The 280,560-nt window shown below is 48.6% G+C and overlaps 9 protein-coding genes across 31 annotated transcripts; 2 read left to right on the top strand and 7 right to left on the bottom strand.

The window, feature by feature from the left end:
• Nucleotides 1-45,899: 45,899 nt before the first annotated feature.
• GPSM1 (G protein signaling modulator 1) lies at nucleotides 45,900-128,232 on the top strand. Of its 6 annotated transcripts, none has more exons than XM_074845938.1 (14): nucleotides 45,900-46,044; nucleotides 72,826-73,047; nucleotides 73,576-73,711; nucleotides 74,003-74,145; nucleotides 75,679-75,802; nucleotides 76,955-77,070; nucleotides 77,350-77,505; nucleotides 79,249-79,357; nucleotides 82,389-82,515; nucleotides 96,787-96,857; nucleotides 100,319-100,498; nucleotides 122,283-122,442; nucleotides 125,429-125,637; nucleotides 126,049-128,232. In XM_074845938.1, the coding sequence occupies exons 1-14, from the start codon at nucleotides 45,986-45,988 to the stop codon at nucleotides 126,235-126,237; spliced, it is 2,001 nt and encodes a 666-aa protein (XP_074702039.1). In that variant the 5' UTR covers nucleotides 45,900-45,985; the 3' UTR covers nucleotides 126,238-128,232. The 6 variants fall into 6 exon arrangements, with proteins under 6 accessions (XP_074702039.1, XP_074702040.1, XP_074702038.1 ...); XM_074845939.1 differs by lacking the exon at nucleotides 45,900-46,044 and adding an exon at nucleotides 55,049-55,078; XM_074845937.1 differs by lacking the exon at nucleotides 45,900-46,044 and adding an exon at nucleotides 68,310-69,244.
• Nucleotides 126,588-134,494, bottom strand: DNLZ (DNL-type zinc finger). The gene is made up of 6 exons (XM_074846247.1): nucleotides 134,318-134,494; nucleotides 133,855-133,994; nucleotides 129,867-130,023; nucleotides 128,705-128,812; nucleotides 127,488-127,622; nucleotides 126,588-126,758 (listed from the first exon to the last, which is right to left on the bottom strand). The coding sequence occupies exons 1-5, from the start codon at nucleotides 134,492-134,494 to the stop codon at nucleotides 127,602-127,604; spliced, it is 603 nt and encodes a 200-aa protein (XP_074702348.1). The 3' UTR covers nucleotides 126,588-126,758; nucleotides 127,488-127,601.
• A 338-nt stretch (nucleotides 134,495-134,832) lies between these two features.
• On the bottom strand, nucleotides 134,833-146,934 carry CARD9 (caspase recruitment domain family member 9). 7 transcript variants are annotated; one of them, XM_074846398.1, is made up of 13 exons: nucleotides 145,494-146,934; nucleotides 143,432-143,655; nucleotides 142,216-142,353; nucleotides 141,454-141,779; nucleotides 140,867-141,046; nucleotides 140,518-140,670; nucleotides 139,897-140,022; nucleotides 139,583-139,774; nucleotides 139,003-139,044; nucleotides 138,338-138,383; nucleotides 136,857-136,927; nucleotides 136,036-136,118; nucleotides 134,833-135,172 (listed from the first exon to the last, which is right to left on the bottom strand). In XM_074846398.1, the coding sequence occupies exons 2-13, from the start codon at nucleotides 143,613-143,615 to the stop codon at nucleotides 135,064-135,066; spliced, it is 1,650 nt and encodes a 549-aa protein (XP_074702499.1). In that variant the 5' UTR covers nucleotides 143,616-143,655; nucleotides 145,494-146,934; the 3' UTR covers nucleotides 134,833-135,063. The 7 variants fall into 7 exon arrangements, 5 of the variants coding, with proteins under 5 accessions (XP_074702499.1, XP_074702500.1, XP_074702501.1 ...); XM_074846399.1 differs by having other exon boundaries at nucleotides 134,833-135,160; XM_074846400.1 differs by having other exon boundaries at nucleotides 135,049-135,160; nucleotides 136,024-136,118.
• Nucleotides 146,935-147,425: 491 nt separating this feature from the next.
• SNAPC4 (small nuclear RNA activating complex polypeptide 4) lies at nucleotides 147,426-167,219 on the bottom strand. 4 transcript variants are annotated; one of them, XM_074845873.1, is made up of 23 exons: nucleotides 167,097-167,219; nucleotides 165,433-165,473; nucleotides 164,217-164,375; nucleotides 163,556-163,681; nucleotides 162,645-162,723; nucleotides 161,967-162,048; nucleotides 161,019-161,123; nucleotides 160,367-160,439; nucleotides 159,920-160,084; nucleotides 159,539-159,686; nucleotides 158,452-158,558; nucleotides 158,071-158,165; nucleotides 157,254-157,348; nucleotides 156,576-156,661; nucleotides 155,480-155,872; nucleotides 154,326-154,415; nucleotides 153,856-154,099; nucleotides 153,680-153,750; nucleotides 153,266-153,364; nucleotides 152,987-153,014; nucleotides 150,260-152,349; nucleotides 148,873-148,988; nucleotides 147,426-147,939 (listed from the first exon to the last, which is right to left on the bottom strand). In XM_074845873.1, exons 2-23 carry the CDS (start codon nucleotides 165,433-165,435, stop codon nucleotides 147,900-147,902), a joined length of 4,494 nt encoding a protein of 1,497 aa, XP_074701974.1. In that variant the 5' UTR covers nucleotides 165,436-165,473; nucleotides 167,097-167,219; the 3' UTR covers nucleotides 147,426-147,899. The 4 variants fall into 4 exon arrangements, with proteins under 4 accessions (XP_074701974.1, XP_074701973.1, XP_074701971.1 ...); XM_074845872.1 differs by lacking the exon at nucleotides 167,097-167,219 and adding an exon at nucleotides 166,451-166,696 and having other exon boundaries at nucleotides 153,856-154,027; XM_074845870.1 differs by lacking the exon at nucleotides 167,097-167,219 and adding an exon at nucleotides 166,451-166,695 and having other exon boundaries at nucleotides 148,858-148,988.
• On the bottom strand, nucleotides 166,750-171,402 carry ENTR1 (endosome associated trafficking regulator 1). The gene is made up of 7 exons (XM_074845874.1): nucleotides 171,242-171,402; nucleotides 170,869-171,141; nucleotides 170,236-170,309; nucleotides 169,362-169,473; nucleotides 168,690-168,752; nucleotides 167,794-167,933; nucleotides 166,750-167,375 (listed from the first exon to the last, which is right to left on the bottom strand). The coding sequence occupies exons 1-7, from the start codon at nucleotides 171,353-171,355 to the stop codon at nucleotides 167,282-167,284; spliced, it is 870 nt and encodes a 289-aa protein (XP_074701975.1). The 5' UTR covers nucleotides 171,356-171,402; the 3' UTR covers nucleotides 166,750-167,281.
• Nucleotides 171,403-171,570: 168 nt separating this feature from the next.
• On the top strand, nucleotides 171,571-177,715 carry PMPCA (peptidase, mitochondrial processing subunit alpha). The gene is made up of 13 exons (XM_074846777.1): nucleotides 171,571-171,688; nucleotides 171,817-172,019; nucleotides 172,187-172,266; nucleotides 172,616-172,698; nucleotides 173,007-173,101; nucleotides 173,267-173,367; nucleotides 173,783-174,046; nucleotides 174,285-174,377; nucleotides 174,630-174,748; nucleotides 175,215-175,305; nucleotides 175,429-175,491; nucleotides 175,739-175,883; nucleotides 176,228-177,715. The coding sequence occupies exons 1-13, from the start codon at nucleotides 171,636-171,638 to the stop codon at nucleotides 176,395-176,397; spliced, it is 1,560 nt and encodes a 519-aa protein (XP_074702878.1). The 5' UTR covers nucleotides 171,571-171,635; the 3' UTR covers nucleotides 176,398-177,715.
• A 187-nt stretch (nucleotides 177,716-177,902) lies between these two features.
• On the bottom strand, nucleotides 177,903-189,310 carry INPP5E (inositol polyphosphate-5-phosphatase E). Of its 3 annotated transcripts, none has more exons than XM_074846776.1 (10): nucleotides 187,144-188,749; nucleotides 185,202-185,325; nucleotides 184,361-184,458; nucleotides 183,552-183,676; nucleotides 183,285-183,404; nucleotides 182,782-182,889; nucleotides 181,663-181,824; nucleotides 180,970-181,085; nucleotides 180,373-180,509; nucleotides 177,903-179,289 (listed from the first exon to the last, which is right to left on the bottom strand). In XM_074846776.1, exons 1-10 carry the CDS (start codon nucleotides 187,998-188,000, stop codon nucleotides 179,157-179,159), a joined length of 1,980 nt encoding a protein of 659 aa, XP_074702877.1. In that variant the 5' UTR covers nucleotides 188,001-188,749; the 3' UTR covers nucleotides 177,903-179,156. The 3 variants fall into 3 exon arrangements, with proteins under 3 accessions (XP_074702877.1, XP_074702876.1, XP_074702874.1); XM_074846775.1 differs by lacking the exon at nucleotides 177,903-179,289 and adding an exon at nucleotides 189,084-189,310 and having other exon boundaries at nucleotides 179,296-180,509; nucleotides 187,144-188,675; XM_074846773.1 differs by lacking the exon at nucleotides 177,903-179,289 and adding an exon at nucleotides 189,084-189,310 and having other exon boundaries at nucleotides 179,296-180,509; nucleotides 187,144-188,211.
• Nucleotides 189,311-189,734: 424 nt separating this feature from the next.
• On the bottom strand, nucleotides 189,735-221,178 carry SEC16A (SEC16 homolog A, endoplasmic reticulum export factor). Of its 6 annotated transcripts, XM_074846634.1 has the most exons (33): nucleotides 220,751-220,909; nucleotides 214,032-216,608; nucleotides 212,733-213,263; nucleotides 212,036-212,181; nucleotides 208,957-209,042; nucleotides 207,878-208,013; nucleotides 206,904-207,102; nucleotides 205,600-205,777; nucleotides 204,680-204,822; nucleotides 203,761-203,822; nucleotides 203,377-203,515; nucleotides 202,882-203,124; nucleotides 202,455-202,552; nucleotides 201,681-201,762; nucleotides 201,390-201,507; nucleotides 201,036-201,147; nucleotides 200,641-200,746; nucleotides 200,022-200,162; nucleotides 199,794-199,907; nucleotides 198,898-199,102; nucleotides 198,453-198,701; nucleotides 197,696-197,784; nucleotides 196,634-196,681; nucleotides 196,291-196,449; nucleotides 196,047-196,124; nucleotides 195,770-195,826; nucleotides 194,974-195,085; nucleotides 194,514-194,651; nucleotides 193,769-193,869; nucleotides 193,289-193,363; nucleotides 192,610-192,669; nucleotides 191,625-191,699; nucleotides 189,735-191,389 (listed from the first exon to the last, which is right to left on the bottom strand). In XM_074846634.1, the coding sequence occupies exons 2-33, from the start codon at nucleotides 216,534-216,536 to the stop codon at nucleotides 191,321-191,323; spliced, it is 6,654 nt and encodes a 2,217-aa protein (XP_074702735.1). In that variant the 5' UTR covers nucleotides 216,537-216,608; nucleotides 220,751-220,909; the 3' UTR covers nucleotides 189,735-191,320. The 6 variants fall into 6 exon arrangements, with proteins under 6 accessions (XP_074702735.1, XP_074702731.1, XP_074702734.1 ...); XM_074846630.1 differs by lacking the exon at nucleotides 220,751-220,909 and adding an exon at nucleotides 221,051-221,178 and having other exon boundaries at nucleotides 212,733-216,608; XM_074846633.1 differs by having other exon boundaries at nucleotides 205,600-205,717; nucleotides 212,733-216,608; nucleotides 220,751-220,960.
• A 4,260-nt stretch (nucleotides 221,179-225,438) lies between these two features.
• NOTCH1 (notch receptor 1) lies at nucleotides 225,439-269,606 on the bottom strand. Of its 2 annotated transcripts, none has more exons than XM_074846015.1 (34): nucleotides 269,397-269,606; nucleotides 267,560-267,641; nucleotides 250,027-250,289; nucleotides 249,297-249,635; nucleotides 246,011-246,133; nucleotides 245,603-245,836; nucleotides 245,324-245,479; nucleotides 245,036-245,221; nucleotides 244,488-244,601; nucleotides 243,773-243,886; nucleotides 242,497-242,730; nucleotides 242,087-242,197; nucleotides 241,125-241,317; nucleotides 240,729-240,874; nucleotides 240,311-240,424; nucleotides 239,198-239,317; nucleotides 238,755-238,907; nucleotides 238,090-238,318; nucleotides 237,727-237,928; nucleotides 237,429-237,582; nucleotides 236,976-237,160; nucleotides 236,655-236,787; nucleotides 236,083-236,340; nucleotides 235,859-235,971; nucleotides 234,757-235,328; nucleotides 233,599-234,027; nucleotides 232,657-232,805; nucleotides 231,823-232,039; nucleotides 231,391-231,481; nucleotides 230,950-231,115; nucleotides 229,899-230,194; nucleotides 229,409-229,556; nucleotides 229,199-229,296; nucleotides 225,439-228,745 (listed from the first exon to the last, which is right to left on the bottom strand). In XM_074846015.1, exons 1-34 carry the CDS (start codon nucleotides 269,452-269,454, stop codon nucleotides 227,273-227,275), a joined length of 7,653 nt encoding a protein of 2,550 aa, XP_074702116.1. In that variant the 5' UTR covers nucleotides 269,455-269,606; the 3' UTR covers nucleotides 225,439-227,272. The 2 variants fall into 2 exon arrangements, with proteins under 2 accessions (XP_074702116.1, XP_074702117.1); XM_074846016.1 differs by having other exon boundaries at nucleotides 236,083-236,202.
• Nucleotides 269,607-280,560: the final 10,954 nt, after the last annotated feature.

Below are 280,560 nucleotides of genomic sequence, written 5' to 3'. Positions count from 1 at the left end.
GAGAGAATAAAACTGGGCAGACTCCTCTCCTGCTTCACCTGCATTTACTCTGTAAGAAAAGGATTTTATATTTGCTCTCTTCCCCTGAGCCGGGACAGTTTTTCTTCCTTTAAGCAGTCAGCGACACCTCCTCCTCCTGCTGAGGGACTTGTCCCCGTGAGGGCAGGCCTGTGGTGTCCAGCCCACGTGTCTCCCCCTCACCGTTTCTGGTGGCCCAGCCAGGCCAGCTCAGCTCTGGCTTTCTCCCGGAGAGCTTTTTTGCGGAGCTTGAGGAGGGCGGCCTGGTGTCGAGCTCGCAGCTCTTCTCCCCTCAGACACTGCTCCGCCATGGCCAAGCTGAAACGGCAGAAGCTGCTGGAGTCTCCATAGTGCCGCCCGACTTCGCTCCACTGGGGACAGAGCAGATTACCAGAGAAATGCTGTGCAGGCGACAAGTTTGACGTGGAGACTAAAAGCCAAAAAATCCCCCCCAAAAACCAACACCCCACACACTAATACAAAGGCTTGGCGTTACCTGGCTGTTGGAGCTGGCCTGTTCGCTGCTCTCTCCAGAGTCGTCCCCTGCACAGGTCTCCCCACGGGGCAGATTCACCGGAGGCCGCAACAGATTCAAGGTTTGATGATCGGGCAGCAGCTCCCCATCCTCTGCTGGCAGGGATCCTAAGGAGAAGATTTAAAGTCACAGTAAGTGGAATATTTCTCTGTAACAAGGAAAAAAAGACCCCCAAAATGGTTCCCATAGTACATGAGTTAAGTTGAATTCAAGGCGCCTTTGCAGACACTTGACAGCCAGGTCTGCACGTTGCTCTCAGCCTGAGGGGAGTCACCCCACAGCTGTTCACTTACAGGAGCAAATTAAGAACACCAACCTCACTTTCAAGTGAAATCACGGTAAACAGGTAAAAAGAAAAAAAAAAAAAGAGGGGCCTATAAATAGGGTAAATAACTCTCAACTCCCAAGATTATTTTCTGTAGAAGGGTCAGGAGTACAAAGGGAGATTGCTACGGTTTAAATATGCATAATGAATATAAGTATTTAGGTGAAAATTTTTAAAAATCAGTTAGCAAATTAGTGAAATTTGTGATTATGTGTTCCGGCCCCTGGATGCTGTGCTGTTTCTCATGCTGTGCTAGGAAGTGGTGTTTGCCCAATACCACCAAGTCCTTTAACTTAGTGTTCACCTTCCTGAAGCACTGAGCAATAGAAAACCTCTGGGAGGAGAGGGTTCATTTCTCCCCCTATTTTGGGATCCACTGGGCTGCCATCTCTTTCCATCTTCAGTGCAGATTTTTTCAGTGAATGCATCTCTTGATTACTGAGGTAAAAAAGAAAGGAGATATTTTCTTATTTCTGTCAGATATACTATTTCTATTCCTAGCTTTCACAGCAGAGTGCTCTATGGAGGCTGACTCTTTTTCAAACTAGCATGGTGCTCATTTTTATGCAATATTGAGAGTTTTACCTGTGCAAAGGTGTCTTTCTGGTAATTGTATCCATAAGACTCTAGAAGTAGTTCTCAAGTCTTTAATCTATGCCACTTTAAATGAGCATAAAAATGTGCATAGGCCAAGGTATATGATGGTAAAGCAAAATGAGGAAAATTATGTTTTCCCATAAGTTTCAAAGGGGCTTCTAACTTTTAAAACATGCAAAATCTCCCACAACATTAGAAAGTGTTTATACTATGGTTTGTGCATAAATCAGAGTAGACTGTATCGCAAAGATGGATACCTCACAGCAGAGATGAATAACATGGTTAGGCCATAGTCTGAAAGACAACTTGACAGCCATGTAAACTATTCTTAAATGACTTGAAATGAACATCTATTTTAGAAACACAGTGCAAAGGCTTTAGTGCCCCAAGACATTCCTATAGTCAAACCACAGGCTAAGCCATCAGAGTGCCTCGTTGTATACTGCCTTCTGTACCTGCCAGCTGCATTGTCACCTCCCGATTGGTATCCTCTCCGAGTTTGCTCTGCACAGTTCAGTCTTGGCACAGAAGGATAACTGCCTCTGGAGCTACTGCACTCCTGCAAACACAGAAATTGTCGGTAGACTTGAATGATTTATTTGAAAGGCAGAATTTTTAAGCCTTCTTCCCTCATCCTCTTGGGAAAGCCCTTTGTTGTAGAGAATGCTTTTCATATGCCAATAATTCTTAAAGAGTTGGATACTACTCACAGTGAAATAACTGTGTGGGCATATGGAAGTAAGGTAGTATAACAGCTCACAAACTGCTGCGTATTTAGAGCTGCTTTCATGGGAGTCAGGGTACTGTGTTCATCCTAAGAGCTTTTAAAAAAGAAAACATACAGAGATCACTTCTGTCTGAGCTGTTCAAACATATTGATGATATTAATTGAGCTAAAATGTCCTCCAAAGCAAATACTCAATGATATAACAAGAACTTGGAATTACAGATGAGGTCTGAGCCTGTGTTTATGCATGTGGGGCTAAATTGTTACTCTAACAAATAGGCACTGCAGTCCATCATTTCCTAGCTGACTTCAGAATCTGAGGCTGGAAGGTAAATCACACATCAACAGCATGCTAAAAAAATTTTTTTTAAGGGATATTTTTTGGTCAAGATTAGCATCTCACTAGGCTCTTGTGTCTGGGCAAGTATCACAGTAATTATCTCTTGAGGACTTAAGAGGCTTTCTACACTTTACAGGAAAACCACCCATAGACACTAAAAACTGCAGTACCTAAGTGATTTCACATCAACAGTCTAAGTGACACCCTAAGAGAGACCTGGGCACTCTCAAAAGGTTACCCTGATTACAGTTTTTATCAGTCAAAAACCCCCTTTTGATTAAGGGACTCTGAATGAGGAAAAAAACCAGTCTGAATGAGAAAAAAAATGTTCCTCTGAATGGAGGAACATTTTGCTGAATCCAGAAGCAGTAACACAGGATCTGAAATGATAACTTACCTGTGAATCGTGCTGAAGCAGGTCACTCAAAAACCTCTGGCTTTCTTGAACCTCTAGCTTTGCTTTCTCCCTCAACACTGTAAGCTGCTGTTTCTGCTGGAGCTGATAGACCTGTGTTAGGAAATAACAGACTATAAATTATATTTTTAATATCCAAATAACAAACTAAGGCTGGTACTTCTCCTTTACAGCTACGCGGGGTTTATAAACCTGATACAGAGGCAGCTGATGCCAACTGATTATAGCCCCCACACACCTGAATCAGGGGACAACTAGCACCTTTTGACCTGGGGTAGCAGAACTTGAGGTGCTCTTTGCTCGTTGCATGGGTTGCTTACTGTACCTTCAGCTTGTGAGTCAGTAGTAGGGAAGTTTGCCTCAAATTGTCCAGATGGCTCCTGTATTTCTCTTCCAGTTCTGTGCAGCTAGGGTCTCCCTCACCTGCAGAAGCTTAGGAAATAGATGGTAACTCACCATTTCTTAATTAAAAAAAATTGTGCTCCGTTTAATAGGTGTCAGCTGAAGTACCAAAATTAACCAGAGGGAGTCAGTAGCAGTAGATTCCAGTTGCTGCCCCAAAAATGTGTTTCTAGACTGTCAAAAGTTCTTTGGGATTATAGCATTTGCTGAGTGTTTTTGCAGCAGGGCTGACTTGCTGGATCACCACCGAGACCAGTGTATCTTGTAAATAATCTAACAGTATCACGGTATTTTCAATGGGGTGCTGGGGCATCTGCTTCTCTGCGTTCTCTGCTGCATTTCAGAGCTGACTGTACTTCTCAACACATGCCTGAGTCCTAACAGGTAGGCTTAAACAAAGGATCACCAAAAGGGGAAGAAGGTATGTGTACATTGTTCCTAACTGCATTTGCCTTTTGAATCCTCCCTGGGCTGTTTTTGGAAGCCTCCCAAATCTGACATCTGCCTTTATTCCTGGAATAACTTCTCTGCATAAATTTACTTCTACCATATCTGAAGAAGGAAAATGTCACTACCTACATTCTGTCAAGAATCTGTTAGCATGAAATCCTGAAAGTATTGGGAGAGGGAAAGAGGCAGGACTCAAGAGGGCCTGTGCCAGGAAGGAGAAGGACTGGGGAGCAATTCCCATTCCAAACATGAACTTCAGAGCGTGGGTTGTGGTCACTCTTGTTCCCACTGCTCCTTCGTCACACCAACAGGATCAAACCCACTAGTTCCAAAAGAAGAAAAGCTTCCCAACCTGGTCACCTCTTTGGGAACTCTAGCAGCATTATGCCTGCCCCCCCCATCTTGCAGCTTCTCTCTGTACGGGGCTGCAGGCTTGTGTTCTCCCTTTTGTCAAAGGAGACAAACCCGTGAAAAAAAGCTTTTGCTTTTAAGTGGGGAAAACAACTCTTGTTCCAGATGCACCTATTTCACTGCTACTTCCTTATTGTAACTCTCCTGTCTGTCTTTTACAGTATAGGTGATGTAATGTTTACCAGTGATATGTTCTTGGCTGCTTTGAGCTTCTCAGATGAATTGCTAAGCTTATGCAAACAGGTTGTGTGTTTACTCTGTGCTGTGCCACTGTCACAGCAACCGGAGTCATAAATGAATTGAAGTGTGGGTCATAAATAGAAATAGGTTTGACTTGGAAACTTGAGATAAAATCTGTATCCCTATCCAGATTGTCTGAATCCAAATTACCCCGTGCCTCAGGATAAGCCCACGACGTGCAAGGTTCGTTTTTGCTTTAAATACTGAAGGATCTTTAACATGGAAGGAGCAGAGACATGGGCTTCTTTGCATGCCAGGATGCTTTTTGTGTTTATGTGGATGTGAGTGAAATAAAATGTTAATGCTTCAAGCCTGATGCAGATAATCTATTAGAATGCTGCTGTTTTTATAAATAGCTTGACTGCAAATTTTACTTACCTCTTACAGCGTTACTGTAGGAGGCTTTTCTTAAACCCCCACTTTTCAGAATCAAGAGACTGGATGAAAATCTCATCTTTTATTTCAGTAATGTGTATCTTCTGGTTCTGGAGGGTTGTTTGAAAAGGCAAAATCATACTGAATTACCTAAAAATCACATGCCCAATAAAGAGTTCACCCTTTTAAAAAGATTTTTGGGTTTACCCCAATCTTTCTAATTTTGAGGACTGATTCAGACTCTTTGATGCTTACAGTTACCAGAGATGATTTTGTGAAATGGTATATTTAGGGAAAATCCTGTGGGGAAAAGAGATGTTGTTTCTACAGGGAAGTTTTATTACTGGTTTTAAGCAATGTAATAGAAAAAAGACAAGTGAATGGTTCTTCAGCAGGTGTACAGAGAGCTCATCACTTTCAAAAGCCAGATGAGGATGCCTCCCTCAATAGTAACAAATATGGTAATTTTATTTTAAAAATTTACAAGCCAAACTTATTGATGCTGAGTTGTCTGAGTAGCTTTTAATACTAATATCTGGGCCATTCTGAAGTATGGCAATCTATTAGGATATAGTTTAAAACTGGCAAGTATTTTCAATTTATGCCTCAAGCTGAACAATGTTATTGTTCTGCTCAAAGCCTAACCAATGATATTGATCTCAAAGTGAATAAAATGTTTTCTGATCTGTTTTCACTCCTTTTGAAAATAATTTTCCTAATTGTGGCTATTTCCATATGCATTTCTTGTGTCGCAACATCCTGCGTTAAAGAAAATACCATCTGGCTAAACTTCATGTCCTCTTACGTTATGATGAATGGCATTTTACTGCATACCCAGATAGCTTCAATGTACACACGCTCAGTCTTTTTAAAAAAATGCTATTTATTAAATCACTTTCCGCTGCACCTGCAGAATCTCAGTAAAGCCCTGTAGAATCTCTGTGACATATAATTAAAAAAGCCAGGCTAAAAGTCTCATTTTTCTAATCACTTGAAGCTAGGCAGAAGCACTTACTGCTGCTTTACTCAAGGACAGCTTTTTCTCTTTCTGCCCACATCAGCAATCAGTCCAAACCAGTTATTACAAAAATACATACTTGCAGCTTCAGATATAAGCGCAACTTTGACTACATTATTGCCTAGAGGTGTATGAAGGTGGGGTGTAGAGCCTTAAAATGCTGCTGTGGGATGGGGCAACCCTGTTTGATACCCAGGTCAGGGCAATCCTTCCCCTCTCCAAAATTACTGTGTTAGCTCAATTGCTTTATTATTTTAGGATGCTCTTCAGAGAAGGGGAGGAATAGGTGAAATACCACCCAGGCACTTCAGTACTTTGTTAGCGTGCAGGAACTGAGCTAGAGTGATGACAGGTGAATGGAGATACAGAAAAGAGGTTTGCTACCTCCTGATCACAGCTGAGATATGCAGCACAGGTGAACAGGATGGCTGTTTGGCCCTTCTTCAGCAAGACCTGTGAGCCAAGAGCGATCCCTAAGCAAGAGACTCTAAACTTGAAGGCTATACTTGTTTACTCAGGAAAATCAATGGGCTGATCTGCATTCCTGAGTACCTCGGAGAATCTGTATTTCCACGCCTGCTGAATCAGTTTCTTCTCTAGAAATATGTCTGTATCCCACTTGTCATTAAAGAGTAGCTGCTTGCTAAACAAGGGGATTAATGTGGCCTGTGCTGCTCCTGTCCTCCGCATATTTTGTGTCTGTATCTAAATCCTCTAGTGCAGAGGGTTGGCTAGAATTCAGCTTCCAGCCAGATGTTGCAGCACATGGCAATGCCTCACCCTGCTGCTGCCCCTTCCACATGTGGCATGTCACATACAGAGCAGCTCTTGCCGCAGTCTAGCAAGAGAGAGCTGGGCCTGAATCTGGACCTAACCAGAACCCTGAATTTCCATGGGATGTTCCTTCTATTATTCGTCAATTATACTAAATTCCCTCAACCCACTACACTTGCAATATGGATACCAAAGCCCCAACCTGTGGCAAAGCATCACTAGACCACACAGAGCAAGAAATGCACATGCATGTCTACAGGCTTTGCAGTGGTATTTTACAAGGAGCAGCACACTGTGGGGTAGCAGCATGGAGAGGGACAAGATCCTCACTTCTTGTGCACATGCAGGCTTTAGGGTGATTTATCAGCCAGCTAATAAGCAGTGCAAATACAGGCTCTGTGAGTATGGAAAGAAACTAGTTCAGAGGGAGAAAACTGGTATCAAAGGAAGTGAGAGGAATTCTCAAGAGCAGTTCTTGTGTTGCCTGTCACAGAGTCGAGAAGCATGCTATGCTTCAACGCTGCCATCATTGCAGACTAGAGATGTTTGAAGGCTGATGATGGAGCTCACTGAAGCTTCACCAGGCAGAAGCTTTGTAAAATACAAAAGACAGTGTAGGATTTTGAAGCGAAACACAAAGAGCTGTCTTATCTCAAAACTATCAATCAGAGGACAATTAGCTGAAACCATGCTGTTAGACTGCTTTGCTGATTCCACTGATTTAATAATCGCTCCCTCTGCTAGAAGCAAGAAGGCAGCTCCCTCTAGTGACATGAGAAAATATGTCAATCAGCAGTTAAGGGGAAAGATGTTACATATAAATACATTTTCTTTGTAATCCAGGTTAAAATTCTGCATTTTAAGAATAATGGAGAACATTCCATTTGCTTTCCTAATGCAAATTACTTTAAACTAGTAGCCATACTTAAGCTTCAACATTTAGAAAATATTTTTTTAACAATTCATTGCAGCTTAAACCTTGTTATCTCATATACAAAAATGAAGACAAAAGCCTGGCCCGATGAAATGAGATTATGGCTCATTTAGTCCAGTCTGGCTCATAGTCCAATCACAAGGAAGGGGCACAGGCAAAATGTTTTTTTAAATCACCCAGTTCCCTTATTTAATAGCAATACAGAAACTTGGGTGCTGTGGGCGGTATTCAGAGGGTGTGCTGCAGTAGCAAGGAAAGTATAGCTCATCTTCTCAGCTCCCTGTGGAAGAGACCTGGTGGTCTGCCAGGAGTGATGGAAAGATTTTATGTAGATAAGTAGAATGTGCAAACCACTTCCTCATCAGCTCAGTTATACCAAGTTTTGTGCCTAAACTGATTAGAGATGCATGTAAGATCTATGTGAAATACTTTCCAGTCATGCCTCTGAGATGATTTGTGTTCATCACAGCATGTGCTTACAGCATTTGCAATTCTGGATTTTATACTGGCTGTGTTTAAAAAGAAAATTCAACAGTTCAGGATGAGCTCACTGTCTTACTCCAGGCAGTAAATAGTTACAAATATTTTGTGAATCCCTGCTTTATTATGTTTGAAAACAAAATTTGTTATTTTGCCAGGTAGGTTTACTACAGAAAATTTTTCATGTCTTTGGCATAGCAATTAGCGGTTAGGTGATGCATGTATCTTTTAAAGGTAAATAGTTCTATTTTGCAGCAGTTGTATAATTGCACATCATTATGCTGCATGTGTGCGGTGACTTCTGTGTTCTGTGAAAGGGAACAGACTCAGCGGCGGGTGTGATGCGTTACAGCAGACAATACAGCCTTGTGTCTGAATGCCCTTTTCCTGATAAGTGGTGAACAGATCCACTTGTGACCCATATTTCAAAACCACATTGTCTTCAGAATGACAGTTCTGTGCCTCATCTGCAGCAACATGGCTGGAACTGCTGGCTTATAGTCAAACCTTGGGCTTGAGCTCTCTCAAACACTGTCAGCCCCTACAAATGGTCAGAGAAGGTAAAGGTTTCTCCTGGCATAGACATGAGGCAGCAGTTGCTATCGTTTGTGTGATGAATAGTGGATGGCAGGGTCTTTTTGCCAGATAGCTTCCAGAATTCAGACCCTTAGTTATTAATATTAAATAAATACAATGTCTTTCTCTTATGGTAAACACTTCAGACAACAGACTTACTGTCCCACCATGTAAGATGCCCTCCTAGTCCCTGGGGGGTAGGGAGAAGCATAGTAAACAATGCTGGCTTCTCCACCACCTCAAAATCCAATATTACATATAAAATTTTGCGGGGAAAACAATGAAGAATCCTTAATAAGAGCAAAGGCTTTTTGTAAGTACCCTCTTTGAGGAAAGGTTATCTGATCTTGTTCTTTTGTCTCAGAAAAGCCCTTAAAACAATGCACCATCTGCTAGTGTTTGGTGGAAGCAAGCAGAGATCTCTTCAGGCAGAGCGGCCTGCATGCTACTGTTTGCCATTTAACCCCTTCAGCCACAAACTTTCCCCTGTCTCTATGCAAACATGTGCTCTGAGCAGAAGTGGCCGTGCCTCGCTCCCCACCCTTGCCTTGGCCAGCCCTGCAGCATGCTTGAGCAGATCTCTCCATTCAGCCTGCATCCTTTGTCAACCCCTGCAAATGTTCTGTGCCTTCATGTCTCTTGCTGTACAAGTAGGATAATATCTGACACTTATCTGATGTGGTAATTATGAAGAGTTAATTACAAGGTTCCTTGAGACCTTCAGGTGAAGCTGCAAGGTGCTGAAAATGTCTCTCTGAGATATTTCAGCAAGATGCTGAAAGTGTCTCTGATCTGAGGTATTTTGGAGACAAACAATGGGGCTTGTTCCACCGGGGCCGTGTGTAGCTGTCGCTGTGTAACTCATCACGGGAGCAACCTGTGAGGTGACGCTCTGCTGAATTCACACCTGTGAGACAGCACAGTGGTGATGGAAAAGGTAGAGCGTTCCTATTGCATTCTTTAGTGGGGTGTATCTGTTAAATTGGGCGTAAAGGTTGAGGGGACATTTTTGCATATATTCATTCTTCATCTTTGAAATCTGGAATGCGAACCAGCTATTTGAAATTCCCACTCTCCCTCAAATGTTCTTCAGTCCTAGTCAGAATGGTTAGCAAGAATTCTCTTGCAATTAAGGACTGTTCTTTCTTGTGCAATAGCATAAGAAGTACCTTAGGAAGTGCACCAAGTAACCACTATGCTCTGACACTTTAGGAAATGCCACCTTACCAAAGTCCTGCTTGAAGCCATTGTGAGCCTTGGCTCCCGTGCTTGGAGTGGCAGAGGGCTGTAATCTGAGGCTGTCCGGTGTCCCCAGTCCCTCTCTGGGAGACTGGTTGGCAATTTCCTCTTGGTTCTGAACTTTCGAAATAGTCTCACACCAGTAGTGATTCCTCTGAGCTGTGAGTTCTCTCTGTGGGCTGTGTCAAGGTAACAATAACAATCAGAGAGTTTTTGAGATCGTACATGTGTATAAGCAATCTTTTAAACTAAGAAATGGTTCATTTTAAAAAAGCTATCATTTATTAAATATTATTAAATGGAAACAAAAGACTCACTGAAAAGTCCTACCTGTCAGTGTACAAATCCTCTTTCTTGCACCTTGATGTTGTCAGGAAAGCTAACAACACTTGTCTACCTACTCTAATAACTGCTCTGAAAGAGCTGGATATTTTTCAACCTGGTGGCAAATAGGAACAACAACCTTGCAGTTTTGAAGCTTAATTTATGAGGGCTGCATTGGACAATCCGTGCCATTGTTAGGACTTGGTTGCACAATCCAGCTCTGAACCTTGGCAAAGTTATCTGAAATCTTTTTAGAAACACAAAGTACTGATCTCTGTTCCAGTGTTTCTGGGACTTGTGCTGAGCATGGCTGTGGCCCAACTAAGATTTGCTATTGATATATATACTTTAGTATTTCAAAACGATGTCAGCACCAAGACCTGCAGTCCTGATGAAGATCTCAGTCAACTGGTTTTACTTTGTTTTGATCTGTAACTATCTGAGCTTAACTGAAAAGATTAGGAAGGAAGGTGTGAAAATGGGCATTTATTGATCAAGCCTCAGCTGAAACACAAGCAGGGACACTGGGACACAATGAAATGGTGACAGATGTTTTCTTTTGATACAGAAAAATGAATGTGGAAATTTTCTTTTTTATCAGCAATCAGCTTAGGGAAATCTTATTTCATTTTTCTCGTTAATAAGCTTTTCTTTGTTTTTCATGACCCAGAAACTGCTAAAACGATTAGAACAGCTTCCACTAACACGTCTTGGAAAGTGGGAGCAAAGGTGGATGAGAAAGAGAAGAGGTAACAGGGATTTCTTAAAAAGCAGTTCTAATATTTGTTGGGCAAATGAGCTGAGCATTGTCTCTGCATTTGTGTTGCGACAGTTTTTTAGTCAATGCCACTGTTTCCTTTGGCTCTTGAGAAATGCCTACTTCTGTTTGGAGAGACTGATGCCAAGGTCCAAATCCAACCCTTGTTTCCTGGGAAGGCAACTGCCAATATCAGTGGAAGTCAATGCAGATTCTACAGAAAATACTGACATTACACAGGAGTGGCCAGCAACCCCTCTTCTCCAGACACTGCCAGCTCTGCAGTGGGCATAAACCATCACAATTCCCAGATGAGGCTCTTTGGATTTGCACCGGCTAAAAAGAAGGCATTATTGGGCCCGCAGCAGGAGGCAGGGCTGTGATCTAACAGCTCAGTGTCTCAGGATGTCAGGCCTCTGCCTGGCTGCTTGCTCTGCCCAAGCCCCTCAGGCTGCCCACTGCACTTAAGTGAACTTATGGCACGAGCAGTATGATCTTTTTGACTCTCAAGAATGTAACGGAAAGCTACTTAAATAGGTAACTGAACCAAAATAAGGATGACATTGCATACACATTTTCTGGCGGTTTGGAGAATTCCCATCAGTGAGTCATCTGCATTAGCAACAAATCTCCGTCAGCCGCCCCTGCGGACTGCAGAGCAGCCGTGCATGAAATGGGAACATTTCTTATGGAGATGCACCTGCGGGATTTCTTGCATGAACATGAGTCACTGTTTTCGCAGCTATAATTAAACATGTAAACACAAAACTGTGCTGTAGAAACTGGCCGTGGATAAGATCATGTTCAAGAGTGCTGATTTTGTAACACTGGCTGGTTTGTATTTGTGAATGAGGCCAGCAAACAGTTTTTAACAGGTGGCTTTGTTTAGATGAACTCTTGAGGAAAGTATCTATTATAGCCAACTGTGGCCTCATAACTCATTATCACTGGTAGCAACAGTGGAAGTCAGAGCATAGACCCGACTCAGCTGCTTTTACTACCACATTCTCTAACCTAGCTCTAGCTACACTGGTGATGAGCTATACAGGCATGGGTTTACCAAGGGCTAAGAACACAGCACTATCCCTGCCTGTTAGCACAGTCCTGTAACGTTTTGTATGCTAGTCAAGAGACAGGCTTCCTTCACTCCCCACTAACACTTCCCCATATGGAGCTCATGCACTCACAGTGCAAATGTGTCTGGAGCAGGAGAAATTGTGACCCTGGAAAGTGTGTTCCTCAGTCACCTCCTCAGCACACTGGTGCTCCTTTACCATAGGGCTTTCTGTCTGATCAGATTGTAGAGATATGCGCTCAGCAGGCGTGTGAATGGGTTGATACCCGAGCAGCTTCAGGAACAGCTTGATCATGGGGTGCTCCCATTGTCCTTACTGGCATGTGCTGCCCACTAGTGTGTACAGAAGGACTCTCACCCACTTTTGCTTCCCGTGAGTGAGTGTGCAGGCTTCAGGACTAGGTGCAAAATTAGAATCATATGCAAATGAAAGCTGAGGACAATTCAAAGATAGGCTGTTACTCTCAACCTTTGTATTATCTACTTTACCAGTAGCTAAGAAAGGGTTAGACATGGGGTGGTCTTTCCTTTACATCGTCCCCTTACTGTCACTACCGCTCATCAGAGGGAGCCCTCAACCCACAAGGAGATGAGTCTGGAGTCATTCACAAAATAGCAACACTTTCCACTTCTAATCTCTAAATACGGTGATATTTTATCTGCAAGTAGCTCTCCTCATCTTTTGAAACAGCACGTGCAACAGGGCTGTGATTTATTGTTTGAGAGGTTTTATTGGTGGTTTTTTTCTGTGATGCTCTGAGGAGTTTGCCTGACTCCGCTGCTCAAACACACGGGAGCTTTGCTTTCTCAGTAATTGCATTGTTCAGGAGATCAGTGCAATCTGTCTTATTTCTACTTTGTCTGATGCTTGTCCATTACAGCTGAGGGGCTATTTCCTCCAGGGCCCACGGGGGTTCTGCACCTACCTTCCATTACTGTGAATTAGAGTTGCATATAAACACACACGCATCAAGACAAGAGTGATGAATCCCACCATTTTCTTCAGACTGGTGGGCTGCGCTCTCTAAGGTGCAGTGCATACGCAGCTCTGACTCTCTTCACTGCACACACTGAGTGCTCATGTTTTATACATATGCCATCTTCTGCAACAGAACAGCTCCATAATCCTTGCAACTGATCTCTCGGAGCAGAAATCAGCCCAACCTTTGTGAACGTGGTAGCTGTGCACAAAGAACGGGGGTTTAACTCTCAGTAATTCCAGGAATTACTGTTCATAACTTCGGTAAGCTGAGTCTGGATTTATCTCTCCAATTTTCATTTTCCTCTTGGTTACTTTGCACTGTAAATCTGTAAACAATATTCTTAAAAAGAATGCTGTGCCTTATATCCCACCTTTTTTTAAAAAACTGCTCTTCTTCCCACTAGAGCTTTCTGCAGTTTAACTGCAAGTAGGCTGGCACAGTCGGTCCCGGGCCCTAATGAACTGCTGTTAAGGAGCCTCATCCATCCCCGCCTGGGCAGGGATCCCGCAGCCCCGGCACCTCATCCTTCACTCCGAACGGGAAGCTGGGGACACGGTGGCTAGTTTGCTGCACATATGTCCTTTCTTTGGTATTGTCTGGCGCCAGGTCATATTTAATCTTCTAGGGCTCAGGGGATTTATCCTCTAAGGGAAGACCTCTCTGCAGAGATGTGTGTCCCCTTGGGGACTCTGGCTTTGTCCTTCTCCGTGGCTGGACAAGGCCATGCTCTGATCTGCAGATTGTCCCTCTGTGGCCCCTCCTGTCACCAGAGATGACCCACCTGAGGCAGTTACACGAATATGTCTTTGCTCTCTAAGATACAGGCTAAACACAGAGGGTTTTCTGTCAACTGCCATCTACATTAAACATTTAATTAATGTAGGCTGCCTGAAAACAAACTGTGTTAATGTAATCCTTTTTTCAAAATTTCCTGCTTCAAAACCTATTTTCCATAATAATCACCACGCTCCGACATGTGCTCTGTTCAAGCAAACTCAATGTTTGTGAGTAGGTGGTGCTCCACAGATGCACAACCTGTAGAGCTGCAGCAATCAGAATTTTTCACCCACTTTTGGAGCAAAGTGAGTGAAAACAATCACTAAAAATGAATTATAGTATTCAGTGGATTAAATCACTCTTTAATCCCCTGCAAAAAGGAGATCAGTGGAGATTTAACTAGGTACTCATAAAGATAATCAATTTTTTCTTCTGCCAATGCCACATAGTAAAATACTGAGGGGTTTATTTTGCCGGGGTGGGGAGGGAGCACAAGCTATGTGTTACTTCTCAGACCTGCATGTCTGACCCAGGGGGACGCTGGGCCCCTCCACACTCCCGGGGCCCTGTGGGCAGTGGCAGGCAGAGCTGGTGGGGACCCACCTCCTCCCGGGGGCTGCCCCTGCTCCCGAGAGGGGTGGAAAGCCAGAGCTCCCTCGGAAAGAAATCTCCCATCAGCTCCCAGTCTCCTCACACTGCTGGGAGGTTGCATCCAGGGCAAAACTCCTGTAGGGGAGATCCATCTCTCCAAAAAACCCCAGCTGAACCTTTCCTATTGATCTTCCAGCTCTCTACAAATAGGTGGTTCCCTCTTTCAGTATATCTTGTGTCAAAATCTGCTGACTTGGCAATTCGCTGGGTAAGGAGCAAAGAGCGGTCTGCCTCCATGCTGAATTGGTGCTATTTATTTTAACTACGTGTGTGCGTGGTGCATTTAGCAGAGAATAATGTAGCCAAATTTGTTTACCTTCTAGCGAGGAATCTGTGAGATGGAGAGGCTGGGCTGGTTATTGGCTTTTCGTGCAATAGGCTTATGTCCACCTCAGAGTCCTTACTCACAGGAAAACCTTTTAAAAAGACGAATGAGGGCATTTAATAAATATGCTCTTTGTAGAAATGAAATGGCCCAAGATTTGGCATCTATTCTCTGCCTACTTATGTTTGAGCACTTAACTTCCATATAGGTCTTCTTATGCACAGATTTCTAAGTACATGGGGTTAGGTTTATAATTTCTTTCTTACTTCTGGGAAAACCTAGGCACCAGAGCATGGAGTGATGTGTCTGAAATCAGTGGCAAAGCCACAGATAAAATCAAGAGATGTAGTTTCACAGGTGCAATGAGTGGAGAAGAAAGTAATTAGATCATAGAATCATAGAATGGTTTGGGTTGGAAGAGACCTTAAAGATCATCCAGTCCCACCCCCCTGCCACGGGCAGGGACACCTTCCACTAGCCCAGGTTGTCCAAAGCCCCGTCCAACCTGGCCTTGAACCCTTCCAGGGAGGGGGCAGCCACAGCTTCTCTGGGCAACCTGTGCCAGTGTCTCACCACCCTCACAGTAAAGAATTCTTCCCTGTATCTAATCTAAATCTCCCCTCTGTCAGTTTAAAGCTGTTACCCTCGTCCTGTCCCTTCACCCCGTGATAAAGAGTCCCTCCCCACCTTTCCTGTAGCCCTCTTTATTTACTGGGAGGCTGCTCTAAGATCTCCCTGGAGCTTTCTCTTTTCTAGATCTAATGATCTCTAGATCATTACCCAAGTTAGATCATTACTTCTTAATGTGATAACCTCTACTTCAGTCCCATCTCTCCTTTCACAGGGGGGACTGACAGACTTTTCAGTGCTAACCAAACAGACAAATAAGCAAAATCAGTGACTACTAACATTCTGGCAACCTTCTGATCTGAGGAGATTTGCTGGAATTTCATGGTTCTGCCCTATTGATCTAAACATACTGAACAACATATGGAGTGGCACTCGTACTCGCTGCTGCCAGCGGGTCCCTAGGCTGCCTGTGCTGCTTGCTGAGGGCACCTGTGACTCTTCTTGGCATTAGATTTGGAGCTGTGCAGAGAACAAGCCTGCAAACACTGAAGGCTCCAGCAGCTGCTCCCTCTGAGCAGTACAGATACAGCCTAGGCGAGCCACTGCTCATGGATTTTCCAAGACACAACACTTCAACAGCCAAGGGGAGATGAGGCTTAAACACTGCTTTGTAGCTTTGAAAGGCTTGGGCTAAAACATCTCAGTCTCACTGTTGCATCGTGTCAATATGATCTACCTTGCAATGTGTTGCTCGGATCTTCCCCGGTGTTGAGATGCCTCTGTCCTGTGCTATGAGTGATCCATGGTAATTCTTTGCTTGCAGCATTCCTACCACTGGGTATTTCCTTCTGTCTGTCCAGGGCCATTGCTCCCTCAGTGCTACCCACAAGGCTAATCCTGCCCAGTCCGTGAAATCTCCTACCTGATGACACATGTAACACATCAGGATCTGGGGCGTCCAGAAGCATTTGTATAGTCATTGTCCTGTCTTGCTCATCCCTGGATGTCTCAGGTTCTGGGACAGAAGAAGATTCATTGTAAAGGTCCAAAGTTGTTCCTGTCGATGTTTTGTCAGCAGAGTCTTTAACCCAGCTTGCTGCATTCAGTCTCTTAGTTGCCACCTCAATCTTTTCTGTAAGTTCTTTGGATAGATTACGTATGGCTTTCACTCGATCCTGTTTACTTCTGTATGGAGAAAGACCAGAAATTGAGTCCTTGGAGTAAGATTTTGCATCTTTCTGAGGAAGGAAAAAGCTCAGAGGAGGTGTATGGAGAGCTGGGGAAGAGAAGTCCCTCAAATCTTCATATTTCAGAGGAGTGAGAAACCAGCATTCGGATTCCAGTCGTGCTGGAGAAGTTAATGCCTCTCTTTTTTTAGGTGATTGAACTGTTTTTAGAAGTTGATTCCTGTTTAAATAAGGAGAAAGATCATGTTATAAAGACAAAGTAACAGTAGCTTTCTTCACAGACCAGTATCCTCAACTAAAGCACTTCACAAAAGAAAAAAAAACAGATTTCCCTGTCTATAGGTACATTTGTCAAATGATGGATTCAGGATGGAGCGTGAACTGCTGACAGATGTGGAGAAGAATCAGCCTGGGGCTAGTAAGGAATAATTATTATTTAAAAATACAAAGTATAAAAGTAGGCTGTAAAGTTTGCCTCAAGCTGGAGAGCCAGAGCATTGGTGTCCTTCCATGCTCAAAAGCACTCCCAGATGCTCCCAGGTTCCATAACCTCTCTGGATTTGCGCAGTGTGGCTTTTAAGGTGATTTTAAGGTGAGATATGACAGTACATCAGTCCATTGCTCTACTTTTTATAGTTTACAACAGAATACTATGAAAATTCTGCAGCGTGTACTGAGAAAGAGGCTTTCTAGGATGCTTTGTATGTCTGAGTACCTGCCCCTGTGATCTTTACTTAAGGGAGTACAGGATGTTTTATCCACCCAGGCCATGAAACTCCTCTCCAGGATTCCACCACTGGTTTGCTCCTGAAACAGAAGTGACTGTTAGTGTAAGCACTAAATAGCTAGGCAACATGAGGGTAATATTTGGCTTTTGTTCCAGTTAATAATTGGTTTATGGAACTGAAAAACTGCACGCACCAAACAACAAACCTAATCTTTTAGCTCAAGCAATGGAGACTTCCAGGCTTTTGGCCCTGAAATTAAGGGTTCCAGCCTTACTAATGAGCCCAGCAGTTCTTGCCATAATTAGAAGTTAATTGCTCTATTTTTTCCAGATAAAACTTTTTCTCCCTGACACTTCAGAGCATGTGTATGAAGTGTTTCATCTCCTGTGTAGTGCTGTACTGATCAAGACTGGAGGGTTTTCAATCTGCCCCTCCTTCATGACTTACTTGCTCAAGTTTGCACTGAGGACTTTCTTTTGCAGAAGCCGTTTCCCTGGTGAGCTTGTGCATCTGGTCAGAACACCTTTTTTTTCCAATAGCTTCTTTCTGTTTCCTGTATACTTCTTGCAATCTCTTATTTCTCATCTCCATGGCCTGCACCAAAGACTTTTTCTCTTCTATGCTTTTTTTCTTTCTTTCTTCATTCTTTCGATACATAAATTCCTGAACAATTTCAGGGCTGTAGGGGTGAGGTTTTTTAATGTTTACCCTCCTCTTTGAAGGGTGCTTAAGGTTTTCTTTCTCAGATCCTTTCTGTGCAGGGCTGCTTGAGCCTTTCTCTCTCTGAGGGGATGTGCTTTTTCCTCTGCTGCAGTTTCCTGAGCTGCTGGGCTTGACTCCAGCTTTCTTTAATGAAGATTGTATCTCTTCCCCACTGAAGGCAGAGCGAGTTATGCCCCGAGGTCCAGGTGAAGGAGAATGGATCCCTAGATATCGCTGCAGGACTTGTACCTTTCCTTTTGCAGCATCTTTTGGGAGCCTGGTATCTCGGTGTTCATCACGACACTGGCTTTGCAAATGTAGGTTCCTGAGTATTTGTTTTGTATCCTTGGTTGGTGCGTTGCTGCCCCTTCCAATAGGCCTGCTGGGGGGAACCACACAGCTTTTGAATTCCAGGCTTTTCCCCACAGGTTCATTTCCCTTTTCTCTGGAGCTGTTTTCCATCGCTGGCATTGCTACAAATCCTCTACCAGGTTCTGTGAAAAGTATTTGGAAACAACAGTGGTGTTACTACTTCGGAGATGTATCAGTTCCTATATCTATCACGTGCATCTCAAAACCTGCTTCCTACTATAGGTCTGAGGACTCTCTGCATGTGTAGCCCAGGCTTGTATGTCTGTTGTAAAATCTGCAATGTTCTAGGGAGAAGATAAATCTGCAAGAGTGAAACTTGAAGTGACCAATTGTACAAATGACGCGTAGTTTGTGGCCCTTCAGTATAAATAAAATTTAATATACATAGGCAGTGAAACCCTTTAGCTCATAAACCTCATATGCTTGTCAGTGTAGCACAATGAGAACTCAGTGGCCAGCCTCAGCTATAGGTAGACCCAGGGAAGCTCTATAGCTGTGTCTGGCAAACCAGCCCAGCTAAAGAGCAGAGTGTGCTGGTATGTGCAGGACATGAAGCTGATGCTGTATTGCTGCTGGATCATATAACCTGTGTCATGATCCAGACAAGTCTTATTTTAAGGACACAGTGCATTTGCACTGTCTCTTCAAAACCACAATGGATTCAATGTGCCAGCTGACCACAGACAACAGCTTTAGTAAGTGTTCTGGGTGGTTGTTAACCTGACAAGTGAGTTATTGCCAGAGTCATTAAAAATAGATGCTTAGAAGGGCTTTGAAACCTTTTGTTTCAACTAGTTTTAATAAACAGTTTTTTGTTTGGGTGCCAAAACAGCTAGTGTCGTAGAGAAGCAACTGTACCAAAGGTATTTGCTGTGGTCTGCTCTTCAGCTGTGCTCCTCAGATTTTGAAATGTAGGGGGTGGACCAAGCAACTTTCTAGCTAACTTCTGACCTTCTCTCCATGCAGAAGCACCAGGTAGCTTCGCACCTGAAACAGAGGATTTGTATTTAGCTATTAAACCCCAACATGTTCTTTGAAAGAAAATTGTAACTCTATTATAATTAATGGTGATTTCCAGGAATCACACTCAAGGTGTGGGGAGATCTAAAAAGTTTCAGTCAGAACAGATTTAAAAAGAAAGTTGATGCTACTTTGATAACAAAAATCTTTTAAAGCATCAAACTTTGGAGGCCATCACTCTGCTAGGCTCTATTCACTGACTGACAGAGAGCCAGTTCATGAATCAGATGAGGGTGACACATGAAGGTTCAGTGATTTCCTAAGGCTTTACCATCAGCATTTATATAATTTAACACTTGTAGCATGTTCACACAGTTCTTACAAGTTTTACTTAGAAACCATTGACTCCCAGAGTCCTCAAGAACACTAAGAAGAGGTCTGAGAGCATCTGAGACCATCCTTCTATGATGGGAACTGCAGATGACTGGTACTTACTGGGTACCAGCAGATTTGAGAACTGGAGGGAGGGGGATAATGAAAATATTATTTTCCTTGTGATTACTTCAAACTCACTAGAGTAAATTAATTCATTTTTAAACTGGTGAGAATCAGCAGGATGCAGTGTGGAAGAATCAATGAACGATACAGGATGAGGGACAATGTATAATGCAAAAATAAATGATGCAGTATGCAGCACAAACAAATTATTCTTTCCTAATAGGCGGTGTCACATAATAGACAACATTTATCACTGTTTTACTTCATAATTTCAGATTGCATTCACAGCATGCCGATACTTGCACAGGCATAATTACGTATTTATTGCAAACACTTCTCCAGCAGAAGGTGACTAAACAGATACTTACTTGGGTTTTGCATGGAAATCCTCCCTACTAAATTCTCCCCCAATTAAAATATTCAATTTTTTTTTTTAAAGAAAAGGTTTTAGTCTTAAGTCAGTACCAGCATCTGCTCACAGATGTGGTTCAGTACTCAGTCAACTGACTGAGTCAGGTTTTTCTAGCTTCTGTTCACTAAACTTGTCTATGTGCTGAGCTGACTGTGCAGCACCTCTGAGAATCATCCTTTGGACATGAAGCACTCTCAGAGACTGACTGGTTAATGGGGTTGTCCTGAGATTCCCCTTGGCTTTGTGAACAACAGCTGTAAGGCAACATCTCAGCTAACAGCCCTGGGCTCTGAAGTGGCCACTGATGGAGTCACAGCCACTTACATCAGCCAAATTTGGAGCAGACTCTGAGGTACTCTGGAGGCTCATCCTAATCGTGCAGTTTAGGTCATGTCATAAGTGGAATGGTGTTTTTCAGACAAGGAAGAGCTTCACTCTCTGTGGGGCTGAAATCACTTCCTACAATCACGTGGACTTACTTGGGAAACCTTCAGAGAAATTATTCACTAGGTCTATGCAGTTTGGTGTCTGACAGCAGGAACCACAGATGGAATTGCCAGGATCTGTTGGGCTCAGGAGAGCTGAGATCCATCAGTGTCTTTAATGAAACACCTTGCTGTATTACTTTGTTTTCTAGTTTAGCAGTATTAAAAATGCAGGATGCATTTATTTGGTATGCTGTCTTAGTTTCTCTGAATGCAGCTGACAAATTAATATGTAGATCTAACAATCTTTGCTTCACCATGTTGTCTGATTTCAATTAAATCTTTTTTATCTACACAGTCTTTATTAACTACAGAAACTATTATGCTAAAGTTCAAAAGCAGCCTGCATTTCTGATGAAAACAGTTGCTAAAAGAAAATCTTTTGATTTAAATATTCTTCTGTTTTTTTTCTACCTATGAACAGATGAATATTTTATAGCTGTTGTGACTTAATTTTTTGTTAACTACAGCAAATTTATAATTCATCAAATTCCTGAGTACTCTGGCTCTGACCCCTGCCCCCCATTCATCTCTTCGTAGCCCTGCCTTGGCTCTTTCACTGACAGAAACTAATAGCCAATAAAGACACCATGACACTGGCAGTTACAATGATGAATGCTTCATGTGGCATGGTCTTATTATGACCCACTCTCAGAGGAAGATCAAGCCATTTTTCAAACAATCCATTAAAACAAAAAAAAAAGAGGGAGAAGGAAATTATTATATATTTCATGCATTTTAAATAGTACTTAGGTAGTAGAGCACATGATTCTACTATGCTCATAATTTCATCTGCATGGTATTAGATAGCTTGGGGTTTTTTTCTTCCTGTTTCACACAAGTTGCATAGCTAGTACTTTGGCTAGCATAAAATACAACTGCTTCGAGTGAGCAGTGCCCATGGCACTTTCACTATTTGCCTTGTTCCCCACAAAGTCTGAATGCAACCATTTCCTATGCAAAGTAATAGCATTAAATGGGTAAAATTATTGCAGTAATTCATCTCTGCACTTAGCCATACAGGTAAAGACAACTGAGAACTAGTGACTGGGACTCCTGTTCCTGCTGCTGACTTTGTAGTAAGCCTGTGGATAATTCATCTGACTTTTCACTACTTTGATTTGGTCCCTATTTTTCAGGCCAGGAAATCCCTGCCTTTTGGTGGCACTCTTAATTCATTAGGGAACACAGAACCGAATAGGTGACAGACAGTTTTTCGCACCTAGGATGTATGGCTTATTTTTCATTTCTGATGATTTTCAGTCCTGGCAGATCTGGAATTCAACTGCTGCAGGCAATGGTGTGACAACCTGTGAAGGGTAACAAAGGCTGGTTCTTGGGTAATGCCTGTGGGCACACGCAAATCCTTTGCACATGGAGTGCCTGGGGGTGGGGGGGTGCATGTGGAAGTGACTGGCCAAACTTTACCCAAAAATCCAGTGACAGAAAGTTGTATCGGGTGGCCAGTCTGATATCCCGTCCTGGGGGCCTCAGCAAAATTCACCAGCAACTAACCCAGAAATAAAGCCTTGTGTCCTTGAGCTGCCAGTGGCCATCTTCCACCTCCTTGAACAAATGTGGATTTTGTCTGTTCCCTCAGTGGTTTTCTTTGTTACCTGCTTGGTATAACTAAGCTCTGGTCCTTGACTGTGGATCCTAGGATTTGCTATTTTAATAACGAGCTCAAGATTTTGGCAAGTAAGTGCCCAGATGCCACTGACCTCCAGTAGTTTTGTCCATCAGCCCATGTAATTTCTCATGATTTTCATCCTTACCTTTACCTGTCGCTGCTCTCTCCAGACGAGAGGACTTGGGTGAAGGCTGCCTCTGGCTTTCCGTTTGAATTCTCAGTGCTGAGCTTCTCTCTCTTTGGTCTTTAGTCAGGAGGAAAAAAAACACAGAAAAGAATTAGTGTGCAGCTAAAATCAAACTTTGGACATGACTGCTGTCACCAAGAAACCCAACCTAGTCCCATTTACTTGGAACACAAAAGCAGGAGTCTTTTAATGATTGTGGTCACTGAACAAGCAGGACTCCTTTTTTTTTTTGTGGTTCTGGAGATGGCCCAGCAAAGCAAACATTGGTCTGGATCTCTGAGGTCGTGTCTGTGACCCCGTCTACCCGCACATCCAGTGGGTGCAGCGGGTCACCCTCCCCTTGGTGTCCCTCTGGAGATCCAGACTCACCTTCCTCTGTAGAGTGTGCAAATGCTGCATGCTTGGGCAAGTTGCCTGTAACAAACTGTTACGATACAGAATCCTAACCTGGGATCTTGGGGGCTTTTTTATAATTCTTCCCTTGTCCAGGGATGGTAAATTCTTCTCTGCCTGGTATTCTGTGCTCTTCATCATGCAAGGAGAGAGCAGACCTCAGGTTCACAGCACTAAAACCTAGACAAACAGACATTTGAAACATGTTAGGCTACAAGGAGCAGTGTAAACTTTGGTATCTGATAGCACTGAGCTTCTGTATGTGTGAAAAGCAGAAGCAGGCTCCCTAGGCCAGACTGCAGATATCTGACAGAGGTAATACCTAGCAAAGCAGCTGTGACACTTTTTTTCAGTTGTAGAGTACAGTCAGACAAACTGAACAAGCTGCATCCGAACCAAGCATCTGGAGCTGTTAATCTTCAGAGGCTGCCTCTGTTCTGCAAGTTGAATTGTTTGTCTGGTAGTTCTCTAACTCAGTTATGTAAAATGATCTGGGTTAAAACCAAACTAAACTAGCCTTCCCCCTGAGAATGTTCAAAAGAGGCTCAGCAGGGATTGTGGCTTTGGCTTCTGGGTATTAGGAGGGGTAATGCTGTGCAGCGATGACCGAAAGCACTGCCTGATTCAGCTGAAAGGGGGACACGGCAGCATGGATGTGTGCTCCCACAGACCCAAGGTGAGCACCATAAAACATTTCCATATATCACTGTAAAAAGAACAAATCTAAGGGAAATGCCTGTGGAAACTGGTGGTGTGTGGCAGGGACCATAGTGCCCAATGAATTAATACTAATGCTATTATAGCAATAAGATTTATTATGTACAGCTTTTCAGCTTGTCTTCTCTAGTCCCATATACCCTCAGTAATCCCCCACTGGCTGAAGGGATTGCCAAGCGGGCAGGCTAACGGGGCTAGCCGCAGGCAGTCCTTGCTCTTGAGTCCATGCATTACTCACAGCAACCTGAGATCTTAAATCACACTAAACTAAAGTGACAGCTGCAGATGAATGATACTTCAGGCCCAAATTTAGCAGCAAAGCAGGATAAGGAAGTCTAATAATATTCGCTTTTAGATCCACACTAGTTTCACTGAATGAACTGCTAAATCCCTTGTAATGCCTCTGAACTACACAATTTCTGCTTTAAATACCTGTGATGTCTATCCACACTACTGTGCTGCTATTTCCCACTTCATGCTTTATATCTGGCAAAACATACAACGTGGGAAGAGAGGGGAGAAAGGAATATATTTACAGAAAACTCTTTACTCTTACATGGAAAGAAATTTATACATTTGTGCATGCTGGGGAGTAAATCCAGTGGAGAAGTGAACTCAGTAAGCAGGTGGATATGTATAGCACAGGGAGGTTTATAGCTCCCCCAAGGGCTGCAGAAGTAAATGAATTCATCACGTGAACATGATTTCTGCCCAACATGTACCAAAGTGTGGGGTGGAAGCTGCATGGTTGGTTATTCAACTGTGCCAAAGCACTGCCAGGTAATACACAGTTTCAGCCTTCCTCTGTAGATGCCAGACTACTACTGACCTCTGTAAACTGGAGCAGGAGGAGTGGATGCCATTTTGCACACCTTTCTCTTCAGGGGTCTTTTTTGCAGTGGTTCTTTAGCATAGGCAGAAATCAGGCACTTTGCCTCCTGAGATGCTGCTTGCTGCTTTTGCTTCTGCTCCTGGATTCTCTTCTTGAGTTGCTCTAACTTCTTTTGGGGAGATTTTCTCCATGACTCTTCCCGCTTCTGATCCCTGGGCCTGCTGGCTGATGAACGGTGGTACGTAGGGAGCAGGACAGCTGAGAACGGACCGTTCCCTGCCAGGGAGTGAGGTGGGTGATGCAGAGAGCAAGGAGATTTTTCCTTTTGTACGGTGTGACCTCTTGAATCTGCCTGCTCCCTTCTTGATCTGTACAGACTCTTTGCAGGAGATCGTGTCCCAGGTGTGCCTTTGCCATCCGCAGCCTCCCTCCTGGCAGGGCTGCAAGGGGCTGAGCGTGACTCTCCCCTGAGGGACAGAGGGATCATTCTGGATGGGCCAGAGCTCACAGCAGGGCTCTCGAAGAAACAGGTCTGTGACCTAGCAGGGGAGAGAGCAGCACAGTTGCCCTTTCTTAAGAAAAAGAAAGACAAGACTGAATATGCAGGGTGTATTGTTAAATTATTCAATAGACTGCTAATATGAATGACTGCTGAGTTTCTACAACATGCTCTGATGGTGATCTCCGTGTCTCCACATATCAGCATTTTGCCAGTTACCAGCAGTTTGGCAAACTCAGATAATATTAGGAAAGTGCAAAACAAACTGTGGTCTGATAAGAGTTATTACAAGCGTGGGCAGATAGGCTAACACAGAGAATTGGTGGCTTTTCCACTGGCTTGTTGGTCAGCATTTCTGAGGGTGAAATTCTTTGGTGACTTTTTTTTTTTTTTTTTTAAATAAATAGTAAGGTGCTAAACTTTTTCTGAAGTCCTGCATCCCAGAATTTTAAATCCCTTCATGTGTGCCTTTGTCTCTTCATCCACCGAGTGCTGTACATTAAGGTTATTATTTACCTGCAGGCTGAAGGTCTCTCATTGCTCTTTTTCTCATTCAAAGCTGTTTCATCTTTGTTCCTCTCACCATCTACAATGTAGCAAAATTAAGTCAGTGTCAAAATGTCAAAAAATGTTCCTTAACCATTAGATTAAACCAGTTTCTTTCACTGTAGACTATTCCCCAACCAAATCTGGCCCTTTGGACACCTGGGTACAATTGCAGTCATAGTTGGTAGAGACCCTTCCAGCACTGCCGTTCTGGGATGGAGAAGTGAGAGTTTGTTCTTTGGTGTAAAACTCTGTGTAGCCTGTCTCCATGCCACCCAGGTCCGCAGGGCAGGCTAAGTATTTGGTTACAAGCTTGCACAGAAACTTATGCTGCCTTTAGTACCCTGTGTCCCAGCTACTTGAGTGCCATAGTATATGGTATTAAAATGTGCTCCACCAGGTCACATCATGCCCCTGTCATTTGAACCCAGTGACAAACATTCTTCTCATCTTTCCTTCCCTTGTTCAAATAGCTTGGGGGAAAGTAAAAACATTCACATGCAAAACGACAAGCTCCAACAAAGCTTCTAACAGATCAACTCGACACACCTCTCTTGCTGTCCTTGTTACTGAGACAGAGACCGGGGTCCAGGCAGTGAGCCATCTGCCTGAGCACAGCGCAGAGCCCTACTGCTTGGGGAGGAAAAAGCAGCCATAAATACTAAAGGCTGGCAGCTTAAACTGTTCCCAGACAATAAGCCATCTCAAAAACAAATACCCAGCAGATGCAAAAATAATAAGCAAGGTCTGTTCTTGTCATTAGTTTTTGAAGAGTCTAATGGAATTTGGTTAAGTTTCCTGCTTTTTTCCTATCCCACTTTATCTTTTAGGTATGGTTTTAAACACATTAAGCATTTCCTGCAAAACTAAACAAACAAAATGCTGTGTTTATATCACTTCAGTTATCTCCAGGAAAAAAACCTCAGAGGACAAGCACAAGTAGCTTTTACTTTGCTGTAGCTAGTGGGTATTAATGCTGCATCTTTTGCCTGAGCTCTCTCCAGCAAGGCGTGACTCCTTGTGCATTGTGATACTCTTCTGGGAACATTAGTAGAAAACTGATGAAAATACACACTTTCATCAGTAAAGAGGTCCTTTCACTTCTAACATCACCTACCTTTCCCTCCAGCACCAAAGCAGTCCCCCCCATCTCAGCAGTTTCCCAGTAACTCGGAACTCACCAAAGCTTTTTTCATGCCAAAGCTTTCTTCTGGCTGCCTGTGATTTGGCACAACTCCACGTTTGATGATAAAATTTATTTTCAATCCTTTGTAGCTGTGAAAAGGCAGATTTTTCTTTTGAAGGGAGACATATGGTTTTTTTTACGTGGTAGCCTTTTGCTGGCACACACTGCTTCTTTGATTAATTTTGCAGCTCCTAGCTACTCTGTAAATACTGGCATGTCTGAGCATGTTCCATGTGGTATTTCCTACAGTTGGAAAGAATGCAGTTGACTGGAAAGATAAGAGATGAAATCACCTCTCTCCATTATTTAACTTTGTATATATGTGTGCCTCAGATTTTTAGCAGAGCTGCTCTGATGTTTCTAAAAACGGTGTAAACTGGAAGTAATCCCAGCAATAGCAACTCCAACAGTGTGATACTAGTGTCAGGCCTTGACTGTGCAAGCAGCGCTGCGTGCGTTTGGACAACATGATGCATTCATCCAAGCAATTTCACTGTTATCATTGCAGCTGTTGTGCCTGGTATAAACATTATTATGTCTCCTACTAAGAGGACAGTAAGACAGGGAGATTTCAGAGGATGTCCCAGCTCAGTGAGTGTCAGCTATTACTCTGCTCAGGGCTTCAACCACAAGCAAGGCAAACCTATATCTGTTTGTGTCATTAATTCTGAAGAGTGTTGTGAAATTTGGTAAGATTCCTTGCTTTTCTCCTTATCCTTTTTTTGTCATTTAGCAAACGATTAAAGAGGTTATATGTTCATTGCAAAAGAACAAACAAAATGGCATGTTTCCATTGCTTTCTGTTACATTATTTCCATGAAAGAAAACTCTGTGGAGGTGATGCACAGGCAGCTGATAAAGGCATGTGACAGCAAGTGTTCCCTGAACTGCACGTACCACTGCTTTGGCTTTCTGAAGACTCTTCCAAGCCAAGGCCACATCTGCGGAAGCAAGAGATAAAAGATATGTTTTAGCATCTCTTCACGCGTGTCTTCACTATAGACAATTTCCCCTCATGCCCAAGCCAGAACAGATTACAGAGCTGGTGGCTGAAACACAAACTGCTCCTGAAAAATTGTGTCTGGACTGCTTTTATATATGGCTTTTTTTCAATATGTGCTTAGTTCCATCAGAGCTAATGTTCTTTGAGCTATGTTAGTGCTTATTCAGCAAAATCCTCACTGATATTAGCTGCTAGTTTTGAATGTATTTAAGAAAGACTGAACTGAATTCAGTCCTATTTGGTAGTAGTTACCTACAAAAGAACTGTACAGGATTACTTGTGAGAGTAAGAATGGCTCGTGTCTTTTTACAGAAGAAACAAAGCCACACATCAGATAGAGGGAAGCTCCTAGGGTGAACTTATTGCATACATTCAACAGTAATTGAGTCTTGATGACTTCAGGCTGAGGAAGATTCATAGAGCAGTTTTCTATTAGAAAGCAGCACGAAATAGGGAGTTTTGGTGTTGCTGTAAGAGCTACAAGCACAGTTATGAAACTGTCCAACACTCTCCAGGCTTCAAAATATTTGCTCCATCATGTCTGAAGTCATGCAATCCAGATTAAAGTAAGCACTAAAGTCTTTCAATAAGTGATAAATCCTTGGTTTAAAATAAAGTTATCCAAGTCTCTGCTATGACCGTACAGAGGAAAATGGAAGCTCATTACCCACATACCAGATAGAGGATCTAATTCTTCAGATGCAACACTGTTATCCATCTTCCAGCTGTGCTAGAGCTCTGCTTACTTGATATCCATGTCTGAAATAACCATGCAAAAGGACTAGTCATTGCTGCCCTTTGAGAACAGCCTATTTCATTTTTATGCCTATTTTTTTTTTCTCATCTATAATTGCTGACTGCCCATAAAGACCCTCATCATTTACACTTCTGTGGTGTTTGCAAATGTTACCTGTTATCATTAATTTTCTCAGCCTTGTGAGGGAGTCTCGAGGAGAGGCAGGGATATGACACTACTGGTAAAAGTCCCGCTCTGGGTCAATGAGCCCGAAGAGCTGCCTTGGGAGCTCAGGAGTCTAGCACTCTCACTTGAGGCAATGACTATATGATCAGAGAGTCAAGAAAGTCAGCTGTCTCCCGTGTCCCCGTTACTGCCTGGTTAACACTTACCTTTTGAAGCCTCATCTATGCATGGAACAAAGTGTCCACTTAGGAGCTGTACAAAAGCGCCTAACGAAGCCCTTTAGAGATGATCTGTGGGAGGGCTGCAGTCTTGCTACAGGGGCTAATCCCAGAAGCCACTTCCAAAGGGAGGTGTGACAAAGATCTCAGCCCTGAACATCCCACTCGCTGCTCCTTCCCTGGGCTGAGCCATCCACAGGCACCAGCTCCCTGGCACCAGCTGGGAATGCAAAGTTCCTCTGAGACAAGCACCAGGGCAGTCCCTGCCCTGCCCATGAGCGCTGGGAGGTGCGGGAGGACATCAAGCGGAGTCTCACCAGCCCAACCAGCCATCAACCATCACCACACCTTTGTTTGAGCCCCTCTGTGCAGGGTGACGGTAGCAACAGCACAAGGAGAGGCTGTTAGGAACAGAGGAGAAAAACAGCAACAAGAGGAGCCTGAAGGCTGATCTCAGCTTGCAAACATGTGGCAGGATGCCAGCAGCTTTCTTGACAAGCTCTTGTGTCCTTTCCAGGGTGTCTGGCATCCTGGCGATGACCGCTCCCAGGGCTGGATGGCTGCAGAGGAGAGGGCAGGGAGCAGAGGAGCAGGGTGACAAACCTGGGGTCACCCAGGGAGTGCTTCACCTGCGGGTGGAAGCAGCTCCACAGTTCTGGAATGGAGAAAGGGTATGGTGCCAGAGCAGGGGGAGAAACCAGACCTATCTGAGTCCTCATCACAGACACCTTTCCTCACTGCAGAGCACCTCTTGTCATTCCAGGGCACCTCTCCTCACACCTTCCGCTGTCATCTCATCCAGCCTTTGATCCTGCTCTCAGCTGCACTCTGCCACACCGGAATCCCTGGTCTCAAGAGAGCAGTGGGCTTAATTCTGAATATTGGCAATTATTTAGCAGGAAATGGAAAAAAGGGGTTTTGGTCTTTGTGATCATAAAGAAAAGCTTGAGAATATGAAGTAAGTGTATGCTAAAGTCACAGATAAAGATTTTCCCCCTTTGTGGGTGTCACTTTTTTAAAGTGTCACAGTTTTTAAGTTTAAGTATCTGAAATCTTGGGGAAACCATTCTGGTTTTTCAGATCTTGGTGTTCTTACCCTCCGTTTTTGGATTCACCAGAAGAAACAGTTTATCCAGCAAACAGCAGAGGGCAAACTCAGCTCGCAGACAGGAGATGAAGCACTCAGTGCTGGGAGACTCGGAGCCCAGTTTCTGCCAGGACGACCCAGGAGAATAGCAGTTGCCACCTTGGTCAAAGACAACCTGGAATGGGTAGCAGCAGAAAAACTCTTGCTATAGCAGCGATTCATTCTCCTCTTTGTTTTCATACTATTCACAGAGCATCTTTTCTGATGGATTTCAGTGGGCAGTGATATCCTGGACTGAGGCCTGCCAGTGCATTTCTTAAACCCGTCTGAGATTATGGCTGCAGATGGCTAAGCACCCCTTAAGGCATCTCTCTGTTGGTGAATTTGTCTTCTGTTTGCATGCTGCCCATGCATTGCTTTGGCAGATTTGGTTTCTGTAGCTCTTTGCGCCAGTTACTCACAGTTAATAATAACAACCAAAACTACTACAATCAACATATAACGGCCAAGACTAGGCTGATCATTCAATGCTGCTTATCTTTCTTGATTGGATGGTCCTTAGACACTGTTTTCCAGTGAAATTTTTCCATTTCTGAATTGTAAATTTGCTTCCCGCAAATATCCTCTCGTAAATGCTGAAGTGCTGCAGGTCTCAAGTCTATACTTGCCGTTGGCTCAGATATTGATGGAAGCCATGTGAATACGAGAAAGACAAACAAATAGGTACAAAACACATTTGTTGTTACCCTACAGCAGTGGTCACCACTTATTGCTGTCACGGGTGGAATTTCAGTAAGTACCCTAAGAAGAGGCTCTGTCTCCTCTTCTAGGTCCCACCTCACTGCAGAGCAGAGGAGACTGATGTACTCTTTCATCAGCATTTTGGTTTATATTGAATCTGGCTCTTTTTTCTGGTTTATGTCCTCCATTATTTGTTCATGCGTTATAATTCTACAGGTTTGCTTTAAGCAGTAATGTCAGTATTGTAAGTGTTTGCTATTACTGGAAAGTACTCAGACGGTGAGGCAAGACACCAGCACCACATCCTTTCATGTACATGGATCCCTGTGGTCTCTAGAGAAGTTCTCTTGAAGAAACAGACTCGGACTGCTAACCTAATAAATGTCACTGCAGTCTGCGCTCAGATATCCCCAGCATTTCAGCTTTTCAAGTCTAACCAAACAAGGAATTCCTGGCTGCAGACTGGAGTCACAAAGTTCCCATTTCAAGCTGTTCCAAGCCACTGTTTTGGCCTGATTAGAGGTTTCAGTGCGAGGAATGCAGAGATGGTCCAAGAGGGGAGCCACAGATATTCAGGGTGCACAAGTGATAAGAGCCCTAACTGCAGTCTTGGGGTTCACAAGCAGCCACTGTGCCAAGTGAGCTGGTCCACTAAAGAGAGAGAACAGTAATGTGAAGCCTCAGCAGCAGGAGGGGAACTTGCAGTGAAGATTTGATAAGATGGGAAGCTGCGACGGTAACCAGGAAAGCCCAGGGCTGGTCCCAGCCTGCTGGGTTGATGGAGGAGCCAAGTGGAGCAGGAATGCACGTGCTGTGACAGGCACAGCTTTCGGCTGCGCGCAGGCAACGCTTCCCAAGTCCCTCAGGTCGGACTGGCATCTATTTTGGCACTGTTTTTTCTCAGCAAGCTGTTGGAGTTGACAAGAGCCAGGAGAGTGACAGATTGCCAGCGTGTTATGCTGCACATCTTGGAGTGTTAGACCACAAATCTGCTGAGAGATGAAGTGAAACCTATCATTGGGCCAAATCCCACTTCTGCAGTGTGTGAAACTCCCAAGTCAGGGAGCCAAGTGTGAGCCGAGGCAGATAGGAGCAAATCCATTTGGATTTGTATTTTAGATCTGTATGAGCAGAATGAGCCAGTCATGTGCGGTTCTGGCCTGCTGACTCCACAGCTCCTGTCACATGGAGCTAAGACAGAATTAGGCCCCATGTTTTCACTTATATGGCATTTACGATGTATCAGCCCGCAAACACTGAGCTTCCCCTAGAGAGGTACTCAGACTGCCACCTACTTGTTTTAGCAAATGAGACTACAGGCTATCGCATACCCAGTGGAGGTTTTACAGAAGCCATTTTAGGCTTTTTCTGGAAAGAATATCGTGCAAAGTTTCTTGCAGCTAAAAATCTGCCAAGGGAGATGCTGCTAATCCATCGCATGGGATTATCCCATGGAGAGCACATTGCCCAGACCCGAGTCTCTGCTTTTTCCCAACCAGCAGTTTCAACTGTTGTTACACTTGCACACACAGTGATGAAGATGGACAAGAAGCACCCAGCTCTGCCACACTGTGGCACTCGGAGCTTCAGCGTGGTTTTCTGGTGTTTTTGCAAGGCGAGGGTGAGTGGGTTTGGTAATCACTCAACCTGCACAAGGCTGTTTGGAGTCCAGATGTTTGTTTGACATCGTTCAGGCTGCAGGCTCACCTCCCAGAGGCTTCAGTTTCCACTATTGTGCACTGTCACTGTTTAGGAAATACTTAAACCAATAACCCACAAGGCCTAGCAAAATTCAGGAAGTGCATATATATGTGAATTAAACCCAGAAATTCCTCCCAGGTCTCTGTGTTTTGAAACAGCTGCATATCATGCACCTATGCTTTTACACCCACCAGATATACTCCAAGGATCTTATAAGATTATAAGTAATAATTTGCAGCTCTGGCAAACACACTCCTTTCTTTCTCTTGCTGGTTTGCGCTGTGTGCCTACCTCTGTGAGTGATGGGAGTTCCCTCACTTTGGGAAATATGTCCAGCTAAAAGGAAATGAAATGGTACTTGTTTGTTGATTTTTTTAGTGTCTGACTAAGCAATTTACATTGTAAACCACTTTTCACAGCAATTCTCAGTTAGCAAACAATCAAAGCACAAATCTAGACTTCCATTGCAAGCTGGATGTGACATGAATTTTATAGTAAGCATATGGTGGGAAGAGGCAGTTGATTAAAAAAAAAAGTGTACTGCTCTGAAGTCTGACAGCCAAGGGCCTGATCCTGCACCCACTGAGATCCGTGACAAAACTTGAGCTGAAATTAAGAGGGACAAAGATAACAGCACTTAATAAATTGGGATTTGATTTGAGCATGCAACAAGCATAGGGTTGACTGCCACATATTGAAGTCATTCTTGAGGGTACTTACCATCTCTCAAATCAGCAGCAAAATAAGACTGAGATAAATGGGCTGCCCCATTAACAATGCCTTGTCACAGTTCCTGAGATAATTTCTTCCTCCATAGGTAATGTTGTAAAATAGCTGTCTTCATGTAAAACACTCAGAGATACAGATGAAGGGGTCTGACCCTGGCTGCAGAATTTTTGCTGATACCACTGATCTTATTTCCTCTTTTTATAATCCCAGTAGCTCACGCTGTTTCCCATATTGTTAGGAATAAGCAGATACTTTTCCCGTAGTCTGTGCCGTACACTCAGTTACTGAGATGTACTGAGTGCTGTACAGAGAACTGCTCAAATGCAGATGGGAGGGTACCGTGAAGCTGCCCCAAGCCTTGGGAGAGATGTGCTGCAATAGAGAGATACATTTCTTTTGCAGTGATTACAGTCAGAAACACAAGGGAATGTTAAGCTTGTATTTTCCTATTGATGTCCTGAAATAACAAGAGTAATGTGTGTCAGGAAAGAAGTAAACCTTCAGAATATCTGGATGTTATGCTACATGCTGAATGATGTCTGGAGAAGGGCAAGTGTTCTCTTTATGTGCTAAAATACATATATATCATCCACTTACTCAGAGAAAGTGTGTTAAGATAGGAAATAGCTATCCATGGCCCATTTGCGTGTTTTTTTTCCTATCAATAGGAGACTATGTGAATGGAATCTGAAGTGAAGAAGGGCGGGGGGGGGGCAGGGGGGGGCTGCCTGCACTGTGCAGCTGAACGTGGGAGAGCGCAGCATTGCCATGGAAACCCGCTATAGTAAACGGGGCTCTCCAGCTGCATGAGAGGATTTATAGCACCAGGCTGGGACTAGGCAATTTAAATCAACAATCTACAGGTAAAATGGCACATTTCCTTGCACATTGTCTCTGTGCACTGTAAAATGAAAAAGGAAGGTTAGGTGTGTGGGGAGAATTACAGGAGTACAAAGTTATGAGGTGTCTTAAAGCCTGACCTAAAACCCACTGAAGCTGATGCAAAGATTCCTGTGGCTTATGGTGGGGTCTAGACCAGGCATGCAACAAGCAGGCATATGCTCCCTGTGCACCAAAACAGAGCAGTAGGCACAAGGAGGCACCATACCTGTGCCCAACAAACTCAGAGAGGAGAAGCAGAGTCCATTCCCTGCTTGCACAACCCTGCAGGTGGTAGATCCCGCAGCTCTGGAGTGCTGCCCAGTTTGTGCTTTTGGTTTGGAGCTGGGGAAGAGTCCACCTTGTAAAGGCCCCAAACCAGCTTGTTACACCTATAAGTGAGACAAAGTGTGCTATAAGCTACAAACAGTGCTTCTGCAACAAGGGATCAGACAAGTGGGGAATGATTTACTGTTTTCAGATTCTCTCATTTATTGACATTCAAGCGCAGTGATATATGGAGTGGTGTGAGACAACAACAACATTATTTTTGCAGTGCTGCCTTCATCACCATACATTACCAAGACCTGAGTGACAGTGCCACATAATATTCTCCCGGATCACACACCACACACCTGTCTGATCCTGCTCCCAGCTAAGCAAAATGGTTAAATCTAACTTATATGGAACAACCATGGGGCCAGCGTGATCATTAGCTCCTGCGGAACTCCTTGCACTTAAGTAACTTGCCTTGTTGCCATATCTAGTAACAGAGCTCAAGATCTCCTGACTTACCAGGTGTGTCCTGGGCTTAGTGTGACTGGATTTAAAGATGCAGTTTAGTACACACCTGGGTATATTTGTGACACTAAGCTTTTTCTTTAAATGTTACTTTGTTCTACTTCAACCTTTCAACAAAGCATCAAACAGCTACCAAGAATGTCAAGATTTCAGCCTTTTCCTTCAAGAAGAGTTTTATGTTCAAAATCCAAATAGTGCAATCAAAATCTGTGAATTGGGTCCTCCTGTCCTTCCTCTGCTGCTGCCTGTTTCTTTGCCATCAAGTCCTGCCCACACAGAAGATGCTGCCAGCCAGAGCTTCCACTTCTCTTTTGCAGGTTTTCCTCTCCATAGTGCTTTCCTTGGACCTAGAGTGGCTTTCAAAATCCCTGCGGCCACCTTGCAGTTCTTTATCTCCACTCAGCAATTTGCAGGCCATTAATCTCAGACCTGCATCATTTGCAAATGTCATAGTGAGAAGCTTATCTAATTACCTAGGTAGAAACTCTTGGGCAGGATCGTACACTGTGGTGTGTACAGATGACAGCTCGCCTCTGACGCACATCTGTCTCGCATCAGAGCTGATCTGCTCAGTCTTGGTTGGGACACACACCCGTATGGACGACTAGAAGAGGTCGTGAGAGCAGAATCGCTTTATATAGCCCGCTTACTAAGAACAGTCCCTGGAGCCATTGGCCCTTTGCTCATAAATTCAGCCAATTTCCCCATGATTATATTTGCTTTACCACTAAGTGCCAATCCAAAATATTGTCCATGGAGAAGCAGCAGGGTAAGCTAACACAACAGCCTGTCTTTTGCCTTGTTATGCTCTGTCAAGTCAGGTTGCCCTCAGATTTGCCTGAGTTTCACTGCTGCTATCCCCTGGGATGCTAGACAGCACAGTCATTTAACCCAAGATCATTTATGACTGTGACTGGAATTTGTTTGTTTAGGCTTTTGGTTTTTCCTGTCTCTTCGGATAATAACGTAAACCAGCAAAAATATTGCCTTATTATTGACAAAATTAATCTATATGGAGCTAAGTGCAAAGGAAAATAGATAATAGCTGCATACCCATCTCCAATGGAAAATAAACATAGCATATGTTTGAAGGCTAAATTCTCTGCTGATGTAAAGTGGTGCAGCCCTGTGCCAGTAAATAGAGCTATCCCAGTTTATGTAAGTAGAGAAGCTGACCCTGAGGAACTTCTGTTTGCTTGCGGCAAAGTTGGTGGGCGTGTTACTTCACTGAGAGAAAGAACAGATCCCAGACACCTGGAAATGATGGTTATTTAGGGGCTGAGCCATGGTGAGCAAGGAGTGCCGTCACGACACAATAATTTGGTAGGAAAACGTGAACTTGGTTAATTGTGCTGTCTGGTAGGAAAGTGTTTAGTTTGTAGAGACCTAGATAGATGTAAGTGAAGTGTGCTGTCCTGTGCATAGCCCAGACTGGAAGGGTTTCCAGATGCCCCTTTTATGTTTCTATGACAACATAATTTAGCAGCTCTCGAGTGAAAGTCAAAAGCAGAGCCAGGAGACAGACACACTGTTCTACTGTTCTGAGGAGCAAAGCCACTACCTTCACTCCCTTTGCTTTTCCAAGGAAAAGTGAGGGGATGGGATTGTAAACGTAGACTAACACCATCCTTTGCCACTCCCAAACCTTTCACTCAGAATCAGGACTCTGTTCTTTTCCGAGAGGCCAATGCAGCCTTCAGGCTGCAATCAACAAAGGACACAAATATTTGATCTCAACAGACAACTTGAGCAAACGTTAATATTCATTTTGTCCCTTAGGCAATACAGGCTGTTAATCAAATACTGTGATCGATACTGCAGTACGTGTGACACTAAAAACACGGCTGTCATGTCAACCATAATGCTGAGATTTGCCAGCCCAGGAAAAATATCAAATATCAGTAGATAAAACTGATCAATAGGTAAAACAAGAAGAGTGGTTTTACAGACAACAGAGCAGATTGTCTAATTAGAGTTCTGACATAACACAGAGTAAACACTCTCACCCAGTGAATGCTGCATCAGACCCAGAACTTGTGTTTGAACTGCAGCATATTTAAACACCATTCTTCCAGATATCAGCTAATGCAGGGTGCACTCTGTTCCTAAGAAGTTAGTTGTTCTGCTGTTGAATTACCTACATTTAAACATCACATCTTATTTCCAGTCTGAATTTCCCTAGCTGCAAGTTCTAAATGTGCCACTTTCTACTAGACTAAAAAGCTTTCTATGCCCAGAAATTTTGTCTGTAAAGTTAACTGCCACTTAAGATTAAGTGACACCTTAAAATTCACTTAAGCAAGCTAAATCAATTGACCTGCTAATTTTGCATCACTCCTGTAGCTGATATTTATGGCATTTGCTACAGCATGGCTTTGTGGTCTCACACTTTGTTAGCTCCCAGTACCCTGATAGCCTTTCCACAGCCCCTTCATTTCAGCATTTGCATTTTCATCTTGTTCTTGTCGTCAGACCTGTAGATGCAGTGATGTTTGGCTGTGCAGAATGCATGCTCCAAAGCAGCCCACCCTACCAAACAAACCAGTCCCACCTCTCCCATTAATTGTCACTGTTCTTCTAAATTTCATTTTTTAACACAAACTTTACTGGTAATGTCTTTATACTTATTCTCTAGACCATTGATAAAAATGTTGGATAACACTGTGCCAAAAGTAAATCCTTTCGGACACATGAGAAATTCCTCCATCAGATAATTGCTTTTAGATGCATGTTACCAAATTTTCCATCCATTTAATATAAGCCACATTGATTTTGTTGAGTACTATTTTTAACAGAATGTCATGCAAGATTAAGTTAACTGCTTTGCAGAAGTCTAAGTCTATTATGTCAGCAGAATTACCTTTATCAACTGAATTTATAATCTCCTCAAAAGAAAGATTACTTGTTTGATGAGCAGTTTTCTGGAGCAATGGATCGACATTCTACGGCCCCTTTGACTGTGTCCCACATTAGTATGGCATCAGTATTGGACTAATGAGGCTAAAGTTACTTGGGTCACCCCAGTTACTTTTCTAAGATATTTCATTTCACTATTAGACTCTTTTCAGGCCTTTGAAACTTTTCTTGTGTTCCATTATTTGCTCAAAAATCAGCATTAATGGTGCAGAGAGTGTGCTGTGTGCCAGTTATCAGTCCTAAAATGAGAATTACTACTTTTAGAAAATGCTGCTTAATGTTGCCATAATAGTGTCCTAATATTCTATTAGAATGATAAGAACAGACTTATCTTCAGGTGAAAGAAATGTAGAAAAAAAAAATTGCATACCCTGCCATAAACACTTAGCAGAGTTGAGCTGTAAATGGTGATATTTTTGCACTGGCTTTCATTGCTGATTAAGAAATCGATGGGTTTAGACCTGAGCCTGTGTGGTTAGACTGCAGCTTTGGTTATAACCAGAACGTGTTTCCTGTCACAAAGAGCTGATTTGGGGACTGCGAGGGGCAACGCAGTCTGGTGCTACTGCAGAAGCCTCTGTGACCTTGTGGTGTGGTTGGTGACAGAGTTGCTTTGCCTGCTCCTTCTGTCCCTGATTCTCTGAGTTGTTGGTTAGTTAAATAGAAATAAAGCTTGTCAGTCGCATGGTGAGTGTTTGGAAAGCACTTGCAGAAGCTTGACTAAACAATGCAATTAAAGTGTAAATATTGGCAATCTGGTTTAAAAACAAACCCAAACACGGTTGCTTGTAATTAACATCATTACCAACAGTTACAATTTAAAAAGGAAATAAAGCCCCCTTCAAAGGTGAAAAGGTGTATTTTTCCCCTGGGCTTTCAACTATAACAAAAGATTACTTCTTATTTCAGCTAATGCTAACAGGAGGTTTTCCCAGACTTCCAGCAGGAGAGGTTGGGTTTTTGTCTGTTGACTATTGGAAATTGAAGTTGGTTAAACAAACCCATTGCTGTCATTGTAAATACAAGCTGATCATGCTAGGAGCTCTGGGGTATTTACCTGAGCAATAAAGCTTTGATAAAGTGCCTGCAAGAAAAGCTGCCTGTTACTGCCATTCAAGTCTTCCAAGCCCATAAAAAAAGGCAGCATATTTCTGATGAACCACAAGCGAGACTCCTATCACTCTCTTGGGGTTTTGGCTGAAGTTCTAAGAAGATCTCTTGAAGTCAGCACCTTGCAGGCTGTTAAACTCTCCTGCAGGAACAGTGAGAGCACGTGCCCCCCAGCAGTGAGAAGCGATGGGGATTTACCAAGAGATGAAAAGGAAGCAGAAATCCATGTGCTGCTTGAGCATGTCCAGCTTGCTGCAAACATCACTGAGATGCCTGGGGGCACGTGTGAGAGGCAATTAATAATGCCAAGGCTCTTCACATCCCCGCCAGCTGGTTATCAAATATCATCCATCCTGGCTGGATATTGCAGTCAGCTCCAGCTTTCCCTCTAGGCCCATTAGACAGGTCAGGTCTTGGGGAATTCATGGCTATGGCGAAGCTGAGCTGAATCACAGACCATACCAGCAGCCAGTTTTGATTCCAGGAAAGGAGATAGATGAGTGCTGAGCACCCTGCACTGGGGTCGGAGCAGCACTGGGGCGGCAGTGCCAGGACTGCAGTATCCAGGGTTTTTGGATACGAGGCATACATGACATTAGCACAAAGCAGTTAAGGTAATCCTCTCTGGCCTTGCCTAAAAAATCCCCATCTACCAGCAGGCCAGTGCCAGGCCGTAGGGTTTCACTGCAAAAAACAAGCTACAAGGTTGAGGGGAAGGGAATTTTAAGGGTCTCTTGCTATTTCTTGAATGAAGCATTTTCAGTCCAGCTTGAAAGCTAAAGGAAGTGGATAAGTTCTGCCTCTTTGTTTGCCTCTTCCGAGGCAAGAGAAGTATTAATGAAAAGGAAATTCAGGGACATCAGAGACACAGGATGTATAAATATGCACAAAGCTGGAAAGACCAAATCCTCAACTGCTGCATGCACCCAGACATAAAGGAATGTAACTTGTGAAAACTGTTAAGGTCTTCTGTGTTTTCCTGCTGTACCAGGAGAAGAGAGGGGTGGGCATGAGGGGCTTACCTGGGGTGGGGAAAGAAAGTTAAGAGTGCACTTGCTGTGTTACTACCCAGGTTCTGGGAAGCAGTTTGCATCCAGCTTTACTGCCTGACAGGCATTTTACCCACCACACTGCTGGCTAGCCTGGGCAGTGTAGCTCTGGGTGTGAATGTGAGCCCCAGAGAGGGTCTCTTTGCTCAGCAGTTGTGGCTGTTTCAGGCATGCATGCACACAGCTAAATTATTCAGAGAAGCTCGTTACTCAGAGCTTTTCCCGGGTCTCTGTGCTCCAAGAGGTTTTAAAAGAGACAACCACAGTCAGCAAAGCAACTCTTCACTCTCAGATTATCCTCCTTATTTCAGGTATGAATAATATTCCCGGCTGTGAGGCTCTATTACAGGTTATCTGGAGATTGTAATAACCTTTTGTGTTTCTACTTTGCAGAGGAAATAATGGTTCCTCACTGAGTCCCACCCTCTGAACAGAGGAGTTTTGTTGCCTTAGGACCAGATTCAGTGAAAAGAAGGATTGCAAAAGCCCTTGAAAACTGTAATTCTTTTCCAGATCCTGAAAAAAAGCAGTGCAGCACAGGAATTTTATTTAAACCTGTTAAATCTTACAGATGCATGCAGGGTTCTGTTCTCCAAAGAAAGATATTGTACCTTGGTCTTAATATGTTGTTTTAAATAACAGGAATGGCTAAGTGCTCCTGCTGAAACCCATCCCTGTCCCCTCACGAGATCCTGCATGGCTCTGGGCTGTTCTGAGGAGACTGTTGTTGCAACTCATGTAATTATGTTTTATGAAAATCCCAAAGCCAAAGCAAATTTTTCTGGTTCAGACAGGCTGTGTGTGGCCGTGATTTGCACGACAGCCTTCGCGCCCTCCAGGCGCATTTATATTACTCCCTTTTTCTTTATCAAGGCTAACTCCTCTCTTACCCATCTTCACACTGGTTTCAGGCTTATTCGAACTATTTTGCTCGCAGCTCGGTAATACATTTAAGATCTTCAGACATTAATTCTTATTCCTTCCCCAGGAGAGATAGGTAGGAGTTATTTCATCTCTACTTTACAAACCAGCATGTAGCAGTGCCAACAGTGATGTTTCACAAGAAAGCAGTGCTGGTCAAGGCTATGCTGCCCATCGTCCCCTCCCTTCCTGTCCTGTGTCCTTCACCTGGTGCCAGCATCTATGCAGACACTTGTCCAACAAACTGGGGAAGAAATGGATCTAGTTGAAAAATACCCACTGTGTATGCGTGTGCGGAGCATTTGCTGCGTTACTGGGACCAGTTCTCTGATTCAGTTCAGCCTGTGGCCACAAGAACACTTGTGTTGGACCAGTGCTCATGAACCACAGGGACGGGCTAGGAGAAAAGGAGGAAGCTTTACTGGCTTAGCTATTTCCCGACCTATACAAAGCTCGAAAGGTTAAATGATCTGTCTGGTGGCACAGCCCTGGTCCGTGACTGAGAAGAGCAGAGGTGATGTGGATGTAAATCTGTGTTTGGAACAAGAAAACTCACTTGTCCGTTGTGTCAAGGTCTTTTGACATCTGTGGATATTTTACTCTATATTAAAAGTTAAATATAAACAACAACACAATACACACATGTTAGAGTTTGTCTAGAAAGAAAGAGCACATGCACCAGCCTGATTTATCCTGTCTCTACAGGGTTTTGTCTCTTCAGTTTTCACCTTTACCATAGAACTGCTTTTTGACAGCCATTGCTGCTCGCTCGCTTATTCACCTGTAAACTACTATTGTTGATTTTAAAGGAATTCTGCTAATAATAATTTTTCATCTATCCCCCCTCTCTACACTTCCTCCAACTTGAGCTAGCATTTATTTAGAAGCCTGCACACAAAAGGAAGTTACATCCCCTGAGGTATTTTGACATTAAAAAGGTGCAAACTTCCTCAAAGATAGGTTTATCTCCATCTAAATTCACAGCTGTAAAACCATCTGATATAAGCCAAGACAAAGTTTCCTGAGTTTCACTGTGTGACTATTTTTAGGCTGGTTTAAACCAGTCGTATTCTGTCTGTAGGCTAAGATCATCAAGTTGCCTAAAACGTGAAGGAAGGGGGTAGGGAAATTATTACCATCCCCACACTGTTGTGGTTTTTCTACTTTGTCTGGCTGATAGCAGATCGTTTATAGCCTCTCTATCCTTCTCCAATCTGATACGGGTTGTTAGGCGTTGGAATGGGCTGTCCAGGGAGGTGGTGGAGTCCCCATCCCTGGAGGTGTTTAAGACTAGGGTCAACATAGCGCTGAGGGATCTGGTGGAGTTGGGAACTGTTAATGATGGGTTGAAGGTTGGAATGGATGATCTTCAAGGTCTTTTCCAACCTAGACAATTCTGTGATTCTGTGATAGCGGCCAACTTTCAGCCTTGTTAATAGTTTCATGATCTCTTAGCAAGTGCTGCTTCTGAAAGCCTTCTTTCCTGTGGATTTGTCTCTTGTTGGGGATTCTTTGTTGACTACAAACTCTGAAACAAGCCCTGTTTTGTACCTGCCCACTAACATCTTTAGCCACATAACAGAATTGGAGCTACCATTGCCCCCTTGTCTCTTCATCTTAATATTTTCGGGAACCTCATATCTTCAAAACCCTTGTCTTTCTGCCAAACTTGCTGAAAGAGAGTTAGGAGTTAAGTGACTGTCAGTAAGGCAGAAATTGGATGCACCTGCCCATAGACAAGGATCACCTGTGCATTCTTTCACACCAAAAAGAGCACAAGAAAAAATATTCAGTTCTACATCCACAGAAACAGAGACCATAGCCTGCTTTTCCTTGCAGGCTACCTTTAAAGGTATTTAGAAAATGGCAAACTTTTTCCAGTATGCTGGACAACAGCAAGGTTTTTTTCAGAACCTGCCAGTTCTGAAAAAACTTTTTTGGAAAAAGGACAGTGCAAGGTGATGGTGTTTAATTACAGCTGTTGCCAGTAAGAGTTGACAATTACAGTGCCAGTTCAGTAGGGGTTTCAGCTGGGGTCTGTCAGCTTCGGGAATCTGAATTGCAGTCCTCTTTTTGCACATAAACCCCAGCAGAGGCCACCAGCAATCCATTTCATGAGCTACAGGCAAGCTTCCATGCTAATTAAGAGAGATGTTTGTGTTTTGAAGGAAGTGCCTGACTCCTTAGTGTGTCTGGATGACAAAGACATCAAGGCAGCAGAGGAATGTTCCTGCATCCTAGAAATCCTTAAATTATTGGCAAAATTTTCTTCTTGACCACTGTATCACAGTTCTGTACTGCTGTCTTGCTGTGTTCTCTTCAGCTTTCTGGCCTTGCTGCTTTCATGGTTGTCTCTTCCAAGTGGTGGGAAAAGTGACAATAGTTAGAGCTCTTTCATATCATGTTGTGATAGCTTTGGATATCAATTTTAAAAAGAATCATTAAAAACTGCTCAAGAAGCTTTAAGGAGCTTGCAATCCTATTGCTTAGTGTTGTGATTCTGCCTGTCTTAAGTGAAGATGTAGAGACATTCAGCAACTAGAAGGAACAAGATGATGTGCCTTAAGACTGCAGAAACAAAAAACTGTTGGAGATGCAGAGGTATGTGTTGTCTAACTAGAATGAACCCTGCATTGCCTCTGATGCATTCTAGCCCAGCTATTTTGTATCCTACTCTCTTTTTTTCATGATCCATTCTTCCTTTTTGCTGCTCTTCATAGCAGCCCTTTTCATGTTTAAAGATTACTGCTCTACTTCCTCTTGATTTTATCTGAACAAATCAATTTCTTGTACCTTTTTCTCGTAGGTCCCATTTGTCACATTCATCTGAGTCTTTCTAATTGCTCTATGTCCTTCCCAACACGTGACACAATGTGGACACAATTCACCAGATGAGTTAGTGGCATTTTTAAAGTATTGGGGTTTCTTTCTCTCTGTAGTCTTGTAATTTCCCTGTTTCATTGCAGCTGAGCAATGGATCTGAGTTGTGGCTTAGGGCCAAGTACTTGCAGGGAGCTTCTTGGCATGAACATGTAGGGTTAACCAAACCCAACCCACAGCAAAGTAATTGAATTATTTCATCTAATGAATTCAAATCTATTGTGACCTGTTTGTCACTTCTACAAGAAGAAAAAGAAGCTGAGTTTGTCAGATGAGAAATTATCCCTTGCAAATTCATGAATTTGAAGGCCAAAGGGGACCATTATGCTCATCTTAGTCTGACCTCCTGCATAACCCAGGCCGTGGAATTTAACCCAGCGATTCCTGTGTCATTAATGTGTGGGTGACCCGTTTGCCCAGAGCTCTGTGGAATACCATATATCTGGCTGGAGCCCAAACTGGAAGCTGGCCTCCACCCTCCTTTCTTTCCAGCATTGTTTCTCTAAAGGGCAATTACTCTCTATGCCCACGTTCATTAAATGCTGACCCAGTGCACTGGGCCTGGAGCAGCAAAGCACCCTCTGTCTCCTGTGGTTGAGGAAGGGCTGTAGCCAGAGGCAACAGCAGCTGGTTTTCATCTTTTGCACTAGTATTCTTGACTTGAAGAGGGATTGGGGAGGGGGGAGGCACAGACAAACACCCCCCCTGGAAATACTGAAATCTCGTAGGGCTGAACAGATCCTTGTCTCCATGTGCTGTGAGGAGCTGCTTGTGCCAGGATGTTTGCTGCTGCTGGCAGCGAAACCACAAACCTGGGTAAAAACTGGCTGGTGTGAGTCACGGTGTCCCAGCCTGGCACATGGCTTTGCCTGCAGCCCCTCCAGCAGGGCTTCTCTAGCTGGTTCTTGGGGGTGCAGAGGGTTCCTTTTTTTGGGGTGGTATGGCACATATCCAGGACACCGTTGCACCTCCCTGGGCAAGGAGGCAGCTCTTGGCAGGATGGTTTCAGCTTTCCTTGCTGTGGTTTATCTACAGAATTGAGACTATTCCAAAGCTAAGACATGGATACAGGTTTGTTTATGGGTTTTTGTTTTGAATTTAAATGCCCAATCAATTAGCTCTTGGGAAAGAGGCTTTTGTGGTTTGCTAGTGGGGTGTTACTGATGATGTTTTTTCCTGAGCCGGATCTCTGCTTGCTCTCAAGATGGGCTTTTGTGCAGGTCCCCAGGGTGAAACAGTCCAGTAAGTAGGCCATGGCTCTGGATTCCCTCTGACCACAGGGTTCTTGCATCTGCAGAGCAAGTTGCTAAAATCTGCTGAAAACCATGACTTACACCTGCACTTCTCCGGGGTATCTGTGACAATAATGCTGTTTAATTTGGTGTTGCTAGGTAAGTGGCACTAATTTACAGACAGGTCTCTGCTCAGCGCCCAGCTCACTGACTTTTACAGGAGCATCTCAAGCCTTGGAAAACAGAGTGCTGGGTGCAGCGTTTGAAGATGACCTGCATCCACCTTGAGACATGCAGTTGCCAATAAACAGTGAAAGCCCCAATGTTCAAGAGGACAAGAGTTAACACAGAAAGCAAGCTGCTGTGGGCCAGAGGGAAACATCCCTTTTCCTGGGGGATTCCTCACTACTAAAAGTAGTAGCCAGACTTCGCCTTGTGGCCCAGTCTGCTTATGCAGACTTACTGGGAGGGCATTGGCCTCTGTGGCATACCCCTCCTGACCTGTGTAAGGTGGACACAGCTGTGCCAGGTCCTGCTCTCTGCTGCCCATCCCAACTGCCTCCAGCTGTAGGCACTTACTTTTGAGGACAAAAGGGCTTAGGCTGAGCAAAACCAGAGTCTTCCTATCATGAGATTCAGAGACTATGTACGGTGTGGGTCGGAAATCGGTAATGCTCTGCCACCTTCTTCTCTGCGTTAACTTGTAGGTATGGTGTGTGTAGGGGGGCTCCTGTGCTGTGGCAGGTCTGGAGGCAAGTGTCGAGGCACTGCAATGTGATGTGAAACACAGGGGACAAGCGTGACCTGCTGCCCACCCTCCTGCCAGGGCTGCCGCGGTGCTCCCCCGCGCAGTGCCCGGGAAAGGGGTGCCCTGCCTGGGGGCTCAGCCCCGCTCTCCGCCCCCGTCCCACGGTGGGAGCCGCAGCCCCGGGGCGGGCGGCAGCGCCGAGCACGGCGGGCCGGGAGGAGGAGGAGGAAGGGCCGCTGCCCGCCGCGGGGCTGACATCAGCCGGAGGAGGGGCCTGCCCGCGAGTTTCTTTGCTCGGTGCATCACTTCCCGCCGCTGCCATACTCCGCTGCCCGGTGCCGGGCTGCAGCCGCGCCTGCCTCCGCCGCGGCGGGCGGCTCGGCGGGGCCGGTGCCCATGGCGTGCCTGCCCGGTGGGGACAGCCCGGGCTCCGCCGCCCGCCGGCTCTACTCGAGGTGAGCGGGGTTGGAGGGAGGAGGCGCGGGGGGAGCCCGGCCGGTTCCGGACCCTCCCGGCCGGCCCCGGAGCTCCGCGCCCCGCAGAGCCGCGGCGGGAGGGAGCGGGGCGGGGGGTGGAGGGGGGCTGGCGGCCGCGGGGGTTCCGGGGAGGGGAGGGAGCGCCCATCCCTGGGAAGTCAGAAGCTGTTTCCCGCCTGGGGACCCAGCGAGAGTAGAGTGAGAGAAGGCGGAGGGGAAGGACGTGGTGTTTCCTCCATGGGGCAGCTCTTGCTTCGCGTATAGGGTGGGGGGGGCTGAGGTTGCTGAGAGGGAAAGTGGGGTTTTCCTTGGCACTAGCCCGGAGCGAGCAGCTCCTTCTGTTAAGGAGGCTGACGCTGAAACCTGGTCTGTGCTGGGCGTTTGCATGGGAGGCTCTTGATCGCACTGCAGAGACTTTAAGTCTCAGCTTTAAAATTGGGCGCTACAGAAATTCACACAAGGCTGGAAAAAAATAGCTTCAGGCTGGCTGGCGTTCATGGAAATACCAGATCTCGCCCATTCTTTTCGTTTAGATTAAAAATAAAAAAGTCTAAACTGGAGTCAATTTGAGGCCTTACAGTGTTGCTTAGAACGTTCTTTATGCTATTCATCCTCATTGTGTTTTATTTCTCCTCTTAACAGAAGTGGAGGTAATGCAGTAGCTGGACTAGAGGGGAAAAAAACCTAAAATGCTTGAAGTATATGCAGTATAGTAGCTTTTCATCAATTCTCTTTGCATGCTTTGCAATAATTAGAAGCTAGTGGGTTGTCTGGTTTAATGAGTATTGGTTCATTAGGACAGCAAGTGTTTCTTGGTTTTGTTGTGCTGTATAGCAACTCTTGGGAAAATGAAAAGAGAATGGAGAGTTAAAACCATTGGTCTGCCTACCCTGGTGGAGCTGCAGCTGCAGAGACACACTGGCTTTTAATCAGAATGGATCTTTTTCGTTCTTTCTCTTTTGTTTTTCTTGAAAACTTTTTGGGGAATAGACTTTGGTCGTTTTTGTGAAGGAAATCTTAGTGGGGGGCTGCATACCACAGACGTGTGCCTGCCCAGCACAGTAAACTCTGCTGCCAGCTGTTTAGTGAAGAGAGAAGAGAAATGGGAAGCACCTCTCCTGTGGCTTAGTCTGGGTGGCTCTGGTAGGACACGTGGTGTTAAAATTCCCTGTAGTGCTCTTCAGGCTTGCTCTGCTGACCTTTAAAGTACACATCGATGGAGCCTCTCTGTCTTTATTGCATTGCTAACTGGAGTTGTAACTTAGAGTTTCTTCCTTAACTTCACTTGTTTCAAAGTGTAGAAACTTCTAGCTTGAAGTAAATGACTCTAAACTCCATCCAGGAGGCATATCTGGGGTGACAGGTGGAACCTCGGGGGCCTGTTTGGGTGGTAAAGCCTTAATGATTCATATCAAAGTCTTTCTCAGTGTGTTTTGGGAGCACTAACTCGGGTATAAGAACTGCAGAAGGTGCCTGTGCAGGCAGGGAGTGCCAGACCCCTTCTCTGGTGGGCTGGGGGAGGGATGGGGTGGAAGGAAGTGTGCCACAAAGAAATGAAAGTGTTTGTTCATTTTACTACATCCCTTGGTATTTCCCTAAATTCAGCCCATCCTAAACAAAGGCATCTGTTCTGTTGTTGTGCTCGCAGCAGACGAGCCCTGTGCTGACTGGGCCAAACTCTTCTATTTACAGAGACCAAAGTCGGGAGTGTCTCTGCTACAGCAGTAGTATACCCTGTGCATTTTTGCAAAAGGGGTCCTGTGCAGCTCTTTATATCCGCTCTCGCTAACCTTTCTGATGCCATTTATTTCATTGCTGTTGCCACAGCAGACTGTTAGTCTCGAGGGAGACTTGCTGGAAGTACAGGGCTTTGGAAGCAGTTGAGCAGTCATGACTCTCTACAGGGCTGGCGTGTCCATGGCGGCCAGCTCCTGGTATTGAACATAGTATCTCTGGTGGGGCTTGTTGGAAACCTCAAGCTCTGTGAAAGTGCTTCGCAGACTTGAGTTGAGCAAGTATTATGTGGGCCTGAGTTAATGCTTTACCTTCCTTCCATGGGGTTTTGATCTGGTACTAATTTAAGTGCATCCAATTCAGCTGTGTGTAACCTCTGAGGACTTTTTGTAGACAGAATTGGAGCTGTGAAATACCTGCTTGCAGCAGGTGCCCTTCTCTTCCCTGCTGCTGCAGGTAGGGTCTCACCTTTTTGCGCTGGCTGCCTGACCTTGAACATGTAGGAAGCACCAAGCCCACCAAATGATTCCCCTGGACCATGGTTCCTGAGAGTGTGTGCGTCAAGCTCATGCTGGGGACAAGTCTGCCACTGTCCAGAGAGCTCCACTGGATTTGGCCCTTTGCTTTTAAAAGGCCACGCTGGAGATTTCTGAGTCTGGGAGTGAGGCATGGGCATGTTCTGGGGAAACCATCGGCGTTGACATCACAGAGACATTATTGATCACACATATTAGATAATGCTGCAGTCAGACCAGAAATGTATAAATCTGACATGAAAACTCAGCTAAAAGTATGTGGTGTTCCTCCCTCCTGGGCCTCCCTTTCCCTTCCCTTGTTCTCTTGCAGTGCTACATGTTTTCAATAGAGCTGTTGGCTTTTGTAATGTTTACTAACTTCTCTTGATTGTGTCATAAACAGTCTCCATCTCGCTCATTAATGTCACTACAGTGGGTACCTGACCTGAATGCGCATTGGGCAATTAGAGTGTGCTCTGAGCACTACGGATCTTCCTAGAGAAGGCAACTTTCTCCTCTTCTGATGGGAAAACTGAGATGTAAGAATTGTTGGCCTTCTGACAAGGAAGGCAGGGAGAGAGGGTGTAACTCAGCATGTGGGTTAAGGCAGAATAAACCAGTGTTTGCAAAGCAAATTGGGAAGAAAGTCCATTGTTGGGGTGGACCTTCCTCTGGAATGGTTCATGTTCATTTTGCACATATCCAAGGGATCACACCACCATGAAATATCTGATTATTTTCCAACTGCTAGTACTTGTAAACTTTTAAAACTTTAAGCCTGGACTTTATATAATGCTAAAAGCAGTGTTGCCTTTTGTTCATTCAAAAGGAAAACAAAAAAAAGTTAAATATTGCTTTATTTTAAGATACAATTAAATACCACCTCTTAGAAAGAAGGTAAATATTTTGTATCCACCTCAGAGGTCAAAATTAGCACCACCCCAGCAGTGCTAGTTTTGGTGTTTGTTGGGAATTTTACTGCATACTCAAGTGAATAAGCCTTCTCGTGACAGCTACTGGCTCGGTATTAACTTGGGCTGGATTTGAGCAGCAGTGTGGTGACAAGGAGCTTTGTGCCTTGCTGCAAATCTTCTGAGCCTGAGAGCTGGAGAGTTGCTGGCTCACAGGAGAATGGCAGACGAAGAGTGTGATAAGCTTGTTCTGTGGGACTGGGAAGGGGCTCGGGTGAAGGGATCCCTTTGAGCTTGCTGAAGATACCTCTGAACTACTGTGGTAGCAGCTATTGCAGTCCCTGGGAATAGCTGAGGAGGTGGGAGTGTTCAGAAGGGAACGCACCTCCTGAGGCTGCTCCGCTGTTGCTCTGGCCGTGCCTGTGCCTGAGCGGGTGGCAGAGGGAGCAAGGAGCTGGTGGGCCTGGCTGGGCTGCGGGTGCCAAGGGTAGCTCTTGATGGATGGATGGGAAGTGACTACTTGTACATCTTTGCCTTATCAAAGCACTTGGAGTTGGTGCAGATGACATCTGTTATGTAAGCAGGACCTACATAGAAAATACCTTGACGTGATTTTAACCTCTTTGAGCTTGCAGGCTATTTTACCTGCTGGTTGTGTCTTTGACCTCCTGGCAGATTTCCCCTGTCTCCCTATTCCGATGTTCCAAATTGCCACAGTTGTTCTCTTCTTGTCTCCAGGCAAGGACTTTCCTGCTGAGAACGACAGTGTCGTGAGTGCTGTGACTGAAGGTGGTCTGTCCTGGATGGGCGGGTTTGTGAAGTGGGGGTAGTTGGCATCATAGTGAAAATGTGGTGTTCTGCACTGCCAGAAAGCTGGGAATGACCCTTTTTTGTCTCTCTTTACTCCCTAGATCAAACATGAAATTGCTCAATTATTACAGTTAAGAATGCTGTTTTAGAGGTTTCTAAAAGATTACAATTTTTCTTTTCTAGGCCTACGCAGTCAGTCTCCGTTAGGCAGAAGGATGTGAAAAACGGGACAAACATTTCTGAAATAGCTGTGCTGCATAATAGGTGGCCTGAGCAAAAAATTATGATAGCTTAGCATGCAGCATTGGTTTTGTTGACATCTGTTTTGGGACATTTTGAACAACTCACTTGTAGTTCCAGCATTTGCGAGTAATGTGGTCATCCCAAAGCAGAGCCAAGCAGAACATTTAGTCTCCACCGCAGCAGGAGGGGGGACCCTTGCTCTCAGACCTTGGACTGGGAATCGGTGTCTGGCTTTGCTGCAGGTTTCCCCAGGACCTTGGGCATCCTTTTTGATTCTTCTGCATTTCACCTGGTGGGATGCAGGGAGAGAAACTCCCTTTCCCTTCTTCCTTTGGTCTCTGATGTTAACTGGGTAGGGCATGTGCCTTGTACCTGTGCAGTGCCTAGCACAGTGTGATCTTCATCTTACTTCTGACCTCTAGGTGCTGCTGCAATACAAACAATTGTCATCTTCAGGGCGTTAATTTGACTTGAACGTGCGCACGTAAATCAAGTTGAGATGATACGCTGCTTTTTCCCTGTGCTGACTTGCGCTTCGCTGACTCAAGTTGTGCCAGACCTCCTGCTTGTTGTGGCTACTGCTCCTGGGGTGAGAGCTGTCCCTCTGGATTTTTTTTTATTCCAAAATACTTCACATTGTATGAGGCTTTTGTGCCTAGAGACTAGAAAGAGAACTTTGTTAATTGGCCACATGTTTGTGGATTATATGGTGTTTGCTACTGTGTCAACTGAAGTCAGAGAAGTCTGTGTGACTCGTGTGTGGCCTGAGGGCACCCCTTGAAGCCAGTTCCTTCTGAGATGAACATTAACGCTCTATTTGGTCGCCCCAGGGCCTAACTGAATGGAGAGCTGGGTCTGGAAGCGAGGCAGCCTTTGACCCTTCCAGCCTGGGATGATGGCTGTGAAGCATGAGTGAGCCTGGAGCTACCCAGGGCTCCACGAGAAGCTCCTGAGGTGCCTTTTGCTCGTTGTTGCATTAGTCATTGGGTGCATCCCTCCTGGGAAAGTATCTGAAAGAGCTCATGGCTAACAAGGGAGAAAAGACATTGTCTGGAAAGGGTTCCTATAACCAGAAGATCAGTGGGGGCTTGCTGGGGCACTGTGACGGACAGAGAAAGTCCTTGGGGTTTGTGGTGGTAGCAAGGACCTCTTGCCACCGGATCATGGTTGGACTGTGGTGACCAGTTGTTGTGATTTACTTGCCTCCATGGGTGGTGGGTCGCATTCTGGCTCCTGGATACAGGTCTTGTCAGAGCTTTGGCTGGTGTCTGCAGAATGACTTGCTTATGTCACATGAAAATCTTGCGTGTAATTAATTTCTGTTTTCCTGCTAGATGTAACTAATTAGGGATCTGCTGCCTTTTATTTTTGAAGTTAGGGGAGCAGTGCCTATTATACCAAAGGATGAACACTCTTTGTGAAGGATCAGAAATTGTTTTCTTGTAGAAGAGTGATTTTAAAATTCCTTTGTGGCCATTCCTCTCTTCAGCCGAATGCAGATGAACCATGACTGCTCTGGTGACTAGAAATACCTGGGCAAAGGAGATGGGAGGGGGCTGCATAGCTCAGTTGGCATTCTCCTCCAGTTCAGTGATGAGAGTGTCCCAGACATCAGATTTATTCCTGAGACATTACATAAACCACAGGGGAAAGCCTTGCCTTAGTGTGTGTCTTAAGGATGAGCAAAATCTTGGCCAGCAGCAGGAAGGCTTAAAATTGGATATGTTGGTAAAAAGCTGGAGAATCAGTTTCTTTCCCCACTGATCGAGGCCTGCAGGCTTGGAGGAAAACATCTGCAGTACGTTGTACAGATAGGAAGGGATATTTTTTTTTTTTATGGACTGAGGCTAATAGAATGACTTTGCTTTTTAAATGAAGCCAAACAGGATGGAAGATCCTGCCTAGACTCAAACCAGTAGTGTGTGTGTATATGCTTCCCTTGGAGCGAGAGGTCTCCAGCCCTGAAGGTTGAACTGCCCTGAGGGGTGATGTTCCTGTTTCTGGTTCCCTGTGCTGAGCTGGCCGCTGTGCTTGGGATGGTGCTTTCAACTGGAGGTATGCTTGAAGCTTGAGTGAGGCCAGAGGAAAGGCAGTGGGGAGATGGCAGTCCTGGGGCAGAGCAGACTTTCTCTGGCTGCTCTGCAGGACCACCCTGTTGCCACCTGCCCAGTCCTCCTCATCCTGCCCTGAGGTGGATCTGGGGTGACCCTGGCTTGTGTCCTGGATCACCTGCACAACCGGTGACTTCCTAGCTTGTCCTATGGCTTCCTGCATCCATCCTGTTTTAATGTGTCCCCAGGGCACAACTTTGTTACTGCACCATAACCATGTGCCTCTCCCTAGAGCAAATACTGGTATGTCTCAAGCTCATCTCCCCGTGTTCTCGTGTTACTCTCCAACAGATCAGGTCTTCTGTCACCAGAGAATATAAACAGTATTTTTTGTGCTGGTGTGGTTGCTTTTATGTTGTCTCGTATTTTTGCACTTTAGGTGATAGCCAAGCTTGCATTCAGCCTTGCTTGAAGAACAGGTTTGAACTCTTGTGAGGTCTTACACTGCAAGAAGCCACCAGCAGCAAGTTTCTTGAAGTGAAAGGATGCATCTTATTTAACTCTTGATGCTGTTCTGCTTTAAGAACAATTTTATCTCCAAATTGCTGTTCAAGTATACCTAGTTTCCTCCCCTTCCAGTCCTGCTCCGTGTATTGCTTTGATCAGCCAGACCAGCTTCCAGAATTCAAAGCTGCATCCCTGTTATAAAAAAACCCATGCCAACTGAAGCCATGAAACAAAAATTCCTCCTATCTCTGGGCATGCAGGCTGTGTAGCCTGACCACAAAGTGGGGCTGTTGTATTCTGGGCCTGGGCTATTTATATTGTCAGTGGGAAAGCTTTCCATTGACTGAGCTGCTCCCTCCCTAAAGATACTTCTAATTAAATGTTATTTGACAGATCTGACTTTCTGACTGGCTTAGATTTAACTGGTATAAATGGGATATGTTTTTTCCCAACTGAAAGCTGAAGAAAGTAGGAATAATTTTGTTGGAAGGCTACTTGTATTGAGTCACATCTGTCTGTTGTTTAATATTGTAAGCTGATAGAGTGTGGAAAAAAAAAACAAAAAAACAACAAACCAACAACCCCAAACCAAAACACCAAACCCCACAACCAGAAAGGTAACAGTCCTGCAGTGCTTGGTGAGGAGAAGGGGAAAGGGACAGCAGCTGCCTCTGGCTTGGAGCGCAGCAGCTCTCTAAACAATGCCCAGCAATGTTATGCAACTACCTGGGGAAGGAAGTGAAAATTTATCATTACAGCGCAGTTTCAAGGGCAATATTAAATGAGCAATTTGCAGCACAACCCTGTACTTAACTGACTTAACTAACTTCTCCTGGGACAAAATGACAGGGCTAGTAAGGGCAATAGCCATGGCCTCCGCTCCCACCATGAGTGGAGTAAATACAGGCTCTTTTTAGAACTGAATCTGAGGGATTGGGCTGAGAGCCCTCAACGTTGGCAGCCAAACCCCAAACCAGTGTAATGGCCTCATCCTGCAAGGGCCTGACAGATCCCTGGCCCATGGAAGCCTGGGAAAGGGGGAAGCAAGTATGTGCTGAAGGATCTCATTGGTATCTGACTGCTCTTCCTTATTTCAGTGGAAGCAATAAAAAGACCCCTCTGCAAGGCCCTAGACATTGGGGCAGCAACACAGACCCTGAATGAATTACTTGGAAGGCAATGCTACTGTCTGATCACTACCTTCAGGGTAGAAATAAACAGCTTAATCTTCCACTATTCCCAGTTTTCTTTTGGCAAGAGGATTTTGCCCAAGGAAGTCAGGCACTGTAACCACAGGCCTTTCCTTTCTGATTCTGAGATTAGAAATGATGTATCTAAAGAAGCTTCATCTGCTGCTGTGAGTCAGTAGCTCTGTGCAGCTGCTAAACCTGAAGGAATTTTGAATGGAGAATGTTGGATTGTCTTGTCTCCCCTCATGCTTTTCTGTTACCCTTTGCATTTATACCCTCTGGAGCAGCCAGAGAGGCTCTTCTCTGGGAGTTTGGGGCTAATGCAGGTTTCCTTCAGATGCTGCAGGAGAAAGATTAAGAAAATGAATTTAAAAGGGGGAAAACACCTACGTTATTAGTATAACATAACTTAGTGTAGAAGCCATTTCACGCTGTGCCCTGGCTCCACCTGAGAGCAGATGTTTTGTCTTGGAAGCTGCTTTGAAAAATGTATGGATAAAACTTAGTGCTGTCAGTTGATGTATGCAGTTTGCTCTGAGCTGCAGAAAATAACGGCTGTGTGATGTTCCTGGGAAGCGGCTTTGAACACGTGCTGTGTGACAGAGCTCCTTTCCTGCCCTGGGGATCCAGCTCCATTTCCCTCCCACGCTCTGGCTGCCAGGGAGCAGACAGAGCTGGCTCAGGCACAAGCAAAGAATCGCCCCTCTGAGCCCCTTTCCTGGACACTCTGCAGTTTGCTGTGGACACGAGTCCGGCTGCTGATCCATGATGAGACCTGGGGCACGTTATTTGATTTGCAGCCTCACTTGTGCTTGCCTGCCCTGTCCAGCCTCTGGAGGGATGACTTCTGCTACGGGATTGCAGCAGACTCAGCACAGTGAGACCAGCTTTGCCATGGGGTTTGCAAGTTTTGTGGCCACACAAATAATGAATAGTTGTGTTGAGTTCCCAAGGGGAAGCTCCAGCGTGCTGCCGGGATGGACGAGTTCTCCGTGTGTGTGCAGTGGAGTTTCTCCATGTCCTGATTAAGAAAAACCTGTGCCCGTTTACAGGTAGAATGAAGGGATTTGCTGTATCAAATGACTTTGCCTGATCATCTGTTTCCATGACTTTCTTGATGCCCCTGCGATTTGCAGACCACTGGGCTGTATTTGCTCTGTGGTGGGTATCCCAGCAGGTGCCTTTTCTGAACCTTTGCTCCGTGCAGCACGCAGGGGCTTGGCTGGTGGTACCTCCCTGGGCACTTTGGTATGAATGGCTACAATTTCTTCTGCTCTGGCTTGAAGCTGCTTGAGTGCAAATTAGCTGTGGGGTGAGTTTCTCCTGTGATCCACACTGCAGAGTTGAGGTTTTCTTTGTGCGCTCCATCTGTGGAGTTCACGCCTGAGGAGAACTGGAAAGTACCAATTAATATTCATCTCTCTGGGGCTATTTGTTAATTACTGTTATTCATGGTTTGTATTACAGTACTTCCTAGTGTCCCACACTACTGTGCCAGACTGAGTGGATCCTGGTAGGGTTATATCCGTTCCAGGGTTTCAGATTGCTTGGTAAACATCAGTATTTTATTGCAACCTTTCTGGGAAATATTGTTGCTGTTTTCAAGGGTAAGAAATTGTACAGTCTTCAGGGTGAAAGAGAATGTAAGTGGCAAAGCTGGGAGCTGAATGTCCTGACTCCCACTCCTTCCCTTCAGCACTTCCTCACCCATGTCACAGTGAGGTTAATTGTGACTTGAAGACCTTGGCTTTGTCTTTCACTGAATGGTCCAGGGCAGCGCTTGCATTGCACGATATTACAATGGTTCTGCTGTTCTGCTTAATATAGGAGGGAGCACAAGGCTGTTTAGAAGGAAGTTACCAGCTGGTGAATTAAATACCAGACTCTGCCCATTTACAAGTTGTGCCTCGTGAATGTGGTGGGAACACTGCAAACCACAGGCCCCGCAAGAGGAAAAGGAGCAGCCTGGGTGGCTGTGGGGTCTGGTCATCGTGAAGAGCCCAAACCCAGGTATGGGCTTGAAGAAAGGAGAACAGCCCCGAGTTGTTAGGAGTACTCAGGCACTTGTGACTCTACATAGTTACCTGTCTCTCAGGTTTTGAGAAGAGAGCAGTTTAAATTAAAAAGGGAGGGAAGAACACAGAGACATATCTCCTTTGGAAAATCGCCTGCAAGTTAAATAGCACAAGAGCTGAGTGGAGTTTCTGGGTGCCCTGACTTGAGGGGTGGTTGTCTTTGGGGTGTGGTGAAAGATGGAGAGAGAAAAACACACATTTCAATTCTTACAATTGGGCAGGAAGCTTCTGGGATGGGCGGTGAATGCCAGTGCTTTAGGGAGGGTCCTGTTGTTATGGTACTCCAGCTACACTCTTGTAAAGTTACCATATCACAGCTGGTACTGCATCTGAAAACAGCCCCTTTTTTAGCAACTGTGAAGATTTGTATTGAGATTTCCACCCCAACCATGGCATTGGGGATTGTATCTTGCTGCAAAACACAGAGACCATCAGATCTGACTTGTCCACTGGCCAAGCTTTCTGCAGCATGAAGGCAGGAATATAAACTATCAGTGACTAAACAAATTAAAATATCTAGTGTCATAAGCAATGTGTGTTTCCCTTCTGACAAGTAAGCCCTCCTGATTTCAATGAGGAGTAGCCTGCTTGGGAAAACCATGGGCCAACATCTCATGGTGAGTGAACAGGGACTTACATAAATGCAGATGAATGTCCTGGAATCCTAAGACTCCACATGTACCTCATGGCATTTCTTGGCCACTGAGTTCAGTTGAGCATCTGAGCTCCTGGTCTAAATAATAAAACATACGAGTTCACTGCAATGTGCCCAGAATTTTAAGGCTGTGGCCCTTGGCCAGCTCTTCTATCAGTTGCTTCTATCAGGGCTGTAATCCAGGAAACTGCAAGCATGAGCTAGTTGGTTGATTGAAGACTGTGGTTTGGTGCTTTCCTGGGTAAAGGCCCTGGAGAAAGGGAGGTTGTCGCATTATCTGCATTCACACTTTTCATGTGCACTGCTGGGACTGCAAACAACAGTGTGCCAGCAAATACCACAGGCTCTGTGAGGAGAGTGTGTTCAAGAGGGAGTTTTGACAACATGTTCAGGTGCCGAAGGAGTTAACAATGAAATGGTTGAAAATACCCACTTTTTCCTCTGCTGTTCTGGAAGAAAATGAAAACTCACTCTACAAAATGTACATTTCCTTCAATAAAGCCATTCTTTGGCACTAGCATTTTGGGCAGAAAGCTGTCATCCATCATGCCATTGAGTGAGCATTTTGCAGAGAGTGGTGCGGGACATCAGCAGTGGAAAAAGGAGGAAGCCTGTGAAAGCTGCACGGGTGTCTGAGATAACGACCTCTGACAGCGGTGTCCTGCCAGGCCACATGTCTGGGGGAAGGAACGCTGGGGCTGCCTGTGGTGGCTCTGTCTTGCCACGCGGCTGATGAGTGTGTTGGGTCACCAGCGAGCGGGTGTCCTCTGTTACTCTGTGCTCTCTCTGACCAGACTGGTCCTGGCCCCAGCATCCAGGACTCCTTGTCCCTGTTTTAAAGCCCAATACACAGTGACACAAGGGTGAGGAGTGAGCAGAGAACACTGTTGTGTGCCCTGCCCTTCTTCTGTGGTGGAAGTCTCCCTTTCTCAAGGACCCTGGGTGAGGGTGATTTCAGGGAGTCCTTTCAGGTTTGCTAAAGCAGGGGCAGCCTCCAGCTGTGCTCAGTGAAGCTCCAGGCCCATGTGCAGAAGGCAGACCTCACCTGCCCAGAGCCAGGGTGGCTGTGCTAACAGCAGCCTTAGGAAGGGAAGAAAGGAGATGCTTTACAGACCTGGCTCCGAATGAGAACTGAGTCATTTGTCAAGGCTGACGGCTCTCTTGGAGCTGGTTGCCTGAGGCTAACGTGGCACACAGACAGGAGACGTAAAAATATATCTATATGCACACACAGAGGAGAGAAAAGTAACAGCTCAAAACATGTGACTGGAATTAAAATAAAAAAAAAAAAATTCCCAATTAAAGCCATGTGTGTTGGAGGATGTAACTGCTCCTGAAAGGCTCGTTGAGGCTGTTTGCATAGCACAAATGCAGCTATTCCATAATGCCCTGGATTAGAACAGGCAGGCTTCTCCAGCACATGAAATCGGTGTGAAAGCAGTGTCGTTCCTGCATGTCAGCAGTTTCCACAGCCCACCACCCTTACGGGTTAAGGTAAGGAACTGTCTTGTCACCTGTCTCGTCCTCCCAGTCACTGCTGCCAGTGCTCCTGGAGTGCGTTTCTCCGTGCAGCCGGCTGTTGTGCCATGTCTTTCTTTCACTGCTAGATGATGATGTCTCTATGCAGGAACAGAGATATTTTTTTTCAGAAGACATGCATTATTCAGTAGTCAGGATAAATGAACTCCCTTGATTTGGGCATGTGTGTAGCCCTGATGCTATATTCTCCCTTCTTTCACCAGTGTAAGGGAGGAGGGGAGCAGTGAATTCTTCCAGTGCTACAGAGCAGCCTGTGTTCTGTATAAAGCCATTGCAATACCTCTGAGGTTGCAATAAGGAGTGAACCTAAACATAAAATAAGTCTGTGGAGAGATCTCCGCTATCCATTCCTACTCATTCTGTCTCCTTAGCTGCGTGTTTCCATCAGGCAGGTAATACATGATATAACATTAAACTTCTGGCTTCATCCTGTCTATGTGCACAGTAATAAATACTTGCTGTGCCAAGGGGGACTGTGTAGCAGCAGGGAATGTGAGGGTGAGAAAGAAATACGGAGGATGGGGGGCTAAAAAAAAGGCATTGGAAGTCAAAGCCATGAAGGACATAGCCTTAGGAAGCTCAGTTTGGAAAGGGTGTCCCCTTTCCAAAGGATATTGGGTTCTGCCTCTAACCCCGCAGGCATGGCTGTAGGTGTGTGCAGCTGCGTGGCCGGGTGCTGCTGTGCAGCAAAGGCAGGAAGGACATCCTGGGGAGCTGAGGATCTGCTCCTGCTCTCAGCTGGACTGGAAGCCTCGCCTGGTGCCCTAGGGATGGGAGAGCGTCTGCTGTGGCATAACGGTAGCTGTTGTGGTGGATGGGAGAGAGAAGTGCTGAGGTTTGGAGGGAGTTTTTTTGCAGGAGTTGGATGTGCTGCAGGCCTTTACCCTACTATGTGAGGAAAACAGAAGAGGCTTTTTGGCATAGGAAAGCTTAAAAATCTGATGCTTTATCCTTTTATTCCCCTTACCAAAGGCTCAATTCCAAGAAACTTATAAAAGAACATAATTTTGTTATTTTTTATAATAACTTTTGCAATTTGCTTAAAAAGCAAATCATTATATGAACTAACTCATGATTTTGTGATAGCAGTGAGAAAATTATTAGGGAGAGTATTAGCATTCTTGCTGTATCCAGGGAGACTTTCCAAGAAAGAAAATGTTTATACGAATTCCTTCTATGGAAGAACAGGACCAGAGTCCATTTCACAGATGCAAAGATGTATCATGCTTTGATCTATGTGGCAAACTCCTATAATGATATTTGCTCGCCTGCTATTTGCCCTTGTGATCGAATTGCCCTTAATACCACGGCGTCAGAGCAAAGCCTGATGTGGTGCTGAGTCGGGGAGGAGTGGGGACTTGCCTCCGTGCACTTGATTCATCCAGACATTCTGTGCAGCGGTGCCAAGCGTTTCCAGGGTAGATGTTATCCATGGAGCTATACTAGGACAGAAGTGCTAAAAATTTGGGAAAATGTGGTGGAGGACTAAGCCACACAATCCTCTGGAAGAAGTGAAACCAGCCTGCAGGATGCTGGAGCTCCAGGGTTCCCCGCAGAGGCAGCAGACACCCGCCGCAGACTGTGCCGCACGGTGCTAGACGGTGGGTCTGTTCTCCCCGGATTAGCAAAGCAGAGCATAATTCTCACCTTGCATGTGAGCTGCGCCGCTGTGAGGAGATGGCCTGGCTGCCTGGGAATCCTGCCACACTCTGATTTATAGGCTTGCAGATTAATCTGATGGCACACATAGATTTTTCTTCCATAATGCCATGAAGAACCCAAAAGCACTTTTGCTGCTCTCCTGCTGAGTCTGGGTTTGTACAGAGGAGCTGCAGAAACTATCTAGAGATGGTGGCAAGGGCAGGAGAGGACCCCGACCGATGTCTGAGCTCTTGGGGAGCCTCTGTTTCCTGTTTTTTCAGACAGATGTGGAATATTATCTTTACAAAATCCACAGGGGTGCCCTGTGGCTGTGCAACAGCCTGGGAGAACAGCAGTGTCCTGCACCTGAGCTCTCATGCTGTTTGCCAAGGCAGCCGTTCAAATGTACGAGTGTGTCTGGGCTTATTTCTGATTTTAAGCACCCCTGAAATTTTCAGGGAGAGCATGACAATGCTTCTAACAGCCCTCGGAGCATGAGACAGCTGCAGAAAAACAATGTAGAATCGGTGCAATCTGCTCTGTTACAGCTTTGCCAGTGAAAATCTGTCCTAGTGTCTGGCGTCGCTTCCAGCCTGGACGCAAGCTCTGCCCACCGGCTCCTTGTGACCTCGGAGAACCACCATGTCTGTTTTCCTTTGTGGCTTTCTCTAGTTAGGGCACAGAGGACTGTAATCACCGAGGGAGGAACTATCACGGGCTCTCTCTGATGTGCTCTGGCTTGATGTCACCCTCTTTACTGGCTTTACCAAGTTTGAAAAAGGAGTTGCTGCTTGTTTGGATTTGCTGGACTTGATCACTTCGTCCTGCTAATTGCTTTTCAATGATTTCTGCAGAAAGTAAAGAAGGGCCACGTTTGTGCTGTTTCTGTCACTTAGATCACATCCAAATCCCTTTTAAGTGTGAGTGTTGGTGCAGTCTCTTGGTGAGCTGCAGTTGCTCAGCAGCTTCCTGGCTCAAAGCCTGGATGGCCCAGGAACATGAGATCCTGGGGTGTGTGTTTTCAGATAGACCCCAAAGGCCTTTCTCTTGCTTTTAAATACTTGGCCTGGGGCTGAGGGAAAGCAGATGAGGCAGGAGGGGAACAGAACCAAATTGGCTGTTGGTTGCCGAGGAGTCAGTGGAAAAACTGTGGTGTGAACTTTGTCATCGCTGCCTTTTACCCTGCATCGTGACGAGAGCCCATTTGCCGTAGTGGTTTGCGTGGGTACGTGGGTAGGGCAGAGGCAGTGTGCAGGGGGTGTGGACAGCCTCCCCGACTGCTGGCGCTGGGCAGATGCAGGGCAGGTTTGGGATGAGGCCGTGCATGTGGAGGGGGCGTGGGCAGGGGGCTGGGACAGGCAGAGAGGTAGCTTCCCTTGGCTGGCTGGGGTTAAACTCCTTAGTGTTGCTGGGACTTGGCAGCATCTTTTCAATATGCAGTTGTTTTCCTGCTGCAAGTCCATGCTCCAAGGCAGGAGCAATTGGCAGGTTGAGAGAGGAAGGAGAAGGGGGGCTGCAGTTGGAGGGGTTTCCAGGCAGCTTGAACCAAGAAAAGACTTGGGCCTGTGGCCTCTGTATTTCTGGGAAGACAAGACTTGCTTTCACTTGGCTTCAGAAAAGCAGCCTGGCTGTACAGGAAGGGAAATCTTCTAAGGTCCCTCAGCCTGTGCAATTATGCAGCATAACTGGAACAATTGTGCTGGGCGGCATTTGTGGAGCTGAGCGTGACCCTGCTGGCAGCTGAGGGGGTGGCAGGATCCTGGGACAGGAGTTAGAGGGAGGCTGCGATGCCTCACAGTCAAAGCTGTCTCATAGCTCAAGTCCTAGGCTGCACGCTCACTTCAGCTAACCTGAGCGGGCGCCGCTGTCTTGTAGCTCCACTGTGGTCCATGAGGACTCATCTCCAGCTCTGATGAAGAGGACAGGAGGGGCCAGGCAGTCCCCTCTCGTTCTGGGAGAGCAGCCGGGCTGGGGTCCAGGCAGTTGTAGGGAGGAGGTGTCTGAGTCTGCACATCTCTCGTCTCATTTACAGCACTTCTGAATTTGGAAAGACAATTCCCCCAGACCAGAATCCAGCTGTTTTCAGTAACAAGTTTGGCATGAATGAACCCCTGTCTATTGGTGGGTAATAGAAGTTGAATAGCATAAATAAAATGAGTAATAAAGAAATAAATCAGCTGTTTTCATTGTATAGCTGTTGATGACTGTTTTTCTACTGTATATCATAATTGTAACCCCATGTATTTCATAGCAGGAGCAATCTGCTGATTTAAATCACAGCATATATTTTAGTGACCTAATTGCCAAAGTAATGTTATAATGAAAAGCCATTCAGACTGCCTGTCCTCTCTTGCCCTCTGGTTTCTGGAAGTGACTGAAGGAAATAGCACTTCACTTCTGGTGAAATCATCCCAAGAGTGTTGTTTCATTGCAGTGTGATGGATTAATTTCACTGAAGGCACTAGCATTGTACAAGAAAGCAAAACGCTCTTGGAAAACTCAGGAAGTTTTCCTCATTGTGCTGAGTTCATTTCAGACATCCTCAGTGACAAAATATGAATGCCTAAAAGTCCATCCTGTCACGGGTGCTGGCTTGCTCGGCACTCTGCGTGGCAGATGTTAGAGCTGGTACCTTTGACTGTGATCTGTGGGTATGAGACAAACTACTGACAGCACAGATTGAGCATCCTCCTTTGTGCCTCCTGGGGAGGAAGGACCATCCTCAGACACGAGAGCGTTGTTAGTCCACTGGTGTTTGGCAAGGCCTCTACGCTTGTTTTCCTTTAGCTGAAATAGCTGGTGGGGGTAGTGGTTGGGTTTATACCTTGCTGATGAGCCATGCAAGGAGATTATGTTCCAGGCTCTTCGTAAGGTTTCATTCTCACTCTCCTTGTGAGTTCTCCTGCACAGTCCTGCTTCAGAGGCATTTTGATAAGTTCGTGTTTGGTGCGTTTATTTTTTTAATTTGGGAGTCAGAACATGTTTTAATGAATTAATTTTCAAATTGGTATCTCCTTAATCATAATTTCCTTAGACCCTGGAAAATATTTGCATCTTATAATTTAAGTACTTTGAAACTGGGCATCAAGTGAAACTGTTAACCAGGATGAGATGAAATTCACATTTGCACCTTAATCCCATCTGAGCTTTCTCAAGTGCTGCAAGGTAATTACATCCCATCATGCTCCTTTGATATTTGAGTAATTTTAGAGCACAAAGGCTTAAATTTGTGCTCATTGCCTTTTAGAGGTTTCACTCAGATGACACAGAAAAATTTCGTTGTATTCTCTGTTTTTGCTATGGGTTAAGCTGTATTTGTGGAAGGATTTGGTACACGGATTCAAGATAATTATTACCAGTGTATAATTTATTGAAAGCTCGATCCTTCCAGGTGTAGAGAAGGTTTCTAGAGGTCACGAGTATCTGAAGGTCCTGGAGTTAGGGGCATTTCTTTGGGCAGGATTAGGTCTTCAGTGATTGTTTGGCATCATGTTTAGCTGGTGGCATGAGCTGTGCGAGCATCCTTGCCCGAGTGGAAGACGCTGCACCTCATCCCCGACAGAGCAGCTCTAGTTTGAGTGGTTTACTTGGCACTTGCAAGGGAGGACCTGGCAGAGGTGCTGGGAGTCAGGGCTCCTGGCTTCCTTTCCATCCTCTACAGCTGACTCACTGCAGGTAAGTTATGTCTTGCTGTATCTTAGCTTCATTTTTGCAAAACGGGGTAATAGCTACCCTCGCACCTTTGCAAAATATTTTGTGGTCCTTAGGTTGAAAAGTTTCTACGCATACCAGTTCAGCATCTTAAATTGCTTCAAAAAATGCTACTTAAATGAGCAAATAACTCCCATCTGCCTTCAGTTCTCACTGTCCCCATGGATCAGAGCCACAGAGGTAGTTGTTCTGCATGGCCCTTGGTCAAATGGGAGAGTTGTGTGCAGCCTCAGGGGAGTTGTCAAAGCAGCGCAGTGCTGGATGACTTTTGCTTTCAAGCAGGCAATGGGGAGTTTGAATTTGAATTTCTGACAATGACGCAGCTTGTTGGAGCCATTATGAATTGAAATGGGGTCTTATTCAGCTCTGCTAATAAGAGGGTAAATGCAACTAAATACAGCTGTCTTCCTCACTGTCATTTGGTATTTATTAGCAAATATGCAGTGGAATTGAATCCCTTGTAAGTACTCTGCAGCTAATGGTAGATAGCAATTAACTGAAATGACTACTGTTGAGCACTGATGCTACCATCAGTGAGTGAGTGGAAGAGGAAATCTGGAGCCAGCACACAGACCCAGCAGCTTCCAGAACTCCCTGTAGTTTTCCCCTCTGGATTCTCTGTTTTATGCCCTTATCAAAAGACTGCAGTGAAAACTGCTTCATCTTGGTACTCCCTGGAGCTCCAGCTTGAACAAACACTTCTGAAGCAGCAGTAAGTGTGTGTATATATATATATAATTTTATTATTTTCAGTTCAGGGGTCACTGAAAGGACTCACTGCAATACTACTACCAGTGAAAATGTGTGGAGTGGAAACCTTCTCCCCTCCAGATGTGCTGGTGGCACAGAGCTGCCTCTGCAGCACCTCATGTGCGTCAGATGCGAAGGAAACTGGCCCAGGCACTTGGAACTAATTCAGAAGCTGAGAAGGACTGGGTGCAGCACTCATTGTTTCATCTTTGGCCTTTCCTCTCCAAACAAAATAAGAGGTTTTGTTTTCTTCCCCTCACTAATAAGGTGACATGTAGGCCAAAGTGCCCCTGAGGTTCTGCCCTCCATTGACTGGAGGGAAACCAGCTTCTGTGTGCTGGCTTCAAACTACCAAAAGTAGCCTGAGCCAGGCAGATTTCAGGTATATCTTGATTTGTTTGTCACCCTTCCCTTCCAGCCTGTGTTTGATACTGTGCCTTGTGGGGAAACTGCTTGTCAGGAGGGGATTAGTGCTTGAGTTGTGACGTGGGTGTGAAGCGAGGGGCCGTGCTGCAAGGAGAGCTGTCAGCAGGGTGGAGAGGCATCGCTGGCCATGTTGCACAAGAACTTGTCTCAGGAGTGAGCTAATTGAGTATTTTCATTAGTGCCCTCCCTGCACAACAGAGCAGGTTGCTAATGGGTGTGTTGGTGATACGGAGGTATGAGCAGTGCAGGGGAGGATGAGTATTGAATAGGAGGAACTGAATGACTGATAGGTCTGGTGTCATGGCAATGTGATGATATGTAATAGTATGAAGTTGTAAGCACGTGTACTAGTAATAAGATTTTCTTCTCAGAGATGGAAGCTCATCATTTGGGAGCAAGTGAGAGAGAGGCAGCTGTGCATGTGCTGGTGGTACAATGACGTGAGCCCCAGCCTGCTCCGAGGAGAGCGTTGCTTGATGAGGAGCAAGGACCCTGCCTGGGGCAGAGTAGCCGGAGGGAAACTGCTTGAAACACGTTGTGAGATTGTGAGAGTGCCCCAGGCGGAGAAGAGCGGTCTAGTCCAGCTTGTAGTGCTGGGCCAAGGCTAAACAGGTATAAATTCACCACAAGTAAATTCGGGCTGTGCATCAGGAGGATCTGGGATAGCTTTCCTCATGTAGAGAAGCCCTGGAAAATAGACCCTTTGTCAAACGCAGTGTGGACTTGGGCACAGGAGAAGCTTTGTGAGCTGTTCGTGTGGGATGGGAGCTCCCTCCGTTGTGGCCCCGTGCAGTGAAGGGGAACAGTCCCTGGGGAGCTGGAGCAGCTCCTACCTGGCTGTGTTAGCTGGTGGTGCAGAGCCATCAGCTGCTTTTCACGTACAGGAGCTCTGCAAAGCCTGGGAGAGGAAATTACTAAAGGGGAATAATTCCTAGCTTGATTACTTTCTTTAAGGATGTGCTGCCAGTTAATTATTTAAATGTATATTTAGTTAGTTAAGCCAGAGAATATACGTTTACACTGAGCACCTGATAAACTTGATCCCTTTTTGATTGGGAAAAAATGTTTAATTGCCCCTGTCATCAGTGCTCTGAAATCACATTTACTTTTGTATAAAATTCAATCAGATTGCAAGTAAGGTGCTAAAATCTGTTGCTTCATTAATTCATATCAATAGATGTGAATTATTTTTTTTACTATGGTTGGTTTTTTTGGTGGGTTTTTTTCTGCTTTACTTCCTGTCTAAAAGCTTGGGTTTTATTCCTGACTTTAGAACTATAGCAGCTCTGATTGGGAATGAATTTTGCAATCGCCCCCACTAATATGAATCAAATAGCTATAAATATCTTTACTTTTTTTTTTTTTTAAAAGGCAGTTTCACCTTGCAGGCAGGAAGAGGGTCTCTTGCCCTGCGAGATTTACAATATTTTAAGGCAGCAGACAACTGTCTCCTAGCTCTGTCTTGTGACATGATTATTTTCTGTACAGCTTGATGGATTTGTTGTCAGCAGGGTAAGTGCTGTGAGCAAAACAGTCCAAACAAGGCAGCCCTGAATGTGTGGAAGGTGGGTTTGAAGTAAGACAAGTTTAATTGCTGGACACTGTATGGTCTCTCCTTTTTCTGCCCGCCTGGAGTGGACGTGGGGCTGAGGTGCGGACCTGAGAGGTGGGATGTCACCGTGTCCTACTCTGGCTTCTGTGCCCGTATCTCCTGGGCTGCAGGAGCTGTGGCAGCCTTGAGCTTCGGGTCAGTGTGTAGCCCGTGACCCTGCAGAATAGCTCTTGGCTAAAGGCAGGCTGCACTGTTGTTTTCCAGCCTAGCAGGGGGAGGACAGGCGTGATGTTGTCCATGCAGTGTTATTTTCTTGGAATATTTGGCAAGGAAGGAGCAAAGATTTGGGGGAGAGCACGGTGTTGGGAGGTCTGACAGTCGCTCCAAGCTTCTGAACACACGTTACGAGTAGTGTTCCCCCTCTGGGGACCTATATCATCACCCAGGTCCTAATTATAGTGCTGTTTTGACAGCAGTCATGGTGATTATGGTTAATGGCACTGATAACACCTTGTGCTGTTTGTTTTGTTTCTTACTTGGCAGTGTTGTCAGCATCCCCAGTGCTCCTGGGACCATCGCTGCCTTCTCCATATTGCTGTGTTGCTTGAAAATGTTTGATGTGTAAGAGTCCTCAAATTTTGTCTGTGTACCTTTTGTAAAGGAACATTTTTGCTCTTAAGACAAGGCAGCCAAAAGGCGATCTGTGATACAGATCATCATTAGCTGCTATCTGGCAGTGATGAATGACCCTGGGAAACATTGTTAAAGGCAATATCTGCTCTTCCTGTTCTTCTCGGCTCTTTCTGCCTTCAGATCAGTTATCCTTTAAAGAATAAGTTGAGGAGGAGGGAGGGTGGCCCTCCCCTGTGCAGTATTGGAAAGAGACTTCCTCATCCCTGTGTCACCGCACGGTGGAAGGTCGCCCTGTTCTGCCTCATATGACTGTCAGAAGCAACATCCATTCCCTGGTTTGAAATATTGCAGCTGTCGCATTGATGGGGGCCAAGTGATCTGCCAGCGTTATGCCACTCACTCCTCTGGCAGAATGTTGTGCAGATTGTCTAACTCATTTGTGGCCAAACACTGGGTTTATATTTGGCCTCTTACTGCTTTTAAAAAATTTGTTCTTTTTGTTGCGTTTGCCCTTTTTGAAGCACCTTTTGCAAAAGGATCTCAAAGTGCTCTGGGAGCCACCTTAATTGCTGTTTTACAGATGTGTATGTAACCCAAGGTGTGGAGAAGCTGCAGGACTTGCTTAATGCTCCATCTGGGAACTGATGCTGGGACTCGCTGCTGTACACACCGGCACTGTTCTGATTTCTTCAGACAACTGATGTCTTCAAAACTTTGTTCTTATCCTGCTAGACTTGACATAGACATGTCATCTCCACGCATTCAGAAGAAAACATTTTTCTACACATGATGTAGACTTGCTTTGGTCTAGGACTTGATCTGACAATGTTGTGAGACCTTCCTGGCTGCTTGTGGTGGGCCTGGAGTCTGGGATGTGACTTCTCTGAATACTTGGAAATCCTGCTTATCTGGAGGAATGCACAAGTCTGTATGAGTGGTTTGCACTGATTTAGGGTGAGGCTTAGGGACCACTCCAAGTGAGCTTCCCCCGCTCCCCATATCTTTGTTCAAACCCACAGTCAGGGACATACTGTGCTGTTAGCTAAAAGGTTGAGCGTGGTGGGAGAATTGCATTAACAAGCCCCAGCGTCTTAGCTGTGGAAAAGCAGCTCATGTTCTGCAGTATCTCTCTTCTGAACCACACCATATGGCCAAGCCCAGCACCTTCAGCTTGTCAGCAGTAATTTGCTGGCTCAGGAAGGACTGAATCTTCTTTTCTGGTATTAAGATATGAATAGTAGGTGCTTGCTGAGGTGGTACAGGTCCAGGCATGTTGCCTGTGTGTCAGCAGAGGAGAAACTTAATACCTGGGGGCTGGGGGGTAGAAGGCTTTGCCTTCACAGATAGGGATGGTTTGGAGCCCATTTAAATGGGCTGGGATGTGCTCTGTGGGATCTGCCATCTCCTGCTTTTCCCCAGTCTGAGAACTGCTCAGATCATTTCTGGAACTTGCAAAGCTTCCTGGGTGGCAGATGGATGAGGCCTCTTTGGAGTCTGTCAAACTATGAGTGCTTCTGCCCAAAGGTAACCCTCTTTTGGAGGAACCCTGAGCTCCTCACCTGACAAGGAGAGGTTCGTAGCAGCAGAAGTCCTTCTGCTCTTGGAGCAAAGAGGCGCCAACAGAAATAGCTGGTATGACCATAGAGGCAAAGTGCTTTGGGAGGACACCAATTCAGAAAGGAGGGAGCTGCTTGCCTTTGACCATCTCGTGGACTCTTCTAGGGCCATTTTACTTTGGGCAGCACTGAAAATATGTGAGTGAATCAAGACGCTCCCTTGTTCTGGATTTCAGCTGTGAACTCGCCCATCTGCTGCCTGAAACCAACAGCGGATGAAGGATATTGTATTTGTTAGAGGAAAGAAGACGTTACTTTCTGTAGGTCTCTGGAAACAAAAGCAATGCTCCTTTCCCCTTTGCTTTCAAGGGCAGCGTACAGAGAGAAAAAGAATTGTCCCAGATAAACACAATTCAAGATTCCGGCAACTTAATGGTGATGTTGCCCACGCAGATGGAGTGAAGACTGGAGAACAGCTGAAAACTGGAGAGCGGTGCATGTTGTACGGACATGAAGATGCCATCAGCATCTTCAAAACCCTGGGTCCTGCCTGTGAACTTAACAGAGAGACCTGTCTGCAAAATTGTTCCAAGTAGACCTCAGCCCCGCTGCTTCCTTCTGCCAGTGGGCTTGGAGCTCTGGGTTTATGTTCAGAAAATGCGCAACCTGCAGAAGAAGAGGTAGGGGAGGGCTCAGGCACGTGCTGTGGGAGGAACTGGGGCTGTAACTTGAGTCTGTCCTTACTGACTATTTTCCCTTCCCTTTGCCAGTCTGTGGAGGTGGTTCAGGTTGGCTCCCTTGAACAGCAGATTCCTATCTTCTGCCTAAATTGCCCTTCTAGTCTTTTCTTACAGACAGTTGAGCTATGGCCTTTGGAAGCTGTTGTAGGTGGCATGTTTCAGTGTGCTTGAGTTTGTTCATTGACCTTTAGTGAGTTCTTCTGCCCTTGGTGTTGCGTGTCTGGGTGCTTTTAAGCCTACAGTGACTGAACTGCATGTGAAGTTGCTTCTTAAAACTAGCTCTGGCTGTGGGGCCCCAAGGATGTGGGAAGGGCAGGTGGGTTTTAGAAGTAGGTTATGTTTCTATTAATAATTGCTATCCTTGACTCTTGTCCCTTTACGTGACAGCAAAGGCTTGGCAGAGCACAATGTGGAGAGAAAGCCTCCTCTCCCTTCCCCTTGTTTGCTTAGGTCCCAAACTGAGCAATGATGTTAATTAGATAAGTCAGATACTCTGCAAAGCAGCCTGGTCAAGGACAAACAGATTTTAATAAAAGGCTGTGTGCACTGGAGGGTCATGTCACTGCTTTGGGCCTGAGGAGTTACTATGGGAACACCAGGAGAGCACCCAGAGAGTGCAAGAGTGTGCAAGTGTGTGTGTTGAGTGTGTCAGGCCCTGAGGCACAAATTTCACTTCTGGTTATGTTTCCACTGGCAAGTATGGCCTGAGCGAGATGCCACTCTTGGAGCTGGGTTTTGTTGCTGTAGGGTTTTCTGTGTTGCGTGGATGGGAACCCTCCCTGCAGGCTATTCAAATTGCACAATAAATTTGATCCGTGCTAGACTGCAATGTGATGAATTGGTGTCCAACTCAGCTTATAGACTGTTTACAGTTGAACTCAGTCTCTTAAAAAGGACCTGGATATTGGGAAGGATTTTGTTTGTGTTGAAATTTGAACTGAAATTATGTTGAAATTTACTTCTTTCTCAGCTGTCTTCTAACTGGAACTCAACATTAGTTCCTGTGATAATGGCTCATTCCTTCATTTCAAGTCCTCTCAAGATTCGTCTCTGTTAAGCTGCCTGAACTTAATCTTGCTGATTTGAGTATAAGGTGTTCCTTTGTCTGTCTTCAGTCCCAAGCCGTCTTTCAGCAGTTCAGGATGTATCATCAGAGACCGGTCAATACCTGATGATGACACTAGATAACTGCTCTAGTGATCTACAAACTGTAAATGTGCCTTGGAACTGATGGGAGTTTGGTATGATCCTGCAATGGGTCCCTCAAATTCAACATCCTGTAGCAGAAGCTCATTCTCACTAATTTTCATGTGGTCTAGCAAGAGGATCAGTAGAGGAAAGTTAAACATTTCTGGTATTAACAGCCTTAATATTTTTATTTCCCCTATCAAACAGAAGTTGAGGCAGGGACTGGCTGCACCAGCACTGCAAGCAGCTTTCTTGCACAAGTAGAATAGCCACTCACATGTAGGCTCTGCAGTGAGCTTGAAATCAGATATTTGTGTGGGAGTTTAAGGTGGGAGCTCAAATGAGCTGCTTACAGTCCCGTTCTCCCTCTTGTTACTTGGTGGTTTTGGGGACAAATGAACAGTGAGACAGGAGAGGTCACAAGTGTATTCAGAGGGAGAGTCTGGAACCAGCTTTTTCACCTGTTTTTTTGTTTGGACAGTGCTTGTGGGTTGTCCTGCTTTGGAGGACGCCGTTGGGCTGCCAAGTGTTGGGTGTTTGGAGCCATACAGAGCCAACTCAGCGGGGAGATTGCCAGGGAAATGGGGTTGGATTTTACACAGTTTATGCACTACTCAGAAGAACTGGCTTTGTTTCCTGGCAGCTGAGAAAACACCATTCTGCCTGTTTGTAGGAAAAATGTATCAGGATTGGTATTTCGTACGTGCATCACCCCGTGTCCCTTTGCAGCAGGAGGCAGCGAGTGCTGGGTGCAGACTTGGGCAGAGGATACTGGAGCACAGACCTGGAGCGGGGGGGAACTCTGCCCTGAAGTCAGTGTGCCCGGGAGGTGTGTGGGTGCACAGTGGCAGGTTGTGCCCTCAGGGAGAGAGACCAGAGCAGCGTGGAGTGCCCTGGCTTGGCCACACACCTCAGCCTTGGTCTGCAGAGACCCTGGGTGCAGGGACTGGGCCTTGGCTTGTGGTAAGGGTGGCTTTGGGTGAAGCATCTTCTAGGGCTCAGTGGGAAACTGCTCCAGGAGGTGTCAGCTGGGCTGCTGCTGTCGCAGTGGTGATGAGCAAGTTGTTCTCTTGGTCTGGGTACCACAGTCAAACTTCCTGCGAGTGCTCTTTGTCTGAGAACAAATAGAAACCACCTTTGGACACTTACTATCTTTTGTCTGACCCTTGCTTTTCTGACTCTAGACAAGTGAGCTATGTTTTTTCTGAGCAGATAGCCACCTCTGACCTAGATAGTTTTGACTTTTAAAAATGCATTGAGTAGAAATGAAAAAGCCAAAAAGAGCAAAGAGAAGCATCTGAATGGAGGAGCAGGAACATGCTGTGTCCATCCACCTCATGAAGGGGCTGACTTTGCAGCTGGCAAGGTATTTCCAAATGTAAGCTTTCAACAGTGTGCTGTCCCTTCTGAGAACTTTGGATATGCATGGTCTAGCAGGAACAGCTGTAACTTAGAGAGGACTTGGAGCACTCCAAGGAGCCCATTTCCTTTCTCTTGAAGGAGTATTGCTGGTCTTGCTCCTCTGCTGGCTCGCAAAGTGCTCACACTGACAGCACAGCATGTGCCATTGCCAAAGGTGTTGAGAAATGCAAGAGAGGAAAGCTAGCCTGGAGGCTAATGTGCAGAGCGCCTGTGGAAAAAGTGACAGCAGGAGAGTTAATGAAAAGCAGACGCGGAGCACTGGAAGCTGCATAGCCAAGAAATTCTGCACAGTCCAGGGTTTTCTCTGGTATCCAATAAAGATGTGTTACGATTTGGCTACTGTCTCTGTTACCCAGGGGAAAGCGGTGCGGACATGAATAGCCTGGGTACGTGGCTTCTGCACTCTGCACCACCTGAAGAAAAACAGATGCCGTGTTACTCTTGCAGTATGAGTGTGTGTCTTGAGAGCCAGGAGCCCCCAGTTTCTTGTCCAGGTTGCCACTGGGAACCCAGGGGCTGCCCTTTGGTCACTTGCAGATGCAGTCTGTAAATTTATCTGCTCCTGTGTCTCACGCTTAGGAGGCTGGTTTCTCAGAGGTGCTGAGTGTCCACCATGCCCACTGAAAGCTGGTGTCCACACCGCTGGGGTGCACTAGCTGCCTGTCCCCGAGTTATTGTCACCCAAACAGTGTTTGACCTGGGGCTGGTGCTTTGGTGCTTGGGCTGAATGCAGAGAGGCAGCTGCTGCCTGGAGGGTGGCTCCCTCTGGTTTTTTTTTTTTTTTTTTTGTAGTTTTTTTCTGGCGCAGTGAGTAATTAAATGTGTAAAAAGTAAACTTTTTAACCATTGCATAGCAGCATGGGTGCACTGCAGACTAACTCCTCTAGAAATGATGGTCTTGCTTTTGGCAGAATGGAGGCATCCTGCCTGGAACTGGCCCTGGAAGGAGAGCGCTTGTGCAAGGCTGGGGACTTCAAGGCTGGGGCAGCCTTCTTCGAAGCAGCAGTGCAGGTGGGAACAGAGGACCTGAAGACTCTCAGTGCCATCTACAGTCAGCTGGGCAATGCCTATTTCTACCTAAAGGAGTACTCCAAGGCCCTGGAGTACCATAAACACGACCTTACCCTGGCCAGGTATGCACGTCAGCAGTGCTTCATCCTAATCAGGCTCAACCTGTCTGTACTTGAGTGAAGGGAAACTCTGTGGGGTCTGAACCCAGCAGCCTGAGGGAATCTGCCCCAGAAATAAGCATTAGAAACTAGCCCTGAGGCATGGGGTGAGGAGTTCTCGTGGAGAACTCGGGAGGCAACAAGAATGGGCCGGCTACCTTCAGAGCAGGGAGGTGGAGAAAGGGGTATGGATGTGGGGAGGGTGCTTGGAGCAAGCACAGGGCAGTGTCCAGTTCTCCCATCCCCAGGTACTCATGAGCACACCTGAAGTCATTAGAACGGTTCACGTGAGACAACAAAACAGGGATCTGTCTTCAAAATTTGAGAGCGCCTGTATGAAGCACTCCAGCCAGGCATGTGCGCTGGGAACTGCTGGATGTGGTGTACATACCATGCAGCGCTTGCTGCAGCTTGAATTCTGCCTCCAACAGTGGGTGAATAAAAGTCTGTGCCATTCTAACACCTCTCTTCCCTCCTCCGGTCATCTTGTAGAACCATCGGGGACCGCATTGGAGAAGCCAAGGCAAGTGGCAACCTCGGGAATACATTGAAAATACTCGGGCAGTTTGATGAAGCTGTTGTTTGTTGCCAGAGACACTTGGACATTTCTCAGGAGCAGGGAGACAAGGTAATTATTTCATAGCATCCAACAGGAAATATTTCCTAGCTTGAAAAATCATCTGTCTGCAAATGTGATATGGTGAAGGTGGGCTTTGGAAGGAAGGTGGAGTGTAAAGCTCTCCCTTCTGGCTGCCCTCACAGGTCTCATGCTGCTGACAGTAACAGCTGCCATGACAGTGAAGATGGGAAAGGAAAATGTGGGCCTCCTGGCTTTGACCATCTCTGCCCAGCAATGGAAAGGTCCATATTGGGATGTGAAGTGTAATACCTTGCTGCTCCCTGTTCTTCCTCCCTTTAGGTAGGTGAAGCCAGAGCACTCTATAATATAGGAAATGTTTACCATGCAAAAGGAAAGCACTTATCTTGGAACATGGCCCAGGATCCAGGCTACCTGCCTCAAGAAGTCAAGGAGACGCTACAGAAAGCTTCAGAATATTATGAGTAAGTATTCAAGCTTGGCCAGCCCTTTCTCCTGCAGGGAACAGAGCTAGTCAGGCATCAGTGATTGCGAAAATGCACACAGGCACACCTTCGTTCAGCTTATCCTGCTCGGATCATAATCTGCATTTGTGCTGTTCCTGTTCTGCTGACAGCTTTCAGGGTCTGCAGGTCAGCTGAGCTCTGATAGCCATTAGGCTAATGATAGCTGCAGGAGGTGCAAGATGACAATTTTTACCAAGTCATGTTGGAAGCATTTCTCATAGGGGGAACTTGTTTCCTGGGCCACTGAGGATGTGGGAGCTCTGGAAGATGTTTTTTGAAAAGAATGAGACTGTGGGCTCAGCATTGTTGAAAATCAGGTCACTGAATGAGATTTTGCGTGTGGTAATGAATTAGGAATATTCCCCTGAGGTGCCAAATTACAATGGCAAATTAATCTCAAGGAAGGTGAGGGAGGGACTGCAAGCTTTTATAAAATTAGAGCTGAAATTCATCCTGGCATCGCCTTGGCAAAACTCACTGTAGTTTGAAGTATGCAATTAAGGTCAATAGTCTGCTCCTTCTCAGACCTATATTTGGAAGCTAAACTGTCAGCTCCTGTAGCCCCTGCTGCTCTCTGCTGGCCTTGATGAGAATGGATCCTTGCGTGTCTCCATCGCTGGGGCCACCAGCAGAGACTCCTTCACCCAAGGGAAGAGGCTTTCACTTGAAGTCCTGGTTGTCCTTCTTATGGATCTGTAGTTTATCTTGCTTGTAATATCCTTTCCTAAATAGTTTTAACGATCACTCTGGTGTCCCACAGAGGAAGGTTGTCGCCAGACTTTTGGGCTAATGTTTTTCTCCTCGTACTTCAGAGTTTTGCTTCAATAATGCAGGGTTTTTTAAGTAGCCTTTTTAAGTTAAGAGAATGACAAGATCTTATATCAATCTCCTCATATCTGAGGATGTGACAGTGTCTATATAGAGCTCACAATCCTTTTTCCAAAGGATGGTGCATGTAGCATAGCCAGTGGGTAAATTTGTGCCAGCTGGGAGCTCTATGCTTCCCTGTGTGTGCTGTATGTGTAAAAGGGGAAAAAAACAGGGTAAGGAAATGCTGGGGAGCTCCATGAGCAGAGCCCTGGCATGGGACTGTGGATCTTGCCCCTCTCCCAGGTTTGTCCCTGTCTTGCTGTAGGTAATCCTTTCTCCTATGCTCCTGGCTCTCCCCTGTACAGTGAGGTGGCCATTTCGTATTTAATGTGGGATCCTATCAGCCCATTGGTGTGTGAGCACTTGTGCAGTTCCTGTACAGAGCTGCGGATTGCCTGAGGTCGAGAGAGCAGCAGGGACTTACACCACTGGATCTGCAGGAGCTCCTGGAGCTGCAGCTAGCGTAGATCACCAGGCTTTCGCCTGCCAAGGGGTGACTGCGCACAGGACAGGTGGCTGGAGGGGGGAAAGCTCTCCTGTCTTTACCATACAAGTTTCTTCACTGCGGCTCCTGCAGTCTTGGCTGTGTCTCACCAGATGTGCTGTTCTGATTTCTTCCAGGAGGAACCTGTCCCTGGTGAAGGAGCTGGGGGACAGAGCCGCACAGGGCCGTGCTTATGGCAACCTTGGCAACACCCAGTACTTACTTGGCAACTTCAGTGAAGCTATAGCCTTCCACAAGGAGGTAGGAAACTGCTGCACTTTCCTCCTGGGGCAGGGGCTGACTGGCTGTTGGGGAGCTGCCTTTCTTCTCACCGCAGCCCAAGTACAGGGAGATGTTTTCCTCCAGCTGTTTCTCTCCCTCGTGTGTGTACCTTCATGTCTGGCCCTGTTGTACTAACTCATGCTAAGCAACATTTTACTCCAATCCCCATCAGCACCTAATCAGCAGCTTGAGGGAAGGGTGCTGTTGGCTTGGAAACCAAAGGAGATATCTAAGGGCAAATTGCAGCTGGGCCTAGCAAGGCTTTTCTGCTCTTAATTTGTATCAGTCTAGATTTTAATAAAAGCAAGCCATGAATTTAATTAAGCTGCTGAAAGAGCTGTTGATGAGGAATAAATGTTGCTTGTAGAACATAGTAACTTTCTCTAAAGCTGTGCAGAGGGGTGAGGTGACAGTCCCTGCCCCAGTTCAAATGCAATTCAGCTTCTATACCAAGTACATATCAGTTTCCTTGCGGTGGAAGGTGCTCAGCACCTTGAAAAGTCAGTCCTGTCACAGCTCTTCTGATTTGTAAATCTGGGGAACAGCAGCCAGCAGTGCTTTGGGAGAAGGGGCTGGAAAACTCTGTGCAGGGTTTGGGACCAGGAGCAGGTGCTGCAAAGTGGAGGGTGAGAGGTGGGGGAGCAGGGGGATGTGAAAGGAGAGGCAGGACTGAGGTGCGGGTGAGGGCAGAGGTCTGGGGATCAGCGCAGACGGTGAGATGGGGGGCACACGTGCATGCTCATTCTGTGCCACAGCACCGCGCAGGGACAGCCTTGTTCCTGCACATCAGCCACATCCCTTCACAGCCTGACCTACGGCTCTCCATTCTCCCGTTTATTCAGCTGTTAAGTACGTGCATAACTCCTTTTGCACTTTAGCTAAAGAGATGTGTACTGCCCAGGCTGGAGTAGGAGTTAGGAGGATGCAATATTACTCCCACTTTTCCAAAGGCCGTTCCTGAATTGCAAAAGAGGGAGAGATTTCCTGCTGCATCTGGCCCCGATAGGCATGTCCACCACTATCTTGCTGGGCGGGAGCTTTGCAAACCAAGAAATTAATCTCAGAAAAGTTGCTGTGTCAGAGGAACCTGTCAGTGGCCAATCTGTACTCACTAATCTGTGTCTGCTGCAGCGCCTTGCTATTGCGAAGGAGTTTGGGGACAAGGCAGCCGAGCGGCGAGCGTACAGCAACCTGGGCAACGCGCACATCTTCCTTGGGAGGTTTGACATCTCTGCTGAGTACTACAAGTAAGTGCTGGGGGCTAAGGCAGATTCGGGGCACGTGTTCCCTGGAAATCTTGACCTATTGCAGTGAATTTGTAGGCTCAGGGGGATGTGACAAGGGACCTGAAAGCCGACTGCGTGTGTGGCGCTCAGCAGTGGTGACTAGTACAGGCACCTGACAGCCTGCAGTGTGTTACAGGCATCAACTCCAACGCAGCACGTGCCAAAGCGGTGACTTTCCTGTCCCCTTGCAGAGGTGCCCTGCAGTGACCAGGTCTCTTCATTCCCACCTGTTCCATGCAGGAAAACACTCCAGCTCTCCAGACAACTCAAAGACCAAGCAGTAGAAGCCCAGGCTTGCTACAGTCTTGGAAACACGTACACGCTGCTTCAAGACTATGAAAGAGCCATTGAGTACCACCTAAAACACCTGGTGATAGCACAGGAGCTGGGAGACAGGTAAAGCACTGCCTCAGGAGATGGTGTCTGCACTGGTGGGCTCAGAGCACTACCCTTCCCTATTGTTCTCTACTGCTGGGGTTAAACAGTAGTGACACGTATTCTTGAAAAATCTTTAGAAATCTCTCAGAACCCAGGCCTTAATCCAGTCATCCATCAAAAACATAACATGATTGACACCTTTATCATGTCATTCAAACCTGGAGACTGTGCCCTTAATGCTATGCCTGTGTGGGCTGAGTGAGATTTCTAATAAGAGGTGCTTCAAGAAAATGCATTGTATTGAGCACTTTGCCTTATGGCTACTGCTGTTTTAACCCAGAAGGGCCCCTCTAAAGCTCCTTCAAGTTCATAAAAATTGTATCTTCCTTAGAAGCTGTGTGGTTAGGGCGTACATACGTGCCACTTTGTTCTGTTGCTCCAAGGTGACGGTGGAAACTTCCATATAGAAACAAATGATGTTACATAGAGCATGTGGAGATGATACATTCTGCTTCTCATTCCTTCTTCTTTTCTCATTCCTCCTTCTTTAGGAAGTTTAGCCTTTTTTTAAAAAAAAAATATATTTTTTTGAGTGGTGGGTTCCTTTCTCCTGCATACTCTCTATGATCCTGGAGCCTTCTTGCAGCTGAAGTGACTGCAGCCACTTTGTTCAGTGTCACTGCTGCTGGCTCTTGGGAAACAGGGTGTCCTCCACTAGATGGAGCAGAGACATCAGAATGGGATATTTGTGGCACGATCCGGGCAGTATCTGCTCAGAGAAGGTATAATCCCACCCAAGGGTGAATCATGCTGTGGGGGTGCAGGCCTGTGGGCTCCTGCATTTCTGGGAACACACCCTATGAGCAGAAGGTATTGAACAGGGTGACAAGAAAAATGTTTAAATGCTGATCAACCCGCCCAAACCTCCGAAGAGGGAGCTGCAGTCATGCTGAACCTCCCCCTGCGCCCCCATGTGCTTTTTTTATCCCATCGCCCCCCACATCTGCTCGTTTGCAGAGCTGAGCAGGCTCTGATGAGCAGTAGGTCTCTGCCTGCTTGTGCAAACAGGTGCTGAAACCTGCTCCAGAGAGACCCGAGTGTCTGGCTCTGGCTGGCTGCACTCAAGGGCTGGGGCTGAGGACTGCCCAGGGCGAGTTTCACAGTCCTCTGCTTCCCCTGGCTTCTGAAAACAAGAAGCAGTGCCCTGGAGACCTTGTGGAAATAGGTCAATATTTGCTTGGCTGTTGCATGCAGTTTCAGTTTGTGCGTGCTTCCTGGGCCACGCACTGCTGGTATTTAGCAGGAGAACATTGCATGCCTGCAGCGTTCTCTCCTTGCCACATTCTTCCTAGTTTAGCTCTGGGCTGTTGTTGAATAAAAAGGCTGGATGTGTGTCCCTGGAGAGGAATCCTTGGTGTGCGAGGTGGAAGCTGGACAGGAGCTCTGACTTCTGCTCTCAGGCTGGTGCTCACAAATGAAGCCAAACCATTCTGGGTCCTCACTACAACTGCTTAGCTTTTTGCCACTCTGGGTGCAGGCCCATTTCTGAGGCTATTGCTCATCCCCTGATCTTACTGACCTAAGCATAAGAAGCATTTAAGATGTACAGTGCATTTTTTTTCTTTGTAGACCCTTTCTGTAGGTGAAAGCATAGCTAGGAGGTCTGGCAGTTGGTGCTCTCGAGAGGGAGGCCCTGAAAGGGCTGCTGTGCTGCTGGGTTTTGCCCAGCATTTCTGTGGTTGACAGTTTCCTGTTTTGCAGGGTGGGAGAAGGAAGAGCCTGCTGGAGTCTTGGAAATGCCTATGTCTCCCTGGGGAGCCATGAACAAGCTTTGCACTTCGCAAGGAAACATCTTGAAATCTCCCAAGAGGTAAGAGAAGCTGGTTCAGATCAGAGGGAATTAGTCCTGCCTGTTGAGAGGAAGACTTTCTTTTATGCCAATAAGTTATATTAATGTAGTTCTTCTCTTGCAGTCACTGCTCTGAAAAGCCCTTGTTCATGTGCTTTTTCAGTGGTGTCTTTAGGAATTGCAGAACTTGGCTGGAAAATATTGTTTTTATGGGAGGCTCCCAGCCTTCCCCTTAATTACAGCTAATACATTTGCTGGATGTTGCTCTTAACCGATATTCCTGAGTGAGAAAGGACTTGAGAGGACTAAGTGTCTGGTCTGCTGGTCAAGGTGGTGTGCACCAGCCGGCGTGAAGGAACTCGGATACCTTTTGGTGTCCGGTCTGTTAGTAAAACCCTGCTTTCCTGAGCACAAGGCTGTGAGATCCTGAGATGGACCTTGTGATTTTAGCTGTGGTCTGACCCAATTTGCTGGCAAGTTAAGTACCTGGAGAAAACAAGGCCAGCCTCTAGTCATGGGCTGGGTGCTCTGAACCTGCTGTATCTTGCACTGCAACACAGTGTATGTTTGAGAAGTTATTTCCCCTCAGTAGAGCTGGCAGGGTGTCCCAGCTGTGAGGTGGTAAACTCTGGCACTGGCCTGATGAAATCAATTGCTGACACTGGATGAGCACAGCCTGCAGCTAGTCCTGTACCGCTGCCGCACCATTTGGGTTTCATGTGCAGAGCTACTCTGGTTTGCACAGATGTGCTTGCCCAGCTAGCTGCAGCTTTCCTAGTGCAAGAACATATGGCATTTTTAGGTGGCTCAGAAGTACAGAAAGCAAGAATTCCATTGTTTGCTCTTTCCAGTGTATTATGAGGAAATTGGCTGTGGCCTCTTTAGTCTCCCCCAGATGAAGAAATTGCCCTATTGAAGCACTAATTGAAATTACCGTATGTAAGTGCTTTGTGTGTTCTCCTGCCTATTAGGTTGGCTAAATCTTGGGGGTAGGGCTGACATACCAGCCTAATTATGTGTTTAATTATACTTATCAGACACGCAGAAGAAATACTGTTCTTTGGCCCTGTACATTTTGGGAAAAATTAACTTTTCCAGCTTTAGTCTGGTAGGACTGTCACAGCATGGGGCTGATTACACGGAGCTGGTGATGTGCGGTGCAGATGAGGGGTGACGGGAGGACAGGAGCAGGAGCTGTCCTGGTGACTCCTGGGGGTGGAGGGGAAACCCAACATGGTGGGGGCTCACAGTGTTCCCATTCTGGGGTGATGGCTGTGATTGTGGGGCATGTCAGGAGTAGGTTACTCATGGCAGGTGGCTAATAAATTCCCCCACATCATTAATTATAGAGCAGTGTAGAGACTGTCCATTTGTGAGGAGAGCCTGCATTAGCTTCTAGCGGCTAGTGATTCTGTTATAAAACTGATGTTTTATTTTAGCTTTGGGAACCAAGTGAGCTTCTTGTGCTGTTGTGGCAAGCGCGAGCTTTTTTCCCAGGGGAAACCTAGTGAAGTTAAACCTTTGCACACTGTTTGTAACTCACTTCCTATCACCATTTTCCCCTTCAACCTCAACAAAAATCTGATGGTGACATTTGAATCCAAATGAAATCTGCTCAGGGTAACCACATTAGAAGCTGCTGCAGGGTGATCGGAGGTTACTGAAAAATTTCCTCTGAATCAGCTGGAATAAAGGATGTTGTACCTAAAAAATGTTGGAAGCTGCCCCAGCTCTCAGACGCCGCTCCGGAGTACCTCTTCCATCTCTGCATATGGCAGGGGGCTCCTGGGAACCTGAGACATCTGAGCTGGGGGTAGAAAACAGGGCTCTGCTGTGGTGTGTGGTAGGTCCTGCCTAGGATCCTTGTCTTGCCAGTGTGTTCCTCTGATGTTAATAGGGCCTTGGAGAGGATCTGGAATGAGTGGAAATAAGGGAAGCATTTAACAGAGCATCAAGGACTGCGAGACCTAACCAGGACATAGTAATTTCTCTGGAGATGATGTCAACAGCAAATCTCTTGTAATTGGCAGGGGATTTGTGCCTGATGATAAGCTGTTTGATCTGCCTCCCTTTACTAGTGCTTGGGGCTTTGTCATAAATAATGTGTGGATTTATGATTTTCTTCTAGGATGGCTCACACTGCAGTCTATCTCGAAGGACCACAAAAGAGCTGTTGCAAGGCATTTAGTAGGGAGTTGGGCCTCTCCAAGGGAACAGCTGAGGTCTTCCTCTGTAACAGAGGCTGCTGTTCCTCTGAAGATTAGGGGCTGTTTTTGAGTGACTTCTCTGTGTTCGCTGGTGATGTGCAGCACAGTAATTTTCTTGTTTGGTTAAACTTTGAGGTGGGCCCAGCAGCATGTCCTACAACTCCCCCTCTTAAGTAGCAGAAGCTGTTGTACAGATCTCTTCCTGAACACCTAACATCGGCTTCCTTGGCCTCAGGCCAGTGAGAGATGGGAATTCGGAAAAATTTGGACTCTTAAAAGATTTTTGGAGTCTCATGTGGGTAAATCACTAGGACCAACTCAAAGCTGTATGGATCTGAGCCAGGAAAGAGGGGCTTTTGGAGCATCCAAGCCCTGAGTGTGACACTGCCCACGTGGCTGATAGTAGTGTGGCTGTCTGATGCTCAGTAACTATGGAGATACTTGAGGAAGGGGGCTGAGAGTTTCAGGGCTCTCTGCCAAGCCATATGTGGCTACAGGACAGACCAGACGTGCCCGTTTACCTCTGTCCCAGTTCTGTAGCAGTGGGTGAGCTGTGCCCCCTCAGTTCATTGTACTGAACTCTGCAGAGTTGCCTTTTGAGATGCAGCAAGTGCACAGAACAGCATGCGTGGACCCTCTCCCAAATTACCACTAAACAAGAGATTTGGAGAGTTGCTTTGGTGTTGAAAGCTGGGCTGTACAGTCTCTCTGGGTGTCTCCAAGTTCTCTTTTGGCTGGCTGTATGCTTACTTTGATAAGGGACTTGGCAAACCCTTTGCTAGGGGCTGTTTGCCTTAGAGCGTGTTGCCTTTTAACCAGCTGCCCTGTTGGTTTTCACCCTGTAGATCGGGGACCGGAACGGTGAGCTGACGGCACAGGTGAACATGGCCCAGCTCAAGTCAGCCCTTGGCTTGGGCCCCGGGGATGAGGACATGGGTACAGCTCATCACTATTCTGGCTATGAAGCACAAGGTGAGTTTCTGGGCTTTTGCTGGCACTGAAGGGCCTCATGAAAGATGTGGTGTAATGCTTGGGGAGAGGAGATGTTTGCAAGTGGGCAAAACAGGAGGAAATATGAATGCCAGAGCAAGATGAGGCTATCAAATGCCTTTACCAGAAAGGACACTGTGATATGTTTGCTCTGTGCCTTCCATAAGCTGCAAGAGCAGGAAAGGATCTGCCCCAAAAAGGGCACGGAATGAGTTAATGGAATTAATCTGCATTAGGAATGAAATTCCATGTGCCAAGCAGCAAATCAGCTTTTGTCTCTCTTAAAGCTCTGCAGGGCCCTTTTAACTGATTTGACTGATAAAGCAAGCTTTCAGAAGGTGACTGGCAGGGATTTTTGGCTGTTCTGTTCTCATTAGCACCCAAGAACAAGCCTTACAGCATGGGCTGAAGGCAGGTTGTGAGCATCAGCACGCTGGTTGCTGTCTCACCCCTGGAACACCTGCAGTAATGCCCAGCTTGGAAACAAAGATGTGGCAAAACTTGGTCCACGGTGAATGAAGTGTCTTTAGTCACCTCACTGGGCCCTGGGTCGTTCTGCCTCCGCTCCTCAGGGAGCAGGAGAGCAGAGCCGAGTCCTCGCCACAGCATGCTGTCAGCCTGCCAGCCTGACGTGTGTCCCCGGCTCGGGGACCGTCTGCCTGTCCTGGAACTGCCCGCTGCAGACATTTGGGGGTGCCTGGCATGGGGCACTTCCAGCTGGTTGTTCTGTCGCTGTGGACAGACTTATTAATTCACACAGACGAAACTGCATCCCGGGAGGTGCTGACTGATTAAATATGACCTTGTTAGTTGCAGACACGTTTTTCTCAGGCGGTATGTCCTCTTTCCTGGTGGTAGAACTGACGTAGAGAAGATGATGCTCGAGTTGAGGCACGGTGTTCTGGGAGGGAGAAAGGCTGGCTGCTCGTGTTTGCGCTCTCTATTGATTTTGAAGGCGTAGCCTGCTACGTCAGTGCTGAAGCTTTTCCTGAGAAGTTGAGCTGTGGGTGAGGGAGCCAGCGTGCCCTGCTGTGCCCCATCGGGAGCTGAGCGGTTTCCTCAAAGGCCACGTGGGCCACAATGGCTGCCCCAGCCTCCTCTTGCACGTCAGGTCCACCTTTATAATTGCTGGGAAACTTATTAGCTTGGGCCTTCTGTTCCTTCCTGGCACCTTGTGAGGGGCTTCCTTTTGGCAAATTATTTTGCTCTGAAAGGGGAACAGGAAATTAACCTTGATGCTGTTGCTGCTCCTGGGACAGAGTGAAGTGTGGAGGAAATGAGCTGGTGGGGTGCCAGGTCCCTCAGGCTGGGGAGCGGAGGGGTGCAGGGCAGTGCCAAGGACCGCATGGGCACGAGCACGCTGCGTGCTGAGACCCATTTGACTGCATGTGTGAGCATATTGTGTGAAGAGCTGCAGCGGAAGGGGTTGAGAGGGATTTATTTGGGAGAGGTGCTCTGCAGCTCTGGCTGTATGCATAACCAGCAGTGCACAGCCTTTTCTTAGCCGGAAATAATTGAAAAAATAGAGCAAGGGGGCCTCTGCTCCCATAACGCGCTCCCCGTTGAATCTGGGCTTGAATGCAGCCTGCTATGGGCTGGGCTGGTGTCCTGCTGCCGGCAGGACAGCGTACCTTGGGGGTCAGGGAGGGTCCTGGTCCGAGCTGAGCCTGGTGTGTGGCTGTGTCCCCCACATGGGTGGTGGCACATCCTCAGCACCTCCTTGGTACAGCCCCACCGGCCGCATCTCACAGCGTGAGACTCACAGAGCGTGCGGCACTGAAGGCTTGGGGTTTTTTCTTGAGGCACATCAAGCCTGGTCAATCATGGGGCTTAACTCTGGAGGTGAAGCAGGGCAAGGCAGAACCAGCATATGTCCGTGGGCTGCTCACTGCCCTCCAGTGATCCAGATGTGCCTGTGCTGTGTTAACATCTGGAGCCAGTAGTGATTTTTCTCTCATCTGACAGCCAGAGCCATGCTGGTCTGTGTGTGTGATCGCTGGAGGGTGGGAAGAGGAGCAGTTGTAGTCAGAGCCAGTGTTCGCTGGAGGTTGCAGTGACCTCGTTAATCCACGGTGCCATTGCTCGCATTCCCAAGGTTGGGGCTGTTGTCAACAAAAGGACAAAGTGTTCTCTGGAGGAAAATCACCAAATGACTGGGGCCTGCAGTGCGGGAGAGGGAGGGACCACAGGGCCCAGGGTAGGTTTCCTTGCAGAGTAGGGCTTCCTCAGTTGGTGGGACATGGGGGATGCTGCCCCTTGCCGGGTCCTGGGAACCTGCTGGGGAGGTAAAAATCAGCTGCCACTGTCTGTCATGGGCTGGGGCCATGCAGCAGCATCTTGCCAGAGGAAGGGAGTGTGAGTCTTGCAGCGCTTAGCTCCATGCATGCTTTTACACATACATCTCGGGTGGGAAAGGTGCTGTCCCTGTTGCACAGAGAATTAGAGAGAGGGTGGGTGTGCAGGACAGCCTGTGGAGAGGAGCCTGGCTCCCTTGATTTCTCCTTAGCTTTTATTCTGGCTTCAGCTGTCTTATTCTGAACTTTGGTGGAGGATAAGAGAGGCCACCAAGGTGTCTCTGAGCTCTTGAGAAGAAAGGAGATGTATTTAATGGCTGCAAGGAATTCTGGTACCCTCCTGTGCATCTATTAAATGATTAGAAAAGCGTAATTATTTATATTATTAATAGCAGCAATTTACAGCAAGAGGAACATCTGTTTCTGTAATAGGAAGCAGGTGAGAGAGTTGAGATTCAAGTTGACTTCTGAACCAGCCGTGCCTTTTGATGTCAACAAATCTTGTGGTAAGGGGAGCTTTCAGTTTTTTTCCCCTTCAGATTATTTTCCCTGCTTAAGGTTATAAAATGGCTGCATATTCAAAGGATGCTAAAATCATCTGATAAGGCAGGCATGTTGTAAAACATATTAATTTCATCAAGCAGGTAGAATAAAGTTTCAGAGCAAACTTGAGTTCTGGGAAAATCTGTACCATTGGCTGAGAAACCCTGAGCCAGACCATCAGACTGATGTCCTTCACAGGTTACCTTTGCTTCGAAGTCTTGGGCATTGCCCTCCGCCGGGGGCCTGGGGGTGGAAGGAGTGTCTGATGTTTTCCTCTGCTGTTTTGGCTCCTCTTGCTGAGCTCTTTGCAATTTTAATTAATATTCTGAGAGCAATTGGACGTCAGAAGACAAAGCTGGAGGCCAGGGAAGTGGGGCAGTGCTGCAAAAGCCTTGTGAAAGCAATGACCTTGTCAAGAAATGCAAACACAGAGAGCTTAAAGCAACAAACTGAAAGAAGCTAGAGAGTAGCTAAAACATGGGGCAAATAAACAGAGGTTCTGTTTCTCCAAACAACTGAAAACATGGCCCTGAAAAATGATCTTGTCCTCTTTCACGCATGGCAAGTTAAGAATTGAGTATTGGTGGGCTCTTGCCTTTGGAGAGAAGTCAGGGAATTTGCTGGGGCTATAAGGGAGTTGATTTGTAGGGGTGAAGGCAACCATGAAGAAGCAGCAGTGCTGCCTGGTGCTGGGAGATGTCCCGGGGTGCAAACAACCAGCTCTGTCCTCGGCACCGCTGCTGGGCCCGGGCTGGGAGCACTGAACGCCCTTTTCCAGATCAGTTGGTCTGGGCTGAGGCTTCAGCATCTGCTCAACAAGGACTTGGCTGAGCCTGGTGCTCTGTGGGCAGCGACGAATCACTGAGCTGAGCCCTTCCTAGGCCGAGCCTGGTGGCAGTGCCTCCCTGGGTGGGTAACTTGTGTCTGGTGTACACTAAACAGGGTGCTGCCTTGCAGCGTTCCCCTCTTCAATCCCTCCTTGCCAGCTCTCCCCTCTGGAGGCTGGCACCAGCTGGGGCTCACCCACTGCCAAAGGGGTGGAGGTGCTGGACGGGAGGCAGAGAGCAGCTCAGGCCGGCCTTATTGCCTCTCCAAAGTGAAAACTAACTCTGGGCTGCTTTGCTTTTGCTCTCAGCAGCTCAGTGGTGGTGTTAGAAAACACTGAGCGACAGCTCTCCTGGCAGCTGGGTGTAGGTGGGGAGGGATGCAGGTGTTCCAGAAGGCGTTGGCATGTAGATGCTTTCAGAGCATTGTAAGCTGGTTCCTGGCATGGTTTCTGTGCTGTTTGCTGTAATGCAGACACTGCTGCCCGATCAGCAAGCTCTGAGGGCAGGGAAGGGCTTGGCCACGAGCCTGACTTCCTCCACTCTCTGCACATATTCTGCTGAAAAAGGGTAGGCACAGGGCTACTCAGCTTGTTTGGTGTTCAGGAGCCTCTGTGCTGGGTACTGCTTATCCCTGTGTGAGAGGCAGCCATGCTTCAGGTGGTATTCTCAGGTGGTGAAATGGGCAGCTGAGCCTGGGTGGGCATGAAATCCCACTCCTTCCTGAGCAGGGATCAGCTGGGTGGCTTTGGATGTGGGTCTTTGCATCCCCAGTGCAGTTTTGAGCTTACCTTCTTCACAGGAATCTTTGAACCTTTGGTTCAATTAGACAGGGATAGAAGAAATCTGCTTTTATGTTTCCCAGCCTGTTTGTTTTTGTTTGCTTGCTTGCTTTAAATATCTTTGAAGTATCTAAGAAGCGTTAGTGCTGCTGAAATACGCTCGACTGACCAGCCCTCTCTCAATGCAGAGCAGGGAGGCAGCAGCGCTGCTAACCCATGCCAGTCTGTGCCTCGGGCCGGGATGCTGCCCAGGGACAGGGATGTTCCTTCTCTGTGGTTTGTGTGATCCTCCTGCGAAGGACAGTTCTGGGTGACAGCTGGGGGATGTGGCCCTCTGAGACCAGCATTTTTCTGACAGTGGGACAGCCCTGCTCGCTGAGGCTGGGATTGCAGTGTCTGGGTAGCGTTTGCCTTCCACTGGCAGATGGGTGCAGAGATCACATCGCTAACGGCGTCAGCATGGAACATGCCCTGTTCTAACTGGTCAGACTGAGTGAGCATAGCAGTTGAAATTGTTTAGTATTGAGTATCCTCAACTGTATTTGCTTTTTCCCGAGAGCTGATGGGCTGCAGCTCAGCCTTTTTTCATTCTGAAAATGAAAGCCCGAGGCTGTGCTGGTTAATTGTACCTGCTTATGCAGGGTTTTGATGGATGAGGTTGTTGACTGAAGCAGAGTAGCTTTTGGCCAAGTGGAAGGCAGAATGCAAGGTGGTCTGATTGCTTGATTGTGCTCTAACAGATGCTCAGTGGAGCCGTAGCTTCTGAGATCAGAGGAGTGCTAGCGCAAATGTTCCCACGTGCCTCCCAGTAAGGAAGGTGTCCAAAAAGACCTGAGTCTGTGGTGGTCCTTGCTGTGCTGCTTAAGGGAGCAGTGCAGGAAGGACATGGGTACTTCTTGGGTGAAGATTTAGGACTTCTAAAGGATGCTGCTTCATTATCTTTATAATGAGTTTTTTTCTAAATCTGAGTAACCTCTGCGGTTACAGCTGTTAAATCATCCCAGTAGCACTGATTGGGGGGATGAACTTCTGAGTCATTTGGATTTAAACCGAGTAATTTAGCACTCAGTTCAGGCTGCCCCAGTATTGGCTTTGTGAAGTTTCAAAATATTCTCAAAGCGTTAAGAAGTATTTAATGTTGTTCTCTCATCTGGCTCTGTACACGAGCCTCCTTTCCAGTGTCAATGTAAAATACAGCAAGACTTCTCAGCTCACAGCAGAGGAAATGCTCCAGGACCGGAGGAAAAGATATTGTGCTAATGAAACTCAGGTGCTTGTTTTATCTTGATGCCAGGGGAGATGCCAAGTGCTGGAAAAGAGGATGAGGAAGAGGCCAATTCTTGAAGCCTGTGACAGAGAAGGTACGACGTGGCTTTTGGCAAAGCCATCCATTAAATCAAAGGATCTCTTGTTGTGGGGAGAACTTTTTGGAAATTGTCAGTTCCTTGCATAAACTCCTGCTCTGAGCTGGGAAGCCTGAAGTTCCCTTTGGCTGCTCTTCCAGGCTCCTGCAGCCATCCCAATTCTGGTGTGTACAGTCTGGTTCCCAAATGCTCTTTCCACAGACAGTTTCCTTTGGTAGCCAACGCGTAGGAAACACCTACGGTTATGATGATCTTCTGTCTGACAGTACAGTATTACTATTAGGAGCAAGATGCCTCTGCTTACTGGTTTTTCTTGCAGCACAGAGCAAGAAAGGGACCGAGAAGAAGAGAGTTGTCTTTCTCACCCAGCTAGAATTACTTTTTAATCTTTTAAAGGTTTTTGGATGGATGACTATGGTCTGCTTTGGCACTTCACTGAGCAAGGCAAAGCCAGACCCTCAGCGTGAGTCACCATTATCTCTTGACTGACCTCGGGAACCATCCTCCTTCACTCAGCAGCAAGGCTGGCCCCCAGCCTGGCAGGGACAAGCACTTGGACAACAGTGCTTTGCTTAGCAAAGAGACCTGGCTCATGTAGAGACAGAGCTCGTGAATTCAAAGTCCAGTGTGGCCAGCCGAGTCCCAGTAGCTGGAAAGTGCCTGGCTGCTGCAAGCTGTGACATTCACAACAGCATCCAGGGGGAGGGATCAAGTACATTGCCCCTCTTTTTAGAGGATTTTACTGTGAGTGTTTGATCAGCCCAAGGCTCTGACACGTGTGTTGCTCTTTCCCTGGCCCTCCCTGAGTCAGTGTTTAGGACACAGCTGCTGTAATTGGGCTTGTCTGGCTGCTGGAGATGTTGCCTGTGTTAATCACTGTGTGTCACTTTCTAGCTCAAACTGAGTTTCTTTCTGATCTCTGCTTGTTCAACACAAGCTGATAATGGAAGGTGGGAGGTCGTGAGGCTCTGCTATATACTGGCAGAGAAAATCCTGTTCTTAGAAGACAGCCAGGTGTTCCTGCCAAGCCTTTCATGGCTGTTCTTAAATTAGCCCTGAGGTTACATGCCTCCTCCCAGCCCGCTCCACCCAGTTCAGTTTATCTTCCAGAAAATCCTCCTGTCCCCACAACTGTTAGTCTATTAAGCAGACCATTGCCTGGGGGATGTTATGGTTATAGGAGGCCTCCTCTAGCATGGCTCCAAGCTTCCCACAAGCTCCAAGGCTTGTATTTGACTGTTAGGTGTCACATGATTAGGTGCTCTGCATTTTCTAGATCCTGCAAATGCACCCCAAAATACTTCATTCTTTGGCCTGAGTTGCCAGCACTTTATTTGCAAATAAGCCTTATTCCAGCCTTGCTCAGTTAGAGAATAGCTAATGCCTGTTGCACATGTGGGGAAAACTGGAATCAAAGATGTGCCCGTTGTGGCAATTAGTAATAGTTTGCAAAGCTACAAGTTGTAAGATCACCTGGTTACTCAAAGATTGGAGCTCTTCTGAGTTCTGCCCCCACTGGGGGGAAAGTAACTCCCTTGTGCCATCTCTGTCTCCAAGGAGCACTTTTCCTCCAGGTCTTACCTCTTCCACGTGAATGTGAAGGCTCTTCTGGCATGTGGGTCAGAGTGTCTCCTTATTCCTTCTCCCCATCTGAGAGGCCTCTGTGCTAGCTGCTCACCCTGCGTGCCATCAGCCAAATGGCGAGGGGCTTCTGGTGCTGTGTGGATGTGAATATTGCTGTTATTTTCAGCCAGTTGTTCAGCTGTCAGACTGGATTCTGGAGGATGCGAAACTCGGGTGACACATATGCAAAGCATCTTCTGCCAAATCAAGCAGACGAGCATCTTGATTCAAAAGTAACTTCTCTTTATTACCGCATATTGTATGTACTTTTTTTTATAGGAACAGTTTTGCCACAGAGAAAAAAACCTGCAAAATTGTTATTCTGGAGAAGGTTTTTGTAGTGCTGAGGATCTGTCTGGAAGGTTGATATTTGCTCAGCTGTGTGCTGTCTGTGTGCCAATGAATACAGCATGTCAGAGCAAACATGCTGGAGCCCGATCTTCCCAGCAGAAGAGGTTTCATTCCTGTCCTTTTGGCTCCCAGTTCTGACACTGGAGAAGTGAGGATGGAAGGCCTTGCATGGGAGCAAAGCATTCCTGAGGAAGTCTGGTGTGATACGATATTGAAAACAACCTCCCCACAGCTTCTCCTAGCCCTTGGCTATGGGTTGACTTTATTATTTTCATGTGTACAGTCCTTTCTGCTGTAAGCCATACCTGCCCTTGGCTGTTGTCTAGACCGTGCAGCCAGAAAAGCCCTCAAATATAACTGATGGAGAGAAAAATGTTGTTTTGCCCATCTAGCTGTATCCTTAGTCACAGAAGGGGCCAGAGCTGTTGGGATTCCCCTGGTCCTTTCCTCTCTAAAGGATTGGGGGGGGTAAGCAGATGGTCCTTCCCATGGATCGACACACAGCAGCTCAGTGCCAGCATTTTATGGCGCAGTCATCATAAATAACTGATATTATTTGCTTTCTCTATTTAGAGAAAAGTATTGTTCTATCCCAGTAACAACTGGGAAAACAAATGCCAGCATTTATCATGCAAGTGCTGGCAATAATAGAGGTCAAGTGGATTTATAGTGCCAGAACCCATTATGTGTTTGAAGACTAATTAAAGCCTTAAATGAGATGCTTGTCCTACCGGAGGCTGCTTTTTTTTTTTTTTCTCCTTTCTTTTCTTGCTGCTGTGATTGTTTTTTTTTTTTTTTAACTTCTCCTCCCCCCGCTCCCTTCCTCATTGAAGAGCTTGCTATAATAATGGAGCACTAATGACAGAGCTTTCCTGATTAGATGTCAGTAGTGTATGATTTGAGATCCTCTGTAAGCATTCAGATTCCTGGACCGTATCTCCAGTGTCACTCCTGAGCTTGGTGGGGTTTACAGACCAGTCTTCCACCCCAAACAACTGTCTGGCTGGTCTAATTTAATCATATTGAACAATATTTAGAGTTCTCTGCCAAAATCAAGGTTCTAAACTGCTGGGGTCCGTACAAATACGGGAAGGCACTGTCCTGGGCCTGAAGAACTTGCCCAAAAGACAAGTCAGTACCTCAGTTAATACAGGTACAGAGAAAAATGACCTTTTCATGAAAATACAATAAGTGTTTATGCTGAGATTTGTCATGTTTGGGGTGCAAAGCTTCTGCTTCTGTGTGTGCTGCTCAGCCAGGAGCGCTGGAGGCAGAGGGGGACAATGTTGGCCGTACAACCTTTTCCTGTTGGTCTTCTGTGGAGTCCACTGTCAGGTTTAATTCTGCTTCCTCTGGTACAGCCACCCCAGAGGGATACAGCGTGTTCCCGGCCTGCAAATAGAACTGTCGCTTGATCTGCGTCGGGGGGGGTTTGCTTCATCTCAAACAGGGATGGAGTAGGCAGCTCTCCAAGCTGCTGGAGATGGGGGAGAGCCTAAGAGTTCTCAAAGCACGTGTCAACTTGATGAGAGCTCCTGGCAGGGCTCCCTGAGTCGCTGCTACACATGTTCTGCTCGATCTTGTCAACTTGGAAATCTCAGGAGCGCCAGTTGGATATGGAGACTGTCCGCAGAGGAACAGAACTCTGCCCACACTGTCTACCCAGCTTTGCCCTGCTGCAAGCTTACATGGGATGATCCCATCACCATCCTACAATAAAACACTTCCTTGTGTATTCTGTGGCTGCATCTCACTTTGTAGAGGGTACTGCTAGAGAATTTTTGCTGCGTGAGCATTTCTCCTGTAATTACACCCTGAAAACTGATGACTTGCCTGTTGGAGGGCCTGCCTGTGGCACAGGAATAGAGTCCTTCCCTCTGGAGACCATACTGATCCTTGGATGGAGCTGGTGATGGATACCAAGGGGATAGAAGAATGGGGGATGGAGATGCTGTGCTTGCTGTGTGCACCGTGTCAGCCCTCTGGGTTAGCCTCTCCATCAGACATGCAGGGCCCAGCACAGCTCTACACTGCTCATCTTAAAAAGCCCAAGGAAAGTAGGGAACATGCACTACCAAACTTCTGGCTGTGATAAAGAGATTGTAGATTAAAGGTTCCTGTATCCATGTTATCACAGGTAGCACAAGGATGTGCAGAGGGGCCATCCCCAACTCTGCAGGGTGGAGATGTGAGAGAAAAAAGATGGATCTAGGTGGGTATCTGACACTGATATATTGGGTTAGTGTCCCAAAGACAGAAGAATAGAAAGTGTTTGTGAGATGGGGGGATTGAGGAAGCAGGGGGAAGCAAGGATGTCTCGTATGCGTGCCAGGCAAGCACACAAGCATCACCTCTGCTCTGTTGCAGTGAACTTCTCCTTCCTCAGAGTCCGTTGCTCCCTTCCAGGGAGGGAGGTGACTGCTTCACCGAGTTTTAAAATACAAGAATGTGAAAACCGTTAAACTTGCCTTAGGAACCAAATTGCAAAAGCAAAAAGTAAAAAAAAATAAAAAATCAAAAAAAAAAATCCCCTTGGTTCATGGTGGTGTTGAGATCATGGATGGGGAGGGAAGAGATTTTGAAAAAAAATATTTAAAAAAGAAACGACAACCCTGAGTCTGAGCAGTGAAAAGAACAACATCCGAGGAGCTCCAGGAAAACAAGGCATGAATACAGCCAGTCAGTCGTGTTGCTCAGCTGATGTTCACAAGAAGGTTTCAGCTTGCTCTATTAGAGACCTCAGTAAACCTTGAAGACAGAGAGAGCATTTAGAAATGCCCCTGAGGTTTTCCGTTACTCTGCAGTAGACTTGGTAAACATGCCAATAAATACTGGAGGGAGAGGAAAAAGCCTTCCAGAGGAACAGACCCAGGTTTTCAGCTGGTCAGTCTTTTGCATCCACGACTGCTGCTGCCGCTGTTGATCGGCACTGGGGAGAGAGGCAGAGTTGAACTTTTGCTGAGTATTAAGCGGTGCTGCAGGTATTTCTGGGAAAAATAACTTCAGGAGGCTGAAAGTTACATCTGGAGCCATCTGAGGGAATATGTCCTGGTCAGAGATGGAAAGTTAACGGGACTCCTTCTGTCGTGGGGTGCTTGTGAGTATGGAAATCTCTCTGCTCTCCTGGAAGATGGGTACATGCAGGCTACAGAGCCTGTCTGCTGTGGAGTAAAGGGGAGAAGCTCCCACGCATGTGGTGGGAATTGCTGCCTGCGTCGATCCGGTTTATGATAGCCTGTAGCCTCTTAATTCTTCTAGCTGCTTGTTTTAACGGTGCTGCTCGCTCCACCTGTGGCACAACTCGTGGTGAGTAGGGATGGCAGAACCGTGGGCTTTTGTGAGGCCAGCATTTGGCTCCGGTGCTGGTTGTGTTCTCTTCTGGAAGAAAATAGCTGAGTCGGGTGGCTCTGAAGTTAAGTTTGTAACTCTTAACTTCTTCCTCTCTCAGCTCAAACTGAGTGTGAAATCCACATGGTAACAGAGGAACACCAGCATCAAAACCACTGAAAAAGACAAATTGTTCTGCGTGTCCTAATTGCTGGGGTAGTCTCAACTGACTACATATATTAAATTAACAAAGGGGAAGGCAGGTTTTCTCAGATCAGAGATTAATGGTTTCTGGCCAGCGGTCTAATGCTATTGCAAACGTACAAAAGCACCTGAGGACGGAGGTGTATAATTAACAGCTCTTTAGACTGTTGGAAATTATGTGTGTTTATCTAATCAGGCACACTTTGCTTCTTTCTTGCTTTCCTGGAAGTGGCCGTTAAAAGCCGCTGTGACGCACTATCACTTCCAGATGCCGGCCTCGCCTCTTGGGCATTGCTTTGAAACCCAAACCTGCCATCTGATTAAGTGTTTGTAGGTGGCTTTTGTTCCAGACCCACCTCGCTGCTCCACGTATAAGGCTGTAGGTTATTCTGAGAGAAGCTGTGAGCAGCTATAGCAATGTCCAGAACGTCATCGTGTGTAACCAGGAGCCACTGGGCACAACCTGCTGCTGCCTTCCCCTCGCTGAGCTCCTGCCTGACCAGCGTGGCAGCAGCCAAAAGCCCTTTGCTCATTTGGCAACGTGGGAGGAGACCTGGGGCCACCTTCTTCATGGGTGGCCGGTGGGAGTGTGGTGGAGCGATGGGAGCTGGGTGTGGGGTGTCTTGTGGGTCCTCCAGCTGGTATCACTGATACCCTGGGGGGCGGCAAGCTTGGGTGGCATTTAGCACATGGAAGGGGAGTCCTGTATGGAGTGACCCGGTCTCTGTCAGGGCGGTGGGTTCTGCCTATCCACCAAGAGCGGTGCAACACTCTCCATTTTATGGTGGGAGAGAGCTCAGGCTTGATGGTTTCAGCTGTCTTCATGGCTGAGCGCACATCCAGCCTGTGAGAGTAGATGTGTTCAGCCACCAGATAACCGTATTGTTTCACTGCTATCCATCAGCACGAGCCTTTCCCAGCCTGCTCGCAGGAGGTGCTTAAGATATGTTAGCAAACACGATACCTTAGATAATATATCTTAGTAAACATAAGCAAAGACTGAAAGAAAAATGATAAAATCAAGAGTTCTGCCTGCTTCGCTGAGGGCAGCAAAGTCTTTTTTTCCTGCCTGCTCCAAAGGGACAGCAGCCCCATGTCTGAACCCTTGCCAGAGTCAGCAGCAATCGCTGACCTTCCGGGATCAAATCCTGTTGTTACTGAGCTGCTGCCAAGTGAGCGACTGGCTTTGCAGTGCGGAAGGGGGTAGAGTTTGGTAGAAATGACGACTGCTTATCATTACAAGTTCTCCTTGCTCTCTGTGTATTCACATCAATACCTGTTCTGCCCCTATTCACCAACCCTGATGTCGGTGCCTGCTGAACTCAAAGCCTAGTAATGAAATCACCTTAAAATGAAGCAGGTGCTAATGTGCTTTTTGGAGTAGGGGGACAGAAATATGCAGAAATATTTTGCTGATTTGAGTTTTTATGGCTGCAAGAAGTAAATCACTTCAGGGTAGCGAGGGGCAGTGAAATTAACTTTAGGTCATTTATAACTAAAACGTGATATATGTGTGTGACCCGTAGTGAAGTCCCAGCTGATCTGAGCTTGTCTTGTATCTCATGAAGCTGAGCTAGGTTGAACTTTTTGTTGGAGTTGGTGCAGTTTAGATTGAACTGTGGTCGCATCTGGAGCCCTGACTGAGCTGGATGTGTGTTAGTGCAGGAATCCCTGCTACCTGGTGGCTTTTTCCATTTAATCACCATGTTCTGCTTACAGTCAGTCCTGAATTGGTTTATGAATTTTGTGCCTCCTCTCTCGTTAAGTTTGGCTAGTGAGCAGCTCGGTGGCACCTTGGGTTTGAGCAGGGGCCTTGGGGGCTGCTGTAACATAAGCAACGGTGCTCTTTGGTGGTGGGAAACTGGTGAATCTTTAGGTTTGGTGAGTTTGCTGTTGCAGGAACGGCACAAAGCTCAGTGGTTTCCGTTCTCAGGGCTCAGCTGGGGGATGGGTTTCAATCCACATGCATTCATTCACCCTCCCCCAGGATTTCCCCTGAAGCTTGGGAGTTGTCATGGGACCTTGAGTCCAAAGCTTTCATTTCAGTCCTGTTTGGTGTTGCTGGTGTGGGGTGTCATGTGGTGCTCAGCTAAACTGAACCTTCAGGAAAAATCAGGGAAGGGGAGCAGGAGGGTGAAAGGGCAGAAGTTTTACCAGATGTGGTGAAGGCATCCCAGGGCCATTTTGTAAATCCTGGCTGTTAGTGAGCAAGGCAATAGCAGCTGGAAGCAGGTTGGAGGGATACATGGAGATAAGAGTTTGGAAGGCAGGAGTCAGAGCTGAACTGTGTTTCACAAACTCTGTTATTGCTGGAATACTACATTAAAATGAATTTTATGAAGTCTCAAATATCATGTATGGTGCCAAATTTTGATTTATCTATCAGGTTCAGGGCAAGGTTTCTCTCCCCTTAAGGCTGGGCTTACGATAGTTAGAAAATATTTGCTCCTTCACTTAGTTTTATAGACCTTGTGACTGTAGAGAAAAGCTCAAAGCTGTGTCCCAGAGATGTTTTTTAAGTTAAAAACATGAAGATAAAGCAACAAATCCACAGATGTATTAAACTATATTTTTGTTATGATTTTTCTCAATGCTAGTCCCATGACTTGTGGTTTAGAGAGGGGTTTGTAACTCCTGAATTCCAGAGACCTCAGTTGAGATCAGGGTCATAGTGTGACCCAGCTACTGGTTCGATAGCAAAAGCTTCACACAGCCCTTGCTGTTGCTGACTGTGCTGTGATAGTGTTTTGAAAAAGACCCAAAACAATAGAGAGAAAAAAACACGTTTGAACCTCAAGGACAGCACAGCTGCAACATCCCGTCCTTTTGACTTTGTCGTTAACAGGAGCAGAGGGTCTGCCGTGGTTTGAATTTTATCTGTGTGACATTAGTGCTGTCGGTGAGTGACACCCTCCTGATGTGCGAGTGCGTTGTTTTGCAGGAGCCAGGCCAAAGAGACTCCAAAGGAACAGCATGGACAGCTTAGACCTCCTGAAGTTCCCTTCTGAAAAGGTAAGCAAAGATGTCTGGCCTCGGAGATTAAGTATCAGTAGGAATCTGTAATGGCTTGTTGACTGGCTTCATTTGCAGGGAAGTATGCAATTAGCAGATATCATTGGAGTCAATGGGATTAACCAGAGAGGGTTTCTAGAGAGCTTGGAGGAGAGAACAGCTGGTCTAACTAAAAAGGCACTTAACTGAAAGCTGAAAAAGCCACTTCTATGCTTTTTTGAAAAAACAGCCCTTTATTGAGAGGATAATCATTAGCATTTTAGCCCCTTTAGTGGCTGGTGGCAAATCTCAGGGCCTTATTAGCCCAGCAGAGTGCTGCATTCAGCACAAGTAGGGAAGGAGAAGTCAGAAGCAGGAGATGGTTTGTTGCAGGAGGCAGAGGGTTTTGGTCCAAGGGACTCTCAGGATTGCCTCTGCTCTGGTTCGCTGCTGGAAATTGTCAGATCCAAGCAGATCAGCATTTTCTCAGTCTCCCTTGGGCAAAGGCTGTTTCTACAGTCAGCTGGGAGGCACTGAGCCTTTCCACCTACAGAGATCTTTTAAGTTTCTCAGAAAATCCTGTGCAGGATTGCTGGGTCTGCCCAACAGCAGGCACTGGTGCTGCCATGGGGCTCAGTCGTGCCTGTTCCCAGAGGAGGTGGCCAGGCAGGCAGCCGGGCTCTGCCTTTTTGGAACATCTTCGGCACAAATAATTTACATTCATCCAGCGCTTTCTAGGCACAGCCTGAGTGTCCCAGGGAGCATTTCCCCTCGTACAGAAGTGTCAGGGAGAGAAAAAACTCACCCATGTTGCAGGTAAGTGCAGTCGGTCAGTGGGGAACAACCTCAGGCTTGCAAAACCATTTTGGGTGCCTAAACATCCCAGTAAGGTCTGAGATGGCCAGACAAAAGCTCCTCCCTGAATTGACTCTCTTTGGGAGTTGAATGCCAAACACACTTATGTATTTTTATTAATTCTCCCAACTGCCCACTGGCCGTTTTGGCTCCTACCTGCTTTAACCAGTGCAGCTCCATCGCTGGGGTGTTGGTAGCAGGGATGATGCCCAGTGCCAGGGAGACATTTGATTGTGTATCCTCATCGGAGCGGCATGGCCCAGAGGATGCCGGCAGGGAGAGTTTTGCTGATGTGTGATTTGCTGTTAATGCTGTTGGTTTCCTGCTCTTTGCTCAACCTCATTCAATAGTTCAGGCAGGGTTATGGGATTTCAGGGATTTCACAGGGAGGATGGAGTAAACAGGAGCTGCAAGTAGTCCCTAACTGTGAAGTCAGACAGGACTTGTCCCGTTCCCCCTACAGTGGTCCTGTGGGGTGTGTGTGAGTTCACTTCTACTTGCAAGAGTGTTTTGGATGCAATTCCCCTTCCTCTCCTGCTGAAGCTCCTTGGGAGAGATGATTACAGTCATGGGAGAATGTTGTTTGCTTCAAGCTTGCTATGGTGAGGGTGATGAGATTTTAAAGAATAAATCAGTGGAATGAAGTATGATCTCTCCAGCACCCTCTCGTTATTGTCTCACCCTCTCTGCCCATCATCTCTGCCGGAGATAGCCTTCAAGGTCAGCAGAGACCCCTGTCACCTTACAGGCCAGGAACTTTTGTCCAATGCCTCTGCACAGAGTCATGTGTCTGGGTAGAGGGTGCTGCCAGGACGCACCCATGTCAGCTCTGAATGCCCCAGCGGATGGTGGGAATGCTGCTTCCCTGATCATCCTGCTCTCTTCACCCTGTGCCTGGTTCCTTGTTTTGAGCTTCTCTTGTTTTAGCTCCCAGCCATTGGTTCTTGTTTATTCCTCTCTCTACCAGACTAAAAATCTCTTTATCACATGCTGGTTTTTACCCTGAAGGTGCTTACGTGCTGTAATTGAGTCATCTATTCTTTTTGTCATGAACTAAACAGTTTGAGGCCTCTAACTAAGGCAGTAAGGCATTGTAAGGCAGTTTCTTTCCAGTTCTGAAATCCACTTTTGTGGCTGCTTTTCAAAATGTGGACACCAGCCTGGTTGCAGTTGATCCCATCAATAGCATCTGGGGAAATGAATCTCTCCTTACTTGTTCTCACTATTCCTGTTTGTATTGCAACAGTCATTTGGAAAAGTCATTTTGGCTACAGCATCCCACTGTGCTGTTGAACGACTTCAGATCTTGTTCAGTATCCTTGGCTTTTCAGTCTATGTGCCCTTAAATCCCAACCTCGTGTGCCCTTGGGTCATCTCCTGAGCTGTGCTCGAGCTTCTTTCACCTGCATGTAGTTGCTGCAGTGAGGACACCCTGGGGATCCCCCTCAGTGCTTTATGTATGATAAAGAGGTGGTTTGCAGCCTGGAAACGCTGGAGCCCAAAGCATCAAGCAGGTTTAGGCACTCAGTTCCCACCGGTTATGTGTAAAGTGCCTGATGCCTTTAATAAGTATCTCTAGTGCTCAACGCTGAATACTCCTGCCGGTGCTTCTGTACGAGGGCCTCGTCTGCGTGACAGCACTGATGAGGCTGTTATGATAATCCAGGCAGGGCCATTAACTCGAGTCTTTTGACAAGGGATAAAAACTAAAATTCAGGAGATGTGTAATCTCTGTCACCTCAGTTTCCCCATGCGTTACATGGGAGTGATAATCCTATATTTTTATGTGAGCACTGAGCACAAGCATTTAAGATAGCAAAGGAAGACAGCAGTGAGAGAACAGGGGATAGCTTGTAACCATCTGCTGTAGTTAGTCATGTTACCCTGCAGTCCCCACGTGCTTTGGGTAGCATGAGCAAAAGAGCTGAATGGGACTCCAACCATTCACGTTAATCTGCCTTCAGGAAAGCCTTGGGTAAGGGCCCTTCTTGCTGAAGGCAGTGGGAGATGCTGAGGCAGGCAATGCTCCGTCTGTGCTGGGAGCCAAATCCTAGAGGTGGGAAATGCTGTGGAGCATCTAGCATAGCCGTGTTCCCTGGGGCGTGGTTGGGTTATCGGTGTGGGCTGCTGCACGGACGGGCGCTGGGGAGAAGTGAAGATACAGCAAGTGGAGGGACTTGTGCCAAGTGTTTGGTATCCGGGGTGAGATGAGCTTGCCACCCTGTTCAGAAGAGCTTTTTATGAGTGCAGTTGCCAGAAATCACTAGCAGCAGTGACTGCTTCTGGACCTTTCATCCATCATTCCCTATGCCTGTAAATAAACCAGCCGTGCTTCTACCTGCACACCTGGGGTTTTTAAGAGGATGCTCCTTCTCCCTGTGGAGAAGTTGACTGCTGTGTGTTGTTTGGGTGATGCTTCCTCTCCGCTCGTTAAAATCACACACTGCAGAGATAGACAAAATGTCCTCATTCAACCCCGCACATGACAAGCGTTAACTCGCACCATCTAAATTCTGCATTAACTTCTTGCTTCTGTGTGTCTCCTGTTCTGTAGATACTTGCCAACAGATCTCCACGTAAACCTCAGACAGGCAATTTGTGCAATGACTGTTTCTTGCTTTCCCAAGGACCAGAATGGGGACAGCCATCATGTGGGAGACCTGAAGATCTCAGGAAAAGAGTTCTTGTCCTTACCTGCAAGGTCAAAGAAATACCGAGAGCACCAATCCAGTTCAGAGAGAAAGTCCCAGGGGTCAAGTACGTCACCACTGGATACCACTGAAGTCCGAGTCCAGGTGTCACAGTCGGTAGGAAGATGATTTTTTTACTCCAGTACTGATCTGAGAGGTTTTTATAGCATATTTGTTCTTATTTCATTTCTAACCTGATATGGGGGTGGCATTGGAAAACAGCCTGTACCTAGCTCTGCTGTTGACTGTTTGGGCAACTGTAGGCAAATCTTTTTGCCTTTCTGAGCCTCAGCATCGCTGTCTATTTAACAGAACAGTGGTACCAACCTCCATCATGAACTGGTTTGTGAGAGCTTGGTATTTAGTGGTGGTATTTGTAACCTTCTCTTGAGGGACGGGAGTCTAGACCTGAACTTTCCCAAGTTTGGGACTGTCAGGATGCGATGCCTTGAATTCCAGAAGAACACAGCACTTTGGACCCCTTGCTTTGTGGAGCCTGACTTGATCAGCCTCCCAGGGTTCACAAGGAGTGGCCTTGCTGCCTTCAAGAAACAGAGCCCTTTTCAGGTTTTTGATGATGAATCAAAGGTGCCCGTTGCCTTTGTCAAATCTGGGACCTTAAGTCCTGTTCCCTCTCAACTCCTGATCACATTGATGGTCTCCAGAGTGGCAACGTGCAGAGTGGTCTCTGAATTCATCAATCATTAGGCAGAAGTGATAGAAAATTGTTGTCTAGGAGCTCCTCTTTGGAAGCAGGTTAGGTGGAGCATGCTTCCTAAAGAGCAGAAGCTGGCAAGAGGAGCTGGCCCTGCTGTCAGTGATTTATGGGTTACTGGCATGCAGCAAGTCCTGTGTTGGGTGTTGAAGAACTCTGACTCAGTCTGTGCTTGACTCCCTGGAAGGTGGTGGGGATCTGTGCCCTGGAAAGCTCTCCACATGCCTTTCTGATGTCTTTAGCCTGAACAATTGAGCTGTTTGTTAGGCCATTATGTTCGTGTTTGTTGTGACATGTGGCAAGTACAATGTGCTGGGGAGGCTTCCTGCAGCTGTGTTGGTTTTGTTCTTGGTCCTGGAGACAGGGATCACACCCACAAACAATGGCATGTTTATGGGTCGTGGGAGGGGGCTTGGAGGTATTTGAACTTGGTGATCTCAAGTGAGAAGCCCCAAGTCCTCAGCTTGTTGTTGCCAGGAGATGGAGTGTAACAGCAAAGATCTAATGATCACGCTGGTGTTTGAAAGTATTTGGGTTCTTGCTTTATACTGAGGCTGTAACATGCTTTCACAGCCCTATGATCATGCAGTGATTCCAGATGGAATAAATCCAAGCCAGGAAAGATAGGCCTATTTTTTTTTTTGGCATCTAAGAAAAGTGAAATAAAATATTTTTGTGCTGGGTAAGAAAGGGTCTGAGCTGCAGAACTTGGGATGAAGCCTGTCTGTAGAGTGGAGATGCGTGGAAGTGTTTCTAGCACTGAGTCATTTGTTCCTGGTCTGTGGGTCATGGGGAGAACATATCCTGCTGTACCTGTGTGCATGTGTGCACATACACATCCCTTTTTGACCACAGACATTCCTGATTTCCAGTTCTCTGACCACTGGAGACAGGATCTTTACACCAACTGGGTTTTTTTTAGACTTCTCTGAGCTCATTCTTCATTCCCAACAGTGCTCATGGAAATGTTCTAAGACGAAAAGCATTTCCTACTGCTCGTCGGTGCAAACATGATCATTGAGAAGGAAAACAAAGCTCATCTGAGCCAGAAAGGAGACAGCAGCACAGGGGCATCCAAGGCAATACAAAGGCAGAAAAAAACCTACTTCTGCCAGAAATAGCCTTGTATTTTTAACTCAGACATTCAGCCAGAAACCAAACAAAAGTCATCAAGAGCAAGGCAAAAACCATTCCTCGGGAGTGTAGTTGTGAGTACACAGGCTGTGTCTAAGAAAAGGCCCCGTGGGATATTGCCAGCCACCAGTGACCTCATGACAGTACACGTGGGGTCTTGGTGAATGTCCGTGAAGGAGCAAGTGTAGACCTTCATGGTCCAGTCGCAGGAGGTGCCTCTTGGGCACCTGCGGTTCGTGCTGTTCCCGGCTCTGATGGGAGTGTGTGAGCAGGAGAGGGACCCGCTGCTCCTCTCACCTTCAGGGGATGGGGGACAGCGCAGTAGGGCTGCAAAGCCCAGGGTTTGCTCATGCAGGGGGGTGCCTCAGGCTCTCCCTGACTGCTGCAGTCGGATTCTTTCACCAGCTGTTCTCACAAGGCCTCTTCCCTGGGTGCCCTGACTTTGCAGCGCATGTGTGTCCGCTCCCTGCTTGCTTTGATTTGTGAGCTGAGGCCCGAGAGTCCATTTTCAGTTCAGTTCCCAGGCATGCCTGGTGCATGTGGTAGTAAAACAACGTGGAGTGAATTCAACGGGATACGCAAAGCAGCAGTGTGTGGGTAAAAAATGGTATCTTCCTCCTTGCAGACACTAAACATGTCCTGTTTTATCCCAAAGGTCAATGCACTCAACAGTGCTCATGGCTGGAGGAGAAGGGCAACTGCCTGTTTTAAAGAATGCCCCTTATTTGGTGTCTGATGGATCATATCTCATAAAAATGGCAGTGACAAGTGTTTCATTGGGTTTTTCTTCAGGCCAATAGCCATGCAGAGTTACGTAGCGTGGTCGGGGTTGTGGTCTTTGTAGGCAGATGCTCTGAATGGCAGAGGGGAGTTTGCTTGACAAAATGCAGGTGGGACACCGAAGCCTCCTGGTGTGGCTCTCAGCGGGGCATCCTGCCGTCCGTCCTTCCTTGCCAAGGAGGCTGGAGCTCTCAAATAGGTTTTGCCCCTGCCTGTGCACCCCCAAAGTGAAGGCAGGTGTATTTATATCCCCTTTCCTATAGTTTTCTGAAACAGCCTCAGAAATCTAGAAGCCGGAGCTGGAGAGGCTCGGGAGGCATTTGAAATTCTGCCCTGATCCCTGCAGTGCCTGGCGGAGCAGCGTGCGTGCTCAGGAATAAACGGTCCGTCACCCCGTTGCAGGCAGCTGAGCCTCGCCAGCACATGGCTTACATCAGACTGTGCCCTGCCACACATGAAATACCCTCCAGAAAGGGCTCTCTTGCCAGCAGAACATCTCTGCAGTATGTTCTGGTGGCCAAGGCTGGGTCACTTCAGGTGAATTTCAGTTTGTGTTGGTGCTCCCAGCTGACAGTTACGCCAGCCTGACTTTGTAGCTTAGGCCAGACCTCAGAATGTTTAAAGTCAACGTCGTCTTGCAGGTACTTGCCAGAAGCGAAGCATTGTCCTGTGTTCTGTGTTTGTCCCTGTCTGTCAGAGGGCCACCAGGGCTACGTCGGTCTGTCATACGGGAGTGTGGGTGGGTTTATTTGAAAAACTGTAATTCCCATCCATGTGAGATTCATTAAATCAAATGTAGCAAACCCCACCCAAGATGGGAGAGAAGCTTTCCCTGGTCAGGCTGTTCAGACAAGAATCTCCCCAGATTCCTCATTTTGTGACTGCTCAAAGGAAAAATCCTCTTTAATCTATCAGTAAACAGCGAGTCCTTAATTAGAGGTGAGCTCTAATGGTTGATTTAAGGTGCTTTTATGGGATGCCACAATACCCGCTGTCCCATCAGAGGCGTGAACGCAGACTGCGCACAGTCCTGTGTGCTGCTCTCCCACGGTCGTTTTGCAGAACTGTTTGCAGGGATGCCCGGGACAAAAACTCATCCCAGGACTCCCAGGCCCCAAACTGAGCGATGTAATCTCTGAATAAGTCCTGCTGTCAGCACAGCCACTGACCTCCTTCCAAAGGGGCCTTTCTGCAGGGGGCAGGTCCCTGGGACAAGGAGGTCCTGCGGGAGCGGTGCCTGAGTCAGAGCTCCTGCATTTGCTGCCCGTCTGCCACCACTGCCTCTTGTTTACCACCTCCTTCCCCATCTGTGTGATGGGGTAATGCTGCTTCCCTGCCTACCCCGGGGAGATTACAGAGGCGGGATGATGGTTGTAAAGTTGTTTGAGCTTTGGATGGCAGGAGCTGTGGTGGTGTTATTAACATTGGTGATGATGATGCTAATTACTGAGCTGCTGGGAAACTCCCTATGGGAGGAGGCGGGAGAGGGGAGGGGAGGCAGGGAAAAGTAAGGGAGGCAAAGTGAGCTTGGGGATGAAGAGGAGCCTGTCCCTGCTGGCAGCTCTGTCAGGCCCTGGGAGAAGGGCTCAGCCTGTTGGCAAAGCCGTGGGGATGCTGGGATGGATAGGAGAAGCCATGGCCCAGGTGCTGCATAAGGTAGGAGAGCATGCCAGGGCCTGCGGCAGGTCCCTCTGTGCAGCTGAGACCTTCCTGCCGCTGCTGTGCGAGAGGCTGGTGTTGCACACGATGGAGAGCTCATGCCGGGAGGGTTGTGTTGCTGGTGGGGCAGAGAAATGGGCTTTCTTACTCTCCTGTGGTTCCATGAAGTGGGGACATTTCCCAGCTGTGGCTGGTGGTCACTGGGAGGAGAGGGACCGGCACTGTCTGGGTCTGGGGGACAGGCAAGGGCAGGGTCCTCTCCACCTTTGAGGTCAGGTCTGGAGCTCCTGTGAGAATACTCAGGGCTGTGGGTGCCTGGTTCTCCACGGGCAGAGCAAAGCTGGGTTTGGTCTGGGAGAAGCTAGTGAAGGTGAGACGCGTTTGGCCACATTTTCTCTCTGTTGCAGCAGAGCCCAGGGAAAAAGTAGCCGCATTAGAGCTCAGTCCCTGCGCCTGCAGTCACGAGCGGCCAGATCCAGGTTGTCCCTGGGACTCGTGCACTGCACACCTGAGTTTCCTCTCTTTTAAAAGTAACATCAAAGCAGAAGGTTTTTGTACCACGTGAAGCTTGCAGATGTCAAAGGTTAGCTCATAAATTTAACCCCTCTGCTCCGCTGTGGAAAAGGTCATAATGCTCCAGCTCTTGACTGACTTAGTAACAGCTGTATTTTAGAGGGTTACTAGAAGGATGGGATTTTTCTAACAGCTCAGAAATACCAGAAGTTGTGTCCCCCTCACCCTGAGAGAGCAACCACTGTGGAAAAAGGTGAGGGTCTGTGAAAGAAAGGGGCTGTGTATTCCTGAAAAGACTGCCTGGGGAGGGGCTGGGGACCTGCCCCAATTCTGGGCCTTGTGTTTAAGGTCAGCACTGAGCTAAAGTCTGAGATCAATGGGACTGTGCATGTGCCAGAGTTTAAGGGCTAAAGCACTTTACTGGGTCCAGGTCCAACAGCTGGAGCAAAAACCATGGAGAGAGGCAAGGATCAAACGCAATTCTCTCCCCTCTTTGGGGATCTATGCTCTGGAAATGGTCCTGTTCATCTGGACTCTCCTCTTCCCAGGGGAGTGCATCAGCTCGAGGGAGCACTTCCTCACTCTTCAAACCTGTCCTCAGCAAAGACCATTTATAGTCAAGAGAAGGAAGAGCTGTGTTTGATTACAGTGATGACTTGCAGAGATGGGTTGCTGATGTATTTAGACACTGAACAAGCACGCTGCATCACCAAACATTTCCTAGGACAAATGTTTTTATTAGACCTTTTTTATGATTACATTGAGAAGCAACCATAAAAGAAGGGAAAATCTTGTAGATCATACCCCCCCGCCCCAAAGGCAGGTTACCAGAGTTTTTTTGATGGTTTTCTCTCTCATGATTTCCTAGGGGACTGTCAGGTTGCAGGAGTGACGCACAGAGCAGATGCTCATGGTTGACCCTCTGCCTGGCCTGCAAGTTCAGTTCCTGGTGTCCGTGGGCAGGGAGCAGAGCTGGAGGGCTCCGTGGCAGAGCCGGGCAGGGAGGTCCTGCTGTCCCTGCTGAATCTTGTGTTGTCCAGGCAGCGCTGGATGTCGGGTGCCCCCATACACCCCTGGTGACTTCACTGTGGACTGCAGAATTGGCGAGATGGATGCTGGGGTGCAAGGATAAACACAGCCTCGGGGGCTTCCTCCCAGACACTTGTGCTCTGGCCCCAAAGCATCTTTTCCCTGGTTGTCTTGTGTTGTTTGAGTGAAGATTAAACCGATGCTTCCTTGCAGTCCCTCGGGAGCTTGAACATGGCAGGGGGTTTGCACCAGGCAGCCTTTGCTGCTCCGTGGTGGCTGTCTGCATCTTTCCTCTCTTTTAAGATGAGGAAGCCTCTTTGTCTCATTGATGCGTAAACTACCGCAAGGCAAGGGCAGTGCAAATGCACGCCCTCCTTTATCCCACAGCCTTTATGTTTTGTTTAACTGCACGGGTATAATTATGCCATTATCGTTGGTCAGACTTTCTGGTGTAAACGTGCTCTGAGAATCCGAGAGCAAGGGGGATGGAGAGGAAGAGAGAAGCCAGAGTCAGGGAGAGGGAAGGCGGCTGCTGCTAAATTTAAGACTGTTCCTATGACACCTGGAGGCTGCTGTGCTGGTGTCAGTCCTGTTGGAACTGAGCAGGTAAACACTGAGCTCATTCTTGTAATGCTTTATCTTCCTGTTCAGTTTGTGGGACCCTTCTGTAGTGTTTGGGCCAGACGCAGACCTGGGAGAGAGGCTGTGCTGAGATATTTCCTAGCTGGAGGCAGGATGCGCTGGAAAACTTTCTGGAGGGCTCAAGTCTGACAGGTATCGGGAGGCTCTTCCAGGGAGTTGGGCTGTTCAGAGAAGCAGCCGGTGATCTGGTTGGTTCCCCAGAGTCATCTTAAATTGTCTGACCTTTCTTTCCGTATGTCTATATGAATCTTTTTTTTTTTAAGGTCTAGGGCCCTTCTTTTCTTTAGTTCCTCTTCTCTGACTCAGGTGGGCTGACTGCACAGATGCTGCATGAGCCAGGAGGGATTTAAAAAAGCGCTCTCCCAAATCTTGGGGTGCAGCAGAGCCAAGACTCTGAGTTTTGCGGTGCAGAGCCCTGGCACACGCTGTTCCTTGCTGGGACTTTGGTGCTAGTATGGGAGGCAGATAGAAAATCTCTGCAGAGTAACTGCACAGAGATGGTGGGGGGAGGCAATAGCAATTTCTGGCTTGCACTGCCTCTTCTGCATTCATTGCCTCAGAGGTAAATTATCAGTTTCTTCCTTAAATATTAACAGCTGCCAGGTAATGAATTCCCCCTCTCTGTTTTATAATGGCACTAAAATTGGGATTTGCCTTGGTTTTCTCTGTAATTATCCAGTGAGAGTGTGTGAGTGAGAGGGAGGCACGGCAGAGCTGGGCCTTGCAGGCTCTGCTGCAGGCAAGTGTCGTGCCTGGGGGACTGAACCGCACAGCGCTGGTGTGTGGGGCTGGGGCTGCACAAGCAGTTATGTGAGGCTTACGGTTTTATGATCCTTCATTAAATTACTTTTTCTCATGCAGAGGGGTGGGTTGGGGAGGTAGGCTAGCATACACAGTTGGAGTAAAAGCCAGAATTACCTGCCAGGCTCCTCAGCATCCCTCGGAGGAGAAGCTGGTCCTGGGGCAAGGTGTGGTGGGAAGGGAGCAGCATCCCTGGCAGGGAGAGGTGAGGCAGGAGCCTCTCTGGGCAACCCTCTCCTCGCTGGGGGTGGCACCTGCATTTCGGACAACTCTGTGACTTGAGGTTTGGTTTTGTGAGAGACCAGCTGTCTTCAAGGAGCTGTGCACGGTTCCCTGCGCTTTGCACAACAGTCCATGTTGTGTTAGTGCAAGGCTTTTCCTCTGCCTTGCTTATCTGGGTGGCCAGAGGAGAATTCCTTAAAATTAGCCCTGCAGAGTCCAAAATGGAGTCCAGAGCCTCTGCCTTGGGTGCAGTGTAGCTGGCTGCCTGGATTGGTTTGAGAAGCAGCGATCATCTCTTCTACCCACAGCTTTTGCTTATGAGAAGCGTACGGACACTGGCTGCTTTAACCACCCTTTGCAGCCGGGTCCAGGGGTGTCTCTGCTCAGAGCAATGGGCTTTTCAGCACCGAGGAGCCTCTCAGTTGATGCTATTTTCATTTTGGAAATATGACTGCTCTGCTATTAAGCCCCTGGAGGTGCGCTGAATGGTTTTGACATTTCTTAATTTAAGCTGGAAAAAGGCCAGACTGTGATCTCTGGGTCACCTGTGAATATTTGACCCTCTTGAGTGCTGAAGCAGGACACTTGACCCCTACAAGATGTGCTGTGCAGCACAGGACAAGTGTTAACTACTCTCTCCCCTTTGTCCTACAGATGATATGGGGGACAAAAGCTAAGCAGAAAAGAGAACCTGTCACCACTTAAGAGGCAGATAACTCCCACGCGCTCTGTGGGGCAGGACTGATGTTGGCAGGGCAGATGGTATCTGTATGGGCCGCAGCGTGATCAGTAGCCTTTATCTGGGGCGGCGATGGGTTGAGGACTGCTTGCTCAGGGCTGGTCCCAGAGCTGCCCTTGCAGCGTCCTGCCCACGTTTTCCTCCAAAGAGAAGCAAGGCAGAGGTATTGCTGCCTCTGTGCCTGTGTGTCAGCCCCTAGGCCTTGTCCTTGATGAGTTGCTTTAGTACTTAAGGTCCCAGAGATAAAGCTGAATTCCTTAGCTTCCTGTCTTCGGGATATTCTTGCTGCTTGGACACCCTTTTTCTGCTTTTTCCTCTCTAGGCCTGTCCCTTGTTTTTCCTCCTCCCAGACTGAGGTCAGGTTGTGAATCAAGGCTGTGCTGTGAAAAGGAGATAGGAGGCAGGATTTAACACAAGCCTGTGCTTGTGCATCAACCACAGGCAGAAAAAAGAAGGCACTGGCTGCCCCATGTACCCGATGGCTGTCTGAGCCCTTGGCTTTGCAGAAGTTACACCAAGGACCCCCAAGGTCTGGATGCTCTTTAGATCCCTTGGGCTGAGGATCAGGGGGATGTATGAAAGCATGTCTGAGACTCCATATTCCATCCGTAACTGGCTAAGTGTGGAGTTTTGGAGCTAGAAGACTGTAAGAAAGAGCCTCTTACCAGAGGAATCTGCTCTAGGAAGGAGGTAAAAGCTGAACTGGTTGTCTGAGGTCCCCCAGCAGACTTTTGTTGGAGGTTGCGACAGAAGGGCTGCAGACAGGCTAGTCCGGTGGTCTAGGCTGGAGCTGACTAACGAAGCTACCAAAATACATTCTTCTTCTCTTGACTCACTGTAACTGAGTTTTCAGTTATTGGTACTTTGAAGCCATAATTGAGGTCTGCTTTCCTCCTTGCACAGCCTTTTCTCCCGGCAAATTGTCAGCCGTCAAGTGGTATGAGACAGTAAAAGAGATGTTACGCTCACCATTTCCTAGAAACTGTCACTTTAAAGAGAACAATACTAAAAAGAGGGATGAATTGAAGCCAGACCCAGAACAATAAAACTCCAAATGTTTGACTTCTCTCAAAGTCTGGAACTTTTCATTCATTTCTAGGGTCTCTGCCGTGCCTGGGGCATTTTGTACATTCACAGTTCCGGCCTCTCACATTTAATAAACTGCACATGCCAGAAGAGCTTAAAAAAAAATCATAGTCCAGGTTCTCTTTGGATGTAAATCAGCATAACTCCGCTTAAATCACTGGAGCTATGATGACACCAGATGACACAGGGATGTCTGGTGACTGGGGATTTTGTTTAATTTTTCTTGCACGACTCTCGCTCAGGCACATGCGAGTGCAAGAGGCAGCACGGCTGTGCCTGTGCTTCTGTGGGGTGCCAGCAGCGACCTGTATCCCTGCCAGCGCCGGGGGCTGAGCTCCCAGCCGTGGCTGGTGGGATCTGGCAGGTCAGGCAGCACCTGATGGACCGAGGCGGGGAAGGGAGCTGTGCGTGCTGGCGCCACGCTGTGTGCTTTTCCACTGCTTGGTGGGTCTGTGTAGATAATCTTTTCTGTACCAGTAACTTGTGTTTCTCTTTATACGGAGTATATTTAAAAACAGGGAAAGGCACCCTAATAATGGGGGGTTTGGGTTTCATTTAAGGACAGATCTGTAGCAGTGCAGGAGCCTGTATAATCAGACCAGTTTTGTCTGTACCTTATCTTTGATAGCGGCTGTTACCAGCTGCTGGACAGGGCTGTGGCGCTGGAGGCTCTCCCAGAAGACACAAACACAGCACAACCTTGGGACAAGTTTGGCTTTTGTCTGTTATTGCCCAGCTTTGGGTGGGCCTGGATCACAGCCTGTGAGCAGCTTGTCCCGTGTGGTCACTTGGGCGTCCTGCCCAGAGGCCTTTGTTCATCACCAGCGCAGCTCCGTCCCCAGCGTTCGTTTGTGATCAGGCAGGAGAGTTCAGCGACGGGCAGTAACCTCCTCTGGTAGTAGGTTGTTCTCTAACCCACTGCTTATGGATAGACGTGGTCTCAATCCTCTCTTCTGGATTTAGGATAGCTGTGGGGTGAGCGGAGGTGTCGGGGTCTCTCTGGGCTGTCCTTGTGTCTGTGCTTGGAGTACGTGTGGGAAACTGAGGCTCCCGGGGAGCTGGCTGGGGCTCCACGGCTGTGGGAGTAAGGAGAAGGGCATGAATCCATAAATCAAGGGAGCCTGAAATGAGGAAGGTTCAAGTGCTGGTTCTTGGAGCTCTCATGATAAAAAGGCTCCCTCTGCCCCTGTATGAGTGTGAATGGAGCTGCTGGGGGTGTCAGGGTTAGGGGTGCAGGCAGACAGGAGAAGGTCTCCCTGCTTTCGGCAGTCGCTGCTGGCTGCCTGCTGGGCAGGGCACAACCTGCGTCCGGGGTTAATGTGGCAATCACGAGCCTCTGCTCACACCTCGCCTTCAGCCTGCCTCCACATTTCCCATTAGCAGTGCTATTTTTGGGCCTCCCAAAGCAATTAACACCAATTAATCTAAAAAAGCCTAAATAATGGTTTTTCAGAGCCCCCGGCTCCTGCCTGTTCCCCATGAGGCCCCAGAAGACTGCAGCCTGAGCCTGGCAGAGAGCTGAGCCCACTTAAGTGCTTCGTGTGCAGGGACTGCTGGGGAAGCTTCTTGGGGAGATGTGCAATTAGGGAAGGGCTCCGAACGATCCCATAGATCCAGGTTTTCCATCCTGGATCATGATGTCTGTGCCACAGCAAGAGTTGCAGTTACCCACAGGGCTCGTTATGCTGGAGGAGAGGGGGAACTGGCTTCTGCAGATGGGTGCAGCCCTCTCCTGAGAGCCAGCGAAGAGTGAGACCACTGAATGTGCTTGGGTGCGGGAGGTGCAACTCCCCTGGGATGTGCAGAAAAGTCCCTGGAGGACTTTTTGCCTGTATCTAAAGCCATGTGCATTCTCTGGGCACTGTCATGTGGAGGAAATCAGCCTCCCCATCTTGGCCTTCCCCAAATGGGGCGTAGTTTCATCTTGCCCTTTTAAATAGCATGTACCAGAGCAAGAGCTGCTTTTTGCTGATAAGGAGAAGCTGTTCCTGCATTTCATGTGATTTTTTTTGTCTTACCTGTTTAAGCTCTTCTGAGAAGGGCTGTGTCTGACCATCACTGAAATGGTAAACCCACGGGTACCAGCCCCAGGATCCTCCCTGCCCCCAGCAGGGCCAGGATTTCATGTTTTGTGGGGTGCCTTGCGTAACAAGGCCTTGATCTTGAGCGCGGCCTTCAGGCATTACTGGAATATGAGTAAATAATAATTAAGATTTGGGCGTTTGCTGCAGCGAAGGGTGTTTATGTGAAGGTTAGATGTGCGTTATGGGTGCTAATGTAGATGGGTGTGTGCGGATCCACCAACTAACTTCACCCAATCATTGTCACCCCTGGTAAAGGTGCTGCATCTGTTCAGCAGCTTTTTAAAACAGCGCTGTGCTAAAAGCAAGTAGGTGTCTAAATAAAAGTACGTTTCAAGAAAGCAGCACAATTTTGGCAATCCATAGACAAGTAGGCTTTTTTGCAAAGCGTTTTCAAAGCAAATTGTCGCTAGGTTCCAATTTCAGAGGCTCCGAGCGCAGTATATTGTGGGGAGGAGGGCATATCTGCTGCTGGGGGAGCGTTGGATCGTTTCCATCGACGAAGAGGAGCGTGTCCTTCACTGGCAGCGGGCTTATAGGCACCTGTCTCCTCCATCACCTCCTACTCCTCGGTAGGGCTGGAAGTTGGGGAGGTGGTGGTGCGGTCTAGTGGATAGAGTAGGTGACTGGGAGTTGAGCACTATATATTAACCTTGGCTTCTGTGCTAATTAATCAAGAATATGGGTTATATCCTTTAAAGCAACGCAGTTATTTCGATTTAGCAAATTACTGCTGCTCAGCTGAGACTCAACAGCTGAGCGTGGTCCTAGTTCCACCCCCCTCCAACTGCAAAGTAAATCACTGCAACTAGTTTCAGCTCAAACATTGTGCTTTGCTGCCTGGGTGTGTTACAGCGTGCACAGCCAGGTACCGCAGCCCTGTGCGAGGGTGAGCAGTGGTTGTGCTCTGAGAACTTACTGTTTGCTGGCATCTGCGTGTAACCTGGATTGTTTCGAGCAAGTAGTTCAGGTTCACTCCCAGTGTTGGTATTTAAGGGATGCTCCAGGTTTCTAATGGGCCAAATTGGTCTCCAGAGCTTCCCATCTTCTTCCGTAGACTGGAGAGACTGACCTGGGAATACTAATGCTTTTAACTCGTCTCCTTGGTTAGTAATTTAAGCTTTAGGTGCTAAATCTAGGCTTGTGTGTTTCTATTAAATGGTGACAGGAAAACCCAGCCTGGCAGGGTAAATGCTGTCAAAACCTATGTGGAAAAGTTGCTACATTAACTACAGAGTATTGCTGTAGCTCTTTGAGGACTGTTTGAATACACTGACTAATACGTTGCCTCCCAAAAAGAAACCAGAAGCAATTTCCATGCCATGGATGCACTGGGCTCAGCAGCAAGGGCTGGCTACCTGACCTGTGCTTTCAGGGTAGGTGACGGTGTAGCAGGGGAAAAAGTGTAAATCCAGAATTAATCAGGTGGTTGCACAAAGTGGCCAAATCTGAGCACGGTGGCACTGGCTTTTGGGCAGTCGGATCGGCACTGCAAGTAGCAGAGGTGTCAGTAACACTTCAGCCAGACACCCACACAGGCACGCTATGCCCCGTCTCAAAATAAAATAAAAAATGGTATTGTCACCGGCTATTGATCCAAAGACAGGGATTTAAGCTGAGTGTGGCAGTAGGGCATGCTCCCAACAGGTCAGCCGTTACTGTATTAGGGAAGGAGGGAGCGTGGGTGAGTTATTTTGATTTTGTTTGAAACAATAAAACCCAAGTTATTTGAAATCTTAACAACAGAACCAGCTTTTAGCACTGGCGTTTATAGGGATGAGTGGGCGAGTTGTTTAAAGGAAAAAAAAAAAGTCTTTGAAAACAGTCCAAGTAAGGGTGATAATTTCATCCTACAAGGGAAGCGCCGTGTGCACGTCCTGTGTTTGAGCAGCGTGTGTCTGGGCTGCACCAGGGGCTGGGGCTGTGCTGTTTGCAAAACACGCTGAAGGGCCCGCGTGTGCCGAGGGCACACTCAGGCGCACACTCGCAGCTCGCTGGCATGAGAGCTGGAGTCTGGAGTTGCAGGCGGTGTCTCTGCCGATCGTGGACATCTCGCTCACTCCCCTTTGCTGCGTCCTAAACCCAGATGCAAAAAGTCGTTTCCTCTTGCCGTTCCAAGCACCGATCCCCTGCGCGTGGGCTCTGCTCCTGTGTTGTACCCATCTTCTCCATTTCACCCTCAATACCAGCTTCAAATACCCCGTTTTGTGGCTGTCCCACGTCAACTCAGCTCTTCACAGAAGGGGCAGAGTCTCAGTTCTGGTTATTCCCCTCTTACCCCTCTCCACCGAAGTATCCCCTTAGCTCAGCCCCCAGCGCTGCAGCAGCAGAGCGACGGCAGCCGCAGCGCAGACGCTCAGCTCACGCGAGCTGTGGCAGCGTCTGTGCCCCTGCACGCAGCCTGACAGCAGGCAGGTCGGCTGTGCCTGCCCCTTGCCCTTCCTGCCCCTTGTTTCCCTCAGTTGCTATAGCATTTTTAAAAATTAAATCACAAACTAAATTGAAGTTTAGTGTGTGAGCTCCCCAAGGCAGCAGCTTAGTTTGAGGCCAATTCCCACTTGTCTTTTGCCTCCCATAGCCTGTGGCACCAGAACAAAATAGGTGCAGATTAATTGCCTTTTGCCCGCTCTGTCCTGATATTGGGATTTTGCAAGCTCCTGCGTGATGGAGAGTTGCCTCTTCTCCTGGCACATGACAGGTGGGGCTGCCCCACAGGACAGATCCTGGCTGCCATTGCCATAACTGGTGCTCCGGGGGGTCCATCTTGCACGTCTGCAGCATCCCCACCGTGGCAGTTCTGCCCGTGTCTTGTCAGCACAGGGCGTTTTATCACTTGTTGCTTCAGAGCTTGTGTTTGCCCCTGAGCACAGCCCGACCCCCTCCCCATCTGCCAGATCAGCCTCATGGGCACCGATGGATTCGCAGTCCCCAACTGTGGCTGCCCCAGCCCTGCTGCTCTCCTTCTGGAGATGCTTTATGCCTCTGTGATCCTTGTCCTTTGGTCCGGGATCGTTTCACAGCCCCCTGGGGACAGGAGGGGTCGGGGGGCTGAGACCCGCCGTGCCCTGGGCGCAGCCTGGCTGTGGGCAGTGCCAGGTATCGAGCCAGGAGTCCTGATCTCAGGCCTCACACAGTTTCCATGTTTCTAATTACTCTGTGACTCCTGGAAATAAATTTACTGGTATGGAAAGGCACGGCCAGTCCCTAAAAACTGTGTTTGTTCAGGATAAAGAAATTTCCCACTTCTGCAATGAAAAATAAGAATAAAGCATAAGAGGAGAGTGTGGACAGAGAGCCGAGAGTGCCAAGGGGGCTCTGTCCCCATTTTGCCACTGCCCTGCTAGGTGGCCTTTGGCAAACTGCTTCTCTTTCCAGCGACCCATTTCACTGTCAGAAATTCACATTTCATATTTGCGTTTCATAAATGGGAGGTAAAAACAGCTCTTTGGCTGTTGCGTAGCGTTTCCATCTTCCTCTGTTTAAAACCTTGTTGCAATTAGAAATTTCCCCTTTGTTAAACAGTGGTACGTTTTAAATTAAGAGATGCTTATGGCTGAGCATCCTTGGCTCTTGCAATAGGACAAAAAAAATCACGTATCTAATAATATGAGGAGCAGGAGGACTATCGGGAGCTAAAAATGGTCCTTCAATATTTTGGTGCTTTAAAACTGAGTGATCATATTGTGTCTGTATGTGCACAGTGCATTTACTGTCGTGGTGCGTGTGCCTGTAGAGCTGAGTGTGTTTGCAGATGTAGTTTAGGAAAATTGATCCCAATCTATTTTTAAGGTAAAGTGTGTGTGGTGGGTAGGAGGTGAGGAGGTGGAAGGAAAGCTAAATATTCACATAGCTCCACTGTGTGTTTAAGAGCATCATCTAATAACACTGGGATCGTGGCAGTGAGGTGAGGGAGAGCCGAGCGCTTCGCTGGAGTCCACCCCCTCGTACAAGGGCACAGGAGTGACGCCGGGAGGAGCGTGGCGAGCTGGGCTGCTGCTTTAAGCTGCATCTCGCACCCAGCGGGTCATTGGTGCTGGCGACGTTCTGCACATGGCTGCGCGCTCCGCATAAATCTCTGCTCCGGCAGCCGGAGCGGAGCTGGGGAGAGCTCTCTCTGCCTGCTAGCGGGAGCTGAAGAGCATCAGAACGGCAGCCCCGCATCACCAGCCTCTGCCCTGTGAGGAGAGGGTCGTTCTTGGCCGTGGACATGTAAAAGCTGGAGCCGGGGGAAGAGCTGGCTGCTGAGGTCAGTAAGTAAAACTCGTTTTTTGTTTGTGTTTCCCTTCTCTCTGAAATGAGAGGCTGGATTGGGAGTAAGAGAAGGAGGTAGATACAGAGATACAGCAGAGAGATTTACTCGGGCCGGGGCTTGGGTATTGCCTGTGTATGCTTGTTTGTTTTAAAGTTTGCAGGTAGCTTCAGTTTGAACTTTCTATTATTAATATTTTTGCAACTTTCTGGGAAATAGATGCGAGCTATGCACAGACTGCTCGAGCGCCTGCCGATGTCTCGCAGCAGAGCGTGGCGAGTGCAGTTGGTGGTTCTCTGTGCCTGGCCGTGGCTACCGGGGGAGGATGGGGTGTCTGCTGGGCAGCCCTGCCTTTCGGAGGGAACGTGGCAGCAGTGCTTAAGGATTGGCATTGAAAGGAAAGTGCTGTCCTCAGCAAAGACTGGATGAGTTTAGCAGCTTTTCTGACTCTGAAGATGACGGTTTCATCAAGGAGCGGAGACTCCGGCCGAGGTGTTGGTGGCCGGGGACTGGGGGAGCCCCGCTCCTGAGCCCAGAGATGATGCTCCAGACGTTTCACCTCCGGGTAAAACAGGCTGTGGGTTTTGGCCAGGGGTTTGCTTCCACTCCTCTCCTCCAGCCCCACCTTGCCTGCCAGATCTTTGCAAACCCCGCTCTGGTGCCTTTCACCAGGTGAAGCGATGAGGTGGGGAAGTTGGTTGTGCCTGCTGGACCTGCGAGGTGAGGGGGTTTGGGGTTGTGGCTGTGTCAGTGGTACTGGCTCCCATGGTGGGTTCCTCCGAGACGAGGTGTTGGGGTGATGCAGGATAAAGAAAAGCCGTGTGCGGGGGACTGGCAGGCAGCAGGATAAAGTGCTCCCAGCACTGGTGGACACCAGCACCACCCCAGCCCCGCTCCTGCCTGGTGAGTTTGAGGTCGGCTGCCTTGGAAAGAGAAGAGGTAAGCAGTTGTGATGTACCTGGTTCATAGAGGGAGAGACAGATAAGGCATGGTACGCAGGCGTAGAAGTGTTGGGATGAATATTTGCCAGGCCCTGGGCAGATAAGTGCCTGTTAGAACAAGGCCTCTCTGCAGGTAAGAGCTTGGCCCTGGGGACCGATGGCTGGGTCCTGTCCCAACTCTGCCACTGCGTCACTGCGGGACTTGGTCAAGTCGCTTCATATCCAGGTTGTCTCCTCCCTGAAATAAGGCAAGGAGGAGGAGGAATCATAGTGGACACATTTAAATGCCAAGGCAGCGCGCTCTGAGGGAGTAACAGTGAAAACTGCTGCATTATTCCTGAACCTGCTGCCATCCTCACCTTATCCCTGACCTGGCCCAGATGTCCTTGAGCAGCAGCTCCTGAGCTGGACTCTCTGTGCCAGACCCGCCGGGGTCCATCTGCCGCTGAGCAGGTCCTGCCTGCAGGTAGGGCGGCGCCGTCCCCCTCAGAGGGCTGAGCGAAGCCAGCATGAGTGGTCCTTGAGCTCAACAGTTTCTACCCGCATCAGGGCAGGTCTGCAAGAAACTGAGCCTGGAGCAGAGGGCGGGAACCAAAGGCACCCCGAGGGGACTCCAGCTGTGAGAGAAGCTGATCTGACAGAGGAACAAGGTTTGGCCCTTTGGGTAACTCACGAGAGCATCTCCAGTTTGGTTTGGTGGGCAAAGCTCCCTTCAAAGGGAACATTTCACCCATGAGTGGTACAGCAGGTGCTTTCGGCCTGTGGCAGCAGCAGGAGTCGCTGGGGGACGTGCTGTGGCTTTGCCATCACAGGAATCATCTGCTGTGGTCCTTGGGAACCTCTGGAGCCCTGTCCTAGAGCGACCCAGGCGCGTGTTGTTGCGTGGCCATGATCAGACAGGTTTTTGGTGGGGCTCAGCAGCGAATGCGGGGGGAGCTGGATCCCACCCCGGCTGCCGCCACTTCCTGGGGAGCCCTCCAGCTCTGCCCGAGCTGGCCTCAACCCCTGCGAGGGCAGCAGGAAGCTCTGGGAGAAGCTGCCGTCGCCAGAGCCGTTGGGTTGAGGGCATTTCTAACACGGGTGCTGGCGCGCAGTGGTGGGTATGAGCTGCTCAGGTGCCAAAGCGAGAGTAGGGCCAGGGGGCTGCCAGGGAGTTGGAGCAGAAAGCCACGGCCCTGCTCCGACCAAGGACTTGCTGCTCCTGGCCCAGGATGTGTGTGTGGCCGGGCACAAGGACCTCCCGATCTGCCTGCCAGGGAGCACCGTACCCTGCTCCACAGGGCCCTGGGGGACCTCAGGCATGGGAAGACCATGTAAAACTAGCACGGAAATAATTAAAATGTCCTCTGCCAGTCCTGGGATGGGGCTCGGGAGTGGGAGTGTGTCAGGGAAACTCTTCTCTGCAGAGACCCCGGTGGGCAGCGGCGTCCAAGGGTGGAAACACTGCAGGGTGTTTGTGGGCTGTGGCTTCATGAGGTGTTGGGGAGCTGGAAAGTGGTTTAGTTCTTGCAATTAGGGCTTCTATATTTGTTTAATGGCTTTCCTGAATCTGGGTAAAAATGGCCAAGGGGGTTTGGGCACAGGACTCTGTTCTTTGTTTTGCTTTGCCTGGGATCGCTTCAGCCTCGGCCTCGCCTGCGCATCCGGAGCAGCCAGTCTGAGGGATTTCCCCATGAGATGCTGCTCTGTGCCCTGCACTCCTGTGCTGGGGGGCAGAGCCAGGCAGCCCAGGACCTTCTCGGCCAGAGAATGTGATAGATTTTATTTAACATCGAGTTTATCACACTTGTACTCCGCAAGGCAGCGACCTGCAGCCCGGCAGAGGCAGGAGCTTGGGGCAGCCCCAACACTGGGCTCCCCTGACCCGTCCTGAAGAGCCACCGGTCCCAGCCGAGCAGAGGGGCTCCTGGGGGGGGGCATGGCTGCAGGGAGAGGTGAGAGCAGCAGCAGGTTCCCTGTCCCTCCCCGCAGCTGCTCTTTGCTGCCTGTCCATTGCTTCAGCTGTGTTTTACACATCCTGGATCCAACCTGGCAGGTTAAACAGCCTGCTCATCCACCAGCAAATAAATGTATGCAAAAGCCTGGATGCCTTCCAGTGCGGGAGGCCTGTTTCAGGTGAGTCCTGCTCCCAGGCTGTCTGTAGCCAGGTTGCTCAGCTCTCCGATGAGCCGGCAGTGTCCAGGAGGAAATAGCACTCACAGAAAATGGGAACAGAGCTCTGATCCCACACATGGGACCTCCACCTGCCTGGGATCCCTGTCCTTCCCTGGAGCAGGAGCAGAGGCTCCACGCTTGTCCTTGTCCCTGTGTGAGGAGAGGCGTGTGCGTGTCTGTGCCCGTGCCAAGGGCGAGCATGTTTGCAGCCAAAGCTGCCCCAGGGGGGATCTCTGCAGTGCCAGCAGCCCCCAGGTCCCTCTGCCCAGTGCAAAGGGGGTTGGTTTGCCTCTTTGCCCGTGATGGAGTCTGGCTGACTGGAGGAAAATCGCAGTTGGCAGAATTTGGGCAGTTGCGGTGCTAGAGGCAGAGGATGGGGGGTGAGGCCAGGCAGGGACACCAGCTGTGGGGTTAGAGGTGGTCTTGGGGCTGGAAACCAAAGCTGCTGCCCAGGAACCATTTAGGGATCTGGGTCTTGGGCCCGTGGTGACTGGTTGTTGTGTGTCTGTGCTACGGCAGGACTGTTGCTCAGCCCCGTTAGGGGATGCCCTGGCTCTCGGGAAGCCTCCTGACCGACCTGGATGTGCCAAGCCCTGGGCGAGCACAGCTCGGTCGCAGATGGTGGCCCCCAGGGTGCAATTGTGCATCCATCTGCCCTCTCTGCTCCTTCCTCGGGGCTAGGAGCAGACTGAGGGGAGGGAGCCAAGCGCTACTTGCCTTGTCATATTTGGGCATTTTAATTAGAGAAGTGCAGGCCTGGGGCAGCGCTGGAGGGAGCCTGGCGTCAGCGGGTGCTGCCACGGGTCCTGCAGCACCCCCAGTTCTGGGCTAGCGCAGCACGTGCAAGCCCTCACGCTGGCCCGCAGGCACTAGCCTCCTGCCCCTCCGGGTGCCACCGTACCGGGAGGCACTGGGCACGTCGCCAGCCCTGTCCCACACTTCGCATGCACTGGCTGCTCTTCCTACTGATTCAGAGCGTCCTTTCCTCTCCCAGGCACGTTTTGAGCAGAGATCCTGACAGGTGAAATCGCAGGGTCCCTGGCAGCATGCACCCCGGGGGAATCTGGTCTCTGCTGGGGGGGAAGCCCCAAGCTGGGGGCTCTGACCAATGTGCTGCCCGGCTGCTCCCTGCAAGGCAAAACTTCTCCTGTGGACCTGCGATTGCTCTGATTTACTCTGTGAGGTTGCGGGGAAGCTAGAGGGAGGCTTGGTGTGAATGAGCCGGCTTCCTCCTCTAGCCCGAAATTTAGGTCACGCAAACCAACACAGCAGAGCTGTGATAGATGTAGTTCGTCCTTGGTTCAAGCCCAAGCAGGCTTTGATTTCCAAGGTGCAACTGTTGATGGTTTGGAGGGTCCGTCTGAGCCGCTGTTTCATTAGCGATTGGCACGTGGAAAGAGGTGAGAGGGGTTTTTCCCCTCCCCGATCAGCTCCCACATTGCTAATGTTCCTCTCTGGCCCGCTGCTAATTTTGACGCTGCCCTAAATAGAAGCTGAGTGCATCTCATCTGCTTCGCTTAGCATACAGGAAAATTGTTTTCCTTCATTTACTGAATCCAACTTGCTGCTTTAACCCTGTCAGCACAAGTCTCTCCCCATTGCAGACCTCCCTTGGAGGGCTTCAACCTGCCTCTGCCCCGGTGAGGAGCTCTCTGATGGGAACTGGGAACAGCACCACATGTGGTAGGAGAGGGAGGGCTCCCGGGCCACCCCAGGTGGCCACCAGGAGAGCTGGGAGAGGGGCTTTGCTTCAGGAGCAGCCAAGGAGATCCCCTTCTCTGCTGAAAGGTCTGGCGCTCTGGGCCGGCTCTCCCTGTGCTCTCTCTGGTGGGATGTGCTGCTCCCCAGGAGGCACCCAGTGCCCCTTCCCAGACTGGCCTTCCCCAGCCCCGTGCTGGAAAATAGCTCAGCACAAGCAGACGCAAGTTGTAGGAGTTTTGGGTTGGTTTCTGTTGTATCTTTTCCAGCAGCTGGTGGGACCAGCTCAGCACGCAGGGACCCTTCCTGAGCCTGGCAGATGCCCCTGTTATCACTGTCTCATTTTATATCCCATTCTGAGTGGCTCCTCGGAAAGATCTGCTGTTCCTGCTCCAGAGCAGGACTCTGGGTTTGCCCTCCCAGCACAGGGCACGTGGCCTCTCTCCGTGCTGGAACTGGACACAGCACAGTGTGTTCAAAAGGCTGCCATGAACGTGAACCCTTCTGCGGCACAACTTAAATATATCGCTGTCTAGTGCAAGGTGCTTATTTGGGGCTCTTGTGCAAGAACTGTTTTCCTGAAAAACTTATAATTTTGTGGCATTTGCAGCTCGGTGACTGTTACAACAGGCGGTGTGCTGAGGACACGGCAGCACCAAAAGGAGGCATTGGGGGTGCAAGGGGCAGCGGCCTGCAAAGGTTAAATTTAGCTGGTTAGAAAGGACGGCTGAGTGCAGGATGCCTGAGCTGGAGCTGAGCCTTAGCTGGGCACACAACAGCACTTCAGCCAGGGCGTCCACACGCTTCCCTCTCGTCCCTCACACTCCTGACTGCGGTCTCTCTCTGAGCCCACCCCTTTGCCAGCCCAGCAGCTCCTCTTCCCCACAGAGCAGCGCTGGGGTGGGTGCTGGCCCCTTTCCTCCCCTTTCCCTTTCAGCTTCCAGTTTGTTCTGACCACTCAAGGCTCTGGGCAGCCACAGAGGCTGCTCTGGGCAAGGCTCGTCTGCTCTCTGGCAGGAGCCCGGCTCCAGTTTGGGCTGCAGAAGTGCCCAGAGCCTCTGGGGTCAGCCACAGCACGAGTGAGCTGCTGGAGGGGCCGCAGCTCACCAGGGATGCCCCAGTCTCACAGAGCACAAGTTGCAGAGCAGCTCTTCACAGGGGTGCCTGTGGTACAGGGGACCTTCTGTGGTCCCGTCTAGGAGGGTGGTGTTAGATTGTCCACCAGAAAAAAAGGGAGAGGTTATTGAGAGCCAGGAGACAGAGGGACCAATTCACAGTGACCCCCGGCAGGCTCCAGGCTGCGGTTCTTGGCAAACGGCGGGCACAGCCGGGAGCCGGCCTCTGAACGGAGCAGGAGGGGGCCCGACGCGTCGCTGAGGCCACGCCAGACGGAGCGACGGGACACGGGGAGTTGTTTGGGGCGTTCTGACTCTCTTCTGTATTTTATTGTCTTTTCAGAAAATCAACCGGACCCCTTCGGATGAGGAATGCTTCTTTGACCTGTTGAGCAAGTTCCAGAGCAACCGGATGGATGATCAGCGCTGCCCGTTGGAAGAATGCCCATCGGAGGCTGCAGAGGCAGCTGCCACACCGGTCCCTGCCCTGGAAGAACGGATATGTAAGCACCGATGCGTTTATAAGTTGCTATTCCTGTGGGAGCGATGCTGCTCCCGTGCTGCGGCCAGCTGTCGTGGTTTTACGATGAATCTTGTGATGTTTTCCCCAAGCTTCAGCTCTCTGAACTTAGCAGTGCTTTGGCAATCTCCATCGTTATTTAAGGAAGAAAGAAACATTCTTATGTTAATGGTTGCTGAGGGAAGGGCTGGAGAATATGAACTAAGGCTTGGAGAGTAAACCAGCATGAGAAATGTAAAATATACTTGGACTTTTTCAGTACAGATCTTCTTTTGAAGGTCTGTACTTTTGAGGCTGGCACAAGGACTTCTGCCTCTGCCAGCATCTCCAGGAGGAAGATGTTGATGGGCATTACTGGGAGACCTTGTAAGAGCCTGGGGGGCTGGGGCGGGCTTTCACAGGCAGGTTAAAGTATCACCAGTTCTTCTCATAGCGTTGCCATGGAGGAAAAACTTCTGGATTTTGTATGATTCTTGGATGCTGTGGTGATAGGTGCTGTGTAAGAACGGAGGAGCCAGGAGGATGGATAAACAGTAGGAAGCTCCAGCAGGCAGACAGCTAGCTCACCCATAGGAAGAACAGGGATAAATTGAGGAAGCTGTCTGACAAATAGATGGGACAGGAAAGGCAAGTTTAGGTCTGTGTTTGCACTTCAGTTTTGTGTCTTTTTTTATGATACAGTGTTGAGGTCCTTTGTTTAAACCAAGCTGGAGAGAAGCACTAAAATGTGCAGGTCACACTTGGCACACTTCAGCACCGTCGCAAAGGGCTCAAAACCCTTCATTTGAACTGATGGATTTGTTTATTGGTTTTCAAAATGGACGCGAAGTACAAACCGGAGAGGAGGAGACCCCCGACATCCCTCCGAGCACGGCAAGAGCCGCAGCACGAGACTGCTGGGAGAGGCGGCGGGTGCCAGGAGCAGGGGCTGAAGCGGCAGCGAGAGCAGGGCGGTGCGGGGAGGGGGGGTCAGTCTGCGGCAGAAGGCAGGTCGGCTGTGAGGTGAGCAGGTTTTTACCTTCTAAAAATAGGGTGGAAATGAGCATCACTTTTTCAAGATCCACATTTCTGATACAGAAGTGCGTTTGGCTGCAACAGCTGTGTAATTTAGGAGACTGAGTTTAAAATACGAAGCTTTATAAAGAATGTACAAGTAGGCACACGTTCTGTTCAGCTCTCGTTTGTCTCTGAGCCTTTTGGACATGTTATTTTCAAGGTTTCTTTGTGAGCTGCAGGGGAAGAAACTCATCTTTGCGTCAGCACTGAGATTTTTATGCATTTCTGCAACTCCACGAGCTGGGGCTCTAAAAAGAGCACGTTGTGTCAGGAGGCTCGGGGCACCCTCTGCTTGAGTGCTTTATGCTCACTGGGACGGTAACACCCATCGAGCCGCGTTTCTTACAGTTTTCTTTTGCTTGTCCCTGTCCCGAGCGCAGCGTCTGTTGTTCAGGAGCCTTTCACTGCCCAGCAGCTGCCGGGAGCCAACAGGCTCTTTCCATTGAGCACTGCCCGAGGGGCGTTTCCAGGGCTGGGGGGGCTGCCTCGCTCGCTTTGCCGAGGTTCTGGCATCGTTCCTGGGCTGTGTTGGAAAATCCTCCCTTTGTCCCGTGGTTGCTGTGCCTGGCGCGAGCCCCTCGGCGGTGCCAGCGGGTGGGCCAAGGCTGCGCTCCGGCGGCGCGGGGCCCAACGGATCCTCCAGCACGCCGTGGCTAGAACACACCGGGTGTGTTGGGAGCCTGGATGGGGGGATACTGCCCCCCTAGGGCTTACAGAGCGTAAATTATATGTACAGGTTCTGGACTGGGACCCCCTGACTCCAGCTCAGGCTGGTGCAGCTCCACGCAATGAGAACCAGACCCCATGAGTGTTTTCCTCACACCTGCGGTGACACAGGTCCTGCAGCTTGTGACGGGGCTCACAGCTCTTGAGCTGGCCTAAAAAGGTCGGGCTTCCAGGGGCCTGGGAAGGGTTTGCTGCCAGGTGAGTGGCTTAGCCAGGCCCGGCCTGTGCCGGTTGCCTGCCTGTCCTCCAGGGAGAAGCGGTACTGCCTGTCCCCGAGCGTACAAGCGCTCTGAACTCCACACTCACCTGCAGTTGCCGGTGGCTGTGCTGGCGAGGTGCGGGTTGGCCCCTGGCAGCGCGGCCTCTTGGTGTGAGGCAGAAACCTGAGTGGAAGCAGCAGCAATCGCTCGCCCGCAGCGCTTAATGTCGGGGCGCTGGATCTTCCGGGCTGAGGTGGCATCTTCGGTGTCCTGCCGGAGCGCGGGAAAGAGCCTGGAGCCCCTCGTGGGAGGTTCCAGTTCCAGCAGCACCAGACGTGTACGTGAGGTTCTGCTCTTGCCCCGTCGAGGCCCGCGCTCTCGTGCGTGGCAGGTTTGCTGTGGGAGGCCCGCTCTGGAGCGTGCTGTGCCGTTTTTACAGCCCAGCCCCATAAATCGGCCGCGTTTGTTCGTTCATTGGCCAGGGAGCATGCTGGAGGCAGCACAGCCCTGGGGAGTGGAAACTGCGGCTCTGCTGAACCGGAGCTTTTCTGCTTCCCCCGGGGAAGGGCAGGGCAGAGGGTCCTGCTGAGGGGAGCTGGGGGCAGGTCCTGCTCACCCTTCCTGTGGGGCAGCTGCGGGGACGCAGCCCGAGGCCTTTTTGGGAGGCGGGTACCAAGGCACCAGCCTGCAGAGAGCAGCTGTGACATGGGGCGATGGGTTTTGCGCCCGGTAACTGGTGTTGCTTTGATGGCAGGGGTTTGCTGGCTTGTGTTGCCCGTGCTGGCGTTGCTCCCACTGCCCTGCGTGGGGTGGAAGGAGATGCCGAGGGTCCTGTGGCTCAGCACTGGGGGAGCCCGGCTGTGTGACGAGCCCCTGGCCCTGGGGGCTACAGCCCGGCTGGCTGAGCAGTGTCTGGGTGAGGAGGATTTGGGTTTTCTGCCGCGTGGGCAGAGCCATGACCCGTGTTGCTCCTCTCCCCCGTCACAGCACAATCCTCCCTAATGGCGTCTCCGCAGACGGAGGAGTTCTTCGATCTCATCGCCAGCTCCCAGAGCCGACGGCTGGATGACCAGCGTGCCAACGTGGGCAACCTGCCCGGCCTGCGGATAACACACAACAACCTGGGGCACCTGCGTGTGGAGGGGGATGCCCAGGAGCCCGGGGATGAGTTCTTCAACATGCTCATGAAGTGTCAGGTACTGGCGTGGGCCACCGAGCTGAAGGGGGGGAGACTGGATTCCCCCATTTGGGCAAACACCATCCCCTGATCCCCCCTGCAATCTGGGAGGGGCTGTGGCCAGTAGTTGCCCACCCACGGCACCCAGGCAGGCGCTGGGCTTTACCTCCTTTGTACCTGTACTGAGGGCTGCACTTCACCGCTGCTCTACAAGCCCCAGGGTGGCTGGAGAAGCTGCCCCACAGCGCCCGTGCCCTGGGCTGGGTCATGGCTCCTCCCCGGCGCTGGAGCCCGCAGCAGGGTGCAGCGCTGCACGGGGGGAGCCTGTGCCCTGAGCCCCCGCTTTGGGCACTGGTCCCAGCCTTCTGCTTCCAGGGCAGGGCTGTGGTGTCAGGGCTCAGTCCTAAGGCCTGTTCTCCTCCCCCCCCAGTCCTCCAGGATCGATGACCAGCGCTGTGCCCCCCCAGACTCCATCCCCCGCGGTCCCACCATGCCAGATGAAGATTTCTTCAGCCTCATCCAGCGCGTCCAGGCCAAACGCATGGATGAGCAGCGGGTGGATTTGGCCTCAGCCCAGGAGGAGGCAGCAGAGGAGCAGCAGAGGCCTGGTTCCAGCTAAGAACTGGGGTTTGGCTTGGGGAGGGGGTTGTTTTGGTTTCATTTTGGTTTTTAAAAAGGAGAAAAAAAAAAAAAAAGTGTAGGTGGTTTCAAAGCCGAGCGTCCCTGTGCTCCAGGAGCTGCCCCAGGGCCCCGGGGAGCTGCACCCCCTGCGTTGCATCTGGCCGCCCTGCGGAGGCCGGCACAGCAGGGCCCAGCAGCTGGGGGATGGTTTTTAAACACGGGGGTTTTTAGGACACGCAGCCGCACTAACACTAGGCACAGCACGAGGGAAGACAACTTTGGCAGCCCCTTTGCTGATCACCTAAAAATCCAGGAACTTCTGCTGACGGCCAAAGGAGGAGCCCGGAGTGGGTGGTTAACTCCAGCCTAGATGCTTTTATTTCCACAACACTTCTAAGTTAGTGGGGGAAGGGAAGAGCACCTTTTCCATTTTGAAGTCCTCCTGTCTTGCCTGCAGCACAAGGTGACACAAATCGCTCTGGATCCTTCCCTGGAACATCTCGCTCAGCTTTGTTCTTCCTACAGGAGGAAATGAGCCCAAGTCAGAGGCTACACCAGTCCTGTTAAACCTCACCCCCCCCGGCCGCAGTCATGGTCCCACACACCTTAAAAGTTTATTTTAGGTTTGCTGAGGCCTCTGCAGCGAGCACCGTGCCACGGCCGCAGCTCCCCCAGCCGCAGAGCTGTACCAGGGCCCCCCGAGCAGGAGCAAAGCCTCGCTCCCCCCGAGCTTTAGTGGACTTTGGTCACCCCTAGAGAACAGCCCTGCGGCAAAGCCCAGCCTCTGCCTGGGACAAAGCCTGACAGGCCTGAGAGGGGGCCTGTGTGGGGCAAGGGGGGAAGGAAGTCTCTGCCTGTCTGTTCAGTACCAGGCAGACGGGGGCAACTCACCTCTGTGGGTGCTGCTGAGCCCCCAGCCCCAGGAAGGACTGTCCCGGGTGCAGGCGCGTGTGCCCAAGGGTGAAGCTGGCGTTCGGCAGGGACCCACTTCGGGAGCCAGCAGAGTTTTCTGTCCAGGGATTATCGGGAGAGCAAGCGGAACCAGCCCCTCGTCAGGGTCAGGGCCCTTCCCTCCCCTTGCTTCTCCCCAAACCAGCGCCCCGCAGGCCCCGGCAGAGCTGCTCTCGGCACAGCACCCCGGTTCTGCCCCCTCTGTCTCCACACACGGAGCCTCCCGAGGGCTCCAGACCAGGGTACTGGCTGGGAAGTCAGCTCCACCCCCAACACAAGCCAAGAGTCTACATTTACTTTCATTCCTTCTCCTCTTGGAACAGTTGGAAAAGCCAAGCCCAGAGGGAGGGGAGCAGGAATCTAACTTCAGGAGGTGGAGTATTTTTTCTTTCCTTGACCAGATCTTGGACTTCAGAAACTCCAGTACCGAGTCTGCCAAAGCAGATATGTTCCTTTAGAGAACAAATCAGCACTTTCTATTTGAAATGCATTTGATGGAAACATTTCCAACCAGCAGTAAGATTTTTTTAGACCAGTGATGCTGCTCATCAGGCATTTAACCTGCCTGCACTGACCCTGAGGAGGGGGAGCTGCGTTCTACCTGCTGCCAGGGAGCACTCACCTGCTACAGGCTGCCTGGCCGACGCCTGGCCTCCTCCCCGGGGCTGGCAGAGCTCTGGGCCTGCCCAGCCACCACGTGCTGCCCCAGCTCGAGTTTGTGAGGAGGAGGAGAACAGTGAAGATGAAGATGATGACATGACCAGCTGCAGGCTCAGGCCTGTGCAGCTCTTGGCCAGGTGGTGAACTGGAATCTGACCGTTAAGCTTTCAGAGGTGTTAATTATTTGCCATATACTTGAATGTATGAGCTTATTTATTTTTTACATGTGCATTTGCTAATGTCATTTTAATGGGGAATTTCCAACCCACAGGTACTTTTTTTTCTAAAAAATAATCTGCCAAATAAATTAATATATTAGAAATGAATACAGCTCAAGGGGAAGGGGAGGTTGTGCTTAATAAATATTTGTGTCTAAGCTTCAGTGACAATTCATTTCCGTTATTTCTTGGCCAGCCTGCCTGCTTTGCTGACCACAGCCCTAACGCTGCCCTTGGGAACGGGGCTGGGGGGGTCTCGTGTGTCAGTGTCAAGGGTTTATGCCCCCACCTGCCTTAAAGGCAGAGCGTGGCTGTGCCGCGGGGCTGTGACAGGGACACAAAGCCCTGAGCATTCCCTGCCCCGAGCAACAGCCCAAGCCTAGAAGTTACCAGGACGACCAGACAGACAAACAGCCCTGCAGTGTCCGAGAAAAGACCTGCTTGTCCTAGCTCTAGGTGCATGGCCGAGCCTTCCCTTTCAGGCCCTGCCCGGGGGCTCCGGCTCAGCCCTGTCTTGGTGCCTCGGCGGCGCCTGGCCCAAAACCCGGGTCTTGTTTCCCCGTTGGCAGCTGCCAGAGGAAAAGGGCAGCGAGCGCTGTGCGAAGCCCTGGCACCAGCCCTGGTGAAGATACTCACAAAGCAGCAGGCAGCAGCGCTTGCGCGTTCCAATGCAGCAGGCATGAGCAGGCCGTTAGACTTCACTAGAAAATGGCTCTGAGAGCAGCAGATTTTGGATCCTGAGCCCTGTGAGGATAAAGCCAAGTCACAGCTGGTCTTCCCACGCCTGACTAACTTGTGCTGGCCACTGCCAGTCCTGATCAAGGATTAATGAAGAGCCACCAGCTCCTTCTCCTCAGGCAGTCTCGTGCCTCTTGTGCCTGGATGCAAGAAGCTCGGCGCTAGAAGGCTCTGTGTGTGACTTGGGGACAACCCTGCCCCCAGGTACGCAAAGGCTTAGATTCCTAGGAGGAGGTGAAACCCCTGTGCGTGCTGGGGTCTCACCTGCTGTCCCTGTCCTTCACTGGGGAGGGGAGCACATGCTCTGCAGCAAACGTTGTCCCTTTGAGAGCCCCTGGGAGCAGAAGGCGATGGCTACAACACTGTCCAGAGCCGCTCACAGCCTGCGACGGCTGCTCTGCCGTCCCCTGCAGTAGCAGCCAGTGGCCAAGGCCAGCCCCCTCCTCTCCCAGGCTGCCGGATGGACACGGGATTGCCAGGGCCAAGGTGCTGATCTCTGCTGCTCAGCTCTACATGTGCCCCTGACATCAGGCCCATGCGGATTTTTGTATCGCTCATCTGCCGAGTCAGGCCAGAGCTGAGTCTCTGCACTTACCTCAGCCCTCCCCAGGGCCTCCTGCTGTTCCTGCTCCCGCCGTCACCGATCTCCAGCTGGTGGAAAGGTGCTCAGCAGGAAGGGATCTGCTGGCCCCAAGCACCCAGGCACTGCACATTTCAGTCTGGAGTTGGACAGCTTCTGGCCACTCTCCATAGCAACCTCCTGGGACTCGCTAGGCCAGGACACAGCCCGTGGGCTAAGTTAACTCCTGCTCAGCTTTGCAGTAAGGCAGGGCCACCCCTGCAGTGAAAAGCCCAGCCCAGGGCCACGGCCTGGACACATACAGGCAGGGTTTTGAGCGGAGGGCTCGCTCAGCCCCGCTGTGCCTCTCTGCCTATGCTGCAGTAGCACCCAGCCGGAACCCACTGACGTTAGATCCTGTGCAAGCAGTGATTTGCTTCACAGCCCCCAGTCGCCTCCTCACTGCCTGTGCCAATGCTACGGGAAAACAAACAAACATACCTGCCCAATCGCCACTTCAGTGAGGCAGGCAAATCCCCCGAGAGGCTCCGTGGTACAGCTGAGCCCTCCACAGCACACCCAAGCGTGGTGGGGCATAGAACGGACGCCTCTGCAGGAGGCACAGTCCTGCAGGGCGCAGACAACACGTTTGTGCACACTGGTAGCAAAAAGCAGCAGGGGGTTATGTCAGGAAGCCCCAGCAAGTCCCATCACCCCTCGCTTCCCAGCCCCATCTCACCCACTCCACCCAATAGTGGTGCCTTCCAACCACCAGTAACCCCTGCAGCTGACAGACGCGACCCACCAGAGTCCCACACCGGCCGGATTAACTCTGGCATCTGGCTGCACTACAAAAGGAGGATTCGCTCAAAGAGGCAGAAAACAAGAGGCAAAGTACTTGCCATTTTGCAGAAAAGCTCTAACGGGACAGGATTCAGGAACAGGATCCTTCCCTTAACAGCCACAGTGAATCGCTTCAAGGACCGTGCAAACAAACAGCTTTGTGTTTGGCACCCATCCTGTGAATGCTGCTTTGCCCCTCCCTGGCTTGAAATCGCCACCTCTCCTCCGCGCCGAAAAGACTGACCTGGGTCGGCTGCACCCACAGTGGCTCTCCCCTGCCCCGCTGCACCAGGCCCTCACATCACTTCTTTCCCACCTCGACACACCCCCAGCTCAGCAGAAAGGCTGCTTCGCTTCTCCCCGCTGCCCCGTCTCTGGCTAAAGCAAGGGCTGCTGGGCTCCTCCTAGACAAAGCGCGCTCACCTCTGTCCTCTTTCAAGAACAGACACACTCCTCTGTGACACAACATTTGTCAGAAAAACCCACTTCAAAAGGGAGCACAAAATTCCTTTTTTACCTGCAATCTATGAGCAGCAAATCCTTCTGTGTTACATGCAAATTCCCTCATGTAGCTGCAACCCTCTCCCAGCTAAAAGCCCCAGAATCTTTTGTCATGAGAAGCAATCGCTCAGGAAATTGGTGCTCCCTGCAATCTGCTGCCTCCTGTTCTGTCCAGGATTGGCCTGAACCTTCAGAGCAGCAGCGAAAATTCACCCCCCTCCAGCCCCAGATGTGGGTGCTGCAGGGCCAGGCGCGCTGTCCTGCCTCCACAGCACCCCGTGCCAGAGGATGCTGGGCCGAAGGAACACTAAATTCTAGTAACAGCCAACATGGACAGGTTCTGCTACAGTTTTTACTGTAATGCAGCAAAACCAAGGCCCACCTTTCTGTAGCTGGGGCTCAGTAACAGGTAAGAAAGGTAAGGAAAACAGTATAAAAAGTCAGGTTGTAAATGTACCATTTCTGAGGCAACACGGATCCTGCAACAGCTGCTCAACGGCATTAGTGCAGTGGAAGCAGAATGCCAGTTTTCAGGTAAAAGGCACTAAAATCTTCCAGCAGAGTGCTAATACGCGCCAGCAACTCACAACAGGGTGAGCACGCAGCAACGTTCCAAGATGCAAGACTCCTGTTTCTTAATTAATAAGTGGATCCCTGTGGCATGGAGCTGTCTCGGAGCGCGCCCAGAGATGAAGTTCCTGACCTCAACGCTGCTTCATCGCTCTGAACTTACGTACCGACAGGAAACAGGACGGTTGTCCTCTCGCTCCAACCCGAGCTTGTAACGCAACATGCGTAAAACGACTGTGAACCCTTCAGATGAACGAACTCATTAATACTCATTAACACATGCAATACTCTCACTGAATACTTCGCTGATTAAGGACACGAGCACCTGGACACGCTGGGCTGACAGAACTGGGTTTGTTCAGCCCCGAGACACAAAGGCTAAGAGGGATTTCACTGCTTTCTGTAGCTGGCTAATGAGGGCGCAGGGCAGAGACAGGCTCTCCTCAGAAGCACACGGTGTTTGGGAAGAAGGTAACGGGTGCAAGCTGAAACGCAGGAAATTTCAGTTAGGTGTTGGTTTTGTTTGGGTTTTTCTTTTCACTATGGGGTTGGTCAAATACCACAACAGAGGTCCAAAGAGGTGCTGGGATTTCCATTCTCAGAGATATTAAGACAAGCCCTGAGCATCCTTATCTAACTGGACCTCCTTTGAACAACAGGGTCAGACTAGAAACCTCCAGACGTCCCTTCCAACCTGAATCATTCTCTGATTGCAAGTTCAAAACCAGAAGCAAGCAGACACTTCACTGTGCTTCAGGCTAACAGATCTTGAGAGAAGTTTTCATGCAGGCAGAGGAAGTAAGCCCTAACAAATGCAGTATGATCACCTCACCGCCTGGTTCATCGCTACCCGAGCATTATGTACTGGTAAACCCCAACATCTTTCATGTGTTAAATTATTATTTTTTTTCTCTAACTGATCTTAACACACAGCAGTAGCGTTAATAAGCACCTCGATGTCTATCAAGTAACTCTAAGACAACTTTCTAGGTGCTCTACTTATCTCCAACACACTTCACAAATATCAATTGTGCCTTCACGCCCATCCTCCTCCTCACCAACCAGGAAGTTGCATAACCCCAACACCGCTCACCGACTCATCGCCCTGAGTGGGATTCCCGAGCGCGGCGGGTTGGGGCTGACGCTCCCACGGGGCGGCTCACGCCACAACCCACAAAACCAGATGACTTTCAGCCCTGACGCGAGGGGCACAGAAGCGAAACTCTGGAAGATGGCACGGAAAAGAAAAAAGCAGCACATGACTGCAGTTAAGAGCTAGAGATCTGAACCTCCGCAGGGTCCCTTAGGCTCTGCAAACGCACACACCTGAGGCCCATCTCCTCAGGTGGTACCAGTTGCCTCCTCTGCTCTGCAACCAGCTGGTGCCACACACACCTGGGCCGGGCCAGGCCAGGAGACCTCGCTAAAGCCTCCAGCCACAGCTGCACCTCCCCAGGCCAAAGCACACGGACAAGGAATTACTGGCTCCCCGCTCAGCAGAGAACAAAGAGGGCTCCTGGCACTGCTGAAGCACTGAGACTTATCTTAAAGTCAGCAAAACAAGCACCAGGAAAAATATCTATGCTCCATCTCTAAGAGCATTCGCCTGATCAAAGGCAAAACTACACAAGACAAAGACACGCAACAGAGAAAGACCAATGCCCAAGTTTATTTTAAACACAGAAACTTCCCATTGAAATCAGAGAATAAAGGTTAAGAGTCTCTCTTGCCATCAGCAGAACGACACAAATCCCATTTGTCAGGTCTGTCCCTTGCCGCCAGTCTCGGGGGGGCCTTCCCCGCTTTCTCCCTCCGTGGTCTGACCTTGAGACCCGGTATCTGCCGAGCTTTCCAGAAGCAGTTCCAAGGCTTCCTCACCAGCCACACGTCTCACCTTCTCCCCTTTGGCTGCCAGGATTTCCTCGATATTCCTTAACAACAGCGATTTGAAAACCAACAGTGACACCACAGCAAAGGCCAGACCTAAGAGTCGAGCACGGGCTCGCTCTCACGCTTTGCTCTCAGGATTAACACTGCGCAGTGAATCACACATGAGCATCACATGGTATTTCTCCACAAAGAGTTTGGAAAGCAGATAAAACCACCCAAACCTTCCAGGACTATTTTCATCCATTAGGATCAATAATTTAGCAATTACAGCTAAACAGAAATTTTCAAAGGTATCTCCTGGAGATAGAAATCACCGAAATTCAGCAGCAGATGAGTCTACACGTTTGAAACGCTTAGCTGGGGAAACCTAGCGGTGATCTGACAAAGCCTGAGGGAGAACAGAACCCCACACGCAGTAATTCACTTCCTGGCACTAACAAGGATGCCTGTGCATCACACAGCTTCTGCTGCTGCTTTACACCATTTATTTGGATGCTCGGTACCAATGGTCAAATTGCAGGAGATTAGAAAACGCAGGTTGTGTTAAGAAACCAGACGAAACAAAATTAAACCCATCAAAAACTTTGGTTTTCTCTGAACCACGTTTTAAAAGCATCAAAGAAATAATGTATCAGCTCAGGAGGATCCAGCTGCAACTCAGCAGGAGCACTGCCGGCACACCTACCTCTTTCCTTCCAGATCTGAAAACCAGCCCAGGTTATCGGCTATGACATGGTGCTTCCCGCAGCCGGGACACTTCACTATCACCACCCCGTTATGGTAGGCTAGCTTGGAAATTGTTTTTGCTGATCGGGTCTGGCAGACCTACAAAGCAAACAAAATGGATTTTATGACCACAGTAATTGCAGTTTCTAAACCTTTTAAAGGAAAAACGTTGTATTTACCTGATTAAAAGGTTTCCTTCCCCCTCCCTCATCTGTAACGATCGCAAGGCCGCTTGACCGTGTTACGGTGGTTTCGTACTAACGTGCTCCACGGACCGGGTCCCGGCAGAGGCCCCCCCGCCGCCCCCCGGCCAGGGGATTTTTCTCTGGGAAGAGCCGTTTTACCTCAGCCCGCGGCGCCCGGCGCCGCCCCGGCCCTCACACACCGCCCCGGCAGCGCCCTCCCGGCCCGCCCCCGCCCACCTTGCAGGTGTACACCAGGCGATAGTGCGTGGCCTGCGGCTGCCCCGGGGCGGCGGCGCTGCAGGCCGGGCGGCGCGGAGGGCGGCGGAGCGGCGGGACGGGCGGGGGGCGGCGGGGCCGCCATGGCGGCGCGGCGCGGAGCAAGGCCCCGACCACCGCCCGCGCCGCGCGCTGCATGGCGCTGGCGCAGGCGCGCGGAGACGGCGCGCGTTGAGGCGGCGGCGGCCATGTCAGGTGCGGGCGGCGGCCATGTCGGGTGAGGGCAGCCGCCGGCCCCGCCCGCCCCACCGCGGGAGGCCTGACACCAGGAACCGAGCAGCACCCCCGGTCGGTGGGACCGGCGGGCGCATCCCGGTGAAGGCCGAGAATTCTCCAGCGCCCCGTAGCAGCAGGGCCTCCCCGTCTGCGGGGGCATCACACCAGGGTCCTGCCTTCAGGGAAAGAGCAGCTCAGCCTGGGCCCTGTGGGGCGCGGGGCAAGTGCCTCACACCCAGCCTCAGAGCTTTGGACCCACAAAGATTTAATCCTGTTTTATTTGTGCACTGCACACCTCTCACATCAGTGCATTTCTAAGACAGAGGTGGATGAGGGAATGCCAGAGCAAAAAAATACTGTCTCATATTTAACTTTTCAGAAATGTTTGTTTAGATGGTATTAAACTCGAAGTAGTCCATGGATGGAGGAAGAGAGAGGCCAGGGCAGCCCCCAGACCAGGCGGGTGTTTCCCTCGCAGGTCGCTCCCGCTCTCAGGAGCCTTCGGTGTCGGTGTTGTCGCTGCCAGTGGTGTTCTCCCAGTCCGCCTCGTGGTGTCGGTCCTTCAGTACCCTTCGCAGTGCTCTTTTTCTGAAAACAAGACTAGATGTTTCATTTTTAGAAGATATTTTCTGCAAACAAGTAGTGTTTGAATGCTTTGGGCAGTTCAGTGCGGAGGTTGAGTATGTATCAATCCACTCAGCGTTTAACTGAACGCGATGGTTTGCTCACACACCCAGCAAAGCCATGGACTAGTAGCAAGCACAGACTAAAGAGAATTTGTCTAAATTGAAGACATTATTACATTTCTTGAAGTGTGGTGTATTGTTGATATTCAGTTGAAGAAGCCAAGAAATCCTACCCCGAGTCCTTTCCTTATATAAAATAGAATTGTCAACAGCTGGAAGAGTAGTTTACAGTGCCATTACGAGCACTTCTAGCTAATGCTAGAACTCAGCTCCCTGTTTTACATGGTTTTCATCGCTCTCTGCTCCATAAAGGCAGCAATCAGTGAAGACACCGGGCATTTCAAACAAGAGCATTCAAGGAGGACAGAGGGTGGAAATCCACTCCCATTCACAGTCCTGGGAGCTTGGTCTTGAATGTCAGAAGTATGGCAGATGGATAGTGAATGTCAGATTTCACTTACATGGGAGAAATTGATCAAATTTATCAAACTAGCAATTTTTTGGAGCGCCCTCCACTGCCTGCTGTAGAACCATCTGCATTATCAAGAGCAAAGGTGATCATTGCTATCTTGGCTACCTCTGGTACTAAAACAGGAGTCTCAACCAGTTCAGCTAGAAGCATGAGCCTCTGAAGATAAGATCTGTAAGGAATTTATACCCTCCATGAATCAAGGTTGGGAACAGGGGAGGGACAGAAAAGAGGAAATACATACAACAAGCTAATCAGTTAAGTCACATGGGTATGTCTACATTAGTCCTGCTTACTAAAGTCCAGACCTTCGGTAACGCTCAAAGCAGTCCTTCATCCTCCTCCGCTCCTTTTCTGCCAGTTCCTCATTGGCTAAACCACACTCCTTGAACTGGAAAAAAAAAAATCCACACAAAGAGGAACTTGATTCTTCTGAAGATCAGATCAATGTTAGCACCAGGTAGCGCAAACCTGTGCTGCAAAGGTGGCTCGTTTTGAGGCTGATGTACTGCAGCTGGCCTCTGTGGGGTAAAAGGCTGCAGACCACCCAAATAAACTTGATCATTTCTCCTGACTTGTTTGTGCAATGAATCAGTTTATATTTAAATGAAGGAGAAAAAAACCCAACATGAACCTATGCCTTCAGATGACTGAGAACAGTGTTCACTACCAAAACCCGCATCCAGGAAAGCAGTCCACTGCACACAGCTAGCTTCCTGCAGCTGCTTGGGCCTGCAGAATGAAGTACAGCATGTGCATTTCTGTAATACACCTGCTTCACGTGGTTTTACCATCTTTATTCTCTCCCATTTGTAAACTTAGGATTCTGTTTCCTGTACCGGCAGTAATACTGCAGACAATTAAACTGGAAAACATCCATACCCAGAGATGAAGGCCAGGAAGTAATTAGAAGAGGTTTCTAGGCACAGATGGAGAAATGCACCCTTAAGTGTTCTGCTGTTCAGAGCTCACCCTTTTTGGAGGTTAAATTTTGCACAAAGTGCTCAGATTTTGGAAAAGCAGTAGCTGCTTACATGCTTCTCAAAGCTGGTAAATCCATCATTAACAAGAACCTTAAAGATCACAAACCCCAGTCACAGTAAAGAAGATCCCACAAAGATTCTCTTACACTGGGTGACTTTGGAGGCAGACTGCTCTCTCGAGTGCTGAATTGCTGGTTTTGTCCTTCAGGGCAATCTTCTAAGAAAAGGAAAAATCCCAACTTTACTCATAGTTACCATTGCGAAGTAACTTCTCCCTCCACCAGTTTGTCAAATAGCAATAGTTGTAATGTCACAGCTGCCCAGTACTACACAGAGACAACAGCAGAACTGAAACCAAGCCTCAAGATGTTCAGGATTCAGCCCTGTGATCAATGCACGAGTCACTTCTCATTTTACTTGAGCCCTGATTCTTGCTTAGGGTGATGGAGTTCCCCTCAGGCTCAGAGACATCAGCTTTCTAGTTTCTGCTTATGAACAAACCTCTGCAAAGCAGCACCTCTGTTTAGTATTGTTAAAAAAAAAAAAAATCATGTTAGAGGTCACCACAAGAAATCATGTTAATCATTATTTTAACCATAATTTGTCCCTGTTCCCCAACAAGTTGTGCATCTAAGGCAGTTCAGACCATATTTTAGTGAATCTCCTTATGCAGCGATCAGGTATCGTGACACATGTTTTTGAACTGAGCAAGATACAATAATAAAAGGCTTTTTGGATCAGTGTTGTGTAGCTTTTGTGAAAAATCTCCCATCTCAATGAATACAGAGATCATTTAGATCTTCTAGGAGATCAGAACAGAAAGTTTCTTCTACTGCGCTAGTTTGCTTCCTTTCTCAACGTGTTTTGAAAGAGAATTTCAAGTTCTTAGAGGAGCCTATTAATTCCTTTCCACACTGCTGAATCATTTCCACTGGGGATGCTACAGAAACAGAACCAGTGACAGCGTTAACTACATGGTTCTGCTTTTGTGAAAATAGCCTGCAACATAAAAGGGAAGAGGGGAGGGAAAAATCCCTGGAGAAAGCCACGTGGTCCAGCTGAAGTGGAAGGATGTTTGCTCTGTTCTCAGCTCTGCCACAGATGCAAGAGTTTGGGGGGAGGAGGGGGGAAGCACCATGTACCAGGTGGTTTTTCCTGGAAAATTCAGTAGACAGATTGTCTCAAAAAAAAAAAAAAAAAAAAAAAAAAAAAAAAAGACTCGAGGTCCTAGGATGGTCTAATGATACCACTTTTCCAACGTCATTCAGCTATATGAAAGACCCTCTCAGAGACCATGTAGTAAAAGGTCAGCCCATGGAGCTTTTTTCTCTCAAAAAAGCTTTACAAGCATTCACTGTTCCCAGCATCTGGGACATGTCCTGCTTTTTATAGGCAAGAAAGATGGTGGTATGGCAGATGCCTTGATTTATGGGTACCTGTTCTGAGTCATCTCAAGGAGGTTTTGCTCAGAGTGCCAAGCACACCCCACTGAGAAGCATTTCTCACAAACTGAGTCGCCAGTCAGACTACCTGTTCGTCACTAAAAATAAACCCCAGGAATATCTTTTCCCATCCCTCTGAAACACTGTACAAATTCTACTCTATGTTTTCCCAAGAAAAGCCTTACTTTTAGTCGGTTCTGTATCTTCATCTAGATGACTGTGAAGAGTAAGCTATGGGACAGAAACAAAGCAAGAACATGAGAACTGCCCCTTACTCTGTCTCACACAGTAGCTAGGAACAGATGGAGGAATATAAGAAACAGGACATGCGTAGAACAAACCTTTCCTTAGTGCACCTTGCTGTCAGCAGAACAGCAGACTGAGCCAGAAGTTACAGATCTACCCATGGATTTATCCTCCATGAATAGATCCAGTTCCTTTGGCCTCATTTATACTTTTAGCCTCCAGACAACGTGACAATCGCTTCCACACTGCAGTTATGAACTAAGTAAAAACTCTTTACAACAGACGTCCCCAGGGTAAGGCTTATTTTTGCCTTTTCTCCCACAGGAGAGACAATTAGAAACAACACAAAATAATTCAATTCCCCCAATTTGCTCAGACTCAGCGAATCCTGCTGATTAACGCTATAACTGTGTCCCACACTTCAAAATCTCAGGACATGGGGATATTCCGTCACTGGTCTGTTTTTTGGCCTCTGTTCTTTTTGGTATCACTGAAATGAGTCTGAGCCATGGATTGAAGACTGCTCTTACTTAGGGAACTGTGCAGGAGGGAATTTGAAACCATCCCAGAAGAAAGTAAAAGGTAAACAAGGCACCCTACTCACTTCCTGGGAATCTCTGGAGGAGGTATCATCCAGGTCAGAGGTCTGAAACAAAACCAGTATAAATTAATCATTCCTCATAAGCAAGAAATTGGTAGTAAGGGAATATACAAGAGACTGAAAGCTCCAGAAAACAGAGAAGTGTGGACTTTCTCCCTCCTACACTCCTGCCTGACCACTTGGAGAAAGTACACAAGATGCCACATTAATTAAAAGCGCCTGTATCTAATTTAGGCCCAGAAGCCTTAGCACCCTTACACCCTGCTCCCAATTTCATCCAAATGGCTTATATATGGTCTCTAAATAAGTTCACTCTAGTGGACATCATTTCTGGACATGCTCCAGGCACAAACACAGAAAGCCTCAGCCTGCATCAGTCCAGTTTATCCATGCCCAGAACAAGAGTGAGGTAACAGGAACCACCAAGTCTGTTATTTTTCTAAACTCAGCATTTGCATGGAAATGGCTACCCAGACAGCTGGCCCTGCCTGCCGGATTCAAACTGGTTCGGTGCAAAGGCCTCGGACCAGCCCCACGCTCAGCTCCCCAACCCACCCCACAGATGACAAGCCCACAGGCGTACCGGTGTGGGCAGCTCCAGTTGCAACCTTTTCAGCTTGGCTTCAGTAGCCAGTAACTGACTCTCCTTTTGGAAGAGCTGCAGCTGCATTTCGTCACATCGCTCCCCCAGTTCCCGAATCTGCTTGCGGTGAGCGTCCCTCTCAACCAGGTTCTTGGAGTACTGCATATAGAACTGTTCTCGGGTCAGGAGTGCCTGGCGTAAGGGACAATGTGTTGTGGCACGTCACACAACAGTACACTCAGGGTTACAGTATCTGCCTGCTCCAAAGAGTGAAGCAGGGATTAGCAGCAGCTCTGAGAGGAACGTTTTATCACCTGGTCTCTTTCTGAAGCCACTTCCTCCATCTGCTGCAAGACAGCTTCAATCCGTTTTTTATACATCTGGGAGTCCTTCCTCAGAGATGTGCACTGTAGTTCAAGCATCTCTTTTTCCTCTGCACACTGTGGAGAAAAGGTCAAAAGCACCCTGCTTGTGGGCAGAGCCTGAGCTAGACTCTCACCACTTCTTGCTCACAGCCACAGACTGCTATGGCCAGACCTCAGTGCAATGTCAAAGTTCAGCCAGACTGGCCAGTTGGAGCAAGGCCAACCAGAAGGTTGGTCAACACAATTAGGAGGACTGCTAACATGATGGATTTATGAGTACCTGAGCTGTCAATCATGATAAAAGCTCCCATTATCCTCCAGGCTGAGGTAGGGACTGTTAATTAACACAGGCATTAACAGGTAACAGTTAATGCCACAGACACAGAATGCTACAATATTAGTGTGCCTTTTTTCAACAAACTATAATGCAGACAACAAACTATAACTCCTAGAGTAGGAGCAGCAAGGATTGCTGCTAACTCCCCTGCTCCACAGGAGAGGCACTGCAGATGCTTCATCTGTCTGGCTTACCCCCTGACCCTCAGCAGGAATTTGCAGTGTATCACATACTTTGTCATGGAGCACCTCGGCTTGCCGCAGCTCCTTGCGAAGGCTGTAAATGGTGTTCATCAGCTCCTGGCGTTCTTCTAGTATCTGGCTACAGTCATTCTCTAGAGTCTCATTGGAGAGGCTCTTCTCCAAACTCTGTTCCCTGGCAACCTGCTGGACAAAAAAAAAGTGAGATACAGCAACCATCTAACTTCATATTAATGCTTTTCCCACAGTCCTGTGTGCTCTATTTGACTTGGGAGAACAGGACCACAGTTGACCCACACAATCTTCAGTGCAGCCCCATCACTGGCCTGGCTGCTACAAATAATCACTTGTCAGGAGTCCATATCCAACCACCCCCACCAACCTGGAGAGTGTTCTCCAGCTCCTGGTTCTTGGCCAAGAGCAACTCCTTCTCCTGCTGGATCTCCCACATCACTTCATGGCTTGGACGCTGCTCTATGGCGTGTTTCAGTTTCATCGTGTGCTTACGTTCCAGCTTGCAGTCATCCTCAGCCTTCATGAGGCTGTGCTTCAAGTGATCGATCTACAAGAAAGTTCAGAGCTCATCAGTAACTCCGGCCTGCAAAAGTAGTTCTCACTCCATTCCCCAGACAAACATAGGGCAAGTTTCTCCCCAGCTTTGTTCTCCTCAGGATGCCCGGTGCTCTGGGGACCAGAGCCCTGCCTGCGTGCTAAATGGATACAACATGTTTCTCTTGTGAGAGGGCTTAGTCTTAATGAGGGGAAGACTGATAATTCTTCACAGCATAACTTGTCATACATGGGCCTACTGGGCTGAGCTAGGGACCACCAAGACATGCCACCTGCTAGAGAAGATGCACAGAACCTCATGCTGGACTGGTCCAGACCATCCTGGGCAAAATCTGGTGCACAGCACAGCCGTCCAGGGATCAGGTAAGAAGGGGGAAGCTTTAGAAAAGGGTGACTGACCTCTAGGATCAGGTCCCGATTCTTCATGAGGGCAGCACTCTTCTCCTCGCTCTGTTTGGCGTAGCTCATTGCCAGGTTGTAGTTCTCGTCCTTGCACTTCCGCAGCTCCTTGCTCAGGCTGTCCCTCTCCTCCTTCATCTTCTGCGCCCGCTCTTGGTGCTTGCGGAGCAGGCTGTCCCTCACCCACATCTCTTTGATCGTGTCCTCTTTGGTGTGCAGCCACACCGTGAGCTCCTGGGCCTTCCGCCGCTCCTCCTGCACGGTGCTCTGCAGCTTCATGATCTCGTTCATCAGGAGCTGGCTCAGGCCGGATTCCCCAGCAGTGTCTGTTTGGTGGGCAGGCGTCAGCCACCGCTGTCCTGTCTGCTCCCCAGACACACAGACAGCACAGGTTCCCACCCACTTATCAAAGCAGATCGTGATCGTCATGACACACAAGCCCTGAAGACGCGTGTGACCAAACTATCCCCGCCGTTTCCCCCCTGCTCTGGGCCTTTCTACACCACGGTGTCACTGACAGAACAGGCCGAAGGAAGAATTGATGCTTCTGCTTCCTCTGCCACCCTCCCAGGTCCAGTCTGTGACACCAGACAGCAGGGCCATTCCTGCCAGAACCCTTCTGAAGCAGACAGGGAGCAAGCCAGGGAACACTCCTGTCTCTGTGCACCGAAGCTGGGGAGAGGCAAAAGCGGAGGTGAATCCCCCCTTAACTTGCACAGCAACGTCAAGCAAAGAGCTGTTTTTTCAGAACATAAACATTACCTATAATCATAGAGAAAACCCTGCTGGGCTCCTTGCCAGTTATTTTCTTATACAGCTGTGGATAATAAAGCTCAAGACTCTCCAGAAATGCCTCAAAGCCCTTGTGTCCCGTTCGCTGAAGAATGTCCAGAAGAACACCTGAATAAATAGCAACGGGATATTCTATGAATTTATTTATCTCTACCTATTTCTAACATAACAAAATATTGCTCCACCTTCTCCACATGGAGATTAAAGTCCCTGGGATCAAATCCCCCAGCCAATCCTAAGCCATTCCCCAGTAACTATACAAAAGTATTTAACTGTGAAGGAACAGTTAAAAGCTTAACCCCTGTACCTAGCTCCTACTACGGTGGGTGCAAAAAGCAGATCTCAGAAGAGCACTTTATGTTATCCTGCTGATAATTCCAGAAAAGGTAAGTTAAAACAAAGCACCGTGACAGTTTCTGCAGCTCGAGGCTTCACTTCCAAATACTGGAGGCAAATATGGGAAAAAAGGAGCACTAGTGTAAGAACACTGCACATAACGAGAGAGGTAGGAGGGACAAGCCTAAGAGACCCTGGACTAAAAAGACTTTGATCTCAGTTTTCCACTTTGTCTAGAAACACTCTGTACCAAATCAAGCCCACGGGGCTTCTTTTCTGTGTTCTGCAGTTTCCCAATCTGGAAAACAGGGAAAATAAAACTTTTTCAACGACCCTCAGTAGTTTATCAATAAGGGTTAATCCAATCCAAAAGATGTATTAATAGCATAATGAATTCTGTCATTCTCTCTAGTTGGAACAAGACCAGCACTGTATAGAACAGTCACAAAGAGTTTACTTAATGTGCTGCCAGCGTTCCTTCAAACACCAGAATATAGGAACAAGGGACAATACACGCTGAATTAATCTTGGAAATCTCCCCCTGCAAAACTTACACAAGAATAATCTTGTGGGTCAAACCCAAGCAACTCCCTCCGTTACGCTAATCTAGAGATCCAGAACACCACGAGGCCACACACCCTCTGTGCTCTCATTACCCTTCCCCAGCTCAGGAATGCATCGACAGAGCCATCTCCATTCCTCCTCTCCTCACAGCAATGTGCTGGGGAAAGGGGCTGCAGAGCAGTGCCTACAACGTTTGTGTCCAAACAAGGGCAGACGGTAACTAGAAGTGACGTGTTCCTTCAGGCTCAGTCTGTTAGCACTCTGCTCCAACCTGCACGTCACCCACCTGCCTTCCGTTTGCGCATGACCAGGCTGGGGTCATTAAGAACTTGTTCCTCATCATCGTGGCTGAGCACTTTGCACTGGCGAAGATAGGGCGTTATACGGGAAGGATCTATCACAGAGATCAGCTTCACCCGGAAGTTCTCCAGGTTATTCCAACATGTCTCATCATCATCTTCTTCCAACATGTTGGTGAGTGAAAAGTATTAGTGAGCAGCGTTGTCCTGTCTTGAAAAAACAAAAACAGAAAACAAACAAGCAGACTCTAAGATTCCCAGAGTAGTGCGGGGGTGGGTGTGGGGAAACCGAGTATGTTAACAGGCTGAGAATAGAAAAGTGTCTTTTAGATACAGGAACACATCTCTCAAGTAGTCTTGAACTCAGCGTTTGCAAATCACCTGCAGAACACGGTGATACGCTACAGTCATACCTGAAAGAACAGTGCAGTACCAAACCAAGATACCAGCAGCTGTGAGACTAGCGCCAGTGCTGCTGACACAGATGTGAAGGAGAGCTAGCACCAAATTCTGAGAAAACAGAAGTCACCAAAGCTTGATGATCTCCCTCCAACCAGCTGAACACCTCCCAGATCTCACTGCAAGAGGAGAGTGAAACTATTTAGCAACAGGTCCACTGACAGTGGGCAAGTCATTGAGAGCCCCACGAATAGAGGAAAATCCAACCAACTCTAGATTCCCAACAGTGTACCCCAAGAAAGTGCTGTTAAATCTCACTGACTTCACCACGGGTTCTCCAGATGCTCAGCTATGCTTAGAATTAAATCTTTAATCCCCATAAATAATGCAAACAAGGGTGGAACACAACACGGAGTAAGCTGATGGCCAACTGCAACTTTCCAATTTAACACTAAGCATCCTCTGAAGAAGTGAAAACATCTCTAAAGCTCTCCTAATTAGCTGTTTTCTCTGCTTTATGAACAGTTCACTCTTCCTTCTCCATCTCCCAGCATTTGAGATCCCTGTATTCTGCCTGACCACACAGTCACTAAATCTAACACCCACAAAAGGCTCTGTGAAAACCCCCGATGGCAACAGCCTTAACTGCATTCAGCTGTAATCCTACAAAAGCTGGTTTTCTGCATCCATGTCCAAAGAGGGAACACCCAGCTGTATACAATTTTCCCTGTGAACACAGAGATACAAATCACACATCAGGCAACCATGAGGTCAGCTGCCTCTCACATCCACCTCACAGATTCCACCTGTGCAGCTTCAGCAATTTGTTCTGACAAACACCAACCTGCGTGGCCCAGCCAGAGGCACCACGGAAGCCTCCCACTGATGAAGAGTGCCTCCGTGTGTTTGTTTGGTGGGAGCTTGCAGCAGTGCTCAGCTGTATGCTGAGGTTACTAGTTACCTGCTTCCTGACAAGAGCCTGCTGTTACCCACAGCATCAGAAAAACTACTCCTTCTCAGCCTGTAAGTGTGCAGGTAAACAGATGCAGAAAACCCAACACTTCTGTACCCAGGCTTCTTTGCCTTTCGAGTGAGAAACTGGCATTATTTTATTTCTTTGCCTTTTTGTGGTCAGACTGTTCCATAACGAGTACTTTCTGAAATCCCAGTCATTAATTACTATGCTTATATCACATGTATGAGTTGAGGGCAGTAGCCATTGCCATTCCCAGGGGCTCAGGAAGGCTGCCAGAAACCTTTGTATTTATGTTTTCAGTCATCTTGTTTGGGGGCAGAGTTCTGACCGTCAGCAGCTATACAGGGGCTGGGATCTCACACACATCTTACTGCATTTCTCTTCAAGGTCATCTCAAACCTTCACCATTTTTCTGCTCCAGCGCAGAGAAAGACTCCGAAACTCTTCAGCACATATGTTACACATTACATTGTCAGTTAACTTTAACGAGCTGGACTGACACAGAATTAGTCATTACTTGTCACGGAAAAAATACTCTGCTCTGCCTGACAAACAAGCCCCAGATTACAGGAAATGCATTCCCCTATTGATAAACACCGCATCCTTACCTCAGAGCTGTAAACCAAAAGTTTCTTCCCTGTTAACATAAACCATTCTGCATTACATGGACCAACCTGAGCCTGTGCAGTCAGAAGCGTCCTTGTTTCCTCTCTGGTCTAGCAACACTCGTCTGTGTCCTGTCTCCGAGAAAACTTGTCATGGATGCAGCCTCCCGTCTTTATGTTCTAGCTAGAGCAAAGATCATTCCAGGAGCAAAACTGGCTTGAGAAAAGGGGAAACTACTCAGCTATACTCTGAGACAGGAAAGGGAAGGGAAGGAAAAAAAAAGTTTTTAAAAAAAAAGGGGAAGCCTGAATGGGTGATGGGGGAGAGGAGAAAAATGTTAGTTGCATTGCAAGTCAGCAGCATTACATATGCGGTGATTTTAGACTCATTCTGGCTTTGTTTTCCAATCTGTAATACTAAATTACCATCTAGGGTCCAGAAAGTTTATTTGTGTAGTGGTCAGAAAGTCTAAAAAGAGTGAAGGTCACAGGCACAGGTCTGGTCCAGCTGATTTCGGGGGACAAAACGAGCTACAGAGAAGAAGGAGGCTCTTCAAATGGCCTTTCAACTGTTAACATCTTTATACAGGAAAGCAGGTGGCAGCAAGAATCTCTTTTGATTTAGAGTTCAGCTGAAAAGGATGATTTCTATAATGATGCCTCTAATTTTGGATGTCCTTAAGCTTCAAGCATAATTATGACAACTCAGTATTTTGAGGGAAAGGGAGTCAAGTCTTGGCAAAGCAAGGAACATAACCCACGATTCCCAAATTACAGGCTGTGGCTCTAACAGTAATTAAAGGAGCAGCACAGCAAGCAGCATTGTGATTATGTGAAGCATCAACATCATACCTTTGACTGCCTCCCCGCCTTCCCACAGTCCTAGAACTGTAGCTGCAACAAGAACTCACTAACAGTCTGTTTTAAAAAAGTCTCAAGAACATACACGCTCTGATACCATGGCAGCATGACACATTTTCCCATTAGCTTCCCACTCCACTCTTTGTTCTGCTTTCTAAGTTTCTGGAGAGTTTCTCCATGTTATCATTAGGAGTAGGGCAGAGATGCTCTGAGATTCTTTAAGCTTGTGCTTCTTGTTAGGCATTAAATTAGCTTTCCACTAAAAAAAGATACAATACCTCTATTAGCTGTGCCCTTGCTGAAGGTAATCAGAATGTCTGCTAATTGACCAAGCTAGCCTCAGCAGTTTTTGTTCTATAGTACCAGATCAGTTTAATCCTGAAAAAGAACACAGACAGCTGCTTCTTATAGTTATACAAAGTTTTTCTAAAGCAGTAAGATTACAGGGGCATATCAAAGGACAACAATCATTTAGAGCACAGATCACATTTACTACCAGTGCCTCACGGTAACAGCCCTGCGGTGAACAGCACACAGAACTGTATGGCAAAGCTGCTGTCACATCTGAATTTCTTGGGAAAAAAGTTATCTATACCAGCTTACAGAAAACAGAGTACACTGTAAGAGGAAAGCCACTTAAAAATCATTCCTTTTGCTCCACAATGTCTTGACACCCAATTACAGCAACATTGGTACCCACTGTCCCCCTGCCCCCACCTAAAGGGCCCTCGTAGAAGAGTTGCAACTCTCAGTGCTCTAAACTCACCACTACGCTCTCGGGAAGCTGAGCCAGCACAGTAGAATGAAGCTGTCTGCAGCACTTTCCCACTAGATTTTATCAACTTTGACTCAGCTAGCCTCGCACCTCTCTGTAAGAAAGAAATCACTGGTTTATGAATGAAGAAACAAGTTTTTCTTAAGTGATTTGCTAATGTCTGTATGGGGCAGGCTGTGGAAGAATCAAGAAGGAATCCAAGCCTAATTCAATCCTGCAGTTTTAGCCACATGCATATTCATTTTCCACATTCTCCCTGGTTTTCATGCAGCTTGCAAACTTCATTTTTCTCATTAGCAATCACACTCATACACACATTATTAAAAGCACTATTTACCAGAAAAAAACCACACAGAATACATCAGTAATTTTTAAGTGAGAAAAATAAAACATCTGTATTTCAACAAATACTCAAGACTCTTTTGATACAAAATTAATCTGCTGCTTATTCAGCAGTATTCAGTTAGCTATCAAGCAAAACCACTGTCACAGCACTAAAAAAACACCCAATGAACAACATATTCTGAACATGGATAAACATTCACATGAATAGGGGGTGAACACAAAGGGAAATAAATAACCATCACTACTGGTTTCCCCAGATCTCCAGCAATCTTCCTCCCAGCATCTATGGCTAGTGCTAGTTTGAAAGAGAACAGAATGGGTCTATGCACAAAAGACTTCCCTCCAGCCATTTTGTTTCATTTTTTTTGCAACTTGTCTAAAGATGCAGACTGTTAGGTGATGGGAAAACCAGTCCAGTTATTCTTCTCTCTTCCCCAGGTCCATCTAGTCAGTTTGTTGGAAGTGTTAAAAGTGAACAGTGCAAAGAGTATCTCCTACTGCCATGTAGGAAGGCAGGCCTCATTCAAGTGACTCCTGTAACAAAGCACAAACACTCCTATTAGTCACAGCATTTTTATAGGGAAGCTGCCCTTCTAGAGTTTCTAAAACCAATTTTAAAGAAAAAAACCAAAGTCTCATCTCACAACCACACAACTCAAACACCATTCACGTTCATTCAGTTTATTTCACCAAACGCCTCAGCAGATACCAAGATGTCACACACTTGTACCCTAGAGAAGCTGTCCTCTTGTACATGTAGAGAAATGAAGCCATGTAGGGGGAAAGAAAAAAACCCCACAAAGTTGTTCAAAGATGAAGTGTTAGAAGACAAACTCCCACTGGTCTTAAGCTCCAGCTTCCCAGCAGCTTTTAATACTATTCTTCACTTCAAGAGTCACGAGACAGGCTGCAGAGAGCAAACTACACAAGGAGCTGCTGCTACCTGCCCGCAATGATCTAGAACCCCGAGCAAGGACATCTTACCACCAGCCTGCTGGAACCTGCAGCAAGGATTTACTTTGGCTTCTGCTGCAAGTGCTTAGCACTCACACACAAACCCTCTCTTCAGCACTAGCTGCCCAGGCTTTCCTGTCCCACCAGTTAGGACCCTCTACTAGTCTCATTTTAGCAGCCAAGCCTGTAGAGTGTTACCAACTAACTAGGTATAATACTAGTAGGCAGTAGCATGTGCTAAAAGGCTGCCAAACGTTTGAACTTCATGACTTTTTGTATCTGATTTTCATGCAGACATCTACTTTCCCTCCCCGCAAAAGTCAAAGTATTAGCCTTAGTCTATGATTAACGGGTGACTGTAAAACTCTGTGCCCTAAGGGAACGGAGAGATCATTTCAGTCCTTTCCTAGGGTCAAGATTCATTGTCTAAGCTGTACAAATGTGTTTCAGGTTCTCTTCTCAGGCAAGAAATACAAGAGTCACTGAGTAGCTACTAACACATTTCCTTCTCACATCCTCCTCCTTTTCCTGAAGCGGGCACTCCTCCTGATTTGAGGAGCACTGGCATCAGCCACATCAGTGCAGGAGTCCAGGACAGACTGTGCAGCATTCTCTTCAGCTTCCATACCCTGCAACATAAGCAGAAGAGACTATCAACACCATGAGAGCTGCCATAACTGCAAAAGAACCCCTTCAGCCATCTTTTTATTTTGGGGAGCCCAGCAAGATTTCCAAAACAATCTTCCGTTTACCTTCAAAATGAAGCATGGGACAACAACATTCTATTATCGATGTCACAGTGAGCACAAAACATCCTAAAGTTTTCAGCCAACACTGGCATCTCTTCCTATCAAACTAGAGCAATTGCTGCTGTAGTCTCTCTGTCTGGGCACAACCAGTCGTTAGAGCAGTTGTGTGCCTGCCACAAGCGATGCTTTAGCTTTCGCTGCTGGAGCCAGACAGTGCCCCAGACAACCCAGGTCAACACAAACTTGATTTCTCATACCCCTACCACAAACTTTTCACTGAAAAGCACCAGGAAAACAACCTGGCTGTAGCATTAATAAAAGGAGCGGGAGGGAGCCTGGTGGAAGATGACACAGGACAGAGGTTGGCAGTAAGGCGATCAGACAGTGAAGAATTGCTGGTGACTTTTGGACCAGCTGCTCACAGTTCAAACTACACTGAACCTGGCCCAGACCCAAAAGCCAGAGCCAGAATAAAAAGATAACTGCTGGCTTTTACTATGGGAAAGCTCTGATTTTTAGGCAGCTTTGCCATCCTTCTGTAGAAACAGCCGTTTACCTTGTTTATTCATCTTCATTAGTGTTTTTATTTTGGAGCCACAATGAATTGAAATGCAAGTCTGAGCTAGACAATTTCCTGGCATGTTCTGCAGCAAACAGTGCTGGGCAGTAATGGATTTAGCTTAAAAGTCAGAGACTGATTTTAGGTTGGCATTATGGCTTACACCAATCCATATACTCTAATATAAAACAATTTGAGACTAAGGCCTCAAATGGCAATAGGAGCAAACATACACAATTCCCCTGATATTACTGGGGTTTAAAGGACACAGACAATGAAAACCAAGGCTGTGATTTCAAAAACACAAGTCAGTGCAGCAGATTATAAACTGTAAGAGGAAGGGAGCTTTGACACCCACTTCTGGGAACTATCACATCAAGTTTAATGTGCTACATAAAACATGGACTTTCACCCTTGTGAGGACTAAGGGCTGCCCACTGAGCTAGAGAGCTTTTCCTTTTATCAGCTGCAAAACTATGCTTGTTCAAAAGGAACAAATTTCAGCTACACTTAAGAACAGTGGGGTTTTCACCTTAGCAGTATTTACCTGGCAGTCATTTTCTGCTTTTAGTCCCTGCCACCTCTGTTTTACCTGATTTAGTAAATCAGCATCTTTTTCTCCAGGCTCGTCACCAACTGTCCAATCCAACCGTACACCTGTTAATTCATTCCCACAGCTCTCTTCCTCAGACACTTCCTTCTCACTCTGCCACTCCTCTTCGTCACTCTCTTCATATTGCTTCCTGCTGGCTGACAGAGTTGTTGTCACTTTTGGAGGAGGCAGAGTTGCTAGTACAGCTGGGAGTGTAAAGGCTGCTAGGAATCTGGCTTTCAGTAGGAGGTAAGCAGGGTTATTGCCGAGTTTCTGCTGCACCAGTTCTCCGATAGCATGCAAATCAACCCCAGTGCCCTCATCCTGACTGGCATCAGAAGGCAGAAGACACGCCGCTTGCTCTTCTAGAGCTGCTTTCTGCAGAAGTAGCTTTGAGAGGGTTTTTAAGTTGCACAGAAAAGGTGGCAAATAAGGCAACCTGGTTTGCAGTGATGGTACCTGGACACCTTGTTTCCCATTCAGCCATTCCTTCACTAGCCCCTCATCTTCAAGGGAAATCAGGCTAAAGTCAGGTAGATTCTTTTCTGCACTGGAAGTGGTTGGCTGGGGTGGACTGTCAGCCGGCTGTGCAGTCGGAGGTTTGGAGGCAATAGGTCTGTTTTTCAGTGCTCGTGCAGCAAAGCAAACAGAGTTCTTTGGGACATTGTTATGGGGAACTGGATCTCCTGGCTGGAGCACAATCCCTTTCGTGATGACGCCTGGACTGGAAGATGATCCGTTTGTTGTAACGGAGGCAGAGCTCTTTCCCAAGCTAGAGAGACTCGACACACACTGGGAATCAGACGCCTGAGTGTTTGCAGGTTGCTGTGCCTGGGGCAGCAGCACAGCACGCAGGGTCGGTGCATCGGGGGGAAGAGCAGTCTGAGCTGCAGAGGAGTCGGGAGCCTTGGAGAAACCACCTGAACACGCAGGCGTTGCAGAAGAAATGCTGGATGTGGTGCATCCAGGACTCACTGAGGCCATAGGTAGGAGAATTGTGGAATGGGTGGCTGCCTTTCCTAAAGGCGCTCCTCCTGCTGACTGAGTACTTGGGGCTTTTGTCTCTGCACTGCTGGGGTGAGCTGTATTTGCTCCCAGGCTAGAGACATTGCCAGTGGAAGTCACAGTTGTCTGACACTGACTTCTGACAGCAGCAGCTGGCAGTCCTTGGGGAACACCCACCACAGTTTGTACAGCGGTGGGGAGCAAAGCCTGTGGCGTTACAACCCACGTGAAAGGCAGTATGCTGTTGGGAATCAAACGCGAACCAGTTTGTGGAGTTACAAGAGCAGGCAATAGATTGACTGGCCTCTGTTGTGGCCCGTTACTATTCAGCTCACAGGTAACTGGTGTGGAAAGAGACAATTTGTTGGTGCCAGACTCAACACCAACGGGCACTACTGTAATCTGATGTGGCACAAAAGCTGGGTTTTGTAACACTACCGAAGCTGAGCTACCAGCTAGGACCTGACCATTGCACCCTCCCTGGTTTGGGGCCTTCTCTGCTGAGGCTGGATTCATGCCTGGAAACACCCCTCCTTCAGGGCTGCTTTCCAAACCTTGCTCTTTTAGTTCCTTATTGGACTGTAGTTCTGTCCCTTGTGAGGAACCAGGGCTTTCCCCAGTTTCTGGCACTGCTGAGGAATGGCTTTCGAGCACAACAGCGGTAGAAGTTGAACCTGCAACAGAAGCAAGTGCTGGCAGTGGAGCTGGTGGGCGCTGTACCTGGCTATTTGTGCAGCCAACTGCTGCAGGTTTGCTCCCTGCTTGTGCAGAAGGAATGATTTGCTGTGGTGGGTGCTGGATTATCAGAGGCCCCGAAACCAACATCTGTGGGGCAACAAATACTGTCCTCTGCATAGCTTTCTTATCCCGGGCTTCTCTTAGCCGTTTCTCTCTCAGTAATTCTGAGACAGTTTTAGGCTTCTGCCTTTGCACCTGGGCTGGAAGAGCTCCCTGCATGGCAGGAGTGCTGCTCTCCAGGACAGCAGTGGAAGTCTCCCTTGCTTTTAAGGCAACAGGTCTCCTGACAGTTTTCCTTCGTACGACCTTCTGGGAGTTTCTCTGAGTACAAGACTGTGATGAATTGCCTATAGACAAGGGAAAATTAAATTTTAAAGAAGTAAAAAAGATTGAACAGCCATTCCTTAGCTATTAAACATCAAGTACACTGCACCGGAAGTAACAAAATCCCTGTCTGTGAGAGTTCCTACAACACTGTTGTATTGATGTAATCAAGCCCCACCCTGACATCCTTCAGAGACTGATGCAGCAAGCTTACCACTTGTTCAGTAATGACATGATTTTCCCCAGAAGTCACAGATGGGCTAGGAATGCACCTTAACACCAAACACAAGGAATTGTACTGGTCAGCACTACACAGGCACTTCGCCCCAGCCAGGGAGACAACAACAAACCGGGATTTTGGTCGGTGCCAGCATGTTCATTACAGCCAGCACCTCGCTGGAGGAAAGTGTAACAGCGATGCTCTACAGAACTAGTGGGCCGGTGCCACTGGTCCCCCAGTCCTTCAGTAATTTTTCCAGTCCTTACCAAAGGGTAACATATTTAGCCAATAACTGAAAGATCCAAGAGCTAGCAAAAATGAGCATGACAATGTAGTTTTGTTCCAAAAGTTCTCCTTCAGTTAAACTGGTCATTAATGTAACGGTGATGAATTAAGTGAAAGTTCTTGCACATCATAAAAATAAATGTTCTGGTAGGTACCTGAAGAAGTCTCCATATTTTGGGAAGCCTGCCAAAAAAATTATATTAAATTATACTTCTGAGATATATTAAAACAGCGCAGATGTGAATCAAACCCACATCTGCCAACATCCTATACAAGCGGCCACACAGCCAACATTTTATTATGCTTCTGAACCAAAACAAACTGGTAACACACGCGCACAAACAGCACCACTGGCCACATGATTAAAAAAGAAAGTATCTCTACTTTAGTCAAGACTTCAGTAGGAAAAGTTAGAGACAGACCATGTGCAATACCTGCTGAGGGCTTCCTGCATTAGCCCTATGAAGCTCTAACTGCCTGAGCCTTCTCTCACGAATAATCTTCATACAGCCGTTGGTATCAATCTGAAAGAGCTTCAAAATGAGAATTTCATTAAAATTTGTGACCAAAATGTTCTGGTAGGACCAGTGACAATACAAGATGGGTGGGAGAGGCTTCACATGCAAGATTCTGGGGACAAGTTTTACACTCAGAGAAAAAGTCCTGACAGTATTAGATTTTGGATGCAGGATTTATTTAAGAAACATCATATGCAAGATGTGAGGTCAGATTAATCCAGTAATGAGATGATTTTTAAAGAAACAAACCGTTTCTTTAAACATCAAATACAGAAATAAAGATTACCACTGTTTGAAAGCAGATAATGCTGTTAAGACAGTAAAACCTACCTGAATGAAAAGTGTGAACAGGGGAGTGCTCACGAGACTGACCGACTTAATCTTCTCTTGAATCAGATCAGCTAGAAAGAAGTCCAACATCAAAATCAGTTGGGCGTTTACTTACAAGATGTCAGAAAGTAGGGACAAAAAGCAGCAGAGTACTATCCCTGAGGGGTCACCACTACCTTTTGTCTGACGAAAAGCCATCTTCCCAGTTTGCAAGGTGCAAGGCAGTAGCACGTTGCCCACCCAAGGTGTCACTGCCATCAGAAGCTTTCTGTCAAGGTTCATTCTTCTCAAACGCTTTCTCTCTTGACGATTAGCTTTCTCTGTGATGTTCTGTGGCCCCTGAGGCTTCTGGTCAACAGACGTACTAACTTCAGATACTTTTGTTAAAATGGTGGCAGAAGGTTTTAGTATCTTTGATTGCTGTGCATGAACAAATACGTAATTAGATTTCCAATCAGGAAGGTTCTACCATAATTAGTCCTGGGACAAACTATTCATGGGGCAGTTATGAAAAAAAAGTTACAAGCTTTTCTTCTTGAGACTACAGTGCAAGAAGATATGTGATTCTATCAAAAATCATCTCCCACTAAATAGAGCCTGGCAGTGCTCACATCACAAGAGCAGACAAGACAGAAGAGGCACTTACAAGTTTCCTCTGAAAGCATGTGTTACGTCTTAGTACTCTTCTCACATCCTCCAGGGTAACCCGCAGCACTTGCTTTCCACACCTGGAAGCCTTAATACAAAAGCATACAAGAAAAGATAAAAGGAAAAGTATGTCACAGAAAATTACTTGCACTGACCATACACAGAAGGTACAAAAAAGTCTTCAACATTCCTGCTGTTGAAAGTATCTCATTAAATGAAATCAGCCCTGAAGTGCGGACATTTGCCTTATCTTTTAGTCCTTGTACATTATCACAACACCAAATGTCTATTTTGTAAGAGACTTTGTGCAAAGTATCTGCTAAAACCCACACAAGGGCCAGAATTTATTGGATGATTCTCTTTGCATTCTTTGCCTTAACAGTACAAGGGAAGGAACAGGAAGAGGTTTGGAAAAGCCACTGACTCCTCCCTGAACTTCTACTAGTAAAATAATGCTGTATCTGTAATCAAAATTGAAGACTGATTACACCAGATAAGCACTTACAACCCTTGCATACCATGACCCCCAGAACACACCACTTCTGTAACCAACAAACTTGTCACTGGTGCAACTGGCCCTGCAGTCTAGGGCACACGGACAATTCTCAACACAAAAGTCAGAACAATTTTGTTTCCGTGAACTTAAATAGTAACTCAGACATTTAATATTTTCCTAAAGAGTCTCTTTCTGCAAAAATGTGCTAGGAGGGTTTGTACTGTTTCAGTACCTGATCTGGGGTGAAAACCTAGCTCAGAATCAGATACAGATGTATAAATAACTTCGTTCTTCCAAGCTCTAAGCCAATACACCCTAGTCATTAGGCTAGAGACACATCACAATTCACTGGACAATTCTGCTTTATGAAGATCTAAAAAAAGTTTTGTTTCTGTGACACTATGTGTAGGAAAGAACACAGCTATTTTCTAGGTAATGCATGGGGAGGCAGTGCTAGAAATTTCTGTTTAATCCCACAGCTCGGTTTCCAACAGCACCCCCCAATGGCACAGCGAGAAAGCAGCCAACAGAGGCACAAAAAAAATTTTGGCATCTACTCATCACATACTCTCTTTACTGCAGCAACTGTGCTTCCCGGTCACTTCTGATCTAAGCTCCAATCCCATCAAGAACAGACTGAGAATCCCGGAATTCACCTTGTTCATTACTTCTACTGGATTCTTCACAATGATGTCCGTTGAATGCGGACACGCAATGCCCCTCAGGAGGGTGTTCAACTCTGACGATTTATTGGCACCTCTGTCCTTGCCTCCATCACATGCTGCACTTGGAACTTCACTGCTACTGGTCTTTGCATCAGCACTCACAGGAGAGAAAAGGGATGGAGTTTGGTATCTTCCTTTGTTTGACTCCTGTGTATTTGTCCGTGTTGGTATCCATAAATCAATGCTGGGAAATGCACACTCCTCCCTGCTTGCCGTTTCCTCCTCTGAACTGTCTGCTAAGTCCAGTTCTATGTCTTCACTGCTACTCTCTGAAGAGCAGGAACTCTCTTGCATGTGTCGGCGTTTTGTTGGCCTAGATCTTTTCTTCTCAGTCAAAAAAAACACAGACAAGTTTTAGCCAGCGTTCACCCTTGACTTGCAAATCTCTCAAATCAGTAAGTTAAAAAGTTTCACGGGGCAGTATCGTATCAGTAAGGTGTGACTTCCAAACGGATAGCTCTGCTTAACTTCTGCTAAGATTAACTTAATCCAGTACAACTGAAAATTGTCTTTGGACTCAGATTTTTATTAGTTTAGATTCCTGTCTGGAAAGAAAAAGCTACAGATAGGGACAAACTTGTGTTAAGAACTGGTGCACCTGGAAGTACAAACTAAGTAGTTCCCCCATCTCAAGACATTCAGGTTTCCGTGAACCCCTCCCTAGGGCAGGTGCTTTCCCAATGGAAACAAGGCTATCTTTAACATGGTCTTAAGCAGCCAGAATTTCTGGAGTGCCTGGTGTCAAAACTGGCAACTCATGAGGTACTTATGTGAAAACCTCGGTATACCCCATCCTTATAGGCACTTCAAGGTAATAAAGAAAATCCTGGGTAATATACATATAGCAAATTAACCTCAGACCATTGGAACAAAGGCTGCTTTAACACATCAAAAATTAGACCATGAACATCACGACAAAATCCCAATTGACACTGATGTCACACAATTTTTGCACTGATTTCATGGGATTTCGCTTTTAGTTTAGTAAAGAGATGGGACTGTGACACAGCAGGATTCCATACAATACCTCAGATCCAATCATGAGTTTCCACTTGCTTAGACACTGGGAGCCAGTCCGGTGTGGCAATTCAGAAGCTATTTTACTCCAGTGACCTAAAAAGGATGCAGAGTGGAGCATACCTATTAATGCAACAAACTGAGAGACAGGCCTTTTCAGTGCAGAACATTATACGTTTCCTTGTATAAAGAGACAGAGTTACTGGGTGAATGGATCTCAGAACCTTAAAACTCAGTGTTCTTCAATCAGACTTTGCACTACTATACACTCAGCTCAAGTTAGAACTACAGCAAATGAACCAGTGATGAAAACCCTCGCAGAACTACACACGCCCTTGCAGCAGTAAGAGAGCACTTAAAAGAAAGCTTAAACTGGATGCTTAAAAGCATCTATTTGTTAAGAAAAGTTCTCTTTGATAAAAATCAGAGAATTCTTTCACAGGCTCTGAACTGTCATAGCTCTGACACCTTGCTAACACAACTATAGAACTCTTTACTACACAATCCCTCCGTAACTGAATTTCCAGGAACGGACTACACAGTATAAGGAAAGCTGCAGTCATCAGTACGAAGCAGAACCTGCTAGTACCAGCTGAAGGGCTTAAAAGAGGAGAAAACTTAAATGATAAATTCCTTAGTCATACTTACCTCTCTAAGCTTCTAAAGATTAAGCCACAGAAACACTTACCCAGGCCATGTTTCTGAACCAGTTCAATTAGCTGCTCCTCTTCCTTTAAACTCCACTTGCCTTTCTTTACATCACAGTGCAATGCTTTTAAATACCTTCAAAATGAAAACATTAAAATAAGGAACATTCAATTCTGCTTGTACAGCTTCCATCACCACCACACACTCTGAGGCTGAACAAAACCAGCATTCCTTATCAGATCTTTCCTTTTTGTAAAGGGTCCCATCCCTACTCCCTTAATACAGCAGAGCTACAATCTCTTCGTTCTGAAAAATAGCAGACCACACGATTAAGAATTACAACAGGCAGCTGTAAAATCGGTCACTGAAATTAGGACATACTGTACTCTGAGTCTCCTGAAGATGAGTCCAAGGCTGAAAATCACTCAGCACCTCATTACTGGTGTTCAGTTATAGGAAGTCACTAACTAGATCATTTTCAGAGGCACAGACAATACACAGATGACAACCTCTCCTCCCTACATGAATTCATTCATCTTTAATGACCCCTTTGCTTTATTTTGAACAACATCCTTCCCAACTTCTGCTAACAGGCAACTATAACTGAGGGAGTAGCACGCCACAGGCAACAATGCACCGTTCTCTCCGTTAAACTCCATCTCAACCGTTTGACTTCTGTAACTACAAATGCAGGGTTACGTGGAGACAATGTTAGCGACTAGACCATAACCCCTTTTTACCAAACAGTCCTTAAGGTGACACTGCTTTAAGCAACTCAAACATATGTGTGAAACACGCTGCATCTTGGCTCTGTGTAATGAACTTGAAAGCACAGTTGCTACATTTAGGGTACTTACCGATCTCTGCACTGAGCATCGCTCCTCCCCGGCACTTCGGTCCGAATTTTATACCAGTCACGCTCTCCGTACTTCTTCACTGCAGCCAACAGCATCTACGTTAATCGGACAAAGCAAGAGTTGAAATTCTCATCAGTAATAATCTTAATAGGCCTGAGACAGAAGCAGTTGTATTTGTTTCCACAGCGTGGTAAATCTCTGAACAGAAGTGTTCAGGAGCTTCTAAGCCTTCTTGACTTATAAACTACCCATCTTGGTCCATTTTACATTCCTTTGTGCCACTGTTAAAGCTCAGATGTATGTAGCCATGCAACATCCCAACAGTCTAACCTTCCCACTTCTTGCACCCTGCAATTCCAGGCATCAGAGAATGGAGCTTACAGCATCTTCCTCTGGTGTCCAGGGTCCTTTCTTCAAACTAGGGTCCACGCTCTTAGTCCATCGGTAGATCAGCTGAGCAGAATCTCTTCCTTCCATGTAATAGGCAACTAGAAATACAAAGGTGTATTTTAAAGTCTGTTGCAAACAGTGTTTTTTCCTTTACTTACACTGCAACTGTGAAATTTTCAAGCCACGGACAGCCATAAGCAGCATTTTAATCTCGGTTTAAATACTTAAGCAATGGTACACAACAAGAAAGAGCGTGGCATACACAAAATGTTACTATTTATAATGGCATTATCCATACTAGACCCAACAATCCATTTCCGACAACAGAGAACTAGGAAAGGTTTCAGCTCCAATATGTATCTGACAGGTTCAAGACACCATGTGTTATACTCACAGGCTTGGATTTAGGATCCCAGATACTCAACTGGGGGTCCTAAATCCAACTCAACTCTACTCCTCACTAGTCATACTGCCTCCCACACTTCTGAACAGAAGCAGCAGTACCAACACCCTGGGAAAGGCTCCAGGCACAGCACTGAAAACTGTTAAAACAGCTGGCCATGAATGAATACTGGCTTTCTAGGGAAGCACTCTGATGATTTTGGTACAAAAAACAAAGCTCACACAACCATAAGGACTCGTTAATAACTCTCAGCCAGTTTCAACCAAATTCCAAAGATGGATAAAGGTTCCAAGAGATACTAAGTTCTTGCTAACATAATGAAACTTCCAGGTAGGTACAGGAAAGGCATGTATCACTGTTCCCACCAAGAAAAAAAAGAGAGGGAAAATTCAACCATCCTCTTTCATTCATTGCACCAGGGCAGGAGGAAACGAGTACATCTGCAGTTTCAGATGAGCCACAGCACTGTTGTGCCTTGCCTAGATCACAGGCTAGACACAGAACTGTGACAATCCTGGAAATGGAAACTTTCATAGGAAAACTTCATTAATTCCTGAATCAGAGCAGGCTGGGTGCTTTAGTATGCAGAAACATTAACAGACACAAGCCTGGGAGAATGAAAGAAAATCACCAGTACAGGTGAATGGATGACATTTTCACTTGTAGGTCACTTACTTTTCTTGTATGGGATATGACTTCCCACTCTCATCTCTTCAACAAGCTCTAAAAGCATCTGATCTTCATCTTTGGTCCATTCTTTCCTTTTCAAATCTTTGTTATAGACTTGATACTTCTGCAAGCACTGGAAAGGCGTCCTGTTTGTCTTAATACAACGAAAACAAAGCTATTCAGGTAACTGGGTATTTATGATGATAAAAATCAAGAGGGCAAGGCTAAAGTACCAAACTTTTGGCACTGTTCTTGAATACTTCTCAGAAAAGCATTAATTAACAATGAATTAACATTAATGTCGTTTTCTGAAAACTGGCACAAGGCACAGTTAAGTCAGAATTAACTTACTTGTCACCTCTTGTTTCTGAGCTCAGCAGACCTTACCCCCAACTCCTGGGCTATAGTCTGCCAGTCCAGATAACCGTGTTCAGCAGCTATGGTCTTTAGCCTCTCTATTTCCTCCTCAGTCCATTCCTTCTTGTTGATGCTTGGATGCTCCCAATTTTGCCAAAACTTCCTCACTTCTTCTGAACTACGTTGCCCATCAAACTAAAAGGAACAGCAAAAATCTGTTTTGTCTTGTAGCTGGGACTGGATCACCCAGACACACAGGAACACCAATACAAGGAATGTATTTTGCATTGCAGATATGTCTTATTGGTAAGTTTTCCAGAATTAAATCATCAAATTTAACAAGTTGAGATCACATAACAGTTAATTTTGAGAAATGCATGATGGGAACAGTGGATGCAAACTAGGCCAGGTCAGATAATTCTCAAGAGAAGGGGCACAGATATCAGAAGTAATAAAACAGCTGATCTCCCAACTTACATGGATGTTTGAAATTTTCTCCCAGTCATGCTCATCAAATCTGCTTCCTAACAAGTCACTCTCTGGGAGTTGGCTAAAGCAGAAGGTACAAAGAGAAAGGAAGAACCACATTAAATGGTTAATTAAACAGTCTTCCTGATCTTCCTTCATCTTACTCCTCCCACCTCTTACTGATTTCCACAAGAACTGAACACTATCTCAAAGCATCAGGCTCTTTAGCATAGTAACTTTGCTCAAAACAATGTTTCTTCTTGAAAAACAGTCCCCTACAAGATGATGTTGGTTTAGCATGAGAAACCATTAATGCAGTATCAAAATACATTGCTCCAGATGTGTTAATGAGCAAAAGCTCAGAATTACTGAGCTCTCTGCTTCCTCGTTGCTAAATCAAGAACTATTTAAAACAGCACCTCTATACTGAGTATAGATAATACATTCGTAGATCAACACCCAAACCACAATTCTTTGTAAAGTGGAGATGAGAGCTCTACAGAGTCTGAACAGCACTTTTTTTTTTTTTGCAAGCCCACAGAAATAAAACTTTCTCCAAATGTCATATCTAGAAGTACTCAAGGAAGAAGGTAATTTTCAGACGTAAATTCCAAGAACCGACTTCCATTTTCACTACGAACATAAACAGAAGACTTCTCACTTAATTGCCTCTATTTCTTGCTCCACTTCTTTGATTTGCTTTTCCAAGATCTGTTTCTCTGTTTCAGTCTTGACTTTTTCCAGTTTCTGATTCCAGTAACTCATCCTGTTCAAAGACATTGTTATCATTACTTAATATGACTAGATGGAAATAAGGTCAATAGCATCAGAAGACATAGGCAAAGACAAGTTTCCCCATCAGTATTCTCCTTTCTTTCAAGTTTATTTCCACACAAAACTGTTGTTCTTCCAGGTTTCCCACTTGGCACACTCATTGTCCTATTTTTGCCCCTTCCATGCAAATCACTGACCCAGAACAGGTCTCAGATTAATCATTTTGATATTTACAGAGAGAACCAACAGTTGCTGCAACAGCAATAAAGACCATACCAGCTCCAGGCACAGAAATCTCTCACTGGACACATCGTTACAACTTGCTACATATCACAATTTCAGCTTCAAGCCCTGTAGACTATTTAAGTTATACCACTGTGTCAGTGGGAAGAAATAGATGGCCATAAAATGCCACTAATACAAAACAAACCTCTCCACCTGCGAGATACCTGCAAAGCAATCATCAAGTGTTTACAACCCAAATGCTTACGGTCAGAACATTGCAGTCTAAGACCCTTTGGTACCACGTGCACACACAGATAACACAGATGTCAACAACAAACGAAAGATGCTGCTACCTACAACAGTGTCACCCTCTGCACTGGTGCCCCCAGGACAGGGGAGTGTGAGGAGGACTGTTGCTGTAATTCAGAGCAGCTCTCCCAGACCCAAGGGTGACAGTCAAAGTATCTCTACTGTGTTTTGTAACCTTACTGAAATCGCAAAGTTAATGCAAGAACTTGCTGAACGAAGGTAGAATCTCCACATATATCCTCTCCTTCCTTCATATACAAGGCTCTCATCAGGAAAAAGAAGATTTTTGCACACTACTTACTTCATTAACTTTGGCTGAAGCAGGCGCTGCAAGCGGTCACTTACTACTGATTTCTGCAATAATGTTTTCTCTCTGCTTTTCCCTGGACAAAACAAAGTAATTGAGCATTCAAGACATTAGTGCAGAACCACTGCCAAGAAAAAGAGAAATCCACTGCTTTCAATACCACTGTTAAAGCATCCCCCAGATCTTCAATAACAGTTCATCTTCATTAGCTACACAATTTTGTTGGATAAAGAGGTTGCCAGAGGCTAAGTAAATTGATTCTGTTCTCCCCCCAAATGACTAATGTCGTGTCTGACTTGGGCAAGTCGCAGCCTCTTGCTCAGTTTTAGTTCCAAAGAGATCTCAATAAACATCATCAACCGGCTGTCTGTAACTACCTAGAGCCGTAAGTGTCCCCTGAACTTCTCTCATCTGAGCACTACGCTTGCACAGTCTTATTTGGTTTTGGAGTGCTCACAAATGCAAATGAATGAAGCAAGTCATTAATCACTCGGTGAAACAATTTACAGAGCATCCCATTTACTTTTAACTATTTTTTTTGTGGAGTCAAGTATGAAATATCAGAAGGGTTGATACTTAACTGCAAATGGTGGTGGTGGAGAACTAACAATATGAACATATACATTTGTTATAGCTCTTATACAAGACTCAACAGCACACAGAGTTACTTACATTTTGTTGAAAGCAGTTGTTCAAATGATTTTATGCCCTCAGCTGCCTTTTCCTTGGCCTCTTCATTGGCAGGAGGGCCCTAATGAGGATTGTAAGGGTTAGATGCACCAAAAAATTTCCCTTTCTTCTTAGAACTCTAGCATGAACTACTACAAAAAAAAGACTAGTAACTCAAACTTGTGCAAACTGTCACACTCAAACTGCTAAGTTACCTTTATTAGTACTAGCTCACGGATACATCAGAAGACATAAAAAACCACATACAAATAGATACTTCAAGCAAGTAAGTTTGTCCATGGTTACACAGCACATTCTCAGTTCAGAGCTAGGCCTGCTGGCATTAGCTGGTGGTTGAAGAAGCATTTGGAACGCGGGGACACATATTATGCATGTTTGTACCTTCTTAAGATACACTGCCAACTTGGGTAGGATTTAACAGAAATATTACCAGTCATCGCTTGAATATTATATTAATATACGAATGGTGACAGTTGACAGCCACAACAAAAAGTCAAGATCTCCGTTTGCTAGTGACCCTTTAAAAACACAGGAAAAAAAGTAGTGACATTTGCCTCAGAAAACTGTTTCAAAGACAATCAGATTTCAACAAGTACTGTAAACAACAGTACGGAATTGGATTGTGGAGATGAAGACAAACAATCAAAGTTAAGTTCAAGTGCCCCATGGCTGGAATGCCATTCCTCAGAACTCACTTTCAGATGTCACAACCAGACATGGGTTGAACAAACATTTCCCAAAGAGGGTAAGTGAGCAACAAGGGAGGAAAAAAAAGGTTTCAAACTGAGGAGTGACATTCACAGTTACACAGCTGAAAGGTAACTCGGTTTTAACACAGCTACAATTTAAATCTGAAAGACATATCCGTATGTAACCTTGTTATATTTACTTACAATTCCTGTTGTTTTGTCCTTAAAGTATGGCTTCATAAAATGACCCAAAAAGATATTTGCTGGTAAATTTCTACCATCTCCTGCCTTTGATATTTTTGGACCACCAAGCTCGCACATGATTTCGTTCTGCAATACAAGAATTAAATAAACAATATCAGCATCTCTTTCAATTTCCTAACTTCAGAGAGCAGTGGCTGAGCCATCGCAAACATCCCAGGCCGGGTTCTAATTTGCAGCACCAGACTGTAAATCAGTGTACGCGTTAAAGACGTTTTCCTAAATTTGTACCGTACAGTGCAGATGATTAAAAAAATACTAACTTGCTACAACAAGCTAAAATATAAGATATAAATTACCCTAGTAGCATTTTTGGTGATAAGACAGCATGGAAATATCAGTCAAACAAGCCATTCGAAAGGCCAGTCAAGTGACATCGGTTTGAACTGCCACAAAGAAAGTTAACCTGACTCCTGGCCAAGCAAGCTGAGCACTGCACCAGCATATGAGTAAGGGACTACAACTGCTGCAGCTGATTCCACTGGTACCTGTGGCGGATGAGGAATGTGCTGGAAAGTTTTACTGGGCTCGATGGACAGCGGAAGACGACAAATGGCAACCCAGACAAGAACAGGAATGAACATCCTACTCCTGTTTCGCTCACCTGCTGTTCTTTGTTTTGTGCAATGAGAAGCTTGACTTCCTCAATCTTTTCCTGGATAACTTCCTGGTATACATGGTTCATCTGCAGACATGTTTCTGGATCCTGTGGCAGACTACTTTCAATATCATCATCACTACTGTCATCTTCTCTTTCCATTTCCTTGAAGCAAATAAGGCATTGGGGGGGGGGGGGGGAGGGAAAGAAAAGCGAAAAATGCTTGTTTTAAAAGCAGGTGTGTAACATAATTATTTTTGTAACTTGATACATCTGTTACCTTACAAAACTGATTTTCAAAAGATCTGGAGGCACATAACTTTGTCTCTCTCTGGCAGTTGTTTTGAATGTCCCCAGAGGCAGAGTTCGCAGCCTCGCCTAGCTCCCCTTTGCCCTGTTCATTAGTTCAGCCTGCTGCTACCTGAACCAAAATCTGACTCCAAACCTTGCCAACACCTGGTCTTGTGCCATCAACTACAAAACTGTAAGTAAACTCCAAAATAGTTTACACTGAAGCTCTCTTACCTGCTAAATCTGAACTTCAGAACCACCCCTCCAAACTTCCATCTCACTGGTGCTTCTACTGAAGCAATTCTCCTCTTACATGATTTAGTACCACATACTTCGGACACAAAGCAGGGCTCTGTTTCATGACAGTGCTCTGCACCTGGGTCCAGTCCGCACCAGCAGATCTGTCTTCATAAGCTAGCTTCTCCTTTCCTGCACTGTACAGGTGTTAAATACTTCTCTGCTAAATGTTTCTACATGAAGTCTGAGAAAATATTATGTTTAAAACAATACCAGAAGTAAACAGATTTGTAAAAATTTTAGAAGTAATTTTCCCCTCATGTACAAACTCGGTATTCTGCAGGTGCAAAGTAAAAGATTTCCTGATGACAAGCTGATGATTTATTTCTCACATGCAATTGCTCTGTGAGCTCCCCAGAAGCTGGTGTGTTCCAGTGAGAGAGATCAGCAAGCACTAGCACAGGGAAGCTTCTGATCCCTGGCATTTGTTTTCACATGAAAAAGTGTCCTTATTACACGTGCATAACAAAGTCCTGGGCAGGAATAACTAAACCTCCAGGTCTATTATTAATCCTTCCTGAGCTACAAAGCCAAGCCAGATGCCTAGATTTCCCCAGAACAAAGTAAAATTTCCCCTCCTCCTGCTCCCTTCAACAGACAGATGGAAAGACATGCTTAAAGAGAAAATGGTTACCATTTCAGCTTGGGAATCTGAGTCATCATCTTCACCATCATCTGTCAGACAACAAAAATACAAAAATACTGACTGCAGTGAGATTTAAAAAAGCTCAAAACCAAAGACTTTTCAATTAAAACATACAGAACAAGGCACCACATAGTACCTCAGACACAACCATTATAGTTTTTGGATACTGACAATATTGTCAAGTAAAAATGGTATTTAGTTATACTCCACATATGCAGCTTTTTGGCGCAGAGTAGGAAAAAAAGAGCATCTTCTGATAACTATAGTAACAATTAAGCTGCATCTAGGTCCTACACATCATGGCAAATTATAGACTGTGAAGTCAAGTGAACATTCCAACCCAACAGAACCCATGAACCTGACAGTCCTTCCACACTCTTCAGCAGTATTAGGTTTTGCATTCAGTGTGGCCACAGACTTCTGACATACATTATTCAGACTTGCATGATCAAAACACAGGTGGATAAAGCGACTATGACAGCCACCATAGGTATAAATACCCGAACTATTACCACACTCTCTTTGCTTCGAAACATTAATTTTGGGACGCACAGGCAGGGCATGAAACGGAGCGGCTCACACAGAAGAGTTTGTGTTGCACAATCAGACGGCGTGAAAACAGCTGCGATTTAACCACTGACAATATTTAGTGGGCTGTTAGGTTTCATGAGTCAGCTCGTTACCACCTGCCCTGACTAGAAACCTCCATCAGAGGCGTGATAGCTCCCTCTACCTTTCCCGCGAGCTTGCCCTGGGTTTCACCATGAGAATATGCAAAACAGCGGTGCAAGAGGCTTCTCCTGCAAGGACGCTTGATAAGGAAAGCCTTAAGGAGACGCCTCGCCTTAAGTCTTCCAGAATTCGTTCCCAGCGCCATCTGTGCGCAACGCCTGGCAAAAATGGTGGGGTTAATATAAAAAACAACGCGAGCCAGACGCAAATATGGAGAGCCAGAGCAGAGGCACCAGCGGAGGCTGGAGAGGGGCAAGCCCGCGCCCCGCCGTACCCGTGCCGGAGCTGAGGCTGCAGTCAGACACGGCCACCTCGATGCTGCCCCCGCCGGGCTCCAGGCTCCGCTCCAGTTCCTCGATTTCCCGACGGATCTTCTCCCGCTCCGCGTTCAGGTCGAGTGCCGCCGGGGACAGCGCAGCCTCAGCGCCCGGAGGGCGCCGGGCCCCTGCCGGGCCCGGCCAGCGGGACATGGCGGCGCCGCAGACTCACAGGCCTTGCCCACACCTTGTCGCAAGCCCCACCCCTCTCCCTCCGCCCAATCGCTGCAGGGCACCTCTGTCAGCTGACCCCTCGCACGTGACGCTGCACAGCCAATCACACACGCCGCGGCGGGGGCGGGCCCGGGGCACGTGGCCGGTGAGAGTGCGCTCCCGGGTCCCCGCTCCCCGCCCCGGGCCCGCACACCGGCCGTGCCGCCGCCCGCCGCCTTTAATTGCTCCACAAACCCCGTTACAAACCGCCGCCGGAGGCCGGGCTCCGCCGCACGAAGCCCCACAACCCCCCATCCCACCGCGGCCAGGAACGCCCGATGGGGAGAGAAAGGGAAGGGGGGGTCCTATCACAGCCCGGGAGGGCTCGGGGGAATGTGGGGTGCCCGGGGAGGAGGGCCCGAGGCCCGGCCCAGCAGGGAAGGGACGTACTCTTGTCCGTTCGGGTTTAGCGATCCGGCGGCCGTGGCTGGAGGGTGGGTGGAGATGGAAAAGCGGCTCTGCAGCAGCGCTAAACAGCTTCGCATGTCCTAACGCGGCTGAATGTCAGAAATTAACTTTTCAGTAATGATTTCTGCATGAAAGCAAAGTTCTCCATCGGAGTCCGTTTTGTAGTTTTACTGTCCCTCTTCTGACATTTCAGAAATTCTGTCTATTGATTTAAGGAGGTCAGCGACGAGCTGCAGTGATTCTGCTCCGGAGACCAGCTGCCTGGAACATGGGAGAGAGACAGCGTGAGGCTGAGGAGGAGAGGATGAAGCAGCCAGGCAGCGTTTTGGCGGTGTTTACCCACGCAATGTGATTTATTTTTTTTTTCGAGAAGTGGTTTATCTGGACTGAAGACTTCACTTCCTGAAGTATAAGTCTTAGAGGAGTGAAGTGTAAGACTTTGAGAGTCTAAGTATAATGGTTTTACATTAAATGAGAAAATAAGACTTACTTATTTTTAATCCCTAAACTTGGAGGAAAATACATTGCAGGTAAGTAAGAACATGGACTACCTGATCTGCTGAACAGAATACAAGAACCTGAGTTTCAATCCTAAAAAAAACCCACTGGGGACACTTAGTTGTGACTTTGGTGTTTAGACAGGCATCGGGGACAGCGTTAGGGGAGTCTTAAAACTCACTTGATTGAGGAGCGGGAGTTTGTAATGACCGTGAGGAGGTTCTGCAAGGCAAGGTCTGCGTTCTGCTTCACCACGGACAGACTTGCTGACTGGCCCGACCTCAAGGCTTCGTTCTCTGTCTTGTAATTCTTCAGCTGAACCTAGCGAGGAAACAGAAAAAAACTTTAAATGAAAATAGAACAAAACTGTATATAAAAATAACCACAAAACTCCAGTAGATGCTCTACAACTAAAGCAACTAATGAATATATTCGTACTGCAATTTATTAGGTACACAACTAACGAATAGATCCCCTATCCAGGCTGTCTGAGGAGAACGTCTTCTCTGCTCTGGAGAGCAGTTTCTGACAGAAAACTACAGCTTAGAAGCTTTTATTAAAGCTGAAGTTGCACACAGCATTTTCACAACAGCCTGCCAGCCAGCAGCCCTCAAGTCTGCCTGCTCTGCAGAGCCCACCCAGTGTACTGCGACTGGGTGGCGGGGACAGAAGCTGTTACCCGACAGCGGTGCCATCACCTTGCCCTGCAGGGGCTCTGCTCAGCTATATGCAATATCCCCTCCAGGTTCTTTCCCTCCTCTGTCAGGCACCTTCCCCCAGCTAAACGCCCGTTTGCCCTGTTGCATTACGGCATTCACAGGTCTCAAATATCGAACAGCACCTGAACGTCACGCAGAACTTCAGCAAAATGGTAAGTGAAGTACCACACGTCGCAGAAACAAAGTTAACGGTCTGAGTAGAGCTGAAATGTTCTAGTCTAGAACATCTTCTACAGCATTCACTAGGAAAAGTGAGTGTAGTTAAAATTTTTCAATATCCTTTTTATCAGCTTAATTTCAAGATCTCTGCTTTCAGCCCCAGTCCATTCAGCGAGGTTTTAAGAATACTGCTTCATACCTGAAGTAACGCATTTTCCTGTTTCAGTTTTGTAGCATTGTTTTCTGCTTTAACAGCCCGTTTCTGAAATAGAATAAAGATCATTTATACCATAGCAATGCTTAGGACGCAGCAAGCAGTTTGAGCTACGTGGGAATGCATGATTCCAACACATAACTTGAGGCGATATGGTTTATGTTACACCACCTCGTGTTCTGAATGCTTTACAAGATAGTGCCCCCAGGCATGTCTGACCAGCTGTCACCTCCCCATTTTTCCTTTCTGATATCTTCAAGTGCCATTCATTGCTTCTGGACATTACTCTTTTTTTTTTTTTTTCTTGGACAAGAGGAAAAGGTACTCAGTATAAATAAGCAAGCAGGAAAAACACCTCTTAGTTCACATAGAAGGTGTTTTCAGAAGGCTGCAAAAAAGCAACTGAAGTTGTTGATAAATGCAGAAATGGTGTTAATGCAAAGATCTCCCTTATTCTCGGTAGTGAAAGAAATTCTAGACTGGGACACAGTCTTGCTACAAGGGAAGAATCTGACCCCATGCCAGAGCTGTTTAGTGCTCACACGGCTGAAGGAGTCACTTCAGCATCCCTCACTCTCCTGGGGGAGGAGGGAAAAGAAACAGAACTGCACCACTTCCACACAAGCTTCTGCCACTATGGCAAATGCCAACACTTACAGTCATCAGCTGAAGGTTTTGTTCCACGTGCTGCACCATTGCTTCCAAATCCTGCGCTTCTTTTTCTTCTTTAATTTTGTTTTCCTCAAGCTTTTTTTCAAGCTTCCTCATCCTTAAAAAACAAGAGACAACGTGCAGTAAGCACTTGTAACATTAAATACTCCAGGGAGAAAATTTGAGGGAAGGACAAAGAAACACATTCTTTCATGTTGTAAGAAAAATTAAATCTTCTCACAGAACTACACTTTTAGACGGTGGCTCAGGAGATTTCTTTGTTCAACATTCATTAGCATTAATGGGAACTATCCAGCTGAATGCAGAAAGGCTGTACAGAAAACAGGCCGTTCACAAACAGTCTAGATAAGGGTAATTTTGAAACAAATGGTTACCCCATCACCATGAAAGTACCAGCTGCCTCACTGTGAGGAGCAGCAGAGTGCAGAGGGTTCAGATGGGAACTTATGAAATTGCCACCCTAGATTGGTCACCAGGTTGTTTAACCTCAGGAAGTTCAAGTCTCCAGCAAAAACAAATATGCTTTTCTTCCTTCAAAGGAGAGAGATTAAGATCCATTATTTTGTTAATCTGAAGCTTTATGAAATGCATCCTGTAAAGCCCTACCCTCATTTTCACTAACCACCTAAACTGCATGAAGCATAAGCCACACAAACACACTCATCAGATGTCAGCTTGCTACTTACTTTCCAGGACTTTTTCAATAAGAAAACCAGGTTTGTTAAAGCTTTTTAATAAATAGCATAGATTTCAACTACATTTTTCTTCTTTAAAGACGTTGACTGTTTCCAGTGAGCACCTCTTCTAAGACAACTCCTTGCTTATGTGGTTACTTTCCCCCATACTGTGGCTTACGCACTTGTCTGCTTGAGTTTCAGAGAAAATCTGAAGCTTATTGATCTTGCTTCTCAAACTGGCATTCTCTTCTTTCAGCTAAAAAATAAAAATTCTCATTAGAAATGAGGGTGTGGTTTCACAACACTATTAGCACTCCAAGACCAGTACAAGAAGAAATATTCAGCTTTAACTCTAGTGCTGGAAAGTCTGGCACTTTTATTACATTCAAGCTTTTTTTGCACCTAGTTTTCCCCTCTCGAAACCACTTAACTTCACTAACCCTGTAGGGCACAGAAATGTGGCACCGAACAAGCAGCGTGTATGTGAATGATCAAATGCTGTTAATTCTAAATTAATGACCTCAACGGGCAAGAGCATGAGGAAGACACCTAGGTCATGGCCAAAAGCAGTAGGACAGACAAGGTACTGGATCCCACTCATGCTGCAGAGCAGTTTTTCAGACCTACTTCTCTTCAAGCTGCCTTAACAAGCTGCCACATATCGCATAGCCCTTGCTGACAGCACGCTCGGGCACCACGTTTCCGTAATAACCTGATACACGAGCTCAGAGCTCGCTTGACAGAAGACGGAGCCCGCAGGTGGCTTTTGCGTCTGCCCCTGAGAAAGGTGCCGGGAGGTTGGCCGAGGTGCTTACCTCCTCGTAGCTGGGCTGCCTCAAGGAGTGAAAACCCAGCCCCGGGGGAACTCCGACGGAGGCCACACTCGGGTCCTCGCTGCCTGCCAGCCCCGCGCCCTCACAGAAGAAGGAGCCGGCGGAAGGCGAGGTAGGGCCCGCGGCGGCGAGATGGGCCTGCTCCACGGCCAAGGGCTGGTAGCTCCCGCTCCATTCCTCTTCGTCCTCCGCCTCTCCGGGCGGCACCGGATCCGGGAATAAGAGGGGGCCGAGGCTCGGGCTGGGCCGTGCCGCCTGCGGAGGGGAGAGCGGAGCAGAGGGGCTGAGGTGGGCGCGGGACGGGCCCCTCAGCGTGGCAGGGTCGAGTCGAGCCGCGCCTCCGCCCGGGCCCTACCTGGTGGGCGCCGCCCGCCTCCTCGCCGCTCCGGGCCTTGCTGCGGACGAACTCGTGGAAGGAGAAGGGGTTGGGCTCGGCCGGCCCCGCCGCCGGCAACCCCCCCGCCGCCATAGCGTCCCCGCCTCGACCCGGGCCGCCACCGACCGCGGGGCGGGGCCTCGCCTCGGAGCAGGCCCCGCCCCCTCTCAGAACGGGCCAATTAGCGAGCGGTCACCACAACCTCACCCAATCGCGGGCTCCTCCAAGTCCCGCCTCCACGGTGCGGCGAGGCCCCGCCCCTTTCCCCGCTCACCTCCTCCTCGGGGGTCACTGCGGCTGCGCAGTGCGGCCTGGCCCCGGCACGCGGGTGACCCCACGCCGGGCGGTAGCGAGGCTACCGGGGCACGGCAAGATGGCGGTCGCCATGGCGTGGCTGCGGCGGGGCGCCTGGGGCCCGGCCCGACGGTGAGCGGCTCCCTCCGTCACCCGCGGCGGGGGGGTGGTGGTGGGGAATGCAGCGCCCGGTACCGGCCGCGGGGGAGGTGCTGCCGGGACGCCCGGTCTCCCTGACGGCGGCTCCCGCTGTCCCGCAGGTACGGGCTGGCGGCCGGTCGGAGCTACAGCGGCGGCGGCGCCTACCCCAGCGTGTCGCTGAGCTGCCCGCTGCCCGGCGTGCCCAAGGCGGTCTTCGCGGCGGCCGAGGGGCGGGAGCGGTTCGAGACGCGGGTGACGGTGCTGGAGTCTGGGCTGCGCGTCGCCTCCCAGAACAAATTCGGGCAGTTCTGCACCGTGGGCCGTGAGTACCCGCGGCCGGCAACGAGGGGGGCACCGGGCCGTGTCGCTGCCGCGGTCTGAGCTGGGCAGGGACGTGGCGGTGACACCTGGGAGCCGGGTGCCTGGCCTGTGTGTAAGGACCGGGCAGGGGGGTTAAGTCATGCTGACTTCATCTCTTCTCAACGCTAGTTCTTGTAAATTCGGGATCAAGACACGAAGCGAAATACCTCAGTGGCATCTCTCATTTCTTGGAAAAGCTGGCCTTCTCTGTGAGTACCGTACCGGTAGCGGGGTCCCGGAGGCTGTGTGAAACACCCTAAATCTGCACAGCAGTGCGCGACCGGAAAGCGAGAGAGAGCAGCTGAGGGCAGGGCCCGCACCTCTCGGTGCGCTGGGGGGTGATCTCTTTAAATAGATGGTGATGGTATTCCTAGTTAAATATTGTGACTGTAGTTCTATTTTAAAAGTCTGTTGTGCTTTCATTTCCAAAGTTAATGAGTATTTAGCAAACCATTTGACTTAAGGAATGTAGAAGAAGATGCTTGTTCTAGGCTACACTGAAGGGTTATAAACAGGTATTGCTTTACTAATTAATAACACTGGTATCTTCTTTCTTAGTCCACAGCTCAGTTTGGCAGCAAAGATGAAATTCTCCTCACCTTAGAAAAGCATGGGGGCATCTGTGACTGCCAGGCATCAAGGTATGATGCTTTTTCTCTGCGCTCTGTTACCAGAGTGGTTGTAACGCTGATGGTGGTTGGAGCTGCTTTTCCTGGTGTGTGGCGGTAAAAGCTGCTTTTTGCTTCTATGCAGCAGAAATCCATTTGTGGCGACTGCTGAGAAGTTACAAAAGTGAAACTGAAAGGGTTACAAAAGTCAGTTCTATTTCCTTTTGAAAGCATTTAATGAATAATGGTGAAGCAGCTTTATCTGTGATTTCCTGATGCGTGTTTACGGAATGATTGTAGACGTGACTTTTCAGTGCAGAACCCGTCTGCTCGTGTTGCAGGGACACCATCATGTACGCTGTTTCTGCTGACACCAGAGGCCTGGACACAGTGGTCAACTTGCTGGCTGATGTAGCGCTACAGCCCAGACTATCAGGTTTGAGAACACAGTCTCTGTCTCAAAAAATAAAAGACTCCCAACACATGACGTGTTGTTGGATTTCAGAATTCTTCATGAGATTGTGCTCTTCAAGAGGTTATTGCATAGCAGTTGGGTATTTTGTCTGGTGGTTGTTATCCCTTGCATTCTTTCTTTTTATAGATGAAGAAATTGAGATGACTCGAATGGCTATACGATTTGAGCTTGAAGACTTGAATATGAGACCTGATCCAGAGCCTCTCCTCACAGAAATGATCCATGCGGTAAACCACTGAAAAGTCTGTCTTGTGTGCAGTCCCCTGTATGAGACATGCTGCATTCTCTTTCTCAGTTTTTCCTCAACTTCGGGGCTTATTTTAGACTATTTTGAAAACAGATTTTTCTGTTATTCAATTAGATTTCAGTGGTGAGAGGGAGAATTTTGCTCTCCCTCCACTCTGGAATCCTACGTTCTACACACGTGAAGGATTTTAACCTAAACCAAAACTATCTATAACTTATCTTTGTTGACATGGGTGACAACATGTTGTTGAGTTACGCTGACTTTAGTGAAATAATGCTCAGTCTTTCCTCTCTTGCATGTCTCAAACAGGTAGGCATAATTCTAAACTGGAAAGAGGTCTAGATGGAGGGGGGTGAAGTAATATTTGTTACTTTAATGTATCTGTTTCCTTTTAGGCAGCCTACAGAGGCAATACAGTTGGACTGAACAGATTCTGCCCAGTGGAAAATACTGACAAAATTGATCGAGAAGTCCTGCATTCGTACCTGCGCAACTATTATACACCAGACAGGATGGTGCTTGCCGGGGTGGGAATCGAGCACGAGCAGTTAGTGGAGTGTGCCAAGAAACACCTGCTTGGAGCGGAGCCGGTGTGGGGCAGCGGGCAGACCAGGGATGTGGACAGATCTGTGGCTCAGTACACAGGAGGCATTGTCAAGGTAAAAGGAAGGAGGTGGAGGTGGCTATGTGCCTCTTCCTGTCTGTTGGAGCTGCAGTTTGGATTTGAGCTGAGTTCTCTATAGGCTTTGCTTTTCTAAAATTACATACTGTTCATGAATGAGTCAAAACTGGCCCTGACAGCCGTTATCTGCGTGACAGATTAATTATTGGGAATGTATCAAGCTGGATACAACAGAGGTGAAAAACAGTCCTAATAATTTGTCTGCCCTTCCACAGGTGGAAAAAGATATGTCAGATGTGAGTCTGGGCCCTACTCCCATCCCAGAACTTACCCACATCATGATTGGGTTAGAAAGCTGCTCATTTTTAGTAAGTATCAACCTAAAATCCTTTGGTTTGGGTGCCCTGTACTTGAAGGATCCCACAATATCGTATCATTATGTAAACATTGGCACTCTTGCTGCTGATGCTGCAAGTACAGACAAGCAGCTTTTTCACTGACAGTTTGATGAAGGCACTCACCTTTATGCTCCTCTTGTCCCATGTTTCTGATTCTTTTTCTCCTTCTTTACTCATACGAGACCCTTGAGAGCTCTGACTGAATTTCTTGTTGCAATTCAGGAGGAAGATTTCATTCCCTTTGCGGTATTAAACATGATGATGGGAGGTGGTGGCTCTTTTTCAGCTGGAGGGCCTGGCAAGGGCATGTTCACCCGACTGTATCTCAATGTGCTCAACAGGTTTGTTTGTCTTTCTGTTTAAGGGATCACAGAAACAGTCTTTTCTAGCAGGTTCACATGGAAGGCTTCATCTTCTGAAAGCCAACACCCCCAGCTTATTCAGCTTGAAACAAGCAGGACTGATTTGTCAGTGGGCATTTTGGGAGGACGAAAGTAAAGGGCAGATGTGAGCAGGAGTCCTGTCTTCCTCCACTAGCCCAATCCATCCTTTAATCAGGGGTTATTAACAGAATTGGCAGTAGGTACCAGTAATACTGGTCTGTATTGCTCTGGGTTTGGTCTCGAGGATGCAAGTGGAGAGAAGGAAGCAGATGGCACATGGCCAGATGCTGGGATTGACAATTCTCACTGGCACTGCTGAGAATCCTGAAAATGCACTAGGATGGGACTGGCTGTCCGTGTTTGTTGAATTTTTACATTTAAGTTCTGTTTTTTAAAATTTTAAATACTGTTTGTATACTCGCAGGCACCACTGGATGTATAATGCAACCTCTTACCACCACAGTTACGAGGATACAGGTCTCCTGTGTATACATGCCAGTGCAGATCCAAAACAGGTAGGCAGTCCTGTATTCATAGACAGGTGTCCTTAAAAAGTAATTGCATCACTTATTCTGTTAACATTACTGTCTAGTAGTAAGCATTGTGCTAATGTTCTTTCAATTATCTGTTTTTCCTAGGTTCGAGAGATGGTGGAAATCATCACAAGAGAATTCATTCTAATGGCAGGAGCTGTAGGAGAGGTCAGCAGCCTGACTTGGAGACTATGCAGATGGTCTTTGAGCTGAAATAAGGCATTGCACTGGCCTTGCTAGAATGAATTTTTGTTAGATAAGTATGTTACGTATTTCTGTAAAAGAATATAGCAACTTAAGCAACACATTCACAAAGAGGGAGGGGTTTGCAGAACTCTTACGTGATATCTTGTATTAGAGAGAAGTGACCGGATGTGTTTGAATGTCTATTTTTGTATTTGCTGCTCATTTACAGGTAGAACTTGAGCGAGCGAAGACGCAGCTGAAGTCCATGCTCATGATGAACCTCGAGTCTCGGCCAGTTATCTTTGAAGATGTGGGAAGGCAAGTGTTGGCAACAAACACGAGGAAGCTACCTCATGAGCTCTGTGCCCTGATCAGTGAGTACACAATGCTTCTCCTCTCCTTGACTGAACTGTAGCTACAGTCGGGGCGCGGCAACTTAAAACAGAGTCTTGTAGCACAGATGAATTGCCTTAGAAAGTGTGGGGGCATAAATACTACAGATAGGTATTTCAAACTGATCTTCTCAACTGCTTCTAAGCTAGTACAATGCTTATTTTTGTCAGAAGGAAGGAAAAAACAGAAGCATGGTAGAAGGTCTAGAGTTAGTGATTGGTTTTCTGAGCACAGAGTCTGATTCAGCATTGTAATAAAGCTGCTTCGTGCTATTTAGAATAGTTGTCACAACTCTGGCTTTTTTTTTTTTTTTTTTTGTCTGCAGGTCAGGTGAAATCTACTGATATCAAGAGAGTGGTCACTAAGATGCTTCATAAAAAACCAGCAGTGGCTGCGCTGGGTGACTTAACAGATCTGCCCACTTACGAACACATCCAGGCAGCGCTTTCCAGTAAGGACGGGCGACTCCCTCGGATGTACCGGCTCTTCCGATAAAGCAGCGCATCCCGCACGTCTGACAGACTTGCTTCTTTTTTTTAATATATTTTTGAGATTATAATACTGCTGGAAGCCCTTCCCCCCATCTTTCCAGGCATACTGTGCAAACACGGCGCTATGCTACAGCTGAACAAAGCTGCTTCAGAACACGGGACTGTGAAGAGCTCGTTGTGTTGGGCTTAAAGGTCCTCCCTGGCTCTGGATGAGTACTTTGACCCTGGCAAGCAAAGGTATTCATCACTACAACTGCAAGCATCTGTCTGAGAAGTCATCACTCACTGCTGTGTGTAACCCCTCAATCACAGCAGCAGCAGCTGTGGGCCTGTTGTACTGGAGGCCCTCGCGTGTGCCCTTCTTGAGGAGTGGGGTGGCATGTTAAAGAGATTTGGCTTACAGAGCTGAATTCAACGAATATTTATAGCTGTTACCAAGGTGAACAAAGACTCGGTCAAACTGAATTAGGAAAATAAGTTATTATCCATGTGAAGTTAGGCAACAAGTTTCCTGCGGTCCAGGTTTTGTTACAAGCATCATGGATCCACTTCATCAGTGAATTTACCATCTCTAGTACTACTAGAAGTCACATGTCTGGAAATAACTTCATAATTTTTCTAGAGCTCAGAGGAAAGTAGACCTATGGCATAACTAACAGTTTCTGGGGCATCCATATACAGAGATGCTATGGACATTGCTACATGGACACTTATTGTAGAATTAAAGCAATCTTATTCTTTAGGTTTTTCACTTGTAAGTGAACTGTGCTAAAGAGTAAAAGTTTTTTTACTCCAGAGTTGGTATTCAAACAGGAAGTTATAAAGGAGTTGCTGCTGCACCCTACTTTCTTCAAATTGTCAGGCAAATGAACTTAAGGCCTCGCAAAAAGAAGACATCCTTGTCAGTCTCAGAGCAGAGATGGAGCTCAGCTAGGGGTCAAGGTCAACAAAATGATGTTCAGAGACCTCATGATCTTGAAAGCGACTGACACGAAGCCTAAGTGCCACGCATTTGATGTATGGAAGAAATGGAGACCCAAAAGAGAGGAAACAAAACGTCTGATTTACATAATCCCCTAACACAGGTTTAAAAACATAGACAGCTGCATTGCAGCACTTCACTGGCTCGATGTGCACTGTAAGGAGCAATCAGACTGGGAGCAGAACACTGTGAGGCAGCTATTACTGGCTTTATCCCCATACCTTTCCTCAGGCAACTACAAGAAAACAGGTTGCATTGCTTCTTGTGGAACCCACAGTATGGAAATCCTGTTCAGTTGTTGTGTATGTTTGTAAGAAAATAAAGAGAGCTTTAAAAGACAGGAGCAAGTAGTTCATTAGCTAATGGGTGGGTTTGCTGAACTGGCAGGGGGAATGTGCTTTGTTCAATGCAAATGATCCTAAAGAAAACTGTCCCGCTTTTCCAGCTGAAGACAAATGGCTCAGGTCACCCGAGCGGGGAGCATGCATCACACAGTCACAGAACCCTGCGATAAGAGCTGGTTCGCATTTCAGGTATTGCATTAATTTATTTTTATTCCTTTAAAAAGAAAGGAAATCAAATACCTGATGGCTACAGACAGGTCAGTGCCAGAAATGTTTGTACCGCAGAACAGAAGCTCTGTCTTGGACAGGTTGCATAGTTAGCAGCACTTCCTCCGAGTTGTTTGCAGGGTATTTTGTACATTAAGGTGACTAATGATCCAGCCGGTCTGTGCCCATGAAGAGTTTTTAAGTTTTAGCTGTACTTAACATTTTACCAGTGCCATACTGGTCCACATAGTATGTTTAGCCTTAAGACAACACTACTTCAAAAAGAGCAAGTTATTCACAGTTCACTGAATTGGAAAAATAAAACCAAAAGGAATTAACCGTAATCGGAGGTAATGGAACTGCGCTGATCTGACCTGCTGCAGTTTCTCTGTGTCCTTCCTCAGCATCCTGACGACATCGTAATCACTTTGGTGAAGCATTACACAGCAGCTGTACTTGGACCATTATTTTCAACTCACATGTCCTGCTGCTGAAGGCAGGCAGTGTTTTATCACCCCTGGGCAGGGCAAGTGAGTTAAGGAAGGGATTGTTTCAAGCAGCCTCAACAGCCCAATACATGGTGTGAGAGATTGATATTTACCCCCTTAGTAACAGAAGGCCTATAGAATAATTATTGAAAGGCAATGTTTCTACACTTCAAATGTACAGTAGTACATTCACACAGATCGTGCTGTGGAGGACCAAAAAAGCCCAACACAGGAGCACCATCCTTACACAAAACTGCCCAAGTCCCCTAACTGGTCCCTGTTAGCATTTTACAGAATACCGTACACTTGGCTACAGACAAAAATCAACTCCACAACATATGTAAGCTAACCAGATCAAATCAGACAAACAAAAATTTTCACCTTTCTGCAGGCTTTTCTTAGGTCCCCTGCCCCCAGTCATGCCAGTTCCAGAAGCTGTGCGGGATCATCTTAGAACCAAGAGACTGTACCCGGTTGCTTCCAGAGATAGTGTGGTTAAAAATAAATCAATTACATCTGTTGGGATGGATGTCCTAAATAACTGACTCCATTTTCTTCAGCAAAAGCACTTGAGCTACATGGATTAGCTCATGCAAATGAATCCAGGATGAGGTTTAAGACATTGTTCACAAGCCACAGCAACTGCCAGAGGTGCTTAAGCAGACAATTCCCTGCAGAGTTTGCCGTGGCCTGAAATCCTCTTTCTGGGCACCTCTAACACAAGCACTGCAGAGATCTCAGCTCAGGAAACGCTACATACGCTGCTGGATTTTTGGTCCTTTTGCTCTTGCCGTTTCTGAAGTTCCCTTGTAATCCGCCTCTTTATTCCGATTAAATAGAGTTCTCTGTCAAACTGCCCTGCAGCAAGTGGAATGCTACAACATAAACACAAGCAATTAGATCAGGGCACAAATACATTCTTCTTGTTTGCCCAACATTTCCCAACTAGTTGATACAACAAAGGCCAGAAACCTAATTTTTACTTTCTTAAGGCATTCAGGTACTGCTGTGGGAGAAAATGGGTAAAACAAAGTTGTCCTTCCACAGCAGTAAGTTAAGGTTTTTCACAATATATTTAAATGAAGATAATACTGGTTGTAAAAAGCAAATGTACTTTCAATTTAAGCATGAACACGCCTGCATTCATAAGGGGCATACGTGGAGGGCATTCTTTATGACCCTAAACCAAAAAACACTCATCTGAAAGCTAAACTAGCTGTCAACTTGGTGTATTCGCTGACATGGTTCACGCACAACAGTTCTTACCTTGGTCTGCTCTAGAGGCCAGAAGCAGCCCAGCTTCACAGACTCTGCAATACTTCTATTTAATGGGTATTTAATATCCATAAACGAAAAAATCCCAATTCTAACTGCACTGCTGCTCGAGTGCTTTGAGAAATCACCATTTGCCAGATACCTGGGTCTTGAAAACCCTGACCATGCTACTCACAGAAAAGAGACTAACTAAATTTCAGTCACTTAAATTTTCTAAGGAGTTCTACTAGCATGGCAGCCCACAGTGGGACGTTAAGAAGCTTGGAGGATCTCAAAATACTCCACTGACATAGAGCTATGCCGAAATGCAGCCACCACTGAGGAGAGAAAACTGCATTGATCCCGAAGAGGGAAAGAGGAATAGAAGAGGAAAGCTGATAGGAAAAACAGAGAGCTGCATCTCAGATGAAACACAGATTTATAGTCGACTGCAATGGACTCTGTTTATCTCCCTCAGGAGGATTAAGGGACGTGGCAGCAGGGATTTCAGATGTCAGTGCAAGGTTTACTGCTCTGACCACTGAGAACACATACTGGGTAAAAAACAAACAGGCTGCAGAGAACTACATGGGATAAACTCTATTTCAGGAACTCTCCTGAGAGAACAAACTCTGAACAGGAGCATATCCTCAGGATCACTGGAGCCATGTGCAATAATCCGAGTGGCATAAGGCGGTACTAACTTGTCTCTGCCAGGCCTCACTTTCACACGAAACAAGGCAAATACAGGCCGGTGGTCTGAAGTTTTGATCACAGGACAGGATGAGTACTTGACAGCATGGATGTCATCTCTGTACCGACTGCGGTATACAACTCGATCCTGGGAGGCAGAGAGAGAGGGGAGACTGATGGTAACTCCCTTTGCACATCCACCCCAGAAAGAAGCACTGCTTCACGAGAGACAAATCCATTCATTTATCACACTCTGTGAAATTAAGTGTCTTGGACAGGGATACATTCATGAAGAATGTTTGTTTGATCCCAACAGCAATTCTGTGCCCAGCTCTGAGCACAGGGGAGAATGCAGTGGAACAGGACATAAGGCAGAGAAACGAAGATCAACAGCCTGTGCCAAACTCTCTCTGTGCTCACAGACTCACCAATCCTTTCCTCCAAACCAGTTCCACATGCCCTGTTGCCCTTAAGCAACAAATCTCAGCACGATCTCATGCAGACCAGCTGTGGAAGGCAGTTTTTTCTCACAGGTGAGAAGCCCCTTTGGAGGCAGGTGTGAGGCTGAGCAGTGCTTCTGAGCGTGCTGCTCTGAAATCATCCCTTACCGTGTAGGAAGGTGTCCTTTGTTTGGAAGTGGTGTCATAGCTGTCCTTTCCTATGTCAAACTTGTAGGAAGGACGGAAATGAATGTCAGCCTCTTGGAATCCTTTGAAAATAGACCCTGTAAGGGAAGGGGGGAACAGCATGAACAACAAATTCCTCCTTCCTAAGAACCCAACACACTTTCTGCATTTATTCAACACTGCTCAACTAATGCTGGCTAGAAACAACAGTCATGTATATACATGACTAGAAAAACCTGGGCTTGGGCTCCAGAAAGGGAGCAAACTCAAGTTCTTACATAGTGAGGATTAAAAATAGTCAGTGGCTATTTAAACAAAGAACACTTGGTGCATGCACTTCCCCTGCCCCTGAAAGCTCACGGTGCTTTGCAAATGCTAGCTATTCAAATCAAAACACCCTAGAGAGTGACTGAATGATGTGCAGGTTATAGAGGAGTCAGATGAAACAGAGCAGTAAATGGCTTGGGAGATTACACTATCTATAGCGAAATGCTATAGCAAGAAGTCCCTGGTACAGACTGCCACTGTATTTGACAACTGCTGACTTCCTGTTTTAGGCAATTTAACACAAGAAAACAGGAAAGGTCTCTAGGAAATAGGGATTTGGCTGTAATTATTTCTGTGTGTAGATATCTTTGTTCCTGGAGACTAGGGAGAAAAGCAGCTGTCCCTCACCCCTACTCATTTCACTAGTAAGCTGGTCATAGGCCAGTAGCTTGGACACGTCTGTTTCCGGGTTCTGGTTCAAGATGGAATCCACCGTCTCACGATCCTTATTCAGTCGGAAGTTGAAGTCACCAAACCAGAATACTTCATCAAACCGAGTTGTGACATCACCTGCAAATTCAAGCCAGAAGCGTTACTATGAAGGTAAACATCCCAGAAAGTTCTGAAAGCAAACAAAAAAATCCCAAACTTTTCTTCCCTGAATCTCCTTTAGACTTTTGAGGAAAACTAAAGTGTATGATGTAGCTACATGCTCATTAAAGTGAAACTCACTTAATTCTTTCCAAGTGAGAGCTGTACGATGCATAGCTTACTGAGAGTACTGCTAGATACGTTCAAGGAACAGGAATAATTTTTTTCTTTTTACTACCAGGAGATATAATACTTGAGCATGTTTTCTGCCTGTGAGCATCACAGAATGTGGTGATAAAAAATAGTAGAAAATAGAACAGAAATTTAAAAAATCATAGAAAAAGCTGAAAAGATACCAAACTATCTATAGGACCTAAAAGAGTATGAACACAAAAACCTAATGCTACACTGCAGATAAAGAGTAAATTAATCTTTCTAGAAAAAAGTCTTAGCTATATATCTAGATGTCATGTTAACAGCACAGCACTAAGAAACAATAATAGAATTTGGCAAACAATACGCTGACTTGTGTATATGCAAATTGAAATACTGTTCTTTCTCTTAAGTTTTGAAATAATTTCTGCTTGTTCTAGAAAACACTTGGAAAGTGAAACACATCCATAATGTTGATAAAAATTACAGCAAAATTATCTTACTGCTGTTCTGAGAAAAAATACATCACATGAAAACTCCTTTTGAATTTTCTCTCTCCCCTTCCATTTCAACTTTTTCTCTCCAATTCCCCCCAAAATTATGCCCCACCTAAAAAAAACCAAATCATGTGAATAATAACCATCCTCAGACAAAAAGACCTGTGGTCTCTTTTTATACTGTCTCAAATTAGCACTCTCATTCTCCCTCCCTTAGTGTAGACTGAAAGACAATGCGCAAACGCTGTTCGTTTGGGCTCCCACGCCAGCATGATTTCACACTTACTAGAACTGGATCGATACGGGTTTGTGTCCGGAACGTTCTTGGGAAGTGTAAGGGCTTGAATGGTTTTATTGTAGTCCAGTTTCCTCTCATTCACCTTACTGTCCCCAGCTGAAAGACAGAAATCCCATTACTGCCAACGATGCATCATTTTCATTCAATTGCCATTTCTGGTTGTAACAGGAGCTTCCAAAGGACATCAGATATTTTCCACATGGAAAATGTAACACTCTGACCCAGGGAGCATACACACTGAAAAGTAATGACAGAAAGGGTGGAAAAAGGGATATAATTGTGCAGAGTTCATTTCTGTTTTTCTAAACACAGTTCTTTTGTAAGTTTGCTACCAAAAAATCCTCCTCCCTTATTGTTCTCAGCTCAGCAATCCCGTGCTCTGACTTCAGTCTGTCCTGCTCCTCTATCCCCCTGCAGCTTTTTTACCTTTGTAAAGCAACTCCCCTCCTCCCTCAACCAGGACACTGCTAACAAGGCTGTAAATGTCTCACATGTGAAGTGGGAAGTGATGAAGAGAAACGAGGTCCCAAAAAATGTGAAGCAGATTCCCAGAGCTCCCTTGGTTTTGATCTGAGACACGATTCGAGTCGTCACCGTGGCATACTCCACTTCTGGAAGGAGAAAAAGAAGTTACTTTTACTGGAAAGCCTCTAGAGACAGTGGAACAGGAAAGTTAGGTGATGGACAACCCTGGAGAAAAGGCCAAGACGGCAGCACCATTCACCTCCCCACTTTCCAGCTCTTACTGGACCACAGACCTGAGCAGAACCAGATCAGGTCCCTCCGAATGAAGACTGACATGTACAGCACCCCGTGAGCAGCAGAGTAGAGCATGACGTAGTGGGGGCCTAGTGTCTCTTGCAGGCGGATCTCCCACTCCCTTCTGCAGGAAAGAACAACAGCTGGATCACAAGGACAGTACAAGAGACAATAACCAGGAGAGGAAATCAGCGTTGTGAGAACAGAGAAATCCCTCTCATAAAGAACATCAAGTAAGTGTAAGCAAACCCTCCACTGCCACAGGGATGGCTGGTCAGTTTGATGTGTAACATGCCACGCAGCAGGTTCTGCATGTTGGTGACAGTATTAACTGCCACTGCACTGAGCAGCTGGCAGATCTGAGGAAAAGAGAGGCCCACTGGGAAGACAGTCTAAAAAAGCGGTCTGACATGAGGCTTCAACCTGCTCTTCTAGGGTGGGTCAATCTCAGACAGACTAGAAATTTGCAGCAATGTACCAATGAGCACGCGGCTGCTAAGGCAAACAGCCAGCCCCTGAGCTAGCTCACAGCCAGCTCCCATCTGCCGTAAGATGCCCACAGAAATCAGACAGGAGTTTTGCTGTCAGCTGCCCTGACAACAGGACCAAGTTCTGTATTCACAGATTTTTGTCACATGTTCCTCTAAGACCCATTTCCCCTGGTGCTCATGCAATGGAATTCAGTCTTATTAAACGGGTTGTTTATTGGAAATACTAAGAATATGATGGAGACTATTTCCAGACTAATTAAAACCAAAGTAATTAGTTAACAATAAAAGAAGATGGTTCATTACATTGTTTTTGCTACCTGTCTGGACAGCCTTCTTGAACTCCAATGACATACATGTCCTGGGCATAGTCAGCATCTGTTGGTAATAAGAAGTCATCCAGATTCACTGGAAGTTCCTATTATTTAAAAAAAAAAAAAAGGAAAAGAAAAAGATAAAATAGCAGTATTAGTTATGCAAAGATTTACTAGAAAAGTACAAGAAAAGTCCAGGCTACGAGTTCCACAGTATATGCAAACAATTCAGGCTTCAAAAAATAGGTTAAATGATAATACTAAACTTTTCCTTCCCAAAGGCAGACTTCAACTGCTGTCGCTGCAGCAGCAACCAAGATTCCACAGTTCAGCCACACGGGTCAGTAATGTGACGTTTCTGATTTCCTGTGACACTTACTTTTTACCAGGCTCATAGGCTATTTACTGAACACCCCAGGGGTTGCTTGTGTTCTTCCAAGCACAGCTTCTCAGTTAGCTGGTAGAATCAGTCTTGAATTGCTAGGCTACATAAAGATGTAGGCAGGAGGCTGCGCTCTTTATCAGAGATGTTCTTGTCAAGCACTAAATTGTCAGCCATCTTCATATGACCCTAATGGCAATGGAGTGTGAAGGAGCTGCCACAAAAAGCCAGAGTGGCCCTAGCAAGATCACAGTTTTCATACTTGGTATCTGAGGAACCCCGTTACAACGACTCTCTCACTAAGATGAACATGCATGAGAGGGCCTTGTAATTTGATAAAGATGATGAACTCAGGTTGATGAGGAACAGTCATGAACAGAAAAAACACACTGCACCACTGCTTGCAGTAAAGATGGGGTAACTTTACCACTGCCAAAAGACCCGTGGAGACTGATGTGCACATACCTTCTGACCCTGCATGTTCCAGGTGGCCACAAAAATTCCAATATTCCGATCCGGGAAATACCTGCTAAGTTCTTCTGCTCCCAGTAAGGCACCACTTGCCAGAAGGCTGCCTTCCAAATAGCTTCTGTGAACAGAAGACCCATAAAAGAGCATCTCAGGAAATGGCATGAGAGTTGGAATAATGATTTGTAACGCTTGAATCTTGAGTTCATCAAGAACATACCTTTAGCTCAAAAAAATGGCATTTAGTATTTATATATTGTTCTGCTTGCCTAAAATTCCTTATACAGTTCCAACCCCCACAGAGAGTTCATGGATCATATACAAGAAAACAAAACTATTGCCATAAACTGGCCTTTCCAAAGCCAGGACACAAGTATGATGGTGAAACTGATGCTTGCACAAGTTCTGGGGTGACTGAAAGCCATCCAAAGTCTTCAGTCCCCCTAGTACTTACCACAGACACAAAATGAAGAGATTGGTTTGATATTTGAGTATCTTGAAGCAGCTCAGCGTTCTTAAAACATGAAAATAGCTCCACCCTTCCCACTGTTCTGGCACCAAGTTGCTCCTAATCAAGGATTCAAACTTACATTCTTCCTTCAATTGAGCTCATCAAATCAGCTTTCAAGTAAACGATTTATTGAGGCTGAGGTCTAAAAGAGTATCACATTTGAAAAGGATAGATCCTCCCCACACCGCCTGTCTCTCCAAAGAACATACTCCTTACAAAATCAAGGGCTATTGGCAAAAGGACTGCAAGCTGAATAAGCATTTTTAATCTTGCTTAAGATCTGCAAATAATTATGACAGCACGATGTCAGGGAATGCTGTGCAACGCACTGGTCTGCCCAAGCTGCCCACCTGACTTCAACAGCTTTGCAGAGGGAAGTGAAAGAAAACCTTCATGGCAAACTAGTAACAATCTATCTTTAGGGCTTTTTAACCAGTTAGTAACACTTTAATTTATCTCAGAATTATTCGCCCCTGTACCCTGGCCCGCTCTTTGGACCAATGATCAGATTTATCCCTCAAGGTCTTGCAGACTGTTGTGTGTCTAACACGTAGAACCTTTAGCTGAGTCCTTGGTATCCTTTACCTTTTAACACGCTTCCTGACCTGTGGTATTATCAATAACACTCCTTGCAGTGTTTGTGCTGTGTGCTGGCAGATCTTCACAAACAGAGGGCCTGCAGCCAACATAAGAAGAGGATTCGATACACTAGCAAGCAGATTAATAATCCCACCTCAGTTCCCTCCAATCAATAATCTAAATTTAACTAAGAATGAAGACAAATGAGCAACCAGAGCAAGAGGTCAGGGCCACGCTAGAGGAGAAAGTGCTGAGATCTGAGTGGAATCACGCTCTTCCTTAAGAGATTCCTGGAAAAGCTGGGGCAGAGGAGCTCCTGTGGGGCACTGAAGAGGTTCACAGCACATGATTTGATCCTGCCAGAAGCCAAACAAGCTCAACATCTGCAGAGGACCCTCAGCACCTTACAGGATTGTGACAGTACTGCACACAGTTTCAAGCTAAAATATTTGGGCTTTTTTCCTGCCATTTAACATTTCAGTTCAAGCCCAATGTACTTTGAGATTATTTTTTTTTTAAAGTTTTTCCCAACTGTTAGCGTGCAACAGCTATTGTTTCTTAATTTTCAAAACAGATTACTTAAATATCGCAAGCAAGCTGACGGCAAATCAAACTTATGTTTATGAAAAACAATACCCAGCTGAAAGGAGCAAATAAAGAGTATTTGTACCAACCTCCCCATCTTCAAACTGTTTCCAGCCTCCACAGCGGGTTAAACAACACAGAACAACTTTTGTGCTTTACCAATTGGTCTGAAGTTCCCTGCCTCTGCCCACCAGGACTCTGCAGGGCCACTGGCTCCCTGCTAACACCCCCCCAAACTTGGCCACGAGAAGCTGGGGGACGTACCTGCTTCGAACATCCTTGGAGCGAATGGGAGTGAGCAGGCTGAACGTAGATTTCATGGAGTCTGTGGAGCAATTATCATAGACCATCCCGTTGCCATGCAGCCTGGTATCGCTCAAGCTGCTGCTTACCCTCCCAAACTTGTGCTGAGAATAATGTCGATAATCCATACAATCTGAGTCGATCCTATTAGCTGTCCTCAGTGTGTGAGAGGCCACATTGAGCTCCACAGGTGGCAGAGGTCGAGCCGGCATTATTTGGGACAGCCGGGGTTTGCCGCCTGCAAACGCCTTCCCCCGCAGAAGCCCACCAAAGGCACTGGAGATCTCGGAGGCTCGTTTCCCCAGGTCGGAGGTGCTTCCTCTGCTCTTCCCCACGGGACTGGCTTCCAGGGCATCTGGTGAACCGTGCAAGGAAACCTCCTGGCAGCACTGACGGCAGGGGCTTGCCCTACTCCTGACGGGAGGGCTGAGGGACGCTTCCTGCAGAGAACCGTTTGAGGAACTTGTCTCATTGGGATCAGTCAGACTTTCCTGACTCGTTCTAAACCGCCGCCACCTCCTCCAGCTTTTCTCATCCAGAGAGGCAGCACGCTCCAGCCGGGGTTTCCGAGGAGGCCTTGGAGTGACCGATTTAATTTTCATATTAGCTTTGAGTTCATCCGGTAGAAGCTTTAAGGTTTCATTTAAAGAGGTGCCTACACTTGGAGGATCTTCAAAGGTAAGCACCCCATTGCTACCAGCCGCCGCCTTTGCTGCTTTGCCAGCTTTTTTAGCGTGCAGGTCCTGTACTGCTCCACCCTCTGTGCTCTGAGTAACACATGCCCCTAAGTGCTGTGGAAATCCATTGGGAGTACTCATCCTCCCCCAGGTACCAGCTATGGACACCACTCCATAGGAAAAGTTCCTCACAGCATAGTTTCTTTCCCTTGCTTACCCCGTAGGTTCACAGGGCTTTAATAAAGCCAGAAAGATGTGGAAATTGAAAACGGCTCAGTCTTTAGTTGAGAATGAAGGGCAGGTGTATGTGTGGGCGGATGCATTGTCTGCAAAATTTCAAGAGGTGGGCTACCTGGATTTCCCCAAGAGAAACACATAAGCATGAAAAATTATTGAGCTGCAAACTCTGCTCCTTAACCAGAAAGCAAGCTCCTCACAGGACCTCCCTCCAGAACAATTCAAGCCTTAACGTGACCTTGTTAGAAAACCAATGTTATTTCCTTTTATTTTCAAGAGCAGAGCAGTGAACTGACTTCCTCGCTGCTGTAAGCATCACGGCTGCGTACAGACTTCTTTAAGACAAGGTTGTGCATACTGTGAACATGGAAGGAAATTAAAACTGCACATAAATCACAGCTTGTTCTCCTTGCTGTACAGTGAGTCACCAGTACAACCGGCCTCCAGGCTGCCCACAGCCACTCTGTGCCAGAGGCCAGGAAATTTCCAGTGACCTCAGCTTCTACCGCGATCACACAGCGAGGACATCACCGCCACCTTTTCTTGCTTTGTGCCAACCCCTCGCTGCTGCGGGTGAAACTGAGAAGATATCTGAGTAGTTTTAGGGATACTGAATCGGGGTTCAAGGCAAACTCCTACTTAGGGGGGGAAGCACCTCGTTATTCTGCAGTTATTGCAGACCAACCTTCCCACCTGCAGTGGTACACTCCGTAGCTCTACACTGGAAATGCAAAATCCTGTAAAAGCACCCCAGAATGCTATTTTTGGACCCGAGGGGAGGCCGCCCGCTTTCTCCACTGACCAGAGACCAGGGATAGCTTTGCCAGCTCCTCACACCTCGCCTTCTCACCCACCCGCCGCCCTGAGAGCGGCCGCGCCAGCCCCAGGCGAGAGGATGGACGAGAGTCCCCACCGCCGCGGTCACCGGCGGCCCCGCAGACACCACCCACGGGCCGCCCCCCACGGCCGCAGCCCGGACACGCTCACCTCTGCGAAACCACCGGCCTCCTGGCCGCGGGGCCCGTTGCCGCGGCCGCACCTCACACACCCGCCGTTACGGGCGGGAAGCGCGGCCCGGGCCCCGCCGGCTCCACCCGGGCGCGGCCGCAGCCACCCTTTCCCCTCACGCGGGGCCTCAGGGCTGGGCTGGCAGCTGCCCCGGCCCGGCGGGCAGCGGTGGAGGCCGCCCCGGCGGCGGTGGAGGCGGAGGCCGCCCCGGCCCCGCTGCGCGCCCGCGGCCCGACCGTAGCAACGGCGGCGACGCTGCGCCCGCCCCGCCTTGCCCCGCGGCAGCGCCCCCTGGCGGCCGGAGGAGCGCGCCGAGCCCCGCCCTGAGCGGGCGATAAACAAACCAACCGATCGCATAGACTCACGGTTCTAGATTAAGGCGGTATTTAAAAAAGCAGTTTAAAAGCAAAGCATTTTACACTTAAAAAACAAAAAAAGTTGCTTATATTAAGTCGCCAGCTTCAATGTCGAACGTTTCAATGAGGAGACTGGTGCACAACCCCAGGTTGAAGGCGGTTCCAGCAGGGAACAGGCCCTGGGCTGAGGCAGCGTGCTCTAGCTCCCTTTCTTCACACAGAATATTTCCCGAAGTACAGTGCTAAAGCAATAACCACAAGAAGAAGTAAAATGTGAAAGTGCTCCAGAGCGCAAAATATTTTATTTAAGAATTTACAGTGTCAAATCTTACACTTAGGAAAGATAGCTGCTCCCAGCTCAAAGGAAGCCTTCTTGAATTAAGTTGTTTGGCAGTCTCTACTGAAAGGAGAAAATAATCAGCAGCCTGGCTGAACTAGAGGAAAGCCAAGTGTCTGACTAGGTTTCAATTATAGAAAAGTAAACCACACTGGCTGCTGCTGACCACATCTGGAATTGAGTATGGACCATTATGCAAAGATTTCTAAACCCCCCAAAGAACATTTTGCTTCGGCTACATACCAACCTTTTAGGACATACGTAAGGCTATCAAGATCTCAGAAAGGTGGCATTATTTGGGAAAAGAAAAAACAATCGGGGACCAACACTGGCAATTTCACATTCACATTTTTTCTACTCTTGGGCAGAAATTCAAGTAAAATCAAATAGTTTGGTGGCAAGTTCTAAATAAAATATGGCCTAATGATTTAATAAATATTTAAAGTTTATTTCTCTCTTTGCAGATAATTCAGATTCTTCAGTGAATATGAATGTTGCATATCATGGTTTTCAAGATTTCCTATATTAATAAACCTAGAGATTTTAAAGTCCATTGGTAGAGGTCTAATCCGACTAGTTTTAGTACGTTTGAAATTCAGCTGTTAGCTATTTAAGACCTTGGTTATTTTAGTAATGGAAATTCAAGAACAGAGTATTACACTGATTCTGGCACTCAACAGGAAAAAAAACAACTTTCAAGCTGTTACCACCTTAACTGAGCAGTGCCAGCAGTTTGAGAGAAAGCAAGTAACCGTATTGCACTTAAAAGAACACTCACTCGTCAAATAGTACAGCATTGGCTATTATACAGAGAGCTTCTTTCAGACTATACAATTTGCTTTACAAGTAGTCTAAACCACAAACTACATACATACTAGGTAAGATCCAAATCAAATTAGTATTAGATTACAGTCACAGTTTTCATTCAATATAGGTCAATTTATTTGGATGAGCTGTGGCCCCCTCCCCCCTTCAGAAAACAAACCAGTGTGAGGCATTTCCCAGATGAACGTCTCTGATTTCATACACTGACAAACCAAGTCCTGTTTGATAAGCATGACAATTGTGCATGGTCCTCTTAAGGCCACAGAGTGTTATGTTACAATGTGGACATGTTTTTCCCCCACTGGGAGGGGAGTATCCTTCAGAAATTAAGGAATCCCTGAAACTATGTCTTTGAAGGTCACACTAGTAGGTTTAAAATAAACTTAAGGAATAAATTGCCTATGCAATTTACAAATGGTTTTTGTAACAGACAGCAACTATTTCCTCCCTTGTGTCTATTCTTTATCACAGCAAAGCTATTTCTAGCCAGTTTTTTAAAAAAGGAAAAGTTACATATATTTCATGTTTGGTAATGATTTGTCTAGATGAGGTGCAAGTAGGGAGACCCATGAAAAAAATCACCCATCATTAAATTCCTGTCATGTCAACTGCAGCTAGTACTGATACCATGTGCCATAAGATTGAATAGTTCTTTGTATACTCAGAACATGAGTGAGAATTCCAAATACAAAGCCACTCTACTTCAGTGTGGGATACTTCCTCTGTCCAATTCTTCCCAGTCTTGAACTTCCAGTGACTGCAGGAGACTGAAAAAGGAGAACAGGAATTAAAAAAAAAAAAAGTTCTGTGAAAGTGTCATACTGGAGACAAAATACAAAAAGTTGGCAATAAAGTTTTGAACGCAAACCTGTTAAACAGGTGCTAGACTGCTCTGTGTGCACATTCAACACTCTACATGCAGTGGTCCAGATTAAGCCAGTAAAACATAAAATGATGGTTTTGTTTAATAGTTTTCAAAGTAAAGATGAGGCCTTTACTCACTTGTGCAAATTGAGAAGGATTGTAGAATGGGACTGTTCCTGCTGGAGGTCCCCCCGGAGGTGGTACAGCGGCAGGCTGGAAAGTAGAGAATACTGAAGTTACAGAACTGCAGAGCTTCGCTGCCTCTCAGATGTGGTTTGCTTAGTCATACAGAGCAAATATTCACAGTAATAATGCCAACAGTATGGAGAGCGCAGCATATTGTAACAACTGCAAAAAGTGCTGGTACAGTTTGCATCCATATCTTTAATATTACTTGCTTAATGTAGGAATTGGCAAAACAATGTCACATGCATAAACTGTAAATAGCTCTGAAAATCCAAAGCATGCAAAACCAAAACAAGACACCGGTGTGACTTCACTGAATTAGTACCTTCTGCTTTTGTTAGTAGACCTTAGACTTGCCCCAAAATAAACATTCTATGTCAAGTTTTGCTTTACTAAGAAATATCAGAAAGAGTTTGTGTCACCCCTTTATAGGGACCCCACAGTACTGGAACTTACAGCAGAGATGAAGCATTCCTTTAATTCCTACAGGGGCTTTTGCACATGAAACAGGCAATGATATTATTACTGATTTGAGACTGGCAGCAGCAGAATGAGAAGGTTTTGCTTATGTGAGTCTTTTTAGGAAGGTTATTTTTGATTTTCATTTTGTTTTGTTTGTTTGTTTAAAATCAATGGACTTCTTTGGTATCCCAGGAAAGAGCTGATCAAAATTATTAAGTGAATCTCTTAGGAACATGAACATAAACAAAAAGCATGCCTGGATTACATGCATTCTCATAAATACAAGAAACTCTAAAGACCCTGTTTGAGTGTTAAAAGGAACACTACATCATTAGTTACTTTTAATGCTATTTCTGTGAAATGGGAAGAGGGGAAAATAACTAAAAGCAGCATTAGTAACTATTTGAGCAAATGCAAAATAAAGAGGGGAAAAGTAAATAAGTTAACATAAATGAGAATGGCCAGCCACATGTACCTGATTAAAATGCTGGCTTACTTCACGTGATAATGAACTCATTGAACTAGAGCGCGAAAGCTACAAAACAGCAAGAACACACAAATACAAAAAAACACAAATAAAAAAGTCGTCATGCATGTCACTGCCCCAAGCTTTCAGTTGTTTTATTTAATTTTAAAAGTCTCACTGCCAAAGGTTAAACCAACTTCAAGTTAAAAAAAAAAATGTAAAGCCAGAAGTTAGTTTAAATCAAAAGGACTTCTTAAAGCACAAAATTATGTAGATATAGAAAACATTTAGTAGGAACAAAGGTAATGTTACTCTGCCTGGCACACAGCAATCTGTTCTCCTCATTGTGTCTTGCACTTAATATTAGTGAAATTATATGCATGCATGGAGGCAAGAAGACATCCTCAAACTGCTATTGACATTTTACTCTGAAAAAGGCTCATAAAAGTCTACTTCTATAGAAAAAGGAGATCGCACCACAGAATGTAGGACACGGAAGCTGAACTCATATGGGCTTAGAGGTGTTTTCTGTACAATCTGAGGCAGTCATACGATTCCATCTTGGCTACTCATCAGCAACTGAATCAGTTACTTGTCGTTTTAGATGGCCCACGTTAAGTCCACTACAAATTAACGGTTAAAATACGCTGCAGAAGTCATTAACTAACTACTTTGAATCAAGCCTTACCTCGCCTGATTGGGAGCCATCAGGGTTAGAAACAGGAAGTCCAGATCCAGGAGGAAGGATTGCAGGGTTTAAATACTAAAGAAAAACAATGTGCTTTTGTTTATCTTTGTTACTATGATGCTATTTCACATTTCTGCTATATTGATCCCACTGAAGCAAAATGTTACAATACATCAAGCCAGGAGAAACATGCAGTGTTGGACTCTTCCTATGTCCTTGGTCCCTGCCCTGACACATACTGCAGAGGTAGAACCTGCAGCCCTGCCAAATTAGGAAACGTAACTTTTCATGGGTTTCTTACTTCCATTTTCACACCACTTTCCCTTCTCCAGTTCTTTAACTACAATGTTACACACAAACATAATCCCTACAGCAACATGCTTTGTATGTACTATGGTTATGAAGCTACTATTCAAAATTATGAGGTTTTTTAATCAGAAGTTTGAATTGTATATACACAAGACATTCTTTCCAACCCACCTCTGGTTCAACAGCTGCCGCAGGATCCGTGTTGGTTTGATTTGCAGCTGGTGTGTGCTCTGCTGCACCACTCCCTTCCATTGGCTGGGGTTCCCCTGGAACTACAAAGGAAATGGGATTTAGCCAGACACACCATACCAGGGACATCAGCAGAACTGAATTTCTACAATACCAATCTTCTCCCACAAAAAAAAGATAATTTAAAGAGCACAGTGTTAATGTCTTTAGATGCCCCAGTCCTGTTACAAGTCTGCAAGCAGGACATGCATACAGTTCATACAGATAACCTTGGTGCAACACAGCATGTAGTGAAAGCAGAAAAAAAAAGATGATAAGCAAGGGTGCAGGTAAGATCTCTCCCTTTCTTTTGCTAAAGAGCAATCCTGGAACTAGGAACATGTGTCAGAAGTGAGCACAAGATACCGAGCAACCCAGGAATACTACACAGTTCAAATTTTGCTATTTGGATTGCCTAGTCACTCTGTGACAGGGAAAAAAAAAAAAGAAAAAAAAAAGAAACCCCTCTGTTTGCAGCATGCAGAGCTGGGCTTTAGCAACTCATTTGTTTTACTGCAGTTCCCAGCCTGATTCTACTTCTAAAACAAATTGGAGTTATTGAGATTGAACATTTTCAAGTGCTCACCAAAGGCTCTATAACACACACACTGTCCAAAGTGACTTAGATAACCATATAACCATAAATAACCATACAACCTCCTCACAGTTTTATCTACTCATGACACACCTGAGTTTGGAACAAATACATTTGCAGGAATTGGCATTGGTGCCAAGGGGGCAAATAGGTCTGACGGTGCAGGAAGAGCACCACTTGACTTGGTTCCACCCGGATTCAGAACATCAACGTAACGGGCTCTGCTTCCGGCTAAAACAGAAAAATCCAGAAATAACAGAAATAAACCTTGTGTTAGTCATCCCCATATCTATTTTGAACAGTCTGCTGGTTAAGCCATCTTTCAGAATCAGAAAATAATGCTCCAGGGATACAAACAACGATACCCAAGTCACGATACAGTCGTGAGAGCAATCACAGTGCAGAAGCTAGGCGCAAGCAAAGCAGTAGCCACAGCTCCACGGTATCATTGAGCTGTCAACTGTTACCAAACAAGTCCAGAAAAGCCACAACTTCTGTCTTCACATTTTATGCAAGAGAAAATCTGAAGTCTTCCATACTTATTGTCTGTTACCTGCTCTTCTGGAGAACATGTTGACAGGGGCACTAGGTGGGCTTCCAGGTCCAGGTGGAGCAGTCTGAGGAACTTTAGGAAACCCTGTTGGAGGTGGCGGCGGAGGCTTACTCTGCAGGGAGAGAAAAAAAAAATCCAACCACATCGTTCACTGAGAGTTTTAAACCAAGTATCCATTCGACTTCTCCTTTTCCTTACCTATTCCACAGCACATAAAATTGTGTATACAGGCATACATCTGGTAGTGCAGACCATTATTCCTCATCTGATAACTAATGTCAAGGCATTTCTACAACCCATCTACACCCACTCTAAAAGGAAACATTTACAACAGTGGTTCTTATCATTTGTGTGTGTTTTGAGACAGATCCTTGAATGACAAGGATGGACAGGATATGTGATTTTCTTTGCTACGCGATCGTTACATTTTCAGAACTATAGACTCTTCTTACCTTTCTCCCCTATATTCTGTTTGCAGCAAATCAATTAACAAGCAATTGTCTAGGTGATGCCAACCTCTATGAAGAGATACACTGGACTAAATTTAAAGCAAATTCCCTTGTAAATTCGACTGTAATTACTGGATCCACACCAGCAACTAAACATATAAATGGTCCCAGAAGGATGAAGACTATAAAAACATGTAACTTGTTTATTAGTTTCAAGATGTTGCACATTTTAATCCAAATTCAGTAAAAGGCAGCTCTTAAGAGCCAATAGCAGATTAAAGAAAATCGCGTGCCAGTACAGATTTCAGTTTTCCACTTTGAGAAATAACGACTACTCAGATTATTACCTCTTCTTCTGGTTCATCCAGATTAACCCAGCGTTGTTTCTGTTCATCCCAAACAATCTACAAGAAAATCACAGTCAAAGATTAAGAGTTCAAAGGAAGTTGTTAAGCCAAAAAAAATTGGAACAATTTTTTTTTAAAAGCCAGTCTTGAAATAAGCATAATCTTGAAAGTTTTACACACATTTGTTTACTTGTCAAAACAATGTTCATCTGTCATCCAGGAAAACATTTTGAACAAATTAAAATGTATAAAGGTTTTTGTGATTTAGGGGCCTTACTGATTTGTTCTTGTCATCTGGAAGGTGAGCTTCATTCTTTCCTTTTCCCATCAGCCAGCGAAACCAATTTGCACCACTCTAAAAATAAATTCACCTATTCAGTCAATTCTCTCAACACTGTCTTTACAGGCAGATTGAGCAGAAAGAAATAGTTTAGTCAGGACCTCTTAAATCAGTACCCCAGACCAGGAGTTACCACACATATACTAACAAATCTCCTCCAGCTATTTCTTGGGAAGTTTACCTTTCTAGGTGTTGGCTCCTTTTTTATTTCTTTTTTAATCTCTTTCCCTGCAGGAACAGAGGGAGGAGGAGAGGGCTGTTTTGCTGCAGAGTTGGATCTCTCCCGTCCCACAGAATGAGCAGAGGACTCTGAAGTTGTTCGGGATCTTCGCCCATAGCCCTGTGTTACAAATATACAGGAAAGTACAAAGTTGTCACTGCTGGAGTGATGGATTACATTTCATCTTGCTAAACAAGTTCCTTCTTTGAAAAGTTCGTAATAGGAAGAGAAACAAAAGCACAGAAAAAATAAACATAAACAAGAATGAGGATTTAGTGAAAGAAACAGCCTGCTCATGGCATACCATATGTGCTGAAGACTGAGATGCAGATCTGGATCTTCGTCCTGGTGCCTGGTTAGATATAAAGCCAGGACATGCATAATAAGCAAGCAGCTAAATATCTGACACAACATTCACTTTTTATCAAGAATTCCCACACAATTAAAGATATTCAAGCTGGTTATTTGGGTACTTCTATCTCCTCCGACATACAGGAGGTGCAGGAAAAAGAGCTGAAGGCTGGCCAAGTAATTGCACTATCATGTAACTGGTCCATTAAAGAGAGTTAAATCAGGGTACTGCTGTGCTGGCTAACCAGCCCACAAGGGGAAAGAGATAAAAATGCTGCTACAGGGAGTGATTGCTGCATTTTTTTTCCCCTCTAACATTAGGTTGTTCTTCTAATGTTTGTACAGCAACTTGACCATAAGAAAAAATTCACTGTTTCTTCTATAAAGTATGGTTAACTTCTAGTTAAAAAGTCTCCTCCATCCTTTATCAGTTGCCAGATGTATCCCTACTAAAAATGTTTATATTAATTCTTTCAAACAACTGTCGCTTCAGGAGACTAAACTAACTTCCAAGGAGATACCCACTTCAGTGATATTTAAACAGTGGAAATACTATATATTTTTAAAAGGAGGTTGGTATTTTGATAAACACCTTCCACATTTCCAGTCATGGCCAGATGGTAATTAATGCTGTGCTTTTAAAACGTAGTCACAGAACTGTTTTAGGGCCTGCTTGCCTCACTTGCTACAAGTTCTTCTGGCTATGAAGAATCATTCTGGGAGGTGGGAGAGGAAGCCAGGGCAGAAAGATACATTAAACTCTTCAGACAACAGCCTGATATCCCCCCTCCCCCTTTTTTTTAAAAAAATAATATTTTTAGAGAAGAAAATTACAGCTAAAGTTTTTCTACTAGTTCTTCATTATTTATTCTACTGAAGGGGAAGGACAGTGGGAAAGAAAAACTAAGCTTCAAGTCTTGCTGAAGAGCAAGACAGAGCCCCATTATACTCTTGTGTTTGCAAAGACCTGCAATGTGGCTGACACTTGCTCAAGAGACATATGAAATAAAGATACCATGCTAGCCATTCGGCCATAGAAATCCTCCTCTCTCTGTTCAGGGAAAGAGTTTTGTGAAGGAGACTCTGGGGCAATTCTCTGCATTCCTTAAAAAAACCAAGTAAGATTATGTTAGTGGGGGAGGACACAACAAAAAAAACCACAAAGCCCAAAAACCCACAGCAACACTTTTAAGGCAAAACTTTTCACTAGTTATGAATTTTGTGCTAGAAAGAACCTGGTCTTTTAAAGAATGTGAATCACAGTTGCTGTGATTATTTATTTTTTTCTCCTGCATGGGTATTATGTTTGTTCTAAACACAGGTCAGAGCAGGCTGAGGGATGCAACCATCAGCATGGGGCAGTTTAAGCATCTTCACATCTCTCTCACAGCTCTGCCAAGCTTGGGTATGTCTGTCTTCACACGTATCAGGTTCTGCCATCACAGAACTAAAACTTATCAGGCTGATGTCCAGAGGCAGAAAACCCTGAGGCTCCGATCACAGACCTTGCAAACGGAACCGTCAGTCCCAGTGCACTCAGTGATTACCTGTTCGGGTCTAAATCGTAACCTGCTGACTCTGACCTCTCTTTTAAACTAAGCCACATAAGCAGGATGAATACTATAACTTCCCACAGATGTTTCTGTATCGTTATATGGTGGTTTTAAATTTCATTACCCGAGACTTGACCTACTATTTCCTAAATTGCATTATTCCCCAAAATACTTCATTCCCCTTATAAGGAAGGAAAACTGTTTACTAAGCTCCCAGACCTGTTTCCAGGTTTGTCTGCTCTTCTGACCGAGGTTCGACTTCTTGTGGTGGCCCTCCAGGTGGTAGTGCTGACCCCAAATACAGTGGTGATGGTTCAGCTCCATAGGGATTTGAAAATCCTGGAGGTGCAAAGCCAGGCCCTGGACCAACAGGCTGAGAAGCCACTGAATAGAAAGGGACACTTCGGGCAGCTTCCTGGTCACCAGGAGGAATCATAGCAGCTGACCCATCAAGGACAGCCTGAGGTACTGCAGCACAAAAAAAGTTAAAAGAGTTATAACTAAACAGAAATTTCAGTGTGTGAACCTTTTACCCTATAAATAAAATGACACAATGCAGAAGTGAAATCTCACTGTTTCTACCACCCTCTTAAGTGGTTTCTTACACCAGAAACCTGAAACGTTTATTTTCTCTCTGTCATGAAGAAGGATATGAAACACTAACCTGAAGGCATCAGCTGCACACTTTGCATCTGTTGAGCCATATTGGGTAATAAGGATGCTAATAATGCGTTTTCAGCACCTGGACCCATGTCACGGCCAACTCCTGCTCCATCACATTGACTAGCATGGTCTAATTCAGAGCTTGGTGTACTACATGCATATGGTGGTGGGGTGGATCTGTCTGTGTTATAAGCTATTGCACCCTCCTGCACAAAAAAGCAAAATCTTATTAACTGTACCAGACATTAAGTTCATAACCAAGGGAACATACAGCAAAGGAAATCTTAAGAGTGAAAACAGCACAGGTTTTTTTTTAGTGTTTAGTCAAAAAATGAGTTGTCAGCCATTTGCAGACTGAGTTCAACCAAAACATTTAAAGTTTTTGTTTGATTGGGGGGGGGTGGGTGTGTTTGTTTTTTGGTTGTGGGGTTTTCTGTTTTGTGGGTTTTTTTAAATGGAAGCTTAGTTAATTAGCTCAAGGTTCAAATTTTTAACAGATCTCTTTAAACAAATGGTAATTATTTCCACTCTGTTACAATCTAGCTACACTAATTCACACACAACTTTTTTTTCTGGCAAGCAGATTCTCTGCTTACAGCAGGAGTTATTGCAACCTAATGAGCCTTGCAATTCTCCTTGCATGACAGTACTAAGAAAAGCCTGTCTCATATAATGTACACCACCCTCTGACTATTTTTTTTATTGAATCTTTAGGGCACTAAAGTGTGGTAAATCCACTTGGTTTAAATCATAACACTTACACTTTACGACATGAATATATCATAAGGTCACTTCATATGTTTCTGTAATTAGCAGTATAAACAAAACCATTTAAAAAACTGGATTTACACTAATCCTTAAAAGAGAATACTTCATGTTGAAAAGTACATTCTGTACCTTGATCTGTCCATCCACATGTCGAAGCCTTACTAACCATGAAGGTTCAATAAAAGACTCCTGTTCTGGTTTTTCTTTTATCTGTGGGTCAAACAGTCGTAGTTGTGATGACATCTAGAGAAAGGAATCATTGCAAATTTAAGTTAACCAGCCAACAAAAGGCAACTTTAGCCACAGCTTACCACCTACAATATGAAGCCACAAATACTTAATTCTTCCTTATGTTACCTGGATTAGCTGGCCAATAAGTACAGGTGAATAGTAATGTGGATCTTTAAGGACAGTTCTGGAAATCACTTCACAATAATGGAAAGCCTGAGCAGCAAGTCCCATTTCAGCCAGCCGGCAAGCATAGATGAATTTGAAAACCTAGGGAATGCAGGCAGGTGAAATAAACCAAGCCATCAGAACATTCTTAGAAGTATTAAATGAAAGGCAGTCTGTCATTTCAGTTGAAAGTTCAGATATCCATTATCACATCTATACTAGGCAGGAGAGAAAAAAAAAAAGGAAAAAAGCATTCAATTCTCCTCTTCCACCCAACGTATCCAATGGAAGTTCTCTATTTGTCTACAGCTAGTGTCAACACATTCTGCTGGATTTTTCTCTTGGAATACAGTCATGATAACAACAAAATTTAAAATTCAGAAGTTCAGAATGCACAGATGAAAAATGTGAAAAGGAGATTTAAGTGACAATAGGAAAAAAGCTATCTTGAACTACAGTATCCAGGAATATTTCATGTTACAATGGATAAGATATTTGCTGTGCTGAATACAGCACATAAAAGATTAAAACCTTGCATGAAACCTGACAAAAAAAAAAAAAAAAAGAAACAGCTCTTCACCTGGAAATTGGGCAAGCAGCCAGGCTGAGTTCCTAGTGACTGTGCATATTCATAGGCTTCTGTTCTTTGAATGGCTTCATTGGTAGCAAACTTAAAAAAGGGCAAGCTATTTGGGAATGGGAGAGGAAAAAATATTATTTAACATTAAGATTATATATGCTGACAATAAAGACAATCAGAAATAAAGTCAGAAACACAGCTCTATTAGACACACAATACCAGTAACTTCTACTCCTCAAACAAGGACAGGGCATCAAATAGTTATCTCAAAACCACCTGTGACTAGTGATAAGGGGAACAGTGCACCTCAGTCTCTCAAGCCATTAAGCTTTCATTTTTGCATCTAAAAAGTTGTGGGTTTTTTTTTAAAAAAAAAAAAAAAAGGAAAGCCAAACCTATGATTTGATCCAATTAGGACAAGCTTTGTTGTCTTCCTCGTGTAAACTCCAAAACCAACTTGGGCCATAAGGTAACAAAAATGAGCAGCATCCAGCAGGCCTTTAGAAGCTGTAGAGAAATAGGTGACAGAGCTCAGGGTATTTCCTCTCAGTGGCACACTAATTCCGTGTCCCGCATTGTTTTGGTTTTGCATTCAAATACCTTCACAACAGAGACACATGCATACAAAACTGTTCCACTTTACATTTTACACAGCAATTCCTTGTTTTCAAAGAAATAAGCTAAGAAATTAAAGCTTTCAGAAAGTTCTTCCTTCAGGCATTCAACCCTGTTCACTCCCCAAAAGTTACCAAGAGTGTCTCCCATGGTAGCAATGGTCCTGGATTCCAAGTCCACATTATTGGTCAGGTTGGATAACACCATCGCTAGATGAGGCCTCCAGTCTCCCCATTTTTCATCTCCACAGCACTAAAATTAGAAGAATTACTTAGTCAAATCAGTGACTGGAGTTCTGCAAGGGTGTTTCAACTTAAAAAGGACTAAAACAACTTATCTGACAATTCTAGGAAAAGCACATGGAAAAGATTACTGTTGTGAACTCCACCACTCACACTTGTGTGCAGCTCACACTTGAATCTTACCGTGGATGCAGCTGGCATCCTTCCAGACATGAGCTGGTAAACAGTCTGCAGAGGGTCATTAATTGGGAGACTGTTGGCAAATCTACAGAGACATTATACAGAAAAACAAAACACAAACATGGGGCAAGCAGTTAAAACGTACCTGAACACTCAGAGGCAGTTAATCTAGCTTACTTTAAGAGAAGGAAGTGCTGTTTGAAAATACTACACTGAATAAGCAACTGCCCAGTGGATAATGTTCAAAAGCAAAACATTACTAGTTAACTAGATCTGCCACTCTGACATAGGTCAGTCCAAGCTAGGAAAAACCTCAGGATTCTCCCCATGCAAGCTGACTTGGCTTAGTACATGGTTTCAAGAAGCTGAAAGTTTTTGTGTCTACAGACAAAGCGTGCATGAACACATCTGCTTCTTTTGGGCAAGGAGAATGAAGGGTACAACAGAGTTACTTGGCTTTAACAAGGTTGACAGTTGGGTTTTTGCACAGTTTTTTCAGAGCCTGCCAAGCAAGCTCACAGATGACACTGTTCAAATACCCCTTAAGTGGAACGAGCGGCATAGAATAACTTCTCAGGTTTAAGTTTATGGCCAGAAGGCCCCTGAATAAAAAGTCACAGATGACAACTGAATATGCAGGTAAAATTAAAGCTTAGTTCTTGCATGAGCTACTAAGGATAACTCACAATTTTAATATTAAGATTTCTGAGAACCAAGTCTCTACCTCATTAGCAGACTAGGTAGTCATGTTGTAATACTCAACAAGCAAAACAGTACCTGGTCATAACTCTTGCGTGTGTTCTGCTGTCCATTTTGCTGGCAAGTAGCAGAGCATGGCCCCATAAACCATGTTTCATGGCAGACTCCAAAGCATCCTAATTAATACAGAAATTAGTTTCCTGGGAATAAGCTTACCATCTACTCAGATAAACAACTGTTTTACAGTAGTACTTTGTGACTGAATGAAAAAAAAAATAATGTTTGTTTAGATCAAATGCTAACACATGAATATAATTTTGTTTTATATTATAAACTGTAGGGCATAACATTTTTCCATATCAGTGTAGTGCAGTGCCACGAAATATTATATACACTGCAAGCTACAAAAATCATTTTAACTGATGCCTAGAGCTTTAAGATGTGTGAAAAATAAGTAAACAAAATAGACACATGCAGTATTTGGAACAACAGTATAAGCATTCACCTTCTTGCGGCCATAAAGCAGCAACTCTCTGAATCTCTCTGTCTCTTTCTCAAGACTGTCAATTGTGGTTATAAGACTATCAGTGAGAAATGAGAGTTGGGCTTCACCAGATTCCTCTTCCACTTGTTCCAAAGCCTCATTAGTGAAATCAATCAAATTTGCCTCATTAGGGGACTTCCCAGGAAGCCACACTGTTTTATGATCTCGGAGCAAAAGTTCAGCCAGGTCTGTTCCCACCACAGTCTATACATGTAGAGAAAAAAAAACAAAAATAAAAAAAATCCATTACTTCCACACTGCCTTCATTTTATTTGTCACTTCAGTAACAACGTGTGAATATCAGCACCTCAGGACAAGTGACCAGTTTACCTGTTCCAACAATCACTGAACTATTCCAAAGTAAGTCACTATACACATGTTACTGTCTTTTACATAAATACATTTTGCATATAAAAATATCTTAGGATAACTAAAAATTTAAGCAGTAAGACATACCCCATTCTGCCTGCACAACAGTACAATGAAGTCCCAAAGCAGACTTGCAGATTCTTTGTCAATTAAATTTTCATTCTTAAAGCACTGTGTAGCTTTATTTTGTGCAAAATTAATCACGTCCACTTTATGGGTGTCATCCCTAAAAAAAAAAGAAAAATGTTTTTAAGGAGACAACAGTAAACATTCAGATCACTACTGTGATTAGTATGAGGAACAAATTTAAAGCTTATGTATTAAGCAGGTGAAAAGCCACAAATATTTTTATTTGTGTTTAATAATTAATAAATACAGTTGAAGTCCTGTAATTTGCAGACAATTAAAAGTTTGATGAAAAAATGAATTCTGAATGCATGAAAGTTATTTCTGAAATCTGTAAGAACATACTTCGCAAGAGGACCAGGAAATGCTCTCATCTCTTCTTGCTCTGGAGAATGTTGTAACATAGTCTAAAACACAAATATAAACTATAAGAAACACTTATAACTATGAATTTTGCTTTTCAACAATAAAATCCCCAGACCTGAACATAACCCATAGTGTAATCAAGCCTATTGCTCTTAAACAAAATACGTATGGTGACTTACAACCTGCACAATGATAACAAATGATGAAATCTACTTCACATGCAAGTCATTCTGTAGCAAAATGTAAAAATCTTCCTCACAATCTCCTTAATCATAGAATCACAGAATCATTTAGGTTGGAAAAGACCTTTAAGATGATCAAGTCCAACCATAAACCTAACACTGCCACGTCCAACGATTCTCCTGATGCTGTTCTAGTACTTGTGTACAATTCTACTCCCTTCTAGTGATATTTTACCAATGAATTCTACAGTCATCATGTAAGCCCGACCTTCCATATATTTTACGTGACTTGAGTATTGCATTTCTTTGTAAAGGCACAAGAAGAATGAAAATATACCCATAAAATTTAATCCCCAGTCCATCTAGATGACAAGCAGTCCTTAGCCCTGCAGAGAATGCACAAGGACAATGTTGCATCTATCAATAGCAATACATTAGAAACAAACCAACACAACTCCAGCCCTTCTAGCATGTAAGGATTTCACCTGAACAAAACTATAAGGAGCTGGATGATCTGATCATGACATCTTCTCCCAGAGAAAAAGACTTTTTAATGTTACTGTTTTACTCATGATTACAGCCCAAACAGATAAATATAAAGATACATGTGTTGACATGTAAAACAAAGTCAGGAAGCTGTAGATCCAAGTTCCCTACTCCCCTTCCAAAAGACAGACCTGTATTCCACCACATCCCTTTTTTCTTTTAAACTTTACCTCCATACTGTGTATTTCAACCAGAGCTGGCTGTCCTTCTGACGGCAGGTTTGGCAGCACTTTTATTAAGAAGCCCCCAGGGCCAAACCTAGCACAGATATGAGGCACTGAAAATTTCTCTGGCGTTGAGGGCCTTAAAGGTGCTGAAATGAGAAGACAAGACAAAATAAGAACAAGTAACCTGTCCTGCAACTAAGTAAACTTTGCTGATGTATTTATTCAATTCAGTAATCCTGCAGTACTAGTGGAAAAATTTCTGCCATTCAATTCGGCTAAACTTTATAAGCAACAATTAATCAGTTCCATTATAATCCCAAAGATCTGAGAATTTGCAACAACAAGAACAAGACTAGACTACAGAACTTTAAAAGCCACTTATTTTTTCAACGCAGGGGCTTTGACTGTTCGTATCAGACACATTTCTGTGATCTCTGTATAAATATATGACACACATTCAAAGAGCTAATGATACACTTACTGTTTCTCTGGAAAAGCTTTTCCAGAGAAACAGTGTTTTGTTCCACACCAAAAGGGTAAGAAAAAGTTATGGAAAAACCTGAAGTTTAAATTAAACTTTAATCATTCCCCATGAAGCACAAGCAGCATACTTAAAAAAACTACATAAAGACATTTACAGATGGAAGTATGCAGTATTTAATAGCAAACACTGTCTAGCTGCTACTGTTCTGATATACTCAGGTTTCAGTCAGCAAGTTATCTTTACACTGAAAAGGAAACAAAACTTTGTTCCTGTGCACACAGACTGTAAAACAGCTTTTTTTTTTTCCTGTTAACAGGCTCAATGAATACAAGACAGGCATCTCACACACTATAAATACTAACAGAAGTGCAAACTACTACTGGTAGACAACCTCAGAGGCACAGTGCCTTCCCTCCTCCTTCCCCCATGGTGCCAATACCTTGTTCTACAGCTGACCATCCAGTTTCAGTCGGGTAGCCATAATCTGTAAAAGGCTGTTGTCCATCAAAGTTAGCAGCATATCCGCCATACGGGTAATCTGTGTGGAGCGACACTGCCTGCGCAGTAGTTTCATACGGATTAGCCGTTAGATCATGATTACTTCTATACAGCTGGCTCTAAATAGATCATATTAGTAATTGTTAGCAGAGCGTGAAGTTACACAAAGCAAGCAATACTGCAAGCGTGACTCGAGACAGTAAGCATTCCCCCCCAGCTTTGATTTTTTATACTGTTAGCCAATCAGGCTTATTACTACATCACCACATTTGAGAAAGCTACCCTGCAAGACACCTGCAGCAACAGGCTATAGAAGATAATTAATATTTCTTACTGTTCTTCCTCAGTGTTTTTACTACCATTTGATCTGTTCATATTCACGTATGTTCAGTTCTCTCACGACAGAATATCCACGTGCTTGGGTGAATTACAGAATGAGTTACAGGTTCAAGCGTTGCTGTATCAGCAGCTATGGATCAGAATCAACGTTCACCTCTGCTGTAACACTTTGACAGAAAATCTCAACTGATTAAACCTGATGTCTAAGACTTCAGGTGCCTAAAGATTAATGCCTAAACAATCTCCAAAATTACTTCCAATATTAATAAATAAATTGGAGTTCAGACTGGAAAACCATCTAAACTTCCAAGAAACATGATGAACCAACACAGGAGACTAGAACTAAAATGACATATTCCACTAGCAAAGACTGTACCTCAAAAAATACCCAAATATTCTCTGTGTTTTTCAGGTATTTATACTTATGGCATAAGTAGATGAGTAATCAGTTAGATTTGGTTCTTGCTTTTAAAGTCAAAATAGCATCACACAAATACGAAGTTAGTCTTTTAACAGATCCCAAGTTCAGTAACAGCATTCATGCTTGTGATGAGAAAAATGACGTAACATGGAAAGCCAGACACATTATCAACTACAGCCAAGCACAGTAAGGGCAAAGTTCTCACAAACAGCAAATGGATTCAGTAGAGGAAATTTTCCATTTCTGTGTGTGTGGCAACTTGCACAGCTGAGTGCTGATTTTGGTTAAAGTTCTCTTGACAACTGTGATAAATATTAAGTTCAAAACTATATTACAAAACAGCCTTAACTTACAGATAGAAGTTTTCAAAATACATACTCCCCAAGCTAAACCTAGAAATACTTTCACATTTCTAATGTTCACCCACCCTTAACAAAGGCCCAACTCAGCTGAAAGAATACTTGATGTGCCCATGTGGAACTCACTTGTTGAGAACGAGAGCTGAAGCTACTCTGGTGACTATGAACACTGCGGGAGCTACGGAGACTGTGACCAGAATGCTCACTGTGGACACTGCGTCTGTCAAACTCATCCCCATAAGGATCTCTATGGGGTTCAGATTCATCATCAAAACTTCCAGTAAAACGAGGATCATATCTCCAGTTATCTTCGTATCGGTCATGTCTGAAGAACAAAGAAACACACAAAGCAAAAATGAACATAGCCACCCATATCCCTGAGGGAAGTGACTTCACCGCATACCTGTCACAAAGAACACTGTACCTAACTTCAGACAGGCTTTTAGATTCTTTCCTAGATCAAGGTTTTTATTACAGTAAACAAACTGACATTTCTTCAAGAAGTTCATCCAGAATATTCAAGATCAAGACCAACATCATACTCAGACTGTTCTAGGAAAACTCACAGAATGTTCACCTGATCTGAAAACAAGTCCTACTGCCTTAAATCCTTTCCTTAAGAGTGACGTGACAGTTCATCTGTTTTTCCTCAATGACCTGTGTTAAAGCTACAGAAAGGACTAGCAACATACGTCTGTGAAGTACATGTAATACTGCACTTTAATAGTCTGTTACAGGATGCATCTGCATTTCTAGAAGATACTGAGAGGATTCTACTTACAAAGCTGCCACCATACCCTGAAATTCCAGTGCCTGATACAACTATCACAACAGTTCATATATTTTGAAGGCTTTGGGGCAGATCTTCAGCAAATAAAGTAGTATTTCTGCTACTGCACAAGCCTTTGCCTTAACAATTACTGCCATAACTTAATTTTCTGGTGACACATTTGACTACTCAGCCCTGAAGAAAACAATACCAGATTCTCTGCCTCCACTCAGACATACGCAGTGGATCTCTGACCATCAGGAGCACGCAGGCCCCGTGCTGCCCTAGATCTGGAGAGAGCATCGAGAGAACATGGATCCAATGGACAAACCTGTTGCCATATTGATACGCTTCTCTCTTCTGGTAAGGGTTGTGTTCAGCATCATACCAATACCTCTGATCGTAACTTCTAGGATCTCTGTACCTGGGGTCATATGCTGATGAGTAACGTTCCCAGCGACTTGGATCTTTGGAAAATAAAAAATAAACAGTTTAGGTATTGGAAGCCATTGCCTATAACCTTTTTGTACTCCTTTCTCTTCCATTACATACTGATTTGGTGCTGAAGCATACAGCAAAAACAAAATAATGTACTTAAAGCTACATAAACACGTTCACTTTTTAGTTAAAAAAACCCAAACAAAAAACTAAAAAAAAAAAATAATCAATTTCACACCTTTCAGAGAAACATGGTTACTATAGTTAGCTAGAGACTCTTGAAAGGATGGTGTTTACCATCAGACAGATCTTTTCTAACATCTTTAAAGCTCAATCATAACATGGTAATAACTCAACATATATAAACAGAATCTTTGTGATCAGTCTTCAGAGCATCATGTTAAATGTCTCAGGATGTGGACAGATGTTGCTTAAAACCCTCCCGGGCACTATACAAGCAATTATCTTCAGATTACCACCGCCAGTATCTCTCTGTGAGCATTCAGATAATTATGGAGAAAACAAAATTCTAGTCATGAGTCAATTTCTGTTTACACCCACCTAAAATTTACTTTAGAATTCTGCCTGCAGGTTACACAGGATACACCCCAGTGAATGACAAGCTTGCAACACGCTGAAGAAAACTACTCTCTAGACTTACAATGGTGTGCTTGCACAATGGAAAGGCAAATTAAAGACTGGTAGGGAGGAAAAAAATTATTTTCTATTTACTACTTCTACTGAATAAAAAACCATACTGGAAGGATGGCATAGTACTAATAACTGAAGTAGGCCCAGAGATCAATTTTTAGCAAGTATAACTTTATTCTTGCTGGTTGTAGAAAGGATATCAGTTTTATTAATATGGAAAAATATAATAATTCCCTGATCTTAAAGTTCCTCTTCCCCATAAACTTCTGTTTAAATCTGCATTTTTCTATAGAAAAATTTAGAGTTCATTTGACACCTTACCTCCATAATCATATGAGTTCGGGTAATAGCCTGGATAATAATCACTCCATCCACTTTTTGTATAATAATCTTCAGTATACCCTTGCCTGAAGGAAAGCACACAGGTATAAAAAGTTATTATTCCTCCTTTGATCTCTCCTAAAGTCAGCAGGAGATATGAAGAACTATATGCCAGAGCTGATTAGGTAGAGTTTCATATTTAAAATAACTCATTTACAGGAAATCAAGGAATCATAAAATTAAGACTTTACAAACCAATACATCACTAAATTGTTGTGTGACATAAAAAGCTGACAGCCCTTACTATACAATAATTTAGTGATTTTTATAAACTGCTTTGGTGATAAATTTAATTACTTACAATTAATCACAAAAACTACTGCTATAATTAGCATCCTTTGAACTGTCTCAACAGATAATTCAGTTACTTCACAAGTAATGAAGTAATTGCTCCCTCAACTTTAACAGTGTCTTGTTATACATCTCATGGTGATGAAAAGAGGACTATGGTCTGGAGAAGAGTCACGAAAATGGGTCAGGACATGAACAAGCGCTCTCAGATAATTCTGAACATAGGGTTTCAGCCCCCGGGGCTGCCATTGTGGCATCTGTCACCAGTGTTAAAATACCTTTCTTTGGGTACCTGGTCAAAGAGCTCAATGCTGTATCACCTTGTAGGACTTGGAGCTGATGCCAACCTGTGGCTGGCGAGCGTTACAATTGCCAACACTGGAGGGACAGCACACCCGCAATCCCAATGCTCTATTTGCATTCTGCACTCACTCTTTCTCAATCTCAGCTTTTCAGTAGATCAGCAATGTTTTCAGTGTTAGCACATCCGCACATTTAATACTTCAGTGAATAAACGAAATAGCACTGAGATGCAATTGTAACACACCACACCACTACACAACTAATTCCAGCATCTTCTAGGTTATTACCCTTCTCAGTAGGCTTGGATGGACAGTAGCCTGTAGGAAAGGCTTGTTTTTCATTTGAGCAAATAGAGAGGACTGAATAGAAGAAAACACTAATTTACAGAGCCCATGTTAGAATTCTGATTGTCCAAATGAACAGAACAAGCACAAGAATCTGACTAAAATCAACACATCAAAGTAAGTCAGTGCATATACAAAAGATAATTACAATACTTTTGATGGAAAAAGAAAGATGTGGCTATTACTTGAAAATCATGAGCCTTTATTATATGCCATTTTTAGGACACCATCCCACCAATTTCTGAAAGAAGCTAGAAGATGAATGTTAGATGAAAAATATAGCATGTCTACATATATGTAGATACATGTGCATATACATGTATGTTTATATCTACATGTGTATATACACGTGTGTATACATGCACAAACACACATTATGTATACATACACGCACAGGAGGTAAAAATATTTAATGCCAATGTGGAATGATGGGAACTTTCATGCTCCTCTACAACTGATCACATAACTGATGGCCGCTTTGGAGTTTGCACTAAGTGAGTCAAGTGATGCTCCTCCCTGGAACGCGTGGGAAGTTTGCTAACACAGCACCTACCTCTGCAGAGGAGGAGCTTTGATCTTATCAGATCAGGTTTAGCCACCCAACCAATATTCTTAGTCTCCTTCAGAAAGGTGTTATTCCCCTCCCCAAAGAGAGATCATTAATATCAGTAATACTGGTACATTAAGGGCAAGTTTCAGACACGCTATCACACTGACTTTGCCACTCAGGCTCTGCTGCCCCGCAGTACCATACCACAGTCCACATCCGACTGCACTGTCAACGTCACACATCAGCACTGACAGGCTACTCCTAACAGGCTTTGATCTGCCCAATGCCACCTATAGGAATTTCAACCTCTTATAAAAATTGTACCTAAGAAGAGTACAAACCAGGAAGTGCTACTAGAGGTTATTATCTCATTACAAGATCTCAACAGTGCACTTAACTTTTATCATCATCTTAAGTGAATCTATCACATGTAGCTACAGCCATTTTTTTGTACTCCTCAAAGCCAAGATACACCTCCTATAATCTTCTGGAGGTGCTAGGCAAAATGTTATGGTTTTAATTTGAAGACTGCTCCATGAGTGAATTACCAACAACAACAGACAAATATTACAAAGGGTTTCATCACTTCCAGACAGATGACTGGGGTTCTCTCTTGGAAACCTGCAAACCCACCCACCAATTAATGCAACAGTAGTATTTTGTCATTAATTTGAAGCTCATACAAATCTCTTATGCAATAATCATCAGAAAGCAGTAATCTCTGGAAGGTAATTTGCTGCTTCTTGCTTGAGAAATACTAGATTTCACTTCAGCTTTTTCTTTAATAGCATCTCACCACATTGCTTCCCTCTCTCAATTTTTTTATTTCAGATAATCAGACAGACCAAGGCTTTTAAGTTTTCCTAATTCATGTGCTACCTGCATCAAAACCTGTAGTGAAGTCAGTGGGTGAAACATGCCCACACAGCACCTTTGCTACGTGGACCACAGTTTGGGAGTTCTGTGAGAAAGCTTATCCACACAATTGAAGTAATCATCAGGGAAATCAACCTGACACAGTGCCAGGATGTCTTCCCTCGATTTTCTCTTCTGAACACCTGAAATACCGTGTATCAGTAGGCTACATGTACTGTTGTGCTTACAAGGCACATCCCAGACCAACGTGCAAAAGTGCCATTTATTAACAGAACTAGGGGCTGCTTGCTTACGCACTAGCCAGAAACTAAACTAGTATTGATTAAGGGACCCAAGGCCAACACTGCTCTCTCTCAGCATGTGAAAAAGAGCTAACCTCAGCGCCGAGTCCATCGCAGTGACTTCCTGCCTGGCAGAAATGCCAACAACCACCCAGAGAACTGAATGAAAGGAGTAATAAGCCTTTAGCAACAGAAAAGACTGCGGAATTGTACCCTTTTCAGATGTGGCATTTGATACTGTCCGTTCCTATGGCAGCACACAATGAGTTTTTGAGCTTCCTCACTGTGGCTTATGCTATAAAACTTCAATAGGCATCATTACACTCACTGCTTCAGGGTATACCAGATCTTTACTCAATTTTGGAATTGCATACCTAGAAGGCGGCCTGTCAGAGCAGTGAGAAGCCCTGGAACTGGGACGTTCAGGCTCAGAATACCGATAGCTCCCAGGCTCCATATAAGCAGTGCTGGTGCTATCGTAGTGTCTGTACCGTGGGTCATACTGTCCGTAGTTATCCTCCTAGAAAAAAGAGTGACAAGTAAGGTAAGAGGCTTCCCACCTCCAAGAATAAACCTTTAAAATGAACCAAATCACCATACACACCCCAACTGTGATACCTGAAGAGATGCAGACCACTAGAATACAGTATAGCTTTCAATACCGGTTGTGGCAAGTTATATTCAAGTCTATTAATACCCTAAGCTTAAGAAAAAACATTACACCTGGACTAAAGGCAGTTCAACCACTATGCTGGCCACTCTGCTAAACTGTCAATAATTCAGGCAGCAGATGGGAACCAAATGTGAACACCTGGGCAGCTAAGACAGTTATAACTGCCAGATTTTTCCAAAGAAGCAAATAAACTGGAGTTGGTATTAGCAACTTCTTTAAGTTTTTGTAATCTTTGTAATGCAAGTTTTGTTACTGCTATCTGGATTGTCCCTACGATTAAATACTTAACACGAATGCTACACTGAATGTTGATCATGACAACTGTTTAAACTCGTAATTCAAAGATGAAAATTGCTAACACATACCAAGGGGGGAGGAAGGGAAAAATAACAATTTACCATGTAATAAAGATGAGCTGCTGTTCTGGGGTCTGCAGGAGGGTAAGGCGGCGGATATGGAGGCTGGTAAGCATCGTAAGGATGTCTGTAGTAGTAGTAAGGGTTCTGGCGTGGACCAAAGGCATCCTGAGGAGTCTGAGGCAGGGATGGACGCTGCAGATCTTGCTGCGCATTTGGCATGACTGACTGACTGGTGGTGGTAGCAGGGGCTGTGGAAGCTGGAGCACCCAACGGCTGTCCAGATGCTGGTTGCTTCTCAGGACTCATCTGATCATACCTTGCTGTCAGCTGTGCTGAACTTGCCTCTTGGGGACCCACAGGCAGAGGATGGTTACTCAGCACCTGGTTCTCACGCTGCTGTGATGCCTGCATGGCTTTAGTCCCTGTGGCAATCTGGTAGTTCAAAGGAACTGAGGACTGCCCAGAAGATGGTGGCTGCTGCATTTGAGCTGCCTGCATTTGTGGTTGAGATGTCAAGGCTCCCTGTACAGCTCTGTCTGACACAGCCTGATGCTGTACATCTTTTGTCACCTGTTGATAGAAATGTTGTTTGTCATGCATCTCCGGACCCACCTGACCAGTACTACCAGCTGACTGTTGAGGATATATGGGACCACCAGAAAGTGACTGATTATGCACCTGTACAGAATTACTTGCACCACTTTTCTCCAACGTCCGTGATACTGTGAAGTCGAGCACTCCAGCAGCTGCTTCTTTGCTATTTGAATGATTTGCAGATTCATTAGCCTGTGCTACAGAATTAACAGGGAGGACTAGTGCACTTCCACTTCCACTGGGGAGATTCGTCCCAGGAGAAACAGATGAGTTAGACCCTGGCTTGCTAGCAAATTCAGGAACAAAACCTTCCATATTAACATTCTTTTGCCCTTCTGGAGCCAAATTAAGCGGAGTTTTCATAAGCAAGTTTGCAGGCTGATTAGAAGCAGTATCAGAGGAACTAACAGGGCTTTGTAATAAATTATGCTTTAACAGATTAGTATTTGGAAGTGCATTAACTAATAGAGATCCAACTTGCATCACAGGTAATGGCACGTTTTCCCCAGAAATGATCCCACCAGCATGTGAAGTCTGAGGACCCATTGCAGGCTTGTCCCCAACCCCAGAGTCCTTCATTGGCTGACTGTTTTCATTGCTGCTTAGCTGATTAGATAGAGAAATAGAAAAATTAATTGGCTGAGCCAAGTTATAGTTTTGATTAGGCTGAGCAATCAGGATAGGCTGATTTTGCAAAGATTCTGTAGGTGGAGAAGACAACAAACTTGCATAACCAGAACTTGCCTGAGACTGAAGTGCCTCCTCTTCTCCCATTTTGGGAGGATTCTCAAGATTTTCAGAAGATATATTTCCATCTTGGGAAAGCTGCACAGCAATAGTCCCTGGTTTACTGGGCTGCTGATTAGACAGGCCTTCTTCTGGTGGCTGAATGACTTCTACAGTTTGTTTGGCAGGGACGTACACTGCGGGAGCAGCAGGAGCTAGAAGAACATTTCCCCCAAAATTAGGTAACTCATTATGAGCCCACAAAGTTGTTGCTGGGCTATCACACTTCTTAACTGCTCCCTGAGCTCTTGTGGAGGACCTTCTCTCAGATACTGATTGTATGTTCTCTATCACAGGTCCAGAGTGCAACGTATTTCCAGCTTCGCCAGGGACTGCAAGAGGCAGTGGGTGTACCTGAGGCATGAAAAGAGTTTCCAGATTATCTGGTGGCTGTTCAAGATTACCAGGGGAGGCAGCCGGCACGGCTGTATTCTTCTTGATATTCTTTTGGTTTGAGTGGTTCTCTCTCAATTCAACCACCATCTTTGCTTGGTCAATCTCTGCAGGTTTTATACCAACGCCATGGGACCTCACAGGTTCAAAAGAACTATTTGCACTTGTCTGAAATACCCCTGTAGGCTTAGGAGGACTTGGAGTTGGAGGCTGGGATAGATTACCATGGTAGTTCTTGCCCAGGTTTAGCTCACTTGAATCGCCTCCCAGAGGAGAGGAGTCAATCTGTTTAAAGAAGCTAGTGGAAGATTCCTCATCAGGCTTCCCGCTTTCCTGTTGAATAAACGTACCAACTTGCTCTTGAGGTCTTGCTGAGCTAGAAGCGCTCCTATGGCTAATGTTGCTATAGTTTGAAGACACACTATCTGGTCGGACAGGGTGAGGTAATGAATCAGGTGCCTCCAAATTTGGTCCTCCTTCAGCATGGCTGACAACAGCGTTCTTTGGAAGCATCTGACCTGGAAAGGATCCGTATCTGTACAGATCAGGACCAGCCGTAGGGGACGAAGCACTCATGTTCTGTGGTTCGCTTGGCAGCACTTCTTGATTCTGAATGCACTCCAGGTTCTCAACATTTTCATACTGTGACCCACCATTCCCAGATGCATCACCTAGACGTGCCTTGTCGTCACAAACAAACATCGAGTGCTTAGCGGCCTGTGTCTCCTGATGACTTACAATTTTAGGAAAGTACTGGACATCCATTCCTTTTTGTATCATCTCATTGGCTGAACCCATCTGTGCCTGAGAGAGAACATTAGTTGCAACCCGCTGAGGATGCGCTGGCTGGTGATACAAGGATGTTGAATTTGCTTGACAAGCATCAAACTCCGCTTTCTCAACTATGTAATTTTTTTCAGATGAAAGTATTTCTTCATTTTCTGCTTCATCTCCTTTGAAAAACATGGAGAGAGTTCCTGAATCTCGATCTGTGGGAATAGGTCTATTTGATGTTTCAGACACATCTGGAGACGGGTTTTGGGGGTTATTTTCCTGAGCTGTGGGAATGACAAAACTGGAGTCTTGCAATGGTGGCTGTGGGTAGAACTGTTCCTGGTATGGTTGACTTAACCAAGCGTTAGTCATTTCTGTGTTCTGCCTAAATGCATTTCCAGGCTGGATGTTGTTCATGTGATGACTGCTATTTGCAGAGCTGTTTTTCCCATTCTTTTCACAACCAACAGACAAAGGCGCTTGCATGATATTTTGTGGAATACCTTGGTGTACAGGACTCTGCTGTAAATTTGTCTGCGGAGGAGGATGAGAAGTGCTAACAGAAGACTGAGAAATGTTATGAACATCAATCTGAGAAGACGGCTCAGGATAGGGCACAAAATTTCGAACTGGAGACTGCAGGTTACCTTGAACAGGCCTCCACTGAGACACAGGCTGCTGAGGAGGTGGAGGGAAGAGTGTAGTTACATTGGGTCCTGAAGGAACATCATTTGGATCTCTACTAACATCTTGTCTACCTCCAGGTTTGTTCGATGCAGACACTATTCCAGGATGCACGCTGAAAGAATTTTCAACTGCTGCTCCTGTATTATAATGCAATGGTACTGCAGGCCCATGGAGTCCAAGATCTGCATGTGGATGCACTTCTGCAGTACTATTTATAACATATCCTGGGGACGGTGAAGGAATCGAAACATTAGAAAACGTACTGGTATTTATTCCTGGTTGAGCTACAGGAGCTGATAAAGACGTGTGCAGTCCATGAGGATTGTCCCCTGCACGTGACTGTGAAGTATGCACAACGGCTGGCTGCGGAAACACTGCTGGGGAAGAACTTTGCATAACCAAAGCATTGCCCTTGGATGGATTATCTAAAGAGGAACCCTGGGGAGTTTGTCTGCCAAATGCAAAAGGGTCTGTCACAGGCTGCACTGGGGCAGCTGTTGCATTTGCTCGTTTACTGAGCGAGCTGTTTCTCCAGTACATGTTCCGAGCAAGGCCTGCGGGAGGTGGAGCTGCCGCTCCTGCTGGAACAGTCTGTGGAGGCTGCTGCATGGTGGCCTGGCAGGGTCAGATGCCAGATGACAAACTAGTAGTGGATGCTGTAGACAGATTCCTTCCTGCGCCCTGTTAAGATAAAACAGATGACAAGTCAGTTTCCTTGCTTGCAATACATGCAGCACTTCAGCAATTTTTATTTTAGGAACAAAATTACTCAAAGAACTTGAAGTGAAAAATATCTCTCTCTTCTCCAGAATGCATAAGAAATTTACACAGGACATTGTATTTCTAAATCCAAGTCCAGTATTAATGAAGTTTAATGCTGTGTGGTAACAATGCACATTATTTAACAACCATATTAACAAATAGCTCCGAGTAATTAAACACAGTTCAGTCCTGTACAACAAAATCTCAAACTGTTAAAGCACCAATGGGGTCATACTGTTACATTTCCCCAGATTTGTTTTAAGCAGAAGTATGCATCAGAGACAAGACACAGCAGCAGTCAGCCTACAATAGAACCTGCAAGCACTATGGCAAGCTCAATTTAATTATAAAGAGTTGAGAAATCATTATCTAACTCTAATTCTGTCAGAGACGATCTTCAGCTCTGTTGCTCAGTGTGAATGAATCTTTTCACAGGTAAGATGAGAAGCGAGCACTCAAGAAAGAATTCATCAGATGTTATGCCCTTCAACAGAACACAGTCCATTTTTGTTTTAATATAAAAGAAAACATTGTGTAGGACAGTAATGTTACTTATTTTGAGAAAGGTGACTGGGTTTTCATCACAAATCTTCTCTCTTCTAGACAAATGCTGCATAATAGTAAAACTGTATTTAAGAATATAAAAGTCAATCGACTCCCCTCACCTACTAATTAATTAATGTTTTTGCTTTAACACTAGCGGGACTTTGGCATAGTATCAGAGTTATAGCTATATTTCAGGGTGGAAAGGACAGGCACAGAAGTATTCCAACTCTGTCAGCAAGAACTTCAAACAATACCAGTTAGGAATCTGGTACATAGTAAGCTCAGTAAAATAATCAGGAACATGTATTTTTTAATTTTATCACCCCTTAATCTGGGGAGGAGGGAAGTTGACAAATCTAGAGTTCTTCTTCAGTACTTGTCCAGTTCAGCTCAGTGAAGCTTTAGCAACATGTGATAGTCTTGTTCTCTAACAGCACACAACAAATATGGTTTATATCATGTAGAGCGAAGTACCCACGGCAATTGTTTCATACCAGCTGCACTTCTGTTTATAGAAGACAGACAAAAGCTGTGCAATTTTTAGTTGGTTTTGGTGGTTGGTTTTTTTAAGATTCAGCATCTAGTCAGTAAGAGTAATAAAATGGGAAGCCAGAAAAGTCAGATGTTTGTAATCAAGCCAAAATTTTAATAGCTATAGAGAAGTCCAAATGCGAAATACTTCTGGTTTCTATTTAACAAAAATACATATTGAGTGAACACTGTGTAACTACATGTATTTCATAAAGATTTATAACTAAAAAATTCCAGTAAAAAGCATACTGACCAGTACCACAGCATGATCTATACAGATTTTATTGGACGTGAGTACAATTTACCACAGGGAAAAATCTCTTCTACTCATCACTGCAGAATCCAACAGTCTTACGTATAATCCAGGTCCCTCACTCAGAGGGCCTCAGTCAACAGAGTCTCCCAATTTCTCCCCCATATCCATATATTTCATAGCCATATCTTAAGTTAAGACCTTGCAAATTTGTTAAAATTTGTGTTTTGTTAAAATGGGGAAGAAGACCAGAGAAACTGACTTCAACAGAAAAGCATTCAAATAGAAAAAGCTTCATTAGTTTCATGCATTACTTCCATTTGTCTTCAACATTCTTTTTAAAACACAGCTGCCTGTTGAATTCCTATCAAGGAATACTTACAAAAAGATTTCAGCACTTTGCAATCTTTTCTCCTATTACGATACCGAGGTGAAGGTTTTCCAGCTGGCCATGCTTACTGCCAACCATGTTATCAGGAAACCCTGCCCAGACACCCACCTCAGTTTCCACATGCTTAAGAAAATCCAGGTTGTTCTGGACATCACCGTTTATTTTTCATCATGTTCTTTACTGTATCAACCTAACTGCAAAAACTCCTCCTTCCCCTCTAAATAAACTAGTGGTTTTGTGTGGCACACTGGGAAGTGGGGAGGAGAAAAAACTAAATCAAACATCTGCCAAGACAGTTACCTCCTGGAAAGCACTAACTTAACTGATCAAATCTTGGTACCTACCTAACAGTTCTGTTCTTAATAGAAAAGTTGTTTCTGAAATACAGTTGAGCACAAAAACCAACTGTTTCTACAAACTTAACTGCCCACTTCCAAATTTCTAATGTGGACTCCATTCCTTACAGTGTCTTATCAGATGTACACAAAGAAAAAAAAAAAAATCCTAATACTTTACCACATTTCTGTAACAACCAGTAATACTAATTAGCTAACTGAAGTAAGCGTAGGGTTCTACTTTAAAGTGCTGGCTTGCCATTCCTATAAACAAGATCTCTACCGTTGCGTTACAGAGGTTCAATACGAGGATATCAGATTCCTTACAGGAGGAAAGTTAATATTAACAGACTGCACACAGCATCCAAGATTTGAAGAATTAAGTCCAAATAAAATGAACATGCCCGTGTCAGGTAATTTAAACAGAAGATATCAACTCAGTGATACCGACCCTCCCTGCCTCCAATCCAGTATTAACAGAAATGCTGATTTTAATAAATTTATAAATGAGAAATAACTACGTAAGTTAAAAGCAATCCATCTCTGCTTTATTTAATTTGAAAATTCTTAACTTTCGGCAGGTTTATAATACATAATGCAGAGCAGCCTACTAAACATTAGTCACCAGAAAGAACGATGGCAGAAGGTGTTTCCAAACATGCCAAGAAAATTTTACCAAAAAGGAAAAAAAAAAAAGACTAAAACTACCCTCTAGACAAGGCCATCAGTAAGTTTCACCTGACAAGCTCTATAGCCATGATTAGTTTTAAACTCCTCTGTGAAAATTTATCTGCACGAAGGAATAATTTACATGGGGGGAATTAGTTTAATCCTATCTCCAAGGGATATAAGCTAAATAAATTACTCTTAAACAAGAATAAGTATGCCCACAAAGCAGGTTACAGAGTACTAATATTAATTCTCATGTGTGCCTGCCTAGATATATACATACACGTGTTTGCACACATGTGCACGTAACAAACAATAAATAACATGTGCACGTAGACGGATTCCTACCAACAAGAACAAAGTGAATAAAAAAACCTGCTGCAATCCCAAAGACAAAAACAGCTGGAAAATGAGATTTGTATCTTTAAAATCAGTATCTGGGACACTGTTTTTCCACGTTTTTTCGTCCATGCAGACAGCTGAACATCTGCACGCATTTGGATGACACTCAGACTGAACATATTCTACATCTTTAATACTGCTGATAGCTTCCCACCAGCTTTTTCATCAATGGCAACCAATTACAAATATTATTCGGCAAAAGGAGCTCTTTGGGAATCAAAACCATGGAGCTTAATATGATGCACAGACAGCAGCAGCATAAAACATTCCCATTTGTTTTGTAAGGAAGACTGACTACCAGTCCATCACAACAGCAGGTCCTGAACACTTTCAGGCAACTGTACTACTGAGTCAGCACCAGTTACTACACCAATAAAGCACAGACCTATGACACTTGACAAGTCGAAAAAACAACCCTGAGTTGCGAGAAGTATTATGTCTTGTCAAAGGAAATAGATGATAACTAACATCAGGCGATACTTTTACGGCAGGATCTCTTTTTCTCTCCCCCACCCGATGAAATATTATTCGTAACGCCTGCAGCGTGAGCGCCTGTCCCACCGTGGCACTCGAGGCGACCCCGAACAACCCAAACCCTGCAGGAAAGCCGCCTGGGCAGCACAGCCCCGCTGACTGCGGCGGTGCCTCACCGCTTCGCCCCTCCTTGCCGCACCACAACCCGCCCCAACCGGGACCAGAGGCCGAGAGCCGTGACTGCCAGCGACCCGCGGCCCCGGGTGCCGCCGCCCTGAGGCACGACGGGCAGCCCCAGCCGCACCGAGGGGGCACCGGCCGCCGCCAGCCCCAGGGCCCGCACCTCAGGCCCTGCGCTCCTCACGCAGCTCACCGGGATCTCCAGCCCTCCCAGCCCGCCGTGCCCCTTCCCTCAGCCGCCCCTGGCGCTGCGGCAGCGCCCGGCCCCGCCCCGCGGTACCTGGCAGCCCCCCCCGCCGACAAAAGCCCCTCAGCAGCGGGCGCCGCCCCCCCTCAAGGCCGCAGCACCGGCCCCCTCCGCTGCCGCCATCTTGGAACATCCGGCTCGGAGTTCCGCCGCCGCCGACGTGTCACGCCGCGTCGCGCGATGACGTCACGGCGCGTGCGGGGCCCGGCGCCGCTTGTTTGTGTTTCTCCCTCGCCGGGCTCCCCCCGCCCTTCCGCGTTCCTTTAAAGGGAAAAGGGGGACGGCAGAAGTGTCGGAGGATAAAAAAAACACCACCATAACGCACACCCGAACCTGAGGGCGGAAGCGGCCTCTACAGCGTCCGCTCGCAGCGCCGCGGCTTGGCGCAGGCGCAGTGCGGCTGCGGGCTCGGGCGTCACCGGTTCGAGTCCTGGTCTGGGGCGGCTGCGGGCGCGGCTGCTCTTTGCGCTTCCTCGGCTGTCCGAGGCCCGGGCCGCGGGCGTGCCGGTGGGGCCCTTTCCCACCCGTCCACCGCGGGCCTCGCTCCCACCGGTCGGGGTTCGGCGGAGCGCGGCCCTGAGGGGATCCTTGTCCCCCCAGGTAGCCGCCGGGTGCGGCCCGGCCGACCGTGCCCCAGCACCGCCGAGCCCGCGGGTTTGCCGGGGCGGGTGCAGTGGCGAAGGCGGCCGCCAGGGCGGGACAGAGGACCGCGGCCCCGGCCCTCAGCTCGGGCCCGGTTCTCTCAGGGCGGGAGCTGAAGGCAGAGGGGGCCGGGGAGGGAGCAGGGCGGTTCAGGAGGCTGCCCCGGGGCGCTGAAGCTGGCAACGAGAAAAAGTAGTTTTTTGGAGGAAAAGGCAAATGTAAGAGACTGTTACTTTCTGCAGAGCAAGGGCCCTGTCCCACGGGGGGTTAATTTGTGAGGGGATGTTAATTATGAGTCGTGCCAACGCTTGGAAGGCCGGTGTGCGAGTGTCCAAAAGCTGCAGGTGCCTCGGTTCAACCCTGCTGCATAGAGCCATGGGATGCGCTAACTTCAAGGCTGCACTTCTCCAGAGAACCGTGTGTTTGTCTGTTTGGTTTTCTTTTTTAAGACGAGATCGTGACGTGATATCAAACAGTCTAAAGATTTTACTCCGTGCAAACACAAAGCGTTTAAGGGGGGAGTCCCCGTCCCCCCTGTTACAGTGTGAGGATGTGTCTCATTTACAGGCGGTGGCCACTGTGCTGATATTGTCACACTCTGCACCCAACAACAAGCCTTTGTGGGGAAAATACAAACGACCTAAACAAACATCTTAATCAAGGGTCATTATCAGCGAAAGAGCTGTTTCTGCACGCTTGATCATTAAAGCAGGGTAATATCCTCAAAGCCCAGTCCAAGCAGGAGAAGCAGCACTTTGATGCTGGTGTGGGAACCAGAGGCAGCGCTGTGATTTTTAAAGTGCCTTTCATCTCCCTCTTTTGTAGGAACATTCTTATAAACCAGCTTGTCAAATACAATTTCCCTACACCAGCATGAATTGCAGATAAAGCCCTGGTCCTCCCTTGGTATTTCCCCCAACAGGTGTAATGTGAGGAAACATGATTTTAATTAGCCTGATTGGCTTTTTAAAAATACATCTGCATGTAAATACCATCAACAGCTTACATCTGTATCTATAGCCATACATTTACACTACATAGCTAACCCTCTTACACACCTATACACATACATACACAAATCAAAATCCTAATGATAGGATCTCACCTTTGCTGTTCTCCTGATAAGTGATTGTGAAAAATTGTCACATTAAGACATTCAATCCCTTTTTACCCTGAAGCCTTCTAACTGATTTTCTGTACTCAGCAAACGCAGCCACTTCTGGACTTGAGAGTGACCCATGACAAACAAAAAGGCTTGCTGGCGGGAAGAGGACAGCGTGTGTCCTTCACTCCTGCTTTATCAGCTTACTTGGGGTACAACACAAATGACACTGACCTTTTCCTGGTAAATTCAGACAATTTATTCAGCCTTCAGGTTGCAGGCAACCATAAACATAGCTCTGCCCCGGGAGCTTGCTGTTAAAAGGATCATTCTCTGAGTCTAGAAACAGGAAAAATGGCTAAAGGAGAGTTTTTCTTATGAGTGTTGGTATTCTCTATCAGGTTAGCCAAGCTGGACAAGCTGAGCTTTATTTATCCATTAAACTGAGCTTTATTTATTTGTTACTGTGATTATTCAAACTACCCCAGCCACATTAACCCATGTGTAATTCGAGAGAGGCTACACCTTACATGAATTTGGCTCCTTTTGTACATTCTTAAGGGGGTGAGTTGAGCTGCAGTAACAATTCAGCAATCAGGGTTCAAGCAGCTGTTAGCAACTTTCTGAGCAAACACCAATAGCCTGGAGGTAAAAGCAATACAGAGTAGCAATTTCTAAATGTCCTATCTAATTGAGCAGGAATAATGAAAACAAAGAATAAAAAAAACAAGCCCTCCAGCATGTAAACAAATAGTTCAGGTGCACTGATTCCTCATAGCATCAACAACTTACCATCGGAATAGCTCTTACGCAAACACTTCCTAACCCTTCCCTTGACCTGGGATATAATTTTGGTGCTTCTCAGCCTTTTTTGCTTGGAACGCTGAAACAGCTGTGCTTGCCATGACCCATTCATTCCTCGGCATCTTCTGGTGGTATGAGAGCTTGAAATTCAGCTCCCAACATCTTTATCAACATGAGGAAAAGATGAGCTTGCAGTTGGACAATGTGGGTTGGTTGGAGGTGATTGGGGCAAGACAAATCCTTCTGGATGGAGAGTTGGTGGGAAAGCCCTAAGTGTGGAGGGAGGGTTCAAAAGTGAGGCCATTCCTCTCATTCCTCACTTATCTTTGCCTTGATCCCAGCTGAGGATCTGTGATTTCATGATCATCTCGTGTACCCACTCAGGAAAGCAGGAACAAGGAACTGGCAGGAGTTTGTTGGTCACGAGACACCTTCAAAAATGTAAGAGTCATCGGGGGTTAAATGCTTAAAACCAAAACTGTGTATCCTTACTTCTCTACTGCCTAGAAAACCTTTTCTGACTTCTCGTTTGAGTTACCTTGTGGCTAATTTATTAGTATCTACATGTGCCAATGCAGACCTTTTAGTTTTGCCTCTTTCCTGGTATTTAGCCCCCTCGCCTCCTTCTGTCCCTCCAACCCACCCTCATGGAAAAATCACATGCTTTGCAGCCTCTCACTTTTTAAATGATCCACATGCGTTTAGTTGCCTCTTGCAGTGTCATGGTGTTTTGCGCATCCTCATAATTCCTCTTTTTCAAATCCATTCCAGGCCAAATTCCTGCCTTGACCATGAGTGACTGTCTCCCAGTCTCAGTGGCAGTGCCCGCAGCCAGCCACGGGCACCAGCACTGGGACGTGTACGTGTGGGAGAGACCTGGAAGGATGGGCTGTGTGGGAACATGGATGGATTTTCCCAGACCGATTCATGGACAGCACACGCTCGAATCGCAGTGAAGGCAGACACACCTCGTCTAGTGTATCCCAGATGGGGTACAGCGAGACCCAACTGGAGGGGAGAGCACGTCTCAGGAAGCCCAACTCCAGGGTGTCACTTGGGGTAACGAGATCCTCACTGTTGAACCACATTTTGCAGGGGAAAGAGGCGTTTGTCCTCAATTAAAATACCCCTTTCCACGGAGTTTGCAGGGAGCGTGCACTGGCACATCACCTCCCTGACCTCTGAAGGTGCCGCATTTCACTGCTGCTGCAGCACCAGCTTCTGACTGGTTGTACAGCAAATGTCTGGCAGCCCTGAATCCGTCTGGGGCTGGATACCGGGTACATGCACACACATGCCCATTCCCTCCCCGGCTGCAGAGTGGAAAATACCAGCATTCCAGGAGTTATCAGGCTTATCTGATTTGGGAGGAGGTCCATGACTTGGCTATTTATATCCAGTTATTTGGGGACTTTGCAGCTGCATTTGGACTACAGAGTCCCTGTGGGGAAGAGACAGAATTAAATTAAATTACCTTAAAAATCTCGAGTGCAGCAAGGAGAGCAAACGTTTCTGTGCGGTGTTTGTGCCCGGAGTGGCATCAGTGAAACCTTCCCTCGGGTCCTGCTGCCCCTCGGCAGGGCCATCGGATGGCTTCCCAGTTCCCATCTGTGCAAGCCACCGCATCCAAGAGCCCAGCCGTATGCTCAGCGCCGTGTGTGAAGTAGCGAAGCACTATACATAACCCTTACCACCCCTCGTAGAGGGCTCTGTTTCCATCGGTGCTGTGTAATTCAAAGCACGTGGCCATTTTTTACCCTTGGCCTTCTCATCAGCCAGAGAGTGCTCCTAAAAAACTGATCAGAAAGCAAAGTTTTAAAGCGACAGATTACAGTACTTTGAACGTGCGTGAGCGACGTGCTTTAAAACAACTTTTCAATGTTTCCTCTGACCTATGGCAGAGGCCTGAGGGGACACCAGAGCATCCACAGCACAGGTAAAGGGCTACCTGGGCAGAGCCCCTCCTGCCTTGCTCAAACCAGACGTTCCAAGTCAGTGAGAGTTTTGCACAAGTTAAGGAGAAAGTTTCATTATCCAAATCCCTGCTCTGAGCTTTAACAAGACGTTCAGAAAGTGCCGGTACTTTGTGCCGAGGCAGCCCTGGGGTATTGAAAGACAGCAGGTATCAAAGCCCAGATTTCAACCACTCTGTTACAAAAACACTAAGTTCCAGTTTTAGTAAAATCTAGATGCCCAGAAGCATCATTTATTGCAAATCAGTTAACCAAAAAAAATACATCATTTTTGCAAACTACAACTTTGCATGTACATAACTTTATTACAGAAGATATCTTTTCTTAAACTACACTCTAGTTTATAAAACATAGGAAGATTCAACACCACGTGATGTTTTTATCACTCATATTAGGCATGTCACAAGAACAATGGTCTGAAATGTTAACTAAGATGAGTGCTCAGCAAGGCGCTGTGCCTTGAGAAATATCCATTTTATTTGGTGTTCTAATAAAAAGGAACGAGGAAAAGGAACCCTTTCCTTAGGTTTTCTTGATTAACTGCTCTCTATTTGCCTGTCCCATACACATATCTAGTCTTAGGGTGTCTGCTTGCCTTTGCACCCGAGTGAGTGATATTCCAACACCTCTATAAGGTGATATATTTATGATATATTTAAGACTTGCTCATTTAGATTTTTGAAACAAAATCCACCTTTTCTTAAAAAAAAGATATTTACAAACATTAAATCTGCCACAGGCTTATACTATATTTTACATGATACACAGAAAGAGTGTACATCAATATAAAAAAAGATGCATCACTCCGGACTAACAAGAACAAAATGTTAACGTTTCACAGCACAGACTCACCTGTGCTGTCCTTCGCCCTCCTGTTTAGCCAGTCCAGCGTCCCACCAAAACCAGCAGCGCTTTCCACTGAGCACCCAGCAGTTGCGCTGCCAGAGGAGCCGGACACGGGCGAGCACGTGGTGGTGGCAGTGTTACAATGCTTTGTAATCTCACTCAGGTTGTCTGCATTAATAGACACGCCTTCTTTAAAACAGGCAGGCCATCCTTAAAATAAGGATGTGGTTTACAAGTTTATATTGGCATTTATTTCTTAAAGAGTTACTCAAATGCAAACACGAAAACAAAAAACAGTAAAGATACTCAAAGTAAAATTAAGTCTCCTTTGTGTATAAACTCCACAGTTATGGGTTTGGTATATACTCCACAGTTATGGGCTTGCTCTCTTAAAAATTTGGCAAATACAATTGGTGGGGGACAGTACTCATGTTTTGTAGGGTTATTTTTTTTAGCTTAGAACCTGTTCTTACAGGTCTATAATCCTGATTTTATTTTTTTTTTAGATCATAAAAATCATTTAAATATATATATTTTTATATATATAAAAACAAGAGAGAACAAAAATTTCTATTATCAAGGCAAATGTACAACTATATAATACTGAAATTTAAACAAAGATTCATGACTGGTACCATAAAATGTCCTATCAGATATAATAGCAAAGGAAACATTTTAGAGTACATTTCAAAAATCCATCCATACTTAATTTTTTTGTTTTCCACCTAAGGAGTAGTATTTTTAGTCAATTTTTCCCTCCCCTTTTCTTTCTCACCTCTCTTTCTGAGTTGAAAGAGAAAAAAATAAATTAATGGCATTTCAGAATCACAAATTGCTGCTTATAGCTTTACATAAACATTTCCTCTCAAATCAAACACAGTGAACCCCCCCAAACAAAAGAGAATGTCCTATAAAAACCTAATTTTTTGATTTCTTGAAACACAACTGGTGTCCCACATTGAGTTCTTAACAATAGAACATATAAATAAAAAGGCAGTGTTTTCATGTAAAATAAAAAGTACATAAATAAATACTAAAAAAAAAGGAATTAATTTGTCTTTTTATTTTTTTTTATAAAAACATATTTTAAAAGGATCCTTTAATAAAAGCATCCGATGTCCTTTAAAAAAAGATCTCCCTCAAGCTTCTAACTCCCACTGAGCACCAGCGTCTCTGAAACACCGTCTTTTACTTGAAGGCTTCGGGGATGTGTCCCATCTGTGACTGCATACTCGTGGGAGGGCTGGAGATGCCCTCAGACCAGTCGGACACGTTGGAGTGAGGAGACGAGCTGGACCACTGGTCCGGCGACTCCGGAGACGGCGTTAGGAAAGGGTGGTCGGGCACCTGGAGCTGGTGGCTGGGGGTGTTGTCCAAGGGGGAGGAATAACTGTGCTGGGAAGGTGGAGTTAGAAACTGTGTGGTGGTCATGGGCTGGGCGAGGGAGGATGGCAGAGACGTGGGCAGCATCTGGGAATCTTGAGGCAGGATGGTGTGGACTGCCATGGTGCTGCTGCTCACCGGCTGCATGTCGGGCTGGCTCAGCTCCGTACCGAGGAAATTTTGGCCGATGTGGCCGCTCGCATTGGAGCTGGGGTTGTGATGCTGCTGCGCCTGCTGCTGCTGCTGCGCCTGCTGCTGGGGTTGCTGCGGCTGCTGCTGCGGCTGCATGTTTTGCTGCTGGAGCTGTTGCTGCTGCATCTGCTGGAGCTGCTGGCTCTGCATCAGGTGAGGCTGGGAAGCCAGCCGGGTGTTGGGCATGGCCTGGTAGCTCATCATCTGCGACAAGCTCGTGGTGGGCAGGCCGTTGTGCAGGGAGGTCATCATGCCGTGTTGAAGGTTTTGCGTCTGCTGATGCGCCCCTGGTTGCATGTTGCCTCTCATGGGGTTGTACTGGTTCTGGACCATGCCGTTCTGCAGCCTGGTGAGCCAGTCACACTGCCCGTTCAGAGCGGCCGCTCCGCCAACCGAGAAATTCATCGGGGCGTTGCTCATCACCGTGCTGGGGCTGGAGACGGGGAGGTGGGAAAGGCGCGGCGGCACCGAATCGAAGGCCATCCTGCTGGAGTTTCCCATGGCCATATCCTGCTTCCCCGCCATGTTGAGGTGATTGATGCTCATGTGGGCATCAGGCATGCCTGGCAGATGATTCAGAGGCATGGAAGGGGACTGCTGAAATGGAGAGGTCATCAGCGGAGGAGAGGCGACATCTGACAGGTACCCATGGGGCGACTCCAGGGAGTCCACTGGTGACAACACACTGGAGTTGTCAAGCAGACATCCTTTTCCATCTTGTGACTTTTTCCTCCGGGCTTTGAGGTCTTTGGCATCCTTGCCGTTGCAGCTCAGGCCCTTGGTACTCGGCTTCCTGGCCTTCTTGCCCTGGACGGCAGGTTTCAGGTTGCCGATGTAGCTGTTGGGAGAGCAGAGTGGAGGGGACAGCGTGGGTGCTCCCAGTGGGCCATTGTGCAGCGGTGGGCTCCGCACCAGGTTGTACTCGTCCAGCAGCCTCACGATGTCGTGGTGCATGCGCTCCTGGGCGATGTCCCGTGGCAGCCGGTCCATGTGGTCCGTGATGTCACGGTTGGCAAAATTGTCCAGCAGGACCTTGGCGGTTTCGTAGCTCCCTTCTCTGGCTGCGAGGAACAGTGGGGTCTCCTCCTGGAAACCCAGCAAAGATGGTTAAGGTTTAAGTTCACAGATTGTCCTGGCTAACACTATTGAGAGCTCCACGCCCAACACCGTGCGGTTGGGTGGCAGAGATGGTAATCGACTCTCTGGTGAGGTCTTGCTGCTGCTTTTTCCTGCCCTGCTGAGCCATATCCTTACACTGGTCTCAAACCAGGAACCCTACGAGTGGCTCAGAACACGCGAGGAGATGGCCACACCAACGCCGTATCATACTGTTCACCAAGCACCGCACAGCCCCTCAACATCACCTGCAGGACCAAATCCCACAACGCTTCTTTGAGCTAAATCCAGCAGCTTCATTCACAGCAGAACAATCTGATCAGTCCCAGTGCCAGACAGTGTTGTACTTTAGGCACAAACTACCCTTTAACAGACTCCCCAGATGTTTCTTTCCTTGCCTATGTCAGCCCAGGAGACCCCTACCTTATTATTCTGCATATCCTTATTGGCACCATTCTTCAGGAGGACGACTGCAGCTTCAACATTATTCACAGCAGCTGCCCAGTGCAGTGCTGACTTGCCTACAGAGAAAGATCACGAAATACAACACGCATCAGTGAGTGGTGAGAGTAACAGCAAGCAGCCCTTTCCTTCCACCTCTGAGGGAGCCTGTGTTTTAGTTGCCTGCAGTACCTAGATCATCCACGGCATTGACGTCTGCGTGGCAGTTGATGAGATCGTCCAGCATGCCCTCCACAGCCAAGCGAGCAGCCAGGATCAGAGGAGTGGTCCCGTCATGCATTCGGGCGTCGAGATCGGTTGCCCTGTTCCTAATCAGGATCTACCACAACAAGGGCCAAAGCGCAGGAAACACAAACGTTAGGAGGGACAGAGAGCAGACACTCAGCCAGGTCTCAGGACCTGCCACCCCCTTTCCAGAGGCTGGTCCCTCCAGTCCCCACTCCCAGTTTGGGGGTGCACATCTGAGGGCAGTGACGGGGTTGGTGCTTTGCTGTGCCCTGCCCTGAGACAACAGGTGCTTCAGTTTTCAAGACTTTCACCCCGCATCTCACCAGGACCAGCTGGAGACCCTACGATAAGCTCAGTTGTGTGTCTGACTCAACACGTGGCACCAGTATTTTCCCCAGAAAACCCCGAGACTGGTGGCAAAAGGATCAATTACCTGGAAGACTCCTTGGGCATCGGCAGAGACGGCAGCATGGAGGGGTGTCCTGCCCATGTTATCCTGGATGTTTGCATCAGCACTGGCTTCCAGCAGGCGCTTGGCAGCGTCGGAGCGGGAGTAGCGGGCAGCCAGGTGAAGGGCCGTCTCGCCGGTGCGGTCAGTCTGGTTGTGTAAGCTGGCGCCTTGGTAAATGAAATCCGAGATGACAGCGGGAGCATCGTCTTCCTCTTCGCTATTACCGGTCTCCAGCCCTCCTCCGCTGCACGAGGCGATCATCAGCGGGGTGAAGCCATCTGAAAAGCACAGGGGAACTCGGTGAAAAAAGGCTTTTTACCCTTCTGTAATGCAGGCGGCTCAGCAAAATGCTCTGTCTGCGATAGATGCTTATTCTCATGGGTGCATCAAGACTGAGTTCCTGACTGGTTCTCAACATCAAACACGAATATCCTTCCTCTGATATGCATCTGAAATTCCTTAGTGGTATCTCACCACTCATGGCTTTTCCTATTTCATCTGCTAGCTTGCACACACTTTTAAAGACAAGGAAAGCGTTAGAAGGTGTGAGGTGCAATTTATAAGGAAGGTTGCTCAAAGCAAACTTGAGTACAGTATAGCACAGCCTTAAATATTTCTATTATTTCAGATGACAATTTCACGGATATGGGGAAGACCAAATGTTTGTAATAATTTAAAAGCCTATTAATTGTTAATAGAGTTAAAAACCTGAAAAGAAGATTGTGAAATGGGTGGAGAGGAATCTAGGAGTGGCAGAGAGAGACAGGCTGGATGATTAAATAGGCACTTCTTCTGTATTGTCTATTTTCCATCTCAGTGATTAAACAACAGAGATCTCGTGTAAAGCCAAATGTGACAGGGTCTGTCTCTAAATCATGCACAACAGGAACCACACGATGCAGAATGGCTATCAGAGACTCTGTATGAGAAACAGAGACAGGTAGGGCTGCCTGGGACTGCTCATCTGCAGGGGGTAAGGGAGGATTTTAGATGAGCTGACAAGCAGCACGGAGGTGAAAGGAGTCCACCTTACCGGGACCTCTGACGTTGACATCCATACAGTCTGCATCGATCTCCCCCTGCGGTGGAGTGGGTGCCATGGAGGATATGCGCAGGTCCGCGGCGTCCAGGTGCTGCTGGGTCCACTGCCTGTGATCCGTCTGATCGTCCGTGTCCGGCAGCATCGCCTGCTCCTCGAACTGCGGAATGACGGCGGGAAGTGAGCACCGAGCAGAGCGTGCGAGTCGGGGCGGGAGGAGGGGGCTGAGCTCTGGTGTGGGAGCTCTGCGAGTCTCAGAGGGGCGTTTGTCACACGCAGGGTTGCAAAGGAGCCGGCAGCAGCGATGCATCGCGCTGACTGGGCCCCCGAGGGTCCCCCCGCTCTGCTGCTTCCCGCAGCGCTCTGCTCCTTCCGTGACAAAACCCAGCGGGTGGCTGCTGGCAGCACAGAAAGGGAATGTGGCAGTGAGCTTACCCTGAACTTCTTGGTGTCCAAGGTCTCCTCATCACCCCACTCATTTTGGTTGTCATCCATCAGCGTGCCGTCTGAAGCATTTTTGAGGGGTCTTTAAAAATAAAACCATACAAAAAATTAGCTCCTCTGCAGGAACTAGTCTGTGATAGGGTGTTTATCTACATGCACGAACTCAAAGAAGAATCAACAAGGCATTTGCAGGAGGTTCCCCTCGGGTTGCCTTTCATTTTCCACCAAGTGCAAACGGACCATGAAGCATTTAAAAACCTCCTCCAGATGGGAACACTGTTTTCCCCATGCAGAACTGATTTTTCTCCTCCCCGCTATGCCAATATGATGCACTAGAGAACAAAACTCCACGGGGCTCTTTCAGAAGAGCCCCGAGCAGCCCCACTGCACTGTGTTTAACGGGTTAGCAAGCAAATTACTCACTTGAGTCCAACAGAATCCTCCCCAAGTGGTTCTCGTCGCTTCTTCTTGCTCGACTCTGTCACTTTGAAGCCCTCTGGGAACCAAAGCTGCCCATGCTCCCTGCGCCGCTTACGAGATACCAGTACTCCCACTCCAATGAAAGCAAGCAAGACCAGCACAGCCCCCACCACGTACATAGGATACAGCTGGGAGTTCTTCGTGGGCTCAGCTGTTTCACCTACAAAACAGTGGGGCACAAGGAGATGCTGAGACATTAAGCTGCATAGCAAACCAGTGACAGAGTGGAAATGAAGGAAAATTAGTTAATAGAGGTACCTAAGTCTGATCTAAATCAGCCCCCCCAAAATAAGGTCATTTTATACGCTATTAATCAGAATTGCAAACTATCGGCAAATTCTCGGCTGCACAAGCCAGCCTGCATCAGGAGACAGCTTCACTTTTTTCTCCTTTAAGGAAAAGGATTAGCAAACTTCAAATCATTGCGCTTGCATTGAGCTGTTAAGACAAAAGGATTTAGGGGGGATTTTCAAGATACAAACTTCAACTCCTTGCATGTCACTGATTGATTGGAGCGGTTGGGTTTTCTTTTTCTTTTCTTTTTTTTTAATAACTTTTATAGTGATAATGATTTTGAAATAAACCTGAAATAAGCAAAAATAATAAACTGGTTTTTTGCAATTTTTTAAAGAACAGACTTAAAGAAAAAAAAACCAAAGATGCAAGGCTATTAAAACCAAACTGTGCTCAAGTGCAGCCAGCTGACAGATACCTAAACATGGATATGGCTGGAAAGTTTTGGCTGTCTCTCCTCCCCAGCCGACCAGCTGTACTTACTTTTAACTGCTTCTATTTTGTAGGGTATGTTCAGGTTGCCAAGGGAGGCCAAGGCACCCAGGAATGCCGCCACATCAGTGGCACTCTGGAAGCACTGGGAAGACGACTGGATGCACTGTCGGTTATCAATTTCCAAGTAGACAATGGATCTGTGCAAGACAAGTCAATGAGAAACACGGAGAAATGACCACACTGAGAAGACAGATGAGCCCTGTCTCCCCTCCTTAACCCCCCATCAGTGGGAATTAGGAGGTGGGAACCCATCTCCTCTTTTCCCTGTGGCACAAGCCCTGCAGCAGCTCGCACTCACGGTCTATTGGATTTGCCTTGATGAATACTGTGAAATCTAACTCATCTACAGGAATGGAAGGGAGTCTCTGCTTCACAGTGTTTTAAAATGACCCAGACATTACAGTATCTTAAATAATGCTGTTTGGGAGCCTTCAGATCTTTTCACATCAGTTTCGCTGCTCTAACTCCTTTGCTTTCGGTGGCTTTTGATTGAGCCCACAGAGAGGGAGAAGGTTAGATCTATATGTTTATATCAAAGATCTCCAAACACAGTTTGCAGTAATTGAGTTTTACAACAAAGCTCTAGAAAGCATTTCCCAGGGAGAAACTGAGGCTTAACTTAACGACTTCCTGAAGTCAGACAGTCAGTCAGGCCAACCTCTGCTTCCAGGTCCCACCCAGCCCAGCCCCGGCTCCCAACAATACACAGGACTCCTTCAATCGTGAGAGTCGGCGCAGCATTGTGTCAGGGATTCCTGAGTGATCACTCGCTTTTCCCACATGAGAGCAAAATCCGGTTTCTATTCACACAGAAAGCAACGTCTAAATACAATTATCTGGCCTACATCCTTCCCTTTATAGTGTGTTACTATTATCAACACAGAAAACAAATGCTGCTCAGTGAAAAAGGAACCCATTGGTCCCCCTTACCCTCTGATGTCCATCTGATCGAGCTCTCGCTTCTGCCTTCTGCCAGCCCTGGAGTAGAGGCTGCTCTTTACTTTGTTGATGACAGCACTAGACATATCTGACCAGTCCTCTGTTGACCTCTTGATATAATGCTTTTTCAGCTCCTCCTCATTGCCATAGTATGGAAAGATCATATACTCTCCCTTGGGGTTCTTCTTGAAGACCACGTTGGTGTGCAGCACGCGGCTCAGCTCCCGCAGGAAGTTGAAAGAGTTGTTCTTCAGGTTCTCGGGGGTGATCAGGACCACCACCACCAGCGTGCCATCTGCAAGCTTCTCTGGCATGTTGTTTGCACAGTCCAGACCATCCCATTCGCACTCAAAATTATTGCAGCCCTGGTCACAGTGACCATCTGAGAAGTGATCTTTGCAGTACTGATCATACAGAGGGCTGGGCAGAAGAAAAAGAAAGGCAGAAGAATGAATTAGACCAAGTGTTGTGCATATTATAACCTATCTGCTGAGACAATAAGCGGTGGTCCACAAGGCCCTCTTTTTTGTATAAATATTCTTCACCCTGATAGACACTAAGCCAGTTTACAGAGAAGGCAACTGTTTCATGCAGTGCTGTGAAGCCTTCACCTCTCCAGGTGAAAGATGATAGCAGCTGTTAAATTACAAGTTGCAATTTAGATGCCAGAAAAAGGCACAAATTAACGTGACTCAGAGAAGACATGGGGACACAGAACAGTTACTCAGACCACAGTTTGTCCAGGAACCTGGGATTAAGCTCCTGCTGTTGCCAAAGATGGTATTGGGTAAATGCCCAGATGTTAACATCATCATGTTTTCTGGCTGTTCCTCCATCTGGGGTCTCCCTACACTGAAACTCACGGTGTTACTACTATGAGTTGGAGAATTCACTTCTATGGCGTGATACAGGCAAGCCACCAGGAACGAGCCAAACCCAGAGAGCTTCCAAGTGTATATAAACTTGGTAAGACCACGGGGAAGTGTGGTTGCTTGAGTTGCAGCCCCATAGGCAGCAGAACAGAATGCAGAGAGTGAACAACAGATTTGCACTTAGGAGCTTTAGCAGATGCAACCAGAAAATACCCCCAGACGATCAGCACAGAGGTCACGGCTTTAAAACAAGAGGGGCAATGAGCAAGTCACTTACTTGCACTGCCCTTCGTATTTCTGGCAGTCAAATCCATCGTACAGGCAGCCAGCATTATTGCACTGAGAGTCGCACTTGCCATCGTTGAAGTACTTCCAGCACTGCAGAGACTGGGAACAGTTCTTCCAGGGGTCATTGAAATTGAGGGAGCAGTCGCCCCCGTCCCAGCCGCAGGCGTGGTTGTTGCATTTCCCATCGCAGATCTTGTTGCCGGCGTACCCCGCGCAGACGGCGATCTCGCACTTCTCCTCGATTTTGGGTGGGATGATATCCTGCCCGATCCCACCTTGGAAATCAAAGTCGAGGATGTGGCAGTTGAGGCCGTTGAAGTTGGCAGGGCAGTTGCACCGGTAGTAGGGGGAGGCATCGCTGAAGAACTCGCAGGTGCCCCCGTTGTAGCAGGGGTTGGATGTGCAGGGGCTGCTGGCCGGGTACTGGCACTCGGGACCCGTGAAGGCCGGCGTGCACATGCACTTGGAGCTCTTGTGGATGGAGATGCAGGTGCCACCGTTCAGGCAGTGCAGGTTCCCACAGGTGCGGGAGTCATTCTCGCAGGTGGCACCCACGAATCCCTGGGGAGGTGACAGCAAGGAGGGAGTCAGAATCACCGACGCTGTCCTACGAGCAGCCTAACACACGCGTGTGTTCTGGGAAACTCGGCACAAACCCAGTGAAACGGGGCACGCTTCTGGCGCGTCCTCGGAAACTAGTGATGGGTGAGAATAATCTACAATGGAAACGCCGTTAGAGCATCACCCTCAAAATGAAGGGAGCTCTTCTCCATAGCTGCCTGCTTCACCTTCACGTGGTGCAAATAATGGTCAACCAGGCAAGAGTCTGTCCTACAGAGCTGTGCATCGTACCTGCAGGGCTGAGCCACCTCCTTCTCCCTGACCCTAACCTAGTCTCCTCGCCGGTGAGGAGGGTGCACATACATGGATACGCCTCCCTCCAGCGAGCACCCACAGCAAAGCATCTTCCCCTCCACGCTTACCCCGGCTATCCCAGCTGGGGAAGCCTCAGGGGCTAAACTGGCCCCTTGTCTGCCCGCAGGACCTGTGCAACACCCCAAGCTCAGCACTGGAGAGGAGCAGAGACCTACCGGGGGGCATTTGCAGATGAAGCCACGGCCGGTGTTGCTGGCAACGGCGCACGTCCCACCGTTCCTGCAGGGTTTGCCTTTACAGCCGTCCACCACGGTGTCGCAGCGACGGCCTGTCGAGGGAGAGGAGCGCATGAGGAGCAGAGGAAGGCGGGCGAGATGCTTGGAGGGGACTGGGGGCTGCAGGGCCGAGCGCTGGGAGCTGGCAGGGACACGGTGCTCACCTGCGTAGCCAGGTCGGCACTCGCATTTGTAGTCATTGACCCGCTGCACGCAGTTCTGGGTGCCGCGGGCGTCGCAGGGGTTGGACAGGCACTCGTTGACGTCTCCCTCGCAGCGCTCCCCTACAAAGCCAGGGGGGCAGATGCAGCTGTAGCCACCTACCCGATCCGTGCACTTGCCATTGTTAAAGCACTTGGGCCCCAGGGTGACAGGATCAAAGAAAGGGCTGCAGTCATCCACATTGATCTCACAGTGCACCCCTAGAGAAATGGGGGAACAACCCACACAGCTCATCAAACAGTATCGGGGTGCCTGGTGGTCCCTCGTGTGAACCTTCCCTGCAAAGGGGCTGAGCCTGACCAATTCAATGGCAGTCTGAGCCACCGCTCTGGCAGGAGGCACGCAGCACCGCGCAGCTCACGTCCAAGGTTGCGTGGCCTTGATGGCTAAGCTCGCAAGCAAACACAAACCTCGACTGTTGCATTTGCTTCTGCTAGCCCGAGCAGCTAATGAGCAGATACCAAGGATATCTGCACTCAGCCCACTAATGCCCCAGCCTGGGGAATTAATTTACCTTGAGTTCCTCTGGGGCAGGAGCATTTGTAGGTATTGATGAGATCGATGCAGGTTCCTCCATTCTGGCATGGGTGGGACAAGCACTCATTGATCTCCTCTGAGCAGTTAACTCCATGATAACCAGCCACACACTACAACGAGGGAAGAGGGGAACTATCAGTGAGGTTCACTCAATTCCCACACAGCTGCAGGAGCACAGCCAGCACGCCGGCCTTCAACTCCATGAAGGGACACCGAGCCAGTCTGAAGCTCCGTGGGCAGCAGAAAGGCAGGAACTGGTGCTTTCTCCCTGTGCATCTCTGCCTCCCGCAGCACCCACCTCACAGGAGTAGCCTCCCAGGTAGTCTGTGCAGGTGGCTCCGTTCTGGCAGGGGTTGGGGGAACACTCATCCACCTGCTCCTCGCAGTAGCTGCCGGTGTAGCCGGCCTGGCAGCGGCAGAAGTGAGTGTTGCCGGTGTCCACACAGAGCCCCGAATTCCTGCAGAGATGTGCTACATCGATACCTGCCGGGGAGAGCAGAGTGAGATGTGGGGACCTCGGTGACACCCAGGCACCGCAGGGCCACGTCCTGGCCACCGCATGTCCCACTGGGGATCGCAGCCAGGACTGCAGCCTCATGGAGTGCACGTTACAGCAATCCTTGAGACCGCTCTGGTTGTGCCAAAGATCCTCACCAAGAGAACTGAGCGTGTCCCTGCTCAGAGCCCACCATAGGGACATCTGGGGACCCCTCCCTGGCCCAGTGAGGCTCTACACATGGCAGGGACTGACCTTGCTGCTTAGCAGCCACCTCGCAGGAGACACTGGGGACATCGCAGTACAGCCCTGTCCACCCGCTGTTGCACTCGCAGCGGTACAGGTTGTTGGTCTGCCAGCACTTCCCTCCGTTTTTGCAAGGAGAGGAGTCGCACCAACGCACCAGGTTCTGGGGGGAGCAGAGCAAGAGGTGGGGGTCAGGACCCAGCAGGGCTTCTGCAGGAGTAGAGACTGCAGTGACCCCCCAAATCCCCACAGCCAGCATGCACGGATGGACACCGGGTCAGCAGCCAACAGCCCAAGGCTCCTCTACCTGGCAGTTGAGCCCGGTGTATCCTTGGGGACAAGTGCACTTGTACGTCCCATAGCTGTCCTGACATGTGCCCCCGTTCAGGCACGGCTTGGAGTCGCACTCATTGATGTTATGCTCGCAGTAGCTGCCCGTGAAGCCGGGCGGACAGACGCAGGTGAAGGTGTTGATGCCATCCACGCAGGTCCCACCGTTGAAACAGGAGCTGGGAACAGAAACATCCCATCGCAGTGAGTCACCGCTGGTCGTGCTCCACGCCAAAGCCCCCACAAACCAGCCCAGGGCTACGGGGCAGCGCAGGGACCTCAGTCCCTTGCTCCAGCTCAGACAGGCTGTGCCCGCAGTGGGGGCTGTGCCGGGCTGTACCTCTCCGTGCAGTCAGGTGTGTTGTTCTCACAGTGGATGCCGCTGAAGCCGGAGGGGCAAGTGCAGGTGTAGCTGTTGACGCAGTCAGTGCAGTTGGCACCGTTCTTGCAGGGGTTGCTGGCGCACTCGTTGATGTCCTCCTCGCACTTGGGCCCGCGGAAACCAGCCAGGCACTCGCAGAAGAATGTGCCGACGCCATCGGAGCAGGAGCCACCGTTGTGGCATGGATCTGGAGAGGAGGGATGTGCACAGGAAGATGCAATGTGTCCCTGCCCAGGAGCTGCCCCACAGCGCTGTCCCCACACACGTCCTACGGCTGCGCAGAGGGATGGGACAGAGCCCATGGACCAGAGGCCAGGCCAGTCCCACCAGGGGACTGGGAACGAAGAGGACACATGGGACACTCTTGCTCATTGCCTGCACATCACTCTCCCCCCCCCAACCTCCTTCCTGCCAGCTCCCATCTGGCCTTGGACTGACGCAGCCCAACCAGAATGTGCTTGAGGTGGCCCAAAAGCCCGAGCAGGGCTTGCAGCACAACCCAGGCCAAGGCAGCGGCCGGGGCTCGCCCATGCACGGGGAGGCGGATCCCAGCCCCAGGAAGGGTAACGAAGCTGACGGCTCGGGGCCAGGCCAAGCACGGTCCGCAGAGCCCCTGCTCTTACTGGGCTTGCAGTCGTCGATGTCGGTGTCGCAGTTGCGGCCGGTGAAGCCGGTTCTGCAGGCGCAGCGGTAGCTCCCGTTGGTGTTCTGGCACGTGGCCCCGTTGCGGCAGGGGCTCTTCACGCACTCGTTGATGTCGATCTCGCAGGTCTGACCTGCGGGACAGAGACCGTGTAGGCTGGAGGTGCTGGTGAAAGCCCCGGGGATGACAATGATGTCTTGGGCACCGCTCGCACCAGGGCGGGAGCCCTCGCAGCAAACCGCCCTCACCCAGGGGTGCAGGTGGTGGCCGCGTCCCATCTAGAGCCGTGGGGCAGGTCAGGACCCTCCCTGAGGGTCACTGGCCTGCTGGTCCCTGGTCACACTCCCTCCCCTCCACCTTTCACTCCCCAAGCAGCTGAGGAGAGTGGGCTGTGCTGAACCCTCAGACAGGCCATGCCCCTACCTTGCCAGCCAGAGGGGCAACTGCAGGAGAAGCTCTCGTAGTCTTCTGACTCCCGGCACTCGCCGCCATTCTTGCAGGGGCCACCAGCACAGGGGGCCAGCACGTCCTCGCAGGTGGCTCCTGCACAGGCACAAGCACCCGCTGACACCCCCTCCGAAACGAAAGACCCTGCTACCCCTGTCCCCTGCCCTGGGCTGCTGCCAGCCCTGGGGCAGGCTCTGGGCTTCCCCACTGCCCTGGTGCAACCCAGCTGGGGCCATCTCCTCCATCCCTGGTCCCCCATGACCCTGGGCCCCCCACGAATCCTTTAAGGCCTGACAATCTGGGCTGCATTAAAGTGCCGCACTTCATTTGGCAGGGAAGTGCCGCTCGGGGTCTCTTTCCCCCTTGCACTCCCCCCACCGTCCCTCTCAGCTGCTTTTCCTGTTTACGTCCAGCCAAGGGACACATTCCCTCCAAACCCTTATCTTCTCTGTCAGCCAGTATCTCCCGAACTGGCCTTTGCTATTTTCCAGAGCCTTCCCCTCCCTGCCTGCCCCGTCCCCGTCCCCCCAGGGGTTTCTATGGCCACTGCCGAGGGCAGGAAACAGCTCATGGCTTCCTGCAATTGTGCACCGGCTGCTGCTCTGCGCGAGCGGAAGCAGGAGGCCAGCAAACAGGAATTGGCTCAGCAGAATCTCCCGGCCCCTCAGCCTCAGCTCGCTTTTTCCAGCGCAAGCATCGTGGCAGAAGAACGGGGCCACCGGCAGCGCCGACCCCCCCGGGGCAGCGGGGTGTGAGTGGGGCGGCCGCCCCGTGCTGCTGCCCTGGGTGCAGGCTGCAGCGGAGCCACCGCCTCGGTGCCCTCCAAGAGGAGGAGGAGGAGAAGGAGGAGGGAGGAAGCTCTGGCTGGCCGCTTCCCAAAGCTCCTCCAAATTTCCTCCAGCTGCCCGTGACATGGGGAGGAGGAGCCCCAGCCACGGGCAGCCCCATGGCAGGGCAGGGCGAGGGAAGCTTCCGCGCTTGGTGCTGCCTCGCTACATGTGCACAGGGACCCATTTGCTGTCACACCCAAAGCAGCAGCCCCGCACAGCCCTGGCAAGGGCCTGGGGGGCACAGGGTGCTCCCCCTCACCTGTGTAGGGCAGGAGGCAGTTGCAGGTGTAGCCGGCAACGTCATCGATGCACGTGCCCTGGTTCAGGCAGGGGTTGGAAGCACATTCGTTGATATTGGTCTGACAGTTGGGTCCTGTGTCAAGAAAATTAGAGAAAAGTGGCTGTGAGGGAGGTGTGCTGGTGGGAGGGGGCCGAGGGTACAGTGGGGACATGGGGACAATGGCAATGGCCCACCCATCGCTCTGGAAGAGCCTCCTGCCCTCAGCTCCAGGCATGGGCACTCAGACTCTGCACTGCCACATCTCCCCGCCAGATCTGGGGTCTCCACCACCCCTACAGTGAAGCCTCCAGCCCACCTGGCATCACAGGGACACCCAGCCCACAGCTCCCACCCAGCGTGGGGGGGGATGGGGCAGCGTCCCTGGCTGCACCCTTACCGCTGAAGCCCTCCCTGCAGGTGCAGATGTAGCCGCTGGTCATGTCCTTGCAGGTGCCACCATTCATGCAGGGATTGGATTCACACTCGTTATTATTAATGTCGCAGTTTGTCCCACTCCAGCCTGGGTCGCAGTCACACCTGTAGCTTTGGGGAAAAATTGGGGCGTAAAGCACACGATCTGGTCCGATCTGGCCCTCCTGGCTACACCAGCCATCATTTACCCACCAAACCCCAGCTCTTAATCGTGCCCCTGCAGGGAAACATCCCCCAGCACTAGCACAGAGCATGGACAAGCACTGGCACAGGGCTGCTTGCCCCACCTCTAACCCTGACTTTGTTGGGTGGCCCTTTGGTCCCAGCAGCCCCCCAGCAGCCCCCGCACCCTCCAGCCTACCCGTTCAGCCCGTCGTGGCATTTCCCATGGATGCAGGGGTTGCTGTTGCACTCATTCACTTCGGACAGGCACTTGGGGTCGTGGAAGCCCTCGGGGCAGAGGCAGGTGAAGCCGTTGATGCCATCCTTGCACGTGCCCCCATTGTGGCAAGGGTTGCTGGAGCACTCGTCAATGTTGATGTTGCACATGCGCCCTGGGAAAGGGAGGGGGGTGTCAGGAAACATTACCCCACAGGACGCACGGCATGGCACGGTGGGTGCAGGCCGCCTCCCAGGGGACACCCACTGGGCAGGTCCCCCTCCAGCCACCCAGGGAACGGCTGCCGGAGGCTCGACTCTCTGGGCACACGTGTGCCGGCTGCGTAGGAGCGGGCTGCCCTCCGGCTAGGGTGACTTCACACCCCTGCATCGCCCGCCTGGCTTAATTAAACACGACTAGGAAGAGGCTGTGCCCTGGGCTCGTTTGGTCCAGGGGGGAGTAACGAAGGGAGCTGGTTTCAGCCTGTAACCCTACCTGCCGCAGCCGACAAAGCCAGGCTTTATTGTGGCTCCCGGTGGGCAGGAGGACAAGGGGCTGTACGAGCGGGGAGAGGTGGGGGCTGCTCCCATCAAAGGCCTCTGCCATTTCCAGCAGGGATCAAACAAACCAGTCGGACAAGGCGGCAACCTGATACCCATGGGAGTGGGTGCAGCAGGAGTCGAATTCACAGCACCAGACACCCCTTTGATTTCAGCCTAAGCCAGGGTCACTCTCCTGAACAAGCAGGAGCACTGGAAGGTACAAAACCTCCAGCAAGTGGGATGGCAGCATCTCCCCTCCTGGCTGCACCCTTGCCCCGGCTGCGTGGGGCACCACCAGTTTCGGGCATCCCTGCACCATGGGCACAGGGGATGTCCCAGGGCTCCCCGACGCAAGGATCTGGACCAGGTCCCCAGGGTGCTGCAGTGGCCACCTGCTCTCACCTGTGTACCCCGGCTCACAGGTGCACTCGTAGCCGTTGATCTTGTCGATGCACTTGCCGTAGTCACAGGGGCTGCTGGCACAGTCGTCCAGATTGATCTCGCAGTTGGGCCCTGGGGAGGAGAGTGGTGCTGTTAGGGGGTCCCCAACCCCACTGATGAGGCAAAAATGAAGCCCGCTGGCTCCACAACAAAGCGCCTCTGCCACAAACGGCTCCCCGGCTCCCGGCTGGGGTGTGGTTCCTGCGAGAGCCAGGCACCAAACTGGGAGAACTTGTCCTCACCAAGGATGCCCCAGGCCAGCCCCGGCACTGGGGTGGCTGCTGGCAGTGGTCCAGGGCCAACCCGCCTGGGGACAGGGATGGGACTGGGGTGCCGTGGCACAGCCGACCCGGGGGAGCCTTCCTGCTCACCCGTGGTCCCTTTGAGGCAGAGGCAGTTGTAGGCGTTGTTCCTGTCCTGGCAGGTCCCCCCGTTTTTGCAGGGCTGGCTCTGGCACTCGTTGATGTTGATGTCGCAGCGGTGGCCCATGTAGCCGGGCTGGCAGAGACAGGTGAAGGTGGCAATGCTGTCCTTGCAGGTCCCATAGTGGCACGGGTCGGGGTCACATTCGTTGATGTCGACCTCGCAGTGAGCGCCCGAGAAACCTGCCACCGGCGGGAGGGACACACAAGGTCAGGATGGGGGACACGGGGTGAGGATGGGGGATGTGGGGTCAGGATGGGGGATGTAGAGTCAGGATGGGGGACACTCCTTCCCACCTTGGCCAGGTGTGAGGCAGCGCACCGGGGTGGCTTGAGCTGCCCACCCGCCCCGCTGCAAGCCCCAGGACTCCCGGGAGTGGGGCGCAGGCAGGGGAGCACCCCAGCGCGCTGGTGGTGGGGCCGGTCAGACCCCGGCTCGCGGGCTTTGTCCCGGGGTGCACAATGACCTGCATTAAGCCGCCTCGGCTCAGGAGCGGGGCCCTGCGCTCGCTGCAGCTCGTCCTGGAGCGCGCGGGGAGGAGGGGGCCGGCCGCAGGCACCCCCGAATAATAACCCCCCCGGCAGATCCTATTCTCCTGGCCGGCTCCCTCCCCGCCGGGTTTGGGGGTGGAGAGCTGAGGACAAAGTACAGCTTTGACTAGACCCCGCCAAGCCCACATAGCAGCTTTTCATCGGGGCTTGGCATTAGCAAGACACTAATTAGAGGCCATTCAGCTGGAAGATTTCTGGCGGGAGCTGCTCCACAAAAGAGCCACTGTTTGCCACCAGGGCTCAAGTCATCATTTTGTGCAACCGCTCCTTGGGTTTCGGTCGGCGAGCCCCCGCAGCCCTGCACCTTGCGTCCCCATAGAGGCAGCTTTATTCCTTCCTTCCTGCCTTCCCCCTCGCTGCCGCCCGCCGCCGAGGCGGGGAGCACGGCGGGACGGCTGCTGCAGGGCCACACCTAACAAGCGCCGGGCTCGTTACGCCTGGCTCTGGGGCTGGTGGGCAAGCAGGGCTCGACTCACTCCGCACAGACAGTCCTTGCCCCATCAAGCAGGGACCAAGCCCACTGGCGGGGTTTTGGGGACAACCCCTACAGCAGGTGCCTGGGGAGGTGGGTCCTTGTTAATAATTAATTTTATGGCACATCATGGGGCAGAAGGTGGCTTGTTCTCGCCTAGTGTGGCCCCCCAGAGCCCCCCGAGCCGCAGGGACCCCTCACCTTCGGTGCACTCGCAGCTGTAGGTGTTGGGGCCGTCCACGCACTTGGCCCCGTTCTTGCAGGGGGTGCTGGCACACTCGTCGATGTCGAACTGGCAGAGGTGCCCGTTGAAGCCTGTAACGGAGGGAGAAGTCACGTCCCCGCGCAGCGGCTGGAGCCGCCAGCCTCCCCCCGCCGCCGGGCAGATCCCGCCGGGCCCCCCGCGTCCCGGCCGGGGCGCCGGGTTTCCATGGGGACGGCTGCTGGGGGCCCTGAATGCGGGGCTGCGACCCGCCATTGAGAGCATCTTATTTACATCTCTAGAGGAGCAAAGTCTCTGAACTTCAAAACCTCCTTTCACAGATTAACCGTCTCCCCATTCTCCGCTCCACCCCGTGACTTTGACACCACATTCAAAGCCGCTGGTGCGGCCCCCCCCGGCCCCCAGCCCTCCTTCCCAAAGAGGGGCCTTTTCAAGTGCAAAGCCGTGGGGTTTAATCCTCCTTCCCCTCTCCCATGGGCCCGACCCGGAGCAGCATCGCCTGCACAGGGCTCAGCCCCTTGCTGCAACAGGGGAACCTCCCCACCAAAAGCACCGAGAGGTGCTCAGCCCCTTCTCCCTATTTCAGGGGGCTCTGAAATTTAAGAAGCCCATTTTTGGCTCCTTCCCGGCTCGAGACGGGATGCATCACAGCTTTGTTTCTGCAGCGATGGCAGCGGGACGGATGCCACGTACCAGTGGGGCACTCGCAATGGAACTCATTGATCTTGTCGAGGCAGTTGCCGTTGTGCAGGCAGGGGCTGCTGGCACACTCGTCCGTGTTGATCTCACAGTAAACCCCCTCGTAACCTGCAGAGAGACGCGGTGCACCGTCAGCACCGCGGCACGGGGCCACCACAACGCGCGGGACGGGCAGGTTACACCAGGGCACAAGTGGTCCCCCCATCTTTACTCTCAGGAGCTGAGCCTTTACTCTCAGGTGGTGGGACCTGATGCACAAGCTGCTCCATGGTTGTCCACCCTGGGTCTCCCCGCCCTTGGCTTGATTCAAGCCAGCCAGGAGGAGCCCAGAGCAGGGCTGATGGTGCCCAACTCTCACCTCCCGTCCCCCCACCGCTGCGGGAGACTGATCTTTACCAAGCTCTTTCTTTTTGGTGCTGTCCCCAGGCACACACACCTCCCGTGGCTCCTCACCCAAACCAACACTGAGCTGAAGCTCAGGGGCACCCGGAGCCCTCCCGCCGCCCGCACCCAGCACCGGGGCAGGGGTCCTGCCCACCCACCGGGCATGCAGATGCACTGGAACTCCCCAATCTGGTCCAGGCAGGTGGCATCATTCTGGCAGGGGTTGGAGAGGCACTCGTTGACGTCGATCTCGCAGCGAGGGCCCGAGTAGCCCTGCAAGCACTGGCACTGGAAGGAGCCCTGGGTGTTGATGCATTTCCCTGCGTGCTCGCAGGGGTTGGCTCCTGCAACACACAAGTGTGGCTCACAGGACACATTCCTGGCTGCACCGGCACCTTCCCCAGCTGCTCCTCTACCACTTGCGTGAGCTCAGCCCCGATGCTCACCCAACGAGCACTCATCCACGTCCTGGTTGCAGGCTGGCCCCATGTACCCCGAAGGACACGTGCAGATGGCTTTGCCGTTGACGGGGTTGGTGTCGCAGTTGGAGCCCTCATTGCAGGGGTTGCTGATGCAGGCGTCGTCGAGGTGGCACAGCAAACCTGGGCAGCAAAAGGCAGGTGCATGTCAAGAGTGATGGGCACACATGCCATCGGGCACCAAGACCTTGGCTAGGAGCCAGGGGACACGCGGGGAGCTGCCACCCTGATGGGACAGGGCCTCACCTGTGCGGCCGTGGGGGCACTCGCAGTAGAAGGAGGCTACCCGGTCGTGGCAGGTGGCCCCATGGAAGCAGGCGGCCATGGCGCAGTCATCAATGTTCTCGCTGCAGTCCTCGCCCGTCCAGCCATTGACACAGACGCAGTTGTAGCCACCGTGGTTGTTGTGGCAAGTGCCCCCATTCTGGCAGGCGTTGGGCATCAGCTGGCACTCATCCACATCCTCAGTGCAGTACTGACCTGCCAGGGGACAGGACACCTGCGTGAGGCTGGTGCTGCTCAGCTCCCGCAGGCTCCAGCAGCGTCGTGGCGAAGGAGGACGGTTCTCCCTACCCGGTCCCCGGGATTCCCTGGGGCAGGATCCATCCTTCCAGCCCAGCCCCGTGCCACCCGCGCTGCCAGCAGTGGCGTTACCTGTCCACTCGGGCGGGCACTGGCAGTTGTAGGTGTTGACGCCGTCCACACAGATGCCCCCATTCTTGCAGTTGTTGCCCGGACAGTCATTGATGTTCTCCTCACAGTTCTGGCCCGTGAACCCTGTGCAGAGGAGACATCTGCCGTGATGCTGACCAACCAGCCAGCCATGCCACTGCCTCGGCCCCCCACCAACCCCCCTGCCGATGGCAGGTTGTTCGTTATTGGGTGCCGAGCCTGCGCCAGGCGCTGCCAGCTCAGCTTTGAAGCCAGTCGCATGGTTTCATCCCCAGCCCTGTCCTGCCTTTGCCAGGGCTTGGTTCTGCCGCGCAGGTTTCCCTGCCAGGGCACCATCGCTGGAGCCTGGCAAGCGGCAGCAGCTTCCTCCGCGCAGGGCAGACGAGGCGTCCCCGGCGCAGGGCTCGCCTGCCAAACCCCCCAGCTCTGGAGACGCTCGCCCCGAGCAGCGGAGGATCCGGCTCCTCGGCAAGCTGGGATGAACCAGAGCTGCTCCCACGAAGGCTTGCGGCACCTGGTGCTGAATCACCAGCTTTTAATTTCACATGGAAAGAGCCTCATCAGCAGCGCTTCCCCCGGAGGGGGATCCAAGTCCCTGGCAGGGTGAACCACCGCCCCACGCGGTGCTGCGCTGATCCCAGCCCGCCTCTCGCGCGGTGAGCGCGGCTGCTCGGGTTTATGTGATTGTCTCCACCCGATAGTGCCGCACACATGGAAACCCGCCACCCCCCTTCCTCCCCGCTGCAGAAATGGAACAGCCAGGCCCTTCTCAGGGCCTCTGCCAGGCCACGCCATCCGCCTCCAACCATCACTTGGGTTAAGAGCTGCGTTTACCGTAACACCCCCAAAGCCCCCAACCCCACTGCCGTCAGGCATCAGCCCTCGCAGGCGCTCAGGGCTGGAACAGCGATGCCAGCCCGCAGCAGCTCCCTGCAGTGCCGGCGTGCACCTGCAGCTCCCCCAAACCCCCCAAGGCATTCTGCAGGTCCAGACCAGGCTGCTCCCCCGCGCAGGCAGCTCGCTGCGTCACCTGTGCCTCCACGGGGAAGGGAGAGGGTGCCTAAGCTCATCCTCTGCGGGACCCCAGACCCTGGCCCAGCTGGGGGTTTTCCCCTCACTCTCTCCGAAGGGCCGTGTTTTCCTCTCCCCCCGCAGCCTCAGCCCCATCCCATGAGGAGCAGCAACAGCTATTTACGATTGCTGGTAGGAGTCCAAAGCAGATAACGTTGATTTGCACCTCATTTTTAAGCAGCTGGGCTGAGACTGAACAGCAATAACTGGCAATGTCCTAGATACCAGGATTAACTCATTTTGAACCATCCGAATGAGTAATTAGTACTGCAATTACTTTAAACTCAGGGTTACATTCTACAGCGATGGCATGATAAAACAGTCCAGATTAGTTTAACTTGAAGAAACCCGGTACGGCCAGGCCTCTCCGGGAATGAAAAGGGGACATTGTTTCAGGTCTGCTGTGCTGCATACCAGTGTATCAATCACCCTCTTATCATGAGAAACAGCCCCTCTGTCCCTCCTGCCTCCACCCAAAGCCAATGCAGCTCCTGCAACAAGCCATGCCGGATGGCGGAGGTGCCGAGGGACCCCCCCCATCCCCCCCAAAGCAGGGGCCGTGCCGTGCCACCCTGCGGGAGGCAAACCAGCTCGTGCAGCATGCAAATCTCCAGGAAGCGGCCCATGAAGCCACAGCTGGGTGTGAAAGCGCCGATCCCCCCCACAGCAGAGGTGCTCCCCCGGGGCCCTACCTCATCCCGACGTGCCCGAAGCTTGGGCTGCTCTGGGGAAGTGCCTCGTCAGCAGAATGGCAGGGCAGGGCCAAGCGCTGCTCCTCCTGCCCCCTCCACCTGCCCGTCCCTGTGGCAATGCTGCTCCGTCGGGCCTGGGCTCGGAGCTGCTCCGGCAGAGCATCGCCCCTGGGAGCTCCCGGCCACACTGGCTCATCCCAGAAGGAAAAATTTCCTTCCCCGGCACTACTCGCCCTGTCAGCCCCAACACCTCGCTGCCCCTAAGGACAGGAGCTTTGCTCCAGCCTGGGTGAGCAGGGGGAACGGGTGGTTAATGAGTCTCTTGAGTTCTCGCAGCCAAAAGCTTTGGGAAGGGGATTGAACCTCTGAGCCTGTGTCAGAGATCAAGACGAGATCCCCCATGTTGCCCCACGGGGATGGCGCATCTTCCCCTGGCACCGGGCCGGGCTGTCAGCAGGATGCGGGTATGTCTGGGCCAGCTGGGAGACCCCGTCCCCACCCCAATGGCACATCCCCAGCGGCGGTGGGGCAGGAGTTTCAGCAGAGGGAGGCTGGAGCTCCCCGCAGCAATGCCAAGGGCGCAGAGCAGAGAAGCTCCTGTGGGGCTATGGGTGACCAGAGGAGATCCAAGCAATCCCACGAGAGATTTCTCAGGCAGCTGAGCACTGCCCACAGCTTCCTTCCAAGGGAGAGGGCGGACGTGTCCCCTCCGCATCTACCACAGCCGGCCAGCGTGGCTGCCTCGGCTGAGAAACGGCACTTGCCCCCCCCGACAAGCACAGCCTGGAGGAGCTGGCAGGAAACTCCACTATTTCATTTCCCCAGCCCCTTCCACTCCCTGCTCCGACCGCGCTGCAGGCCGCTGCCCGAGAGCAGAAGCGAAAGGGTTTGCCCAGGTCAGGGGGCCCTTTCACAGCCGCTTTTCTGTCCTCTGGCATGGAGGGTGCCAAGCTCTCTTGCAGGGTGCTGAGCTGCCATACAGGGTGCTGAGCTCCTGGAACAGCCCCCGCTGGGCCCCCTCCTGCAAAAGCCCTTCATTTGAGAGGCTGTAACTTCACTGGGCTGCTCCGGCGCTTGCCAGAGGGAGCAGCAATGAGCACGGAGAGGGTCTCCCTTCCCCAGCTCTGTTTGCACTCGGAAACTTTCCAAAATAGCTATTCCGGGCTAATTATTCCATTCTGGAAGTGGATTAAGCTAAAGCGGAAAAAGGCACTCTTATTCTGGAATATGAGCATCCGCACAGGGGCCTCTGCTGAAACAGTTGCTTTGGAAGAGCTATTTTGGTGAATCACCAAGTATAAAAAGCCCCCAGATGACCTCTCCTCTTCGGGCATTGCTGCCCAACATCTCGAACACACATGGCGCAGCGAGCCCACAGCCCCTTGGTTTTGTCCCTCCCAGAGCCATAACTCAGGGGAAGCTCAGGCACTACTTGCTTAGGGGGGCAAAGGGGCTGCAAGAGGGTCCCCCCCCATCCCTGTCCCCTGCTCCGAAGCAGCCCCTACCTGGCAGGCACGTGCAGTCATAGGTGGTGTCTCCGATCTGGCGGCACGTCCCCCCGTTCTGGCAGGGCGAGGGGTTGCAGGGCACGTAGAGGTGCTCGCAGTTCTGCCCGGTGTACGCCGGCTTGCAGGAGCACTGGTAGGTGCCCACCTCGTTGGTGCAGCTCCCGCCGTTCTTGCAGACGGGTGGCAAGATGTTGCACTCGTTTACGTCCTGCTTGCAGTTGGCCCCGTGGAAGCCGGCGGTGCACCGGCAGATGTAGTGGGCTTCGAAGGGGACGCACTGGCCCCCGTTGGCGCAGGGGTTGGAGGCGCAGGGATCGGCCTGCTGGCAGGTTTTGCCTGGGGAGGGCAGCGAGGGAGGGAGGATGAGGATGCAAACTGCAGCTCAGGCTCTTTGCCGGGAGTGATCTTTGCACTGGGGTGCACTCCCAGCTCTGGGACTGTGTTCGCAAGGGTTGCAGCTCACTCCCCCCACCTCTGTCCCCATAAAACCCTCACCTGTGCAGGAGGATTGCAGCTCACCCAGCCACGGACCCTCCCAAGTCCCGACTTGGGTTTGCCGACCACCTCCCACCTTTCCCCCAGCACCAGAGGAAGCCGAAATCAGAGGCAGGGCCCTTCTCCATTCCCGGGGGAGTTTTCCAGGTGCAAGCCCTGTCACAAGTTGTCCCTCTCTCCCTGTCCCAGCCGGGCCACTGTGTCCCCACGCCACGCGGTGACACCGCCTCACCTGACCACCCCGGCGGGCAGCGGCACTTGTACTCGCTGAGCGTCAGCAGGTCGCAGGTCCCCCCGTTGCGGCAGGGGTTGCTGAGGCAGACGTTGTCGCGGGGCGTCAGGCAGAGCTCGTCGGTGAAGCCCAAACGGCAGGCGCAGGTGTAGTCCACGGTGCTGCCGCGCACGACCGGGATGCAGGTGCCGGCGTTCTTGCAGGGGGAGCTCAGGCAGGGGTTGGGCAACTGGCACCGCTCGCCCACGTAGGCACCGCTACACCTAGCAGGGGTGAGACACGCCGTCAGCGCCATCGGCCCCGAGGGGCTGGGGGGCACCCAGGGACCTCCCTCGGGCCTGAACCCGCACGGCATCGCGGCTCGCTGGGTTTGGTGTTGGCAAGGCTCTGCCCTGGCCGCGCTGGGCTGAGAGGAGGAAGATGAAAGAGGCGCCGACAACAAAGGCGTCCTCCATCGAGGGGCCTGCACCGACTTGCAAAACCGCAGCCTCCAGCGCCGCCGTCCTGCTTCTCATTGCAATGTGTTTTTTTGGCATCCCCCCGTCACTGAAAAGGAAACCAAGGCACAAGGGGGGGACGTGGTGGAGCCAGGAGGTGCCCCCCCCATACCCGCACCCAACTCAGGGCACCGACAGACCCCACGGGAGAGGAAACCCCGCAGTGGCCCGTGGGGCCAAGCAGCATGGGGACAGCCCTGTGGCCCTGCCCATCCCCGCCTGCAGCGCAGTCCCTGCTCCACCAAGGTGATTTTTACCCTCCCTCCATCCTAAGAAATCACTCAAACACGATCAAACATGGGCTCGGCGTTGGCTGGTAGCAGGTGGGACACGTTCCTGCTCCTCGCAGCCGGCTGAGGTCTTCCACCCCAAGACAAACCCTGTGCAAGGAGGGACGAATTGCCCCGGCTGCTGCGTCCCTCTGCGTGGGGGCCCTGAGAAAAGGCCCCCCGCTGCGGCCACCAGCTCAACCATCTGTCACCATTGGCCAACCAGGCTAGAGCAACTGCCTGCTGCAGGACCACGGCAGGCGATGGGGACATGCTGCAAGGGCAAATCCCCATGGCCACCCCGGAGAGGCTGGGCAGGACATGAGGCCAGCAAAGGACCCCACAGAGGGGGGAGCTGCCCCCCAGGAGAGGGAGGATGAGGCAAAGCTGTGCACAGAGAGGTCCGAGGGCACCTGACATCAAAAAAAGATCCTGGGGATGAGGCTCTTCAGCACCTCCCCAGCACAAACCCTCCCGCATGGCATCTCCTGTATCACGTCTGCAACATGAGATGCCACGCGTTTTGTCCCCAACCAGCTCTGCTCACGTTACACCGCTTCCAGACGGGGATTTTCTGCCCTGGCTGGGCTGCACCAAGCAGCCGTCGCGAGTAGGGCATGGGAGGAGCGAGATGGTGCCAGCACGCTGCTGTCCCACACCGCGATGGCAACGCCACCGCAGCAGAGTGGGACACGCCGTGCTCAGCTCATGAGGGCTGCTGGCTGCTATCAGAGGAAATATCAGCAGAAATAAATCTGGGGGTGGCTGCATGCATTGCTGCGAGCTCGGGGTAAGGCAACCGCCGCTGGAGGTGATGGCTGGGGAAGACGACAGCACCCGGGGATGGGGGGGTTGGTCCCCGCTGTGCTTTGGTAGGTTGGGGCCCCAGGCAGCCACCACGTCCTCACACCCGTTGCCACCCAAGCTGGTGGGACCTTGAGTCCCTGAGCCTTGTGCGTGGCCTCCAAGGCTCCCACTGCAGGCAGCTCCCCTGGGGCGAGCAGGGAGGCTCCCGGGGAACGCGGCTGCACCACAGCTGCAGAGCAGAGCGCTCACCTGCAAACCCCAAAACAAGAACATGGGGTTCCCCCGGTGAAGCACAGCCAGCAAACCCCCACCCTCAGCCAGCCCCAACCCGGAGTCGCCATGCTTTGCCGCGCAGGCGGCAGGACCACGTTTCGGCCCTGCTCCCCCTCTCCTCTTCCCCTACTTTTTTTTTTTAACCCAATTCTGATTTCATTGTTGGGGATTGTGTGAGAATTTGTCAGGATTCGGAGACATTTTGAGTTAATGAGACGGCATTATCCAGGCCAAATGAAAAAGAAAATGTGTATAATAATAAATCAGGGCATCTGCTCGGCACACAAAGGGCGGCGGGGAGCAGGTGTGCATCCTAATGAGCCAGAGCAGCTGCCGGCGCCCGCGGCCGATGCCCGGCTCGCCGGCGGCTCCGAGCCCGGGGCGCCGTGGCCGTGGGGCGACGGCGCTTCTGGGTGGCTGCGCAGCGGCCCCGCGCCGGGGAAGACGAGGGCTGGGGCCATGGCCGCCTGAGAGGGGCCATTGTGCGGGGCTGGGCGGCCGGCACAGGCATGCCGCCGGCGAACCGCTCAAGTGTGCAGTCATCTGTTAAAAGCACCGCTCTCCCCCGCCTCCCCGCACCACACACGCTTTTTTTCTTAAAACAATCCTCCGGGCTCTCGCAGCGGCTGGCGGACAGGGAAGTGTCACGAGATTCTCCAATGGGAGAAAAAGGCGGAGGGGGAAAAAAAAGAAGGAATAAGGAAAAAAATAAATTAATGCTGGACAAAGAGCCTCGGGGGCAGCGCGGGAACGGCGAGCGCGCGGGAACCGCCACGGCGCAGGTTTTGGCTCGCGGCGGTGGCAGCCGGGAGCGGGAGGCGATGCACTGCACCCCGGGCCGAGCCATCGCTGGGATTGGGGTTCCTGCGCCATGGGGCTTAAATGAGGCCGAGCGAGGAGCCGAAAGCCCTCCCACCCAATTAGTTTTCGGACCGTTTCCAATTTCAGTGCAGGCAAGTGGTGGTTTGAGCTCATGGATGGGAAGCCGGAGCAGAGCCCAGCCCAAGGCCCCGGTTATTAGCCAGGAGGTTAATTAGTGATTGGAGGAACTTGCCGGGGGGGCAGGGGAGCCCCCGCCTGAAGGCACAGCGGGGTTGGGACCACGGGCAGTGCCCAGGCTGGGGGCTGCCCCACGCCTGGCTGGGCTGCCTGGGTGCTTTCCAGGCTTTTGCTTCAGGAAACCCCTCAAGTTTCATGGAGTTTGCAGATTTTTTTTTTAAATGGCTTTCTATTTGTTTGTTTAAGAGCTGGTTTATGGAGGCAATCAGCTCAAGAAGTGAGGGTGGGGCAGACGCCGGGGAAAGGGCTCGGCCCGGACGGAAGGGTCTGAGCTGAGCGATGGGCACACGTGGGCAGGCGGGACCAGGGTACGCTCATGCATCGCATCTCTCCTCCTTGCAAGGAGGGTATTTCCAGGCACTGAGAAGTGCTGGTGAAGCAACTCTTCAGAAGAAAAGCAATACAACACAGGCACCCTTAAAATCCTGCAGTCACCACTGTAATCACCAGCACAGCCGCAGCAGGGACGGGGACAGCCCTCGCGTACCCACTGCACACACCACACCAGCTCGGGGAGCCTTCGCAAACTCCTTCCACGGTTTCTAAGTCATCTCGGTTTCTTTTCAAGGTTTCAGAGCAAAAGGTCTCTGACAGCAAGGATATCACTATCACGACAGTGATACTGCTGCTCAGCAAGAGCACAAAACAAGGACACCAGACGCTCCTGTCCTTGCACAGGGCAGTGCCAGGGACATGCCCACGAGCAGCGTCGCACCCGGAGGCTTCGACACCATTCCTGCATCATCTGTAGATGTTTCTGCACAGAAATGATGCTATTCCTGCCCACATCTGCAACAGCAAGTCTGAGATGAGGCAGGGAAGAGCATGGTTGCAGACCAAAGCCATGGATGAATTTTGCTGTTTCCTCCCCACATGAGTCCCGGAGATCACTCAAAGCCCGAGACTCTGGAGCTGCGTTTAAAAGCCCAACAACCTCAATGGCTTTAGAGAGTCCCAGCTGCAGAGGGAAGCCTGGAGACAAGCCTCACATGCAAAGCAAGAGATCAAAAACCAGGTGAAGATTAAGGCCAAGACGTAGTTATTTTTCAGCTCTCCCAGGTCTGGAAAGGCTGGATTCAGCAGAGCCAGGTTCAGCTTCCAGCTGTGCGGCAACCTCATCATGCGTCCACCTACTTCTCCAGGGGCTAAAAACCTCTCCTAGAGTTCAGCCCAGGGAGCTAAGCTTCATTTTCTGTAAAAAACATACCGGCGGGTAGTGGCGTCAGGGCTCCCAGGTGAGCAGACGTGGAGGATGCGACGTCCCCGTGGGCTCAGCCAGGTGAAGATCACCCTGTGGTTTTTCCTTTGGCATTTCCCAAGCGAGGGCTACCCAAACCAAACCCCAAGCAGCTTATGGAGATTAGCATAAGAGACATTAAAGCTATGCTTTAATTATAGATATATGTGTTGGCAGAGGACAGGGCGGGTGCTCCAGGATCAAAACAGCTCAGAAGGGCCATTAGAAACCAGCTTCAAGGTGGTGAAAGGTGGCTGAGCTCCCCGGGGTCCTGAGGAGCCTCCGTGAAATCCCCGGAGAAGCCGACACGGCCACACTCCCAGCCCCACGCATGACGCACGCCCGTTCCCAACCCAGGCAGGAATGGCTAAAAATACTGGTGTCTCTCCCTCCCCTGAGCACGCAGCTGAGAAACGTTTCCGTTGATTCATTAACCTGTTGAAGAGGCATCAAACGCTCCAGCTGTGACCCACCCCGCCATTTTAGATGGTGATGGCATTCCGACCCCGGGATGGCCCTGCTCCAATCCATGATGTTCCCTCTCCCAGCACTGTGCCCACACAAGGATCAAGTCAGGGCGGACAGTCTCACAACTCTTCATTTCCAGGATATTTTCTACATGACCTAACCAAGGGACTGGGGCTGTCACCGAAGCACCAGGCAGGACAGGGGACAGCGATGCAGCAGCTGGTCCCCATCCCTGCGGATGGGGATGCTGTATGGGCTCCTTGCAGGTGCAAACATCCTGATTTACACCCCCTGAGCGTCTGGAGCTATGTCCATCCTGGTGGCTTTTTGTTTCCGGGGGTCAGGCAGAGGCTGGGGGCTGGATTCCCACGACACCGAGCTGCGACGCATCTTCCCCCTCCACACCAGCCCCGAGCGAGCACCCGCACCCGGAGCACAAACTGCTGCGAGGGGGGAGGCGCAATTAATAATGCACCGCGCTCCCGACCCATAAATCTCTGGCACGATTCACGGGCGATGTGAAGGGTGATGGAGAAGGCCTTGTCCAAGGTCAGACAGTGAGTCCCAGGAGATGGCCTGGGAACAGGAACAGCGGCCCCAAATTCCCACCCCGCTCCCAGCGCTGAGCCCAGGCCAAATCTGGATCTGCTCAGCGTGGGCACGTGCATTTGTTGTGTCTGCTGCACATCCTTAACATCTTACAAACAACGGCCCAACGCCGCAGTTATTTCAGCAAGGCTCCCAAAAAACTCGCCAGACCATATAGTCAGAAGCACGAAGGAGCCACAGAAATATCAGAGAGCCCACAAGCTCTGCTGCCATGCCACTGCCCCAGCTTTGCATTGCCTGGGCACCGCAGCTTCCAGCACCCCCTCACCCCAGGAACAGCACCGGCAGAGCTGGGGTGCCCTACCCGACCCCCACTAGCCCACGGTCCCCACGTTGGGTGCTCCGTGTGCGCCGCCAGCCCTTTGTTTGCTCCCTCCCCACTTGCAGCGCGCGAGGCTTTTCCTCCAACCCATCAGCAACAGGTTTTGTCCCTCCGCAGCAATGCGGACACTGAAAGCATCCTGAGGCAGATGTTTCTGTGACCTCTGACCCAAGACTAATGTTTTCCTTTCTGCGCTAAGCTGCCATCTGCCACGGCCGGCACAGATGACACTCAGGCGCTCCTGCAGCCCACCCTGCCCCGGCACGGCTCCCGCATGGCGGCACGGGGGCTTTGTTCAAATTTGGGATGCGTCAGCCCTGCACAAACGCAGCCGGGGGACCGGGGGGTGTTTCAGAGGGGCATGGGGGATGCCCTGGATGTGGGGGGCTCAGCCTGCATCACCCCACAGCTGAGAATGGCCGCGCTCACACCACCCATCACTCTCCTGCCCAGCCCCAGGGCATCCTCCCAAGGGCTGAGATCGTGGCAGGGCTGGAGGTAAAACCCACCTCAGGCTTAAAGCACACAAAATAAACCAACAAGCAAAATGAAAACCAGGTGTAAGCTGGAGCACAGCCACCAGACAGGCAGGGGCTGTCCCCCATCCCCATCCCATGACAGCAGCAGGTCTGGGGGCAGCCCCACACTGCAGGAGGAGATGGGGGGGGGCTGGTGGGGAGCCCCATCCTGGCCGCTGGCCCCACGTCCAGCTGCCTCTTATCTGCACTGTTATCACATAACCTCTTCCTCACCCTCATCTGCTGGAAGCATAAACGGCCTGCGGTTGTTTTCCCCAAGGTATGAGCACCGTGGGAAAGTTGAGGAGGGGAGGCTCAGGCCTTTACTCAAGCCCCATTTTGGGGGTACTTGAGACTAATGGGGCCAGGAGAGAACCCACGGCCTCTGGGGTAGCAGTGAACCCAGGCGCTGGGTGCAGGGTCTGCCCCACCGGGGAGGGGGAGCAGCCCCCGCCCCGACACCCATCCCCAGGCGCAGGCTGGGCTGTGGGGGATGTCGGTCTCTGCTCTGTGGTACCTGCAGCCCAGAACAGTCACCCCAGACAAACCGCCCTCCCTGCGCCCCAGAGACCCCGGCAGAGGTGGTTCAGAGGTGGTTCAGAAACCATGACCGTGACCTTGTGTGGTGCAGAGGGTCCCCACCGAGGGACCATCACCCCCGCAGAACCCTCTGCACCAGCAAACACACTGCATGACCGAGCGGATACCTGAGCCAGCGCAGTCTGGACCCTGAGGAGCAAAGCAAGTGGCCAAACATGAGCAGGACACTCAGATTTCACACGTTTGCTGGCAACTGCTGAGGGAAGGAGAAATAACCAGCGGGAGAGTCTCCCTTGGCTGCACACAGGGCCACAGCCACTGCACGCTGCTCCCAGCCGCAGAGCGGTGACACGACCCTACCCCCTCGTCCCCACACCTCTCGGGGTAACCGTCATCCTTGGGCTTACGAACGGGAACCACAACCGTCAGCTTTCACCCCTTCCCCTGCACACCCCCAGCACCTGCAGACCCTGGGCGTTAAGTTTGCTGCTTTCCATCAGGCATCCACACACAAGAGTCACTTTTCCAGTTGTGCCAGTGGCTTCCTGCCTGGCACAGCCTGGAAGCAACACCCCAGATTTCTCCTGAAGTTACACCCTTCCCCCTGAGACATGTTTGCTCAGCGCCAGCCCGGGGGCCATCCTGATCTCCCCCAGCTCCAATCTGACCAGAGAAAAGGCTGGTGTTTGGGTATATGTCTCCATGTCACCAAGAGATCTGCTTCTTACTCCATCTTCCCATCCCATCCTATTCCATTCCTCCTCATTCCACTGTCTCCCCACGAGCCTCTCCTGTGTTCCTTCACAGAGCATCACCGAGGACCGCAGGTGCGTACATTCCCAGCGGCGTCAGCCCACCTTGGAAACACCCCGCCGAGCACAGGAGCACGCACCGGAGCCAGGGGAAGGCAAAAAGGCCTGGAAAATGGTCCCACTGGTAAAACGGAGCTCCACACCCTGTGCTCCGGTCTCATCTCCTGCTCAGCTCCTGGCCTGGCATCACCACCCTGCTCGGGGTGGCACGGGACCCCTGGAGCCAGCAGAAGGAAGATGGGTGCAGGGAGACAAGGCACACTTTGGGACGCTGTCCAGACCTCCCTGGGGCATGTGGGGCTGGGAATGCTCCCTCCTGCCCTGGCAGCCAGGGGCTGGCGGGGGCCACTCGAGCCCCCTCCTGGCAGCAGGCACGGCTGGGCTCACCGCGCCTCACCTGCAGCTTTGCTCTGTGGTTTCTGGCACATGCGTCTGTTGAGAAACCAAAGGCTTTGCCACAGCTCCCCGGAGAGCCAAGGCGGAGCTGCCCAGCTCCCCCTCACCCATGTGGGGCACCCCGACTGGGCGACGCACCCCAAAACTCCTGCCAGCCCTGCCACGCTCCCGCGGCGCCGGCACGGTCCCACAAACATCTCCGGCAGCTGTGACGCGGTTGCCAGCACCAAAACCCAGCGCTAGACCAAACCGGTGGTTTTTTTATGAAGTCCCATCCAGGCCCGGCTTTATTAAACACTCTGGGACACCAGCCTGGGAAAAAACCAGAGTTTCACACAGGGAGGGTGGTTGGCAAAGCAGCAGGTTACTTCGAGTGACATCAGGTTAATAAAGCAAGAGCAGATCTCCAGTCTTGTTTAATTAAAAAAAGCAAACTGCAATCCGAAGTCTTTGATGTGTTTTTTTTTTTGTTCCATTTCATTTTTGACCTAGCCCAAGCCATCTAATTGAGATTTTAAGACCCAGACTTTCATCTGGAGAGAAACTAAAGGAATTCCCAAAGCTGGATATACTCATGGACAGGAGTGGGGAAAAACGTGCTAGAGCCCTGTTCCTCCTACCAGCATGAAGGGGAGAGGGAAAAAAAAAGGCTTTGTTTCTTAAGCAGACATTAGTCAGGACAGTTTGGGAATCAAAGTTCCCATTGTAATGAAAAACAATATAATTCCATTACTAAGCAAAGCGGCCAGGCTATTCACCGGGTGGTAACCGGCTACCTGGGAAGGAGCTGCCTTTCAATGGAGCTTCATTCATAATAAACATGAAAGATGTCGAAGGAAGAGACTAAGACAAAACTTGCCTCATTCCCACCCTCAACAATGGCTGCTATGAAATATTTTTTTTCCCCAGTTGATGTTTTTTATATCCTCTGCCGGTGTAAATCCGCACAGCCCCATTGTTTGTGGGAGCGGGCTGCCCTGCGCTGAGCTCTGCTCTCCCCGCTCATCCCAGTCCCTGCGCCTTCTCTTGGAGGAGCCTGTTTATGGGGTGACCATGAAGGATGCGCTTCGAGCAGAGGATCCCCAGGGAACACAACCCGGGCCAAGGCTGGCAAATGGTCCCACCACCCTCCTGCAGGGCAGGAGAAGAGCATCCCAGGCCAGCTCCTCAAGCAATGCCTGTTAGACACCATTAAGTTACCCGGCTCTCCTTCTCCCCCACGGTGCTGCCCAGCAGCTGTGGCATTCGAGAGCACCCTCTGCAACTGCTCCCTGCTTTGACTTTTCATTTGTAAACGTTTTCCCTTCAAAATGTTTTATTCTTTAAGCCAGAAGAAGGCAAAGTTGGAATCTGGGGGAGATGAGGAATTTCCACCTCCTCGGGCCACCTGCCAGCCCAGCACTGCTGGTGCCTGAGGCCACTCTCCCTTCTCTATCCCTTTTGGGGTAAATGCCCGAGGCCACTCTCCCTTCTCCATCCTTTTTGGGGTAAATGCCCATTTTTACCTGCTCTGGACACTGCTGCCCACACTTGCTGCCCATGCAGGGCGAATCCACGCTGCCTTGCTCCCAGGAGCTCTGGCGCATACACAGTGCTGGTGTCACCATCTCACTAAGCGATGATAAACTCTCATTTTTTTTCCTTTTCCCCCTCAAACCAAGTTTCGGCTAAACACCACGCTGCCTGAGAGCCAAATATGGAAAACTCCCACCCGGGACACGCGTGACCCCACCATCCTACTCTTCTAATCCTGAACATAAAACCCAAGATTAGGATCTGAACAGCCAACAAGAGTTTATACAAGCTATATTTAGCTCTGATATTTATAAACAGGAGGAGAGGGGGGGTTTTGCAGAGCACACAGGTGCCCCTGTGGCACAAACCCTACTGAAAGCCAGAGCAATTCGTGCCGGGGCTGTTTTGGTGAGACAGGGAGTGGGCAAAGATGGCAACAGCCGGACAGCGATGGATCCAGTCCCCCCCAGCCTCACAGCCGTGAAGCTGCTGGTTTCTCTTTGCAAGCAAAGCAAAGCTCCCAAAAATAGTTATCAGCAGCTAAAACCTCGGCCCCTTGGAAACCATGGTCTGAGGGACGTTAAGCACCTCTGAGCTGATGGGTATCTGCTCCTGGGATCTCTGTTGCTGCCAAGTTTAACCAAGGAAACGGTGAGGGAGGGAGGGAGGGAGGGAGGGAGGGAAGGAAGACTCTGCCTCCGACACCTTTTGCCGGCAGAAATCCCTGTGTCAACATGACGCCCTCGCCGAGGGAGTGGGGACAATGGTGGCGGCTCTGCCCTCCGGCCGCAGCCCGCATTCCTGCCCCCCTCCCCTGGAAACCCCCCTTTTGTGGGGAGCAGCAGGCCCTGTGAAAGGGCCGTCTGTCGCCCTGCCTTTTGACTTGGAGGTCTGTGTCTAACATTTTAATAGGGGCTGGGGGCCGGGGAGAGACACCCCCCCCATCCTCCCGGCCGCTCCCCCGTGGGGTCACTCTCCCAGCCCGCCCCAAAGCCAGCGCGTGGGGCTCCGGCTGCCGACGGGGCAGCGGGTGTGAGTGCTGGCGCTGCACATCCCGCTGCCAATAGCCATGTTCCTCCAGCTGCCCCGAGAGGAGATATTCCATGGGTTAACCGGCCGTGAGCGCCTTTGGGAGGGTGTTTTTCCTATCCCCCTGCACAAGGATGCACGGGTGGGGCAAGAGCGCTGGGGACGTGCTCTCCTCCATGGCTGCTCATCGACAGCAGATAATTTCCATCTTAAAATAAACCACTGCCCGCTCAGGAACACTCAGCCTCTCAGGCAGTGACTCTGGTGGGGCGTGAAAGGTCCTCGCGTCCCCATCGCCCTGCATGGGGCAGAGAAGTTGGGAAAGTGAAGACCCTCCTCTGGTTGCTCCTCGTGGTGGACACAGGTAGTGTCACATCACACCAAAGAGGAGGATGAGGAGGAATCCCTTGCAACAGCCTTGGGCCTGATCCTGCACAGCCCTGGAGGTCCCAGTAAAGCCTGGCACTGCTCTCAGCTACACTGCCTTTAGACCAAGCCCAAAGCCACAGGCTCCCCAGCCCAGCAGTGCTCCTCCCGGCGCCCAGCCCACCACCACATGGCCGCGTGCCCCTTCTATTAAGTAAGGGCAACGTTATAGCATCATTAAAACTTAATAAATCCATTTCCCATATAAATACCATTAAATTCAGATTTTGGGGAAGGGAATTAGGGTGAAAACTTGTTAAAAGAAAATGACTTCTGCGCAAATAAATTTTTGCAACTTGACTGAGCGTGAAAGTTTCCCATTAAAATGCAACTCCGCTCTCTTTGCTGGAAATGTGCAAAAGCCTAATAACCAGGGCCTAAACATTAACTGTTTAACTGACTTTTCCAATATTAACTCCAGCTCGCTGTGGGGGAAGGGGAGGACGTGACGGGTGAAAGCTTAAAGCAGACATTAATTACTGCTGTGCGAGGGAAGAACCGCTCACATCTCACCGGCATCATGCTCCCAACAGCAGACCCAGATGTGGGACATCACGGGCCATGAGCACAGCACCAACCCTGCTGTGCGTGGGGCAGCGGGCAGGATGCTGCCCCATCAGATGGACTAGGTGATCATTGTAGGTTCCTTCCAACTGAAAATATTCTATTCTGGGGCAGAGCTCCCTATATGGCCCAGCCAAACGTCTCCCCCCCATCCTCAACCCCTCACACAGGCTTTAGTCGTGGTCCTGATCCTGCACCTCTCGCACCAAGCACTGCATTTACCAACGGGAACCTCCATCACCTAATTCACCTCCACCAGCCAGGAGGCACCTGGCAGGTTGTGCTGCCCCATCTTGCACCAAAACAGGTTTTGATGTTCAGATAAGCACCAGCAAATGGAGGGAAACTGAGGCACTAAGCAGACCTCGCTTGATGTATGTGGAAACCCCAACACCACCCTGAAGATCCTGGCCCATGGGCTACTTGCCAACACGGGGAGGTGAGAGGAGGGGACCTGACCCACTGGACACAAGCTAGAGCTGTAGACGGAGGCGCTGCAATGGGTCTTGTCGCTGTCACACACCGAGGAAGGCAGAGTTCAGACAAGCGTGTGCAAGTCTGAATGGGCACCGTCACACCTCGGCCAGGCGGCCAGCTGGAAGCAGCGCCGAGCTGCTCTACCAGTGAGACTCAGATGTCAGAGTAAAGACTGGGGTGTCCCCAGGTGGGCATCTCTAACTGTGCTGGGGCACAGGCAGATGGGAGCTGCCATGGTCTGGTGTCACTAAGACCTAGCAGAGTGCTGCAAAGACATCCCAACACCACACATGATAGATGGGCAAAGAGACTTGTGATATTAAGCCCAACTGGGGCTTCTTCAGCCCTTCAGAGCCCCTGCTCTGCAACTCTGATCAGGATCAGACCCTGCTGATGCTGCTGGTGCCAAAGCAGGGCCCTAACCCTCACACCTCTCTGCTCCTGGATGCCTCCACATACAGATACCCAAGAAGCAAGATGCCCCCCTCAACATCAGAGTAGCTCATTCTAGATCTTTGGCCGATGTGAGCAGCTGCAGTTTTACCCCAGACCAAAGCACAAGCACAGCACTGGGCTGGTGAGCACCCAACATGCCCATGGCTGGCAGCCCTTGGATGGTGGCAACACCGACCTGCTGCTGCCAATACATGTTGAGGCCAACCCCAAGGAGCTTGGCACTGCAGGATGGAGCCCTTCTGTGGATGGATGGGCTGGAGAAGCTGGGATGCCTCTTTCCCCAAGCAAATCCAGGCTCGTGAGGGCACCAGGGCAACTTCAGGGACCTGCAGGATTTCAGCACAGCCACTTCCAGGCTCTGGGGCTCGACGCTGCATGCCAAGGGCATGCAGTGAGATGAAAAGACCATTCAGAAGGCATCTGGAATCACCCCAAACCTTCACTTCTCTGGCCTGATGGTCTTTCTAACCCTGGTCCCCAAAATGAAGAGCTGCAGGAGGAGGTCAGCCCAAGACCAGCCTGGGGAGCGGTGAGCGAGCAGCCCAAGTGCCCCGTGGTGCTGCCCCATCCTGGGTGGCAGCAGGAGCTGGCGGAACACAACCGAAACCCCACTGCAGGTCTGCTTTCCCGGGGGGGGGGTTTAAGTTGTATCCCAGAGGGTCTTCCACTCCACAGCCCCAATACATGGTCTAAAACCTTCACCTGGAGTTCGATAACACGTTAACCACAGAGAAGTCTCCATCCAGATCCAGAGCTTACCAGCTCTCTATAACTGCACCCCGAGGCTACTCCCTCGTTAAACACACTGATGCTCTATAAATTTCACATTCCGCTCATGTACACATGCCGTTACCATTTGGGACACCTACCAACATGAGCAAAACAAGGGTCACCACCCCTCCAGGCCTGGAAAAAGCAGGTTAATTTCCAAACAATGTTATTTTAAAACTTGCTAACTGCCTTCTGATTATGTTATCCAAGCCCTTAATTGGTGAATAGCTCGGTCTTGCAATGGCTTATACGTGTCTCCCTCATGCTACATACAATAAACTGTAACAGCTTTGGAGGTGAGACCAGGGCATGTAGTATCAGCTGGAACAAATGGACATATCGTGGCTTCTAGCAGGCAGGAAGACAGCAAGTCAGGTGGTTGAGATGGAAAGAGATTTTGGTGGAATAAAACATACCCTGTATGACAAAGTGAGCTTCTGTAGAAGCTGTACACGGAGCAGAGCCCCGTGCACTTCATCACACATTTAACAGCTGCAAGTATCCGGCAGGGAACAGCCCCTCTGATCTCAGGTGATGCTGGCTGCTGCAAATACCTCAACTGTCCTGCATCCTGGGAAGCCCCTGAGCAAATTCATCTCAGCAGGCATCACCCCTGCTCTCCTGCTCATTCCGTGCTGCAGGTACTGCTGAGGGACCTACTGAGACATCTCCTCTTGAACGTGACCCTTGCTGGCCCCTGCTCAAAGGCAGCACAGCCCTCCAGCCATCACAAGTATCCAAGCCATGAGAAAAATCAAGTGAAAAAACTCAGCCCAACCAATAAAATCCCAAGGCAAGTTAGCAGGAGTCAGCGGGACCACCTGAGACAACTGATAACCATCAAGACGCCTTGCAGAGAGGAGAGATGTAAACAGAGATTCTTCTAGAAAAGAGCTAAAAGATCCTGCTGCTGTCCCGGTGACCTCACCAGCTGGGCTTCTGAGCTAAGTTTCTCTTCCACTGGAATCTGCAACAGGTGACGCTTTTGTATTTTTAATCTACCCTCTTACCCATTTCCACCTTGTTCTTTCCGAGAATGAGATCAGACTCGAAAGAGCCATCAAGAGTTCTCAACATGGCTGAATCACCGCTCGTCTACTTCTTTAAGAGCTTCCTCTGGTTGATTGTTCAACACTCCACCCTCTTCCTCTCCAGCACGGAGACTGCATTTTTTTTTTCTTTGTTATTATTTCATGGAAATAACGCTGGGTTAAAGCACATGAGAAAAACCAAACCAGAAGGAAACTTCCGCCCTTTACAATGAGATAACAATGACCGAGTAGTTGAATAACTTGAAGGGCACAGAGAACTGCAGGGCTCAGATCACTCCTCTGCCTTCCTGGTTGTCTCCTGAAAAAGTTTTGAGCTAAAATAATCGTGTCTTCCCGCTACGGTCCCCCTCTGAATGTTTCTTCTAATGTTTCTGGCCCGCTGCCCGTGGAAGCTGGTGGTGGCAACGGGCACCAGCTCAGGAGCCATTGCCCCGGCTGAACTACAACGCCACGCTGATTCATAAACAGAGGAAGTACTTTAGCAAACTGACTTTTCCCCCTTTTCAGCGCAAGCCTAGTGATTGATTTGACTTATTCTCTTCCTTTGCCGTCTCTTTTGCTTCTCTGGGCAAGAGTATGACAACCCAGACGCAGCTCCTCTGACTTTAATGGTGAAAGGCTGGTGGAGCGGGGATTGAAGCTCAGCCCTCTCTCATACCATCTGCTTTTAACTAGCGGAGCAAGGGAGGTCCTGGGAATAAATGTCACATGGCACAGCAATCTAAAATCAGCCCTACTTATTTGCAGAGATGCCAGTCAAAACTACAGTTATCCAACAGTCTAATTAGGAGCTATCACTAGAAGTCAAAAGGACCTTTTGGAAAACCTTCTCATTTTGTCTGGGAAAATGCCTTAGTCAAAGGCGAGTGCCTTTTCTGGAAAGCCACAGCTCCCCAGCGCCACGAAACCACACGTCAACCGCCGCAGCAGCCACCGTCTGCAGACCCGACCTTTTAAAGCTCCGGATCCGATGCAAGTGCCACGCGTGGGACAGAAACACCCCGCGCCTTCAGCTGGGGTCCGTGCAAGGTCCATGAAACTCTGCTGCTGCTCTTCCAGCACTGAAAGACCTGGCTACCCCTGCCAAGACGGAAAGCAGCTCCAAAGGCGGCTTAATTAGGCCGCTTCTGTCGCGAGCCCTCCAGCCGATCAAATGCTCAGTCCCCTCCATTCAATTAAAGCTCTGCATGCCCCGGACCGCCTGGCAAAGGGACAAGCAAGATAAGGCACCTGGAGTTTTACAAACTATCGCTGTAAAATAATAAAGGCAGAGAAAGCTCCTCGTCTCACACCAGCGATTCCCTTTCCGTAACAGGGCTGATAACTCGGTTTTGGTGTTATCAGAGTCGTCTTCACATAACCCAACTAGCTCTCTCCCGCCACAAACGCCGGGACGCTTGTCCGCTGGAGTAGCGTCTCCCTCGTACGCTATTTATTTCACTCCACTTTCTAATTGGATTTGTGGGGGCAGCACAATGGGGCTTTATGGCCAAACTTTGTTAAGTGCCAGGCCGAGCGGAGATGTGGCCAGCAGCCAAAATGGTGCATTTCACGCAGGCGCCAAAGGGCAGTGCCAAGCTTTTCTGCGTCTGGTATCTGTGTTCTTGGCTCTGCTTTGTTTAAGAAGCTTGGAAGCAAAACTCCTCGTAAAGAGATATTCAAACAAGTGAAAAACCGGGATTTTGCGAGCTGCTATCAGATACCTTGGAAAGTTGCAGCTCCTCCAGTCTGGCAGCACCTCTAATATCTGCCCCCATCGCCCACGGAGCGTACCCTGCACGGGACAGGCGCTTTAACACACTGAGAGCACACACCTTGGTTTCCTGCAAAAATAACCCGCGAAGCCATCCCGGCGTCTGCAGCCAAGAGAGGGGTGGCTATTCACAGCGAGCAACAACGAAGTTCTTTAAAGTTAACTTTTTCTCTTAAAAAAACCCCTCCATCCCAAGCCTACTTTGGAGGCTTCTCCTCCAAATAGAGCTCGCACACATCAGATCTAATTAGATTCCATCACCATCTGCACATGAAATGTAAATCAGGAGTTGCAGAGACTTAAGAAAAAAAGGGAAGAATGACCACAAGGAAAAGGAGGGGTGTAAGGTTGGGGAGGGGGTGGAGGGTTGGGCATTCTGGGAAGCCATACATGATTAGTCACACAGCATTAATCTGCCTCCCTTAACAATAGCTGCCGAATTTCGACCGAATCCCAGCTGTCGCTCTTTGAATGAAAGAAAACAAGATTTAGAGCGTCAAGCGTTGGTAAGGGCTTCTGTGCAAAAAAAAGTGGCGTGCATTCATTAGTGGCTCACAAAGGGACCCAGCCTTTGTCCATTAAATTGCTCATGTGCCTGATTGATTTGCTGATTTATTTGCACCAAAGGGTTGGGGGGCTCAGCTTGGAGAAGGGGGCGGGAGGTGCCCAGCTACTGGGCAGAGTAACGGCACCCAGGCGGATTTGCAAAAAGCAACACACATTGTCAAGGGAAACTGCCATTCAACAGGTTGGGATTGGAAATGCCTTCAGGTTCCTCCGCCGAGGACTTCCTATTTGGAAATTTGGGGTGGGTGGGAACGTCTCCCCGCCTGCTCTCAGCCCAGGCCACGTTCAACAAGCAGAGGGGAAATCTGGCCGGAAAACAGAGCCTTGCCCATTCACATTTCTTTTATGGAATAGTTTTAAAAAGGGAGCTGGAGTCTTATTCATTTCTCTTGGTTATTGTTCCCTGGGAGCCTGGAGTGAATCGGCCATCGCTGCGGTGGGTCGGTTGGTCCTTCAAAGAGTCCCAACACTTTACACATCCGTTTCCCCACAACCAGCTTGGAGAAAGCTCCTGCCCGGGTGCCAGGTCCTGCCAGGAATGCCGGGCTGGACCACAACTTGGCACCGGTGCCGGCAGGGCTGCGGGAGGAGGTGGCCCTGCTCCCCCGCCTGCCCTGGCCGATGCCCCACAGACCCACAGACATCAACGGGGCAGCTCCAGCAGCCAGAGCCACGCCATGAAACCTCTCTTGAACATTTATTGAAGATGGACTGGACACCACACCACGAACTGCCAGGGTGCAAGGGACTGAAAGGCAACGCTTCAGGGCCAGGAAGGAGTAGCTGGAAGACAGACAGACAGACAGCCTCCCTCCCCGCCCGACGGTCCAACAAACGCCGCGGGCTGGCCCTACCTCCTGCTCCATCAGCAGGGCAGTCTGCATAGGTTAACACCAGAAAAACATGGCCCTTTGCCCATGTTTTTCCACCCAGCTAGGAACAAAGCCCGATCCTGCCAAACTCGCGGCGACTCCTACACAAGCAGGTTATTCTTGCCACTCAAGGAAAGAAAACGCATCTTGCCCTATTAAATCCAGAGCCTTCAAAGCAAAGTCAACATGCATGTCAATACTTTGGTCGGGGGAGATGAAAATCCTCTGGCTCCTCCATACTTACTGGCACACCTCTGTCCCGTTGAGAAAAGTTTCACACTTGCCCCCGTTGAGGCAGGATTCGGCAAGCTGCGTGCACCGTAAACCTGCAAACAGAAGGAGCGCGTTAGCCACAGCACAGGTCCCGGGTGGCAGCGGAGGGGGGGCTGCATCCCCTAATGTCACCCAGACCGGGGACAGGCTCGTCGAGACCCCCAGAGCACCCTGACCCTGCCACCCTGGTGAGCTGGGGGCTGCAGCGCCCGGTGTCCCCCACCCGCAGGGTGATGGAGGCGGGCAGGGACCACGTGGCCCCAGCGCTGAGAGGCTCACCTAAAAATAAACTCAGGGTGGGCTTGGGGGGAGGTTCTGCCTTCTCCTCCAGCGCGAGGGTGGACAGAGAGAAACCCCCGATCAGGCCCTTGAGGGCCAAATGCCACTGGGGAGAAGCCACCCGCCCGAGGGCCCGGGAGTTACCATCAACTCAGTAACGAAATGAGTCGCCCGTCACAACTTGCTATGAGTAAAGGTTTCATTGTCTGGCCCTCAGAGCCAAATTCTGCACAGTTACCACAGCAACTGGCTGAAAGTACCAGAATCGCTTCCGATTTCCACCCCGGCTCACTCTTCCCGTTCTCTGCCCCGCTCGCTCTTCACGGTAACCGGTTCTGCGACACGCGTGTGCAGCCAGAGCAGTTTCACATTGAGCCACTCCAGCTTCACACCACCACAACCAAACTTCTTCTCCGGACGCCAGTCGAGGCCCAACGCACCCCGGGGACACCCCGCTGGCCCTTGGGGCTCTGTCCCCAACCCCGCATATCCCACGGGGGGATGGGAGTGGGGTGCTGGGGATCACTCCGGGCACAACTTTTTGTAAACTTTGGCTCCAAGAGGCCGGTGCCTGGCACGGTTCTCAGCCCGGGAGGAGCAGGGTGAAGGCAGCCCCGCTGCCTCCCCTTCCCAAAATCCTCCCAGGACATTCCTGCTCTGGAGGAGGCTGCTTGCTCGGCCCCGAGGCGGGGGGGGGTGGGGTGGGGGGGTATCGCAGGGCCCCGGCCCCCCCGCCCCGGGGCGGGCTGCTCCCCGCTCCGCCCCGCACCTCCGGCCACTTTTCGGGCTCTTTTCCCCCCCAGTCCCGACCGATCGCCCCCGACGGTCGCCCAGCGCTTTGCGGCGAAGCACCCGGGGCCGGCGCCGGGAGTGGGGAAAGGGGAGGCGGGGGGGGGAACCGGGGAAGTGGGGGGGAAGCGACCCGGCTGACTTTCAAGAAACAGGAAACCGAGAAAAATTTGCAAAACGGTCAAAAGCTCTCGCGGAACAACAGGCAGGAGCGCGGCCGCCCTGCGCGCCCCTCCGCCGGGCCGGGCCCGTCCCGAGCTCCGGCTGCCCCGGTTCCCCGCCGCGCCCTGCTCGCCCCGCCCGCGGTACCGTGCTCTGGCCCCCCCACTGGCCCGCGGTACCGGGCTCCGGTCCGTCCCCCCACTCGCCCGCGGTACCGGGCTCCGGGCCCCCCGACGGCAGCGAGCGAAGTTCCCGCGGCACCCCCCGGTACCGAGCTCCGGTTCTGGGAGGCCCCAAACGCCGTTTCGCCGCCACCTCCTTCGGGGCACCGAGCCCCGGCGTCCCCCCGCGGTGCTGAGTCCCGCTTCCCCCCCCCCCCCGTCCCGGTTCCGGCCCCGGTTCCCCCGGCACCCCGCGGCACCAAGCTCCGGTTCCCGCAGGGACCCCGCGTCCCGGGCACGCCCCCCCCCAACCCCCCGACGGTGCCCAGCCGGGACCGGAGCACACACCGCGCTCCCGGCAAACTTCCCGCCGGGCGCTGGGGCGGCCGGTGCGGGGCCCGTGGCGGCGGCCCTCACCTCGCGTCAGGGCGGGCAGCAGCAGCACCAGGAGGCCGGGAGGCAGGAGCCGCTCCATCCCGCTCTGCTCCCGCCGCTCACAGCCGCATAGATCCGCGGGGGCTCGGCCGAACCGAGCCGGTGCCCGGTGCCGGTACGCGCTACCCCCAGACACACCGCGCCCCACCGCCGAACGCAGCGACTCCGAGCGCCGGCGCCTCCCGCGGCTGCTCAGCCCCGGCGGGCCGGGCCGGGCCGGGCGGGAGGGCGGGGGGGGGGCGGGACGGCGCGGGGCGGGACGCCGAGGCACGGCTCGGCACGGCACGGCACGGGACGGGATGGGACGGAACGGGACGGGACGCTCCTCCCTATCCACCCCCCCAGCCCGGGGGGCCGCCGCTGGGAACCCCCCTTCCCGCCACGGACGGTCCCTGCGTGGGACGGGAGTGGGGCTGCGGGGTCCGCGCAGCCGCCACGGGAAGCCCTGGTGTAGCCTCACCCCCTCAATGGAGCCACCGGACACCCCCGGTGCAGCCTCACCCCCCCAGTGCAGCCACCGGACACCCCCAGTGCAGCCTCATCCCCCCCAGTGCAGCCACCGGACACCCCCGGTGCAGCCTCACCCCCCCCAGTGCAGCCACCGGACACCCCCGGTGCAGCCCCCCACGCCGTCCCCACAACCCCACCGTGCAGCCCCGCTATGTGCAGCCACCGCAGAGCCCCAGCGCAGCTCCAGACCCCTCCATGCAGCCCCCCCAAGCAGCCCCCACATAGTCCCAAATGCAGCCCCTGGACATCCCCAGCACAGCCACAGACACCTCCAATTCAGCCCCCCAATCCCCCCCCAAGCCTTGTTGAGCCCCCCCCAGTTCACACCCTGCATAATCCCAGTGCAGTTCCCCCCCACAGTCCCAGTGCAGCCCCAGTACAGCCCCCTCCCAGCCCTGGTGCAGCCCCCTTAACCAACCTCAGTGCAGCCCCTGTGCACCCCCCCAGTGCAGCCCCCCCATCCTGCTCAGGGGCTGCAGGAGGACCCAGGCCCCCCCCGCCTGACCCGCAGTGTGTCTGTGCCGGGGGCCCTGGTCACACCAACCACGGGGGACACACAGAGATGGGGCAGTGGGGGCTTGGTCACGGGAGAGCCAGGCTTGGGGTGCGCTGGGGGGGGGGAGCATGGCGTGGGATTCACCCTCTGACCTGCCCCACCATGCAGGTGCGTGCAGGTAGGCCGAGGCATTTCCCACCCGCCTTCACCCACCCCTGGCGCTGGGGTCGGATGTTATTTGTTTTGTGCCGTGAACTAATGAACTCGCAGGCAGGGCCCTGGCCAGCCCCATGCACCGCATCAACAAATAAACAAATAAATTAGGAGAAGCAGGGAAGCCAAACCCGGGAGGCAGCCCCAGATGTGCACAGACTTCCCGTGTGTGTGCGCAGCGCTGCCTGGGGGTCCCCACACCCTTACTCCCATGTTCCCAGAGCCCCACTCCAGCACCCCCCCCGGCTGTCACCACGCCGAGATCAGGCCTGGCACGCTGAGCCACCCCGCAGCCTGTGGGGTGGGAGTGCGGAGACGTCCCACCCGACACCCAGCCAGGCCTTGAGCCTGAGGATGGGCTTAAGCACTTAAACTCGTGTTTGTTTGCCGGTGTCACTGCCACCAGAAACAGCCCATGTGAGGGTGTTAATGAGTGATGCTTCCTCATGGGGTTGTGGGGGCCACCCCTGCCCCACGAGGCTCACCACAACACCGGTCCTCTGCGTCACGCCACGGCAGCCTGGTGTCTGTCACCGCAGCGCTGTGCCCAAAGAGGGGGGGGGGGGCAAAAGCTCAGAGCACAGAGAATTTTGGGTACGTACTGCCCTGGGGACGGGGGCACCTAAATCCCGCCAGGCTCCTGGGTCTCCCTCCCAAGCCCCTCCGTGCTGTGGGTGCTGGAGGCCATCGGATGGCTCTTACCGCTCTCAAATGTGGGGACTATGTTACATGGGGGCTGCCGGTCTTTGGCTGAAAGCTTGGGGAAGTGGAAGAGGAGCGAGGGTCAGTAACGGGTTAATGGGAAGGAGGTGACACCGTTGTCATCTGTGTCTCTCATCACAGGGCACCTCTCCGCCAGCCCCCCGGCTCATCCCGTCCCATGCCAGGCCCGGTGTTATCCCGCTGCTTCCTGTTGTAAATTATTTCCAGAGCAAGTGTGAAACAATTAAACAAACCGAAGGGCAGAGTCTGCTCGTCAGATCAAAGGAGCGAGCCCTGCAGCGGTACCTCGCTCCCGCGCTCTCCCCTCCTTCCCTGCTCCTCCTGCATTCGTCACTTTGGGCCCTGATCTGGGTCGGGGGGTTGGGGCTCTGAGTAGAGCACGGTGCCGCTTGGGGTTCGGTTCTGCTCAGGGTCTGGGTGTTTCTGGGAGCTTGAGCCCCCTCTGAAACCTTAAAGCATCCCGGGGAGATGCCGCTTGGCTCCGTCGCAATGGAGCAGAGGCAAGGCTGGGCCATCGGCGCGTGTCAAGAGCGTATGACAGATGCCAAAGGACGTGAGGCTGTAACGCCTCTTCACCCTCATTTTCTACCCCTGACAGGGAAGCGGGTGCCCCTGCAGTTTTACCCTCCTTGAAAACAGGAGTAGGATGGCAGCAGCTGGGCAGGGGGATGCGGCCCTGGCTGAGCAACGTCCCTGTGCCACCACAACCATCCCTGTGCCACCACGACTGTCCCACCATCTTCAGCCTCAGCCCGTGGCAAGGCAGCTGCGAGGGCAGCCTGAGGTTGCCACCGCTCTGGCTTCCTTGGAGCTGGAGACTTCTGCTCTCTCCATCTTCTCCCTTTCTCCCTCCCCGTCAGAGCCCAGCGAGCAGGGAGGACCTCGGCTCTACCTGCCTGGAAATACCAGCCGTAGCTTTGCCCGGGCTTGTTCTCCACGTGCAGAAAGCACCGTCTGTTCAGCTTAGCTGTGCTCGGGGGCTTGCTCCCTGAAACTGGAGAGACCCCCCCACCAGCCCCCGCCGGACCATCCTGGCCGTGCCTGGGTACATGGGGCTCTCAAGGGTCCCCGCTGTGCCTGTGCTGCCGGGGGATGGAGGTGGGGTGATACCGTCACGGGATGCGGTGGCAGGACGGGGTGGTGGGGCACTGCCGGATAACCGGGTGTGCCTGACACCGGCTGCTCTCGGGGTGCTGGACACCCACAACCCTGAGGCCAAAAGAGCACATGGGAAGCCATGTGTGAGCCCTGGCTCCCGCTTTCCTCTGCAGTGGGGAGGCTCTGCCCGCGGTGACCGGGGGCAAGGCTGCGGATAAACGCAAACACACCCGTGCGTGCGGCCGCGCAGCCGCGCCGCCTCAGCCCCTCAACACCAAAGGTCAAATCCATCTATTTATTGCCATCACCCGGGGGCTGCCGTGACCCCGCGGCAGTGGGGCGGCTCAGCACCGGGGAAGGCTTTGCCGTGGAGGGGGGGTAAAAGGCTCTTCTGTGGTTTCCCACGGGCAGGATGGGGGCAACGAGCATCTCGGCGTGAGGATGACTCCTCCAGCCGGGCGCTGTTACGAGAAGCCCCGCTGGAATCTGGTGCCATCCTTTGCCCGGTACAGGGGGCATCTGGCACAAGATCCTCGCAGGGAACCTCCTCGAGTTCCCTTCTCCCACACACCTCCCCCAGAGACTCCTACCAGTTAAAGAAAAAGGGCAGGAAGGGAAAAGTCAGCATTCAGCATAAATCTTTTTGCAATAAGAGGTGAATGTGACATAAATCCAAAGAAACTTTTTATTTTGAGTGGTCTTCAGGGGTTAAAAATAATGGGATTTTAGGTACTCTTAAAAATAGCCTTCATAAAAGGCTTTAATAGAAACCTTGGCAGCTGTCCATGTGATTAGTGATTTAAAAACATAAAACCTCCACACATGTTTAAAAGTTTTAATAAGTTAAAATTAAATGAGTGAAACTCTGGGAATATTTTTTTGTTACTGCAAGCTAAGAAAATTATGTCCGTTAAGCAAAACTTAATACAAATATAAACAGGTAATGCACATCTGTAAATTATTTTCATGTCTCCAGGGGCTGGAAAAAAACCTAAGTGAGACCAGCATTCTTATATATATTTTGCCTTGACAGCTCAGGAAAAAATTTGCCAAAAACCAGAGTTAGAGCACTGGGCTGGCGTGGGAAAGTTGGTTTAGTGAGAAATTTGCCCTAGGCTATTTAAATAAAAACAGGCGTTTTTTTAATGGCAAATGCCTGTTAAATACAACCAACGCGGCTTCCAATCGCCTGAGTAACTAGTGTGCCTATTCCTTCTTGACACTTTCATCTCTTTATCATCACAATCAATATTTTACTCTTATACATTCAGTGCAATAAAAATAGGGCCGATAAGGCAGACATCAAACTGGATCTCTCCTGCTTTCCTCACCATGCTGGGCTTGGCATTCCTCTGCTGGCTGGTTTTTTGAGCAACACACAGGGTTAGCCCTCCTCACGCTGGTGCATGCACCCGCACCCTCGCTCACACTCTCAAAAAAAGCAATTTTTAGTAATTAAGCAGGAATCAAAGTGGGTAGAGCATCCTGGAAAGTCTGAGCAGATAAAAATACAGCCGGTCATGGAGTCTGAGATGTAAAATTATCCCAGCCAAAGCTGCCCCATAATGGGATTAAGCTGCGATTCCCCAGGGCACCAGAGAAATGAGGCTGGATTTGCAAGAATGGTCTAAATCCTGATTTTTCTTTTTTTTTTTTTTTTCTTAAATAGCTGAGTGGAGGATTGTGAATGGATGGCCATAGGATAAATCACACTGATCACACCATCCCTCCGGCACGGCGGTGATGGCGGTGCCCCCAGCAGCATGTGCCCGTGGAGGATGATTTTCCTCCTGGCCGCGCTGTAGGGATGGGTCCCACCAGCGTGTCCAGGGTTGGGGTGGGACAGAGGACAGCCAGCCCTCACTGCCATGGGCAGAGCTCAGTGCCATGCGTGTCCCTGCCCTGGCGTGGCTGCTGCGCCCGGGCTTGGCATCCACAGGGTTTTCCTCCTCGTGGGCTGCTGAAACTAGTTTTAATTGCAGGGTTGCTTCTGGCCATCATTTCTTGGTGTGTAAAGTCAGTTTAGTAACTCTCACTCATGGGATTAGCGACAGGCGGGGAGACATCCCGGAGGAGCAGATTTCCCCGCACTGTTTGTACCTGGGTGAAAGGTGCTGCTGCGCTATTGCGCTATAAAATCTGTGTCACGTTTAAAATAAAATGTCTTTATGGGCTGCGAAGGCAGAGCAGGTGTTGGGCAGGCGTCTCGCAGCCCAGCCCCGGCCTCGCCGTCCCCTGCGCCGCTCTTATCCACCTCTATAAAACAACTGAAATATTTGCTGTTGTGTAAACAGAGGCGGACAGGGTTTATGGAGCTGCGAGTGACGATGTGCTTGGCCCCAAGCCCGTCCCATCCCTGAGATGATCCCTTGCGGGTGCCGGGGTGTGGGTGCACCCACCCGTGCAGGCTGGCTCGTGATGCCGCTCCCCCCCATCCCTCGGTGCGTGTCCCTGTTCCCTCCATGCCTGTTCTGGTCCTTGCCTGCACCCAGGTGCCGCAGACCCTGCGTGTCCCTGTCCTCTCCCTCGCCGGGGTGATTCCATGGGGTGTCGCAGGGGGTGGCTCTGCACCCCCCAGCTCTCACCCACGGAGGGGACACAGGCGGTGACCCCAGCTCTTTTGAAGCGCAGACCCCAGCCCAGCCTTGCCCTCAGTCCTGGGGCCAAGCAGGACATGTTTGCACCCTGTGTTTCATTCGAAACCATCCATTTCTTTGCTTTTTCTTCCATTCCTCCTTCTCCTGCTGAGGCACATGGGACTTTTCATCATCTCAGCAAAGAAATTGCTCACCAGAGTGCGTGGAGGGGCCAGGATCAGACATCTTCTGATATTTACATTAAATAATTGAAAACCATCGCTCGCAGCAGTGAAAACCCAAGCGTGATTCTCTGCACACAAGCCCGGGCATGAACCTGATACTGGATTTCTGGACCGCCGCGCAATGCCAAGCACATCTGACTTACGCTGGCATCCCTGCAGTTTCACCCGGCCCCGCGCTGCTGGGATTTGCCTCTCCCAAGGCAAGCACTCAAGAAAGATGTCATGCCGTGCGGACACTCGCTCCGTGCAAGTTTTTGGGCAGGTTTTTTGGGAGACGTCACTCCCGGAGACCCGGGCATGCCCCTTCTTGCTGCGCTGGCCTGGGGGGGGTGGGTTGCAGGGTCCTGGGATGTCACCGATGCCAGCAGGTATTTTCAGGGGCTGTTGGGTGCCAGCTCTGTTCTCACAGCAATGGGATCTGTGACTTGGGAGCTCCTGCGCCAGACTGAAGCCAGGTGAAATTCTTAAGCGATTACAAAAAGAGGGTGAAAAAGTGCTTTCCACACCCCAGCCCTTGCTGCTTGCTCCATCCGCGGGCGCTCCCACCCACCACCCCTTCTTTCCTTCCGTGTGGAAACAGGAAGATTCGGAGATGTTTCATTTCACAGAGCAGCTGTAAAGCAGCTTTTTCCCCAAAAAAACACATGCAGAGGGGACTGCGCATCTTCTGCACCAATGCAGGGTGTTTTGGGCTATGGGCACCCGCGATGGCAGCCCCGCTGCCAGGGTGGTGTGGGGGGTCCTGTGTCCCCCCCGCCATGGCTGGGTGCATGTCGGGGAACGCTTCCCACCCAGCTCTGACCTTGGTGCCTCCCAGCAAAAACACCTCCTGGAGAGGGGCCAAGAATAATAGCCAGTTCCTTCTACTCCCTTCCTTCCCAGGCAGCCACATTATCACAGGGCTCGGCCGCGAATCAAAGCCAGGCACACGAAGACGGGAACCAGGAGAAATCAGCCCAAAAGATGCCGTTTCCGCCCAGGGAGGAGAGGCCGCAGGGCATCAGCTGCCTCCCTGGAGCCGCCTGCTTTATCGTGGGGTCCCCATCGCAGCCCCATGACTGGGAGGGAGGGAGGAACCCCCCAAACCATGCTTGGGTGCACTCAGGAGCCCCAGGAAAACCCCCCGTCATGCCCAGCACATCCCTCGTGCTGGGGTCCCCTGTGCTGTGGTGGCTCCCACGTGCTGGCTGCGCTCGGGGCCTTTGGTGGTGCCACAGCCCGTGCCAAAGGGTTTGGAGAAGCTCCAGAGCCCATTCCCTGACCTCTGCCCTCTGGCAGCTGTAGGTGAGCGATTTATTTCCTGGAAAATCATTGCGGATTTTCTTTAGAATCAGGCTGAAAAATAAATTAACAGAAACCACAGTCCTGTAATGCCACAACGCTTCCTCCCTCTGTGGGGTCCTCTCTGCAAGGAGGGATCATTCCTGCTTGGCGAGGGCTTTGCCCGCTGCCTCCCTCAGCGGGATGGGGGGGCTCTCACTCACGCTGTCCCCCCTTGGGGTCCCAGCTGGCCCGTGGGGCTTCCCCCCATCTCCACACACAGGGACGGTCCCGTTGCTCCAGCGCGGGTGGCACGGGCCGGGCTGTGTGCCGTACCACCCCCCAGCAGCAGCCCTCCCCACGGCACGGGCCGGGGCGGGTGGCTGGGAACTGGCCAGAGAAGAGATGCCAGCAAGGTGTGAGCCCTCCCCGTGCCGCCCTGAGCCGCTGACTTCAAAGCCCAATGACCTTTCAAATGCGGTGGCTCTTGCACTGGGCGGTGAGACTCAGAGCTGGGGAGGAAGAGGGGAGCGTGAGGGGGGCTCCGGGCACCCCGGCACCCACTGGAGGGATGGGGATGACCCCCCTGCCCCAGCATACGGGGACGAGGTGACGCTGCCCGGGGGGGACCCCCACACCACTGCCAGCTCCCCACTCCCGGCAGCAGCCTGCACCCCACCGGAGCGATGTCTGTCCTGGGCACGGCCAGGCAGGGATCTCGCTGCCGCTTGGACTTTGGAGCGTAGGAGCTGTGCGTCCGCCCAGGCAGTGCTGAGGGTAGCGGTGTGATCACTCCCTCCTGCACCAGCACCTCGCTGAGCCGTGTCCCTCTGGCATATGGGCTCTGCTGGGGCCCCGGGGCCGCTGGTGCTGCTGTGTCCAGAGCCACGGTCCTGCTGCACCGTGCGAGGAGCTGCAGGCACCCACGAGACGCTGCTCCCATGAGCGTCCAGCAGCAAAAACACATCAAAGCGTGTCCTGATGGCAGCGGGTAAACAGGAAGGGAGAGAAAGACAAACACGGCTCCTTGCAACTGTCAGGGGAGAAAAACAACTCACTGTCCAGGCAGGAGAAGGTTTGCTGCCCTCTCAGCTGCAACCCCGCGGAGAAATGTGGCAAATGAGCCAAACGAGCCAAATGAGCCAAAAGGGCTCAGGACCACCTGCTCCAAATGCTGCTGGGTGTGTGGCCGCAGGGGGCTGAGCCCCACTGGTGGGGGCTGCAGGGGCTGGGGGTGCCCGTGTGTCTCCTGCTGCCCGCACAGGCTGGAGCATCTTCAGAGCAAAGTGGTTTTAGGAAAATTGGTGGAGATGGGGCTGAGTTTTTGCAACAACAGCGCAGAGCGTTGCAGGCTGCTTCCTTGCCTGCTGCCTCCCTGGTGCCTTGCAGCGAGGCCAGTTCCCAGGGCTGCCCAACGGGGCTGCGCCAGGGTCCGGTAATAGGATTAGGGGCCTCCTTTCCTGGTCATCCCATCCTAATCCTGCTGGGAGGGGAAAAGTCAGGCTGGGACAAAAGGCATTAGCTGACCGCGCCTGGTCGTGGCCCGCTGACCTCTGCGCAGGCGGCGGGGACAGGGGAGCAGCCACAGACCCCTCGCTGCTGCCACACAGGTGGTCGCAGCCACCGGTCGGGTCCCTGCACTGCGGGGGCTGCCTGGCAGGCTGGTGGTGGCATGTGCTGCCATGTTGGGGCCCCAAAAGTGCGGGGCATTGGGCATGGGAGCGCTGCGTGGCTCTGGCACGGCTCTGCTGGGCGTCAGCGGGACGAGCTGATTCACCGCCTCGGAGCAGCTGCTGTCCGGCAAAGTTCCTGTTTTTCAGTGAAATCCCCAACTCCGTGCCTGGAAAAAAACAAGTGAGAGCGGAGCAGGTGCCTGGCCCTGTGCAGGGCGGCTGCGAGGACTCAGCCCCGGCTGTCTGTTGAAAACCTCAGAGCTGGACCAGTCCATACTCACAAACCGATGAAAGCAAACTCAAAACACTCCCCCTCAAAAAAACCCCCAAACTCAAGGGTTTGGGAGGTAGCCAATGCTCTAAAGAGCATGAGCCAAACTCAAAAGGTGGGAAAATCAAAATGAAACTTTCCCTGGAGAAGGATGAGCCCCCAGGTGCCTGCTGCCCTCCACTCGGCATCGCTGCTGCCTGCTGCACCAGCCCGTGGTGGCTCCAGAGCCCACCCAGGGTCCCCACAGCAGCCCAGCAGGTCCCTGTCCCTGCAGAGTCCTGGGCAGCATGGCCAAAACCACCTCTGCACCCATGGGAGCTGACTCAAAGGGTTGGACCTGGGCTGTCCCTGCCGCTGGGCTTTAAGCATTCAGGCGTTATTAGCGTGTCTCTTCGCATGGGCACGGCGGTGCGGGAGCAGAGCGTGGTGCCCGGGGAAGGGGAGCGCATCCGCACCCTGCAGCATTCCCGGGGTGGCTCTGGGGAGAGCCCGGGGTGCCTCCTGCAAAGTGCCTTTAGGGAATGTGAAGGTGAAGGGTCCGGGCGGGCTGTTCCCGCACCCCAAACCGCAGCCGTTCTGGGGTGACACCCAGCACAGCACCGCTGGGGCGTCGGGGCTGGCACAGGGGCAACGGCCCGAGAGCGAGCTGGCTTTAGCCTGTGTGGCTTTGGTTTGCTGAGTGGGATGTTTTTAAACCTGCACTTAAGGGAGGAGGTTTGCCAACGGAAATATGTAACTGACTGTAAATAATAGCTTTTATCTGCAGCGGTACCCGTGAAATGAATAAGCTCCCCGGCAGCGGCGGGGCAGAGCCAGCAGATCTGCGCAGGTGACAGCGGAGGGTGTTGGGTTACGGGCTCCCCATCACCGCCAGAGCCCCCCGATGACTTGTGACAGGTTCATAAGCTGAGAAATGTGATGCTTTGCAAGGTTCAGTAAATATTAGGACTACTCCTCCCTCTTTCTGGTGCAGGTTTAATTGCTAGGATAATTCATGAGAGCACAAGGAAAAAAAAAACATCTGGGAAAATAGGACCTGTTAAATAGAATCCATTAATAACGAAATAATTGTTCCTCTGCATGTGATTCAGACAGCTGCCTAATTGTTAATTACCTCGATATGAGAATAACAGGTAATTATGAGGCTACATCACGAGGAGCTGACTTTTTTTTCTTCCTGCTTCTTTTCTTTTGGTGAATGCTGGAGACGGAGCGTGCCCCGGCAGGTCACGCCGGGACTCGGAGGAGAGACGCTGCCCAGGCAGGGTTCCTTCTGCGGGGGTGAGGTGGGAGCTCCGGGTCCCAGCCACGTCCTGAAGCTATTGCAGCTCTTGGACACGGATCCCCAAGCACACAGCTGTCCTCAGCTGGGGAGCTGGGGACCAGCCACCTTCCTCGTCCATGGGACCCTGCCCATGCAGAGCCCAGACCCGGCTCCGCACTGAGCAAACAAGCAAAAGATATTGGTGACCTTGGCTGCCAGATTCCCCAAGAAAACTTTATTCAGGAGACATTCTTGAAATATTTTATTCTCATTTGTGTGTTGCAAAATGTGCTTTCTCTGTAAGTGCACACACAGAGAAATACACACACACTCAAACCCATAGTAACACGTGTGCAACACGCACACACACAAACAAGTATCCAGCAGAGACAAGAGTCTCCCTTAAGTTTTTCTGGACGAAGAAATGTTGTCAGATTCCATTTTCTAGAGGTGAGAGGATGCAGAGACAGACAGGCACTGCTGAAGGTGTTGATAACATCTGTGCAATTAGTGATGCTGCTGCTGGTGATTTGCCATCACTGGTTTTGTGCAATTATTGCCTTTGGCTTCTTCCAAAGGAGAGATGCCAGCCAAGAGAAAGCCGAGCAACGGGGAGATTGGGACAGCTGAGTGTGGATGGAGAGAGCTGTCTGGGACCCGATCGGAGGAGGAGGCAGCCCCCAGCGTGGTCCAGCTCTTGCTCTCCCGTCTTGGGGCCACGTGCCTTTCATCCCCTCCATGCGGTTTGCATTTCGGCTCACCGGTGCGCTCCACACGACACACAGGAGTGTTAGTGACCCTGCGGCAACGCAGCCCG

This window comes from Strix aluco, chromosome 20 (assembly GCF_031877795.1).
Source record: "Strix aluco isolate bStrAlu1 chromosome 20, bStrAlu1.hap1, whole genome shotgun sequence".
NCBI classification, from domain to species: domain Eukaryota; kingdom Metazoa; phylum Chordata; class Aves; order Strigiformes; family Strigidae; genus Strix; species Strix aluco.
This window is presented reverse-complemented; position numbering and strand designations above follow the sequence as displayed.

Coding starts and splice junctions, on each gene's coding strand:
- GPSM1 (XM_074845937.1), top strand. CDS start 69,075: ATGAAGATGCCATCAGCATCTTCAAAACCCTGGGTCCTGCCTGTGAAC. Junction 69,245..72,825: donor CGCAACCTGCAGAAGAAGAG/GTAGGGGAGGGC, acceptor TGCTTTTGGCAG/AATGGAGGCATCCTGCCTGG. Junction 96,858..100,318: donor TGAAGTTCCCTTCTGAAAAG/GTAAGCAAAGAT, acceptor TGCTTTCCCAAG/GACCAGAATGGGGACAGCCA.
- DNLZ (XM_074846247.1), bottom strand. CDS start 134,494: ATGCAGCGCGCGGCGCGGGCGGTGGTCGGGGCCTTGCTCCGCGCCGCG. Junction 130,024..133,854: donor TCAGATCTGGAAGGAAAGAG/GTAGGTGTGCCG, acceptor TTTTGCTACCAG/TGTGCACAAACGTGTTGTCT. Junction 128,813..129,866: donor CTGAAGTGGCGATTGGGCAG/GTATGTTTGTTT, acceptor TTATCCTCACAG/GGCTCAGGATCCAAAATCTG.
- CARD9 (XM_074846397.1), bottom strand. CDS start 143,615: ATGTTGGAAGAAGATGATGATGAGACATGTTGGAATAACCTGGAGAAC. Junction 141,047..141,453: donor ATCGGGACCTGATCCTAGAG/GTCAGTCACCCT, acceptor ACTTTCTTGTAG/ATCGATCACTTGAAGCACAG. Junction 138,384..139,002: donor CCTCCAGAGATTCCCAGGAA/GTGAGTAGGGTG, acceptor TCTGTCCCATAG/CTTACTCTTCACAGTCATCT.
- SNAPC4 (XM_074845869.1), bottom strand. CDS start 166,646: ATGTCCCGCTGGCCGGGCCCGGCAGGGGCCCGGCGCCCTCCGGGCGCT. Junction 162,724..163,555: donor AGGACAAAACAACAGGAATT/GTAAGTAAATAT, acceptor AATCCTCATTAG/GGCCCTCCTGCCAATGAAGA. Junction 162,049..162,644: donor ACAACTGCTTTCAACAAAAT/GTAAGTAACTCT, acceptor TGTTTTGTCCAG/GGAAAAGCAGAGAGAAAACA.
- ENTR1 (XM_074845874.1), bottom strand. CDS start 171,355: ATGGCGGCGGGGGGGTTGCCGGCGGCGGGGCCGGCCGAGCCCAACCCC. Junction 169,474..170,235: donor TCTGAAACTCAAGCAGACAA/GTGCGTAAGCCA, acceptor TTGTTTTTTAAG/GATGAGGAAGCTTGAAAAAA. Junction 168,753..169,361: donor AAAACCTTCAGCTGATGACT/GTAAGTGTTGGC, acceptor ATTCTATTTCAG/AAACGGGCTGTTAAAGCAGA.
- PMPCA (XM_074846777.1), top strand. CDS start 171,636: ATGGCGGTCGCCATGGCGTGGCTGCGGCGGGGCGCCTGGGGCCCGGCC. Junction 174,749..175,214: donor TATCTCAATGTGCTCAACAG/GTTTGTTTGTCT, acceptor GTATACTCGCAG/GCACCACTGGATGTATAATG. Junction 175,884..176,227: donor TGAGCTCTGTGCCCTGATCA/GTGAGTACACAA, acceptor TTTTGTCTGCAG/GTCAGGTGAAATCTACTGAT.
- INPP5E (XM_074846775.1), bottom strand. CDS start 188,000: ATGAGTACTCCCAATGGATTTCCACAGCACTTAGGGGCATGTGTTACT. Junction 183,677..184,360: donor CAAGAAGGCTGTCCAGACAG/GTAGCAAAAACA, acceptor TCTTTCCTGCAG/AAGGGAGTGGGAGATCCGCC. Junction 183,405..183,551: donor CCTGATCTGGTTCTGCTCAG/GTCTGTGGTCCA, acceptor TTCTCCTTCCAG/AAGTGGAGTATGCCACGGTG.
- SEC16A (XM_074846630.1), bottom strand. CDS start 216,536: ATGCAGCAGCCTCCACAGACTGTTCCAGCAGGAGCGGCAGCTCCACCT. Junction 203,823..204,679: donor TTGAAATACACAGTATGGAG/GTAAAGTTTAAA, acceptor TTTGTGTTTTAG/ACTATGTTACAACATTCTCC. Junction 201,508..201,680: donor GGATGCCAGCTGCATCCACG/GTAAGATTCAAG, acceptor TTCTAATTTTAG/TGCTGTGGAGATGAAAAATG.
- NOTCH1 (XM_074846015.1), bottom strand. CDS start 269,454: ATGGAGCGGCTCCTGCCTCCCGGCCTCCTGGTGCTGCTGCTGCCCGCC. Junction 245,222..245,323: donor CGTGGATGAGTGCTCGTTGG/GTGAGCATCGGG, acceptor TGTGTGTTGCAG/GAGCCAACCCCTGCGAGCAC. Junction 228,746..229,198: donor AGGATATGCAGAATAATAAG/GTAGGGGTCTCC, acceptor CTGGGTTTCCAG/GAGGAGACCCCACTGTTCCT.